Raw genomic sequence first — 243793 nt, 5'->3', positions numbered from 1 at the left:
TGTCTGTCAAATGTGCATAGCAGCAGACCAAAATAGAAACTAGAGGGAAAAGATCTGACAATGAACAGAATACTGATTACAACGAAGAAGATAGCAGAATTTAAATGATACACTCTACAGAGTAGGAAAAAAGTATACAAGACAGTATTCTTCATTGGAATCAGGATTTCTTTATCAGGATTTCTTTATGAGGCTGTATGATATACATTGTTGGAAATTAAAATTCAAAACTGTAGCATCTGTGGGTGTGTACTGAGTGACTGCAGAAAATGTGAGTCAGTGGCACTTGTGACTAACTGATTCGCTTTGAATGTATTTGATTTGATTTATTATTATCAAATGTGCACAAGCATAGTGAAAAGTTTTGTTTTGCGTTCAGCACAGGCCGATCATAACATACAAAGATCATAGGGTGATTGAACACCACAGGGAATACAAAGGTATGGCTGCAAAAAGCAAGATCAACATTCGATTTGAAATTAGAGAGGTCCATTCAGCAGTCTATTAACAGCGGTGAAGAAGCTGTTCTTGAACCTGTTGGAACATGTGTTAAGCTTTTGTATCTTCTGCCCAATAGAAAAGGTTGGAATAGATTATAAAAGTGGCGGGAAGAATCTCTGATGATGTTGACTGCCTTTCCCAGGCATTGAGAAGTGTAGTCAATGGATGGAAGGTTGGCTTGCGTGATGGTCTGTGCAGTATTCATAACCTTCTGTAGCTTCTTATCATGCTGGCCAGAGCAGTCGCTGTAGGAAAAGACCAGAGTACAGATGATTGTAAGGATTTGTGTTCAGTAGTGACATTTTTAGCTAATAAAGCAGGCAAACAAATTAATATTCTTAGTGAGATAACAAAATGTAGAGCTGGATGAACACAGAAGGCCAAGCAGCATCAGAGGAGCAGCAAGGCTGACATTTCGGGCCTAGACCCTTCTTCGGCATTTCAAAAATATATGCCCAAAATCAGAAGTTCAGACAATTAATGTTAAAAGAATAGTAGAACAGCTTATGTCTTCTAATCAACCTGTTCAGAGATGCTATTACTCACCTTTGGAACAGGCAGGACTGTTCTTCACAGAAGTTGCCCGACCTGCTGAACTTTTCCAGAACTTCTGTTTTTGTTCATATCCTGTAGACATCACCTCTGTTTCACTCAGCCTAATACCCGTGCATCAGGAACAGCAGTAGGGAGATTGTAGGAATGGGTTACCAGCTGGTGAGGGAAAATGCAGCTCTGAGTGACAACGACCTTCAATGATCAGGGCAATGTGTGTTCAGGTACACAGCCACCTTTTAAAGTATTAGGGATTCTGGTGTTTAGGCAAATATCCAGTGAATGGCTAGTTTTTCCAGGAATGGAGGTTGGGAGAGTGAAGTTGGAATCAGGTGAGGGGGCACTAGGTTGTAATAAATAGTTATTGAGGTAAGTTTGATAAGGTACAGTGAGGTAAAAACTGAAAGAACTGCAGATGCTGTTAATCAGGAAGAAAACAGAAGTAGCTGGAAAAACTCAGCAGGTCTGACAGCATCTGCGAAGAAAAAAAATCAGAGTTAATATTTCGGCTCTGGTGACCCTTTCTCAGAACTGATGGTAGCTGGGAAAATGTCAGTTTACATGCAGATGTTAGGGCGGGGAGAGGGTAAGAAGTAAAGAATAGGTGGGGATAGAACCCAAAGAAAGAGAAGAATAGTTGAATAGACAAAAGAGCTGGTAACGACCTGGCTAGGAAAGCGAATAGCTGCTATTAGAGGCAGTAGGAACTGCAGATGCTGGAGAATCTGAGATAACAAGGTGTAGGGCTGGATGAACACAGCAGGCCAAGCAGCACCAGAGGAGCAGGAAAGCTGATGTTTCGGGCCTAGACCCTTCTTCAGAAAATGGGGAGAGGAAGGGGGTTCTGAAATAAATGGGGAGGGGGGGAGGCAGATAGAAGATGGATAGAGGAGAAGATAGGTGGAAAGGCGGCAGACAGGTCTAAGAAGTGGGGTTCTGCTCCATTGTCGACACGGCCCTGAACCAAATCCGACCCATCTCCTGCACTTCTGCCCTCACTCCTTCTCTTCCCTCCTGAGGCAGTGATAAAGTTCCCCTTGTCCTTACCCACCATCCCTCCTGCATCCACATCCAGATGATCATCAGAAGCCACTTCCGCCACCTTCAGCGAGTTGCCACCACTGGACACATATGCCCCTCCCCTGCTTTATCTGCCTCCAGCAGGGACCGTTCCTTCTGGGACACCCTGGTCCATTCTTCCTTCACTTCCAACATCCCCCCACAGCTCCATGGTACCTTCCCTTGAAACCGATGAAGGTACAACACCTGCCCATTCACCTTCCCCGCCACCACCGCCCCCCCCAGGTATCCAAGGGCCCAAACTACTTTCCAAGTGAGTAGTGCTTCAGCTGCCCTTGCCAGAATTTAGTCTACTGCATTCACTGCTCACAACTGGGGAAGCGAAAAGTAGACTGGGTGACTGCTTAACTTCTGCTTGCAGAAAAGACCCTGAATCACCTGTTGCCTTCTACTTTAACAAACCAATTTCCTCCCTTTCCCAAGCGAAATATGAGGTGCTGTTCCTGCAACACTTGGGTGGCATCATTGTGGCACTGCAGGAGACCCAGGATGGACATGTTGTCAGAGGAATGGGAGGGGGAGTTGAAATGGTCCGCAACTGGGAGGTGCAATTCCGTAAAGCCGTCTCCAGCCTCCACTTGGTTTCCCCGATGTAGAGGAGGCCACAAAGGGAAGAGCAGATACAGTATACCACATTAGCAGGTGTGCAGGTGAACATCTGTTTGATATGGAAAGTCTTCTTGGGGCCTGGGATTTGGGTAAGGGGGGAGGTGTCGGGGCGGGTGTAGCACTTCCTACGGTTGCAAGGAAATGTGCCGGGTGTGGAGGGGCTGGAGAGGAGTGTGAAGCGGACAAGGGAGTCCCAGAAAGAGTGGTCCCTCTGGAAAACAGATGAGGGTGGGGTCAGATTGCAGATGGCAGAAGTGTCGCAGGATGATGCATTGGATTCGGAGGTTGGTGGGGTGGTACGTGAGGACAAGGTGGATTCTGTTTTGATTGATATTTTGGGGAGGGGGTGTGAGGGATGAGTTGTGGGAAAGGTGGGAGACACAGTCAAGGGTGTTCTTGACCACTGAGGCGGGGGAAGTTGCGGTCCTTGAGAAACAAGGACATCTGAGATGTTCAGGAGTGGAATACCTCATCCTGGGAGCAGATGCGGCAGAAGTGAAGGAATTGGGAATAGAGGATGGCAGTTTTGCAGGAAGGTTGGTGGGAAGAGGTGTATTCGAGGTAGCTGTGGTAGTTGGTGGGCTTGATACTGGTTTCCAGGTGGTTGCCAGAGATGGAAACAGAGAGGCCCAGGAAGGAGAGAGAGGTATCAGAGATGGCCCAGGTGAATTTAAGGTTGGGGTGGCAGGTGTTGGTGAAGTGGATGAACTGTTTGACCATCTCGTGGGAGCACGAGGCAGCGCCGATGCAGTCATCAATGTAACAGAGGAAAAGATGGGGTTTAGGGCCAGCTTTGAAGTCCACATTGATACCATTGGGCTGCAGGATTCCCAAGCGGAATATGAGGTGCTGTTCCTGCAATCTTCAGGTGGCATCATTGTGGCACTGCAGGAGGCCCAGATGGACATGTCGTCTGAGGAATGGGAGGGGGAGTTGAAATGGTTTGTGACTGGGAGGTGCAGTTATTCAGTGCAAACCGAATGTAGGGTTCCGCAAAGCGGTCCCCAAGCCTCCGCTTGGTTTCCCCGATGTAGAGGAAGCCACACTGGGTACAGTGGATACTCTATACCACATTAGCAGATGTGCAGGTGAACATCTGTTTGACGTGGAAAGTCGTCTTGCAGCCTGGGATGGGGGTGAGGGAGGTGGTGTGGGGTCAGGTGTAGCACTTCCTGTGGTTGCAGGGGAAAGTGCCGGGTGTGGTAGGCTGGAGGGGAGCGTGGAGCTGACAAGCGAGTCACGGAGAGAGTGGTCTCTCTGGAAGGCAGACACGGGTGTGGAGGGAAAAACGTCTTTGGTGGTGGGGTTGGATTGCAGATGGTGGAAGTGTTGGAGGATGATGCGTTGAATCCGGTGGTTGGTGGGGTGGTATGTGAGGATGAGGGGGATTCTGTTTTGGGCGGTTATTGTGGGGATGGGGTGTGAAGGATGAGTTGCGGGAAATGCGGGAGACAAGGTCAAAGGTGTTCTCGACCACTGTGGGGGAGACATTAAGGTCCTTTAAAAACGAGGACATCTGAGATGTGCGGGAGTGGAATGCCTCATCTGGGGAGCAGATGCGGCGGAGGCGAAGGAATTGGGAATAGTGGATGGCATTTTTGCAGGAAGGTGGGTGGGCATAGGTGGATTCTAGGTAGCTGTGGGAGCCGGTGGGCTTGAAATGGATATTGGTTTCTAGGTGGTTGCGCAAAATGAGACAGAGGGGTCCAGGAAGGTGAGTGAGATGTTAGAAATGGTCCAGGTGAACTTGAGCTTCAAAATCTCCCCTCCCCCCGCCACATCCCAAAATCAGCCCAGCTCGCCCCCGCCTCCCTAACCTATTCTTCCTTTCACCTATCCCCTCCTCCCACTTCAAGCCCTACCCCCATCTCCTACCGACTAGCCTCATCCCGCCTCCTTGACCTGTCCGTCCTCCCTGGACTGACCTATCCCCTTCCTAATTCCTCACCTACACTCACCTTTACTGGCTCTATCCTCACCTCTTTGCCCTGTCTGCCTCCTTTCCACCTATCTTCTCCTCTATCCATCTTCTACCTGCCTCCCCCCCTCCCCATTTATTTCAGAGCCTCCTTCCTCTCCCCATTTTCTGAAGAAGGGTCTAGGCCCGAAACATCAGCTTTTCTGCTCCTCTGATGCTGCTTGGCCTGCTGCGTTCAATCAGCTCTACACCTTGTTATCTCAGATTCTCCAGCACTTGCAGTTCCTACTATCTCTGAAACATTGGATCTCATGAAACTGTAAATTGCCATAATAGAATCGTAACCAATAATTGTTCAGAAAAACTGGGAGCACAGTATGGTCTGAACTTGTTGAAATTAGTTTTGAGTTCGGAAGGCTGTAAACTGCCAATTCACAACACAGTTCCTTAACCTTTGAGCTTCAATAGAACAGCGCAGGAGGCCAGGTACAGACAGGTCAGAATGAGAGTGATGTGGAAAATGTGAAGCAACTCAAAGTGCATGGTGATTTTGAGATGCATTGGAGTTGTTTTGTATTTGCTTTCCTTGATGCAAAGAAATCCACATTATGAATTGTAGATATGGTATAGGGATGAGAGACAGGAACAAGCAAATTGCTGTTTCACCTGGAGTGATGTTTATCGGCCCTGGATGGTGAGGAGATAGAAAGTAAAAGGTGGGAAAGGAAGGCATGCTGGATGAAAGAAAAGTGGAATGTGTATCATTCCTTTGAAATGTTAAATGAGAAGGGAACATGTTTGGGGAGGCATCACATTAAAGGTGATGAAAAATTTTTATAAAAATTGTTTATGAATTGTCAGTGTGATGTGTAAGACCAGCATTTATTGCTCATTCTTAATTGACAATGAGAGATTGACCATGAGCTGTTTTTGAACTGCTGCTATTTTAAGGAAATATCCATTGAATGTGGATGCAGGATAGCAGGTGTGGACAATTAGAATCATATTTCAGTTTGAGATTGAAACACAACTGTAAAAGATAAGGCAAGGCAAATGAAACAGACTTGTTCAGAGCCCTATCACAATGCAGGGGAATACTGTGTTGAGGTAAAAGGAACATACATTGGAATGAGAGGTAGCAAAACAAGTGCAACAAAGATGAAGAAACCAGAAGAATACAATAAAGTTCTTTCAAGTAGCAGGGCAAGAGGAAATGTGATCAAGATATCTGTAGAGATCAGCCAGGTTGTAGCAGTTATTGCTTGACTACCTATGCCTAGCGATTTAGTTAGAAACGTCAATGAAGGGAATGGAAGGCATTGGAGCTGGACCACAGGACAGCAAGAAAGAAGCAGAATTTGGAAGCAAAGTTCATAAAACCTTTTCGTTTGGGTCAAAAGCAGAAAACAGTAAGGATACAGTCATCAGTGCACAAGAAAGGGGTGAAACCTGACACGCACTGACACAAAAATATTTTCACATATCCCACAAAAACAAACAGCAATAGCAAATCCTGGAAGCTGGTAATTGGAATCCAGATAGAGTCAAACGTATGGGTTCCCATAGCAGCAGTTTTTATTTCAAAGGGCATGAGTGGAGTTAAAAGAAAAGTTATCCCATGGAAGAACAAACCAGATTGGCAGAGAAGGCCAGTGGTGAATTGGGATTTAGTCCTTAGTCCTACTAATGTTCAAGACAAGTCTTCATTAGAGCCACTGTACCAGATCCCTTGTGGTAACCTGCACCAAAAACTCATCAACTTAGCACTTCTCTCATAAACATTCTCACTCCTTTTTACTGGTTTTTCTTTCTCTGCCACATAACTATTGTTCCTTCTATTTCATTCTTTTTTTAATGTTTGTTGCTCCTTATTTTGATGTGAACTTTGTCTCCCCTCTCCATTGACGTGTCCTGGTGTTCTACCCTGTGTCAAATTAATTTGAATCCTCCCATATGTTTACCAGTTAACCTCTCCATGAGGATGGTGTTTGAAGTCAGTTTGTATTCAAAGCCCATTTAACATTGATAGGACTGGAATTCTTTTGAGGGCTGCTGCAGTCCTTTCAATAACTGCAGGAGATTGCCATTAATGGTAATCAAGTAATCAAACACCCACAAGCAGCCAACTTTTTTTATTCAGTTGTGAGTGTTGCTGACTGGGACACAATTTATTGCCTGCCCTTAGTTGCCCTCAAGTAAGTCAGGGTGAGCTGCTTTCTTGAACTACTACAGTATATGCGTTGTAGGCAGACCCAAATAGCCATGGGGAGAGAATTCCAGGATTTTGACCTGGCAACACTGAGAGAATGTTGATACATTTCCAGATCAGGAAAGTGAGTGACTTGGAGGGGAACTTGCAGGTGGTTGTGTTCCCATGAATCTGTAGCCCTTGTCCTTCTAAATGAAAGTTGTCACAGGTTTGGAAGGTGCTGTCAAAGGATCTTTAGTGAATTTCTGCAGTGCATCTTGCAGGTAATAGACACTGCTGTTACTGCGTTCCGGTAGTGGAATGATGGAATGTTTGTGGATGTGGTGCCAATCCAGATGACTGCTTTGTCATGAATGATGTCAAACTTTTTTAAGTGATTGGAGCTGTACCTATCCAGGCAAGTGGGGAGTATTCCATCACATTCCTGATTTGTGCCTTGTAGATGGTGGATCAGCTTTGGGGAGTTAATTGCTGCAGTCTTCCTAATCTCTGGCCTGTCCCTGTAGCCATTATATTTACATGGTGAGTACAGTTCAGTTTCTGATCAATGATAATTCCTCGGTTGTTGATTGTGGGGGCTTCAGTGATGGTGATACCATTGAATGTCGAGGTGATAGTTAGATTCTCTCTTTTGGAGATGGTTATAGCCTGACATTTGCATGGCATGAACATTACTTGTAATTTTTCGGCCCAAGCCTGGATACCGTCTGGGTCTTGTTGCTTTTTGAGGGGGCAGGAGTGGTAGGGAACATGGTGCCATCATCAACGAATATCCCCATTTCTGACCTTATGAGGGAGGGAAGGTCATTGATGAAGCAGCTGAAGATGTTTGGTCCTAAGACACTACCCTGAAGAACTCCAGCAGAGATGCCCTGGAGCTGAGATGACAGACGTCCAACAACCACAACAATTTTCCTATGTGCTCAGTATGACCCCAGCCATCGGAGAGTTTTCCTTGGGCTCCTTGATACCACACTTGGTCCAATGTGCCCTTGATATCAAGAGCTGTCACTCTCACCTCGCCACTGAGTACATGGATGAGAAGTTACTGTACCTACACAACTTATACTAAACCAATACACATTTGTGATTAAATGAAGTGCTTACAGTTTCAATCCTAATAGTATTTAGAATTTTACGGTAAATCTGAAATTAAACAATGACTGAACATATTTACATTTAACAAAAAAAGTTACTATATATGTGCTACATGAGGCTTATAAAATTATTTTTAAAGCTTAACCTCTGCCTGACTTTAAAAAAAACCTGTTTTGATGGACATCAACTGGCTTTCATGTCAAAACGAACATACATGTCCCTGTTTTATTAAACTCTAATTTAGTTAAAGATTAGCATCATATACATCAATCTTTATACATTTTGCTGTTGTTCCTCCGACTGCACATTATTTATTTTATTGTTAGTTTCTAGTCTTAGGATGGTACCATGCACCATCACTTGAATAAAAACTCTGAATACCAAGTCTCATATGAACACTAAACTATGTCTCACTGCCTTGGAAAGAAAATGATTGGCACAAACCTGTTTCAGACGACTCTGTGGCATGTTATGCACTGATTTATTCAGGATGTATGAAGGGAAAAGAAATATAAAATCAAACTTTTGGCATGGGATGGACTAAGGTAATAGAGTCTTGTGTGGAGCATAAAGCTGACACAAACCAATTGAGCCAAATGCTATGTGCTGTAAAATTCTATGAAATTCTACACTACTGAAGTGATACGGTAGATCAATAAACATGTGCTTTGGTATACAATTATGGTATGTTACACGACATAGTAGCAGTCAAAAGTTCTGCCCATTGCCTTTCACATCGTTGTAAGTCAAATTATACTTACACATTTCTGTTCCTAACCTATTTCACGTTTAAATTCATTTTGCATATTAAACATTATCCTATTAAAATGGTTGGGCTAGATTTTGCCCCAGCTTCAGAACTCTGATGTTAGGATCAAAGGAGGTTCAAAACCTGTGGTTACCAGCAGTGAGAATGGTTTAAAGTTTTGGCAAAGATCTGTAGCTCAGGGTGTGCGTGAGGTTGTTGACTTGTTCAGAACTGTCTTGTTCTTGTTCAGACTTAGCACGATGACAAAATGTCTGAACAAGAACAAGCCAGATTGGTGAGCAAGTCAACAACCTCAGTGAGAACAGTATTGTTATCTACCAACACACAACTCTGAATTAGCTGCTACCTATGTTCACTGTCTTATTGTGGATGGAGAACAGGCTTAATGTTGCAGGCCTAAACCAATAGCTAGCAGCTGTGGAAGCCCCACAGGAAGCAGTGGGCATTGCTGAGGAGTCAGATTCAGGAAGGCTGCTCAGCATGGAGACATCCTCAGTTAGTTGCACAATAAGGTAGAAATAAAGAAAAGAATAGTATGTTCATGTGAATGCAGGAGAAACTCCTCCATGCCACAATGGTAGCCTTTAATACACCTGCAGTGCCATCAGCGAGGCATGAAGTCTTCAGCTCGAATAACTATCAACCAGATTTGGAGGCCACGTCACTGAGACAGTGACCACTGCAATGCTTTGCAGCTTTGATGCCAGAAAAGTATTGGGGAGGCCACAAATAATGGGAACCTTAACAAGTGAGATCGGAAACTGATCTGATTTACAACCAGCCTCTGGGAAAGTTCTCAGGAAGTTAATGCACCTAGGATCCATTCCAATGCTGTTCCCCTATTTTTCTGGTTCATTCATCTCCATGTTGGTGATCAGAGGGTCAAAAAAATTCTAATCAAAACTTTAGATAAACTTCAAAACCTCTGATGTGCTGGCACATTAATCACACAATGGAGGACTGCTAATTTTGATTGTTTGGACTGAACTAAAAGCTTGTATAAAACTGGACAGACACAGTAACAAGAAAAGAACTGACACATCATTGATAGTCCAGCCAGCAAGAATTTTTCTCACAAGCAGGTTTCACTGCATATTGCTTAGATGCAACAGCACTCCAGAAGCGTCTGTTAGCGCAGAATATGTAGTGATATTTGTCAAACATTTCGTTTGGATAATCAAGCAATTCCCAGCACTTTTTTAAAAAAATGAGACTCTAGTGTATTTTCATTTTTTAGAAGTATCATTTCATGTATTTTAACAGTTTCAACTCTCATGTGGTGAAGTTAACAGCCTCTCATACAACTAGGCTTTATAATAGTATAAAAAGACAAGAAGCAGATGGCTCTTTAAAATCCTTCTAAGTTGACTTCATTTTATGGTCTTGCACCTCGTAAATGACTGAGCCCTTGAGCGGATACTTAATGATGATTTTTGAAGTATATTATATAGGTAGAATCATCATTCTGTATTCATCTATATTCATTCTATAAATAAGGAGGCATATATCATCATCTGAACATGTTAACTCTGGGATATCATTTTCCTACCTTTTTCAGTTTACATTTTCAACCTTCCCTGATATTACAATGCCTGTAATAGCATAGAGCATTTATGCTAATGATATGACACTGATTTTGTTACTTGAGACAACTAACATTGTTTTCTATGCAAAAAGTAAACTACATGCGCAATATTCCATATTCCAATATTGGGACATATAACTCTTTATCCCCCAGCTCTTATCCGAGAGAACATAGCTGCTAATGTTGGCAGGATAAGATTCTGACTGTGAAGTGGCGGTAGTTTGATTTTAACTGGTACATATCAATGCACATTTTTGTCAATGCATCCTGAAGCAATTAGTTGAATTACTGAACCACACTCAGATGGGGGAAGGGAGGTGATTTTGTCTGACCTTCAGCTAAGTAATACCAGGCACAGATCAATCAGTGCCCAGCATGAGTTCCAGATTATTTTTTAGGTGCTCGGAAACAGTTATCATTGACAATGAATTAAATCCCTTGAGCTCTGACAAACGAACTGCTGAAAGTGTAGCTCAAAATTTACTCTATGTAAGACACAGGATGAAAACTTCAGAAGCTTTTAATGTATTGCAGTGTACAGTTTCAAGAAAGAACTTCAAACTTCATTTATCTAAGTACCTGCAGTTTCAAATCTTCGGATAACATGGTCTACCAACACAGATTCAGATTACTTAATTCTCCATATTGCAGCAAGTCAGTTCCAGTAAAAAGTTACAAGCTACATGCAGTCATACTTGTTTCACAGTAAAATTTGCAAATACTGACCCACCTCCCTTTGAGGAAGGCCAAGAAGCTCTCCTGATATACTAGGCAATGTTTCTTCCTCATCCAACACAATCACAACAGAGCAATTGGTTATTTTTTTAACTGCTGTAGTCCAGATCATTGTCAGCACTTTTACAGAGCCATATGACAGCACAGGTCTCACCCTGAACATCCATAAGATGAAGGTCCTTCATCAACCAGGCCTGGCATTGTGGAGCAAACCCCTGATCATCAAGCTACACAGGGAGGCCTTAGAGAAAACTAACAATACCTCGCAAGTGTCCTGTTGGCCAAACCAGCTATTGATGAAGAGATCAAGCATCGCCTCCAAGTGTGTTAGTGCAGCCTTTAGCTGCCTGAGAAGAAGAGGCACGAGAGCAGTAGCACCAATGCTGCCCGTACAAGATCCTGTGAATCCGCTGGGAAGACGCACCAACACCAGAGTCCATGGCCTGGCCAACATCCTCAGCATTGAGGCACTGGCCACCCTTGATTGGCTACCACGGGCTGGGCATGTCGGCCACATGACTGGCACAAGGTTCCCCGAGCAGGTGCCCTACACCCAGCTTTGAAACGGCAGGCAAGTCCCAGGTGGACAGAGAAAGTGCTTCACCGATATCCTGAAGGTCTCACGAGGGCAGGTTGAGAGAGTTAGGGTGTTTCTCTTTAGAACAACGAAGGATGAGAGGTGACTTGATAGGGGTGTACAAAATGATCAGAGCCAGAGACTTTTTCCTAGAGTGGAGGTAGCTATTACAAGGGGGGCATAGTTTTACATGCCCACAGATACCTGGGAATCACTGGCCTAAGACTGTCCAAAGTGGAGGAGCATCCGGGAAGGCATCGAGCACCTCAAGACTTGCCAATGGAAAGTGTCTGGAAGCCAGGTGAAAGCAGCGAAAGGAGGCCACAACAATGTGCCAAGCACCACATGCTGTGACCACCACTTGTCTCAAGTGTAACAGAGCCTGTGATAGCCATATTGTCTGTACAGCCACCAATAAACTCACCCTCAGAGTGGAAGACAGTCATTCTCATCCGTGAGAGACTGCCACCAGCGTTAATGTGATATACCAGCAAGATGGCGGCAGAGTAAGACAGTCCTGCCAGAACTCTTCTGCTCCGCCTGCTCTTTTCCTTTCTTTTTCTTCCCGTTTTTTTTTCTTTTCTTTCCTCTCCTTCAGCCCTGGAGGTGAATCCTGGAGTAGAGGCAGGTGTGGACTGCAATCCCTAGAGCTGTGCAGGGACTGCGAGCCCTGGAGCAACACAGGCAGCATGTCCCAGAGCAGTGCACAGGCAGCAAGTCCCAGGCAGAGACTGGCACTGGGCAGGCAGTCCTGAAGGCTTGGACTGGAGCAGGGTGAGCTGTTGGACTGGGGTCTGGTGCAGGCAGTCAGAACATAGACCATAGAAGGATCTCAGAGTTCATGTCCACAGTTCCCTGAAAGCTGCCGCCCAGTTGGATAGAGTTGTTAAGAAGGCATATGGTGTGTTCGCTTTCATTAATAGAGGAATTGAGTTCAAGAGCCGTGAAGTTATGCTCCAGCTACACAAAACCCTGGTTTGGACACACCTGGAATATTGTGTCCAGTTCTAGTCGCCTCATTACAGGAAAGATGTGGAAGCATTGGAAAAGGCGCAGAAGGGGATTTACCAGGATGTTGCCTGGAATGGAGAGAAGGTCTTACGAGGGCAGGTTGAGAGAGTTAGGGTGTTTCTCTTTAGAACAACGAAGGATGAGAGGTGACTTGATAGGGGTGTACAAAATGATCAGAGCCAGAGACTTTTTCCTAGAGTGGAGGTAGCTATTACAAGGGGGGCATAGTTTTACAGTGAGTACAGGTAGATATAGGGGAGACATCAGACGTAGGTTCTTTTCTCAGAGAACGGTACGGGCATGGAATGCATTGCCTGAGAGGGTAGTAGAGTTGGCCTCATTAGGGGCATTTAAGTGGCTATTAGATAGGCACGTGGATGATAGTATAAGCGGTGGAGGTTAGATAGAACTGAGGTTTAGGGCAAAAGTTCGGCACAACATCATGGGCTGAAGGGCCTGTGCTGCGCTGTAGAGTTCTATGTTCTAACACAGTACAGGCCCTTCGGCCCACGATGTTGTGGTGACCTATTATCCTCGTAAGATCAATCTACCCTACATTTTACTATCCTCAATGTGCCTATCCAAGAGTCGTTTAAAAGTCTCTAAAGTAGCTGACTCCACTACCACTGCCAGCAGCGCACTCCACATGCTGAACACTCTCTGTGTGAAAAACCTACCTCTGACATCTCCCCTATACCTTCCAACAATCACCTTAAAATTATGACCTTCGTAATAGTCATTTCAGCCCTAGGAAAAAGTCTCTGACTAACTACTCTATCTATGCCTCATCATCTTGTAAACCTCTACCAAGGTACCTTTCATCCTTCTTCGCTCCAAAGAAAAAGAAACCTAGCTCCCTCAATCTTTTCTCACAAGGCCTGCCCTCCAGTCCATGCAGCATCCTGGTAAATCTCCTTTGCACCCTTTTGAAAGCTCCCATATCGATCCTGAAATGAGGTGACCAGAACTGAACCCAATATTCCAAGGTGGTATAACTGGAAATTTTTGGAGCTGCAGCATAACTTCATAGCTCTTAAACTCAATTCCCCTATAAATGAAGGCAAACACACCATATATCTTCTTTACAACCCTATCAACTTCAGTCACAACTTTGAGGGATCTATGGACGTGGCCCCAAAAATCCCTCTGTTCCTCCACAATGCTTAGGATCCTGCCATTAACCCTGTACTCTGCATTCAAATTCAACCTTCCAAAACGAACACTTTTCTGGGTTGAATTCGATCTGCCACTTCTTTGCCCAGCTCTGCATCCTGTCAATGTCTTGTTGCTACCTACAACAGCCCTCCACGCTGCCCACAACTCCACCAACCTTTGTGTCATTTGTCAGACCACATACAGAGGCCCTGCAATGTGCTGTTACAATGTAATATTTATTTGAAATTTTTTAACGTGACTGTAAGGTAAATCCTTTCAGGACGTCTTATTTCTAACTTATTTTTTAAAATCTGTAAAGTAATGCAACTACTTTTTATTACTCTTTTGTATCCAAGATTTGTACCTTGGTACCTGTACTTAAGATGGTGCCATAGAGGCAGATGTTGTAAAGCTTTTCACTGTATTTCTACAATGAAGTACATGTGACAATAAAGGATATTCTATTCTATTCTAACTTAGCTGTTGTGTATGCTACAAAATAACAGTGACAACACAGTTATGTGAATCGTTGTTGTGAAATGCATTATATGTCCTGAGGATGGGAATGGTGCAAGCTCTTTGTTTACATTTCCAACTTTACAGCAATATGTTGTTAAAAATCTGCATAATGGAATTGAAACTCAATGAAATAACTTAAACACCTAAACTTTTTTATGATAGCGATTTTGCTCATTATTTAAACACAGCCACCTCCTTTTCTATCAATTTTGGCCCATTCACAATTTCAACTTCTTCCTCTTCACTGATTTAATCAACATTTCCTTCTTTAGTAAAGATAGATACAAAGATCTAATTTGGCATGACCTTTGCCTCCATATATTAGACCCTAATAGCACCACCCTTCCTCATACTAACCTTTAATATTTAATTGCATAAAAAGGATATTTGAATTTTCTTTTGTATTATTTGTCAGTCTCTTTTACTCTTTCTTCACTTTAGTTTCCTTTCACTTCCACTCTGACCTTTCTATATTCAGCCAGGCTCTTACTTGTATTACCAACCTGAAATCTATCATATGCACCTCTTTATCTGCTTCACCTCACACTTGATATCTTTCATGTTCAAGAAGCTCTGGCTTTGATTGTTCTACCTTGTCGGAATGTATCTCAAACATACTGAGCTAGCTCTTCTTTCAAGGCATTTAAGTTTGTTTTGCTTCTCAACCTTTGATTGTGATTTACAAGACACAAGTTCATTCTCAACTCACCAAAATTGGCCCTCCTTCAAACAAATATTTTAATTTTAGATTATTATTTGCCTTTTCCATAGTCAACTTAAATCTTATAACACTATTTGCAATATATCCTAAAGGCTCCTCCCTGACACTTGCTTTTCTTCACACATCCTCATTCCCAAAAGCAGATCCAGAAATGCCTCCTTCCTCATTGTGCTGGAAACATGCTGATCAAGAAAATTGTCCTGAATACACTTTGTAAACTGCTATCTGTTGTGAAATTTACAACCATATATTACCTCAATGATACAAAAGTGTTGCTTACTCACGTAATCATAAAAAAAATCATTACATTTCTTTAGAGAATAATAATTTCTAGATTCAATAGACTGAGAGTCATTTTGGAGAAATAGATATCAGTGCTGAAGTGGGGTAAGACTGAATGCTGTATTGGTCAAATAGGAATTCAGAACAGTCAGCATCATAGAGAATCTCCACCATACCATTTCAAGTGCATTCAAATTATAGCTACATATAGCACTCAACTGTGATCTGACAAAGCTTTTAAAAAGGCTCGACATTACTGTTTTGCTTCTTTATTCATACCATTTATACAAACCTCGTACTGTGTTAGCCGTTTATGGTCTGATCCAGTTGAACTCTTCCTTAACCAAATGCCATTGTGAAGTGTTAGTTGTGCAAGTGCTGCTGGGAATTCAGGGAAAGGAAGACTATGCTGTCTTTCCTCCTGCAGAGATGGATGCTTCTTGCAGCACTGTTGTGGGGATGACGGGAGTTGGCCCTTTGTACTGGTGCCATTCCACCTCTGTAAATTGGTTTGTTCCTCACGTCTACAGTCTCCTTTTTTTTGGCTGAATGCAATGATTTGTTAACACAATTTTTAAATACTTTGATGAAAATATTGAAGACATGTCATGTTATATTGGAGTAAAGTGAATGAGGCATGGTTTTCCATTGCTTACCCATTCTGTCACTGTGTTTACACTGAACAGTGTTTTTAAAGGTTGAGTAGCAGCTTTTATGCTCTGTTTTAGATAGGATTGATGGAATGACTGTGCAAAATTGTTGATGAGGAACCTTTAGTATACCTCCCTCTAGAGGCTACCAATTGTAATTATGAAACTGTATTGTACAGATTTCAAACATACATTTCTTTAATTCTTACATTGCTTAATAAAGGATTTTAAAGTGGTGTTAGTTAAGTAGATTACCCTTGGACACCATTGTATATCATACAGCAAGCTGAGTGCTTAATTTTTCAGGATGTTACTTGAACTTCCCAATGAAACTTCTGTCACAGAACCAAAAGTCATCTGACTTATTCAACACATTTTCAATGTTGCAAGAAAACCACTTGCTCCAACTAAGTGATCGGTTGTCAAAATCAGTGGATATTCTTAATAAAACAATATTCGTGTTGGATATGCCATACAGCCTTTGCTGTTAGTCACATAAAAGAATAATTAGAGGGCCAGCAGTTCAACAGTGTCAGTAACATTACAGCTAGAAGAAACTGTTGTACAGCTGTTTAATACATTAAGGGTTATCTGAGGTAATTAAGTAAGCTCTGCCTGTTAGGATACAAAGGGCTGTTCCTGGGAGGAGCTAGAAGAATTTTGTAAGGAATCACAAAAGTGTGTACAAATGTTTAGTGTAGTTTGTAGATTACCAGAATCTTTCAGTAGCAATAATGTGAATCTACTGTGAATTTGAACTTGATGTCTCATAAGGGACCATTATGTATTTCGGATTTAATACAACAGACAATTAAGTAATATTTAAAACATATCTATTCTTAATCATCATTTGCCAAAGATATCATGTGAGCATCCTCTTCAAATGGGTATCAATAATGGAAGCAAATAATGGAAGCAAATAATCACAAGAAAGATTAGTGGCAACAAATCTATTCAATGTTCCATATGGTTTCAGAAGAATTCAATGTACACAAGATGGTGCCAGTGGAGGAGAATTAATTCAGCCGCATCATAAAAAAACTAGATACCACTTTCATATACAACAATGGCCAGAGCTGAAGTTGCAGCTTCAAGGAAGTGCCATCTTAAAGACAGGACAGACAGGTTGGGGAACTGCAGGGCTGGACAGGAAGACTTGAGCAATTGGGAAGAGGTGACGGATGTTGAGAACCAGCAGGCTTGTTGCAACAAGTGCTACCGCTGCTGGCAGCGTCCCATCTGTGGGCCATGGAATGGCACATTTCCTTTGCATTTATCATCTAAACTTTAAATGTGACCCCTTCACCATGTACAGTCAGCTAATTGGAACAACTTTTCCTTGTTTGTCTAAAGTAAACCTGTTATAATTGTGCACAGTTACATCAAACTCCATTTTTTTTTGCTAAAATGATAACAAACCCAGCTTCTCAAACATAAACCTATTATTAAAATTCTTAATTCCTATAACCATTCTCAAAAATTTCTTCTGTACCTTCTCATGATTCCTCACATCCTCCCTGAAGTGATCAGAACTGGATACCATACTCCTCCAGATGAACCCTAACCAGAGTTTTATAAATTGTCAGCATGACTTTCTTGCTTTTGTCCTCAGTGGACTGGATTTGTGTGTTGGACTCCTGACTACTGAAACCTAAGACTCAGTCTGCCCATACCAGCCATACTTCCATCTTTGAGAGATGTGGGTGGGAATCATTCAAGCTTTTTAAGTCATGAGGCAGCTTTGGAGGAATGTGGTTGTCAATGCAGGCTAGTTAGAAGATCTTTCCTTTGTTCACTGTGGCATTGGCCCATTTCGCCCCTTCTTCTTATGCTTTCTCACCCTCAAACGCATGCCACTTCACCATCCATAATCTCTTTATGTTTTTTTATAGTGTTATTTCCCCTCAATGCCACCTCATACTTCATGCCTCCTCATGCCACACTGTGCCCCATGTATCATCCATAGCCATTTACATGGAGTTTACAATATACATTCCTTGATACCTTTGTAATACCACTGGAAATCCTTTAAAAATGAGCATATAACACGAACAATCTAATAAGGTGTCACTGAAAAAAAGCATAACTATTAATGTTAAAAACAAGATCCAGACCTATTGAGAAAACATAAATCTTGCCCAGTGACCATTCAGGAAAAGAACAAAGAAACATATACTCAGAAGAACAAAGAACAAAGAAACTTACAACACAGGAACAGGCCCTTCGGCCCTCCAAGCCTGCACTAACATGCTGCCCATCACAACTAAAGCCCCCTACCCTTCCGAGGACCATATCCCTCTATTCCCATCCTTTTCATGCATTTGTCAGGACACCTTTCAAAAGTCACTAGTATATGCTTCTACTACCTTCCCTGGCAGCGAGTTCCAGTCACCCACCACCCTGTGTGTAAAAAAAACTTGCCTCGTACATCACCTTTAAACATGCCCCTCGCACCTTAAGCCTATGTCCTCTGCTATTTGACTCTTCCACCCTGGGAGAAAGCTTCTGACTGTCCACTCTGTTGTTGTCCTTCATAATCCTGCAGACCTTGAAGGGTCTAGGCCCGAAATGTCAGTTTTTGTGCTCCTAAGATGTTGCTTGGCCTGCTGTGTTCATCCAGCTCTACACTTTGTTATCTCGGATTCTCCAGCATCCGCAGTTCCCATTATCTCTGATGCCATACGCCTTGCTGACTACCTTCTCCACTTGCATCGCCATTTTCAGTGGCCTATGTACCTCGAGCCCTCTGCCTATCAGTGCTCATAAGGGTTCTGCCATTTACTGCAATATTTTCCATCGGGATTAGACTTTCTAAAATGCGTTACCTCAAATTTTTCTGGATTAAACACCATCTGCCATCTCACTGCCCAAGTCACCAACTGGTCTATATCCAGCTGTATCCTTTGCCGGTCCTCGTCGCTATCCACAATTCCACCAACCTTTGTGTCATCAGGCAACTTACTAATCAGACCAGTTACATTTTCTTCCAAATCATTTATATATATTACAAATAGCAAAGGCCCCAACACTGATCCCTGAGGAACACCGGTAGTCACAGCCCTCCATTCAGAAATGCACAGCTACCCTCTGTCTTCTATGACCGAACCAGTCTTTTATATATTTTGCAAGCTCGCCCCTGACCCCGTGCGACTTTACCTTCTGTATCAGTCGGCCATAAGGGACCTTGTCAAAGGCCTAACTGAAGTCCATGTGAACAAAATCCACTACCCTACCCTTATCGATCATCTTCATAACTTCCTCAAAAACTCAAAAAAGTTAGTGAGACACGACCTCCCCTTCACAATACCATGTTGTCTCACACTAACACACCCAATGATTTCCAAGTGGTAGTAAATCCTTTCTCGAAGAATCCTCTCCAATAATTTCGGTACCACTGATGTAAGGTTCACTGGCCTGTAATTAGCTGGATTATCCTTGCCACCTTTCTGAAACAAAGGAACAACATTGGCCATTCTCCAATCTTCTCCATCCTCTCCTGTAGCCAGTGAGGATACAAAAATTTCCCTTAAGGCTCTAGCAATTTCCTTCATTGCCTCTCTTAGTATTCTGGGGTATATCCCATCAGGTACTGGGGACTTGTCTACCTTAATGTTTTTCAAGACCCCCAATACCTCTTCCCTTTTGATCTCAACATGACTCAAACTATCTACACACCCTGATAATAAAATGTGAGGCTGGATGAACACAGCAGGCCAAGCAGCATCTCAGGAGCACAAAAGCTGACGTTTCGGGCCTAGACCCTTCATCAGAGAGGGGGATGGGGAGAGGGAACTGGAATAAATAGGGAGAGAGGGGGAGGCGGACCGAAGATGGAGAGTAAAGAAGACAGGTGGAGAGAGGATAGGTGGGGAGGTAGGGATGGGATAGGTCAGTCCAGGGAAGACGGATAGGTCAAGGAGGTGGGATGAGGTTAGGAGGTAGCTGGGGGTGCGGCTTGGTGTGGGAGGAAGGGATGGGTGAGAGGAAGAACTGGTTAGGGAGGCAGAGACAGGTTGGCCACAAATCTGGCTGCTGCTGCTGTTACTCCCGATAGTTGTCCCTCCAACAGTATCCAAAATGGTATACTTGTTAGAGAGGGAGATAACCACAGGGGATTCCTGCACCGGCTACCTGCCCCTTCGAGCAGTCACCCATCTATCTGCCTGCACCTTGGGTGTCGCCGCATCTCTAAAACTACTGTCTATGACGCATTCCGTCACCCTCATGCTCCTAAGTGCATCCAATTGCTGCTTCAACCTATCCATGTGGTCTGTGAGGAGCTGCAGTTGGGTGCATTTCCTGCAGATGTAGTCATCTGAGACAATGAAAGTGTTGCGGATCTCCCACATCTCACAAATACAGCACTTAATCCCTCTGATTGATGTTTCTATCCTCAATCAAGCTGTTTAAGAAAATTTATTAAGCACTTACCCTTACTTATTGCTGCAAATACCCTAGGTAGGTCTTCCCTCACTCACCTTCCCAGGATGCTCCCTGGATCTCTCCCCTTCCCTTTGCTCCTGGTCCTCACATGGAATGCGTGTATTTTTTATTTGTTTAGCAGAGGAGTTAGAGAGGGAAACACTGAGAAAGTGTTTGGGGTTGAGCTGTCACTTGACAACAGCCTCTCCGCAAGCCACTTTCTGGAAGCACTGACTGCACTGATACAGATCTTCCCCACATCAGCCAATTGGTGTCACCACTCTGCTGCCCTCTTCCGGGTCAACAGAAACTACTTTAAAGTTCAAATCTTTTAATACCCTCAAATTGTCAATTAACTATGAACATAGCCCCCTCCTCAAGTAAATAGTTCTGAAACTTATTCATCCATGCTATGTTAGGTTGTCAAGGAAAAGCATTAGAAATGCAACAAATGAAGCTATTTAAACTGCAAAAATAAACTGATTGCCACATTGTAACACAGCTGGTCAATGTTCAACTGATCAAAGTATTCTGGAAGCTGCCATGATGCCTTTGTTCTTGGTAGCTCTTAAGTTCCAGCCTCATGCAAAGGGTTGAATGCTGTACGTGGATGACTGCTGAGAAACAAGGGTTAACCTTTACAACCATGACTAACAGTTAATGGAATTTGCTGACTGAGACTGTGCACAGTTACAATGCAGCTTACTGTTCCACCAGGGCCATTGTAGTCCTGTCTCCTCAAGATAAGGTTCCAACACTTAGATCAATTTGGAGGGGGCCTTGTAATAAATTCCAGATAAAATGATAAAATATTTTGCATAACACTGCCTGAAGCAGGGATTATGAGACAGCAGTGCAACACATCCTAATGAAGCTTATTTGGTTGTCTCAATATGAGAGCTTGGCATCCTCAGATTACAGGCTTCAATCCTCTCCAATACATTCAAGGGTTTTCTCCCTCTAGGGGGCGAGAACAGGATTGTCTACCACCTTGTTACCTGTCCATACCTCCGATTCTATTATGTGAAATATTCTGTTGCAATGAGACATAAGGACGAATTGATGAGGATGAAAGTAGCTAAAAGAGCTGCTATTGGCGGTGCAAGAACATGAAAAGTGTTGAGGTGCACCAGTGAGTGAGTAGAAGTGCAGAGAAGAGGAAGCCTTAGTATTTTGGGAAGATGAGGTGAGTGTGAGCCATTGAAGGATGATCTGCATGCCATAGTGAGAGATGTAGATTATTAGCCTTGGTAGGAGATTGTGTCCAACGGCACAATCAGAGTGCATGAGAGGCAGCAGTGAGAAAATAGTGCTACCTAACCTTATAGATCTTTTAATGGCATTGCTGAGCACATCTTCTCACCATCAACACCGCATTGACACAGGTGGCTATCTCAGTCTATGCTGGCAGCATTTAGTGCTGTAGCCTTTTTAGCCACCTTGAAGAAAGAAGACAGCCACCCTCTCCAGCACCATACCCAACAACACCTCAACATCCCTGTCTGTGAACTGAGGTGCCAACTTCCCTTTCTTCGTTATCTCCTCTAGAAAAATGGTCAAGTACCAGACTCTGAATGGCAGTTTCTGGCTTGCAGTATTTGAATTGGTGTGCAACTGGACTTTAAAATGACACCCGAGATGTGAATGCAAGAAGGTTCTGGTAGCAGCAGTACCTCTACTACTGCAATCACATGATATAATGATAAGGGCACCGAGAGCCCAGATACATAATTCTGGGGTGAATTGTCGAAAATTGTGGCAGAAAAGTCACCATAGCCCATACAGGGAAACCCTCCAATAAACTCTCCAAAGTAACACTTGGATAAAAATGGAAGATTCAGCCCTTTATGTCTAAAAGTGGCACCACTTCAAATTTCGAGGAACTGCAAGACATCACATAGGTGCTAATAGTGATCCTTATTCCAAGAAAGAAAAATTGTAAACTAACTTCGAAAAATTATTTACATTTTTGCTCTGCATTTGCCAAACACGCTTATAGCGACAATTTGATATGAGATGCAGTACTAGTTCTGACAATAGCAACTATAATTCTATAACTCGAGACAATTGTATCAAGAGAATTTGCAACATGGGTGGAGGCCATTCAGTCATCGGTACCTGTTCCAGCACAGCCTGAATTGCACAGAGACTACATTAAAACCTGAATCATGAAAGACAACAAAAAGAACCTTATAAAAGTGACAATTTGAAGTCTGGTTATAATAATAAATACTTAGTTTTGTTTCTCTCTCCACATATATTGCTAGATCTACTCAGTGCTGTGTAATGTTTCACAATCAGTATGTAAGAATACCTTGAAAAGACTTGCTCATGATGGACAAGCGGTGGAACTGACATCACGTTTCTGGCCCAACATCATTAACGTCAAAAATAGTATGATGCAGAAGAGCATGTAAATACTAATTGTTACATACAAGCAATGTCTACACAGCTGAGCTACTCATTAACACAATCAAGCAGACTAGATAGGCAGCGTTCATTGAGAGATCTAGATGATGACTTGATTGCTGAACCATCTGCTACTTCTGCCCAGCAGAGTCCAAAATAACATATAGAGAACTTAAATTACCAATCCTCTCCAAAGTAGCTAACAGCAGGTTTGGATAGATTTGCGAAACTACCACAGTGATTACCCCTGTGAAAAGATATGGAAATCAGAGACTTTGGGTTAGATTATAGTGTGAGGAATCAAGTTAAGAGACTTGATGGATGTATCATTAGGAGTGGAATTGGACATGAGGGAGATGATTTCTAAAGGGTAGAACTAAAGACAATTGTGAGATGTGTTAAGAGGAGAAAAATTAGAGACTTGAGTGAGACGAATTATAAGGAGTAGCATTAAGAGACTAGTTGGGGGAGATTTTTATAAAGACGAGAATTAAAGAGTTGAAAAGATGTATTACAAGAGGTAGAATTTCAGACTTGGGAAGATGTATTGGAACGGATAGGCTTAGAAACTTGAAAAAGTGTATTATTAATTGTAGAATTGAGCATTTAGGGCAATGCATTATAATAAGAAGAATTAGAGAATGGGGGAAGAGGTATTATAAGGAGCAGAATTCACAACTTGAGGGGATTTACTGTACACTGTCAGAATTGGAGTCTTTGGGAGATAGATTCATAGAGTCGGATAGCATGGACCAACCTGTCAATGCTGACCAGATATCGTAAATTAATCTAGTCCCATTTGTCAGCATTTGGCCAAAATCCCTCTGAACCCTTCCTATTCAGGTACCCATCCAGATGCCTTTTAAATTTTGCAACTGTGTAAACCTCCACCACTTCTTCTGACAGCTGGTTCCATACATGCACCACCCTCTGCATGAAAAGGTTTCCCCTTAGGTTCCTTTTATATCTTTCCCCTCTCACCTTAAACCTATGGTCTCTAGTTTTGAATTTCCCTACCCTAGGAAAAAGACCTTGGTTATTCACCCTATACATGCCCCTCATGATTTTATACAATAAAAGTCAATAAGGTCTCTCCTCAACTTGAAGTTACCAGGGAAATGTGTTTGATTGTGTTATCGAGTGCCTCAGCAGTGTGGAAGTTGCTTTTATGTAACAATTAGCGGTCACATGCTCTTCTGCATCATACTATGTTTGACTTTAATTATGTTGGGTCATGAACATCATGTCTGTTCAGCCTGTCTCCTATGGCTCAAAGCTTCCAACTCTGGCAACATCCTTGTAAATCTTCTCTGCACTCTTTCAAGTTTCACAACATCTTTCATCTTGCAGCTAGACCAAAATTGAGCACAGTATTTCAAAAATGGCCTAACCAACGTCTCTTACAGTGGGAACATGATATTCTAACTCCTACACAAAATGGACAGGCCAATAAAGGCAAATGTGGTACAATTAGATATTTGGGGCAAAGTATGACAAAGAGTAGAACTTGAGACTTGAGACTGACAAATGCTAATACGACATCATGGAAAGATTCGATACAATTTTCACATTATTCTCCCTTGCAAACTGATGGAAAGATGTAGCCACTATATGATGTCTCTGGAATGAAATTAGTGTTTCCCGCATATTATAAACACTTTGCAAACATTCTTTAGCAGCACATAACCAAAATCCACACTGTCACATACTTGTGTTTTTTTTGTTCCTTTGCATCTTAACGTTTTCCCAGTGCCGCACAAAACGGTCAAACATGAACTCTATTTAACTCTTGTACAGGTGCCGCCAGACTTGCTGAGTGTTCCTGTAATTTTGTTTGTGTTTCATGTATTAACTCGGACTCCTAGTCCTTTGTGTTACATAACAACAGAGCGGATAAGTCAGGAAAAGGGACTCTGCCAGAGAATCTGGAGGTTTCTTCTTCTGCTTGAAGAGTGGGGATGTGTGCGGGCAATAAACCGTTATTCCGTTCAACAGCAGTGGAGCGACAGAGAGCAACAACCCAAACAAGCGAGCAGCCTCCATGCACCGAATTCCTGGCACCATGACGGCGGTGGGGGATGGGGCCATCGCCTGCAGCTCAACTTTCCGAAAAATGAAGTGTGTTTAAAGGGCCATGCCCTGATGTCGCGGCGAATTTTTGTTCCTTGTGGGTTTTTTTTTGGTAGAGGTGGTCTGAAAAACGGGGGAAGGTGAAAGTGACCGTTTTTTTTGAAAAAAAGGTGGTTGGTGCTTAAGGGTGTGACGTCAGGCGGCGGTTGGTGTGTCCATGTTGGATCCGGGAGCGGCCACGAGCCAGAGCCAAGAGCGATGAATGGCATCACCCGCGGCCGCTTTGAGGTGAGTACCCCCCCCCCCCCCCAACCTCCCTCCTCCCTCCTCCCTCCTCCCTCCTCCCTCCATCGGGTAGCCGCCTGTCGGATGGATGATGCCGTGGTTGGGGCCTGCGACCTCGGACTGCAGTGGCTGTCCGTTCGGGTGGTGCAGCAGCTCCGGGATGGGAGTGGGGTTAAGAAGGAAAGGGAGACTCCTTAGTCGCCAGGAGGTTTTATTTTAAGGCGAAAGGAGGAGTTGTTCGGTTTATTTTGTCGCGGGGGAGAAGCCCTCACGTTTCTTGCTTGGGGGTTGGCGAGGAACTGCAGAGCGGCGTTTTAAAAGGACGCCAGCTGATCGTCAGACAAGTGTTTGCTGCATTGTTGTTGTCCCAGGCGACTTACGTGTTTTAATCGAGTGAGCAGTCTGTTTGTGTAAATGCCAGCGATTCATTTGCACCAGAGGGTGATTGTCGTTTTGTGAAATCCTCGGCATTTAAAATCTAAGCCACACCTATACACACTTGAAACTGCTATGCGACATTAGCCTTGTTCTTTGTTATCTGAGTGGGCAGTCCAGACGTGTTTCCATAACATTGCTGAAAATACTACATTGCCGTACTCCTCTTTAGGTGGGATGGGGTAAGAGCTGTAGGGAAGGATGTGTTGTGAGTCGAGTTTAGAGCTAGGGTCTAGTACGAAGCAATATTTTAACTTGCATAGTAAAGATTTTGATCGCACTTTCTAGCCAAAATTGAAAGGGTATGTTGTCTGTGGCACAACTACTAATGTATTCTTGGCTTTTCATAGTTTTTATTTTGCTTGCTCCTCCAATTTGTAATCGCTCACTTTACCAGCTCTTTGTGTGAAGGAGTGTTGAGTTGTGCAGATGCTCTTTGAACCTTTTGAAAGGACTCTAGAACATTTTGTCAGTATTCATGAACACAAGTACCTAGAACATAGAATCTCGACAGTGTGGAGATAAGTCCACACCGACCCTTGAAAAGTCCCACCCAGACCCAACCCCCTATAACCCACCTAAACTACACATCCCTGAACACTCTGGGCAATTTAGCACAGCCAATCTGCCTAACCTGCACATTCTTGGACTGTGGGAGGAGAGCGGAGCATCTGGACGAAACCCATGCAGACACGGGGCGAATGTGCAAACTCCACGCAGACAGTTGCCCAAGATTGGAATTGAACCCGGATACCTGGCATTGTGAGGCAACGGTGCTAACCACTGTACCGGCCCATCTTCCCTCCTTTAGTGGACTTTGAATTCTCTTGTTTGCATTTGAAATTTGGAGGTGTTCGTGTTGGGAAACTGCATAACTACAACAGGACACTAGGGAGATATGTGACAACTAGTTAGCTAAGCTTATTTTTTCTAATCTACATAGGAATATGAGACAACATTTGGCTCTTCATTGCCATTCAATGAAATTATGGCTGATCTGGACCTGTTTGTGTGGACAACCACTTGACATCTGCTTAGGACTTTCTGCAGGAGCACAGTTGAGATTGCATACTCAATCTTGTGTACAACCACATTTCCATAAAAATGCAATCTATATGTTTAGCACCTTTTCATTTACTCATCTGCATCTGAAGATTCTACTAGTTTGGGAAAAGTGAATTAGCTTGTCGTGTTCTACATTGTCTAGTTCCATTCAAATACAAAAACAACTTCTGGGAACTAGAACTGTGCATAACAATCCACCCATATCAATTATGTATTTACTAGCAGAATGACCACACTATTTGAGCTTAATATTGACCTTTTCAAATATCCCAACATCTAACTTGCTTTACTCATTTGCTGTAGGCATTGTTATGATAGTTTCAGTATTATTGTCAATTAGGACCCCCAGAATTATTTAATTTTCTGTGCATGTGATTTTCTTTTCATCTAAATAGTCTGATTTTTTAAAAAAATCTCTTCATGTGATTACTTGTCTACGTTGAATTTATCTGCTACCTGTGTGTTCAAGTGCCACATATATTCAAAATGTTCTGTTTCTTATGCTGGTTGACTCTTCAGACGACCTTTGTTTATCAGATTTTTATCACTTATAACATTAGATATAGTGCTTGTGACACATAACTATGGATCATTAATACAAAGATATTAAACAAGAAATTCCATAATGTATCCCTGGAGTAACTGCAGTGGTAAACATCACCCTCTAGATTCTTTGCTTAATCATTATGGGCCACTTTAAGCTATCATTACTGATTCCTGCTAACGTTATTTTCTGTACAGTTTCTCTGGGAGAGCTAGTAACAGCAGCATTGCTGAAATCCAGGTAGACCACATATGTTGCTTCACCTCATCAACATCCTAAATGAAAATTGGTTCGATTGAAAGGCACCCCTTCATGAAACCATTTTGCATCTCATCATCAAACTATTTCATTGTGCTTCTATAACTTTATACACAGTCGACATCAGATCCTTGGATTCGATGATTTGAGTTGTTATTTTAAAAACATTTTTCAACTTTTAAAAATCATGTTTTTTCGAATCCCAAGCACCTCTTTGGTATTTTGGTAATTTCTGGAACAGTTATGCCCCCAAAAAACACATCTTATTCAGCCTTTTTACTTGTTGTGAAGTTTCACAGTAACGTAGCCACTTTTAACACGAGAGGGTTACGTCTTGCCTGTGCAACATCTATAGTTTACTTTCTGGCTCAAGTAAGCTACTGTCTCCTCTGGTTTAAAAACAAGACAAAATAATGTAATTCTGGTTTTGGTTCACAATACTGAATTTTTCTTTGCTCTGTATATAAGAACAGAAGAACTGGCAGCAGGAGTAGTGCATCTGGCCCCTTGAGCCTGCCTTGACAATTAGTAAGATCATGGCTGATCTTTGAGACTCAGCTCCACTACCAGCCCCCCCCCCCCCCCCCCCCCCCCCCCCCCCCCCCCGGCCAAGCTTACCATAACCCTTAATTCCTTTACTGTTCGAAAATTTATCTAGCCTTGCCTTAAAAACATTCAGCGAGGTAGCTTCAACTGCTTCACTGGGCAGGGAATTCCACAGATTCACAACCCTTTGGGTGAAGAAGTTCCTCCTGTCCTCAGTCCTATGTCTGCTTCCCTTTATTTTGAGGTGATGCCCTCTAGCCCTAGTTTCACCTGCTTGTGGAAACAACCTCCCTGCCTCCACCTTATCTATTTCCTTCATAATTTTTTATGTTTCTATAAGATCGCTCCACATTCTTTTGAATTCCAGTGAGTATAATCCTAGCCTACTGTCTCACCTCATAATCCAACCCTTTCAACTCTGGAATCAACCGAGTGAATCTCCTGTGCACCCCTGCCACTGCTAGTGTATCCCTTCTCAAGTAAGGAGACCAAAACTGCACACAGTACTCCAGGTGTGGCCTCACCAGGACCCTCTACAGCTGCAGCATAACCGCCCTGTTTCTAAACTCCATCCCTCAAGCAATGGCAGACAAAATTCCATTTGCCTTTTTAATTACCTGCTGCACCTGCAATCCTACTTTTAGCAATTCATGCACAAGGACACCCAAGTCCCTCTGCACAGCAGCGTGCTGCAATTTTTTTACCGTTTAAAACATAGTCCATTTTGCTGTTATTCCTACTAAAATGGATGACCTCACACTTATCAACATTGTATTCCATCTGCCAGACCTTTGCCCACTTACTTAGACTTTGTGTCTTTTGCACACTTTGCTCTACCACTCACCTTAGTGTCATCTGCAAATCTTGACACACCACACTTCGTTCCCAACTCCAAATCATCTATGTAAATTGTAAACCATTGTGGCCCCAACACTGATCCCTGAGGCACACCACTAGCCACTGAACTCCAACCAGAGAGACACCTATTTACCCCTACTGTTTGCTTTCTACTGGTCAACCAATCCTCTATCCATGCCAAGATATTACCTGTAATACCGTGTAACTTTATTTTATGTAGCATCCTTTGGTGTGGCACCTTGTCAAATGCCTTCTGGAAAGCCAGATACATCACGTCCACAGGTTTCCCATTGTCCACCATGCAAGTAATGTCCTCAAAGAATTCCACCAAATTAGTTAAACATGACCTACCCTTCATGAATCCTTGTTCCCCATGGGACAATTTATATCCAGATGTCTTTTTGTCTGAACAGTTCTGATTTTAGTTTTGATGAAATTCACTAATGATAATTGTGAAACCCTTTGTTATAAGCAACAAACTGTTAAAAAATGACTAATTAGTTTGGTAATGTTGGAATATTTTTACTGGGAAATACTCAGTATGCAGGGTATTTTGGAAATAAAACACTTTAAATAGAATGTGTTTTATGACCAAAATATGTGAATAGTTGTTGCACCAGGAAAAGTAATGTCCTTTTAAAAACTATTACTGGCTTTGGGTTTTGTTGATATTTTCTAATCAACCAGTGCAGAGATGTTATTACACATCAGGCATATGTCTTTTTTAGAGAGGATGATGTGGAATGAACTTCGTGAAGAAATGGTGGATATGGACACAGCTACAACATTGAAAAGAAACTTAAACAAGTGCATAAATAGCAAAGGTTTGGACTGCTATCGGCCAAGAGCTGGCAGGTGGAACTAGTTTAGTTTAGGATTATGTGTGGCATGGACTGGTTGGACCGGAGAGTCTCTTTTTGTGCAGTATGACTCTCTGATTATTGCCTCTGGAACAGGTGGGACTTGAACCCAGGCCTCCTTTCTCAAAGGTAGGAAAACTACCACTGCGCCACTACTTTGCATTTTGTTTGTAGATCTCTTGAGTCTCAGAGATAATGCTGGAGAATCTGAGATAACAAAGTGTGGAGCTGGGTGAACACAGCAGGCCAAGCAGCATTTTAGGGGCACAAAAGCTGACGTTTCAGGCATCAGAAGGTGTGATGAAGGGTCTAGGCCCGAAACGTCATCTCTTGATGAGTCTCATTCTGGTCAATTTCGTGGCATGTGCCTAAATTGAACATATTAAGACAATCCTGTCAATGGACTACACATCTCAGGATTCCTTCATAATCAAATGGAAGAATGTGATTTTGTTTAACGTATTGCCTGGTTGGCCTTACTATGAGTGAAACTCAATAGTTTGAGTTTAGTACGACTAAAGCATAAAATCTTTTTTTGGAATGGTTCATCGATAGCTTCAGTTTGTGCATAATTTGATGTTGAAGTTTTGCAGAGACTTGATTTTAAAAAAAGTGACAACCTTAGTGAGGGTGAACAAAGGTTTGGTGATATTAGACAGGTTTTTAAGAATTTATTGAAACTGAAAGAGGTGGCCGATTTAGAGAATTTCAAGGCATGAGCACTTGCAGGCTAAAAGCATGACTGCTTGTTGTGAAGCAAAGGAGGAGGATGACGCCTGAAAAGCCAGAGTTCAAAGAAGAATGGCTTGAGATCAGAAATTAGAAAAGGTGTGAAGTCATAGAGAGATTCATACTTTGAATTGAATTTGCTCAGCTGTTTCTACTTGTAGAGTAACAGAATATTTACACTATGGAAAGAGGCCATTTGTGCTGTCTGTCGAAATGCTCAATTTACCTAGTGCCATTCTATGGCTGTACCTATAATCTCGCACATTATTCTTTGGATCATAAAATCGACTTTTGATTGCTTTGAATCTGCCTTCCCAACGGTCTCGGACAGTGCTTGGCAGATTCTGACCATTTCTTGTATGGGAGGACAGAAATTCTTGTCTGTGATTTTCCTTTGCCAATTGCTAATTACCATCAACCTCCACTTGTTCTTGATCCTTCCATCAGTGGACATAGTTTTTTTTCCCCCATCTACTCAGTCCAGACCGTTCATGATTTATATCCTCTATCCTGTCAACTTTCTTTTCTTCAAAGAGAACAGGCTTGACCACTTCAAAGTATCTACATAATTGAGGTGCTTTATCCATGCAAGAATTTTTGTGACTGTTTACTCCACACTCTCATGTTTTTCCTGTCTTTCTTGTAGATATAACTCAATAAAATACATGCGTTGATGCTGAACCAATATTTAGTACAGGTTTGAAATAATCTCCTTTTTTGTTGTTTATGCCGTAACTTATAAAGCCTAGAATGCTGTATGCTTTATTAACCATGGTCCCAATCTACCCTGCCCTTTTAATGCACATGAACACCCAGGTCCCTTTACTCTTCTACTGTGATTTTTAGAACTATACCTTTCTTTATATTGTCTCTTTGTTTATATTCTTTGAAAATAATGCTCTTCACACTTTTCTACATTAAACTTAATCTGCTGCTTGCCTGCCATACAAATAACTTCCAAATAACCGCCAATGTTGAGGGAGGCTAGGAAGGAAATTGCAAAGGCTGTTGCAGAGATCTTGCTTCATCTTTAGCCACTGGTGAAGTTCCAGAAGACTGGAAGTGGGCTAATGTTTTTTCCATTGTTTAAGAATTGTAGCAAAGACAAGCCAGTGAGCCTTATATCAGTAGTAGGCATGTTATTGCAGAAGTTACTGAGGGACTGATTAGGAATCGCTAGCCTGGATTTGCACACAGGAAGTCATGTCTGACAAACATTTTCAAGCTCTTCAAAGAAGTAACCAAGAAGATAGGTGAGGGTAGGGCAGTTGTCTATATGGACTTTAGTAAGGCCTTTGACAATGTCCCGCACAGCAGACTAGGTGTGAAAGTTAGGTCACATGGGATCCAGGTTGGATGGTAGGAAGCAGAGGGTGATAGTTGAAGGTTGTTGCTCAGACTGGAGGCCTGTGACCAGTGGTGTGTTTCAGGGGTTGGTGTTGGGACCTTTATTTGTTATTTACATAGATGACCTGGATGCGAATGTACAAGGCATGATTAGTAAGTTTGCAGAAGATACATAACAGGTATCATTGACAGCGAAGAAGTTACCAGAAGTTACAGAGGGATCTTGATCAGAGCGGGAGGTGGGCTGAGGATTGACCAATGCAATTCAATACAGATAAGCGTGAGATGTTGCATTTCGGAAAGTCAAACCAAGGTAGGACTTATACAGTAAGTGGTAAGGTCCTGAGGAGTACAAAAGCTGACGTTTCAGGCCTAGACTCTTCATCAGAGAGGGGGATGGGGAGAGGCTTCTGAAATAAATAGGGAGAGAGGGGGAGGCGAACCGAAGATGGATAGAGGAGAAGATGGGTGGAGAGGAGAGTGTAGGTGGGGTGGTAGGGAGGAGATAGGTCAGTCCGGGGAAGACGGACAGGTCAAGGAGGCAGGATGAGGTTAGTAGGTGGGAAATGGAGGTGCAGCTTGAGGTGGGAGGAGGGGATAGGTGAGAGGAAGAACAAGTTAGGGAGGTGGGGACGTGCTCGGCTGGTTTTGGGATGCAGTGGAGGGAGGGGTCGAGCTGGGCTGGTTTTGGGATGCAACGGGGGAAGGGGAGATTTTGAAGCTTGTGAAGTCCACATTGATACCATTGGGCTGCAGGGTTCCCAAGCGGAATATGAGTTGCTGTTCCTGCAACCTTCGGGTGGCATCATTGTGGCACTGCAGGAGGCCCAGGATGGACATGTCGTCTAAGGAATGGGAGAGGGAGTTAAAATGGCTCGCGACTGGGAGGTGCAGTTGTTTATTGCGAACCGACCAGAGGTGTTCTGCAAAGCGGTCCCCAAGCCTCCGCTTGGTTTCTCCAATGTAGAGGAAGCCACAACGGGTACAGTGGATACAGTATACTACATTGGCAGATGTGCAGGTGAACATCTGCTTAATATGGAAAGTCATCTTGGGGCCTGGGATGGGGCTGAGGGAGGAGGTGTGGGGGCAAGTCTAGCACTTCCTGCTGTTGCAGGGGAAGGTGCCAGATGTGATGGGGTTGGAGGGGAGTGTGGAGCGGACAAGGGAGTCACGGAGAGAGTGGTCTCTCCGGAAGGCAGACAAGGGTGGGGATGGAAAAATGTCTTGGGTGGAGGGGTCGGATTGTAGATGGCGCAAGTGTCGGAGGCTGATGCGTTGTAACTGGAGGTTGATGGAGTGGTACGTGAGGACGCGGGGGATTCTCTTTGGGCGGTTATTGCGGGGGCGGGGTGTGAGAGATGTGTTGTGGGAAATGTGGGAGACACGGTCAAGGGCGTTCTCAACCACTGTTGCGGCGGGGGGAGTTGCAGTCCTTGAAGAATGTGGACGTCTGGGAAGTGCGGGAGTGGAATGCCTCAGCCTGGGAGCAGGTGTGATGGAGGCAAAGGAATTGGGAATAAGGGATGGAATTCTTGCAGGAGGGTGGTGGGAGGAGGTGTGTTCTAGGTAGCTGTGGGAGTTGGTGGGCTTGAAATGGACATCCGTTTCTAGCTGGTTGCCTGAGGTGGAGACGGAGAGGTCCAGGAAGGTGAGGGATGTGTTGGAGATGGCCCAGGTGAACTTGAGTTTGGGGTGGAAGGTGTTGTTGAAGTGGACGAACTGTTCGAGTTCCTCTTGGGAGCAAGAGGCGCCGCCGATACAGTCATCAATGTAACGGAGGAAGAGGTGGGGTTTGGGGCCGGTGTGGGTGCGGAAGAGGGACTGTTCCATGTAACCTACAAAGAGGCAGGTGTAGCTTGGACCCATGCGGGTACCCATGGCCATCCTCTTTGTCTGTAGGAAGTGGGAGGAATCAAAAGAGAAGTTGTTGAGGGTGAGGACGAGTTCGGCTAGGCGGATGAGGGTGTCGGTGGAGGGGGATTGGTCGGGCCTGTGGGACAGGAAGAAGTGGAGGGTCTTGAGACCATCTGCATGAGGAATGCCGGTGCACCTGAAGGGTCCAGGCCGGAAACGTCAGCTTTTGTGCTCCCAAGATGCAACTTGGCCTGCTGTGTTCATCCAGCTTCACACTTTGTTATCTTGGATTCTCCTGCATCTGCAGTTCCCATTATCTCTGGTCCTGAGGAGTGTTGTGGAACAAAGGGACCTCGGAGTACAGGTACATAGTTCATTGAAAGTGGCATCACAGGCAGGCAGGGTGGTGAAGAAGGCAAATAGCATGCTGGCCTTCATCATTTGAGGCATTGAATATAGGAGTTTGGACGTTATGTTACAGTTCTGTAAGTAGTTGATGAAGCTGCACTTGAGTGTTGTGAACAGTTTTGGTCACGTTGTTATAGAAAAGACATGGATAAACTAGAAAATGTGCAAAGAAGATTTCAGAGGATGTCACTCGGAATAATAGGCCTGAGTTATAGGGAGAGGTTGGCCAGGATGGGACTTATTCCTTGGAATGTAGGAGAATGAGGGGTGACCTTATTGAGGTGTATGAAATCATGAGGAGCATAGATAGGATGAATGCATATAGTCTTTTTCCAAGGGATGGAGATTTGAAAACTACAGGGCATCGGCTTAAGGTAAGATAGGATAGAGTAAAAAATGACCTGAGGGGTAACTTCTTCACACAAGGTGGTCTGTTTATGGGACGAGTTGCCAGAGGCAGGTACAACAGCACCACTTTAAAAAAAAACATTTGGATGGGTACAGGGATGGGAAGGGTTCAGAGGGAAATGGACAAAATGCAGTTAGAGTATCTGAGTGGGCATCATGATCAGCATGGACCAGTTTGGGATGAAGGGCTGTTTCCATGCTGTATTATTCTGTGACTGTATAACTTGTTTATGTCCTCCTGATGTTCTACATTCCTCACTGCTTGCAATTTTTCCAAGTTTTATACCATCTTTCGGTTTTGAAATGCACCCAAACATGAAGGCCTAAGTTATTTATATATTTGGAAGAGTAAGGTCATAACACGAGCCCCCTCAAGAACTCCACTTCTAACCATTTCTCCCCTATGAAAACCATCCATTAATCAGCATCATCTTTGTGTCACTTGCCCCAATTTCATATCCAAGTAATTTTTTTTTACTTCCACGAGTTATAATCTGGCTCAAGTCTGTGTTTAATGGCACAAAATCAAATGCCTTTTGGAAGACTATGAGCTCAACATCAATAAGATTATTCTGCTCAACCTTCTCTGTTAACTTTCTGGTACTTTTTGAAGACTCGATTAAACAGATTATCTAATGCCATCTCCTTCGCAATTTTAAACCTTTCAATTGTAAAAACTACCTACTTTTCCACCCAAAATCTGCACAGTATCAACTTCATTGGTAAGCATCAATGCAAAATGTCAACTTAATCCCTCAGCTATGTCTTCTGCCTCCAATTGTGCATCTCCTTTTAGCCCTTAATCCTCACCCTTTTGCTATCTTGTATGTCCATAGAAGGCTTTTGGCTTCCCTTTTATGTTAGCTACCAGTCTCTGTACTCTCCTTGTGCTTTTTTTAAATTCAATTTTCCATCTCCTGTCTGAGCCTTCAATATTCAGCCTTTTCAAGTAGCTCCTACAACTGAGAGCATATGTCATAAATACACTTTTTTTCTTAATCTCAACGTTTTTGATTGTCCAGAGAACACTAGATTTGCCTGACTGACCTTCACCTTTCTGTGTCTGAATGGCCACATTGTTGTGTTACTGTTTTATTTGTCAGCCTTTGAATTTGTTTAAGATAATCTCACCCTCCTGAAATTGATTTAGTGTTGTCATATGTAATGAGGTAAAGTGGAAAGTATTGTTAGTGCTGTCTAGGCAGATTATTCTGCACTCTGTACCATACAAAGTGCTTCAGAACAGCGTTTTTGCACCTTCTGTGCAGCAGTGAGAGGGAGAGAGAGATCAGAATTAACATAATTAGAGGTCTGTTGAAAAGTCTAATAACAGCGGTGAAGAAGCTGTTCTTGAGTTGATTTGTACGAAGTTGGCTTTCCCCTAGCTAATTACTCTTGCTTTGAATTTTCTGTTCAGTGTTCCGCAGGCAGTTTAAATTTTAAAGCGCTGATCAGTGTCCCCAAAATAGACTGAGGTGCAGGAGCAGAAGTAGGCTATTTTGCCCATCAAATCTGCTCTGCCATTCGGCGAGGTTGTGGCTGATCTGATGACCCTGAACTCCACTTTCCCACCTCATTCCCATAACCCTTGATCCCCTCACTAATTTTAACAACCTGTTGATCTCAGTCTTAAATCTTCTTAATGACCCAGCCTTGATAACCCTCTGCAGTAAAGAATTCCATAGTTTCAGTACCTCCAGAGGTAAAAAGAAGCTTCCTTATCTTTGTCCAAGGTGGTGACCTCTCACTCTGAGATTGTCAACTAATTCTAGATTCTTCCAAAAGAAGAAACTGCCTGTTCACGTCAATTCTGTCAAGCAGTCGAAGAATCTTGTATGCTTCAATGAGGCCTCCTGTCTCTCTTCTAAACTCCAATGAGTATATTCCAAATTTATCCATTATCTCATCAGAAAATTCCTCCATACCTGCATCTGCCGAGTGAAGTTTCTCTAGCTTGCCTCCAATTTCAGTATATCTTCCCTTAGATAAGGAGAGCAAAACTTCTTGCTGTATTCCAGCTGTTATGACTAGTGCCTTGTATGGTTTTAGCAAGACCTCCCTATTTTTATGTTCCATTCCCTTTGAAGTAAAGGCCAACCATCCATGTGATATCCCTATTACCTGCTGAGCTTATATACTTGATTCATTTAAGACCCCGATGTTCTGGAACCTTCTGCATTTTTCTTCATTTAAGTAATTATCCTCCTCCTGCCAAATTTCCTTTCATTTTTCAAACTATATTTCATTTGCCAGGGTTTTGGAGCCATCGGCAACTTGGCGATAGTATATTCATTTCCATTATCCAAGTAATTTGTATGTGATATAAATAATTGTGACTTCAGCAATGATCTCTGTGGTACTCCACTATATGTAGGTTGCTATCTTGAAAATATCCCTTATCCCAAGTCTAGCTATCTTCAGAGTACAGAATTCAGTCTTCTATCCGTGCTTGTATACTATCCCTGACACCTTGGGCTCTTAACTTATTGAGTAGCCTTATGTCTTAATGTTTGGTACCTTATCGAAAGCCTTTTGGAAGTCCAAGTTGGTCATATCTACTAATCTTCCCCTTATCTATCCTCTTGAAGACCTCTAGTAAATGCTCCCTTACTGACACTTGATCCATTTGCCTCATTTCATTTCTAAGATCCGAGTAGTGCAGTGCCTATATTCTCAAGGGATTGAAAACATAATATTTGTAGGACTGCTTCCTGTTCACACTCTAGGAAGTCTTGCCACTCTCTGTCCAGCATATTATTGTTGCATTTTATATTTGGACAAAAGAAAGTTCCCTGTTATAAATACTTTGATTCTTGCACCCTTCTGTAATGTTCTTACAAATTTGTTCTTCTGTATCTTTCCCACAAATTGGCCTGTAGATTGCACCAAGTAGTGTCATTGCACTTTTTTTGTTCCTTGGCTGTGGTCAAATAAATTTGTTCATGACTTCTCTGGAACATCCTTTCCTCCAATTCTTAATACTGCCATCCTTCCTCCATTACGTATAGAATTTACGAAAGATAGGAAAATGTATTTTGGAATATTTAATACCAACTCCTGTTCTTCTTTGAACCAGGTCTTTGAAGAGTCTGGCATCATATTTCCAAATGGAAGTCTGGATAATCAACTCACCATTCTTTCTTATCACAGTCTGCACATTTGGCTATATCTACATAATCTCTATTAGAGTGTGTTTATCATAGTTTTTGTTTAATTCATGTGAGGAATGTGGGCATTGCTAACTGCCCATTATTTATTGCCTGTCCCTAAATGCCTAATGAGAAGGTGGTGATGTGCTGCCTTTTTGAACTGCTGCATTGCACAGGCTGTAGTTTATTTCACAGTGCCTTGGGAGTGGAATTCCAGGATTTTGTCTCAGCGACAATGACGGAACAGCAATATATTTCCAAGTCGACATGTTGAGTGGCTTGGAGGGGAAGTTGCAGTTGGTGGTGTTCCCACATATCAGTAATCCTTGTCGTTCGAGATGGCAGTGACTGAGGGTTTAGCAGGTACTATCTAAAGGAGCCTTGTTGAATTTCTGCAGTGTATCTTGTAAATAGAACATACAGCTATTACTCAGTGCAAGCGGTGGAGAAAGTGGATGCTTGTGGATGTGGTACCAATCGAGCAGCTGCTTTGTACTGGATGGGGTGTTGAGCTTCTTGAGTGGTGTTGGGGCTGCAGTCATCCAGGCAAGTGGGGAGTCTTCCATCACACTCCTGACTTGTGCCTTGCAGATGGTGGGCAGACTTTGAGTTAGATGACTTACTTACTACAATATTACTCGCCTCTGACCTGCTCTTGTAGCTGCTGTTATGGTGAGTCCAGTTGAGTTTATGGTCGGTGGTGACCTTGGAATGTTGATAGTGGGGGATTCAGTGATGGTAACACCATTGAATGTCAAGGGACAGTGTTTAGATTGACCATCTCCAGAAAGAGACACTGTCTGGCATTTGTGTGGCACAAATGTTAGCTGGTGCTTTTCAGCCTAAGCCTTTGTCCAGGCCTTGTTGCTTTTGCACATCTGAGGAGTCAGGAGTGGGAATCATCTGGTAACGTCCCTGCTTTTGACCTTATGATTAGAGGGTCATTGAATCAGTTGAAGAGGGTTCTGTAGAGATGCCTTGGAGCTGTGATGACTGACCTTGAACAGCCACAAACCATCTTCCTATATGCCAGGTATGACTCCAGCTGGCAGACCGTTTGCATCCCCGATACCCAATGATTCCATTTTTGTAAGGGCATCATAGTTGCCTCACCTGTGGAATGCAGTACTTTTGTCCATGTTGGAACCAAGGCTTTTGAGGTCAGGAGCAAAGTGACTCTTATGGAACTCAAACTGGGTGTCTCTGAGCAGATTCTTGCTGTGCAGATACTGCTTGATATCACTGATGATTGAGAGTAGACTGATGGGACAGAGTTGGATGTATACTGCTTCTTGTGTACAGGACACCTGGATAATTTTCCACATTGTCAGGTAGATGCCAGTGTTGCAACGTAACTGGAACAGTTTGGCTAGGGAAGTGGCAGTTTCTGGAGCACAAGTCTTCAGTACTATTGCCAGAATGTTGTCAAGGCCCATAGCCTTTGCAGTATTTAGTGCCTCCAATCATTTCTTGATGTCACATGGAATGAATCTTAATGGCTGAAGACTGATATCTGTGATGCTGAAGACCACTGGAGGAGTGTGAAATGGATCACCCACTTGGTACTTCTGAAAATTGAGGGGAATGCGTCAGCCTTATCTTTTGCACTAAGGTGTTGGCCTCTTCTAACATTGGGAATATTTGTGGAAATTCCTCCTCCACTGAGTTATTTATTAGTCTACAACCATCCAAGACTGGATGTAGTGGGATTGCAGAGCTGAGATGTGATTTCTTGGTTATGGGATCACTTAACTCTTGCTGCCCATGCTGTTTGCAATGCACGAAGTTCTGTTTGGAAGGTTCACCAGGTGGTCACCTAATTTTTAAGCCTGCACGGTGCTGCTCCTGCCATGCCTTTCTCCACTCTGTTGAATCAGGGTTGATCCTGTGGCTTGATGGTAATGGTGGAGTGTCAGGCCCTGAGGTTGCAGTTTGTGCTGAAGTACAGTTCCATTGCTGTTAATGGCATGCAGCGCCTCGTGGATGTCCAGTAGTCTTGAGTTGTTAGATTTGTTCAAAGTCTGGCCCATTTAACACGGTGACAGCGCTGTACATCATTATGGAGAGTATTCTCGATGTGAAAGCAGACTTCTCCACAAGGTCTGTGTGGTGGTCATTTAGCAATGCTGTAATGGACAGAAGCATGACTGGTCAAATATGTTTTCCCTCACCATCTGTAAACGCAGTCTAGCAACTAACCAGCTCAATTAGTAGTGCCCCTGCTGAGCCACTTGATGGTGGAAATTGAAATTCCACCACTGAGAGCACATTTTGCGCCCTTGCCACTCAGTGCTTGCTCCAAATATTGTTCAATGTGGAGAAATACTGATTCATCATCTGAGGGAGGATGGTATATCGTAATCAGCGTGTGGTTCCCTTGCCCATGTTAACCCGAAACCACGAGACATCATGGAGTCCGGAATCAGCGTTGAGGACTCCTGAGGCCACTCCTTCCTGCCTGTATACCAGAGTGCTGCGGGTCTGTACTGCTAGCGGGGGACAGGGCGTATTCAGGGATGGAAATGGTGGTGTCTGGGACATTGTCTACCAGGCATGATTCTGTGAGTATGACTATTTCAGGTTATTCCTTGTCTAGTCTGTGAGACAGTTCTCTAAATTTTGGCACTAGCCCCCAGATATTAGTAAGAAAGACTTTGTAGGGTCAATAGGACTATTTCTGCCATTGTTGTTTCCTGTGCCTTGGTCAATGCTAGGTGGTCCATCTGATTTTACAACTTTGTTCAGACTTTGTAACAATTAATACAACAGAGTGGCTTGTTAGGCCATCTCAGTGAGCAGTTGAGAGTTGACCATATTACTGTGGTTCTGAAGTCACATGTAGACCAGACCAAGTGGGGATGTCAGATTTCCTTTACTGAAGGATGTTATTGAGCCAGATTGTTGAAAGAAAGAAACTGCTTGTGACTTTCAGTAGATTCTTAATTTCAGACTTTTGTTCTATTGAATTCAGATTCCACCATCTGCAGTAGCATGATTTGAACCCAGGTCCCCTGATGATGAGCTGAATCTTTAGATTAATAATTTAACGCGAATAACATGAGGCCCTGCCTCCTCATGAAATGTCACATGAAATGTACAACTGAGAAGCAATTTGAATACGGAAGATTCAGAGGGAAGGTGAAAAAACAGGTCAGAGAAGCCAAGAGATTGAAATTGATATGAAAGGAGATTGGCAGCTAACATAAAAGGGAATCCCAGAGTCTTTAATTTTTTTTATTTATATGCCTATAAAGGTGGAGTGGAAGTGGCTAGGGAACAAAAAGGCTTCTTTTTGTTGATTCAGAGGGCATACCTAAGGTATTGAATAAATACCTTTCATCTGACTTCAAAGAGGTAGATGTTAACCATGCTGTGGTTACAGGAGGCAGCCCTGTCACCGGAAAGGTTCAAAGTGGATAAGGAGGAAGTATTGGATAGACTGTTAGGAATTCGAGTTGACAAATAAATGGGACTGGATGAGATGCATTCAAGGATATTGAATAAAGTGAGACAGGAAATTGAAGGAACATTGGCGGTAACTTTTTAGTCTTCCCTAGACTCGGGAAAGATGCCAGGGGACTGGAAAATTGTGAACATCATGCCCTTATTCAATAAAGGTTGTTGAGAAATCATAGACCAGTCAGTTTAACCTCAGTGTGGGGAAGCTTCTAGAAGCAATTATTTGGGATAGAATCCTTTTTTAGATGCAAAAAGTGTGTTGCTGAGGAAATACCAGCGTGGACTTAAGGGGAAAACATATTTTCCCCACTTGCAGAAACTTTGTTTTGAAGAGTTATCAGAAAGGGCCAGTGATGGCAATGCTGCTCATGTAAAACATGTGGACTTAGTGTTTGATACAGTACCATATGACAGACTTGAAATTATAACTTGAATAAAAAGGGCAGTAACAACAATTGTACTAAATTGGCTGACTATTAAAATATCCACTACACACATTCAAGCATGAGGAAAGTCTCTGGTTCCCAAAGGTCAATGTCGGGATGGGTACTTTTCCCCCATATAAATGATCTTGATCTTGGGTATGCAGGAACAATTGCAATGTATGCAAATAAGACTAAACCTGTAAGTATTGTAAACTGTGAGGAGGACAATGCAGAACTTCAAAAAAACAGGCAAGTTGGTGGAATGTGCGAATAGGTGCTGGTTAAGTTCAATTCAGAGAATCGTGAGGTGTTACCATTTTGCTAAGAAGAACATGGACAGACAATGTAAAAGACATAATTCTAAAGGGGGTGCAAGAGCAGAGAGATCTGGATAGATCTGTGCACATATCGGTGAAGGTAGTAGGAGAGAACAGCCTTGGTGACTGCTTTGTAGAACATCTTTGCTCTGTCATAGGAATGATGTTGACATTCCAGTTGGTTGCCATTTTAATAAAACATCTTGCTCTCACGCTAACATTTCTGTACTGGGCCTGCTGCAATGTTCCTACAAAGCACAACAGAAACTTGAGGAACAATGCCACATTTTCAACTCGGATGTTTAAAACTCTTGGGCTCTCAATATTGAATTCAGCAACTTCAGAACCTGATAGCATTATGTCTGTAATCCATTTTTCTTTTGCTGCTCCCAGCCTTGTTTATTTCTTGTTTTACTTTGCTCTTAGAGGACCTATTCTGCCATTTCCCACCCTAATTTATATATATTTTTTTCTCTTTTTTCCACAAATAACAACATCTTTGTCTTTTGAACTGGGCCTCCGCCTTTGCCTAAAATATAAAAATGGACTGTCAACACATTTTCAGTTCTGATGAAGAGTCAGACTGGACTCAATGTTAATTCTCGCTCTCGCGCCCGCTCTTGCTGTGTCTCTCTTCCCTGCCACCCCCACTGCAGATGCTGCTACACCTTAATTTCTGCAGCAGTTCCTGTTCTTTTTTGTTTCAGATTTCATACATTTATAGTTCTTTGTTTTATTGTTATGTGAGTGAATTAAACACATCTTCCAGGTATGCTGCCTTAAGGAAATTCAGTTCCTGTCTTTGACAGGATTTTCGTTTTTAATTTTCATCTTGTTCTTTGTCATGACTTTTTGATTTTGTTCTTTGTATTTGATGAAGTATTTGCCAAAACTCATTCCACAGCCACATAATCATAAAGATATACAACATGGAAACAGACCCTTCGGTCCATGTCGACCAGATATCCTACATAAATCTAGATCCGTTTGCCAGCATGTGGCCCAAATCCATCTAAACCCCTCTTTACTCATATGGACATCCAGATGGGTTTTAGATGTTGTAATCATACCACCCTCCACCACATTCTCTGGCAGCTCATTCCATATAGACACCACGGTCTGTGTGAAAACATAGCCCTTCAGGTCTCTTTCCCGTCTCATCTTAAAGCTGTGCCCTCCAGTTGTGGATTCGCCCAGCCCAGGAAAAAGACCTTGCTTATTTACCCACCCATGCCCTTCATGATTTTATAAACGTCTAAAGATCACACCTCAGTCCCCAGTGCTCTAGGGGAACATAGCCCCAGCCTATCTGGCCTCTTCCTATAGCTCAAACCCTGCAATTCTGGCAACATGCCCAAATCTTTTCTGAGCTCTTCTAGTTTCACAACATCCTCCCTATAGGAGGGAGACCAGAATTGCATGCAGTATCCCAAAATGGTCAAACCAATGTCCTGTACAGCTGCAACATGACCTCCCAACTCCCATACTCAATGCACTGACCAATGAAGGTAAGCGTACCAAATGCCTTCACTATCCTACCCACCGACCCCCACAGCTACCTAGAATAGACTCCCTCCCATCCATCTTCCTGCAAAAATGCCATCCCCTATTTCCAATTCCTTCACCTCCACTGCATCGGCTCCCAGGATGAGGCATTCCGTTCCTGAACATCTCAGATATCCTCGTTTCTCAAGTACCGCAACCACACTGCGCCCCCACCCCAACCCGCAACCCTCAGTGGTCAAAAATGCCCTCGACTGTGTCTCCCGCAACGCATCCCTCATACTCCATCCCCACATTAACAGAATCCCCTTCGTCCTCTCATACCACCCCACCAAGCTCCTGATCCAACGCGTCATCCTCCAACACTTCCATCATCTGCAATCCAACCCCACCACCCAAGACATTTTTCCCTCCCCACCCTTACCTGCTGTCTGGAGGGACCACTCTCCGAGATTCCCTTGTCCGCTCCACACTCCCCTCCAGCCCCACCTTACCCGGCACTTTTTCCTGCAACCGGAGGAAGTGCTATGCCTCCCCCCCTCACCCCCATCCCAGGCCCCAAGAAGACTTTCCACATCAAGCAGATGTTCACCTGCACATCTGCTAATGTGGTATAATGCGTCCGCTGTTCCCGTTGTGGCCTCCTCCACGTCGGGGAAACCAAGCGGAGGCTTGGGGACCACTTTGCAGAACACCTACGCTCAGTTCGCACTAAATAACTGTACCTCCCAGTAGCGGACCATTTCAACTCTCCCTCCCATTCTGCAGATCACATGCCCATCCTGGGCCTCCTGCAGTGCCACAACAATGCTACCCGAAGGTTGCAGGAACAGCACCTCATATTTCGCTTTGATACCATTTGGGCTGCAGGGTTCCCATGTGGACTTTACAAGCTTCAAAATCTCTTCCCCCCCCCCCCCGCCCCCCACTGCATCCCAAAACCAGCCCAGCTTGTCCTCACCTCCCTAACTCTGTCCTTCCTCCCACCTCAAGCCCCAACCCCATCTCCTGTCTACTAGCCTCATCCTGCCCCCTTGACCTGTCCATCCTCCCTGGACTGACCTATCCCCTCCCTACCTCCCCACCTACGCTCACCTTCACTGGCTCCATCCTTCCCTCTTTGACCGGTCTGTCTCCTCTCCACTTATCTTCTCTATCCATCTTCCAACCGCCACCCCCTCTCTTCCTAATTATTTCAGATCCCCCTTCCCTTCCCCCATTTCTGAAGAAGGGTCTCGGCCTGAAATGTCAGCCTTCCTGCTCCTCTGCTGCTTGGCCTGCTTGTTATCTCAGATTCTCCAGCATCTGCAGTTCCTACTGTACCTGTGTATCTACATTTGCCTCTATCTCATTTCCTCGGGCACTGTCTGCAGCTCAGACTCGCCCCATGTGGTTTCCAACTGAAGTTTCATCTTTTGTATTTCAAATTCACTCAGGATTACAAGTATCTCCATGATGTACAACACTCCTCAAATAGCTGTTCTCACTGCATGCTGAGAACCCCCCACAGTGCCATGTGTTGCCATTTTGAACGTCTGACAATTCTTCAGCCACTTGTTCAATTGAACAATCCTCATTCTTATGATCACCAACATTTGGTACTGGGAGTCATCCTAATGTTGCTGCTCTTGAATTCCTTTTTAATTTCCTCCCTAACTCCCTCAAATCTGCTTTCCAGACCTCCTGTGTCTTTTTTTAAAAAAAAACCTTTAAAGCGTATTGATGATCTTCACTGGTTATATCAAAATAGATGGCAGTGAGGTGAAGAAAGCCTTTTCTATCAGGGAGAGGTTAGGGGAAAAAGCCCTGAGCCTGTGGGGATTGAAGACAGACAAGCCCCCAGGTAAGTTCGCAGGGGTTAGGGGTAACTTATTAGTTTGGATGGATGATTGGCTAATCAACAAAAAGAGTCAGGGTAAATGGGTCTTTTTCTGGTTGGCAGCATGTAACGAGTGGCATGCCACAGGATATGATGTTTGGGCCCCAACGATCTATAATCTGTATGAATGGCTTGGATGTAGAGAAAGAAAGTACTGTAGCTAACTTCTCAGGTGACACTGAAGGACGTGGGAAAGTAAGTTGCAATAAAAGGGCAGCACAGTTGCTCAGTGGTTAGCACTGCTGCCTCACAGCACCAGGACCCTTGGCTCGATTCCAGCCTCAGGTGACAGTCTGTGTGGAGTTTGCATATTCTCCCCGTGTCTGCGTGGGTTTCCTCCAGGTGCTCTGGTTTCCTCCCACAGCCCAACGATGGGCAGGTTAGGTGGATTGGCCATGCTAAAATGCTCGTAGTGTTCAGGGACGTGTAGATTAAGCGGGTGAGAGGGAAATGGGTCTGGGTGGGATGCTCCGAGTGCCGGTGTCGACTTGTTGGGCCAAAGGTCCTGTTTCCACCCTGTCAGGATTCTATCATTCCATAAGAAATTTACAAGTGGATATGGATAAGTCAGGTGAATAGGTCAAAATTTGGCAGATGAATTTTAACATAGATAAGCGTGAGGTTATCTGTTTTGGTTAGAGGAATGAAAGGCAACTTATTATCTCCATGGAGAGAACCTTAAGAGTGCTTCATAGCAGAGAGATCTGGACATTCTCAGGTGTGAATTGTCAAAAACTGGTATGCAGGTACAACCGGTAATGAGGAAGGTAAATAGAATTTTGACATTTATTGTTAAAGAAATAGAGTATAAAAGTTGGGAAGTGTTGCTATAATTGTCCCAGGCATTAGTGAGATCCCATCTTGAGTACTGCAAATAGTTTTGATTCCCTTACTTGAGGAGGGATGTAGTTGTAGTGGGGGCAGGTATCAGGAGGTACGGTAGATTGATTCCAGACATGAGGGTATGTGTTGTGAAGAACAATTGAACAGTTTAGGTCTACTGTATGGAGTTTAGAAGAATGAGAGGCGATCTAATTGAGGTATATAAAATGCTAAAGGGGATTGACTAAGTCGGTATAGAGACCTTGATTTCTTGAGGGGCAAGCTAGAACAAGAGTTCATAGTTTTAGGATGAGGCTTAGCAGATTTAAAACAAATGAGAAGTTGCTTCTTTCAAAAGGTTGTGAAATTGTGGAATTCACTGCCCCAGAGTGCAGTGGATGCTGGGGCATTAAGTAAATTTAAGGAGGCATTAGACAAATTTTTCATTAGTAATGGGTTGGAAGAATATGGAGCGCCGAAAGGAAAGTGGATCTGAGGCCAAGATTAGCCATTGTATCAAATGGCAGTGCAGGCTTGGAGCTGAATTGCCTGTTGCTCCTCATTCTTACGTTCTTGTGTAACATTCAATTTCAGGGTGATAAACTTAGGATTGACTCTTTTTATATATAAGGGCTGTCTTATGAGGAAAGATTGATCAATTTGAGCATATGCTTACTGGAGTTTAGACAAGAGGCGATCCCTTCGAAACATCGATTTGATAAGGGGGCCTGACATGGTGGATGCTGTAAGAATGTTTACTGTGGAATCTAGAACTAGCGTGTTTCAAAATATGCAGTCGCCTGTTTTCGATGGAGATGATGAGAAGTTTTGCCTCTTAGAAGATCATGCAAATTGTCTGTCCCGGCGAACAATAGAGGCTGGTTCATTCGTGATAGTTAAGGCAGTGTAGAATTCCTGATCTGCATGAGAGTTGATGGTTATGTGGCTACAATTATCAGCTCTGATCTTAGTGTGTGACCTATGATTTCCAGTAGATATCAGACTTCTTTTCAATTCATATAACCGGTGCAGCCCAAAATAAGTAGTGACTGCCGCTGTATTCCATTGATCCATATCCTTTCATTGTCCAGAGGACATCATTTGCAATTAAGTAATCTTAGACTTTTGGGGATTTAAACAATAGGTCATCTTTATTCTTTTAAAAAGAAGTTCTGGAAGCCCCCAATGATTGATATGACGTTAATAGAATTTACTGGAGCACTTCCCCCTTTCCAGAGACACTCTGATCTGCTGAGTGATTCCAGCAATTTCGAACTTTTATTTTAGGTTTCCAGCATCTGCGCTATGTGCGTTTTTCTTTCAGACAAAGTCACCTTTATGCAAATAGTTGTACAGGTCTGAATAACTGAAAAGGTTCTTTGAATATTTTTGAAAGCTCTATTCTCTTCCAAGTTTATCAGCACATAGAACGAATGATCAGTGCAATCGTGTTTTGCTATATGACATGTCATATTCTAAGCATACAAATTTCAAATAAACCAAAGCCAATGTTTCACTATTGAAGTGATGGGTGAAGGGCATAGGTAGTCATGGTGTGATGCATTGTGAGGGGTGGGGGGGGGAGGTGTGGATGATGGTGGTGGTAGTGAGATTTTAGGCAGACTCATTATCTGAAATATCCAAGCCATTGAAGTTTCATTGCAGTAGTCTGTGTTATAAAGTATTAATAATACAATAGTTAAGCAAATACTTAATGCTTTGGGATACAATATGAGCATCCTCCAGCTTTGTCTAATCTGAACTGAATAATATCCTTTGGGGAGGCCTACTGGTGACTTTTATAATGCAAGCTGTTTCCAGTATTTTAAATTTTGGTTCTTTTTCATGTATAAAGGCAATTTCAGAGCTTTTTGCATGAAGTGGGAATATAGGAATGTTTTTAGGAACAATATGAAGGCTTTGGAGAGGGGACTGTTTACCTAAAATGGTATCTGAAATGAGGCATTACAGTTGTGTGGATAAAAGACTGGACAAGCTAGAAGCAGAGAAGATTGAGGATATTTCACAGAAATATTTTAAATTATCAAAGGTTTAAGTGGAATATGTAAAGATTAGCTTTATAATGAGTAAAAGATTGATAACGAGAGGACACAGATTTGTGATAAAAGAATCAAAAGTGGTATTATGAGAAACTTCTGTGTGCAGCTAATCATAGAGATCTATAACACAGTAAAAGGGCCTTCAGTCCATCTTGTCTGTGCCACTGAAAAAATGAAAAATTCTAAACCCATTTTCCAGCACTTGGCCCTTGGCCTTTTGTGTGCCTAGGCATCACAAGTGCGCAACAAAATACTACTAAAATTTTGAAGATTTCTGTCTCTACCATTGTTCACAGGCAATGAGTTCCAGATTCCCACTACTTGGTGAAAATATTTTTTCTTGCGTCTCTATAAACCTTCTGCCCCTTAGTTTAATTCTACGTCTACATTTGTTTAGGATTTGAATGCACTGACTGGCAGGGTGCTGGTATAGATTCACTGGGAACCTTGAAAAGGAATTTGGTAAATATTTGAAAGAGAAGTGGCAGGGGAGTCTTACAAACTGATTACTCTTTGAAAGAACTGATACAGACTCTAAGCCAAGCGGTCCCCTTCTGTGTTCTTCCATTCTGATCCATCTGAGAAAACCTCAACAAGAATTCTTACCAATTATTGGATTGTTTAAGAATTGGGATCTGAATATGTTATGAATCCTTGAGAACTGCTTAAGCTTTATATTTGACATCGTATATCTTGCAAAGTATGTTTTGGATTTGTGTAAACCTATTGCTTGATCATTTTAGTTGCAGTTTTGGCCTAAATGATAGTCTAATGGTGTGATGTTTTTCCACCTAAAGAAAAAGTTAATTATTCATATTTTTGTGACCAGTGTAAGATTTGGTACTGTGTAAAATTGATATTCCCACACCCCCCACACAGGGCTGTTCTCCCCCTAAAGTACAGATACAGTAGAAATGTTAAATAGTTTTATCATAAACTCTTAAGTATGAAAATGGTTTATAAACAGATTAAGGTTTCAGGTTTAAGATTTTGTGGATAATTTGGATATTGTAATATTAAATGTTCGTTTTCTTAACATTGTATTTTGGTTTAGGTTTTCTCAAGCAATGATGAATCGCTAATAAATAAAAAGTTACCCAAAGAACTTCTGTTAAGGTATGATTGTGCTTTCATCTTAGTCATTTATTTTCTATTTATTACATTGTCAGGTGCCTAAATAACAATACAATTATGCCTCATTCTGTTGCCATTATTAATATCAACCTGTATGAGCAATGTGAAATTTTAAATAGAAGTTGTAGCATTTTGCTGTTTAAGTTTTTTGAAAATTTTTTTTATCTGAAATGTAATTTGGGATTTATCTCCTCAATCAGGTTATATGAAACTTCAAAAAGCGGTATTAAATTGTGCCATTTTTGAAGTTATATGCTGAGCTCTGTCTAACATGTGACGGACAAAAGTGAGATGCTGATTATTTTAAATTTACTTGATGTTCTCCAGTCTTTATTCCCCCTAAATACAGTAACAACTGCCTCTGCTATATATATAAGGCAGTAGTAGTCGAAACATACAGGATTCTTAAGGGGCTTGACAGGGTAAATGCTAAGGTGTTTTCCCTTATGGGAGAATCTAGGATCAGAGAGCATAGTCTGAGAATAAAGAAACACCAATTTAAGACTGATCTGAGGAGGAATTTCCTCTCTTTTGAGAGTTGTGTGTCTTTTGGAACTCCTTGCCACAGAGCACACAGTTAATACTTAGAGCTGAGACTGATTTTTGATCAGGTACGGTTATCGAGAGTTGCAGGAAATGGATGCAAGAAGTTGGATCGGTCCTGAAGCTATTGAATTGCGGAGCAGTTTCGAAGGGCCCAATGGCCTACTGCTATTCCTATACCTTTATCGTCTTTCCTAAGTAACTAGATCAAGATTTCATGTTTAAAACAGAACAATTATCTAATTGCATCATTGAAGCTTGACAGGTAAGGGTCTAGGCCTGCCCGAAACGTCAGCTTTTGTGTTCCTGAGATGCTGCTTGGCCTGCTGTGTTCATCCAGCTTCACACTTTGTCATCTTGGATTCTCCAGCATCTGCAGTTCCCATTATCTCTGATACAAGGTTAAAAAAGTTTTGTAACTAGTGCAACAACTGGTGCTAAGTCAGTTCTGTAAAACTGATACTCCCATTCATTACACAAAGGGTTGCCTCCCCTGAAGCACAGATAAAGCAGAAGTGTTAAATACACATATCATAACTTTTTTAACAATAAAAAGTGCTTTAACTAATCAGATTAATTTTTCAGATTAGGAATTTCAAATGTGCTGAACCAAAAAAACAACATTTTCTAGGAATCTTGAAAGCAGTATAATTACCAACCTTCACGGTAGTACCTGATGCCTGAAAACTTATCTGTTGGCAATATACCTTCTTGGAATCAATTTATATTGGGTCTCTGCATGTTTTAAAGGAGGGCTGGATGTCCTGATGAGAGTTTATGGAGTGTGGATATCACTGACAGGTTTATTGCCTTATCATCAACTTCTTCCAGATTTGGATATATTGAAATTAGAAGGCATAGTGAAATATTTCCAGGCTAGGGTGGTGTTATAATCCCAAATGATGTTACTAGACCAGTCAGATCCCAGACTGAAATATAGCTGAATAGATCATATATTACGTTTTGTTTTGGTTTTAATTGGACAGTGTTACAAACTTATTGCGCAAAATAAATCAAATAAACCCCACTATTCATGCATAACAGAAGTGTACAGCTTTTGAAATAGATGGTTAAATACAATTCCATTAATCACTAATCCAAAATAAAATGAGGAAGGAGAAATTGGATTACATGGAGTTTGGGAGAGGCCTGTCCACATGTTTGAGATGTTGGTTGGTCTAGAAGAGTTTTTTTTGTGTGTGTGTGCACAGAACTTGGAAGATTGGCCTTTTTTATCATGTTTCTCGAGGGCTGGTTGATAGCAGTTGAAACAACAGTGGGGAACAGGTTCCGAAATCCTTTACTTCCATAAGGCTGAATCTAAGAATCAGAGGGATCAGAATATCTTTACTTGGAGCCTGAGAGCTAAGAGAGAGAATCTGAGGAGGAGGCTAGTTTTGGTTGCTGAATTTTAAGAATTTAAATATTAGTTGCTTTTTTTTTCTTTTGCATGTCTAAAATTTAAATCTGTCGGTCAGGCATGGTAGCCTTTTTAAAAAAAGGTATTTGCAGCTGCTGTTTTTAGGCTGAATATAGGCTTTATTATCCCAGCATAGCATATCAGCAGCAATCTGTCTGTAAACACTGAATTTGAGGGAAGTGTTGATCTTTTTAGGCAAGTCTGTCAGCAAATTTAAGGGCAATTCAGTGGAGTGACATGCTCCTCCTGTTGGCTGTAGGAATTTAGGGAACAGTTGACTGTCCCTGGAGACTATGCAGGAAATGTGTTTGGATTTCTTTCATATAAGACGGTTTGGATTGGCTGGAGAGACAGTTGGAGTCGCTGAACATATGCAAGACTTGGAGAATGACAGTTAGTAGATTGAGAGGTGATGGCAACACGTGTTCAGTCAGACAGATGGGTGACTGTTGGGAGAGGTGGGAAGGTAGTGCAAGATTTGCCTGTGGCTATTTTTCTCAAATAGCTATACTGTTTTGGGTACTGTTGGAAGAGGATAGTCTTTAGTGGAAAGTAGAAGTGGCAGCCAGATCTCGTGCACCAAAAATGAACTCGGTTCAGCAGAGTTTGTCAAGTTTCAAAAGAATAGTTGTAACAGGGGACTGACTTGTCAGGGACACAAAGGAGAATCCACAGTCATTAATGAGAATTCAGGATGGTATGTTGCGTGCTGGTGTCAGGGTCAAGGATGTCTCAAAGTGGTTGTAGCATATTGTCAAAGGCAAGAGTGAGAAGATGGAAGCGCTACACTTCAGTAGGGTTGACATAGTCAGGGAAAGGGTTGAGGCTTTGCAGAGTGAATGTAGGAAGTCAGGAGGTTGAAAAGAACCTCCAAAGGTTGTAATTTCTGGATTAGTCCTGGTGCTACATGCTAGTGAAAACAGGAATATGAAGATAGGGCAGATAAATCGATGGCCGGAGAGATAGTTCCAAAGGCAAATATTCAGATTTTTGGATCATTTGGAGCTTTTCTACAATAGAAAAGACCTGTTCAAAAGGGACAGGTTTTACCTGAGCTGGAGGAAGATGAATACACTGACCAGGGAAATTTGCTAGTTCTGTTTGGGAGCCTTTTAAACTAATGGTGGGGGTCTGGATCTTAACTAGTTGAGAATAGAAAGACAGATGAGATGGGTTCTGAAGTTAAACAGCAAGTTAATTAGAAATGGCAGACAAGAGCAAGTGAGAACAAGATTATTCTGAAGAATTAAACTGCATTTATTTCAGTGCAAGGGATCTTACAGGTAAGGCAAATGAACTTGGCGTGTATGGGAACACAGGACTGGGACATCATAGCTATTACAAAACTATGACTGAGGCAGGGACAGGATTGGCAGCTCAATGTTCCAGGGTACAGATGCTCTCAGAAGGAGAGGAGGGGAGTGGTGTTTTCAATTAGGGAAAGCAGTACTACTGTGCTTGGAGAAGCTGTTTCTGAGGGACCATCCAATGAAACTATATGGGTGGAACTCAGAAATTAGAAGGGGACGATCACCTTGATGGGCCTAAACCATAGGCCCTCCAGTAGTCAAGAGGAAATTGAGGCACAAAATGTCGAGATTTGGGATATATCTAAGAATAATTGGGCTGCAATAGTAGGGGATTAGCGAGTTTTGAGAAGATTTATAGCTCAGGTTGAGGTTCTGGATGTGAGTTTGCTCGCTGAGCTGGAAGGTTAGTTTTCAGATGTTTCATCACCATTCTAGGTAACAACATCATTGAGCCTCTGACAAAGCGCTGGTGTTATGTCCCGCTTTCTATTTATCTGTTTGTTTCCTTGGGTTGGTGATGTCATTTCCTGTGTTGGTGATGCCATTTCCTGTTCTTCTTCTCAGAGGAGGGGAGATAGGCTCCAAATCTATGGGTTTGTTGATGGAGTTCCGGTTGGAATGCCATGCTTCTAGGAATTCTCGTGCGTGTCTCTGTTTGGTTTGTCCTAGGATGGATGTGTGGTCCCAATCAAAGTGGTGTCCTTCCTCATATGTATGTAAGGATACTAGTGATAATGGGTCATGTCGTTTTGTGGCTAGTTGATGTTCATGTATCCATTGGACAAATAGGCAGAAAGCTAGCCACCAGGATACATGAACATCAACTAGCCACAAAACGACATGACCCACTATCACTAGTATCCTTACATACAGATGAGGAAGGACACCACTTTGATTGGGACAACACATCCATCCTAGGACAAGCCAAACAGAGACACGCACGAGAATTCCTAGAAGCATGGCATTCCAACCGGAATGCCATCAACAAACGCAAAGATTTGGAGCCAATCTACCCTCCTCTGAGAAAAAGAACAGGAAATGACATCACCAACGCAGGAAATGACATCACCAACCCAAGGAAACATAAACAGATAAATAGAAAGCGGGACATAACACCAGCGCTTTGTTGGAGGCTCACTGTTACCTAGAATGGTGATGAAACATCTGGGAACAAACCTTCAAGCTTAGTGAACCAGCTTACATCCGGAACAAAATAAAGACCCACTCTCTTGTAGACTGAGAGGAGGAGAGTGCTGTCTTGGAGGTGGAAGGAGGACGTCGGGTTGGCTGTGCACCCTTGCGACCAGTGGATCTTAATGCTGGCTTCGGCCTAACGCTGGTTCAGGGGAGCAGCCAACCTGCAACAATGGCTGCGGCAAGTGCTCGTGCCCCAGGTCAGGGGGTCCGGAACACCATCCGTGTTTCCGTGAAGAAGGTGGATGAAGGTGCACCTGTGGACCGCACCTTCTTCGTGAAGAGGGTCCTGTTAGACTGTTGTGGATTCGCTGCTGCGGACGTTTACTGCCTGCAGGATTTCCCCGGAGGAGGTTTTTACGACGTGACCTTCAGGAGTGCCAAGCTTTTTGAGCGCTTCCAGGAGGTTTTCAAGGAGAAAGGAGGTGAGGGCCCCTTCTCTGTATTGACCGCTGTCCCGCTGTCCCGCTGTTTGTGATGCCAGCGCAGAGGAGCCGTATGGTGACTGTACACATGTACAACCGCATGTGCCAGCAGTTGATGTCCTGACCTTCCTTGGAAGGTACGTGAAGGTGGAAGGGGACCTAACTGACATCATGGACCCCTTTGGCATCTGGACCAGTAAGAGGCAGGTCAACGTGACGCTGAGGATGGGCATGGACGGGAATGTCGTACACCCACCGTCCAGCTTTGCGATCGGCGGGAGCAGGGGCTACCTGACCTATGCAGGGCAACCTAAAGTCTGCCATGCCTGTGGTAGGTCAGGTCACGTGGCAGCCGACTGCAAAGCCACCATCTGCAGGGAGGAGGGACACCTTGCAAAGGATTGCCCACAAGAGAAAAGCTGCAACCTTTGCGGGGAAGCGGGCCACCTCTATAGGGCATGCCCGCAGCGGGGGACCACCTATGCCCAGGTCGCCGGCAGGGGCAATGCGGGGCTAGCCCCCCCGGAGGAGAGGAAGGCACCAGGGCCCAGCAAGGACCCCACTGATGTGCAGGAGGGCCAGGTCGTGCAGGAGGGCCCAGCCCCGCAGGATGGGCCTGAGGCCAGCAAAGCGCCCCTGCAGGCTCCGCTTACGCCCCCCCCCCCCCCGACAACCTGGAGGCGGCGACAGGCGACCCAGGGGAGTGGACGACGGTCCGGAAAGCGAGGAGGAAGGTGTGTCGACAGACCCAGGAACTGCAACCATCAGGCGGGAAGAGGCAGCTACAGGGGGGCTATAAGAGCTCCTCTGACGAGGGGGATTCGGAGAGGGCCCGCCCGAAGCAGAAGTTAAAGATCTCGAGGGAGAAGGAAAGCAGCACCCCGCTTCCAGGTGACGGGAGGCGTCCTGATGCTCCCTCCGACACCCAGTCAAGTGCCGCTGGGGCACTGGAGGGCCCCCCGGAACTTGCAGGTGGGAAGGAGGAAACAGCGCGTCCCCAGCCTGACCCAGAGCCGGACCCTCCTGTCTCCACACCCCTGACGGGGGGGTGCCACCCGGAAGGCAGCACGGACGGTTTCCTGAGCCCGGAGAGCGTCCAGCAGCTAGCCTGGGCAATGGGCATGAAGGGACAGATGGAGGGGCTGGACCTTGGACTTGGGGAGGGTACTGCGGTCACTGCCCACAATGGGGGTATGAGTTGCGCAGTGTCAAGTCCACCGCAAGATGTGTATCCACGTTGGCCTACCTGACCACCATCAAGGCGGACCTCCTGTTTCCGCAGGAGTGCGGGATACCGCACCTCGGCAGGTACGGGAAATGGTCCGGCGCCTGGACCTGTGGGCCTTCGATCTGGTCGGGGCGTAACGACTGTCGCACCTGGGGCCTGGCTATTCTGCGGGGGCGCGACTTCACCATCTCTCAAGTTCAGGAGGTGGTGGGGGGGCGCCTCCTAGTGGCTGACGTCACCTACAAGAACGCTCCCCTGAGGCTGATCAACATGTACGCCCCAGCAGTAAGGAATGAGCGTTTGGCCATCCTGCAGCGGCTTCCACTCCTGCTGGCTACGTCCAAGCCGGTCATCCTAGGCGGAGACTTCAACTGCATCATCGATGCAGATGGAAGATCCGGCGTGGGTACAGCGGGTGGGGGGAGTCAACTGGACGTCACGTCCAGATTCCTGATGGGCACGGTGAAGGATGACAAGCTGCTCGACGTCTTCAGCACCCCTGCAGACGCAGCGCAGCGGAGGTACACCTGGTCGCGGCCAGACGCGTCTATTCGCTCAAGGATAGACTTCCTGTTTGTGTCACGGGCGCTCTCGGTCAGGTCACCGGCGTCGAGCCGGTGTTCTTCTCTGACCGTTGCCTCCTGCTAGCCGACTGTCACTTACAGGACGACCAGCTGGCCGGCAAGGGGACGTGGAAGCTCAACATGACTCTGTTGACCCCAGAGAACATCGAGGAGCTTAAGAGGGAGTACGCCGGTTGGAGAACTGTGAAACCCCTCTGAGTCTCCAGGCGACTGGTGGGAGACGGTGAAGGAGAACATCAAGAGGTTCTTTGCCCTCAAGGGTGTTCGGAAGGCGAGAGAGAGGCAGGGAAAGCTGTCGCGACTCCAGAAAAGGGTGCAGAACCTGCTCCTTCTGCAGTTGATGGGGGTCGATGTCACGGAGGACCTGCGCGAGGTGAAGGGCCAGCGAGCCTCGCTCTTCGCCACGGAGGCCTCCAGGATAATCTTCCGGTCCAGGGTCTGCTCCGTGGAGCAGGACGAGACGTGCTCGCGTTTCTTCTTTCAGAAGGTGCACAAAGAGCTCTGTGCTTAGCCGGCTGAAGGAGGACAACGGCTCGGTGATGTCGTCTCGGCCCAACATTTTGAGGATCAGCAGATCCTTCTATGCCGGACTGTATGACACGAAGCCCACGGACAGCACGGCCTACGAGTCGTTCCTGTCGTCTATCACGGAGGTCTTAGACGACGGCACGAGGGAGTGGCTGGACCAGCCGATATCCCTGGACGAGCTGACCAGAGCCCTCAAGTCCTTGGAGAGGAATAGGACTCCCGGAAGCGACGGCTTACCGGTCGAGCTGTATTTCGCTCTGTGGGACCTGGTCGGCCAGGACCTGCCAGAGGTGTACGATAGTGCGCTTTGGGCAGGGGAAATGTGCAAGTCTATGAGGAAGGGCATCATCACCCTCATTTACAAGAGGAAGCGGGAGAGGGAAGAAATTAAGAATTGGCGTCCCATTTCACTATTGAACGTGGACTACAAAATCCTGGCCAAGGTCATAGCCAACCGGGTCAGGTCTGTCCTGGAGTCGATGATTCACCCTGACGAAACCTGTACTTTGCCGGGCAGGAAGATTGCTGAGAGCCTCACGCTCATCAGGGAGACAATCGCCTACGTACAAGACAGGAGGGTGGACACCTGCCTCGTCAGTCTGGACCAGGAGAAGGCCTTCGACAGGGTCTCTCATGCTTCCATGAGGAACGTCCTCTCCAAATTGGGGTTCGGGGAGGGCATCTGCAATTGGATCCGACTGCTCTACGCCAACATCGTTAGTGCAGTCTCGATCAACGGGTGGGAATCAGACAGTTTTCCTGTTAGATCTGGAGTCAGGCAGGGCTGCCCGCTCTCTCCCGCCTTGTTCGTGTGCTGTGTGGAGCCCTTCGCCGCATCCATCAGGAAGGACGTGAGCCTGAAGGGCGTGACTATCCCAGGCAGCAGAGGCCTTCAGGTCAAGACCTCCCTGTACATGGACGATGTCGCCATCTTCTGCACTGATCGTCGGTCGGTGAGTCGACTCTTGGACATCTGCGGCCAGTTTGATCTGGCCTCGGGTGCCAAAGTCAATAGGGGTAAGAGTGAGGTCATGTTCTTCGGGAACTGGGACGACCGCTCCTTCATCCCCTTCACCGTCAGGACAGACTACCTGAAGGTGCTGGGTGTTTGGTTTGGTGGAGCTGGGGCATGCACTAAGACTTGGGAGGAGCGTATCACCAAATTGAAGCAGAAGCTGGGCAGGTGGACGCTCCGGTCCCCCTCCATCGCGGGTAAGAACCTGGTTGTCAGGTGCGAGGGGCTTTCGGTACTGTTGTATGTGGCGCAGGCCTGGCCTATTCCCTGGGCCTGCGCCGCTGCAGTCACCCGGGCCATCTTCCACTTCATTTGGGGGTCAAGGATGGACTCGGTCCGCAGGGAAACCATGTACAAAGACCTAGAAAATGGGGGAAAAGGCATACTGAACACCACCCTCGCCCTGACGGCTACCTTTGTGTGCGGCTGCATCAAGCTGTGCGTAGATCCTCAGTACGCAAACACCAAGTGTCACTACTTACTGAGGTTCTACCTGTCCCCGGTGTTGCGAAGGATGGGCCTGGCCTCGTTACCGCGGAACGCTCCGAGTAGTTGGACCGTTCCGTCCCACCTGTCCTTCGTGGAGAAATTTTTGTAAGGAAACACCTTTGACCACAAGGCCGTCAGGCAGTGGTCAGCACGTAGTATCCTCGGGACCCTTCGGGAAAAGGAGAGGGTGGATCCCGTCGTGTGGTTCGCCACGCAGACTGCCAAAGTCGTTTGGCAGAATGCCTCATCGCCAGAACTTTCAAACAAGCACAAGGATATTGCTTGGCTGGTGGTGAGAGGGGCTCTGCCAGTGAGATCCTTTATGCATGCCCGGAATCTCTGCACCACCGCACGCTGCCCTCAAGGTGTCTGCGGGGGGGGAAGAGACTGTCGATCACCTCCTTCTGGAGTGTGCCTATGCGCAGGAGGTCTGGAGGGAGATGCAGTGGTATTTGTCGATGTTCGTCCCGAGCAGCTCCGTGACATGGGACTCCGTGCTCTATGGGCTGTTTCCGGGGACGCACACCGAGACCAACATCAACTGTGCCTGGAGGACCATCAATGCGGTGAAAGATGCTTTTTGGTCTGCCCGCAACTTGCTGGTCTGCCAGCTGAAAGAACTGATCCCGACCGAGTGTTGCAGACTGGCGCACTCCAAGGTCCAGGACTACGTGCTGAGGGACGCACTAAAGCTTGGGGCAGCCCCCGCCAAGGCGCGGTGGGGAAAGACCACCGTATGAAACCCCTCGTCCAGAATAAAAAAAAGAACCCTGCTGGTAACTGGGCCCAGCTGGCGCCTTCCCCAACTGGTCAGCGGGCCAACTGGAACTGTGTGGGGTGACGACTGCCGGGGTGTTTTCTTTGCTTTGTTTTTTTTTCCTTCTTTGTTTTTTTCCTTTAGTTGGTGTATGTACCCCCTGGGTAACCCGGAGCGGCTTGCATGACTGGGTAGGTGTGTAAATATGTTTTATTTTTTGTACATCTTATGAATAAAGTATATTTTTTCAAATAAAAAAAAAAGTGACCTTCCAGCTCAGCGAGCAAACTCACATCCAGTAGGGGATTTTAGTGTTAAGGGCTTGAATGTTGAAGAATTTGTTAAATGCGTTCAAGAAAATTTTCTTATAACAATATAAAAAATGGCTGTTAGGAAAAGCCTTGGACAGTATGGACTAGTAAGTCTGACACCAGTTGCAGGTACGTTATTGGAGGGGATTCTGAGAGAGCATTTTACATGAATTTGAAGAGGCAAGGACTGATTAAGGATACTTCACATGGCTTTGTGCATGGAAAATCATATATCTCAAACTCAATTGAATATTTTGAGGATGGAACTGAAATTGGAGGCCAGAGTGGCAGGCATTGTCCACATGGGTTTTACTAAAGTCATTGTCAAAGTTCTGCATGGTAGACTGATTCATAAAGTTGGATCACAAGGGATTCAGGAAGAACTTGTCAGTTGGTTACAAAATTGGCTTGAAGTAAAGAGAGAGGGTGGTGTTGAAGCGTTGTTTCTTGGACTGGAGGCCCATGACCAGCAGTGTTCCACAGCGATCTGTGCTGGGTCCACTGTTGTTTGTCATTTTTGTAAATGACTTGGATGAGAATTTCGGAGGCCTGGTTAGTAAATTTGCAGATGACCCCAAAATTGGTGTATAGTCGACAGTGAAACAGGTTATCTCGGAGTACAGCGATCTTGATCAATTAGGCCAGTGGACTGAGGAGTGGTAGATGGAGTTTAACTTGGATAAATGTAAGGTATTGCACTTTGGTAAAACTAACAAGGGCAAGACTTTTACATTTAATGGTAGGGCCCTGAGAAATGTTGTTAAACAGAGACCCAGGGGTTCAGGTACTTATTTTCTTAAAAATTACATCCCAGGTAGCCAAGGTGGTTAAAAAGGCGTTTAGAGCAGTCACCTTCAGTTACCAGACCATTGCGTGTGGGAGTTGGAACCTCTTGTTGAGGTTGAACAGAATATTGATGAGGCCACTTTTGGAGCACTGTGTACATGTACCCTTGCCACAGAATAGATGTTATTAAATTGGATAGAGTTCAGAAAAGATTTAACAAGATGTAGCCTGGACTGGATGGTGGAGTTATAAGTAGGGGCTGGATAGGCTGGGGGTTTTGCTCACTCAGGCATAGGAGGTTAAAGGGTGACCTTGTAGAGGTTTATAAAATCATGAGGGGCGTAGATAAGGTGAATAGCAAAGGTCTTCTGCTTAGGGTAGGGGTGTTCAAAACTAGGGGACATATTTTTAAAGTGAGAATAGAAAGATTTGAGAGACCTGAGGGGGACTCTTTTCAGGCTGGTTCGTTTGTGAAATGAAGTGCCAGAGGAAGTGTTAGATGCTGGTACAGTTATAATATTTAAAAGACATTTGGACAGGCACATGAACAGGAGAGGCTGAGGGGGATATGGGCCAAATGCAGGAAAGTGAGACAAGTCACGTTGCATAAAACAGATTGAGGGGTACATTGAAGGTAGCAAATTAAGTAAAGGAATTTTTCTAAACTTGAAACTGATAGATTTTGGGAGGTGATTATGAAATACTGACTGGTGAAGTAGGACTATTGCATGCCTCACAAAATCTGTTCTTGATTTTAATTTTGTCTTCTTACAATATTTATAATCTTTGTGTACTTTCTTGTTAACTTATAGATAATGTCCCAAATTACTGCTGCTTGTTTGTTGCAACAGGGTGTAATGTTCTTCAGTATTGTGGTAACGTTGGATAATGCATTTAACTTCCTTCCGATGCTTTGGACCTAGTGATTCCCATGTTTAATAACAAAGGAAGAAAGAGTTGCATTACTGTTACCTTGATAGTTGGAAACTGCAGTCTTAGGGAAGCTTGACAGTGTTGGAATGTCATAAGACCATAAGAGAGCATTTGGCCCATCAGGCCTGCCCCACAGTTCGATTATGGACGATATGTTTCTCAATCCCATTCTCTTGTCTTTTTACCCCATGCTTTTTGATCCCCTTACTGATCAAGAAGCTATCTCCATCTCTCGTCTTAAATTCGCTTAGCTGCCACAGAAAGCGGTAGAGGCCATGAGTTCCACAGATTCACTGCAGCCTGCTCTCAGTTCCAAAGGGTTGCCCCTTCACTCTGAATCTGTGAACTCAGGTTCTAGTCTCTTGTACGAGTGGAAGCACCTCCATGTCCGGTCTATCCAGGCCTCTCAGTATCTGTAAGTTCCAATAAGATCCACTCCATCCCTAAACTCCAGATCCAGAGTCCTCAACCGCTCCTCATATGACAAGCCCTTCATCTCCAAGATCATTCTTATAAACATCCTCTGGACCCCTCCAATGCTAGCATATCCTTACATTCTTGACCCAAAACTTCTTTCAGTAGGACTTTTATCTCAGGACTGTTATTCAATCCTTTGGTTAGCATGCAGAGTACTTTATTTTCAGATAGCATTAGCACATTCGAATATAGGGGCAGAAGTAGGTTATTTGGGCATTTCAACCTATCCGTTATTCATTACAAGAGTGACTGATCTGATTGAGTTCTTAGAACATGGAACAGTACAGTATAGGCCCTTCAGCCCATGATGTGCTGACCTATTATCATACTTTAAGATCAAACTAACCTGCATACCCTTCATTTTACTATCATCCATGTGCTTATCCAAGAGTCACTTGAATGCACCTAATGTATCCGACTCTACAACCACTGCTGGCAGTGCGTTCCACTTACCCACCGCTCTGTGCTTTTTTTTAAAAAAAAAACAACCTACCTCTGACATCTCCCCTATACCTTCCTCCAATCACCTTAAAATTATGTCTCCTTGTGATAGCCATTTCCACCCTGGGATAAAGTCTCTGCCTACCACTCTATTTATGCCTCTCATCATCTTGTACACCTCTTTTAAATCTCCTCTCATCCTCTTTCACTCCAATGAGAAAAGCCCTAGCTCCCTCAACCTTTCCTCATAAGACCTGCCCTCCAGGCCAGGCAGCATCCTGGTAAATCTCCTCTGCACCCTCTTTAAAGCTTCCACGTCCTTCCAACAATGAGGCGACCAGAACTGAACACCGTATTCCAAGTGTAGTCTAACCAGGGTTTTATAGAGCTGTAGCATAACCTCGCGGCTCTTAAACTCAATCCCCCTGCCAATGAAAGCCAACACACCACACGCCGCCTTAACAACCCTACCAACTTGGGTGGCAACTTTGAGGGATCTATGGGCATGGAGCTTAAGATCCCTCTGTTCCTCCACACTGTCAAGAATCCTGCCATTAACCCTGTATTCTGCATTCAAATTCAATCTTCCAAAATGAATCACTTCATACTTTTCTGGTTGAATTCCATCTGCCACTTCTTTGTCCAGCTCTGCATCCTGTCAATGTCCCGTTGCAACCTACAACAGCGCTTCATGTTGTCCACAACTCTTCCAACCTTCATGTCATCAGCAGGCTTACTAACCCACCCTTCTACTTCCACTTCCTCATCCAGCCATTTGTAAACATTACAAAGAGGAGAGGTCCCAGAACAGATCCTTGTGGAACTGGTTACTGAGCTCCAGGCTGAATACTTTCTGTCTACTGCCACCCTCTGTCTTCTGTTGGACAGCCAATTCTGTATCCAGACAGCCAAATTTCCCTGCATCCCATGCCTCCTTACTTTCTGAATGAGTCTACCTTGTGGAACATTATCAAATGCCTTGCTAAAATCCATATACACCATATCTGCTGTTCTGCCTTCAACGTGTTTTGCTGTCACCTCAAAAAATTCATAAGGCTTGAGGCTTGACCTGCCTCTTTCCCCCCACAAGCCCCATGTTGACTATCTTCTAATCAAGCTATGTATTCCAAATAATCCTAAATACTGTCTCTCCGAATCCTCTCCAACAATTTGCCCACAACAGAAGAAAGAATGACTGGTCTGTAATTCACGGGGTTATCCCTATTCTCTTTCTTGAACAAGGGAATAACATTTGCCACCCTTCAATTATGTGGTACTACTCCAGTGGACAGTGAGTACGCAAAGATCTGTTCTACTTTTGTGGAGTAAGAGTGGAACTATTGGCTGCAGAGTACCCTACCTCTGACCTGCTAGTGTAGCCATGTTGTTCATGTAGTTGGTCCATTTGAGTTTCTCATCACTGGTGACCACAGAATGATGATGATGATCCAGGGTTTATTGATGGTAATGCTGTTGAATTTCAAAGGAAAACTGTTAGATTCTCTTGTTGGAGATTGTAAGTGCCAGACACTTGTGTGGCACAAATTGTATTTGGCAGTTATCAAATGAAGCCTGAATTTGTTGGGGTCTTATTATGCTTGGGTATGCTTCAGCATTTGAGGACTGAGCACTGCAATTATTCATGAATGTCCCCATGTATGATAGAGGGAAGATCATTGATTAAAACAGGTGAAATTAGTTGGACATTGGAATTACCCTGAGAAACGTGTGCAGAAATTTATATGATTGACATCTGACAATCACAACCATTTTGCTTTATGCTAGGTATGACTCCAACTATTGGATGGTTTCCCCAGTTTCTCATTGATATGAATTTTTTTAAGGTTTCTAATGGTACATGCTGTTAAGTACTGCCTTGGTATGTTTGTTTTCATCCCTCAGAACCTACCTCCCTCTGTCTTAAAAATATATGTAAAGATTTTGAGGAAGGGAATTCCAAAGACTTCCAATCCTGAGATTTTGTTTTCTATTCCTCATCTGTGTCTTAAATGGATGACCCTCATTTTTAAACTAATACCTCACGTTCCAGATTTTTCTACGGGAGGAAATGGCCTTTCCAAGTTCACCCAGTAATGTCCCCTCAGGGTCTTATGTTTTCCAATTAAGTCACCTCAGACTGTTCTGAACTACGTAGAACACAGGCCTAGCCTTTCCTTATAAGACATCACCTCATTCCAGTATTGTTCTAGAAATCTTTCCCTGAACTGTTTCCATCACATTTAAATCCTTCCATAAGTACTGTAACCAGTACTCTATGCAGTTCTTCAAATGCCGTCTCAGCAACGCCCTGCAAAACTGAAGTAAATGAACACTTTACATCTGTATTCACTGAGAAATGGGACTTATGAGAAGTGATTGGGGAGGGGAACAGTAATTTGCTTGACTAAATTAGCATTAAAAAACAGGAGATATGAGGTTTCAGAGGCTTGGTAGTAGATAATTCCCCAGATCCAGATGAGATGGTTATGTAAAGAGTACATAATATTATATGCATAACTATACCTCTACTAATAGTTCGCAGTTGCTATCAGCCCTTGGAACCTGCACTACAATTTCAATATTATAAGGGCTGATCCTCCATCTCAGTGCTACATTCTTGTTTTCTCCCAATACCTTTTAACATCTAAAAATTTATTTACCTCTTTTGTGAATATATTCAGTGACTTCACCTCCACAGCCTTAAGTGGGAGAGAAATTCACATGGCCACCATTCCTTGAGTGGTGAAATATTTCTTCATCTCAGTCCTAAATGGCCTTTTCTGTATCCTGAGACTATGATCCCTATTTTCGACAAACAGGAAAGACATCATCCCTTTTGCATCTAGTTTGTCTAGCTCTGTTGGCATTTTACACTTTTCAAACAGATCTCCTCTTGTTATTCTAAACTCCAGTGAATCATAGGCCCAGTTGAAGCAATCTCTCCTCGGATGACAATCTTACCACTTCCAGAGTCAGTTTAGTGAATTCCCACTGCATTCCCTCGGGGGCAAGCGTATTCTCCCTTGGGTAGGCAGCCCAAAACTTCATAAAATATTCCAAGTATGGCCTCTCCAAGGCTCTGTATAACTGCTGTAAGATACCAGTACTTCTGACCTCGCATTCTTGAACAATGAAATTTGCAAATGACATGAAAACTGGTGTCGTGAATAATGAGGAGGAACGCCTTACATGACAGCATGATATATAAGGGCTGGTCAGATGGATTGAACAGTGGCAAATAGAGTTTAAGCTAAGAAAAATGTGATTGCTGTAGAGAGGGTGCAGAATAGAGTCACCAGGATGTTGTCTGCCTCAAAATTCAATGACATAGAAGGATAAGACAGGCTGGGGTTATTTTACTTCCAGCAGAGAAGGCTGAGGGGGATTTGATTGATTGTGCAAAGTTCTGGGGCTCATAGACAAGGTAGATGGGGTGGAACTTACCCATTCACAGAGGGGTCAAGAACCAAGGGCACAGTTTTAAGTTGACGAGGGTGGCATTCAGAAAAGATTTGAGGTGTTAGTTTTCTCCAGGAACGTTTTAAGTATCAAGAGCTCAATGCTGATAAAGGGTAGAAGCAATGGAAACCCTCAGGATATTTTAAGAACTATTTGGATGAACACATGAAGCCTCGTATGCTACGGCATAAGTGCTAAGTGCCAAGTGCTTTCAAATGGGATTTGAATAGTTGGATCCTAGCTGGTCAGTGTGAATGTTAAGGGCTGAAGGATCTCTTCCCATGATGTAAAACCTCCTGACTTCATGACTCTGTTACTGTTGATGGCTCATTGTGGTTCATTGCCTGATTCGAAGCTGCTGGGTCTGATCTAAATCTACTTCATTTAGTGTCACAATAGAGGGTGTTCTCAATATGAAACTGATGTCTTGTTTCTACCGAGATGACAAAGCATCCTCTCCTGCTACAGATAAGGTGCTGAGACGAGGCCAGTTGGGAATTTTCTTTTGTGTTGGTTTTCCCACCACTTGCTGCAGACCCAGTTGGGTCGATATGGTTCTTAGGGTTTGGTTAGTACTGGACAACTCTTAGCGATGGACATAGTAGTACTCTGGTGGAGAGACTTCAGTCTACGGGGAGGTAATGGCCTCAGTGTTATTGCTGAACTGTTAATCCATAGAGTCATAGAAAAGCTCAGCAGGTCTGGCAGTATCTGTGCAGAGAAATCAGAGTCTACTTTTCAGGTCAAGTGACCCTTCCTCAGAACTTAACTTCCTCAGTTCTGAGGAAGGCTCACTCGACCCAAAACGTTAACTCTGATTTCTCTCCATAGATGCTGTCCGACCTTCTGAGCTTTTACTGCAATTTCAGTTTTTGTTTCTGATTTACAACATCCGGAGTTCTCTTGGTTTCTGTGCTGTTTACAAATCCCTGTCATTTTCCTCTTCGCACCCCCACCCCCCACCCCCCCACCCCCCCCCCCCCCCCCCCCCAAGGTTTTATTTGGCTCAGTTAGCTTTCTCCTCAGCTTCTTCCTCCATTCCAAATAAAAACTCTAGCCAATCCAATCTTATAATTGAAAATGCTCTAGTCCATCCTATAATATCTTTTAATTTACAGTAAAATTTGTATTTTCTGGCACTGTGCCAACTGGATCTCTTTAGTGACTGGAATTTCCAAACTCCGACTCCTGTGTCTTGTCTTTTTAACACAAGGGCACTGCTCCCTGGCTTTTAAAATAGAGCATATATTAGTTATGCAGAACTGTTCGGATTCCCCTGAGGACGGCTCTAATTTAACTCTGTTACAAGATTTAAATTATATTGTAGTTCAAGGTTTTGCTCCTGTGCTCCAAGCAAGGGCTTGCCCAGTTTTGTCTCTTCTGACACAGCTCATCTCCTGAGGATGTTAGTTCCTTCCCAAGCATATAAGAAGTTGGTTGAGAGGTAGAAGTCCTGTCTGTCGTGAGCTTGCTGAGTTTCAATGACTGCTTTAGTCTCTAAATTATAGACTTCTTAGAATCAGAGGATGGTGAATATCTAACAAATCAGTTTAAAACAATGAAAGATGGAAAAGTGGATTTGTAACAACAGATTTATAATACATCTTGAGACCTCTGGGGACTTCAGATAGCTTCCAATTTCAATGGGCTCATCCATGTCCATTAATGGAAGGGAATTTAAAGAGCTTTATCCTTCATGGTTAGGATTCATCTGGCCTTGTCTAACCTCTCAAAAGTGCTATCGTTGTGAATCAAGTAGTCAGTAAGAAATCTGATAGCATTTTAGATTAGCTAGCATGACCTATTCTTGGTGCTGGCCGGAATTGCTATTCATTGGGTAACCTGCTGGAAATTAAACTCTGCTTAATTCTCTGTAGAGTCATCACAAAAGTTTAAAAAATTCAATCAAAGCCCCCAATTTACCTGCCTGATAGAAATCATAGTCTAGGATTCTGTACTTAACTGTTACTACTTGGATTCCGACCACAAGTAAATTGCTATGAACTGTCACAGTATAACTTGTTATGGAACAGACTAAACCCCTCAAAATACATCAAGAAGTTAATCTGAATCCGAGCTTTTTCTTACTTTAAAGGTAAGTAAATTATGTTCAGGATACATTTTGATTGGTGAAATTACCAGGCTATAAACAAAATAGACTTTATTCATACACTATAATTGAAATACAGAACATGTAAAAAAAAATTGGCTTAAACTATACTATCAAAATGCTTAACAAAACAATATATAAAATACTACTAATTAACTGTTCGAAGTAGTGACATTCTATAAACACACCTTTCGCAAAGGCAAATTCAGTAAGTTAGATTTTGTCTCTTAAGCAATTCTGGCAGAAGGTAGAGCACCCCAGCTTTTAGCTGTAACAGAGACAGGAATAAGAACTTCCACATGAACACCCCAGCAATTGCTAATGAAGGCTAAAACTAAAATAAACCTAATCAACAGATTCAGGTTCTATTGGACCTTGACCCCATCCATTCAGGCTGCTCCTAGTGTTCCAACTTTTTAGAAGAAAAAGCCAAAGGCGCCTCAGTTGTTTACTTATTGGTTTTGGACCTGACTGCTTGTCACTCTTGACTCAACCTTTCATTTAAAAAAAACAGAACAAAATACACCTCTCACAGTCATGGTTCAAACTCCAAAACCCCCTTCTAAAGCCACACACACACTTTCCCTTCCTATAAGTCTGACGACTTTTTGCTGTATTGTTCACAACCACAAGTTCAGCTACCTAAGAACCCATCGAAGCCGTCATCGAGCTGATGGCCTTTGTCATCCCCACTGTTCATAATTCCAGGAACCATTCAGCTAGTTGTTGCCAGTTGAATTTCACTTCCTGCATTTCCCAGTGTGTATTTCCATCTTCCCTATGGCTAACAAAGTGACAATATAACAGACTTGCATGAATTTCAACAACTTGCTTTGTAAAAGTACAGGAATTCCTTCCTTGATCCTTGATTGTAAAACAATCAATTTTTCCTAATTCAGTCTATAATCAAAAACAAAATAAAATGGTATGGTCTTAGAGCAGATAGATATTCTACAGCACAAGCTGGAGATAGTAAAAGTATGCATCGCTTGTTTCTCTCCTCATCACAACCCTACCCTTGGGCCTTTTACGTTTCAGATACCTGAGCAGTGCAGTCTGGCCAGGCAAGCAGAAGGATACCAACAACAGAATAATGAAGAAACAGCACAATCACTTTATTTTAATTAAAGTCTTCACCTCAGGTACTGACGTGCATATCTTGGAGGATAGAATAAAGACATGAACTACATATGATGACACTCTGAGAATCAGTGCACTTGCCAACTGGCTGGAAAATGAGGTGGTCATTGGGTCCTGCTGTAGAGGATTTGGAAGAGTGCTTTGAGTGGTGACTTACTGAATTGTTCTGAATGGTGTACACAGTGAAATGTTTGGTGCAGTTCGGAATCCAGCCAGAAAGCCTGTGCTTGACATCAGAACGTGAGGCAGTTTAGCTGTACCTTGGCACAGGGCATTACATAGAGTCAATATTTATTTGTGAACAATTTACAGTTCTTGGAGTATGACCTGGCATTTCTTCCCTTGGGACTGTGTGCTGATATTGGGTTTATTCAGATGACTTGGTAAAGAAAGAACAAATAAAAGTTGGAAACTGTCAGTGTTATTGGAGGAAGCACTCACTGTCTAAATTGTGAATTCCTCAATGTTGGTTCAAGTTTAGACTGACTATTGAAGTCTTTAGGTAGTGGGGATAAAAGTCCAAAACTAGAGGACATGGGTTTCATGTGAGAGGGGCAACCTCTTCCTGCAGAGTGTGGTGCATGTATGGAATGAGCTGCCAGAAGAAGTGGTGGATACCGGGACAATTACAGCATTTAAAAGGCATCTGGATGAGTAAATGAATAGGAAGGGTTTAAAGGGATATGGGCCAAATGCTGGAAAACCGGATACATTTATTTAGGATATCTTGCATGGATGAGTTGGACAGAAGGGTCTGTTTCTGTGCTGTATATCTCTTGACTCCAAAGTACTTGAAAGAGATGACAAACATTTGGGATCATGGCTGGGTGGTAAATAGTTAAATGTAAGGGGTATTAGTATGTGCATTATTCCCTTGAAAATTGGAGCAAAACTGACTTGCATGTAACCTCACCATTGGATGACTTGAAAGATGTAATGCTTGATCGGGTTATAGCCAAATTATGTTAGCCTGCACTGTTCACCTGACTGATTTATTGAAAATATTTGAGTGCTGTGAATAATTCATAGAATATTCTACCAAAATTATTCTACTGTCGAGACTCAGCTAAGTGAAATTAACAAGGTTTGAGCTCATGTTATTGGTTGTGGAATCTTGCTTGCGAGGGTCAAAGTTGTAAGGTGATGAGCCATTCTTGATGTGACATAGAACGTTCCCTCAGAAGAATCATCAAGCCAAAACATCAACGTTTTTGGATGAAATATGTTTGCATTTTGGGTGAAGCAGGCCAGGCAAGTGCAACAGTAAAAATAAAAGAATCCTCCTGACCCTTCCACTCACATCAAGTCAGCAATAAAAGCATATGCTTTAAAAACTGCTGTTGTCTGTGGCAAGAGTAAAGGACCACAATTTTTCCTTTTCGGACTGGAAGATGGAACTTGGACGCAGCTATATGGCTGTAAGTGCAAGGAAAGTTTCTCATGCAATGCAAAGATCAAGTGGAATAGTGACACTTAGACAAAGAGGCATCAGGTGTCTGAGTTAAGGCAAAACTACCTAACAACAGCCACTGGATTGGTCCAGCTACAGTTTGCTATAGATCTGAGTCAATGTATCCAGAAACTTGTGAACAGGAAACATGTCTCTCTCCCTTCTGACAGTGAATGAAAAGGCAAGAAAAAAAACTGGACATGCTCAAGAGCATTCCAGTCATCCCAGTCAGGAATTGAATCAAAGGTTCCTGAGGACAGCATTGCCAAAACTTGCAATAGGTTTGCAAATTAATTCATATTCTCACCCTAGTGGACTGGACTTTGACCCATGGAATTTGTTTTGCTCATCATTATTTTGTCACCCACAATATTTGAGCAAATTAGTTAATTTCCAGTCAGTGATGAACCCTGGTGCTTTTCTTTTGTCCTGAGTTGCACCCTGTCAGGCAAATTGATCATGTTAGGGTTTAATTGTGTAGTTACACATTTCTGACTGAATTTAGAACATTGTGACAAGATTATAGGCACACTCTTTCCACTTGAGTTGTGACATGAAAAATTGATCCACTTTGAAACGTGCTGCAAGTTAAGGAAAGGAAATCACAATCTGTGAAAAGATTTCAAAAGAGCAGTGTTTGGCATCCTTTTGTGCAATTTGTAATTTTGTTTCATTTGGGAAGATTAGGCTGGATTTAAATGTGGAGAATTGGCCTTCAATGAGTAATCCAATATTACTTGTGTAATTATACGCAATGGTGTAATGAGAGGTGATTTGTGCTTCCTGACAGCATTTTGGGCAACTAAATTACAGCAAATTGTGCTCAGTTTATGATTTATAAATCACACTGACCTCCATTCTTGTTCCCCTAATTGTGTGAAGGTTGAGATTATATTGCTGGTGTTCAACCAGGGCAATAACTACAAACTCGAGTGCTGCTGTTGTCACAAATTTTGCTCTTGTCACCTAAGCAACTTCCTTGAAAAGACATGAAAGGGAAGCAGGGAGAAGACATCATGCAGTCAGATGCAAATATACTTTTACTTACATCAGCGGCATTCCCAACAACTGTGTATCCATTCTATGTTAACTGCAGTACTTAAGTTGGCTAATCACTCTGTCTTGAAGATTCTCAGCAATGAGCAATAAATGATTACCTTGGCAGTGGGTCTTGCACTCTTTTATGTCTGAATGAATAAATCTAACCATAACATGCTGGATATTTTATTTGAGCTTTGTGCATCTAATTAGCAGTTTTGTTCATCCCATGGTGATGGGCTATCTTCTGATTTCCTGCCATAATTACTTAAATCTAAGAAGCATTTTTGTTCTCCTCTTCAGTGCACACAGCTGTTGAGTTTTGGTCATCTCCTATACCAGAGAAGGTTTGACATCATTAGGTTCATGCCTGTCATTCAATTACTTCAGTCCCCTGAAATATTTAGGAATGGAATGTTGCTTTTGTTTTCACTCAAGACAATGTTTGTGAAAGCCAATTCAAAACCTGAGGAATGAAATTCAGTATTACTTTAGAATTTTACCACAAAACAGACATTTTATAAGGATTTGCTGGAACTTAATGGAAACTTGTATATTGGAAACTTCATGGTTTTAATGCAACAGTCTGTTTTAAGAAGCTCTCTACAGACTCTGCAGTAACATAATTGTGGCAGTCCTATTTTTTTCTTTGATAAATGTTTCTCTTCCAGGTCTGACTGTAAGTTGCAATTTTTATAATGTATTGTTTTCATTGTTTTTATAGAATATTTTCCTTCTTGGATGTTGTCACTTTGTGTCGGTGTGCTCAGGTTTCCAAGGTACGGTATTGTACTTTTAGTTGTCTTTTAAAATACGTGTAAAATCAGGTGAGCAAGGATATGTTAGCTGAATGATTTTGCTATTTCAATATCATGCACTAAATATTTATGGTTAGTAATAGCTTAACAGTCAAAGTAACTTGATTCATGAAGGCAGTAATTGTTGACTAATTCAGTTATTAAGCGTATTTTTTAACATTACAGAAGTGGAAGGGGAAGAACACACTAGCAGTTTGTATAGCAGCTCAGTTGCTTGAAGAGAAGCGAAGAACAAACTATGTATTTAGTTCTTTTGAATAGAATCAAAATTTCTTGTCACGTATACTTGTACATGAAAAATAGGGAAAAAAAATTATAAATTGTCCCAACATGTGCCTGTATCAACGACAAGAAGTCATTCCTCAATTTTTAAAAAAAAAGTTAAATTAAGGCACAGTTCAGTTAATGGCTCCTGGGCTCGATGAAAACCAATTTAAGGAACAATGGAATGCCCTGAGAAGGCAGCAGGGACGAGGTCGTTGGAATACTCGGCTGGAACCTTTTGCTGAAGAAGATTGCTGATCCTGAATGACCCCACCTGATGGGCCGCTGGAATAGCTGGAAACCGAAGACTAAGAATACCACCGCACGGGTACACGACCCCAATGCCAGGACAAAACCAAAACATCGGAACAAGATAGCCACCCCAAAAGGCCCCCATGCTGGGCTGAGGCTGCTACTTGTCCTCCTTCAAGCACTTGGGCCTAGCTGCAGACCTGAAGCTTTGGCTTAGAAGTGTTTATTTGTTTTAATAATGCTTTTGGGTAGAAAAAAGTCTTGGAAATAGACAAAGGTCTGTTACTCTCGACTAGGAGAAAAGAAAAGCGAATTAGTGTGGATACTAGAAATCTGAAATAAAAGCAATGCTGGGGAAATTCAGCTGATGTGGCATCATCTGAAAGAGAGGGAAATAATAATGTTTGGCTTTTAATCTGGCAAAGAATAAAATGGATCTAAAGTGGCAACTGTTTCCCCCTTGACAAATGCTGCCAAACCTGCAGAGCTTTTCTAGCATTTTCTCCCTTTTTATTACACAAGGAGAAAAGTTAGATTAATACTTGGAGTGTAATCTTTTGCCCTGAAGTCTTTTGGTATGTTTGTAGTTGAACTTAATGGAGATCAATTTCTTGTTTATCTTCAAGGCACCATCAGCCTTGTACATTTTCCGTGGGCAATTCTTGGTTATTTTTTATTTGTATTTTGTGTATGAATTTCAAACTGAATTTGAAATTTATCAGTTAAAATAATTTTGTTTCAGGCGGAATTGCTTTTCTTTTATAATCCACTGCTGCTTACCAGCATCAAATAACTTGTTCCCTGGTGAGAAGTTACCTAACACTTAGAGATATGATTTTAAAAAAATTATAAAGGGAAACATAAATGCAATGGATTACTTGACATATTGCTAAGATAAAATGCTGAAATGTTGTCATATGTTCTTGAAGTTGTAGGTCTGTTTGATTATTTTCTGACTAGTCACAGGATTTACAAAGTTGTTTTTCGGTGTGAATCTTGTAATTCAACTCAGGGCTGTGACCGAACAATTTCTGCCTTAATGTCTTCATTACAGGCAATTGCCAGTTTTATTCAATGGCATACATTACTTTGGTTTTGTGTATTACTAGATTATTGACATGCTTTTAAGGTAACTTTAAATTGCCTTTTATAGCATTCAGATACCACTAAAAACTCAGTTTAACAATGAGGTGCAATGACGCTTCTGGCTTGTGATGTTAAGGAAAATGTGCAGTAACCCAATTTGCCTACCTCTGGTCTATCCTTGATAAGGAGCATAGAGTTTTCCCTGCAACATGAATAAGCGAGAGACTCCAAATGTAAACTTATTTTGGCAAAATAAATGTTTGGTGTAAGGTATTTAATTTTATGTAGGAAATTCAGCTTGGGAGCAGGCCATTTGATCCATAAGCCCAGGCTGTTTTTTTTGCTCTACTTGAACATCCTTCCATTCTTCCTCCTCTGGCTAAAATGGCACAACCCTTTTATTGTCCCTCAGTCACATATGTAGCCTTCCCTAAAAGCTATGTGGTTGGGAGTTCTGCAATTATTTGGTTGTATGTGATTGCATTTTTGAGGAAGTAATGCACGGTCAATGAAGATAAGACAAGGCTCTTGATTTAACCTCACATGTAGACTTGTCATGAAAATAAAAGCTCCTAGGATCTGAAAGCAAATGGCAAGTTGGATCTAAAATTGGCTCAGAAGAAGGAAGCAAAGGATCTGGGTTATTTTGTGCTTGGAAAGCTGTTTTAGCAAGGTGGTGGAAGGCTCAGTACTAGGTTCCTTGCTTTTTGGAGTATATACTAATAATTCTGGGGTTGTGCATAAGCGATGATTGATTAAGAATTTTTTGGATTATGCAGTTGCAGGCAGTCAGCATGGTGAAGAAGGCATTTGGCGTGCTTGCTTTTATTGGTCAGTGCATTGAGTGTAGGAATTGGGATGTTGTTTTGTGGCTGAAGAGGGCATCGGTGAGTCCACTTCTTTAGAATACTACATTCAGTTTTAGTCTCCCTGCTATAGGAAAGAGTTCAGAAAAGATTTCCAAGGACTTTGCTGGGATTGGAGGGATTGAGCTATAAGGAGAGGTTGAATAAGCTCAAGTTTTCTTCCCTGGTGTATTGGAGGTTGAAAAAAAAAATGATGAGAGGCATGGATGGTGTGTATAGTCAGGTCTTTCTCCCAGGGCAATAGAATCCAAAACTAGAGGGCATGGGTTTTAGGTGAGGGGGGGAAAGATTTAAAAGGGATCTAAGGCGAAACGTTTTCATACAGAAGGTCTTGAGTATGTGGAACAAGCTGCCAGAGGTGGTGCTGGAGGTGGGTACAGTTAAAACATTAAAAAGGCATCTGGATGGGTACATGAATAGGATGGGTTTAGAGGGATATGGGCCAAATGCTGGCACATGGGCCTGGATCAGCTTAGGCTATCTGGTCAGCATGGAGGAGTTGCACTGAAGGGTCTCTTTCCAGGCTGTGTCATTCTATGGTTTAATCATGCTTCAGAAACTGTAGAATGTAGGAAGATATCAAGGGGCTAGTCAGTTGGGCAGAGCAGTGAAAAATGAAGGAAAACGGAAGGGTAACACATTTCTGGAAGGCAACAAGGCAAGCAAAAATACGATAAATGTTAGGAAACAGTAGAGAAACAGAGGGACTTGGCAGTACATGTCTACTTGCCCAGCAACCTTCATGGACGAGGTGTTGAAGAAGATATATAGGTTACTTTTCCTTAATTAGCCAAGGTATAAAACGGGGAGGTTGTGCTGGAACTGTATAAAATACTTTGGCCCAGAGCTGATGAACTCTGCAGTTTTGATCACTGCATTTTGCTGTAGGAAAGATGTTATTTCCCTAGAGACAGTACAGAGGAGATTTTGAGGATGTTGCCTGGGCTGGGAAAAATATCAGCTGTGAAGGAAGTTTGGTTAGAAAGATTGCAAAAACCAGGTTTTGTGTTTTGATAATGAAGCAGCTGAAGGGAAATCTGTAATCTAATATTGAAGGGTCTGAAAATAAAAGTTGTATTTGCCTTGGTTGAGGGGATGTCAGTACAGATTTAGGGTTGAAGGTTTAGAGGTGACGTGAATGGGAATCTATAAGTAACTGAGGTGGAAACCGCCAACATTCCAAAATGTATTTGGATATGCATATCCATAAACTGCGAGGCTACTGACCAACATCTGCAATTTGGGATTAATTTATGTTTGCTTGTTGACAGCATGAAGACAATGACCTCCATTCTGTGCTGTAAATGTCAGTAACATAGTGAAACTTCTTATTGTCCTTATCCCTTCAGAATTCTTCTGAATTCCCTATTTAATGAATTTTTAATAACTGTCTTATATTAATGACCTGGCATTTTTGCTTGTCTCCACAATGAAAACATTCACTGTTTCAATCTAGGCAAGTATAATTGAGATGTTCATAAGAGAATTAGATGTGCAACTCATGAAGAGAAACAGGAGTATAGCACTCGAGGAGATGCTCATTTAGAGAGCTGATATAGACATGACGGACTGAATTGCTTCTTTCTATATTTCAACAATTCTATAATACTGAGATCTACTTTAGCAAAACCTTTTCATATTAAAGATCTTGATCAGGGTTGAGCCGCCTTTTGCAATTAATAAGAAACTCATTCTTTCCTGATAGTGTAACCTCTTATTTTGCCCTCTTACCCAGTGCCTCTACGACAGTTATGTAATGTCATCAAATGTGATCAATGGCAAACATTTATGATCTGGATTTTCTTAGTACTGGTCTGTATAATGTTATCCAATGGACTTCATGGAAAAAAAAGTCAACACATTTACAGCAGACAGTAGTGTGATGAGGGTAATATGGCATCAGGGACATGTGAACAGCAGGGTCATGATGCATCTCCCTTAATCAGTTAGATTTAACTTTTGAGAAAGCAACAATGGACAAAATTGTATGTTAAAAGAACATGAGGGAAATACAGAACTTTGTGTATTTTAAGTTCAAGCATTTACTACATTTTGGATTGGGATTCAACATTTTAATTTCCATTTCTGGAGGTTAACTTGCTTGAACATTTTAGTTACTTGTTCCAAGTGTTATCTTTCTGCAACATGATTAACAGATTTTTTGAGTAATGGAGGTTGAGGCGAAGAGTGAGTCGGCTGTTGAAGCAAAGGGTTGAATTTGAGCATAGTTTTTGGAAGTGTGTTAACCTGCAGCATTTGACTTATCACTCATGTTTTCTGGTCAGTTTACGCACTTAACTTTTTGGCACTATTCAACAAACCTAAATTAATGTTTTAATTTGTATTTGATATCAAATCTGCATACTTCAAGAATTGTGAATTCCCTTTAGTTACATTTAAGTTGCTTACGCCATGCTGCTTGGTAGGAAAGAACTGAAAGGAACAACAGATTGCAAATTAGGGTTCCAAATAGAGGTCTCTTTAGTTACACCTGTATAGGGGTGGATGATGAAGAAGAGTTCTTTTATTGTGTTATTCACATGTAAGACATTTAGGAAAAAGCTAGATCCTGATACTTTGACATAAGAATCTATATGATGTATCATGATTTATGCAGGGATGAAGAACTTGCTAATTTTTATGACATGCCTAACTATTCTCAGTTTTGATGGCAAGTTACAGGCCTGAAATTCTAACTTGGTTTCTCTTCCATGCGACTCTACCAGACTTGCTGAATACTTCCAGAATTTTATATTATTTGCTCACATACGAATTTTAAAACTACGTAACACTTGCTTGTTCTGTGACTGTTTTAGATTTTAATGAACCAGATATTTTAACTGTCATACTTACCAGTAAGGGGTAACCATTGGCAGAAAACATGCAGTCAGCGTTTTATTTCAAGGCAATTACCATGAAACAGCTACTTCAAAGTGAACCAAATACCCAATTTCTTATGATAATAAAGTGTGAAGCTGGATGAACACAGCAGGCCAAGCAGCATCTCAGGAGCACAAAAGCTGACGTTTCGGGCCTAGACCCTTCATCAGAGAGGGGGATGGGGTGAGTCGGCTGTTGAAGCAAAGGGTTGAATTTGAGCATAGTTTTTGGAAGTATGTTAACCTGCAGCATTTGACTTATCACTCATGTTTTCTGGACAGTTTACGCTCTTAACTTTTTGGCACTATTCAACAAACCTAAATTAATGTTTTAATTTGTATTTGATATCCAATCTGCATACTTCAAGAATTGTGAATTCCCTTTAGTTACATTTAAGTTGCTTACGCCATGCTGCTTGGTAGGAAAGAACCTCACCCCATCCCCCTCTCTGATGAAGGGTCCAGGCCCGAAATGTCAGCTCTTGTGCTCCTGAGATGCTGCTTGGTCTGCTGTGTTCATCCAGCTCCACACTTTATTATCTTGGATTCTCCAGCATCAGCAATTCCCATTATCACTCACCCAATTTCTTAACATTTCGTTTAGAAATAACTGGAGATAAAGATGCAGGGAAAGGTCAGAATGTAAGAATTCATTTCTAAATGAATTATAGAATTTAAATGACACCAAACAGCTGCTAATATTTAAGGTTTTTCTCATCTCGCTAAGAAAATATTTCAGATGCCTTGATTCTGTCCTGAATCATAACCTATGACAATGAGGCTGTTGCCTACCTGGACACTCGGTGGTAATTGGATACTTAACCATAAGGAAAATCCTCTTTAAGCAGTGCTTGCTCATAATTGTTTCAAGAACATTGCTTTCTTCAGTTAGTAAATATATTCTGCTATTATTATAGTCTCTTTGGCTGTGCCTTTCCAAATGACACATGGACTGATACAAGTCTTTTATAGTTTATTAAAGCGAATGAATGATGTAAACACCTACAATGTGAACAAAATTGTTGTTAAGCGATCAGGTGTTTAGTCTCAGCTTTGGGGCTCCTGTTCTGTTACTGGATCCCTGACTCAGGGTTCCTTCTATGATTGAAAGTCTTGAGTACCGATGAACATTTTGGCTGTGGTTAAATAATATTTACAAGATACAATCTTGATCATCTTCAGCTGGTACATTCCCACAGGCTTCTGTTGCCATTGCCTGCAGATGTTTCCAAGACCAGTCCCTGCTTCTATCATTCTGCAGTTCCCTCATGGTAGATCATTCATTCATTCCATTTGTAGAACTCAGTTCTTACTTCCTGCAGGCTGAACACAATTCGCACAAGTTGATCAGTTTTACCCATGTTTCTTTTAATTGGTCAAGCTATTCAAGTCCACAGGTCCACATTTTAAAATGGTAACAGTGAAATTTTGCAGCAGGAGGAACCAAGAATCAAAGTACTTGCATTTTAGGGAAATACTTTAATGTACTGTGAGAATACATGAAAATGAAATAATTGAGCTACGGAGAATAGTTATTTGCATTTTAAGCATATTTTGTATTGTGCTGGACCATCAAAACCCAGAAGCTGGATTGCCCATGAGATCTATTTATTTTGATGTTGATGTGACACTGACAAATATGCTATAATTGCTGAACTATTTTACAGGCATGGAATATCCTAGCATTGGATGGCAGCAACTGGCAGAGGATTGACTTGTTTAATTTTCAGACAGATATAGAGGTAAATTGCAAAACGTTTCATTGTGTTATTTATACTACAGTATTGTTCAGAATTATTTGAATTGGTAATTCAAATGGCCAAAAGTACACCTTGATGCTTATGTCAAATAAATTTTAGTGAACTTATTGGAGCAACTTGGCTTAATTTTTTTTAAGGCTCATCTGACCTAAATTTGTATCTTAATCTAGGTAATATGACCTTCTATTATTCTAGTGATTATACATTAATTCAGAACAGACTGCCGATTCTGAGTATATAGTCTCATTTTCAATTAAATTTTGCGTTTGAGTAAATTTTCTGTATGTCAATTAAATGATATCAGAGATGGAGAAATACACTCATGGCACTGTGATTGCAGGAGCCAAATTGTTTACAGTTGACCCATTTAAATTGCTAACAAGAGCTTTGTGACTCAAAACAACGTTTACTTTTTGTTTACACAGCTAGCCAAACATGAAATATTGTTGTGGTTTATCTGATGAATTTACAGTTTGCATCTTTACACATTTAGAATGTCTTTATAGAATTTGTAGCTCTCATCAAGTATTCTTTGGTTAAGGATCCATTCTGTTCTCTGGTTGACAACAGCAACGTAAAAAAGTCACTTCCTTTGGGTTTTTATTTCAAACTTGTATCTGCTTACTGCCTTGCTTGGATGTCTTTTGTTTAAAATATTTTATATTCATATTGACATTGAATTTTAAAACCTTCAGCATTTATCAGTGATCAACATTCTCGCTTTTGGTGTCCAATAGTGCTACATAGCACATGGACATGTAAAGTCTACTTCTAACTCCTCGGGCCTTTTGTGACCATGTAGTTTGTTTCATTTTTCAGGTCAGTGTCCCTCGCTTAACAATCTACATTCCAAATTTTCAGAGAAGGAAAATTGCTGATCCAGGTTAGAAAAATAATCTGCAGCTGAAATAATACCAGGCAACCATGCAGTATGTTAGTTTGCACATCTGTAGAAAACATCATGCTATTTTCAGTGCCAAGTTCAAATTTAGTCAGCACCCACACAGCTTTGGCACTACAGTTGTACAGTGACTTAATTAAATTGGTATAGTTGTACTATTTGTGAAGCATATATTTTACTGAAACTATCAACTTAAAATGATGCAACAATCAATAAATTGTACACTAATAGTACAGGTAATTCTTTTATCTTGAAGTGAAATTTGTAGGAGATACCTAGGAACAAATTAAGCAATTGTGAAGTAAAACACTTAAGTGCTTGCTTTTGTCAGTAAGCACCATGTTTTGTAATCAGCAAGGACAGAGTTGCGGAACAGTGGAATACCTGCCAGAAATTTAACTTTGAGTAGCAATGCGTGATTCACAGTTTTCTTTATAAATTCCAGTAATAAAGAATTTGTTGCAGCATGATTGCCAGACAGGATGTTGTAATTAATGGCAGCTATTTTGATGATAAAGGTCAATTTGTGTACCCAAGGGTCAGGCCTAATTGAGAAGCCAGTACCAGTTGAGAAGCAATGGTAGCCTTGTAAGGAGGCATTTATAGCTCTAACAAAAATTGTCCATAAAGAAAGACTGGCACTACCTGAAGGATGTGTTATCTACGGAAAGTTAAAGTTACAGATTTGTATCAAATTGAAACAAAAATTATGCAATACTGCAAAGATTAGCAGCAGTGCTAAAGATTTTGAAAAGATTGGAAACCAGTGAGAAATCATCAAAACAATAGGAGAGAAAGTGAAATTGGAGTATGAGAGCAAGCAATATGTAAACAGTTAAAGCTTCTATAAAAAGGAAATGTAAAAGGACAGGGTAGCTTGGAAGCAGTGGTCCCTTTAGAGGATGAGACTGGTCAATTATAAAGTGTCTTATGTCTTATCTGTCTTATGTGTGTGTTTGTGGCTGTCACTGGCTGGATAGCATTCGTTACCCATCCTGAGTTTCACTTGAACTGACTGGCTCTGTAGGCCATTTCAGAAAGCAGTTTAAAAAGTCTGAAATCACATGTAGGCATTCCCTAAAGGCCATTAGCAAATCAAATCGGAATCAATGACAATCAACAATTATTGGTATTAAATTATCCTTTAATTCTAGATTTTACTGAGTTTAAATTTCACCACCTCCATACTGGAATTCAAACCAATGTTTGTACAGCATTAATAATACTGTGGAGCTGGAGGAACACAGCAGGCCAGGCGGCATCAGAGAAACAGGAAAGTTGACACTTCAGTTTGGGACCCTTCTTCAGAAATGGCTCTCTGACTCCAGGATTGGCAGGTCTTACTATCTCTTTGTGCAACATTGGGCTGGATATTGGATTACGAACTCAGTGACACTCCCATTGTGTCACCACTTCCCCTAAAATGCAGAGGTAACAGAGGCATTGAATAAATATTTTTTGAATTTATCTTCACAGTTGAGCACACAGACAGCATACCAAGAATAATTGAAATACATGTAGAAAATCAAAAGACAAAAGGAAGGCAGGAACTTAATGAACATGGTCACTTGAGGAAAATAAACCAGAAAAACTAGTGGTAGTAAAGGCTGGCAAGTTCTTTGGACTTAATGGCCTGCAATCTAAGTCCTTAAAGGAAGTTGTGGTTACGGTAGGCTCTGGTTAGAGATAGTGAATGCATTGATGTAGATATTTTCAATTAGCCTGTTCAGACATGTTTGGACTCACCCTTTAAGGCAAGACTTGAACCTGGGCCTACTGGATCTACACTTTCACTGTACCACAAAGGCTCTTGATTCATTGGTTGTAAGCCTCCAAAGTTAGAGGTTCTGGAAAAGTTCGAGTGAATTGGAAACAGTCTGTGTCACTTCTATTCAAGAAAGCGGAATGGCACAAAACACATGATAACAAAGTGTGAACCTAGATGAACACAGCAAGCCAAGCAGCATCTCAGGAGCACAAAAGCTGACGTTTCGGGCCTAGACCCTTCATCAGAGAGTCTCCCTGACGAAGGGTCTAGGCCCGAAACGTCAGCTTTTGCGCTCCTGAGATGCTGCTTGGCCTGCTGTGTTCATCCAGCTTCACACTTTGTTGTCTTGGATTCTCCAGCATCTGCAGTTCCCATTATCTCTGATCACATTCTCTCAGCATCTACTCTGTCAAGCCTCCTCTGAAACTTGTATGTTTCAACAATGTCATTGCTCACTCTTCTCAACCTCAATGAATATGGGCCCAAGTTTTCCTGAGGAGCTAATGCATACGTTCCAGGATACAGCTTGGTGAACCTTTTGCACTGTTTCCAATGCAATATATGCATTAAGAAAAAAAAATGTACCATCGTACTGCAGTTGTCACCTCACCATGTTGTTTATTGTCAATAGTAAGGCTCTGATTTATATACTCTACCTCCCTTGGAATAAAGGCTAACGTACAAATTGCCTTAAATTATTTGCTTTGTGTGCATGCCAACTTTTACAAGGCCAAGTCCACCTTGATCCCTCAATATGGCAGCGTTCTGCAGTCTCTCTCAAATTTTAATAAATATTCTACTTTTCTACCCTTCCTGCCAAATATTTTCCCACATTATACTTCATCTGGCAACTTTTTCCCCTGCATTTCAGTCACTTAACCATCTCTGTCCCTTTATAAATTTTGTTTCCTCCTCATAACTTGCTTTCCTATTATTCTTTGCATTGTTAGCATATTTGGGTACATTGCAACCTGTCACTCCATGCAAGCCTTAAATATAACTTGTAAATAGATGTAGATGTAGCAGCAATCCCCAAGACATTCCACCAATTATACTTGTCAACCAGAACACGATCCATTAATCATGGCTGGCTAATGAAAAAGAAACAAATCTTCTATCCATTCTAATATACTTCTCTCAAGACCATGGCTCTATTTAGTGCAGTAATCTTTTATATGGCACCTTATCAAATGCCTTTTGTATATCTAAACATCTCTGACCTCTGCTCATTCCCTTTTATCGACCTTGTTTGTTATATTCTCAAAAGGAACACTTAATAAATTTGTCAAACATTATTTTCTTCTCAAAGACAGTGAAGTGCAACCTGAATGGTCATTTTTAAAATATTCTGTTACCATGTCCTTAACAGTGCATTCTAGCGGACTCAGAATATATTGGGTTACAGTACTTGACAAACATGCCTACAGGTTTGTGTTTTGTGCCAGAGATAATGGGAACTGCAGATGCTGGAGAATCCAAGACAACAAAGTGTGAAGCTGGATGAACACAGCAGGCCAAGCAGCATCTCAGGGGCGCAAAAGCAGACGTTTTGGGCCTAGACCCTCCTTCAGAGAGGGTGGTGGGGAGAGGATTCTGAAATTAATAGGGAGAGAGGGGGAGGTGGACCAAAGATGGATAGAGGAGAAGGTAGGTAGGGAGGGGACAGGTCAGTCCAGGGAGGACGGATAGGTCAAGGGGGCAGGATGAGGTTAGTAGGTAGGAAATGGAGGTGCGGCTCGAGGTGGGTGGGGGGGGATGGGTGAGAAGAAGAACAGGTTAGGGAGGCAGGGACAAGCTGGGCTGGTTTTGGGATACAGTGGGGGTAGGGGAGATTTTGAAGCTGGTGAAATCCACATTGATACCATTGGGCTGCAGGGTTCCCAAGCGGAATATGAGTTGCTGTTCCTGCAACCTTCGGGTGGCATCATTGTGGCACTGCAGGAGGCCCAGGATGGGCATGTCGTCCAAGGAATGGGAGGGGGGAGTTAAAATGGTTCACGACTGGGACGTGCAGTTGTTTATTGCGAATCTAGTGTCAGTGTTCTGCAAAGCGGTCCCCAGGCCTCCGCTTGGTTTCCCCAATGTCGAGGAAGCCACACTGGGTACAGTGGATGCAGTATACCACATTGGCGGATGTGCAGGTGAGCATCTGCTTGATGTGGAAAGTCATCTTGTGGCCTGGGATGGGGGTGAGGGAGGAGGTGTGAGGGCAAGTGTAGCACTTCCTGCTGTTGCAGGGGAAAGTGCCGGGCGTGGTGGGGTTGGAGGGGAGTGTGGAGTGGACAAGGGAGTCGTGGAGAGAGTGGTCTCCCCGGAAGGCAGACAAGGGTGGGGATGGAAAATTGGCTTTGGTGGTGGGGTTGGATTGTATATGGCGGAAGTGTTGGAGGATGATGCGTTGTATTCGGAGGTTGGTGGGGTGGTATGTGAGGACGAGGGTGGTTCTCTTTTGGCGGTGATTGCGAGGGGGCGGTGTGAGGGATGAGTCGCGGGAAATGCGGAAGACACGGTCGAGGGCGTTCTCGACCACTGCAGGGGGATAATGTTGCGGTACTTGAAGAACGAGGACATCTGGGATGTGCAGGAGTGGAATGCCTCATCCTGGGAGCAGATGTGGCCGATGTGAAGGAATTCTGAATAGGGGATGGAATTTTTGCAGGAAGGTGGGTGAGGCAAGGTGTATTCTAGGTAGCTGTGGGAGTCAGTGGGCCTGAAATGGACATCGGTTTGTAGGTGGTTGCCTGAGATTGAGACAGAGGTCCAGGAAGGGTGAGGGAGGTGTTGGAGATGGTCCCACTGAACTTAAGGCTCGGGGGGATGTTGTTGGAGAAGTGGATGAACTGTTCGCGCTCCTCTTGGAAGCACAAGGTGGCACCGATACAGTCATCGATACTCCCTGGACTGACCTATCCCCTTCCTCCCTCCCCATCTGTACTGTCCTGTCCACCTATCTTCTCTATCCATCTTCAGTCTGCCTTCCCCTCTCTCCCTATTCATTTCAGAATCCTCTGCCCATCCCCCTTTTCCGATGAAGGGTCTAGGCCCTAAACGTCAGCTTTTGTGCTCCTAAGATGCTGCTTGGCCTACTGTGTTCATCCAGCTCCACACTTTGTTATGCTGAGAGATTGTTTTTGCTTGTGATGAGGTCTAAAAGTAGGTGATGTAATTTAATAATGAAGGGACTTTGAATTAAGACAGTGAGGAAGAGGAGTAACTTCTGACTTGAGAAGACTGAAATGTATATTGAGCATATTCAAATCTCCAGCTCAGATTTGATCGACAAGTGAGAAAAATATTACAGAAGACAGGCAAGAAAGTGGAATTAAGCCCAAAGGGAGATCAGCCATGAAATTCATTGAATGGTGAACAGACCAGATTGGCCACTTCTGCTCTATAAGTGATCTCTTTCCATTAATTTTTTTTTTTATTTTTTGAAACTGTGTATTTCTGTCATGCTTGGATTCAATGATGCAGTACCCAGAAGACCTAAAGATTCGCAACCTTATAAGTGAAGGAAGTTTTCCTTTGTGAAATCCCAAATGATTGATCCTTTATTGTTGAGATTGTGGCCCTGTTCTCTAGATTCACGTCAGATCTACAGCACAGAAAAATGCCCATAGAGTCTGTGCCAATCAAAAACAACCACCTAAGTATTCCAATCCCATTTTCCAGCGCTTGGCCGATAGCCTTGTATGCTTTGGCATTGCAAGTGCACATGCTTATTTCTTCAACGTTTCGGAATTTCAGCTCCTGCCACCATTACAGTCAGAGTTGCAGATTCCCACCACCTCAGATGAAAAAAAAGGTTTTCCTTGCATTTCTTCTCAACCTCCTGCTCCTTATCTTAAATCTATGCCCCCTGGTCTTTGATCCCTCCATCATGGGGAAAAGGTTCTTCCTGTTTTCCCTATCTGTGCCCCTCATAAACTTATACATCTCAATTGTGTCCCTTCTCTTTTCCTCTGCTCTAAGAAAAACAATCCCAGTCTATTCAATCTTCGTAACTAAAAGTCTCCAGTCCAAGCTGTAACTCTCCAGTCCAAAGTAAATGTCCTCCACATCCTGTCCAGTGCTATCACATCCTCCCCTAAAATATGGATTTCAGAACTGCACACAGTATTCAAGCTGAGGCCTAATTAACAACAACTGACTTTTTAAACTCCATTCCTTAATATATAAAGACAAGCTATGTTATGCTTCCTTAACTGCTTTATCCAACTACCCTGGTACCTTAAGGGACCAGTATCTAAGCACAACGGGGTCCGTCTGTTTCCTAGTGCTTCCCAGGGTCCTACTGTTCATCATGTAGGCTCATGCCTATTTTGTCCTGCCCAGGTCACCTCACTTTTTTTGTCCTTTTTGCATACTTATCCAGACTGAATTCAACCTACCACTGATCAGCCTGTCTATATCTTCCTGTAATCTGTCCTCCTTAATATTGACCCTCCACCACCACCAATTTTTGTATCATCTGCAAATTTACTGATCAACCCTGCTACATTCAAGTGTGAATCATTTACATAAATTGCAAACAAAAGAATCTCCAACACTACAATAATAAAATGTGAGGCTGGATGAGCACAGCAGGCCCAGCAGCATCTCAGGAGCACGAAAGCTGACGTTTCGGGCCTAGATCCTACTTCAGAGAGGGGGATGGGGTGAGGGTTCTGGAATAAATAGGGAGAGAGATGTGGAGGTGGACCGAAGGTGGAGAGGAGAGTATAGGTAGGGAGGGAATAGGTCAGTCCAGGGAAAACGGACAGGTCAAGGAGGTGGGATGAAGTTAGTAGGTAGGAGATGGAGGTGCGGCTTGGGGTGGGAGGAAGGGATGGGTGAGAGGAAGAAGAGGTTAGGGAGGCAGAGACAGGTTGGACTGGTTTTGGGATGCAGTGGGTGGAGAGGAAGAGCTGGGCTGGTTGTGTGGTGCAGTGGGGGGAGGGGACGAACTGGGCTGGTTTTGGGATGCAGTGGGGGAAGGGGAGATTTTGAAGCTGGTGATGTCCACATTGATACCATTGGGCTGCAGGGTTCCCAGGCGGAATATGAGTTGCTGTTCCTGCAACCTTCGGGTGGCATCATTGTGGCACTGTAGTAGGCCCATGATGGACATGTCATCTAAAGAATGGGAGGGGGAGTGGAAATGGTTCGTGACTGCTGCTGGGCCTGCTGTGTTCATCCAGCCTCACATTTTATTATCTTGGGTTCTCCAGCATCTGCAGTTCCCATTATCCCAAATCTCCAACACTGCCTGTTGGATCCCAGTGGATGCGGACTTCAAGTTGGAAAAATACCTATTAACCATCGCCCTGTGTTCTCTGCCACTCAGCCAATTGTGGATCCAGTTTGCCAAATTTTTTTGGATCCCATGGGCTTTTCTAAGAGTCTCCCTTGTGGGACTTTATGGGAAAAATCCCACAGCCAACAATGTCTGTGTGGAGTCAAACTTCTTCAGAATTTTGTGCGTTTCAGTGAGATTGCCACTCATGCTTCAGAGTGTGCAGGCATAATTTTAATCGTACTGTCATAGCAGTGCAGCACAACATCATCCTCCTCTTCTCTACATCTCTTTCTCTCCTCCCCGCCCCCCAAGTACCTGGGACCAATCTAGTGAATGTTGGATGTGCCACCCTAAAGGGCTCTCATCCCCCTGAAACAAGGACCAATGTGGTGTTTGCCATCCTAATTACCTTCTGTGCTCTACATGCTAATTTTACGTTCCTTTGTACGAGTGCACCCAAGATCCTTTGAGCATCAACATCTTAGTTTTCAACTTTTGGAATCGGAAAATAACATTCTACCTTTTTGTTAACTCTTAGTACCAAAGTGAATAATCTCATGTTTCCCCACGTTGTACTCCACCTTGTTATCTACTCAGTTAACCTTTCTGTACATCTTTGCAGTTATATAGTGCTCTTCACAGCCTACATCCCCACCCAGCTTTGTGCCATCAACAAGCCTAGATGTGTTACTCTCTGTCTCTTCGGCACTCTATTAGTTGCCACCTGCCAAAGTGAAAATGCCCTGTTTGTCCCAACTTGTTGCTTCCTGCCTGTAAACCGGTCCTCTATCCATGCTAATATATTACCCCCTCCACCCCCCATTCCACTAGTGCCACTGTACTAATTACATCCTCAAAAATATCTAACTAATTCATTGCACGCAATATTTTATAATGAGTGAAATATTCTTTTGATCTGATCATACTGACTTTTTTAATGCATTAAGACTTTGTTGCCGATAGATTCCAGCTTTTGCCTGATAACTGATGTTCCCGTTTTTCTCCCTTTCTCCTTTTCTTGAAGTTAGTTTCCTAATTTCCAGTTCACTTGGGCTGTTCTTGAGCCTATTAAATTTTGGTGAACCATATCCAGTGCATCCACTATTTTTACAGCAGTTGCTTTCAGGGCCTTGGGACATCTGTAGGCCATCTGGTTGTGCAGATTTGTCAGATTTTGAGGTAATTAATACCTGCAGAGAAAAAGCATTGGAGAAACTTAATAATCGTGTGAACTCATAACTTATTCTATTTGTGATTTCTGTCCACAACCTCAAAGACAAATATTTGTTCAACGAGTCTACTATTTCATCGTTGCCCATGCTCATTTCTGTTGTCTGTATGCCTAAGGAGTTTTTACTTTTAAGTAGTTCCCTCTTTTAAATACTTAGTTTAAAACCTTGTGCAGACTTTTTAATTTCTAGTTAGTTTGTGGTGTTTACATTTTTTCCAGTTTTATCAATGATTGGTCATTTGCTAATTTCAGAAACATTTCCACTTTTAACGCTAACTGTTCTTCTTTTTAATATCGTTTGTCCTTAAACCTAGTATTGTATTTGACTTTCCTAGTGATCCAGGGATAGATCATACTTGCTAAGTTTTTATTTTTCAATGAAGTGTGTCTTTGTTGAACATAGTGTTGTTTCTTTAAATGTTTCTCACTGCTTATTTGCTGTCAAAACTTGTAACATCAGTAAACATGGCAACCCAATTTATGTACAGCAGATTTCCACAACAACACTGTTAAAGAATGGGGAGTGAAACAGCCTGAAATTGGAGAAGTAGTTCCTTACCATTTGCCATCCATTCTCTTTCCAAGTTTGACTTTTCCCTGATTAGTCGCTCCAGTGTGCATTTTCAAGGTTGACTTGGAAATTTCACAGATGAGTTTACTTCTGCCCTTTTTTATACGTTGAGCATTGATTCACAGCAAAATCCTTTCATTTGGAGATGTTTCCTCCATGCATTGAAAGCCCTGACAGTTGTGGCCTTAAGATTTTGCAATTCCATTTGTTGTCTCCCTTATGGCACCCTCTTGCCATCTGTTTGCTTCAGCAGTGCTCAGCTCTCTTGATAAGACTGGACTTTGGCTCTCTCTTCAGAGTTTTTAGTTGGGGCTCCTATGTCTGTGCTTCACTTTCTACCTGTAATCGGACAGCAAACTCAGCAATGGCCTAATATTGGCCGTCTCCTCTAAAAGCCAGCTCTGGTGGGCAACTGTTGAGCATTGGCTCAAGGACAGGAAATTATTCTGACTTAAATTCCAAACACTCCAGGGAAAAATTCAACTCATTTTCTCTCCTCATTCTTGCAATCAAATGTATTGCTTCACACTTTTGTGTTGAATTTGATCTGCCATGTCCCTGGCTACTCCATCACCCCATCTATGCCCACTTGGACTCTTTCACTATCTTCCTCGCTGTTCAGTACATTTAAAGTTGTCTGGCAGTTTCACCTTGCATGCTCAAGTCCAAGTTTGGTTCTGAGCGTTGAAAGCCTCTTCCTTTCCCTGTGTTCGTATTTCCAAGTAAAAGCTATTACCTACTATTGTTCTCTATGCCTTAGCCACTTTGTCTTCATGAGGTGTTGTTCCCATTTTTCCCATGTTTACTAAAAAATTTAAGATCTGATACTTTATAACGTACCTTTTTGGCAAACAATATTCGCAACGTCAGAAGGGTAACTTTTCCCTGATTGGTTACTAAACTGAGAATTTTCTTGCTGACTTGGAGATTTTGGAGTGAGTTTAATTCTGTAACAGTTAACTGCGCTATATTGCCTCATTTTAAAAACTCAAACAGTTTAATCAGATGTGACTTTCCCTTAGATTTGTGCGGCTTCTACTTTATTAGCTCATACATGTCCATGTTTCTGTTGATTTTCTTGTTTTTCTAAATTATAATTTCAAGTGACTTCCCCCACCACCATTATTAAACTGACTCTCCCATTGTTAACAGGTTTATATTTATCCACTTTTTGAGCAAGGATGGAAGATTTTCAATCTGCCATTCTATTGATACCATCCCTGAACCCAGAGAGGATTTGGAGATTGTACCAACACCTTTGTATTTTCCACCTCCTTTAAATTTTATCAGTCAGATGAGATGCATCCTAACTGGCTGTGGTGGCTTACCAGCCTTTAAATGCTTTCAGGGTCAGTAGTACTTCCCAATTATCTATTGTTCTTGGCAGGAACTGGACAACCTCCTTGTTTACCATATCTTTGGCAAAGTTTTCTTAGTAAACACTGCTGCGAAGTCTGTAAAATGATGAAGGGGCTTGGGAAGACAGATTTAGAATTGATCTTCTGCTTATGGGGGCAAGTCCAAAGCTACGAGTTGTAAATATAATGTTTACTAGTAAATGGAATAAGAAGTTCAAGAGTAAATGGATAGGATATGGAGCTTCAGTATTTGGAATACTCTCATACCTGACAACCAGTGTAGGTACTTTTGGTTGGTATTATAGTAGGAAGCACAGCAGCCAATGTGCATGTAGCAATGTTCAACATCCTGCAGTGCTCTGTGACTTTGTACAGGGTGGAAGAGCACATTGAACCATTTCTTGGAAACTAGATAAGTACATGAAGGCAAAAGGCATAGAAGGATTTGCTGACCAGGCTAGATGAACTAAGGTGCCAGGAGGCTCATACAGAGCCAGAAATACAGCATACATCAGTTAGACTAAATGGCATGCTACTGTTCGAGATTAGTGACTGCATTTGTTCAAATTTTGATGATCTTAGCATGAGCAAAGATTCCATTTTAGACTTGGCACAGTTCACTTGTCTACAAGCTCTATAAACGGCAGTTTTAATGAGGAACTCTTTAAGAGTAGTTTGAGATAATTTGGATTTGTTTGAATGCTCTAGAGAGTCTCTCTCAAAAGTGTGCAGAATCCCTTTTATTTTGTAAGAATCTCTCTTCACATTATACTGTAGATTTTCCTCCTTGGATTTTCTAAAATTTGTTGAAATAAGGCAAAGCCTAGATCTTCAGCAGAATGAGAGTTTAATTAATTGGGTTGTGCATCATCCATTTTGCACATATGTAGTTGTTATTATTAGCTCATTAGATCCAGGCATATACCGCATCAAACCTCAAACTTTTTACTGTGGATTTTTGGAAGTCAGAAATAAAACACAGTGCAGAAATACTGAACAGACCTGAAAAGGATCATGGACCTGCATTGTTAAATGCGGGACCAAGTAGTTCCAACAAGTTCTGTTTTACTTTATTTCCTCGTCCTTGAATTACCGCTTACTGAAATACCAGTTCACATTTTTGGGGGAAAGCAAAGTTTATTATGTTTGATATCCGTATTACTCACCTCTCTACCTCTGAACATAGGGTCGTGTAGTGGAAAACATTTCGAAACGATGTGGAGGATTCCTACGTCAACTTAGCCTACGGGGGTGTCTTAGCATTGGTGATGCTTCTCTCAAGTAAGTTTTTTTTAAAAGAAATGTTTTGGAAATTGGTATAAAGCGCTAGAAGTTTTTCAATAAGAATGAACTGCATGTAAAACAAACGTTCCATTATAATCATTATTTTAGATGTATTATGTAATGTTGTTTGATTTCAATGATTGCTCCTCTGAGTGCTTCTTTCCTGACTCTGATTTAAGGGATTGGAATAAGAAGAGTAAAATTTCCAGCATGAATGTACACTGAAAAGCTGTGGCGCTTTTTATTTTCTGAAATCTGATTTTGTCTTCCTTTTGTCTACATTTTTCCAAATTCAATAGTGGTATCTGATTTTGTGTTGTAGAACAGATTATTAATTATACAGTTATCAATTCCTGATAAGTTGCTGATTTGCAACGCTTTTACTAAACACTTTGTTTAGTGTTGCTGTATTCCTGAATTAAGTTGACATATGTTTTGGACTCTAAATCATTCACTTCTTTTTGATGTGCACACTAAACGATGTGCACACTAAACTATGTGCATAAATTCATTAAATTTGGAAGAATTGTATGCATTTCTTTGTGGAGTCAAATGTGTTTGCTTTTCCTCCAGGCCATTTCTGACTGCACCAGTCACAATACAATTTCATTCTCCCTGGTTGTGATATTGGGTTGCTAAAAATATATTCTCGGTCTGAAACAAGTTAGATCTATGCATCATGTTTTGAACATAAGAATATCAGATGAGAAATTTGAGTTGTATTCGTAACGGACCAGAGGCTGGTCCACTTTATATACTGTAAATTTATTGGTACCTTTTATTTTCTTAGCCAGCTCACAAGAATTTCTCTTTTAGGGATGTGTGTTCTCTGTCCTGAGGTCCTGAGCAATCTGATTTGTCAATCACCGAACTTTGCTGTTCTTTGATTCTTCGATATATTTTTATTTCCCATTAAACAATTGAGAAACGTATCGGCCATGATTGAATGGCAAAGAAAACTTGACAGGCTGCATGCCCTAATTCTTCTCCTCATATCTTATTGTCAGTTTACCTTTTTTTCGTAACTTATTTTTATAACTGCATTTATCTTCCTTATTGCATTTAATAAAACAAATATGTGGCAGTAGTTGGGTTTTGGTTCTCATGTATCACCTCATCAACCTCTGGATTCAACCCATCATTATCTGCCACTTCCACCACCTGCAATCTGACCCCATGACCAAGAATCTAGTTCCCTCCCCATCTTTCCCTGCCTTCCGGAGGGACCGCTCTCTCTACGACTCCCTTGCCTGCTGCACACTCCCCACAAGCCCCACCATCCCTGGCACTTTTCCCTGCAACCGCAGGAGGTGCTACACCTGCACCTACCCTGATCTCCATCCCAGGCCCCAAGGAAACCTTTCACATTAGTGGATGTGCAGGTGAACATCTGTTTAATGTGGTATATTGTATCCACTGTTGCTGATGTGGCCTCCTGTACATCTGGGAAACTAAGCAGAGGTTTGGGGACTGCTTCATGGAGCACTGACGCTTGGTTCATGACAAACAATAACATCTCCCAGCCGCACACCACGTCAGTTCCCCCTCCCAGTCCTTGGATGACATGTCCATCCTGGGCCGCCTCTAGTACCGCAACGATGCTCTGGTGCGGCCGCGTTTGGAGTATTGTGTACAGTTCTGGTCACCGCATTATAAGAAGGATGTGGAAGCTTTGGAAAGGGTGCAGAGGAGATTTACTAGGATGTTGCCTGGTATGGAGGGAAGGTCTTACGATGAAAGGCTGAGGGACTTGAGGCTGTTTTCATTAGAGAAGAAGGTTGAGAGGTGACTTAATTGAAACATATAAAATAATCAGAGGGTTAGATAGGGTGGAAAGGGAGAGCCTTTTTCCTAGGATGGTGACGGCGAGCATGAGGGGGCAGGGCTTTAAATTGAGGGGTGAAAGATGTAGGACAGATGTCAGAGGTAGTTTATTTACTCAGAGTAGTAAGGGAACGGAACGCTTTGCCTGCAATGGTGGTAGATTCGCCAACTTTAGGTACATTTAAGTCGTCGTTGGATAAGCTAATGGACATACGTGGAATAGTGTAGGTTAGACGGACCTCAGATCGGTATGACAGGTCGGCACAACATCGAGGGCTGAAGGGCCTGTACTGTGCTGTAATGTTCTATGTTCTATGTTCTATGATGCCACCCGAAGGCTGGAGCACGTCATATTCTGCCTGGGAACCCTGCAGCCCAATGGTCTCAATGTGGACTTTACAATCTTCAAAATCTCCCCACCCCTGACCTCATCCTAAGATCAGCCCATCTTGTCCCTGTCTCCTGAACTGTCTGTCTTTTCTGCCACCTGTCCACCCCTCCCTCCTCACTGACCAACCCCCACCCCAACTCCTACCTGCACTCATCTGTACTGGCAACATCCTCATTGCCTTGACCTGTCTCTCTTCTATCCACCTATCTGCTCTTCTATCCAACTTTTATCATTGTCTCCCCCTCCCTATTTATTTCGGAGCCCGCTTCCCCTCCTCCATTTCTGAAGAAGGGTCCTGACCCGAAACGTCAGCTTTACTGCTCCTCTGCTGCCTGGCTTGCTGTGTTCATCCAGCTCACCTTGTCATCTCGGACTCCAGCATCAGCAGTTCCGACTACCTCTGAGGTTTTGGTTGTTCTGTGCTTTCTCCCTGTCTTTGGCTTACACTAGATATTCTGCATTCTGTTAATCAAAACTGTTTTTTGGCAACCCCCACCTTCAATAAAGAAGAAAAGTACTACCAGTAAGGAGAGTTATACTGTGTTTTTGAGACACATTGATCTGAGCAGCAGTTAATCCTTCAGTGTGTACTAAACTATTTGTAGATTCACTTTTCTATTTATTTGCTCGCTTTCGATTTGGAGGGTTGTTCCTGTTGATTACTTTGCTGCTTTTGTAATATCAACTGGATCCCATGCATTTATGCTTGGAATAATTTAATAGTCATTCTCCAAGCACATTTTTTCCCTTTATAAGTGGCTCAACTTTATCCTCAGTGATGGATTTGTACGTGAGATGATCTTTTAATGATTACATTATCCATTGCCATCCTTTGGGAGGCTTAAAGGTAGGTTATTTGAGCCAACTTTCAACCCTGGAGCTCTGTACAGATGACAGATTTACCAGTTGGTTGGAGATTATTCAGTCTCTTCATTCTTGTTTCGTTAATTGATAATTGTCAATAATTCCTGTATGAAAGCAATCTGAATTCTTAGTTGGTTGGAACCAAGCACAATTTTTGTGTACGATGAACAGATCCTTAATATAAACTGTAAGTTACATAGTGTTTTGGAAAAGGAGTAGGCCGTTTGAGCCTGCTTTAACATTCTATAAGATTATGGGTGATCTCTGAATATTGATCTGAAGGTGCAAATACTGAAGAGTGCATTGAGCATCATCAACTGTGAAGGTATGCAGACTCGTAGGCAAAACAGTTTACAATCTCTGGAGAAACTTCTAACTTTCAGGTCCTCCTCATAATCCCAATAACAAGCTGTATCATGTCAGTGTAATCTGTAACATATTGCTAACAAACTATGAACTGTTTCTTGTTCCATTCAAGAGTTTCTTCCAGCTAAACCAGCAAGTTGTTTCCCTCTACTTTGCTGGATCAAGCTGTTGATGTCGAGTGTTAGAAACTGGTGGCAGCCAACTCACTACAGTGAGGTACAGGCCTGTTTGACTGTCCAGATAGCAGTCTCAAATCCAGTTTCCAGTTTGTCCTCATTACATTTGGCTCCCTTGTCAGTCGATCTGATTCAGTTTTGAATAACTTCAGTAAACCAGCCTCCACTGTGTCTTGGGGTGGGGGAAAAAACATTCTGCAGACTATTGACGCTTTTTGAGAGAGAATTCCACTTCCTCCTCCACCTCAAAAGTGAGGCTTTATTCTTTCTTTGTCCTTTCTCTATACGGACAAACCTCTCAGAATCCATCCTGTTAGTTCCCTTTTTTAAAAAAATATCATATAAACCAGTGCTTAAGGGCCTAATGTGTTCAGACTTTACTCATAAGATAAGGCCTTCATCTTAGTCATCAGTACTAACTAATTAGAATAATTTTGCTTGACCTGAGATGACTATGGGCTTTGGCACGTTTTAAATTCAAGCGATAGCCTTCATTTCCACCTTCAAGATGTTTGCCTATCTCTTGAGAATTTGATCCTATTTTTAGGAATATTTCTGAAGGACAATGATCTATTTGCTTCAGGGGATGTGGGAGGTGCAGGCTGGATTGCGGTACCTGGAGATGCCGGCGCATGGCTGCCCCTGGTAATCTGACTCTTTACATATCTCAGGGATGGGACCATTGATTTATTTTGAGAGGAAGGTTAGTTGCCCATCCAAAATGCTGCCTGTTTCTGAGCACTTACAGGCCACTGACAAATCTGTTGGCAGAAAATATCACTTTTTTCCTTATTCTGCTTGTTTGTCAGCATTACAGCGGCCAGAGAACCAGATTTCAAGTATCAAAAATTATCCTCCTTATCTAACGTCATGTCTAATTCGGAGAAAACTCTTAATGAGACCCAGATAAGACAGTTTGTTTTTGATTATTTTGAAGAGAACACCGACAACCACCTCAAGCAGTCTTGATCTTTCACTTAGCTCAGTGCAAAGATCTCAAAACTGTTTAAGAAGCAAGACCCTTAAATTCCTGTGAAGATAAATGAACTGAAAGCACACAGTACCACCATATCTTTAAGGCTTCCTTTGAATATATTAAAAAAGTTTTATACTACAAGATTTATATGAAGTGGGAGACATTCTTCAACATCCAAATTGGACTACATTTACCAAAGGATAGCTTTAAGAACCATGGCCCACTTGGCACAGCGTATCTTTGTGAAAGGTTTTAATCAGTCAAAAACGTCCAGTTTAGTTCCAATTAAAACAACCGGGGCGCACTTTATAAGGAAGAAAGTTTTAAGCACATGACCTGTAGCAAGATTTAGTGAACAATTTTTTTGCTGTGCAAGTAACCTCGGTACAGCATCTTGTTAAAAGGATGGACATTTCTAGAAGATGTGGCCCTGTGGGGAACTGAGAAATCTTAGTATTTTGTGTCACAGCTACTCTTTCTAAATTTCGGATCCCCTGCTTATAACGTCTCTTCCCTTGTCTAAACTGAAGAATGAGACTTTTTGAGATGCCTCTCGTGTTGCTTGGTTCACAGCCTGAGATGGGACTGTGGCCACCTGTTAATATTTCTATGGCAATATTCAAGACAGCAGTAGTTTATGATCCTGGAATTGACATCAACTTTCTTTTCAATTGTGTTAATGTGATACCGTATAAACTAAAATTGTTTTTCTTCGTGTGGATCACTGGAAGATTGGATAAGGATAATCTTGGATGAGGAACATGTAAATCGGGATCATTAAAATTTCATTTACCAAGTCACAAGGCCTTTGTTTGGGGCTGGTCTGTTGTTGGAAGCCACCACTCTAAGCCAACTTTGTGGTCGTAAAGCTAAAACTGAAAGCAGACTAAGCTCACTTTGAATAGTGCTTTAAAACATCCCAAGGAAGTTCATGGTTGAATAGATAAATGAAGTCATCAAATTTAAAAAATTAAAATGTAAAATCTCAGGCATGATGACAAAGTAACCAGTTAATCCTTTGGTGCTGCTGGCCAGAGTGCCAAGAGAAAAGTTCTTTGGACAGTAACAGTTATTTTATGCCCACTTGAACAGGCTGTTAGTTTAAGGGTGTTGAGATTTTTTTTCCTGTTCTGCACTAAAGTACCACCCTGCGTAGAGAGGGCAGATGCTCTACAGATGGTTTCCAAGTCTACGCTTGGGGAGACCAAGTGTAGACACTCTGTGTGACAAATAATAACACCTTCTGGTCGCCAACCATTTTAACTTCTGCTCCCCCCACCAGCCACCCAACACCACCACCACCTTGGCAACATGTCCATCCTCGGCCTCCTCCAATGTCACAATGACACCATCCACAAACTGGAGGAGTGTCATCCTCCTATTCCGCCTCAGGATTCTACAGCCCGATGGCCTGAATGTGGAATTCACCAGCCTTAAAATTTCCCCACCCCTAGCCTCATCCCATATCCAAACCTCCTCCTCATCCCCACCTCCTTGACCTGACACAACCTGTCCAACTTCTCTCCCACCTATCCACTCCTCCCACTTCACTGACCAATCTCCACCAAGCCACCTACCTTCCCCTGCCCCACCCCTCTTCTCTATTTATTTCAGAGCTCCCTTCCCCCTCCCCCATTTCTGAAGAAGGGTTCTGACCCGAAACGTCAGCTCATCTATTCCCCTGATGCTGCCTGGTTTGCTGTGCTCCTCCATCTCCATACTGTGTTGTATTTGCAACACTTTATACATTTAACCATGCTAACCCCAGTCTTTGCACATGAAGACTCAGTTAAGCTTTTGGAGATGGTGTGAATGTCATTGAAATTAAAAACCTGGTTGCAAATATGAGCCCATTTGGCTTTCAAGGAAGGAGATGTTGGTATTTCATGTTCCATTGTAAGACGTGTAAAGACCCTGCTGATGTTGAAGACTGCACGACATGTTTTGTGCTTATTCTGGGTAATAGTATTTAACAATTTGACCTCTGTTACAATGTATACTAACAATAGTCGCATGGGTTTACCGTGGATTATAAATTCAAGACTGGGTATTGATGTGATAGCTGCAGATTCCATCCACATCTCAAAATTGTATGTGACTCTTACTTTTGGCGATTGTTCTCTGTCTGGCTCTTGTGCATCGCTTGACTTGTTTGTGCTCTCACGCTGTCTTGCAGTCCCTATCTTCTAAGATTCATTCATCCTGTGCACTGGGCATAAGGACCATGCTGCATCATTATCTTGAGAAAATGTTCTGCCTGGGTTATGATTTGAACCAGTCCAACCTAGCCCCACTGAAATAACATTTTCCTTCTCTTGGATGTTCTGCCAGCTCTTGTGCATTATTCCTTGTGTACTAATCAACTAAAGTAAATAGATACGTTGCACATCAATTCTCCCTTTATCACTGCCTTTTCCATCTCAAAGAAAAGAAACATGTGCCGTTTAAAGTCCTCAATGCTGTCGATTGATTTCACTCCACTTGCTACATTTGTCACCTGGTATATTTTGATACAGTTATTGGGAATAATGCTGGTGTACACTGATACTGAAGTTTGGGCATTACCATTGACCATGTTTCCTTGGTTCTTGACTTGTTCTTCGTGGTGACGTGTTGCAATTTTCTTGCTGCCAGTTAGCCACATCTGTTTGTGTCAGTAATAATAGAGTAGTCTATGTAATTTAGCTTTGTCTGGTAAACATATACATTGAAAACATTTTATCTTTCGTGCTGATTCTGTTTTGTACTTAAATTCATAATTTAAAACAAAGCTGTGGGGATATTTCTTCACTAAAACCATTGTGTATCTTTGGTATTCCCTCCCATAGAGGGTTATAGATGTGCCATCACTGGACATATTTAATACTGAAATAGATCTTTTGGTCTCTCGGGTGATAAGGGGAGTACTGAGAAAGTGGTGCTGAAGCCCAAAGCAACCATAATCATACTGAATGGCAGAGCAAGCACAACAGTCCATACAGCCTCCTGATCCTATTTCTTAAGTTAAGATTCTAAGCTTTCAAAATCATATACCTATACACTGAGAATAATGAATGCTTATCATTCATCTGAAATGAATAATTTGTGCTGTTTAAAAGAATTGTAGAACAGCCCATCAAATTCGATTTCTGATCTTCAGAATACTTTGTTGTTAAATATCTTTGTTTTGCAACTTGTTTTTCTCTTTAGGACCTTTGCACAGAACTGTAAGAATATTGAAGATTTAAATCTCAATGGTTGTACAAAAATTAATGACAGGTGAGTGAAATGTATTTAAATTGAGCTGATGTGTTGTATTTGCACGTTAATAACAACAGTTTCTGTTTACTTTTCTTTTGGCAGCACCTGCATCAGCCTTAGTAAATTCTGCACTAAACTGAAAAACTTGGATCTCACATCTTGTGTATCGATTACGAACAATTCTTTGAAAGCTTTGAGGTAATTATGTTTGCCTTCTTCCTTTAATTATTCTAGTCGTTTTTTTAAAATCACAACTACATTTTGTTCCAACAATTTTATTTACCTTTTTCTTGCAAACAAGCCTAGGATAATAATTGTCTTCCAGGGATGGCTGAAATTTTAAGCTTCAAGTTCTTGCCATCACAGTAATATGGGTATCCAAATATCAGAAACAGCTATATTTATGCAAAGTCTACTGTGATTCTGTTCCTTTTGCACTGTCCTTTGTTTCATTCTACCTTTTTCCTTTTATTTGCTTCTCACACTCACTGACTCTCAAGACTTTGAAGTGTTTTAGTTTGTTTTTAAAACAAGACTTCTAAATTTCATTTCTAATTGGCACTTACCATCCATCTTAAAGATAGAGACTGTTTCCTTTCTGAAAGGACAGAGCTTTACTGGTTGAAGATTGGATTTCATTGTTTAGTAATTATAATGTTTGAAGGCAAAGCAGCTTAGTTAATAGGCACCCTATCTGCCACTGTTAATATTCATTCCCTCCTCTTCTGACGCAAAGTGGTAATGGTGTGTATCTTATTGGTGTGTTACATCGACTCCCCTTCAACAGCATATTCCAAGCCTGCCGCCTCAACCATCCAGAAGGACAAGGCAGGATATGGACGGGGTCGTAGTCATTTTGAAAGTTCTCCTCCAAACACGCACCATTCTGATGTGGGGCTGTACTGTCATTGCTGCACTACTGTTGTATCAAACTCCCAAAGCTCCTTTCCTATTAGTACTGTGGATGTAACTACACCACGTGCATTGAATCAGTTCAAGATGGCGTCACTACAACTTCCTCGAGCATAGTTAGGGATAGGTAACAAATGCAGGCCTTGCCTTCAATGTCCACATCTTCTGAAAGATACACGTGTGTTTGCATTGTGCAGAACTGCAAGGAATGAGACAAGTATTTGCTGTGATTAGAACTGTTTTAAGATAGAACTGTTCTTCCAGCTTGGATTCAAAATAATTGGATGTACAGTATGACTTCTTGCCACAGTGGGACTTGAGGAATTATCGATCTGGCATTTCAAAACTGGTGGAGGAGATCAACAGTGTTATAACTAAGAACTGCACGGTGGTCCACTGCTCTAGTTAAGAGAGCATCACTGTTGGCAGGTTGTACTTCAGTCAGGAGATGCAGGACAGGCCTTTGAAAGTATAAAATAGGCCAGACTTGCTTCTTGGCCCTGGAATTTGAACACTCTGCTGCAGTGTGTCTTTCATGTGGATAAGTTAAAAGTAGACAGCAAGCAGTGAGCAATTTCTGCATCACTAAAAAAATGTGTTTTTGTATTTATGCACAAATCAATGCGTGATCTTTAACAGTAAGCAGTGCTAACTTGTTTTGGTTAAGGAATGTGGAAATGCCAATAATTTGTATTTGAGACCAAGCAGAAGGAGCTTGTTTGTTTTTTTTAAAAAAGTCCTGGAACAATAAATTACTTGCATCCTTTTATGATTTCCGTTGACAGGTTTGAACATTTTATTTAATACTAATGAAGCTGATAAATGATGGCAGTATAGTTTATTTTAATGTTTTTCCGTATCTGCATAATTTTAAAACCGTAATGAGCATATCTTTTACATAATTAAATGCTGGCATTTAAAGTGCCCATTAATCATCATTGTCCACAAGCTCCTCTTTCAGTGTTCAATAGTTGGCCTTTGATTTTGATGTGGTAAACAATTGTCTGCAGACTCATCAATTTTATATTCTATCTAAATTAATGGAAAACTTTGACATCAACTATTAAATTTTAGACTTTTTTAAACACGTGGTTAACAATCTCTTGGAAAAAAGACTGATTATAACGCTTAGCTGATAAAGGTCCACTTCATCCTTTTGTTTTTGTATGCTATGCTAAAACATAAATGAGTATTAAAATTTAGATTCTTAATTCAGGAATGGCTTGATACCCAGTATACATTCTGTACTGCAAACCTATATTAATATTAGCTGGGATAACAAGGTGTAGAGGTGGATGAACACAGCAGGCCAAGCAGCATCAGAGGAGCAGGAAGGCTCTCTCCCTATTTATTTCAGAACCCCCTTCCCCACCACCATTTCTGAAGAGGGGTCTAGGCCCGAAACGTCAGCCTTTCTGCTTCTCTGCTGCTTGATCTGCTGTGTTCATCCAGCTCTACATCTTTTTTTTATCTCAGATTCTCCAGCATCTGCAGTTCCTGCTATCAGTTAATACTAGCTGGACTTGATTATGGTTTAATAAATTGCTAGCAGTTAGCTAAGTTTTTATGGTATATTGTGAACTTCTTGACTTCCATAACACAGCTGCAGTTCTTATTTTGTGAAGACAAATGCTATCTCCCAATAGAACTTTTCATTGTCATCTTAAAGTTGTCTATCTTGAAGCTTGATCTAAGGCTATGGGTTAGTGTTTGTAGCTGTTGAGACCAGTGCTGACTTTCAAGCAATGTTCAAAATGTCATTCAAACATTGTTATTTGGAAGGGAATGATTGTTAGTGCCCTCCATTTTGACATCAAAGCAGACAACACGACAATTTGTCTACCTTTTATAACTCTGCGACTCGGGCCGGGCTACTGACGCATGTCCATAATGCTACTCTTGTACGTGGATCTACGGATGAGATGCTTCAAGGAATGTCCAATAGTAATAATAAAAGAAGCCAAGAAGGAAAGTACTGTGAATGTTGGGAAAGTGTCAGCAGGTCAATTCCGATTGGTGTCTTCCTCAGCACTGGTTAAGAGAGAAAGCAATAAATGTCCTAGGGAAAGTTAATGGTTTTCCCCACACCATATGTAGAGAAACAATTTTATTTACTTAAGTGAACAGTTTAAAGAGCTGTCTACCCCATAAATACCTTTATATAATGTGTAATACGTATGCATTCATCATTTGACAGCATAACACACAAAAATTAGAATGGAAAATGATAGATGCAGTCAATTTGAAGTCCACAAAGCCCTCAGGAATTGGCAGCGCCTTAAATAACACGAGGTAAAATGCTCCAAGTTTTGTGATAACTGGCAAAGGAGTACGTCTGCCTGTATTGATAGCTGCAGATTTTTCAGCAAAGAATTGCTATCATTAGGCATCTGATCCAACTCAGTACCCTCTAAGAGATCTATGGAATCTGTAAGCAGAGCAAATATTAGCAAGGTTCTTCATCTATTCAAGTTGAAGAATGATCACTAAGACACAGGACTGAATTTTGTTGCTCACTTGGAGGATGAACCACTAGGACTAAAGGGAGTGGTGGCCTCATTTAGTGAAACTAGAGACAACATGGTGACACCTACTAGCCAGTGAAGAGTTTTGGAAAACCGTGGTCTGGAGCAGGGTAATTTTGCTGCCTAAAGTCGTAATTGCAGATGGGAAGCATTTGTAGGCTTTGGAGTGCCAATAGCAAAGGCCTACCTTTTGGAATCCTTTGAGGGGCTATTTTGATGAACAAAATGTTCATGTAAGTGGGAAGTAGCACGTAATTGGCTGCTCCAAGACACACTTGACTGTCCACTGGGTGGCTATGCCATCAATTACCCTGCCATATTGCATCATGGTAGATGATGAGCTCCTCTCCAATGCATTAACCCTGCCATATTGACTTCCAACTTGTTGCCAATGGCCTTGAAAATTTTGGGCTCTTATGTCAAAGTGAAGAAACATTAGATTTAAATCTTTTACAGAAAGTGAATAAAGACTGGAAAAGAAAATTAGCTCAAAATAGACAAATGGGTGCTAGAATTGAAGAATTAATGATTTTCCAATCTCCAGTCCTAATTACGTTTTGAAGGAATGAGACTCTACGCTTTGAAAAATATGTTTTCATATTCAGAGTAGTTGTTAAGGGTAACTAACGTTTAAAAAATAAACTCCCTTGTTCCTGCGTGTACAGTCCTATTCTTTTTCTGGGAGTGTATTGCTCTGATCCCTATATGGGACCGTAAACCAAAATAAGCAAATTTGCCAGCCCCACCCAAAATGAAGAAATTCCCAACAAAATTTCACTTTTGAAACTTAAACATAATTCATAATCAATGTGAATTAATAATGAAATAACAGGCCAGTTTTGGTTGTTGTGAGCTATCAATTACACAATCTTTTATATCTTCAATCCTACTTCATGAGTTTACAAGCATTTGCTTCGTTGCCTGCACAAGTGCAACACAATGTGGGCGCTCGGTCTTTCTAACTCTGTCTCCAGTCCGTTTAATCTCTGTTCTCTTTTTCCATGGTTTTTGAGTCTTCAAGTCACCTGCAACAGTAACTCTGCTGTTCCTTGGTTCCCCAGAGATAGTCATCGCCCAATGGTATGCCTCTACCGCACCTCAATGACTCAGTTCATAACAGTCTTCATGGTCCATGTATCCCAGCCAATCCTTTTCCTGACTCCTTTAATAAACCCTCTTAAACTGTCTGGCCAAATTAAAACATAATGAAATTGTACAAGTTGCTGCAAACCTGCTTTAAGCTTTCTTTTCCTTTACAGCCAATTCCGAGTAAATGTTCCTCTTCTATTCCTTCCCCTGCTGCAGCATCTTTGTTTTGGTCAAATGGTGTGCATGTTTAACTTCCTTTTGGTCGTGCAATCTTGAAAGTATTATTGAACATTTTGGAAAATGCCTCATTAAGATATTTCTGTAAGTGATGTAAACTTTCAATTTGTTAATTGCTTTGTCTTTTTGCCATTTGTTGTGCTCCTACCTTATTTAAAGTTGAAATGATGTATTGCAGTCTTCTGCTTTCCTTTAGGACTTGAGAATTCGAATTGAAACTCTGGTAGGACCATTACTAATTATGAGATACCTAAAATAAAGAAGGTTGTATTTGAGGGATAGACCCCAAGTCAAACAGGAATACTTCGTGTATTCAGCCAGGGAGAAAATCCAACAATAAAAGTGCCTCAGATTATCAGCTTCATGTGGCATAATTTAAAAGCATTTAAAATGAAAAGAAGCTGAAGTGAGGCTGAATGAAACTACTGTAATGCTGTCATCTAGTGTTCAGTTTTGGAATTAAAAAAAAGGATCAAGCCAAATGTTTTTAACTTAAATTTCTTTTGAATATTCTAATGCAGCAATGTCTCAAAAGATATTGGTTAGAATTGGAAGAGAAGACCAAGGGTATGGTCAAAGATTAGCTTCTGAGAATCATATAATGGTAAAGAAAGTGGTTCCAATACAGAAAAGTGGGAGTGATCTCAGATCATAAAATATAGATCACTAAAAGCTTTGTAATACGTAGCAAGTTGGGTTGGGATGGTGGTGAAGAAGTTGAGAAAACACAGCAGGGTTTGAATGAAGTCTTTAAAGCTTTGTAAGAGGACAAGGATTTTGAATCCAATGTATTGAAAATTGGGTCAGTAAACTTAATCAGACCAAGATTGGTGTAGACAAATCTAGTGACCTAAGTTTGCCTGTATTGCAGGCAGGAACTTAACAAAGTCAACAAGGATTGAAGAGGTAGATCTGAAAATCAAGCAGACAAGAATTACTGTTGAGGTGGTAGGGGTGGAGCAGGGAGGCGGTGGGTGGGGAGGTAATGTCGGACTGAAAATCCGGTTGATCAGGATGTTGAGTCTGCACGTTGTTGGATTCGGGCCCAGGGGATTAAACAAATTTGCTGCCCATGATGCAGTCTCCTTTATATTGGTGAGACTAAATGTGGACTGGGTGACTGCTTTGCACTCTGCATTCTGTTTTATAGGAGTGACTGATTTTTCATGAAACTCCTTGCTCCCATGCTAACATTTCTGTCCATCGCCCTGCTACAGTTTTCCAATGATGGCTGATGCAAGCTGAAGAAACAAGATCTTATTTCTGCTTGGGCACTTTGCAACCTGTAGGATTCACTGTTGAATTCCACAACTTGAGTATGCCTTCTGTACTCTATTTACATTAAATACGTGTTTAGTAGGCAAATGCTAAGATTGAACACATGCATAGTAAATTGATGTAGTAAATTGCTGTCAAAGGGAATTTCGATGGATGCTACAAGAAAAGCTGTATTGGCCGTAAATTAATTAGTACTTGAGGCATATAGGCACAGGTTCCTGAATTTAAGGAAACAACCTGGCCATACCCGCAACTTCAAATTTGAAGAGTTATACAAAATCTTGACAAGTGGCTGTAAGTGGTAGCAGCTGCAACCATGTAGAAATCTCTTGAAGGAATTTAAAAAGTTGCTATCTTCCATAACAATGATCAGTGTTGAGGACCAAAGGATTGCATACAGCAGTAATGAACTGATTCATAAAACTAAACCTTTTTACCATCACCCTCCTGAATTCAAAAGGGATGGAAAGTGGAAGAATAAAAGCAAGGTGAGTTGCTGACCTGAGGTCACTGGACTCAAAAATGTTGACAAAAACAAAAGTTGCTGGAAAAACTCAGGCCTGGCAGCATCTGGAGGAAAAAAATCAGTTAACGTTTTGGGTCCGGTGACCCTTCTTCAAAACTTATGGTAGCTGGGAAAGCTTAAGCTTAAATGCAGTAAATAGGGAGGGGGATGGGGTAAGGAGCAAATGATAGGATAGAGGCCCATGAGAGATAACAGCAGTTGGAGAGACAAAGGAGTTGATGACGATCTGGCTGGGAAGGTGAATAGTTCTTCCTGGGAATTGTTGAACTTCTCAAAAAAAAGACCATGAGCTACCTGTTGCCTGCCACTTCAACACACCACCCTCTGCCCGGCCAACATCTCCGTCTCTGGCTGGCTGCCTGACGTGTTACAACAAAGCTCAACACAAGCTGGAAGAACAGCACCTCATTTTCCATTTGGGGACCCTGCAGCCCTCTGGACTCAAACTCGAGTTCAATAATTTTAGTGCGTAAACTCTCCCAAATCAGAGCCTCCTACCCAACACACCAGGCCTTGTATTCATAGCCTGCCATTACGCACTACCAGTTGTTAGTCACTAACAGTCCCCATAACAGCTATTCACCCTTCCAGCCAGATCATTATCAACTTCCTTATCTATCCAACTGCTCTCTCTCTGTTTGGGCTCTATCCTATTGGTTACTCCCTACCCTGCCCCCTCCTTATTTTCTGTATATAAGCCAACGGCTTCCCAGCTATCATCACTTCAGAGGAAGCGTCACCGGCCTTAAACGTTAGCTCTGATTTTATTTTTTCTTCTTCACAGTTGCTGCCAGGCCTGCTGAGCTTTTTCAGCAAATTCTGTTTTTGTTTCTGATTTATAGCATCCACAGTCCTTTTGGTTTTCAAAACGTTAACTCTGCTTTCTCTCAACAGATGCTGCCAGACCTCCTCAGTTTATCCAGCAGTTTCTCTGCTTTTGTAAGAGATTCAGGGGGCAGTTAAATTCTTACAGGGAAATGCTGCGACTGTACAAAGCGCTAGTGCGGCCTTATTTGGAATATTGCATGCCGTTCTGGTCGCCTCATTACAGGAAGGATGTGGAAGCATTGGAAAAGGTGCAGAGGAGATTTTACCAGGATGTTGCCTGGTCTGGAGCGCAGGCCTTATGAAGAAAGGCTGAGGGGCTTGGGTCTGTTCTCATTGGAGAGAAGGAGGCTAAGAGGGGATTTAATAGAGACATACAAGATGATCAGAGGAATAGATAGGGTGGACAGGAGAGTCTTTTCCCGAGGATGATGATTTCAGCTTGTACAAGGGGGCATAGCTACAAATTGAGGGGTGATAGATTTAAGACAGATGTCAGAGGCAGGTTCTTTACTCAGAGTGGTGAGGGCATGGAACGCCCTGCCTGCCAATGTAGTTAACTCAGCTGCATTAGGGGCATTTAAGCAGTCCTTGGATAAGCATATGGATACTGATGGGATAGTGTAGGGGGAGGGGCTTGGATTAGTTCGCAGGTTGGCGCAACATCGAGGGCCGAAGGGCCTGTTCCGTGCTGTATTGTTCTATGTTCTATAAATGATTTAGCTTTCTCTCCAAAGAGTTCAATGCAAACCGTAAGGTAGATGAACAAAATTAAGCCGTTTGATCATGGCTGATGTATTTCTCAATCCATTTTCCTGCCCTCTGTAACTGTTGAACCTGTTACTAATTAAGAACCTACCCTATTTTTGTCTTAAATACATTCAATGACTTGGCCTCCATAACCTTCAGCAACAATGAGTCCCAAAGATTAAGCACCTTCTGGGGCTGAAAAAATTCTTCATCTCTGATCTAAAAGGTCGTGCTTTCATTCTGAGGCTGTGCCATTGGGTCTCAGTCTCTCCTATGAATGAAAACATCATTCCCAGGTCCACTGTTTCCAGGCCTCCTTGTATTCTGTAAGTTTCATTGAGATCTCCCCATCATCCTTCTAAACTCCATCAATTTCAGACCTGAAGGCCTTTACCACTCTTCATATGACAAACGCTTATCCCTGGAATCATTTTTGTAAACCTCTTCTGGACCCCCCTCTAAAGCCAGCACATCCTTTCTTAGATATGGTACCAAAAACTGTTCACAACGTTCCAAATACAGGCTGACCACAGCATTATGCAGTCGCGGCAGTACATTTCTGTTCTTGAATTTTATACTTCTGAAAATGAATGCTAACATTACATTTGCCAACCTGATTGCCTTCTGAATCTGCATGTTAACCTGAAGACTGTAATGAACTAGGACTCCCGAGTCCCTTTGTTTCATATTTCTGAAACCTTTCCCTGTTTAGAAATAGTCTGTGCCTCTGTTCTTCCTACCAAAGTGCATAACCTCACATTTTATCACACTGTATTCCACCTGCCACTTTGCCCACTGACTTTAGCATGCCCGAGTCCTTCTGCAGCCTCTCCCCTCCTCAGTCCTACTTGTCCCTCTACCTATTCCTAATCTGCAAATTTAGCAACAATACTGAGTTCCTTCATCCAGATCATTAATGTTGAATGAGAATAGGAGAGGTCCCAGTCCTGACCTCTGCAAAATTCCAATAGTCACAGGTTGCCATCCTGAACAAGACTCCTTTATTCCTACTCTGCCAGTCAACCAATCCACTATCCGTACCAGTACCATGCCCCTAACGCAATGGGCTCTTATTTCATTTTGCAGCCTCCTGAGGCTGCTTGTCAGAGTCCTTACGGAGGTTCATATAGATACGTCCACTGGCTCTCCTTTGTCTAACTTGCTTGTTACCTCCTCAAGGAATTCTAACACCTTTGTCAGACATGACCGACTGTTGATAAAGCCTTGCTGACTCAGCTCTGTTTTACCAAGCTAAACTGTTGTAAATGGCATCGGCCTTCTGTTGTACAAAGACCAAATGGAATATGACTTTCTATATGGACTAATGGTAGTCAGGTAGGTAAGAAATTACCTGTGGACAGAATGGATTTACTCTTGGGGAATGATTTGGCTGGAATGAAAGTTTATAGCTTTGCCTATGAGTGTGGAAAATCCAGTTGAGGCTAAAGAGATGGAATGTTTGCAAGAACAGGTTCTAGGTATGTTTTCATTGTGTGTAATGATCAAAGCAGTGGTTTACAGATATTAGAGGTCAAATTAATACCACTAGCTGATGTTAGGGTGAACTAGGATAACTCAAAATAAGAACACCTCCGCTCAGTTCGCAACAAACAACTGCACCTCCCAGTCGCAAACCATTTCCACTCCCCCTCCCATTCTCTTGATGACATGTCCATCATGGGCCTCCTGCACTGCCACAATGATGCCACCCGAAGGTTGCAGGAACAGCAACTCATATTCCGCCTGGGAACCCTGCAGCCATATGGTATCCATGTGGACTTCACCAGTTTCAAAATCTCCCCTTCCCCTACTGCATCCCTAAACCAGCCCAGTTCATCCCCTCCCCCCACTGCACCACACAACCAGCCCAGCTCTTCCCCCCCACCCACTGCATCCCAAAACCAGTCCAACCTGTCTCTGCCTCCCTAACCGGTTCTTCCTCTCACCCATCCCTTCCTCCCACCCCAAGCCGCACCCCCAGCTACCTACTAACCTCATCCCACCTCCTTGACCTGTCCGTCTTCCCTGGACTGACCTATCCCCTCCCTACCTCCCCACCTACACTCTCTCCACCTATCTTCTTTACTCTCCATCTTTGGTCCGCCTCCCCCTCTCTCCCTATTTATTCCAGTTCCCTCCCCCCATCCCCCTCTCTGATGAAGGGTCTAGGCCCGAAACGTCAGCTTTTGTGCTCCTGGGATGCTGCTTGGCCTGCTGTGTTCATCCAGCCTCACATTTTATTATCTTGGAATCTCCAGCATCTGCAGTTCCCATTATCTCTAACTCAAAATAAGTGTCTGGCATGTCTTAATTATATGATCTATGGAACACGTCAGAGTTAACTAAGGTAGCACAGACTTGGGCTCACACTGAAGGGAAGGCTGAAGGAGTTCCAGGGTGTTATATTAAAAATAGAGCAAAACGCAGTGGTGTGAGGAAGTGAAGACGACATCCTACAATTGTGGGAAATAATGGACAATTATTTACCAAATAATGGTAATGCCCAGATGCCATAAGATTTGGGAGTAGCTAATGAAATTGCCATGGCAGGATATGAACAGCAATTATACGTAGCCAAAACTTCTTAAAGACTTAATTCTGCCAAATGTTTCCCACAGGTTAGGTAGGAGGAAGATTTCAACATGTAATTAAACCAGCACCTTTGATATCCATACCAGTTTTCAATGAAGCATTTAGTTGAGCGTTAGCAAATTGTGTGGGGCCTTTACCAAAAACAAAAGCAAGACATCAGTATACCCTTACAACTGATGGTACGACGAACCAATTCCCGGAAGCATTTCCAGAAAAACACCAGAAATTTGAGTGTAAAACAATTGAAGTCAACTGTGTCTTTTGCAAATATAGGAATCTTTGAAAGAAACCACCTGCACACTCAAAATCATAATTATGGCACACTGTCATGAATGCCTTCGAGATTGGGACAAGGACTTTGATTTCTTACTGTTGGCCACTAGGGATTCCCCAAATGAATTTGAGTTGAGTTGTGATCATGAGATTAAATGTCCATTAAAATTGATATTAAGGAGAAGTTCTTCAACCCAAAATACAAATATTTAAGTATATGGAATGTGCCCATCTTTCTTGAAGGATTCTCAATGGCATGTAGGGTATCATAAGCTTTTGAAGGTTTTCAACAAAACTGAACAATGAGCAGATAAACATTCCACAACTGAAATGTTTCAAGTTGGAGATGAGCTAATGGTATTGTTACCTTTGCGAAATGAACCTTAGCAAGCTAATTTCAATGTTCCACACCAAGTAGGGCCAGGAGTGTTAATAAAGTGATTTCAACGCTGTGCCCTCATAATTTAGAGAGAGGACAACAGGAGGCTCTTGTAAGACTAAAGGAGTGGAAAGTAATCTGCAGAGATACACCTTGTTGTTACTATGTTAGCTAGGCATGATCAGAACGTAGGAGTGTCAGTTTAGAGAGAACAGCACCATTGGCCAAGCCCAGGAAAACAAACTCTGGTAGAAACACCGATTCATTACGTTGCTGGAAAACCACTTGAATCCAGTCAGCAGCTGGTGTCACTTAATGTTAGCTCCTAAACCTGATGGATCAACGAGATTCTGTATAGAGTACTGAAAGATAAATTACTGAAATAGAGTTATGCCCCAATCCGTGTATTGATAGGACAGGCGGTGCTTCATTTCTTTTCAGCAAGAAGCTGCTTTTCCCCCATTTTAAGGGCTCTGTTTTAATGAAGTGGAGCGAAAGAAGAGAAAGCAAGAATTTATAGCACCCTATAGAATAACTATAGTAGTTAACAAAGAACGGTTTTGTGAATTAACTGAAGATTGAGACATGCATTTGTTTTTTTTAAATCAGGGTATGAAATATATTCTAATTATGATTGGTTTATTCCACATGCTTGGTTTACAGAAGTAATGTCTTACTGCATATACTGTGCTATGTATGAACTACGCGCTATAAAGTCTCTCACCAGTCCGGTGGAAACTAAGTTCTTTTCAGTAAGACAGTGGCACGGATGTATCTAGTAGAAGAAGTGGTGAGCACTGCCAAGGAGCCAGTGGAAAATTTCTCAGAGGGAGGAAGGTAACTTAAGGGGGTTATTTGAGGATGTGACGAAAGCAGTGAGAAACTGTACGAGTATGTTGAAGTTGAATTGGGGCTGGGAGGGAGTCAGTTGTCATCACTTCTTATAAAAAGTAAAACTTTGAGTCTATTTCTCTTCCCTTCCCAGTGGCATTGGCCTGGAATCCTGTGAATAAAATGCACCAATCAATGATCGTGTGACTAGTGTTGGCTGATGAGATACATGTGTTAATTGCTACGTAATTTCCAGAAGTGAATAGACTGATTAATTTTTATACATTGGGAATGTCTTAAAATTGGTCTTGTTCTATTGTGCTCTGGGGCTTTTGTGAAGTGCAGTTATTTCATTCATCACGTAGGAGCAGGAACAGACTATTTAAATCGTTGTGCTTGAGCCCTCCATTTAAATAGGTCTTGACAGTTCTGTGACATAATTCTATGTACCCATCTTTGCCTCCATTTCGCTTAATTACCTCAGAACATGGAATAGTACAGCACAGGAAGAGGCCCCTCAACCCATGATGTCTGTTTGCTGAATAAAAATATCTTCAGTAGTGTCCTCTTCCTTTGCTGGTCTGGACCCCGCCGCCGCCACCACCCCCACCCAACTTCTTCCCTCTTGCACGTAATGTTGATATGATGCACTTCTGTTTTTAATGGCTCTCACAAATAGTCTGTGATGACATGGCCATCGTTAAACAATGGGGTCAGCTTTCACAATCACTGTGACAGATACAGTTCTGTTACACTGCGGTCTGCAGTGAAGCTGACAAGTCTATAAGCAAAACTACAAACTGGATTAATTATTTGGATAAGGGCAGCCATAAACCACGAGATTTATTGCATTTTAATGTCTTGGTGAAATATCTCAAAGTTTGTTCGCGTTCCTGTGTCTTGTCAGATAGGAAGGCCAATTCCATGTGTATTGACAGGAAGGAAAAGGTCCCCTGCTGTCAGAATTCCACTTTGTGTTAATACAGTGTTCATTTTGAATTTATTCTGCAAAAATTCATGAATCTATATTGCCTGAATGTGACCTGATTGCTGTTAACAGGGATTGGTTCAGTACTTAAGTCATGTATGTGAAATTGCTTCTAACATGTCTTCAGACTTGGTCTGTTTTGAAAATCTGGGCGAGGGAGGATTGCTCCACTCCCCTTTGTTTCCTGACCATATAAATATATTTGACATGCTTTGTCTTTTTTTAACAACAATAATGCAGCCTTTTTTGTGAGTTAGTACTTGTGTTTAAACTTCCCCTCTTTTACATTGTTCAAGAGATAAAAACCCTTGCAAAGTGTCCTAGTACCTCAACCTTGCCAAATTCTGCTGTTGCCTTCCTCCATGAAAACTGACTTTATGATTCTTCCTTTCAAATCCTTCCCTGTCTGTACTCTCATTCTTATCTCCTATGCATATCCTCAAGACTTGGCCCCTTGGCTTCCTCCTTGTCCTACAATGCACTTTTGGCACTAGCTTCTGCAGCTACTGTGATCCTAATCTGTGGAAGCCTTTTCTTGTACACTTGTTCTATAAGCTATATAAATACTGTGGCTACAGGAACAGGTCAGAGGCTTGGAATCTGGCAGCACGTAATTCACCACCTAACTTCACAAACCCTGTCCACAATCTACAAAAGTATAAATCCGGAATTAGATGGTATACACTGCACAAGCCTGATGACTGCAGCTCCAATAATACTTGAGCTTGACACCATCTAGGACAAAGCAGCCCAATTGACTAGCACAACATCCGTAGGCATTCACTCCCTTGAACACAAAGTCTCAATAGCTTCACTGTATACCAGTTTTAAGATCTATTACAGAGATTCACCAAGGCTCCTTAGATGGTGCCTTCCAAACCCATGACAGTTACTATTTAGAAGGACAAGAGCAGTAGATACAAGGAGCACCACTTAAAATTTCCACTTGAAGCCACTTACTATCCTGAATTAGAAAGAGAACATCATTCCTTCAATATCTCTGGCCCAAAATCCTGGAACTGTCCCTAGTGTCATTGTGGGTCTACCTACAGCAAAAGAGCAGCAGCTGTTAAAGAAGGCAGCCTACCACAATCTTTTCAAAGGCAACTAGGATTGGCAATAACTATTGGCGCAACTATTGATGCCTGAATCCTGTGCATGAATAAAAACAAAGAATTTTAAAGATTTCAGAATCATCTTGGACAATTTGTTCTGTTAAACATTTTATTCAAATTCTCTTTGCCTATTTTTCTTTGCTCGCTGTCCTGTAGTAGTCCTTGTCTGTGCTGGCACACGATTTCTGCTATAAAATTGCTTGTTATGTTGAGAAGAACATGTGCAAAATAGCTTGGCACAAAGCTTATTTTAAGTTTTTTGTTTTCTTGTCGCACTAAGTCTCTTAACCACTTATCAACTATGTTTAGAATAGTTTTCCCCATTATATCTCCAATTCAAAGCTGGAAAGATAATTAAAGTGAAATCTGAGATTCTGACTATGAAAATGTATTATTTCCTTTCGTAATGTCAGTTCATTTTGGGGAAGTGAGTGGTATGGGAAATTTTGTCCGTTAGCATATTGACTATAGTAATTATTCAGAATTTGTACTGTCTTCTGCAGTTTGAACCTTTTCCACCTTAGATTTCTATTCACAAATCTGTTTTTTTAAATTCTCTGGAACAACTAAGTTAGTATAATTCCAGTCTATCAAGTAACTTAGATCATCATGAATGGGTTTCCCCTAAAATATGTAGGGAGACCTGTAGCTCATTCAGTTTTCAAAAACAAAATGACAATGCTGGAAATACTGATCAGTCAGGCATCATTTATCGAAATGAATTGCCATTTCAGGTTGATGATTTTGTATCAAAACTTATTCAAAACTATTTAGCTGAAAATACAAATGCATGCAAGAAATTCAATAAGTGGGGTGTTATCTTAAGAGATAATGGGAACTGCAGATGCTGAAGAATCTGAGATAACATAGTGTGGAGCTGGATGAACACAGCAGGCCAAGCAGCATCTTGCTTCTAAGATGCTGCTTGGCCTGCTGTGTCCATCCAGCTCTACACTTTCTTCTCTTAATAAGATGTTAGACTGCTTAAATTCTGCTCATTCAAATAGGTTATTTTCCTAATTTGGTGAAGTTGGGCATTTCTATTGAATTTCAAATTTATGAATTAAATTATACCTTTACTGAATTGCGTTTTCCTTTGCCTTTCAGTGAGGGTAATCGAAACCTTGAACATTTAAACATTTCCTGGTGTGACCAGGTGACGAAGGATGGTATAGAGGCTCTAGTGGGAGGATGTAGTGGTCTGAAGGCCATGTTTTTGAGAGGGTGCACACAGGTTGGTAATTTTTATTCATCAATTTTTAATGTAAATCACATTCTTACTCATTCAACTTGCAAGTAAAAGTGAATATACTGCCATTGAGTGAGAAGACATGACTAAGAACTTGTTAGTTTTAAGAATCTGGGCTAGAAAGGGTCCGGAGTAGTCACATTCTACTTCCATTCTTGTTCCAGGCCTGGTATCATTTTCATTGTTTGCATCTATGCCTTTTCTTTTGGAAGTTTGTCACTTGAATTTGTGTTAATTCATATTTCCAGATTGTGTTTCTGTTCATGAAGTTTGTTTGCAAGTCTGTGTATGATTGACTGGGCATTTTTTTTTAACGTGTAAGCTTCTGGTTTGTGTTTTGATATTTTCATCTTCTTTATTGATCGAGTGAATTCAATGTCCACTCTGGCTAGTACACTCATATGGTTTTCACTTTGTGAAAATACTTGGAGAAATACTATTTCCAGGTTTGAATCTGACCTTCCAGGAAAATTAATCATGCAAGAACAAAATTATTCAAAACTGTTGGACTTTCCCCAGGGAGGAGGAATCATGTAAGCATCTGAACTTGATTCCATATAGTTCTACACAAATTCAGTGATCAAGGTAGTTCAGATATCATGGATGATGCACTTTTTCATGGATTGCCCATTAAAGTACTCTGTAAAAATTGATAACATTACTGAAATCAGAACATTGAAAATTGTATTTATGCCAATTAACTTAAAATTATGCATGAGTTGTCACTGGAAATTGTTCTTCTTGCCTGGCAATGACAGCAGTTTCCAATTTGTTTCATTTGTAGGAAGATCTTTATACTGTCTTAGACCACAGTATTCAGCTTCTCATTACCAGCCACCCACCATCTTAAGATATGGCAGCCTCATGTAGATATGTAAGCCTACTGTTGGTACAGGTCACGGTTGAAAAAAATCACATTTAACCCCTAGTTGTTCCTAGGGAGTTGGGATTATTGCCTAATGTTATTGGAATCCGTTAATTAAAGTGAACCTTTTTGAGGTTAAACTATGGAGAAAAGCTATTTTTCTGATAGCTGTGCAACATATCAATTAGGGCTACTAAATTCAAATGAATCATTCTCTTAGGTGGGAATTCTTGGAATGTTATTTCTCCTAGGTTTCTTCTGGCATAAGTGTTGATAGTCATTCAGAATGTATAGAAAAATTAGTCAATTTATTTCTGTTCACCACTGCCTATACATTGCATAAAATGAATTTGGACACCATTTGCATCCCAAATGAATAATTCTTGTATGAATTAAATTTGCTAAGGGTGTAGGGAAATTGTCACCTGTTGAGATTAGAGCACCAATAATCATAGATGGATAAATCACAAAAAACAGAGGTAATTTAAAAAAAACTTGTTCATATGCTGAGCTGTTAGGCTATAAAAGTTCTTGTGTAGTTTACCTAATGAGTTTTTAGCAACGACTTGCATAGCTCCCCTGATGCTATTAAGGCGCTTCACAGGAGCATCTCAAAATACAGATCATGGATGGAGATTTTAGGTCTCATTGAACAAAAACTTGGTCAAAAAGGTAAGTTTAAAAAGTGCCTTAAAGGAGGAAAGTGATTTAATGACAAAGGTTTAAGAGGGATTCCAGAGCTTGAGGTTTAGACAGAAAAGACAGCCAACAATAGTGGTGCAGTTATAATGGGAAATCAATAACTGCACTTCTCTTATTTTTGGCCTGTTATCTCCAAAGAGGTTATAAAGATCATAACCTTTTCTGCAACACTTTTTTTTTCTGATCTGGACAAGAGGCGGCTAAGAGTCACATCTGTACATTAATTCCAAGGATTTTTGCTTGGTATAAATAGTATTTGCTATAAATGGCTAAGGATTTGCCTATTTCTGTGTGTCTGCTGGTCATGTTACGAAGTATATTCTAATGTCACATGTTATGAAAATTATGCAGCTCAGCATCTGCCTACAGAGAAATAAAACTTGAGCATTGCAAGCACGAGTATGCCATCCCATTTCTGATTTCAACAGAGAGCAGGTTATTGTTGAAACAATTACTGTGTCCAAGACATTGTCCTGAGAACCTATTGCTGAAATGATGTCCCTCCAGCAACTACAGCTACCTTCTTTTGTGTCAGTTATGACTCCCAACTGCTTAAGAGTTCTCCTAATCCCATTTATTCCCATATTATTCCAGATCAGACCTAATGGAATGACGGAACAAGTGATAGACGTGTTAAATTAAGGGTTGGTTGTATAAAAATGTGGAGCTAGTAATTTGTGTGTATTTTATGGAGAGTGGTTACCTGAAGTAAAACTCAATAGACGTGTGGGTTTGGACTGTGGTTTCTTTTTTAAAAAAAAAACAAGTTATCTTCTAGTGTATACAAATTATCAATTTAAAAATATTGGGTACATCACTAACTGAAAAATTGTAATTTGAATCGACTGTTATTCAACCAATGGCAAGTTTTCCTACTTATTATCTTTGTATTACTTCTTATTTTTAATTGGCCTGGATTCCCTGTTACTATGTCCTCACTAGGCCTAAAGTTTATTTTCAAAATCAGATCCACGTATCGTAAAAATTAAGTATTGAAGTGACTAAATGGACCACCTAACTGTCATGCCCTTGCATGCCGCAAAGCCGATGGCTATGTTTTGATGACCCTTTGCAATGTTTGGATTATGGTATTGACTTAAGGATGGTGTTGAGGGTGGACATTGCTCCTTTCAAAAAAAACAGGAAACATTATCATAGCTATATTACATATTTATTTCATTTACTGATGCTATGATTATAGTTTGTGTATCATGTTCCTAGTTGTGGGAATGATGGGATTAAATGATGTTAGTGTTACAAATGCTGACAAAGTAATTGGTAGGAATTCTCCAATTAAGATTCCAAATCTAAGAAATTAAATGAAATACATATGGCAAGTAGTTTCTGCTGTGACTTTTTTTCATCATTCCGGAACCTTTTGTAGAGACCGTGCCATTTTGAATACCAAAATGTACCAGATAGATGCAGCATACCCTGTCCGTGTTAAGAAAAGATTTATTTTATTCTCTGTTAAATAGACTTCTGACTTTGTATGGATTGTCTATAACAAATTTTATTTGAAAGTACAAACTCTTGAAATTCCAAATTTAATTGATTTTTATATGTAAACAGGTTTAAATTGGGTGTCCTTTTGTAAATCTTGACTGCTTATAGCTTCTGAGCCTCAATGGTTAGCCAGAAACAATACAGATATGCACTGTCAAATCCAGCAGCCCCAGGACCAAAGCCACGCTGTGTTTTGGAGCTAACTGGTTTTCAAAAATAAAACTGGACACTTAACTCTAGCGAAATAAGGAATGCAGGAAAACCGATGATGATATGATTCCATATGGTTCCAAAACACTTCAGGTTAATGGACGTGTAACTGTTCATGCGTCCCCTACCTCTTTACATCAATATAACCTGCCTAAAATGAGAAACGATTCATCGCAAAGTGTGGCGTTTTTGGGTAGCTGGATTTGAGAGTGAATCTGTAAATGCCTATATTGATCATTTATTACTAAACTGCCACATAATTTCTTAACAGTTGAAGGGATTTTTCACACATCTATGTGTTTTAAAATGGCATCCTTTCTTAATTTTATGAAATAGAATATTACACACAATATTTTAACCATTGAGGACCTCTGCTTGAGAAATGTAATGTAGCTAAAGACTATAACAACACGTAATGGTGTCTTGGTGTCTTATTTGGCATTTATGTATGTTCTGATTGCCATTGTGGTCTGATTTCTTATCTCAAATAGAGCAAATATGGTGTTTTTCTTTCTCCAACAGCTGGATGATGACTCATTGAAACACATACAGGTTCACTGTCCAGAACTAGTAACACTTAATTTGCAGGCATGTTCAGTAAGTATTTATTGCTTTACTTTATAGTTGAATTGGATATTACAAGATGAGACAACCATCAATGTTTATGACTTTTATTACATTTTGATTAAAAATCCATGGATCTCTGTTTCTGTCCATAATTACCATTATTTAGTGTCAAATTTATGCAGCCTTAGCTTTGTGAGGTGTGGGAGAAAGGGAGAGTAAGTGGTAGAGTTCACTTGCATTCAGAATTGAGCATGCATAAATTATATGAAAATGCAAGAAAATTAAATGTATTTTTTGCCTTCCTCCTTTTTGGTTGCAGCTACATTACTCCCAGCTTCTTGGCTTATAGTGAGGTAGCTAGTTTGCATGTTTAGGCTAGAATTGTTTCGCAATCAGCCAGTGGAATGTGCAGAAGATTGGTTGGGATGAAATACCTAAACTTTTCCCCTCTTTTATAATGCAGTACATAATTTCAACTGTCTTTTCTCACATAACAAACTAATATTATGACATAATTGTTTCTTTGTATTGTTCTTGATGATTAAATTCAACTTGAGTTTAATTGCAATTTGGTTCTATTTATAGTTCTGTTGGTAATAGATGAAGAACAAAAATGTTTTTACGTTATTTGACATCTCCAACTTCCTAGTGTTTTTGGGTAGATCCACAACAATATAAGCCATAAAACACATCTTCCCCATGTTTCCTTACCACTTTTTAACCACTTGAATATTTGACCTTGTCTCTGATTAGGATAGCTACTTTTCTTGGCTGCATGTCTAATTAATTTTGGTATTTTTCATAAGTGTTTCAAAATTATTTATTGGAACACTGCCTACAGTGAATAATAATGACTTTGCTTCAACTTTCTAAAAATAATGTTATCACTAATACTATGTTCTTGAATTATGGGACCATCACTGTGGAGTTCTGTTGGGGTCAAGTGCTAGGACCACAACTATTATGCATTAACAATCTGGGTGAAAGAACTAAGGGCATTGTTGCTGAGTTTGCAGATAACAAAGATAAATGGAATGACAGATGGCGTTGAGGTGGCAAGGAGGGTGCAGAAGTACTTGGGCAGGCCAGGAGAGTGGGTACAGAAGTAGCAGATGGAATACAATGTGAGAAAGTGTGAGGTTGTGCACTTTGGTAGGAAGAATGAAGGTGTCGACTATTTTCTAAATGGGGAAAGGCTTCGGAAATCTGAAACACAAATGGACTTGGGAATCCTTGTTCAGCATTCTCTTAAGGTTAACGTGCCGGCTCGTTTGGTAGTTTGCATTTGACTTCCTGTGTTAACGTTCATTTTAAAAGGGCTAGAATACAAGGGCGGGGATGTACTGCTGAGGCTGAATAAGGTTCTGGTTAGACCGCATTTGGAATATTGTGAGCAGTTTTGACTCCATTCTTAATGAAAGATATGTTGATGTTGGAAAGAATCAGAGGAGGTTTAGAAGAATGATCCTGGGGATAAAGGGCTTGTCATATGAGGAGCAGTTGAGGACTCTGAATTTGTACACGATGGACTTTAGAAGGATGATGGGTATCTTGTTGAGCCTTGTAGAAGACTGAGAAACCTGGATGGAGTGGAAGTGGAGAAGATGTCACCATTAGTAGGAGAGACTAGCACCCATGGATACAACCTCAGTGAAGACATGATCCTTTAGAACTGAAATGGGGAGGAATTTCTTCAGCTGGAGGGTGGTCAATCCCTAGAACACACTGCCACAATGAAGGCTGTGGATGCCAAGTCATTGATTAGTCAGGGGATCAAAGGTTACAGACAAGGTAAGAGAATGGCACTGAAATACATCACCCATGAACAAATGGTAGACTTGACCTGATGGGCCAAATGGCTTCATTCTGGTCTTGTCTTACGTTTTTATGGTCTTGTGTTTAAAACATTGCAATACATTTCCCTGGCTGTGATGCCATTGGTCACGAATATTAAACCTAGTCAAATTTACCTGTGTCATTACATGCTATCTTGCAAGCATGAGCTCCTCAGGATTGACTACTGCCGTAGAATCCTACATAAAACCACCCTCGACTTCTGTATCACCACAAATAATTTCTACAGATTCTTCACTTCATGTGCTGTCATGAGTTATTGCAGCCTGTGGGATAACTTATCTACTTCTGTAATTGTTGAATTCCACTGATCAAGAAAATTGCCACTGCTCTACCTCCTAGCTCCAGATTTGGAGTAGAAATCAACGAAAACAAGAATGATTCCCATTCTTCTTTGCAACTCCTTAGCATGAAGCAAGAATGCCCATAACCCAAATGTGGTCATTGATTAATGGCCTTGCAGTTATCACTGTTAACTTTTGCTTCCTTTCTCTGGATCACAGCCAAAGAAGGATGGCCAAATAAGCAGTAATAACTTCCAAGACAGATCAATTTGTAGCGCACATTGAACAAGTTAAGTATGATTATTCATCTTCCACCTCTTCTTATTTAGCAGTAAGTTGTCAGGTGCTATGCTGAGACTACAGTGAGGATGATCCATCCCAGTCAAGTATCAGCTCAAATCTTCAACCTGGAACTGGCCAGTTTTTGATAGCCTGGCTTTCAAGAGGCATTCCATCTGTAAGGCACATCTTTCAGTACTGAATGATGATTCTTTAAGGTTAACCACAAATTATTCTTGATTCTGTTGAATTTCTCTGGACAAAACTGATTTTTTTTGTTTTTTAAATTCAATTTGTAGGTAATCTGACATTCCAAATCAGTTAATGATCCATAATTTTGTTTGCCTCCAAAGCAAATCACAGATGAAGGATTAGTAAGCGTTTGCAGAGGCTGCCATAAACTCCAGTTCCTGTGTGTGTCTGGATGTGGAAACATTACAGATGCTTCTATAACAGCATTGGGATTGAATTGTCCTAGACTAAAGTGAGTAAAGCAGATCTGAAGTTCAACTTTATTGAAACTCCCTGGTATTGAACATGTCATAACTATCAAATAGTTGCAATAACTGCTTATGTTTGCAAGCTACCTTAAGGTAACAGAACATCTCAAGCACTTCACATTTAGATGTCTGATCCCATGTCCAAGGGTGGAAAAATTCAGGTTCTGTCCATTTTGATACAACTTCTTTGGAAAAACGTAGGATTTAATTGAGTTATAACTCATGGAATAAAAGTGACAATAAATAACAACAGGGTTATTAATTTGGCTGTGTGATAGGAAACGGTAATGGCCAATGGATTTTTGTTTTAGGCTGGAGGAAGGATTTTGTGTGGTTTCCAGGTGATCAGTTTTGGAATCCTTGCTTTTCTTGATTTATGCTAATAATCTCAGGATGATACAAAACATTGTAAATTGAGAGAAAGATAGTGTATAATTTCAGAAGGATTTTGGAAAGTTGGTCAAATGGACTGATGGATGGCAGAAGTTCACTGTGATAGTGTAGGGTGATATACTTTGGTAGGAAGAACAAGAAGCGACAGTATAACTATTATTCTCATGGGTGTACAAGAGAAGAGAGACCTGGATGAATGTGTGCATAGGTCATTAAATGTGGTAGTTAAGGTGGAGAGTGTGATTAGTAAAGAAAGCAGTATGCCTTGATTGAGCAAGGAAGTTGTACTGAACTGTTGAAAACACTCCATTGGATTTTTGTGGATAGTACTGGGTTTTACACTGGGTAAGTTGAGTGCAGTGGAGATATAGTGCAGAAGAGATTCACAAAAATGGTGTCAGAGATGAGAAACTTCAGTTATGAGGATAGATTGGAGAGTCGGAACTGCATTCCTTGGAGAGGGGGTGGTTAAAAGATTTGTTTTTTTTTAATATTGAGAGATCTGGACAGAACCATAGAATCTCTGCAGTGTGCAAGCAGGCCATTCATGCCATTGAGCCTATCCCAACCCTTTGAAAAGCATACTTGCCAGACTCCCCAAACCCTATCCCCATAACTCTCTCTACTTAATACTGCTCATTTGGCTGTTCTTCTTTTGGCTGTGATTTAAAGAAAGGAGACAGAATTCAAGTGATTATTGCACATCTAATCATAGAATCATCATAGAATCCCTACAATGTGGAAACAGACTCTTCGGCCCAACAAGTCCATACCAGCTCTCAGAACCATCCCCCTATAACTCACCTAATATACACATCCCCGAACACTGGGCAATTTAGCAAGGCCAATCTACCTAGCCCGTACATCTTTGGACTGTGGGAGGAAACTGGAACACCTATAGAAAACCCACGCAAACACAGGGAGAATGCGCAAACTCCACATGGACAGTTGCCAGAGGGTGGATTAGACCATGAGTCGCTGGTGTTATGAGGCAGCTGTACTAACCACTGAGCCACTATACCGCCCCAGTCTAATCTATCTAGCCTGCACATCCCTGGACACTAGGGGCAATTTAGCATGGCCCAACCATCAAATCTGTACATCTTTAGACTAGGCAACCAAATAGCCCATCTAGAATAGATGGAGAGAAAGTGCTTCTCATGAAAAGATCACAAGCAAGAAGGTATAAGTTTAAAGTGATTTGAAAAAGAAATAATGTATTACGAAAATAAATACTTTTTCTCAAAGGGTCTAGAACTCACTGCTGGAAGTGTGATAGAGACAGACTTAGTCAATGTACAAGAGGACATTAAGTGATTATTTGAACAGAAGTGATATATAAAGAGTTATGGGGAAAAGAACGGGTAAGTGACAGTAAGGAATGGTGCTCATTTGTAGAGCCAGTGCAGATGTAGTAGACCAAATGGCTACCTTGTGCACCGTAACTTTGCTATGTTCAGTATGCATTTAGTATGTACTGTCCAGTTGATCACATAATTGGGATGATTGTACCTCAATATGCAGAAATGAGATATGATTTTGTTTATTTAGCATTAGCGTTGGAAAATATGTTTGAAGTGACCTAATTGAAGTTCTCAGAATCATAAAAAGAATCAGCAAGGTTATATCTAGCAAGTTAATGGAAGGAGGATAAGTTTTAAAAAGAAAGCCAGAATAAGGAGCAAATTGTGGAATCTTCTCCAAAAGGTGCCATATATGCACTAATGTGGTCAATTGTAGATGTAGAGTAGTAACTGTATTTACCTGTGCCCCTGTGAATCCCTGCTGACTTAAACTGTGGTTGTTGAAGTTAGGAGGTACTGTCTTACAATTTATGATTTTGGAAATGAATGTTAGTAAGTGAGTAAAGATTGTTTCAGTGATTTCTTCATCTGGCTTTCTGAAATGTTGCAAAGTGCAAAATGAACCAAAGACTTGAGAGATCACTGGAATGTACTGCAAATGGGAGCGAGAAGAACTATTATCATGTAGAGAGGAATGACAAGTGGACAGGATTTAAATTAAAGACAATAAAATGTGAGGCTGGATGAACACAGCAGGCCCAGCAGCATCTCAGGAGCCCTTAACCAAAATATGCGAGCTTATTGGTTAAACCAAAAGGATTTTCATGTTGCTGAATAAAATTGTATGCATGTTTAAATTTAGCCACTTTTAAAAATGGTAAAAGCTATTTTAACAAAGGAAGACTTGTGTAGATTTGGTAACATTAGCATTTAGAATAAATTGTTGATGTTTGCCTCAGGCATATAACTACAGAAGTGTATCAAAATCCTGGGAATGGGAGAGTGGGATGTTGAGCATGTCATTCAAGATTGGGTTATTGTATAGTTATTAGATGCCATTGGTTATTTTTCAGTTTTCCATCTTTTAGTGCCCTTTTCCTATGACTGACTTAAAGTTTAGTTTCACAGATGCCTGCAACATGCTAATTTCCTTCGGTATATTGTCTTGACAAGAGGCTTTACGTTATAGGGAGAGGCTGAATAGGCTGGCACTTCTTTGCCTGGAGCAGAGGATGCAGAGTGGTAACTCTACAGAGGCTCTTAAAATCATGACGGGCATAGATAAAGTGAATAGCCAACGTCTTTTCCCCCATGTTCGGAGTGTCCAAAACTAAAGGCATTGGCTTTAATGTGAGAGGGGAAAGATTTTAAAGGAACTTGAGGGGCAACTTTTTCCGCAGAGGGTGGTGCACGTATGGAATGAACAGTAAGAGGAAGTGGTAAAGATGAGTACAATTACAACATTCAAAAGACATTTGGACAGGTACACAAATAGGAAAAGTTTAGAGGGATAGGAGCCAAATGTAGGTAAATGGAACTAATTCAGTTTAGGAAACATGATGAGTCGGATCAACAGGTCTGCTTCCATGCTTTTCAACAATGGATTATTTCTAACCTGTCTCTATTGGTATTCATCCACATCGCACTGTTCAACACACCATTCGTTCATTATCATGATTTGGGAGGATTAAGGTTAGGAAAGATTTGGTAATAAATGCAGTCGTTAGTTACCATCAGTTGATTATGGTTTCCATCTGAATCAGTGTGATCTTTGGACTGGGAAGTGTTGTTAAGTAAGCTTGATGCGTTGTTGCAGGGGGACTGATTAAGATGTCAATTTTGTTTTTAAATGTTGCTGGTGCTGCCTTGAAGTGTTCGGTGAGTATTTCAGCACACTTGAACTGCGTAGAAGACAGCGAGGTGGAGGTGTTAAGTGTTGAACCATTCGTTGCAGAACAATTATCCTTTGCCTTTTTCCTGTTGATATGGTTTGTCTGATTAAACTTCTGGTCTGTGACTGTGCCTCCGATGTTTTTTTGTGGGATCCTGGTACTGTTAACATCTGGGTTTGGCAATTAGCCTTTTTCTCATTTGAATTCTAACCACCATGGAAGTGTTTTTTTAAAAATTACTTCCCTTCATCCCTAGGTTTTAGATTGACTGACTGGTTATCCTGCCACAATGCTTCAACTGAAATTCATCAGCTTAGCATCTAGGCTCACCATTACCTCTTGTGTCTTAGGAGAACTGGAAGTGTATTGAATCACCAACACCTCTCTCCGCCCCCCGCCCCCCCCCACCCTAACACCCCAACAAGTACACACACTAGATAATTTTCAACCTATTTTGCACACTCTTTTCTTTTACTTTCTACTTATTGTTGATTATTTAGTATCTTAATTTTTACATCCAAAAATTTCCTAAATGTTAAAATTGCATCCCTTTTTAATGTTGTTCCCCATTGAAAATGTGCATAAGACTTATTGGGAACTCTGCAGCCTTCTGAACTCAATATCAAGTTGAACAATTTCAGGGCTTGAGCACCTTCTCCCATGTCCTTACCCTAGTTCCCACAGACCAGTCCTTGTCATCACGTGATAATAAAATGTGAGGTTGGATGAACACAGCAGGCCCAGCAGCATCTCAGTAGCACAAAAGCTGACGTTTCGGGCCTCTCTGATGAAGGGTCTAGACCCGAAACGTCAGCTTTTGTGCTCCTGAGATGCTGCTGGGCCTGCTGTGTTCATCCAGCCTCACATTTTATTATCTTGGATTCTCCAGCATCTGCACTTCCCATTATCACTCGTCCTTGTCATCACGTGGGCTGCTACCAAACACAACCCATTGTCAGCCAATAATAGTCCCCATTCACAGCTATTCGTTCTCCCAGGCTGACCTTTTATGCACTCCTTTGCAAGTCCAACTATTTTTCCGACTTTGTTCTCTATCTCCACCTTCTGTTTACTCCTCCCCAACCTCCCCATCTGCGTTTATACCAACAGTTATTTTTTGGCTATCATCAGTTCTGAAGAAGGGCCACTGGAATTGAAACATTAACTCTGATTTCTTTGTACAGATGCTGCCAGACCCACTGAGTCTTTCCAGCAATTTTGGTTTTTGTTTCTAATTTCACCAGACACAGTACTTTCAGTTTTTTTTTTAATAGACTTATTGTTGAGCTTCCTAACTTTTTTGGGTTTAAATTTCCCTGGAAGTTATGTTGAAAAAAAATGACCAGTATTTTCTTGAGTCAAAAATAGAACTGTTTGGAATGAGAAAGTGCTGTTCCTGCTTCCAAGCACTGAATGTCTCCATTCAAAGAACTGCAGTAAGTCAGTATAGTTGCACCTTAGAATGTGCAAAAGATGAACAATATTGAGAAAAATATTCTGCAATACTTTTTGGAATTACAATAGATATTGAAATTACTTTATAATCAGAAAAGTGTATGTTCCACACACTCCTTAATTACTGCAGGTCTGAACTGCATTGACAAAGCATGTGTAGTTGATATGGATAAAGAGAGGTCTGTTTTTCACCATAATGATCAGCCAACAAAGTTGTCTCCTTGATATCCCATTGTTTCACTTTATACTTTGTTCTAATTTTGATAATACATCATTAATAGAAAGATGATGTAAATTAGAAACATTCACTCCTATAGTATGTTGAGGACTAAGTCTAGAAATAATTTGAATGTCGTAATTTTTTCAGGATTTTGGAAGTAGCACGATGTTCGCATCTGACGGATGCTGGCTTTACAGTTTTAGCAAGGGTAAGTTTTATTGGGATACATTCTTTTGGCATCTTGTTATTTTTAGGTGAACGTTGTTGTCTTTGTTTGAGAGATGTATCATTGCCAAAAAAGGAGGCATTGAATTTTTCCCTAGAATTGACAGCTTCCATATCTCAAGTAGAATAGAAGTATATCTATGTCATTTTTGCCAGGAATAAATCATAAGGCTAACTTTGAGTTTTTAACTTCAGCATGCTGTTGGAAGCATTGCATATGTTCACAAACCAAACCTGAGATCCTGGTTTATTGTTTCCTGTAGCAGTATTACATGGATGATTCATTCCTGCATTAATGAGTAGTTGATAAAGAGAATCACAGAGTTGTTGTAGTACAGAAGGAGGCGGTGTGGCCCATGTCTTCACTGGCATGCTGAGCATTTTGACTTGATTCCATTCTCTTGCCTTTTTCCCCCCCATACCCTTGTGTGTTATTTCTATGTAAATAATTATCTAATAGTCTTTGAAAGTCTCCGTTTAATGTGCTGATATCACACTTCTAAGCATCCACACTTGCAGAACCATTAGCTGTGTGAAAAATTTTTAATTACCTCACATTTGTTCATTTACAAATCATTTTAAATCTTATCATCTTGCTTTTGATCATTGTATGAGCTGGAGCAGTTTCTCTTCATTCATTCTATCCAGAGCACCTGTGATTTTTGAATTCTTCTGTCAAATCTGCTCTTGACCTTCTCAACAAGGAAATGGTCCCACCTTCTCCAATCTGTATTTATAACTGAAGTTTCTCATTCCTGGATCTGTTCACATAAACCTGTACTGCACAGTCTCCAATGCATTTAAGGTCTTTCTAAGGTGAAGCCCAAAAAATGTGCAATACTCCAACTGTGATCTAACTTAGTATGTTGAACAGTTTCAGTGGAACCACTTTGCTCTTGCAGTATATATCCTATTAATGAAGCCTGGAATGCTGTATGCTTTATTTGCAACCCTTTCTACTTGTCCTGCCACCTTTTTAAGGTCTTTGGCATAAATACATGTATATCTCTCTGCTCCTGTGTAACTCTCAGTGCAGAGGGGTGTAAGGTGATACATATTGGAGCATGGAGAGACAGTATATCATCATGGGTAGCGTCCAAGTTGTATTATATGGAATCAGTCCTTTTGGTTCAACTTGTCCCTTCTGACACCAGACATCTTAAATTAATCTAGAGCCATTTGCCAGCATTTGGCCCGCATCCTTTTAAATCCTTCCTATTCTTCAAGCTGGATTGAAGGATTTGTACTGCATGACAAAGGCTTAGAACAAATGATCTCAAGGTGAAAGCAGAATATATTGCAGTGGAATTAGGCAGTCTTCATGAGAGAGAATATGTGGGTTTGCAAATTCCACACTGGATTGAATATGCTGCTGAAGTTATTAACGGCTTGGGTTATGCCTGAGCCTAATGGCCAGGGAGAGCTGGAATTAATGTTAAGGATATAGATAATTGAAAGATGTTTAATGTCATTAAATCCAATTATGGTTTGTTAAATTAAGAATTATTGCTTACAGATGCCCTGTTCAGAAAGTCCCGGACAAAGCGGCCTCAACCCGAAAGTATATTTTAATGAACAGTGCTTTGCTTTGTGGTTGCAATTGGAAAACAGTAGTTCAAAGTCAATTACATTATACCAGCAAAGGCTACTTATGTCCTGTTTGTGTGCACATTCAAAATTATGACGGAGTAAAGAGGTTTCTCCTAAATCCTTATTGATTTATTAGTGACAGCGTTTATGTTTGTGACCTGGAAATATGGACTTTGTCAAGTGTGGAAATAATTCTCTGCATTCCCTATCTTAACCTTTTAGTAACTTCTAAAGACCTCTGTTAGAGTGTTCAGACTGTTTTCTTTTCTCCTGGCTGAGAGAGCTCTGATCTATTTAGCTTCTTCTGATAAATTTATCCTGTTAGTTCTGCCGTTGTCCTTGTTTGGTTTGATTTGATTTGATTTACAATTGTCAAATGTGCTGAGATAAAGTGAAAAATATTGTTTCGCTTGCTAATCAGACAAATCTTGCTTTTCATACTACATCAGGGTAGTAGAACAGAATGCAGATTATAGTGTCACAGCTACAGAGATGGTGCAGAGAAAGGCCAACTCTAATGTGTGAGACGTCCGTTCATAAGTCTGATCATGGACAAAGCTGTTCTTGAATCTGTTGGTACTTTTCTTCAAATGTTTCAATCTTCTACCCAATGGAAGAGAGTATAAATGGGGTAGGAGGGGTCTTGGATTATGGATGTGAGTTTGCTCGCTGAGCTGGAAGGTTAGTTTTCAGACATTTCATCACCATTCTAGGTAACATCATCAGTGAGCCTCCGACGAAGCGCTGGTGTTATGTCCCGCTTTCTATTTATCTGGTTAGGCTTCCTTGGGTTGGTGATGTCACTTCCTGTGTTGGTGATGTCATTTCTTGTTCTTTTTCTCAGAGGATGGTAGATTGGCTCCAAATCTATATGTTTGTTGATGGAGTTCCGGTTGGAATGCCATGCTTCTAAGAATTCTCGTGCGTGTCTCTGTTTGGCGTGTCCTAGGATGGATGTGTTGTCCCAATCAAAGTGGTGTCCTTCCTCATCTGTATGTAAGGATACGAGTGATAGTGGGTCATGTCGTTTTGTGGCTAGTTGATGTTCATGTATTCTGGTGGCTAGCTTTCTGCCTGTTTGTCCAATGTAGCGTTTGTCACAGTTCTTGCAAGGTATTTTGTAGATGACGTTCATTTTGCTTGTTGTCTGTATAGGGTCTTTTAAGTTCATTAGCTGCTGTTTTAGTGTGTTGGTGGGTTTGTGGGCTACCCTGATGCCAAGAGGTCCGAGTAGTTTGGCAATCATTTTGGAAATGTCTTTGATGTAGGGGAGAGTGGTTCTGGTTTCTGGGCCAGTTTTGTCTGTTTGTTTGGGTTTGTTGCTGAGTAATCGGTGGGCTGTGTTCATTGACTACCCATTCTTTTTGAATACGCTGTATAGGTGATTTTTCTCTGCTCTGCGTAATTCCTCTGTGCTGCAGTGTGTGGTGGCTCGTTGGAATAATGTTCTCATGTAGCTTCGCTTGTGGGTGTTGGGATGGTTGCTCCTGTAGTTCAGTATTTGGTCCGTCTGTGTTGTTTTCCTGTAGACGCTGGTGTGAAGTTCCCCATTGACTGTTCGCTCCACTGTGACATCTAGGAATGGCATTTTGTTGTTGTTTTCCTCCTCTTTTGTGAATGTTATGCCAGTTATGGGTATTATTGATGGTCTTGAAGGTTTCCTCTAATTTGTTTTGTTTCATGATGACAAAGGTGTCATCCACGTAGCGGACCCAAAGTTTGGGTTGGATGATTGGCAGAGCTGTTTGTTCGAGTCTCTGCATTACTGCCTCTGCTAAGAACCCTGATATCGGAGATCCCATGGGTGTACCGTTGGTTTGTCTGTAGGTTTTGTTATTGAAAGTGAAGTGGGTGGTGAGGCATAGGTCCACTAGCTTGATGATGTCCTTGCTGATGAGTTTGGTGGTGTCTGGTGTATGTGTCTTCGGTTCTTCTAATAGTGTAGTCAGTGTTTCTTTGGCCAGGTTGATTTTGATGGATGTGAACAGGGCTGTTATATCAAAGGCGACCATTATTTCATCCTCTTCTATCTTGGTGTTCAGGAATTCTTGGGTGGAGTGAATGGAGTGGCGGGAGTCTTCTACTGTGTGTTTTTGTCTTTGGTGTAGTTCCTTGGCTAATCTGTAGGTTGGTGTTCCAGGTAGCGACACTATGGGTCTGAGGGCGGCTCCTAGTTTGTGAATTTTTGGTAGTCCGTAGAAGCGTGGTGTGTTGGATCCATCTGGTTTCATTTTTTGGAAGTCTGTCTTGTTTAATTCTCCAGATTTTTGAAGTTTTTTGAGTAAGCCACCCACTTCACTTTCAATAACAAAACCCACAGACAAACCAACGGTACACCCATGGGATCTCCGATATCAGGGTTCTTAGCAGAGACATTAATGCAGAGACTCAAACAAACAGCTCTGCCAATCATCCAACCCAAACTTTGGGTCCGCTACGTGGATGACACCTTTGTCATCACGAAACAAAACAAATTAGAGGAAACTTTCAAGACCATCAATAATACCTTTACTGGCATAACATTCACAAAAGAGGAGGAAAACAACAACAAACTGCCATTCCTAGATGTCACAGTAGAGCGAACAGCCAGTGGGGAACTTCAAACCAGCGTCTACAGGAAAACAACACATACGGACCAAATACTGAACTACAGGAGCAACCATCCCAACACCCACAAACGAAGCTACATGAGAACATTATTCCAACGAGCCACCACACACTGCAGCACAAAGGAACTACGCAGAGCAGAAGAAAATCACCTATACAGCGTATTCAAAAAGAATGGGTACCCTATGAACACAGTTCACCGATTTCTCAGCAACAAACCCAAACAAACAGACAAAACGGGCCCAGAAACCAGAACCACTCTCCCCTACATCAAAGACATTTCCGAAATGACTGCCAGACTACTCGGACCTCTTGGCATCAGGGTAGCCCACAAACCCACCAACACACTAAAACAGCAGCTAATGAACTTAAAAGACCCTATACAGACAACAAACAAATCAAACGTCATCTACAAAATACCTTGCAAGAACTGTGACAAACACTACATTGGACAAACAGGCAGAAAGCTAGCCACCAGGATACATGAACATCAACTAGCCACAAAACGACATGACCCACTATCACTCGTATCCTTACATCCAGATGAGGAAGGACACCACTTTGATTTGGGACAACACATCCGTCCTAGGCCACGCCAAACAGAGACACGCACGAGAATTCCTAGAAGCATGGCATTCCAACCGGAACTCCATCAACAAACATATAGATTTGGAGCCAATCTACCCTCCTCTGAGAAAAAGAACAGGAAATGACATCACCAACCCAAGGAAACATAAACAGATAAATAGAAAGCGGGACATAACACCAGCGCTTCGTCGGAGGCTCATTGATGTTACCTAGAATGGTGACGAAACGTCTGAAAACTAACCTTCCAGCTCAGCGAGCAAACTCACATCCAGAACCTCAACCTGAGCTACAAATCTTCTCAAAACCCGCTAGTCTTGGATTATGTTGACTGCTTTGCCAATGCAGCAGAATATGTAGACTGTCTGTGGAAGGATGCTTTATTTATCATGGATTGGGCTGTGTTCACAGCTCTCTAATTTCTCGTGGTTCTGGGCAGACCATTTGCCATACCAAGCTGTGATGGAATCCGATAGGATGAGACCGCAAATGGAGTATTGTGTGCAGTTTTGGTCTCCAAATTTGAGGAAGGATATTAAGGGAGTGCAGCATAGGTTCACAAGGTAAATTCCCGGAATGGCGGGACTATCATATGTTGAAAGTTTGGAGTGACTGGGCTTGTATACACTTGCGTTTAGAAGGATGAGAGGGGATCTGATTGAGACGTGTAAGATTATTAAGGGATTGAACACTCTGGAGGCAGGAAGCATGTTTCTGCTGATGGGTGAGTCCAGAACCAGAGGACACAGTTTAAAAATAAAGGGTAGGCCATTTAGAACAGAGTTGAGGAAAAACTTCACCCAGAGAGTGGTGGATATATGGAATGCTCTGCCCCAGAAAGCCGTGGAGGCCAAGTCTCTGGATACTTTGAAGAAAGAGATGGATAGACCTCTTAAAGATAGTGGAATCAAGGCTTATGGGGATAAGGCAGGATCAGGATACTGATTATGGATGATCAGCTGTGATCATAATGAGTTGTGGTGCTGGCTCGAAGGGCCGAATGGCCTACTCCTGCACCTATTGTCTAATGTCTATTGTCTAGTGATGCTTACTATGGTGCATCTATAATCATTGCTAGGAATCATTAGGGACACGCCAGATTTCCTCAGTCTTCTGAGAAAGTAGAGGATTTGGTGTGCTTTCTTGACTGTAGAATCTTAAAGCCACAGTGAACCTTGCCAATGCTTCTAACCTCTTTATATTGTATGAAGAATGTTGCACCTCACCACTTTATCAAGGGTAACGAGGGGTAGCAGTAAATACTGGCTCAGTCCCTTCCTTTTGCAGAATAAAATAAAAGGACAAGGACAAGGACAAGGACCAGAACCATTCAAAGAGCTCAAAAGTGTGAACAATAGGCTATGTTTGATGTAACTTCTCCTTTGCAGCTCAATCACATAACAAATGTATCCTTTGGTCTTGATCTTGGCTCTGTTTTTCTGGTGTTACTACCAATATATGTTGCAATATGGTTTAGTTGAACAATATTAGTGAACATACTACACTTTTTTTTACATACATTAAGATCTGTATAGTTTAGGCAAATGCATCATTTGCATTGGATGTAGTATTAAAATTATATTTTTCAATTTTGATTTAGAATTGTCATGAACTTGAAAAGATGGATCTGGAAGAGTGTATTCTGGTAAGAATTTCTTTTCTGTTTGATGTTTCATGTGTATCTGGTTGCATTTGAGCTATCATTTACAGGAAATATCCTATGCAGCTGCACAAAACTAATCAGCAAATTTTGTTTTTGTTTGTGCAAGATGGTACTGAATGGCAGTAAGGATCACATTTTGTGCTTAAACATGTGCAACATGATTTTCTGAGATAACAAAGTGTGGAACTGGATGAACACAGCAGACCAAGCAGCATCTTAGGAGCACAAATGCTGACCTTTTGGGCCTAGACCCTGCCATGATTTTCTACTGCTTTAACCCAATTCCTCTACATATTGTCCATGTATATAGTGTTTTCACAATTTCCCACCAAGAGTCCATCCCGATTAGGGATTTTTGGAAGACGATGAGAGACCCTACGATTGTCCCTCACTGTTTCTCCTTGAAAGCTGTTTATACTGTGGGTGAGTAGCTTTATTTCTTTCCATAACATTGCTGTCCCGAGATAATTGTACTCTTTGCCAAAAACGTCGCTTTTGGAAATTCTTCGAAAGAAAGTTGGAAGGATGATGGAAGAGATAGAAGGAAAATAAAGTGTGGTTGTGACAGGTGTCGGTGATGCAGGCACCTAGAACCAAGCTGAATACAGAAGGTTTCGAAGGGAGGTGGAAAACAAATGAGAGAAGCAAAGATGGATTATGGAAGAAAAAACTGGCAGCTACCATGCAATGAATCTCAAAATCTTCTATAAGCACAACAATTGTAAAAAGATGACGGAAAAGCTAGTGAAGTGGGTGAATAAATGGAATTTCATTGTAGAGAACTACAGGGTATGATACATTTTGGTACAAAGAACATGGAGAGTTGGCCTGAAATAGAAGGTACTGTTATAGTGTGCAGGGACAGAGACTTAGGAGTGTGTGCGCGTACATTATGAAAAATGAGTTGTCCAGCTTGTCAATGTCTTTTGGAAATCTTGCACTGTCCTCAGTGCAGCTCTCCAAGTTTTGTATCGTTTATGCAAACTTCAAAATTGTCCCAGCATACCAGCATCTAAACCATTTTCGTTTGGATAAAGAAAGGGTTCCGATATCAAGGCAAGTGGAAAGAGCTATCTTAAAACGATATACACTATTCTAGCTGTCATCAGTAGGGGCAGCAAGTACAAGAGTTGGCACTTTATTCTGAACTTGCGTTGGACACTGGTTAGATGTAATTGGAATGTTGTGTACTGTTTTGGCCGTCATACTTTAGGAAGGGTGTGAATATATTAAAGCGGCTGCAGAAGGGGATGATGAAAGTTGATCCAGAGAAACTTCGTAATGAGGAGTGTTTGGAGATGTTAGTGTAGTTTTTCTCAGAGGAGAAGGCTGAGGACAGACTTCATGGAAGTTTTCAAAATCATAGGGTATTTTGCCACGGTAGGGAGGGAGAAACTATTTTCCCATCTCCTCCCAGTGAAATGACCCACTTCCAGAGGGCACAGATTTAAAGTGGTTCGGCAGTGGGGAATAAAGGGAAACATGAGGCGAGAGTGAACCTTTTTTTTAAACACATTGAGTGCTTCTGGTTTGGAATGCACTGTCTATGAAGCATGGTGAAAACTAGTTCACTTAAGGCATTGAGAGGGCTCTGTCTCTGTTTAAATATTATCCAATATGACGAGAAATTGAGAAAAGACTTGGTGCCTAGTATTTGTCAAAATACTTAGCCTGTATTTTTTCCTCATTCATAATAGCACAGCAGAGCTATGTCATCTTTGTGTGTATATGTTGAGGATAAAGGATGATGCACTTTAATCCTGCATAGTAACTTAGTTGATACGTGGTTTTCCTACCTATTATGAAGATACATTTTTGCAGTGGACGTGTACATTGGAAGACATGTACACGTTTGGTATGACTCGTGCACAGGGGCTTGATTTTCCAGCGCACTTGTCAAATCATAACAGAATTTCCAGAAAGCATTTAAAAGAATTTGTATGAGAAACAATAGCTAACAATGTGAATTGACAGCCCAATTTTAAAAACGTGTTTGGTAAGTAGGTGATGGAGAGGAGGCATAAATGGTACTTTGGTGGGAAATAGCAACTGAATTCTCAAAGTGTGTGTACTAGGTTATTGGCTTTTTTTAAGTTAATAGATGATAAGCTGGGAAGCACAATGAGTAGTGCATATTGGAAAAGGAAGTTACAAAAAGATATGAACAGAGAGTGGGCAAAAGTATGATCAATGGAAGCCAACCTAGAGTAATAAGAAGTCATCCACTTTTTAGATTGAAGACAAATCATGTTGTTCCAAATAGTTGGAAAGGAAGGGCAAGGGGATTCTGATGCCCGCGTCCACAAATCAGAAAGCCAACTATAGGAAGCAATCAAAAAGACTAATAATGTTGAGCTTCATCTTGAATGACCTGAAATACAAAGAGGAGAAAGTTATGCTTGAGTTGTCCAGGAATTTTGAAAAAATCTACCTGTAGAATCGCACATGGTTCTATACGGTAAAATATGCCTGAGCTATTACATATTGAGGCCGACTGTGCATTTTGTTCAAATTCATCAAAATGATACATGACTTGGTGTTAAATTGTGAGGATGTGTTTTGTATAAACATGAACTTCTATTCTCTTGAGTATACAAGAGGTGTGACCTAATTGCCTGGATGGGTGCAGTTCCAACAATACTTAAGGATGAAACCATCCAGGAAAAATCTCACTATTTGATTGGCACCACATCTGCAAACATCCACTCTCTACAACACTGATGTTCAGTAGCAGAGGTTTGTACCATCTTAAGATAGAAAGTAGAACATTACAGCACAGTACAGGCCCTTCGGCCCTCAATGTTGTGCCGACCTGTCATACCGATCTCAAGCCCACCTAACCTACACTATTCCATGTATGTCCATGTGCTTATCCAATGACGACTTAAATGTACCTAAAGTTGGTGGATCTACTACCGTTGCTGGCAAAGCGTTCCATACCCTTACTACTATCTGAGTAAATAAACCACCTCTGACATCTGCCCTGTATCTTTCACCCCTCAATTTAAAGCTATGCCCCCTCGTGCTCACTGTCACTATCCTAGGAAAAAGGCTCTCCCTATCCACCCTATCTAACCCTCTGATTATTTTATATGTTTCAATTAAGTCACCTCTCAACCTTCTTCTCTCTAATGAAAACAGCTTCGAGTCCCTCAGCTTTTCCTCGTAAGACCTTCCCTCCATACCAGGCAACATCCTAGTAAATCTCCTCTGCACCCTTTTGCAAAGCTTCCACATCCTTCTTATAATGCGGTGACCAGAACTGTACGCAATACTCCAAGTGCGGCCGCACCAGAGTTTTGTACAGCTGCAGCATAACCTCTTGGTTCCGGAACTCGATCCCTCTATTGATAAAAGCTAAAACACTGTATGCCTTCTTAACAGCCCTGTCAACCTGGGTGGCGACTTTCAAAGATCTGTGTACATGGACACCGAGATCTCTCTGCTCATCTACACGACCAAGAATCTTATCATTAGCCCTGTACTTTGCCTTCCGGTTACTCCTACCAATGTGCATCACCTCACACTTGTCTGCATTAAACTCTATTTGCCACCTCTCAGCCCAGTTCTGCAGCTTCTCTATGTCTCTCTGCAACCTACAGCATCCTTCGTCACTATCCACAACTCCATCGACCTTAGTGTCGTCTGCAAATTTACTAACCCATCCTTCTACGCCCTCATCCAGGTCATTTATAAAAATGACAAACAGCAGTGGACCCAACACTGACCCTTGCGGTACACCACTAGTAACTGGTCTCCAGGATGAACATTTCCCATCAACTACCACCCTCTGTCTTCTTTCAGCAAGCCAATTTCTGATCCAAACTGCTATATCTCCCACAATCCCATTCCTCCGCATTTTGTACAATAGCCTACTGTGGGGAACCTTATCGAACGCCTTGCTGAAATCCATATACACCACATCAACCGGTTTACTCTCATCTACCTGTTTGGTCACCTTCTCAAAAAACTAGATACACTTCAGAAATTCACCAAGACTCCTTAGACAACACCTTTCAAATGAGGACCACTGCCATCTAGAAGGATAAAGACAGTAGATAGTTGGAAACACCACCACCTGCAAGTTCCCCTTCAAGCCCACTCACCATCCTGACTTGAAATATATCACTGTTCCTTGTGTATTGCTGGATGAAAATCTTCATTGCATTGTGGATCTACCTGCAGCACATCGACTGTAGCAGTTCAAGAAGGCAGCTCACCATCATCTTTTAAAGGACAACTAGGGACAAAGTCAGCAATGCCAACATTCCACGAGTGAATTAAAAATAACTGGTGTTTTACAGGATGAAAGGGAGATGCAGAGAAACTCTATCTATCGAGGATCCCAAGGAGATGTGACCTTGATATTAGAGGCAGGCAGTTTGAAATCAGAAAACAGTAGAAATCAAGAATTATCCATGAAAAGGTTACACGCTAAGCCAATTTGAAGTGTTAAAAAACTGCGTTTTCAAGGTCATCACATGATTTGGAATTGGAGTACTGGTGATTCATGAATTAATGAACCGTGAGCAAGCCTTGAGGGCTGAATGACCGACTCCCATGTTCCAGAAACAGTTGAACTTTTCAGAACTCATCCGTACAATGCAAGAGTTCTTTCCCGAACACAATTCTGTGTATTTTTATAGCTCAAAGTAGTTTCTTGTTTGCACTTTTTAAAAAATAATTTTCGTAGGTGATCATACTTATTTCTTCAATTCATGAGTTGGATATTTTCAAACTGTATTAAAGAAAATTCTTCAAGTTAGACTGAAATCTCCTTTCTAAAATGTTTTGAGATTGTAGCCTGCCAGAAGATGCATCTTCCTAATTTTCATTCAACCCAGTTCTAGTGCCTCTAAATTTATAGAGGGTGGATCATATATAGAATGAGCTGCGAGAGGAAGTAGTAGATTCCGGAACGGTTACAATATCCAAAAGATACTTGGACAGGTATATGAATATGAAAGGTTTAGAGGGATATGGGCCAAATGCAGACAAATGGGACTAGTTTAGTTTGGTCAGCGTAAAGGAGTCAGACTGAAGGGTCCGTTTCCATCCTGCATGATTCTATAAATTTTCCAGTTGTATTAATAAAAAGAGAAATTGATGCTATTGATGAACCCCTCTGCTGAAAAATGAATATTCTATTGTTCCAATATGTTGTTGCATGGAGGAGCAATTAATACATGTAAATGGGTTGCCAGAAGACTGTTCTCTATTTTATTCTCATTTTGGTAGGTTTAATAACTATTCTCCTCTCTCTTCCAACAGATAACAGACAACACGTTGATTCAGTTGTCCATTCATTGTCCTAGGTTAGAAGCACTGGTGAGTGGTTAACTATTGCAATTGAATCATTTGTCTTCTGTGGTCTAGAAGGAATAAAATTTGTTATTATCTATTCAATTGTAATTTTTATTTTTCGGCCACCACCACTTAACATAAATTTATCCAGTCTTGAATTGGGTCTGGAATTGTTTTGTCTCGCACTTGGCTTTTAAAATAGACAAGCTGGAAATTGGCCTTTTTATTTCTGTTCAAGCATTATAAATATTTATGTGCAGCCCAAATATATAAACAATTTGTATGAATTGGTACTCATAAGACTAAATGTATTAAAATAGTTGACTAAGCTGTTGATTCCGTGCTAACAGAATTTGTTTTTGTGAGCACTTTACTGATTTCGAGAAATCATCTAATCAGATTAACTAGACCAGCTCTGGACTTGCAATTAAGATTAACTATAGAAAAATGTAAGATTCATACTTTATATGGAAAACACAGATGTACAATGGATTGTTACTGACTGTAACAGAAAAACAAAAGCTTTTGATGTAATGGGTAATTCGTTTGTGAAAATACTAACTTTCAATTAGTATTCAGTTACTGGAGTTCCTGATGAAGCCTCATGGTATTTGGCTGCTGACAAACCTTTTTCTTGAGAGAAAATTTATAAAAATGCTGAGCAAAAGAAAACCTAAATTAATTCTTCAGTTTATTAATCTTCCATCTGTTGAAGTGCAACAGTCAAGTTTCCATATGCAGGGCTGTAAGGGTAAGACAGGGGAGTAAGATGAGGTGAGTTGCTTTTGCAGAGAGCTGCTGCTGTGCAGTAATCATTCTCTGATTCAATACGTGTGCTTTATACAAATAAATTGAAAATAAAAAGAAAATTGGTTTCTAATTCAATTTTAGCTTTGAAGGTAAGACATATTAGTCACTCCTGATACTTGGCTAGAATACAGGCAATGCTGGGAACTAAATATATACCATAATATAAATTGTACCAGGGAAGGGGTAGAGGTGACAGAGTAGCCTTAATAATTTTATCCTCAATTACTTTAACGATAAAAGAGGATCTAACAAGCACAAGCAGTGGATGGCTGGGTAGAATTAGTAAAGGATTTAAGACTGTAGTGGGAGTCAGTACAATGTTAGATTGTGGAAATTAGAGTGTAGACAACCATTAGCAAAGATAGAATCCCTGATTAAAACTAACATTCATGTAAATTGAGATAAGTCGGTCAGCACATTTGAAAATAGTGAATTTGTGTTTGGGATAATTTTCTAAAACAAATATCGTAAAACCAAAAAGGGAGACAATCACGTTGAAATTTTTCAGCAATTCACTATATTTTGTTATCAACTGAAGTCTGATCCTTTATCTAATAATGATTAAAAATATGATTAATTTCAACCTAGTATTTGGATATGACTGTGAAGATTCGCAGTTTTGGTAAGGCTGACTTCAGTATGTTGAAACAGAAACTGTTCACAATGAAGTGAGCAAGTCAGTTTAATGGCTAATTCAACAAGAGGATCAATGGGAAGTGCTCCAACTTAATATGCAGAATTAGTCTAGAACCCTTAAGGATGAGAATTCTACTTGGATGACTGAATTGGTGTAAAGGTAATGGCATGTACTTGTGCCCTAGTCAGTTGTATTGTTCTGCATGGATCTTTGTTGAGGTCTCATTTATTCATAAAATTTATTATCACTTTGGATGAAGAGATAGAAAGCCATGTATCTGGATTTGCACATGATGCAAATATGATGATACAGAAGTAAGTATATATTACAAAAAGAAAAATTAATTTAACAGGAAAGACTATGGCAAATGGATTTCGAGTGGGCAAATGTGTAGTCATCTACTTAAGACCTAAAGATGACTGAAATAGAGGGTCCAGATGAAATGAAGGTTAGAGCATCCAGATTCATGGATTATTAAGATGTCATGACTTGGTACAGAAAATAATCAAATGCATCAAAATGCTGGTCTTTGTATCTAATGGAGAGAATGTGAGTGTTAAGACACACTTCAATTATACACAACTCCTATGAGACCATGTCTGGAATACTGTGAATAGCAGTCACCACTTGCTGGAGGATATATTGTCTTGGTTGATAGCTGGAGTTCGAGGGTTTAGCTACGTGGAGAAATTACATGTTAGGATCATTCCCTACATGTAGAAGTTTTAAGGGGTGTTTTCATCAAGATATTGAGTGTAATTGCATTATTTCTGGTTGGGAGTCTAAAATAGAGGTGCAATCTAAAAAGACAATTAGTGCCAGATTTTTCAGGAGTGAAATAGGGAGCATTTCTTACACAAAGGTAAAAGGGTGAAATGGTAGAAGTTTGAAATTCTTTATTTTCCACCAACAGCTGCCAGGCTTAGTTGGGAGTGCAGTCTCCTCTTCCGTCAGAAAGTTCTAGGTTCAAGCCCTACTTAGGGGTTTGAACACAAAAATCAAGACTTTATTGAGGGAATGCGGCACTGTTGGAGGTGCTGTCTTTTGTATGAAACACTAAACTAAGGCCCTAACTGCTCTGAGATTGAAATAAAATATCTAAGATATCCATTGCATCATTTTTTAACAGAATCTGGGGTGTTGTCCCCGTTGCCCTGATCAACATTACAAAAAGAAACAGATTTGGTGTTTGTAGGAGCTTACTATATACAAAATGCCTACATTCTTAAAAACTTCATAGGCTGTGAAATGCTTGAGATGTCCAGTGGTGAAGTTTTTCATATGAAGATGAGTTTTTGTCACTTTGCTTTCAGTTGATGGTAGATCAGTTGTTAAATTTTAAACATTAATTTTTGCCTGAAGTTATTAAGGAAAATGTGAAAGATGGTCATGTTATATTGGGTCATAGATGTCCTTGAATGTTGGAATAGACATTAAGGGCCTGATAGCAAAACACTCTTAACGACAACATATCTGGTGCAGGACAGAATAGAGAGGTAGTTTGCATTAGATATTCAGTAGTTTCACTTTTGAATTTGAAGATGGATAGATTTGTGGCAGATGGCCACAGGAGGAATGAGGACCTATTCAACTACAATACCAAGCCCTTGGTCACCCTACTTAGTATACTACTCTAAATCTAAAATTACCTCCTACCTGGTCCCTTTAACAATTACTAATCTACAGCCACAATTCATTTCGGACAAATGTTGACTTCAACCGGTAAATCAGTGTTTTGTGCAGTACTTCATCTGAGGAATTTCAGAAGTCTTGGTGTCACACTGTTTCCTTTGTCAAATTGGCCATCACCGTACCCGTTCTGAAGTCAGTTGCTGAGTTTAATTGAAACAACTTTATTTTTTCTGTGGCTAAGTGTTTCAACAAATTAAACTATTAAGTTCTAGTTCAAGTAATACCTAGCTTCCCTTTGGTAAGATTTCCATAGAAAGTAACTCGGATTGCTAAAAACCTGGAAGTGTTTTCAGGCAACATATACTTCATACATTAATTGCTTTCGGGTACACTGTAAATAGTTACATAGTAGAAATTAAAGGGGCAAATTTAAATAAAGTGGAGCCTATTGTGTAGCCCTTAAGTTATCAATTGTGATTAAACTCTGTAAAATAAAGCAAAAAAAAAGCAGGAAGAGCTTAATTTTGCTTTGTGTTTTCAGACCAAATTCCAAAATGTCTGAATGTTGAGACTCAATTTAATTATAGCTAATTGAAGTGTTTGGTTGAAGTGTTCACAATATAAAATTTGTCAGAAGCAATGTGATCAAGACATTTTTTTCAGTTTGTTCTACTTCAAAAATGTGATCAGAGAATGTTCTTCATTGAAGAAAATCATAATTTTAGGCTTTTGTTGTGACTTCAACCCCTCATTCTCTCAATTTATGTAGTTTATACAAAAAATGACATACTTTGTCAAAGTTTTTTGTCATGCATCTCAGGACAATTCACCAGATAAAACAACATTTTTATATTGTATGAGAAGTGATTCTTGATTGATTGATTGATTGGTAATTGGACTATAGTAGAGGCATTTTCATTGAAAATGCACCAGCTAGATGATGACTGGCTTTCAAACTTTATATAAATTTTAAACCAAGCAGGTTGACTCTTGTCGAGCCGTTGTCCTACAAAATGAACCACAGAACAGCTGTCAGCTGTTGTATTGTTGAGTTTCTGACTGCAAAGAACAGGTCACTGTGGATTAATACATGTATCATCCAGTATATGTGAATATAAATGTTGAGATTCTTGCACTTCCACATGCTGTAAGATTGGTCTAATTGGCAACCTTGTAAGTGGGCCCAACTCATTTGTTTACAATGCAAGCTAGATTTTTGAAGTAGGATGCATTGAACCCATTCTCTGGAATAGTAGCAAACTGGATCAGATCATTGCTCATAGTGTATAAGCAACTCATGAATAGGCCATGATTTTGAGGTAATATGGTATTTAAACTGTCAGTTGTTCCATTCTGCTGTCTCCATGTGCAGTTAAACACTGAAGTTCTAAAGTTTCTGTCATCAATTTCAGGCAAACATTGGACCTTTGTTACCTGAAGTGTAACTGTTTCTAACTTTATAATTAGCATTGCAGTCTTTGACAATGTTTGTTATTTATTGATTTTCAATTTTTCCATTATAATGACAAATCCATGCTTTAAAATATTTTTAAAACATGTATTTTTCAAGGAAAAAAATCAACAGATGCTACCATATTTTAGTTTCTAAATAATTTCCATGTGTATTTTAGGTCAGGTAGATTGGCTGGGCTAAATTGCCAGTTGTGTCCGGGAATATGCTGGCTAGGTGAGTTAGTCGTGAGAAATGTAGAGTTACAGACATAGGGTAGGGTAGAGTGCTGGGTCTGGGTGCATACTGCTTAGTGTGGACTTGATAAACCGAATGGCCTGCTTCCACATTGTAGGGATTCTGTGATTCTCTGTCTCTGCTATATTATTTCACTATGTCTTAAGCTTTAAATGCAAAGGGGGTTTGACTTCTTGGTTTGCCACAGGTGAGAATACATCAGTGTGATTGGCAATGATATCAATTGTATTGAACTGTATATTAATTGTGCATTCACCTTGAGTCCTGTATAAATGGACACCGGGCTAAGACTGTTTTCTTGTTAGGTGAGGAAGTGTGCATTTATGCACGCTCACCGATTATAATAGCTGACAGCTGTTCTGTGGTTCATTTTGTAGGGCAATGGCTTGAGAAGAGTCAACCTGCTTGGTTTAAAATTTATATAAAGTTTGAAAGCTATCAGTCATCATCTAGCTGGTGCATTTTCAATGAAAATGCCTCTACTATAGTCCAATTACCAATCAATCAGGAATCACTTCTCATTCAATATAAATGTTTTATCTTTGGGTGAGGAACTGTTCACCTCTAAATGAAATAAGTGAAAGATTATCTCTAATTCTATCCTTCAGCAATTTGCTTTCTGAAGTAGAACATTGTAACTGAAGGTGGTTGCCTGAGGTTAAAGTTCGAAGCTGAAAAAAAATCCGAAAACTACAATCCAGAAGCCATTGTGAAAAATAGCAGAAAGTGAGTTTAAATGTCAGGGTAGAGTTTATCTTCAATATTCAGAGCCTGAACTGAAAGATGAATGAGAATAATGAACTGAATATGTGGACAAAAATTTTCTCTGTTCTAAAGATGAAACAAGGTGCAAATACCTATGAATCATGGCAAGTCTTTAATTGATTTTGAAAAACAGATCGTTTTTCCGTGGTTAACAAATTATGTGAAAGTGGCATATCAAGTTGAAGTTGGTGATCACTGTACAAACAATAACTGTATTTATATTACTGGATTGTGTTATGAATTACATGGATAAAGGGACCAAAAGTAGGGTAACTAAATTTGCTGTAGCAATTCAAGAAGGCAGCTCATCAACAATTTCTCAAGGGCAGCTAGGGTTGGATAATAAATGCTGGCCCAGCCAGCCAAACCTAAATGAAGGATTTAATTAAAAGAAAATAGAAAAGTTAGTTATGAAGAGGTCATAAGGCAGCTTTAAAAAGACATGGGTTAAGTGAGTACCCAAAGGTCAAATTACAAATTAAGTATATTGTAGGAAATCTTTCATTTTGGCAAGAAGAATAAAGAGGCCGGTTATCTAAATGGTGAGAGATTGCAGATCCCCTGAGATAGAAGGACTGAGGTTTCCTTGTGCACAAAACACAAGATTAGTTTGCAGGTAGGGCAAGTAATTTTGAAAACTCATAGAATGTTATTGTTTATTGTGAGGGGAATTGAATGCAAACACTGGAGATGGTTATGCTTCAACTACAAAGAACACTGAGACCACTCACAGTGTTGGTACAGTATTGGTCACCTTATTTAAGGAAGGATGTTAGTGCATTGGAAGCAGTTCAGAGAAAATATACTAAACTAATACCTGGAATAGGTGAGAAAAAGTTGGACCAGCCAGCCTTGTATCCACTGGAGTATGTAAGAATATGGTGTGGTTTGAGAAACCCTGAGGAGTCTTGATAGGTTGGTTATGGAAAGGAGGTTTCCTTTTGAGGAAGAATCTGGACCTAGGAGGTGGTGTTCACAGTTTAAAAAGAAGGGATTGCCCATTTAAAACAGATGAGGAGAACGTTTTTTCAGACAGACATTAGCATTTAGAACTCTCTCCCTGAAATGGCAGTGGAAGCAGAGTCTTGGAATATTTTTCAGGCAGAGGGAGATTATTGGAAGGCAAGGGTACAAACAGTTATTGAGAGATGGGCTGTGATATTATATCATCAGATGAGCCACTGTCTTATTGCATAGGCTTGATGGGCTCCTCTGACTACTACTACACCGCCTCCTCCTATATTGATAAGTGCTAAGGACGAGCTGCGAGCTTTAACCGATGTTCACATCTTAAGAGTCAGATTCTGTTGGATCAGACTGAGATCTTGAAATATTTTTTGGGAAGCAATTTCTTGAGTCGTCTTGGAACAAATGAGATTCTGTGGTGATGCAAAGAATAACTAATTGATTTATTATTGTCATGAACTGAGGTACAGTGAATAGTATTTTCCATGCAATTTGTGCAGATTGTACCAGCAGTGTAGCAGAACAGAGTGCAGAATAGTGTTATAGCCAGAGAGAGAGAGATCAGAATGAACGTTTGAGGTCCTTTCAAAAGTCTGATAACAGAAGAAGCTGTTCTTGGATCTATTCATAAGCGTATACAAACTTTTATATCTTCGGGCCCGACAGAATAGGTTGGGAAAGGATATAACCGAGGTGGGAGAGGGGTCTTTGATTTATGTTGGTTGTTTTACCTGAGGCAGTCGGAAGTATAGATGGAGTCAATGGATGGAAGGCTGGTTTGCATGATGGGCTGGGCTTTTTTTAGGACTCTCTGTAGTTTCTTGCGGTCTTGAGAAGAGCAGCTGCTAAACCATGCCACAATGCATTCGGATAGAAGGCTATGATTTCAAAATGGTCGATGTATGACAAGCTTTTGTCAATATGATGTGAACAATAAAGATCGACAAAATAATGTAAAAACACCTTCAGCAAATCAGACTATTATAACAGAATTTGAACAGAATTCCGAGTAAATTCCAGAATACCCAAGGAACACTTGATGGGTACTTTCAGCTCTGATTTGTAAGTATCATTTTGATGGACTACGTAAGCAGAGAGGCAGCGATGAAAACAAGTACTGTAACTATTGAATTTGTTTTTGAGTGCTAGAGAAACTCATCAGGTCTGGCAGCATCTCTGGAGAGAAGAGTTAATGTTTTGGTCAGTTAAGACTCTATGGAACTCTGAGTTGAAAGCTCCAGTTGCGTAGAGAAGCAGAGGCTGACTCTTGATGCATTTTGAGGAATGGTTTGAAAACAATGAATCATCCAGAAAAATTATATTGGCATTTGTTTTCAGTTTTTGCATTTCAAAAGCATGAGGAATAGATTGGTTTAAATGTTCTCTCAATTTAAGTAATGAAGATTGATCCAAGCTTAAGGAATGTAAAAATGCTGCCTCCTTTACGTTTGACAATGCATTCAGATTGCTGAAAAGATTTGCCATTCCCTGTAAAATAACTGCAGTAAGCATATTTTAAGTGATCTGGTTTCCGGTGAGATACCTAGCTTGTTCAGTAAATCTATGAAAAAGGCACAAATGAAAGTTGACATGGAGCACGTTGAGACTAATTTTTAGGAAGTCAGTGGATTTGTCAACACATTATTGAATTCCATTCATAAAGCCTGATTTTTTTAAATCAGCACAAGACAAATATTAATGTCATCAGGTGGTGAAAATCAGAAGAAAGTAAGTTTTCTTGAGGTTACATAAATAGTTTGATCACTCTACTTAAACCTATTAAAAGAACACTGAAAGGGACCGTGTAATGATCAGTTTAAAATTTTATCCAGAATTATATTGAAGTAGACTGCATGTTCACAGTCACCCCAGGTATGGGTAATTTGTGCAGGACAATTCATCGCAGGTGACTGGAGGGTGCAGCTGCTATCAGTTAAATCTGCCTTCTGTTTTGTAACAGACCTTATGCTTTACAAGGTACTACGGTTAATTCAGTTTATTTTTATTGACAGCTTTACACAGGCAGGTTTTCATTAAGCTGAGGTCTTGCAGCAACATTACAAGATTGATGCATGCTAATAAATGTCGAGGTTTTAATTTCAAAGATTTTGGTATCCTTTATAAGAAATCAAAGGAATGGATATCTAAATAGTATTAATATTTTGAGAGTTTTTGCTTCAGCTACCCTCTTCAGGCAGTGAATTCCACTTTCTGGGCAAAATGAATTTCCTTTCAGCCCATCTAGATCTTCTGCCCCTTACTTTAAATCTATCATTCTTTCCTCTACCAAGGAAAGAAAGTTCCATGCTGTCTATGCCCTCACAATTCTGCACATCTTAGTTATGTCCCTGCATAGTCTCCTCTGCTCCAAGGAAAACCAAGTCTATCCAGTCTCTCTTAATGACTACAACTGTCCAACCTAGGCAATATTCTTCTAAAGCTCCAGTGCAATCATATCCCTCCTAAAACGTGGATTCAAGAATTGCACACAGTACTCTAGGTGTGAGCTAGTCATCTTTTTATACAGTTCCAGCATGACTACCCTGCTTTTAAACACAGTCTCAGCCAATAAGAAAAGTATCCCATATGTCATCTCAACCACTTTCCCTGTCCTGCTACTGGAATAGACGGACTTGCACTGTAAGGTCTTTTTGACCCTCTGTGATCCCCAGGGTCCTACCATTTGTTCTGTATTGCATTACCTTGTTTAACCTGCCGACATTTATCTTGGTTGAATTCAATTTGCCATAGATTATCTGACCAGTTTATCTATATTCTCTTGTAATTTAAGGCTTTCTTCCTCACTGTTTACCATTCCAACTGTTTGCGTATCATTCGCAAAGCTATTGATCAACTTCCCACATTCGAGACTAAATCTTCAATATAAACTACAACAGCAAGGTCCCTGTGAAGTGACTTCAAACATTTCACTATTGAGTTTTGAGAAGATTTGTAGCTCAGGTTGAGTTTCTGGATGTGAGTTTGCTCGCTGAACTGAAAGGTTAGTTTCCAGATGTTTCATCACCATTCTAGGTAACATCATCAGTGAGCCTCCGGTGAAGCGCTGGTGTTATGTCCTGCTTTCTATTTATCTGTTTAGGTTTCCTTGGATTGGTGATGTCATTTCTTCCACCAATGCAGGAAATGACATCACCAACCCAAGGAAACCTAACCAGATAAATAGAAAGCAGGACATAACACCAGCGCTTCACCGGAGGCTCACTGATGATGTTACCTAGAATGGTGATGAAACATCTGAAAACTAACCTTCCAGCTCAGCGAGCAAACTCACATCCACATTGCACTATGTTCAAAGTGCTATATTTATATATGTTTTATACATTCCTGAAGTGTTGAATCTTTTTTAAATTTATTGGATAAGGGTGTCACAGACCAGGCCAGGATTTGTTGCGCAAGCCTAATTGCCCAGAGAACAGTTAGGGGGCAACCACATTGCTGTGGAACTAAGGCCAGACCAGTTGAGGACAGCAACTTCCCTAAAAGATATAGTGAACCAGATAGGTTTTTTTTCCTAACTATCGACAATGGATTCAAGGTAGTCATCAGATACAATTCCAAATCGTTAGTGAATTCAAATTTCACCACCTGCCATGGCAGGATTCGAATTTCGGTCCAGAACATGACTTGAGTCTGAGTTAACGGTCCAGTGATGATACCAATAGGCAGTTGTTTGCATGTAAGTCTGGTCTTGCAATGTTGGAATATTTGAGAGTAAGATTCATTTGTTTGTTTGAAATATATTTGTTGCTTCTCAAACTAACTGAACCATGATCCTTTGGAAATAAAAACAAACTGCTGGAAATAACCAGATCTCGCTGCATCTATCTAGAGATGAATGCTGAGTAAACATTTCACATTTGTAACCTTTTATACATAAATAGGGCAAGCTAGAAAGGGACAAAGGGCAAAAGGCAAGTTATGTGATAAGGTAGGGCGGGCGAAATATTGATTGAAAGAAATCTGTAGCAGGATTTCTATTTGCTTTGTTTATGTACCCTTTTTCTGCCTTTGTTTTCTGTTTCTGTCGAATTTGATCATATACTTTCATACCTCTCTCCTCACTGAAGGCCCAAACACACCTTCCAGATGAAGCAATGATCCACCTGTTGTAATTTCAGTCTACTGTATTGCCATTCACAAGGTCTCCCAACATTGAAGAGAGCTAATGCAGGTTGGGTGACCACCTTGTGGAACATATCCATTTTGTCTGCAAGCATGATCCTGAAAGTCTGGTGACCTGTTATTTTACCTCTACATCTTGCTGTCAGGCATTCTCTTCTGTGATTGTACTGGTCCACTGAGGCTGAAATAAGCTCTGATGTGGGTTAGCACCTCCTCTTTCAACTAGGCATTTAACATCTTCCTAGACTCAACATTGATTTCAGTAATTTCAGACTCTAAACTTCTGTCACCTTTTTGTTTTGTTTTTTTTTCTCCTCCTTGTTTTGATTATTTTTCATTCCATTCCAGCTCTAGCGCAACTTTTTGTTTCATTTCCTTTGGCCCTGAAAGACACATGTTATGGTCTTCCACCCTGTTAGGGAGCTATTTTTTTGCCTTGTCCCATGCACCCTTTTGTCAAAACACATTTAAGCTGTAATTTTTCCTAGTTTTGATGCATGGTTACCCAGACCTGAAATGTTAACTGTTCCCTCTTGGGCAGATGCTGCCTAACTTTCCAGCATTTTTCTGGTTTTGATTTGGTTTTTGATTTCTCTACAAAAACAATGCAATACTTTTCATGGTTAAAAATGCTATATAATACAAATCATTGTTATGGACGACAGGCTTTGCAAACATGCTAACAATGCTTGAAATACTAATTCTTCCTAAATAAAAACTGAAAGAAATGTGGATGCTGTAAATCAGGAACAAAAACAGAAGTTGCTGGAAAAGCTCAGGAGGTCTGGCAGCATCTGTGTAGAGAAGATCAGAGTTAATGTTTTGGGTCTGGTGACCCTTGCTCACTAATTTTTCCTAGTTTGGCCTCATTAAGCTTTTGGAAGGTGAGGTTTTTAAATTACCAGTTGAAGACAAATGTAGGATGAACAAATCTAAGATCCTTTGATAATGGAACATAAATAAAGTGTGTATCCTGTCAGGTGGATGTTGCAAGAAAGCAAGCTGTGTGAAAGATTAGTAGGGGAAGTGAAAAATGAGCAAAAGAGAGATTGAGAAGTGATGATAGCCAACACAAGAAACCTGAAAGTGTTGTACAGACCTATAACTAGTAAAATAGTGAGAAAATCAGTCGAGTCTGAGTTGTAAAAGGATTTATATGTGGAAGCAGAGGACATGGTGAGGTAGAGTGGTTTGCATCTATTTTCAAAAAGGATGAAGATGCCAAATTCTTAGTAAATACAAGGATGAACTGAAGTTTGATAGAGGTTTCAGATAGGTTGACTGCACTTAATGTTGTTAAGTCACCAGGACCTGGTGTGATACATCAAAGGGTACTGTGGGAAGTAATTAAGAAAAATTGAAGAGGTGCTGGCCACAACTTTCCCGTCTTCCTTCGACACTAGGATTGAAACAGAGGATTGAAGAATTGCAGAAGTAAATGCACACTTTATTAATCAAGAGTATAATGACAAATCATTCCACTACAGAGTAGCCAGGAAGAGTTAAAGCTCTTAAAAACGATAATCATGGAAAATTTAAGTCAATTAGACAATATGGATTAATGAAGGAAAGCCAGTATGTACCTATTAAATGCAAAGCAGGTACAGTTGCATTTAAAACACTAGGCCAGGTACATGAGTTGGAAAGGTTTACAGGGATATGGGCCAAATGCAGGAAATTAAGTCCAGTTTAGTTTGGGGAAACTCCTTTGGAATGGGTGAGTTGGATCAAAGGTCTGTTTTTGTACTATACGAGTATGTTTAACTCACTTGATCTGAAGTAAGATAGAGCCAATACGGGTAAGACAGTGTATATGGACATCAAAAAAAGTTGAAATAGTATTATATAATAGAATAAAGTGTCAGTCAAGTTGAAGATATTGCAAAAGGTGTTGGCTGAGTGACAAGGAACAGATGGCGGTGGTGAATGGTCGTTCTAAGGAACGGGAGGGTGCAGTAAACATTCTATGATTCTTAAAGACATATATTTGTGAACACAGAACATAGAACATTACAGCACAGTACAGGCCCTTCGGCCCTTGATGTTGTGCCGACCTGTCATACCAATCTGAAGCCCATCTAACTTACACTATTCCATGTACATCCATATGTTTATCCAATGACGACTTAAATGTACCTAAAGTTGGCGAATCTACTACCGTTGCAGGCAAAGCGTTCCATTCCCTTACTACTCTCTGTGAAGTAACACCTTTAGCAATTATTCTTTTGCAATCCAAGAAAATAAAGGTTGTTGATATTTCATCAATTCTGTTTGTAACATGAATCACATTTTTAGTTATTTTTGTCTTGCAGAGTTTATCTCACTGTGAACTGATTACAGATGATGGTATCCGTCATTTAAGCAACAGTCCCTGTGGCCATGAAAGACTTCAGGTTGTAGAATTGGACAATTGTCCCCTCATCACTGATGTGACACTTGAACATTTGAAGAACTGTCACAACCTGGAGAGAATAGAATTGTATGACTGTCAGCAAGTCACTCGTGCAGGAATCAAAAGAATAAGGGTAAAGAACAACTTTGGCTGAACTTCATTTTCACTAACCATGTGTACCAGATTGAACCTTAGTGCTCGGGATGAGTGGTAAATTGAAAGCCTACTAATGTACTGACCACATTGACCAGGCAAGTTTGATTTGATTGTCCATCTGTTCTAAGTAGGCCAATGAGAAGTTTATTTTGGCACTAATTGAATCTGAAGTGACAAATGAGTTTCTTACCATCCAATCACCCTTGTTAGTAGTACACTTATGTAGACAGCAGGTCAGAGGAGATTATATTGAACAGTTATATGGAATAATAGATTTTCTGAAGTCACCATGAGAGAGACATTGGAAGGTCATTAGCAAATTCGCTGATGATACAAAGCTGGGTGGCAGGGTGAAATGTGAGGAGGATGTTATGAGAATACAGGGTGACTTGGACAGGCTAGGTGAGTGGCAAGAACAGGAAGGCAGATTACTGTCTAAATGGAGTCAAGTTAGGTAAAGGGGAAGTATGAGATCTGGGTGTTATTGTACATCAGTCAATGAAAGCAAGCATGCAGGTACAGCAGGCAGTGAAGAAAGCTAATGGCATGCTGACCTTCATAATAAGAGGAATTGAGTATAGGAGCAAAGAGGTCCTTCTGCAGCTGTACAGAGCCCTGGTGAGACCGCACCTGGAGCATTGTGTGCAGTTTTGGTCTCCAAATCTGAGGAAGGACATTCTGGCAATTGAGAGTGCACAGCGTAGGTTCACAAGGTCAATTTCTGGAATGGCGGGACTATCATATGTCGAAAGGTTGGAGCGACTGGGCTTGTATACACTTGAGTTTAGAAGGATGAGAGGGGATCTAATTGAGATGTGTAAGATTATTAAGGGATTGGACACTCTGGAGGCCGGAAGCATGTTTCTGCTGATGGGCGAGTCCAGAACCAGAGGACACAGTTTAAAAATAAGAGGTAGGCTATTTAGAACAGAGTTGAGGATAATATGGAATGCTCTGCCCCAGAAGGCAGTGGAGGCCAAGTCTCTGGATACTTTCAAGAAAGAGATAGATAGACCTCTTAAAGATAGTGGAATCAAGGGTTATGAGGATAAGGCAGGAACAGGATACTGATTGTGGATGATCAGCCATGATCATAATGAATGGTGGTGCTGGCTCAAAGGGCTGAATGGCCTACTCCTGCACCTATTGTCTATAAAACAGGGAGAAATTGGAAAGGAATTCTAATTAGAAGTGACAGCAAATGAGGAAAAGGAAAGTCACATTTATGTCAATATTGAATATGTGGACTAGAAATTAGAGTTAGAGATATGCAAAATGGACAGGATTAGAATAGGCAACATTTCCATTCAATGAACTTTGAAATCGATTGGTTCTTCTAAAATTTATTTGGATAATCAAATCTGCTATGATCTAGTGTAGTTGGGCAGTATAATAAGTTCTCTTCTTCAAAATGAATTTCTTGATATTTTTAAAAGTTAACTCTACTTACTTCCTATCGATGCTGCCAGACTTTCTATATTTCGCTAGCAATTTGTTTTCGTTTAGATCTCCAGCATCTGTAGTTCTTTGATATACAAGTTAGAAATATTCCCTGATAATGGTGATCTGTTGTGATCATTGCTAAGAATAAGCATTTAATAATGGTGTTCCATCATCCACCATATCTAACTGCAGTTTCATTAGTGTACAGGAGTCAGTTCCTGATTTGAGTAGATTGAACTAACATCAAAGATAGTAGATAACACAAATATGATGTTTGGCACTAGATTTGTTGATTCAACCCTGATTTTGATGCCTGAACTGGCAATCCCGTCTTTGTTTTCCTTTATTGATTGAATCAATGTTATAGTCAAGCTGTTTAGAATAAGAGACCGGTTCTTGACACAGCTTCGTAATCCTAACTGCATTAATAATTGAAGAAGTGGCTATGTCAACACTGGAATTAAGTCCATGCCAACCATAACCCCAAACTAAACTAGTCCCCGTACCCCTCCAAACATTTCTTATTCATGTAAATGTCTTTTAAAACATTAACTGTACTCTCATGATATGCTTTAAAGAGCTGTGCCAAATAAATTATTAGAAGAATATGTAATGTTGAGCATTCCAGTTCTAAATTATTCAAAAATTTGGCTAATGTGCCTAAAAAAATCTAAAACAGAGTTCCTAATTCAAGTTTCTTTTTACTGGATGATTATTTTTCATCCAAATAACTTAGTCAAGGGAGTATGTACCTTTAAAAATCTGTTTATGATCCAGTGACCCAATTTCATTCAGTTTTTTGATAGTTCTATGTTCTGTCATTCTGCGATAAGGTTAATATTGTAATTACTAGTCAGTACCAAATAAAGGTTTTTTTAAAATTGAAGACATTTCTGGGGAAAGAACATTCTTTCTCTCTCCCCCCCCCCCCCCCGCAATAACGAGTGACAGTTATCATCTTGACTGTGAAATAAGAGCTGTTCCGAATGATCGCTTTGCTACCAAAGGACCATTACTGAGAAGAACATGCGACTGAACATGGATCATTCTTCTAAGTTTGTGCCACAGAGACAGTATCCTTATTTAAATCACGAAGTCCAGGTCCAAGTCCCACCTGCTCCAGGGGTAATGATGTCTCTGAAAATGTTGACTCAAAATATCCACTAAAACAGTTCCCCAAGCTATTTTTCCAAGGGACCACTGGTTCTTTCAATGCAATGGTTAGGCTGACCCATTCCTGGCATAAGTGGAAAATCTTGCAGAATGAACATTCTTTCTTTTATTCTTGAAAATTGCAAGAGGCAGGCTCTGAACATCAGAGCACTGCTTTACATTTTTAGGTATGAAAGTCACCGGCCAGTATAAAAAGTCTTTGCTTTGAGTGGAATGGATTGCCTGCAGTCAAAAATCCAGAAGTCGAATTGTTGTGGTCCAAGTCAGAAGCAAAGATAAAACTGAATCTGAGGCAACAAGAGGAAATTGAGGAACAAGAGTATGAAATTAAAATTAATGATCCTGGATTACCACCTGAATTAAGCAGACTAGCCAAGTCAGACTGGAAGGGGAACTGACCTAAACTGAATGCCTAATGCACAACCGTTTACTTGCTTCACTTACAAAAACTGTCCCAGTGTAAAACAAAACTCCATTATACACCAGGAACACAGCTTTTTAAAAAGCAACTGCCTCCAAGTTGATTGTTAAATCCACTCAAAAGACACACACTGAAACCCTGACACACTAACACATTGATAGAAAAATGAAGATGAACCTCACACTTTATATGGGTGTAAAAAGATGACAGCTGGAGAGTAATATAGATGAATGTGAAACTATCCACTTTGGTTTAAAGAATGGAAACACAGGATTTTTTTTAAGTTAAAGTAAATGTTTGCATTAAAGTTTGAAGTCATTGCTAAAAGTCCTTTCAAATCATAGCTAGTTGCACCAGCATGTTAATTCTATGAAAAGGATCAATGGTATGCTCGTCTGTAATGTAAAGATATGGGATTATTGAGTTTTGGTGAGAATACACCCTGCAGTATGGAGCACAGGTAAGTTTCAGATGAAAGATCTCAAACCTTAAAGTAATTTCTCTCCACAGAGGCAATCAGACTGGCTCAGCATTTAATTTTACATTGCTTCCTTAATACACGTATAAAATGCTTTGTGCTTTCTTCACTGTTTCTAGGCCCATCTACCAGATATCAAGGTTCACGCTTACTTCGCCCCAGTTACTCCTCCACCTTCAGTGGGAGGCAGTGGACAACGGCTTTGCAGATGCTGCATTATCCTTTGACATGAGATTTTGCATTTAAGAAATACTGTGAAAGTGACTTGTTCTTGCACTTGTGATCTTGCATCTCCAAATAGGGGGAAAGCTCGAGGAAGAAATCACTACACAACCTGATTTACCTAACTTTGCTATTTTCAGTAAAATTGACAAGCTAATGGAGTTAGGTTAGAGAAAGGTCTAAACTTGGACCAAGTGTTAAAGGGAAGGTTGGAGGTTTGGTTGGGGGTGGGGGGCGGGGTGGTGTGTGGAATGATGTACTATAAGATCCCATGCATAACTGAATGCTTTCTCGTAAAGTCCAATGCAAATACTATGACCTCACTGCCATCCCCCACTATTAATGTTGAAACGATGAACATACCTAAAATCAGCATTCAATGGTACAGACTGCTTCACTAACCAATTGCATTGTGATGTGTCAGGCATGTAGCTGATGAAGCCACATGGGTTAATGGGCCCTAGGCTTCAATATTGTAGTTTTTGGGATAATTTTATTTCTATACGTGTAGCTATGGAAAGATCTCTGTTTGGTAACAGTTAGGTTCACAATTGTGAAACGGCATTTCTTCCATTAGGACCGACATTCTCGGTACACATTAGCTAATTTGGGAAATAAATGTTGAAATTTTGTTTCAGCGGGATACAAATCAGTGATATGTTTTCACAAAGTAATTGGTTTCATCTTAAGTGACTTGTGATTTGATTTGATCTGAATAAGGCATGATTGTTTCTAGGATTAAAGCCAATTTTAAAACTATTTGCATATCACAGTAAAAATGTAATTTTGGAATTCTGAAAAGACATGCACACGCTTTGTTCACTTTTGCATATCGCCACTTGTCTTTCTGCAGCAGGATTGGTAAGGATTCAAAATGTATTTAATCTAAACTGACTTAAAAGACTTTGTCCTAAATCTGGGGGTGAAAAGTTTGTCAAGTATAAAATGTATAAAATTCAAAATTGACAAGCTGGATTCTTAGCAAATGTTTATAGCTTTACTGTAAATCTTGCAATCTTACCATTAAAATGGAATAAAGTAATAATTCCAATTGTCGGAATTCAAATTTAACTTTATATTTAAGGGAAGTATGCAGTTAAATTCATTTTCTACAGTGAGTTATGGGTGATTACAACCACAGACTTTAGTGATAAAAGGATAAAAAGAATAGGCTTGATATCAAATTAAAATCAGTATACTTAATGAGATAGTCCAGTTGTAATGCAAAATAACCATACGCTTAACAGTATCATGCATTTGTAGAAAAATTGTTCAAACAACAATCTAAGTTTAGAAGTTTATCACACACAGTACTTACAGTAAAAAGTTTAAGTTGTGTTTAACAATTAGCCAACTATTTACATGATAATCCCAGTTTAGAGAATTTTGTTTAAAAATTAGCTACTATGTGATGTGGGTTTGTTGGCAACATAGTGAGATAAAATGTTCTGATTGAGTACCTCCTTTATTACCATGGAAGTGAGTGCTCAATTAAAATTCTCAAATCTAGACCTTAGCTGACAGCTGTCAATTTCATTCAGTCTGTAAATTGATGCAGTTCATGTTTGATTTGAAAAATACTTGTTTTTGCACCATTAAATGTAACAATCATCATGTTTTAAATGCTTCAAATATTGAAACAGAACAAAAACTGTCAGAGAAACTCTGTATCTGTAGAGAGATTGAGTCAGCATTTTGAGTCCGGTAACCCTTTATCCAAACGTGATTCTCTATTCAAGGAAGAAAGGAGACAAAGCAAGAAATTAGCTAGTTAGTCCAATATCTGCTATGGAGAAAATGCTAGAATCTATATAGATGCTACTGGAACAATTCTTCCATGTGGAGTCCTCATGGTTTTGTGAATTCATGTTTGCTTTGCTGTTCTTTCAGAAAATCACAAGCACGTTTGAGGGTAACTGGTAGGCATTCAATACTTAATTTCCTGAAGACATTTGACATGGTGCTGCAAAGGTTACCACACCAAATCAGAGCATTAACATAGGGGGTACCATTAGCATGGATAGAGGATTTGTTGACTAATCGTCAGGCTCGGTGTAAATAGGTTTTCACACTGGCAGGATACACCGGTGTTGGTGCTCAATTCATATAATCAAGGGCTGAGTTATCCATTTGAAGTTAACATTTTCAGAGCAATCTCATGCAACTTAACAGATCACTAAACCCTAATGTGCATTTTGCAGTCTCTGATCTAGAGACCAGAATATTGGCTAAAATGTAAAAAAGTGATAAGAATCCCCGAATGTTACCAAATGGAAAAACATCCAAAGGAAAGTGGTCTTTACTGTGTTAATTGTATGGGTCTGTCTTCAGAAAAGTGTGCTTTTGGCATTAACTGATTCAGAAATACAAGCATTGAAGACTGAAATTCCTGGAAACTTTAAAACAGTGTGACGCACTGCACATCAGCAAGCATCTAGAAACAAAGGTGCTTCATTGTAGGATTGTACTTTGCTATTTAATATAGATGGCAGAAACCTAAATTTGGAATATTTCATACTAAATTACTTAAATTGAAATTCTAACGTATAGACAACGTGTGTTCCTGCTGGCTATAGTAAAATGGACTAAGATTAAGATGGTGGAGGCTTTTCATTTTTAAAAAAAATCTAAGGTCAATGGATACTTGTGCCATAAATTCTTTCTACTTTTATCCTCCATATAGTCCAAAGCTACAGCTATTCATCACTTTGTAAATTAAATGAATTGTCAAATAAATGCCAACATTCCATTGTAGTATAAAATTGATAGCAAATACCCATATAATTTAATTGTCATTGTACAGGATTTGAGATACTTGCAAAATGATTTTAAAGAACTTTATTACACAGGCAGTATGAATTTATCCCATAATTAAAAGTCAAAACTGAGTTGCTGATGCTTGTGTTTCACGAGCTAATTGTAACTGAACCATAAATGATGTCCTAAAATCCTAATCTGGAAATGAATCTTAATCTTTTATTGTTGATGGTATGTTTTAACACAACTTTGACAACTCAGAAGTTAAAGTGAACAGCTAAATTAACATTTTGAGAGAGTTTGGAAATCTTGTGACAGCATCATGGCAGGTAGGACTTTAATCCTGACCTTTGTGGTCCAGAGGTAGGAATGTAACCACTATGCCACAATAGACCCTTCCTTGACTTGCATACATGGTATTGAGTTTAAATTTCTCATTTGCCAACTCATTAATTATAATCCCATAAAAACCATCTTAAAAAGTAAGCAAACTTGATTTTATTAACTTTTCAGTGCAGTGAGATTTGGTCACATAGGCACAATTATGACCTGGAGAATTATTGGACACAACTTTTTTTTTTAAATACAGCTTTCAAAAGCATAAGATTTGATTAATGGAATTTACAAATTTATTTTTAAATGCAGAACATACCTTTCCTCTGATCTAACAGCAGTTATGATTTACAAACAAAACTGAGAAACTCCTTGCTTTATCCACAACTGCTGAATATCTACAGGTAAAAAGGTTTGACACTGAACTCAAACAATAAAAAGCACTAAGTGTTTCAAACAAATAAGATCAGCTTTTTTATATATAAAAAGCCCTATGACCTTGAAGCAGAAAAAAAATACTAAATGTGCAAGCTGCAACTTTAAATTAAACGAATGTCCTGATTTGAGACAGGAGTTGAAATCACAACATTTTTATATAGTTTTTCTCTTTAGAATGCAAATTAGCAACTGCACTATACGATCTTGTAGATACAGTTCTATAGAATGAAACTAGTATCTTGTGAAGGCAGTAAATGCATTACAGCACAAAGTAAAAGGCAAACATTTAAAAAAATAACTTGGCATACCTCAACAATTTCAACCAATAATCAAGAAACTAGACAGATAAGGAAGCAGAACTGCTTCAAAATGAGACTATTATTGTGCAAATCTGGATCTACTGGCCATTTTCCTCCTCTTGTCATATTTATGAAGACCACTTTGAACCATAATTTCTGGACTTTCAGGTCTACCCTCGAGCTTGCTGCATCCTACACATGCAAGGAGGGTGCAGATTGGTGGCAGTGATATTTCCAGAAATTTCAAACTCACAGTAAAGTCACTGAACAGTCAAGCTGTGTTTTCAATATGAAACATTTTGTACAGTGAAGTCAGATTCTAACATTTACATGAATTTGCTCAATGTCCTTTGTCATAATAAAGATATCTTCTATATGCAAAAATGTAGTCCAGCTTAACTGCTAAATGGGACAGGTTACTTCAAAATTACGTGGTAGCCTTCGCTATTTTCAGCTGTAAAATAGAAAAAAAAAGTATGATAAATCTGCTTAATGTTTGTTTGGCTTGTACAAGCTTTGAAGAAAAATACAAACCTTTTATCGTACTGATTACAAAACAACTTTCATCTTGGAGGTTATGAACCATCTGTAAAATATTTGAAGAACACAGCAGTTTTAGGAATAAAGAATACCAAAAATAAATCTTGTATTCAAACTAGAACGTCCCCCTGCTAATCCAAGAACACTTGAAAGACCTAGTATGACATTTATTATACATGTCACCCAACCTCAGGTTTTAGTTTGAAATATTAGAAGTGACTAAATTATCACCAAAAAATGATTACCCTGAAACCAGTGGGAAAAGGAGATCTTTATACCAAGAGACTCCAAATAAATTCTGTTCCCGAGAATCACTAGAAGCAGCCTCTTTCAAATTCAATACATCTCAAGTTAGAGATTTTGTTTTTTTAGCATGTGATTTTTTTTTTCTAGAATGCTATTGGCTATTTTTGGTAGAACTCACCTCAGTTCTTGGTCCACAATCCACTCCCAACAGTTGTGAAGTAGGAAGATGGTACCATGGATGATATTAGTACTTGCTCTGCCTATTCAGGTCAATAGTGAAGAACATTGGCATTATGTGAAGAGGGACAAAGATGAAGAAAGCTGGGTGAAAGTGGCTGCAGAGGCTCAGATGCATTTATTCATGTGGAGGGTAAATATCAACACAGGCTGCTAGGACCAAATAGCTTGCTTTTGTGGTGTGACCTCTGTTTACCCTTAATGTGCTAGTGAACAAATCAGCCCCACACAACAAAGGACTACCCATTTCATTCTTTTGGCATTACTGGGTGTACAGAACTGCTAGAACAAGCTCTTAAATCTCAATTATAACAGGACAGATCTTAAGTTTAACTCATCTTCACAACACAGCCCATATCACTTGCTTTACTCCTTGCACCCAGTTAGGTGCAAGTAAAATAGTCATTTGGGGAGTGAAAATTTGAGTATGACTACAGATGGCAGTATTGCATGCATGTCATGGCCAGAAGGTGTCCGGTGGACAAATACCAAGTGCATGTAAAACAATTCTAGAAGGCATCTTGTATGCACTTAGTAATATTAATATCCACAGCATTAATGTCTGAACATGATTTATTTCCATCAGTCCATCGCGTGCACAAGTGACAGTTAAAGTAATTAAAACTCATCTATTTTAAGTTCCATTGCAGTCCAAAAGCTTGTTAAATGCCTTTAGCAACACAAGTATCAACAACAAGATTTTTTTTGGACTGAAACATCCCACCTGTTTCATACAGCAAACACCAAGTCATGCATCAAATCTGATTTACTTTACTGCCCAAGATAAACACGTGAACATAACTCCAGTCCCAAAGGCAGTGATATGACAAGTTGTAATCAATTTCAGCTTTGCTTTACTCCTCCAGTCTCAACCTCTCCATTGTCTAAACTCAGATTGCTTTTTTACCACCCAGTTAGCGAATGGGCAGAAGTTTCATCCAGTGCTAGAGAGACTGAAGCCCGCGTCTTTGGTCGCCTTGATAAGCATCCCCAACTACCACTTTCATCCCTTTGTGGCTAAACCAGAGTGTTTATGATACTGAAATGACTTTCCAAACATAGGTGCACCATCACTAAGATCGCTTATTTCCGGCTTTAAAAGTATCACCAGTCTCCAGCTCTGATTTAGTTCACCTGCTTCTAAAGCCCTTGTCCACATTTTTTGGTTGTTATCTCTAAATTTCAATATTCTAATACACTGACTGTCCTCCCACGTTCTATCCTGTCAACTTGAGGTCATCCAAAACTCTACTACCCATATCCATAATCGCAGTAAGTCATGTTCCATCACCTAGGTTTGTTAAGCTACACTAGCTTCTGATAAGCATGGTTCTTTTTAAAATTTTCATCTCTTCCCACATCTGAAATTCTTGATTCATGATTTTAACTGCCCCAACTTTAATAGCTATGCCTTCAGCTGTCAAGACCCTATGCTCTGGAATTCCTTCCATAAACCTCTCCATCTTGCTTGTCTCGTTTAAGACACCTTAAAAACCTACCTCTTTGACCAAGCTTTTGGCTATCTGGCCAAATACCTCCTTCCATGATATGGTGCCATATGTATGTTCTATGATGGTCTGTCAGACACCTTGGGATGTTTTATTAAAGAATCAAATACAAATTGCTGTTCTGTGTACAGCAGATTTGAATCATTACAGGTCACTTCTCCAAACAAATGGTGACAACCACAATTGCCAAACTCAATTTGAACTGTTTCTAAAGTTTATGTTTTTACTTCTGTTCACTCATTACAAACTGAAAACTCGTGTCAATACAATTGTTCATGCTAATTTTCAATTATGTAGTCATGTTCAACTTCACTTGCTAATCAATGAAGCGAAGCAATTCTAGATATTAGAAAGATTAAGACACATGTAGAGGAAAGGCCTACTGCCACTGTTTTACAACTAAGAAAATGAGTTTGGAACCCAAAACTGACCCCATTCCTAAGCTCTTGCTCGCCAGTCAGGAAGACGGGCCTTCACGCTAAGGGTGCACAACAGTCTGAAAGGTAGTTCTTGCCAGTCATTGTTTACACGGAGTCTGGTGTTATTCAGGCCTTTTATCTCAGTGTGTTGCCAAGGAGACAATGCTGACATCTACATTCTTATGTGGGTAAAGAAATGTAATTAATACAGACAGTCGTAGCCAAGAAGGTAGTTGCTGAGCTCAGCGCAGATGGTTCTCTGACTTATCACGCAACAAAATATCCACTCACCTGATCACTGACGAGAACATGAATACCTGTAGGACCCTGTCTGTACACCTGGTTTATCTGATTTTGGGATATACTAAAGATAGCAGCAATCTTTTTAGCAAGTTCTGCTGTTGTCAGTTCTTCCAGGTAGATTGCATGGTATACTAAAATGTAAACAAACAGAAAAATGATTAAAAAGTCCCAACTACAGCTTGCAGTTTATTAATTTTGAAATACTAAATATGTACATAAATGCTAAGTGGGTAACGACAAGCTTGAGGAATACAGGTCAGGCAACAGAGGAGTAGGAAAGTCGACATTTTGGGTCTAGACCCTTCATCAGGACTTCTACATGAATTCTAATATTTAACTGGATAGAATAATGGTTGCATACTGCATTAGTAATTTAGGAGGTTTGGACTAAATCAAGAGATGTATTCAAATCCTGCTGTGGCAATTTGTAGTCATACTGAACATAAACAGATCTGTTGGTCCAACTTGGCCATACCAAACAAGTTTCCCAAACTAAACTAGTCCCATTTGGCCCATAACCTCTCCTATTCATGTACCTATACAAATGTTTCTGAATTGTTGTAACTGCACCTGCATCCACTTCCTTTGACAGTTCATTCCACACATGAACCGTCTGAAAATTTTGCTCCTCAGGTCCTTGTTAAATCTTTCTCCTCTCACCTTAAAAATATGACAGATAGCAGGAACTGCAGATGCTGGAGAATCTAAGATAACAAGGTGTAAAGCTGGATGAACATAGCAGGCCAAGCAGCATCAGAGGAGCAAGAATGCTGATGTTTCAGGCCTCGACCCTTCTTCAGAAAAATGATTTTTCTGAAGAAGGGTCGAGGCCTGCAACGTCTGCTTTCTTGCTCCTCTGATGCTGCTTGGCCTGCTGTGTTCATCCAGCTCTACACCTTGTTATCTTAAAAAATATGACACTCAGATTTAAACTCACCCATCCTAAGAAAAATACTTCTGCTCTTCACCTTCCCTACACCCCTCATGATTTTATAAGCCTGCAGTGAAGCAAGTCCCAGTCTATCCTTGTAACTCAAACACTCCAGTCCCAGCAATATCCAGTTAATCTTTTGTGCATCCTCTCCAATTTAATAACATCCTGTCTATAGCAGGGTGACCAGAACCATGCACAGTATTCTAAAAGTGGCCTTTGTCAGTGCGGCTTGTACAGTTAACTGTCACTGAGAAATTCCTGCAGTTTCCATTATGATGCCTCTAATCAGCATCCACTTATCAGCCAATATGCACTCTCCTGTCAAATTGCTATTCTTACAAATTGTCCTGACACAAGCAAGACAAAAAGCTTTGATAAAAATGTGTCAGTTTCAATGGTATCAAGTTCAGTACAATCAAAATGACTGGTTGAATATTTCTGTAGATCAATATTTTTATATTTTTTCAGGACATTTAGCATCAGAATCAACTTGGTGGACAGGAGTACAGCAAGACAGACAAGGAAGCAATGGTCAATCATAACTAATCCAATCTCAGATTTAAAGAGATGTATTCCATACTGAATAGTTTAATGTCTCAAAATAGACTTTTTTGTAGTAACCACAATCAGAAATTAACAGTATTTTTTTGATAAAGGTAAACTGTGCATTGCCCACTAAATGTAATCCTTAAGCTTTACTGCTATAGGAGAAACACACCTCCACCACATACGGTAGCGTCCCTTCTCCTTGGTGATTTGGTGACAAGGAGTTACTTGTAATTTTCAAATAAAATCGGTAATAAAAAGCTGGCATTAACAAAGCTATTCCTCTAAATACTCAAACTGATTCAATAATGTTCATCAGTTAGGTCAGGATATTTCCTTCTCCAGTGTGAGATTAACCTATTTGTGACCCCCAAACCCAAAGCAATGACTGTTCTCAGCCCTCTAAAATGACCTTGCAAGACACTTTAGTTGCATCAAAATGTACAAACAGAATGAAAGCCAGATAACTCAGTCAGTCAGTTATTTCTGCAATTTTATAATAACATTTTTGCAAATATTTATGCACCCATGCAAGTTTCAAATAAATTCTCTATATTTAATGGAGACGATTCAAATGAGGTTTGTCTTCCCTCATCCAAACATTGCAATCAGCTCTGCTTTTGTCCCCCCACCTCTCTCATACAGACTCACTTCTTTCCAACGCACCTCCCCACGCACACACACCTTCCTTCCCCATTACTCAATTCTTCCTCCCCACCTGGAATTCTCCATCTTGCCCTAATATTGAGGAAGGGAGCAGAGAAATGATAATGATGGCAGAGTGAGGGAATTATTCTACTTCTTAGTTTGTTCAAGCTGAGTCTCTCCATCAGTAATGGGGGCTGTCCATGTCAACAGCAGCAAGGAGATAGCATAGTGCAGTAAGGCACGCTGCAGATTGCACATGGAAACAGCAGAGTGGGGTGTGGCCTCCACACCTCCCAAACACAGACTAGTGACAGTTTTTAAAAGAAATAAGGGTGTGGGGCTGAATACCACAATCTAACCATCTTCCCTTGACAATCACTGGCATTTATCATTGGTGAATCTTCCACCACCAACTTTGTTTTTTGGGGTGGTGCGGGTTATTTCACCATTGACCTGGACCAGCAAATGGACATCTCTTGTCTCCTTAAAATCCATCGACCATCTTCAAAAGACAAATCATGGTATGAAGGCTGCACTTAGTTTCTCCAACGTCGAGGAGCCACACTGGATGCGGCGAATGCAACAGATAAGATTGAGGAGGTACAAGTGAAATGCTGGGTGTTGCACCTTCTGTGGTTACATGGGAGGGTGCCATAGGAAGTTGGGATGACGTTGGTGATCACGGAATGGACTAGGGACAGTTCCCTCTGGGATACTCTGAAATGCAGACATGGAGAATGAGGGAAAAATGATGTGTTTGGTGATGACATTCTGCTGGAGTTGTCTGAAATGGTGGAGGGTGATCCTTTGAATTCAGAAGCTGGTGGGATGAAAAGTGAGGACAAGGGGGCCCGATCATGCTGTTGAGACTGATGGGAAAGGGGCAAGGACAGAAGCATGGGTGATAGGTCAGATGCAATTGAGGGCTCGGGCAGGAAAACTTGGTTAATGAAAGACAGAACCCATGTCAACAGCACTGTTTTGAAAGGTGTCATCATCTGAACAGATATAATACAAGTGATAGAACTGGGAGAATGGCATGGAATCCTTATAGGATGTGAGGCATGCAGAACTGTGGTGAAGTTAGCCCGCTATTATAGCTTGTAATTGGCTACAAACAAATACTACATCGGAACTTAGCAATAGGTAACCAGGCCTGCACCATTCATTCAATAAATCATAAGTTGATCAGGTTCCTCTTTCCACTGTGTGCATTTCGTAACCCTCAACTTGCTTGCTCATCAAAATATGTTAATTCAGCCCTGAACAGATCGAAAAGATCTAGCCTGCACTACATTCTGTGGAAGAGAATTACAAATTCCAACACAGGGGGAGGGAAAAAAAATCTCATCTGATTCAACAAGGAAACATCTTATTTGTCAACTATGGCCCCTTGGTTTTAGTTTTCCCTACAAAGAGGAAACATCCTCCTGGTGTCTATCCCAACTCATCCCCTTAAGTTTTATGCACTTTAAGGTCACCTCCCAAAGTCTTTTAAATTCAAATGGATGTAGTTGGACAGGTTAGGACTTTGTTCACCTGATAAGCCTCTACAACGAGTCAAGTGAACCTTTTCTGAACTTCTTCTAAAGTAATTTTCTCTCCAAGGAAACCAGATCTATACACAGTATTCCATATATGGTCTCAACAAACACTCGGTACAGCTGCCGTCAAGCTTCCTAACTTTTCTACTCCATTTCCCTTTGCAATAAAAAAAAGTGCCATTTGCATCCCTAATTGTTGTATACTAACAAGTTCATTTACATAGACACTTCACTCTATATCACTGAGTTCTGAAATAGCTCTTCATTCAAAAAGTACACAGCCTCTCCTCTTCCTGCCAACATTGTCAATTCACATTTACCCACTTGTTAACACCACCTGCCAAATTTTTGCCTGCTCACGTAACCTGTCAATTTAACTTAGAGACAATCTATGTCCTGTTGACAATTTCTTAAAGCTTGGCATTATTAGCAAACTGAGCAAATATACATTTCGTCCTGTCATTCAAATCACTGATTAGAGAGGGTAAATAGTTGAAGACTCAACACTAATCCCTGTGGTACTCTTAGTTACAGCTTGCCAATCAGAAAAATGACCATTTCTACCTGCTGCTGTTAACTCATCAAATCTACATACAGTAAACAATATTCCTTAGTCTTATCAACAGTTTTATAATATAAAACAAAAAAGGACGTCAATCATCGTACACTTCAGGTTTTGATTTGAATCAAATCATAGTAGTTTAGGAGTAGTTGTTGAGGGTAGGATGCAAACTCTTAATTGCAACTCGGTTGGGGGGGGGGGGTGGGGAATAACAAGGACCAATTACAGTATTCAAAAATGGAATGGAAACATTCCTACCAGCAAAGAATTCATGATCTTTATATTTCTAATAAAAATAGTCAGAGAAATTGAAAGAGTACATTTGCTTACCATATATTGCACGACTGTCTCCCTCTCCATTTTCATTCTCTTGTGAGCTAGTCAGCTGTGAAATACTTCTTCCATGCTGTGATTCTTGGCAAACATAGATGGTTAACCTTGGTCTAACAGACCTGCATAAGGTAATGATAATTAGATAATATTAGCAAGAGTCACCAGGGAGCTTATTGTGTGTAAACCTGGTGAATCACTCTCAAAAATAAAAAAGGTTGATGGATGCACGATTACTGATACGACTGCAGCTTTGCATCATCTTTTTTTGCTGGCCTTAGGCACGCACATATAAAAAAAAAGATGCAACAAGCTAATTACCCTTTCGTTTTTCTTCATGCATACATGAAAAGGCCATACAACTTCTATAGCTAACACCTTTGTTAAATGTTCAATACCCAGGAAGATGGCCTCAAACGTGATCTTGGAGTCATGTCACACGACATGCAACTCCATCACACCATTCTGTACCTGTAAAATCTTACTTACTATCCTGTTTTAACACCATCACCTTGATAATTTATGATCTTTCTACCTTGTTTGTACAGTTTTAGATTATTTGTTACATTGGTTAGGCCCTTAGCATGTTATTCCAACCATTTGCTTTGTCTCCAGGACCACTTTATCATATAGTCTTTTATAATTATCTCTCTGCCTCAATTAATTGGATGATAGATCATCCCCTTCACCCACTATTTAGCTGTTGCTACTTTACTCTCACTTTGACACTTTTGATCATTTGCAGAGACTGGTTTGACACTCTACTCACACCATTTTTATGATCTATTGATCTCTCTGCCCTTGGCTGCTCTGCCTATAAATTCTGTCTGTGTGCTTCCCTTTCACTTCACCTGATGATGGTGCTATGCTCCGAAAGCTTGTGATTTCAAATAAACCTGGTGGATTACAACTGGTGTCATCTGAGTTCTGATCTTTTGTACCCCAGTCCACCACTGGTACCTCCACACCACGGCTACCATCGACACCATAAACTGCTGGCTCAAAGTCGATAGGACCTCCAAGTAGATCACACATATTGACAGACATCAAGTTTCTGCAGAGATGCAAGGCAGAGAAAATCCCAAAACAACTACAGTTCACAAACCCACTCAAATTGGCCTACAATGCAGACTATGCTCAGAGATTCTGCTGACACACCTCTTGCACACCAACTCTGCAACAAATGCTGCAACCTTGAAATTAAGACAGAATCCATATTCTCAGCTTATGTTTAGGATACAGCAGACCAGCTACGAGCACAGTCATGCAGACGAGGCAATGGAAATACACCACCTACATGCACAGCAAGAAACTGGATAAACGTGGCATCACCACCAGCAGTAACTAAGCCTCCCCGGTACTACAGTTGAAACCGGTATCACCACCTGGAAATCCAACCGAAATTCTCAGCCGAGGGCTCAATTTCTGCTCCACTACCAAAACGGACCCCAGTGGCCTCACAGCAGACAAAGGGTAATTCACGAAGTGAATGAGTCTCTAGAAATCCTTCCAGAATCCTTAAGTTGTCAGCAGCAAGCCCAATGAGATCACCAACAAACTAGAACAGTCAGAGTGATCCGTGGTGCAGCAACCAAAGGAGAAAAAAGAAGAGTCAAATTGGGCCCCTCCCAAAGGCCACTGTCCTAGGCTCGACCTGTATGATTAAGCCATCAGGAGATGCTTGAATGCCAGATTCATCAGCCCTGCTCACAAGATAATGCAGAACGTCACCCAAGCACAACACAAAACTATCCATGCTCCCAAGGCTAACCGCAACATTGTCATCAAATCAGCAAAAGAACAACCATCATATAGATTAGAACACACTACTGCAAAGAAGCATACTGACAACTGAACAGCCAGGAACATTACAGACAACGACCTACTGATCCAACCAAAGAACACATCCGTCAACTGAACAGATTGATCGAGTCATTTGATCCAGACCTCCAGAGTATCCTATGCCCTCTCATCCAGCGTATGTCTCGCACAGAAGGATTTTACTGCCTTCCAAAGATACACAAACCTAACACATCTGGACATCCCATTGTATCAGGCAATGGCACCCTGTGAGAGAACCTCTTTGGCTATGTTGACAGCATCTTGAAACCCACTGTACAAGTAACCTCCAACTTCTGTGATGACACTACAGATTTGTTACAGAAATTCAGCACCCATTCAGTACCAATACGGCCAATTTCTAGATGCCATCCTATAATGCTTCATCCTCAACGACAACGTCTTCACGTTTGACAACCAGTTCTTTATTCAGACAACCCCAAAATGCCAACATTAGCACACACAAGCAAGACCTCCAACCAACTCTGTAGAGTGGATACATCAAATACATTTTCTTCCTTTGCACTCATGGCAAGGAATCACTGAAACGTCTACATCGCGACATCAATAAGTTTCATCCCACCATTAGACCTACCATGAACTACACTTCAGAATCAGTCTCATTAGTGGACACACGCATCTCCATCAAGGACGCACACTTCAGTACATCAATCTACCGCAAGTCCCTGGAAAACCTCATGATGTTGCACTTCTCTAGCTGCTACCCTAAACATTTTAAAGAAGCCATTCCCTACGGAGGAGATCTGTCCGTAGAAAGGATTTACTTAGATGAGGAGAAGTGTGACGGACACCTAAAGATTTTGAATGATATGCTCATAAGAATGGGATATGATGTCCAACTCATCGATCATCAGTTCTGACATGCCACAAGAAACCACAACAACTTCCTCAGACAACAGACACGATACAAATCAATAAATTATGTTTTGTAATCCAGTACTTCCCTTGGCCAGAGAGATGCCTTGTTCTTCAAGATGTCATCAATGATGACAAGTATCTTGCCAAGATCATTCCTACATCCCCAATTCCTGCAATGAAACAACTGCCAAACCTTAAACAGACCATTGTTCACAGCAGACTAACCAGCCTTAAGGACAACTTTGAACACAACGCTACACAACTCTGCTATGACAACCTCTGCAAGACATGTCAGATCATCAACATGGATACTATCATCACATATGGGAACACCACTCACCACATACACACCAGATACTTGTGACTCGTCTGATGTGGTGTCTCTCATTCAGTACAGGCAAGGACACCCTGAGGCATGGTATATTAGTAAGGCCATGCAGATGCTATGACAATGGATGAATGGACACTGTGCAACGTATGCTAGACAGGAAGGTTCCCTCCTAGTCAGGGAGAACTACAACAGTCAAGGTCATTCAGCCTCCGATCTTCTGCTAAGGTCACTTTGGAGGATGCTTCGAGATTTACAATATAGCAGAATCGCCGAGTGGAAACTGATAGCGAAGTCCCATACCCATGAAGACAGTGTCAACCATGACCATGGGTTCATGTCGTGCTACATGTGATCCCACCACACACTATTCTGTATCTGTTAAATCTTCCTTACTGTTTTGACACCATCACCTTGATAAATTGTTATGATCTCTCGACCCTAATTAGTTTGTACAGTTTCAGATTACTTGTTACTTTGGTTAGATCCTCAGCATGTGACTCTTATATCTATCATGTTATTCCAGTCTTTTGGTTTGTCACCAGCACCATCTCACTTTTAATATTTTGTAAAATCTCTGCCTCATTTGATCGCATTACAGGTTATCCCTTTGCTTGTTACTCAGCTGTTGCCACTTTACTCACACTGTCTGACACTTGATCACTTTGCAGAGACTTATTATTTGACACTCCACTCTCACCATTCGTATGGCCCTTTTATCTCTCTGCCGACAAATTCTGTGTCTGTGTGCTGCTCTCTCACTTGACCTGATAGAAGGGGCCACACTCTGAAAGCATATAATTGCAAATGAATATGTTGACCTTGTGAACCCAGTTCAAAACTGGCACCTCCACATTATAAATTCTGTGTCGGTATACTTCACTTCATTTGACGAAGGGGCAATGCTGTGAAAGCTTGAGATTTCAAATAAAGTTGTTGGACTATGGCCTGGCATCATGTGACTCTTGACTTTGATAATTTTACATCCTTCAGAACTGTTGAAATAGCAAACTATGCAATGATGTTTGTGTAAAAGTTTAGAAGAGCACTGATATTGTGGTAGTTATAGAGCAATAAAGGAAGCAAGCAGTGGATCCTGATTCAACAATTACCCTCCAACCTACCAATGAGCTTATCTTTGTATCCTGCTCGCAGTACAAAGAGGCATTTTACAATCTCCAAACAGTGGAAATGGTTTATCTACTGTCTTTTACCCATAATAACTTGGAGACTAAGATAAGATTGCCTTAACCTTCTAAATTCTGGACAAAAGCAGCTTAATACCGAGGCCAACATCTTCTCCCTAAGAGGGAGTTATCAGATCTGCTCCCAGTATTCTTAAATGGGATCCAACCAGATTTTTGTACAGCTGTAGCGCAACTTCTACATCCACGTACTTAGTATATAAATCCAACATTTTATTAGCTTGTTGTCTTCACGATATTTTAAAGATCTATGTAACTGGCCCACAGTCTAACTTCCATATCATCTAGAAAGTGCCTTAATCTATCCTTATGGTTCAAAACAGTTAACCTCACACTTGATCACACTGAAATCCACCTGCCTCAGTTTTACCCATTCTATACCCTGCACAAGTCATATCCTGCCAATCTGACAACCTACTCATTACCATCTCTACTTTGTCACCTGCCACTCAATTTTCCAACCACATCAGCTATTTACCCTCAATTCCATGGGCTTCTACCTTAATTAACATTCTCTTATGGGGAACATTTGAAATTGTTTTCTGGAAATCCATACAAGTAATATTGAGACATTCCCCTGTTCTCTACGGTCATCACATGTTCAAAACAAAACTTAATGAGGTATTTCAGGCATGACTGGTCATGAATCCTTTCTGGTTCTCCTTATCCTGGTTGGCCTGTCCTTGGTTAGGACTCCAACAATTTTCCCCAGCAGAGATTTAGGCTAACTGATATGTAATTCCCTGGTTTTCCCTATTTTACCCTTTTTAAAGTCTAGAGATATGCGCAGTTTTCCAATCCAGAAAGATGATTCTTGAAACAAGGGAACTCTAAGATTATAGTTAGGGTATCTACTTTTTAACACCCTAAGAAAGAAATCATCAGGTCCTGGGGATTTGTCACTAAATATGGAAGACAGTTAAGACGTATTCATTGTGCATGAGAAAAATGCAAGAAGCCATAGAGGAGATAAGTCTAAAGGCATTGTACATACAACAGACCGACATCAGAATTAAGAGTTGGTGGGGACTAAATTGTTAGTTAATAGTAGGGGGTAGATCAAATATCCAATTCAAAGTGAAAAGGAAAAGTGGAAGTGAAAAGACAAAAAAAAACTTCAGTTTATCCACTGCCATTGATAACCACCAAATGTCACAAAATACAGCCAACAAAGCAGTTTTGGACATGTAGTCACAGTAGACTGAAACAGCAATATGATAATGATTAGACAGTTAATTTGTCTATAAAAACAGAAACTGCTGGATCTATTCAGCAGACCGAGCACCACTTTGCTTAGAGAGAAGAGTTACTTTTGAGGAAAAGACTGAAGACTGGGGCTGCAGGGATTGTGTAGGAATTGGGAAATTGGAATTCAGACAGAGAATGACATGGGCCAAAAAGTTAAGCGACTAGAACTCTGGACGGGGAAGTGTAGAATTGGAAATTCCCTGAACATGAGGTATCACATTTCCTGCAGAAGAGAGCGAGCAGCATGCAGCATTTTGAGTGGGAGAGAAGCCAAGAGGGGACATGATAAAGAAATGTGAAATGAACTGCCAGGTTGAAAAGGAAAAGCAAAAACTAACATGACCCTGGCCACATCACATATATATATATCAGGTACAGGATAACAGAGATAGAGGATATAAAATACACACGTTTTGTGCCAGGTATATCCAAATAATTCATTGAAAATAGCCCTCTCCAAGGACCATGTTCAGATCAGGTCTACTATATAATGTGTGTTTGACATCTGTGATGTAATCAAATGTGAGCAATTTTAAATTTGACTTCTGAAACATTACCTTGCTTTGAGTGCATTGAACAATCTAATCCCATCAGCTGAGCCACAGATCTGGACAAGATCATCTCGTGTCAACTTCAGTAAATCAGAACCTGAGAAAGCATCACATAATGAGACTTCACCGGAACCAAATGGATTATTCTTAACTGACAGAAGAACATGTTTTTAAAAAAACCCAGAGCTAGCACAAGGTAATCACAACATTTTAATGATTTGACTAAAACATTAATAATATCCAGGAATCTCTGATTAAATTATATTTAGTAGTGATAACAGAATTGACACTCGACATTTCTCAGAATGCCCTCCCACCCTATCAAAACTTTTCTCCCATCCCTTAATACTACAATGACAATAGGTGAACTGTTCCTGATGACAGCCAAATTGCAGAGCTCAGTCAGGTTACTTACATTCAAAATAGTCCTCCTGAAAAGAAATCTATTTAGCATTTTCAAAGCACCATCATTGAGAATGAGAAATCAACACTGCATCCTTATCTTGTTAAAATGGTTATAAAATCCTATTTAATAGACTAGCTCCACCACGTGGTATCATTCTTATTGGCAAACTATATTTAGTAAACTAGAAAGAGGAACAATCTATACCTGAGAAATTTGAGAATAATCTCGCATATGTCGAGAATCTATTCTTGTGCAACCACTGCTGGGCCTCCTGTATTGTAGCTGCTGGACACAGTTGCTGAAGGAGGGGAAAAATATAATATGTATAAAAGGCAGAGATTTCATTAAACTTCAGTCAAGGCTCCATGAATTCTGGAGCAAAAGGCCATTTTTGTGACAAATTCCTCCTGCGTTGGAAAACATTTTAATTCTACAAAAATATTCCCTTCAAACTAATACCTTATGCACACAGCTAATTATTTATACCCTTGATATTAAATGTGGAGAAAACATATGCAACCTTAAAAGGTTACTGCATCTATTGCAATCTCAGCTCACTTTTTGTGCAGAAGGGGAAAACAGCAAAGTGTTAAGATGCAGCAAAATGGACTGGCAGCTATTTTTATTCAAAGTGCCTGCACTTACACTGTCTCCTAGAGATAATTTGATAAGTATTCAGCTAATTATCCCTAAAATCAGATATTAACATTACATCACTATATCACCTCATCTGTTCCTAGAACCATGAGTACGGTGTAAACGATTGGTGGCTGACAGATTCAAAATTTCTTTTGGCACAGGCAAACAAATGAAGAGATTTACAACATTTGGTCAACATGACAGAGTGGACTGTGAACCCATTATCTTTGGGGGTGGGGGGGGGGGGGGTGCGGGGGGGCGGGGAGAGAAGAGTGTGTAGCAACAGGAAACATTTAGTAATGGGCATGAACAGTTTCAATTCAATAGAGACAGGTTGGAGAGCCAGAATATCTGGGATGACTATCTGCGGGTTGCAAAAACAGGCTCTAGTATTTCAAATGACCTGAAGCTTGCAAAGTGTTCATGTTGAAATCCAGCTCAATGAGCACTGGATAATGTTCAAGATGAAGAAGGTATAAAACAGGCTATTAGAGGTGCAGTAGGGATTACCTGATCCTGATCCAGATTAAAATCTATCTTCCATTCCTTAGAACATCCAGTTAAATGGATCCAGATTTCTCTGGAGCTTACTACCTGGAATCATCTTAGCAAAGGTGATGAACTTAATTGAAAATATATTGCAAATAGCACTTACTTTCAAGGCAATAAAATGGGCAGAAGCTTAAAAAAAGCTCCTTCTCATAATCCACTAATTTACTTCCCCAATGCGTACTTCACTTTCTGCTTTCTCATCCCTAGATAATTTCCAACGTAGACAGTCGCAACTGGCAATTCTGAATCTTGGCCCCTTTTAAAGATCTCAGTTAATGTTTTGCTAAACAGTTTCCAAAAATCCATTCCTGTTCTTGCCAACTGCATGAACTTTATTTATAAATGAAATATTTGAGAATTTCTATAGAAATAGATAGTATTTCGTTAAATTTACTTCAAAATTTCAAGTCAGGAGGACAAGCTAGAAGCACAAATAAAACCTGGAATTCAAAAGCAAGGGAGACAGATGTTGTACATAAGCAGGTGCAGTTGTGCAACTGCAATCATGCATAATGCCAGGGATTACAGTAGAGGGACTTGGTTGAATCTGAACCCAATCATGGCTTTTCCTTATTTGGAGCTCATCAAATTCCACCTATTGTGAAAAGCAAAGGGCTTTGCACTTAAAGAGGAATGAATTCCCCCTTGAAGCGTATTCTCTATAACAGCAAAATGTTTACGCTCACAAAATAAACAAGGAAAGCAGAAAGCATATCCATCAAGAAGATAAAATTTTAATTTGGTATTACTTTCTTTTATGTAATATTGTTCAAATAATGCCATTTAAATTAGCCCTAAAATAGGATCTCACACTATAATGGTTCTCATGGAATGCAGTTTTGATTTGGCAGGCCTTTTCCAAACCCTTCAAATATTGTGAATTACTGTCGAAGAAGAAATGGATACTTGAAAATGCAAAGAAATAGATTTCGATGTTTTTAAAGCAGTTCACCTAACATAAAAAGAGGAAGTTCAGGTGGTCTTACAGAATATAAAAGGTGGATAAAATTTCTGAGACTTGATTTAATGTATCCCCGCTAGCTGTAGGAAGTAAGGGAAGAAATTGCAAGACCCCTCACAGAAATATTGGCATCATCTTTAACTCTGGGTAAAGTGCCTGACAACTGGAGGGTGGCCAATGTTGTAACTTTGTTTGAGAAATGCTGCAAGGAGAAACCAGGGAACCATAGACCTGCGGGTTTGACTTTGGTTGACGGTAAATTGTTGGGGGTTATTATAAAAAGGTAGGATTTATGGAGATTTAGAAAGGTTAAAAACTGATTATTGATAGACAGCATGATTTTATGTGAGAAAAATCGTGCGTCACGAACTTGATTGGGTTTTTTGAAGAAATTACCAAAAAGATTAACGTGGGCAGAACAGTAGATATATTGTTACTTGGGGCTTTGGTAAAGTCTTCAACAAAGTTCTGCATGGTAGGCTAACTGGTAAATTAGGTCACATGGGATTTAGGGTGAGCTTACATAATTGTCTTAACAGCAGATAATGGAATGGTGGTGGAGGATTGCTTTTCAGATTCGAGGCATGTCACTAGTCATGTTCCACAGGGATTGGCTTTTGTGGACGACACGAAAATTGTTAGCACAGTCGACTGCAGAACATTTTCTAAGATTAGAGGGATCTTGATCAAATGTGTCAATGGGCTGAAAAACATGGCAGATGGAGTTCAATCTGGATAAACACATGGTATTGCAGTTTAGCGCAACAAACAAGGGTAGGGTTTATACAGTTAATGATAGGGCCTTGTGCGGTGTTGTAGAACAGAAGGACCTAGGAGCTCAGGTACAAAGTTCTTTGAAGTTTGCGCCACATATTGACAGCGTGGTCGAAAAGCTGTCTGGCACATTTGCCTTCATTGTTCAGCCCTTTGAGTATAGGAGTTGGGACGTTATGTTGAGATTGTACAGTATACCGGTGAGGCGTCTTATGGAATGCTGTGTACAGTTCTGGTCACCCAGTTATAAGAAGGATGTTATCAAGCTCTTTAGGGTTCAAGAGAAATTTACCAGGATATTGACAGGCATAGAAGATTTGAGTTATAATGAAGGGCTAGGCAGGATGGACCTTTTTCAGTGGAGCATAGGAGGTTGAGAGGCAACCTTCTAGAAGTTTAGATTAGATTCCCTACAGTGTGGAAACAGGCCCTTCGGCTCAACTAGTCCACACCGCCCCTTGAAGCATTCCACCCAGACCCATCCCCCTATAACCCACACACCCCTGAACACTACAGGCAATTTAGCATGGCCAATCCACCTCACCTGCACATCTTTGGACTGTGGAGGAAACCGGAGCACCCGGAAGAAACCCATGCAGACACGGGGAGAACGTGCAAACTCCACTGAGACAGACAGACGCCTGAGGCGGGAATTGAACCCGGGTCCCTGGCACTGTGAGGCTGCAGTGCTAACCACTGAGCCACCGTGCTGCCCCATTAGATAATAATGAGGGGCATTGATAGAGTTAATGGTAGTTGTCTTTCCCTCAGGTGGGGGACTTCAAGACTAGGGAGAATATTTTTTTAAGAAGTGAGCTGAGAGACATTGAAAAAAAAAGACATGGGGAAAGTTTTATTTTTCTTTAATAACAGTGTGGTTTGCATGTGGAATGAGCTTCCTGAGGAAGTGGTGAATGTGGGTACATTTACAACATTTAAAAAATATTTGCAAAAGTACATGAATAGGGGAGGTTTGGAGGGATATGGGCCAGGAGCAGGCAGGTGGGACTAGTTTAGTTTAGGATTATGTTCATACATACTGGTTGGACCTAAAGGTCTGATTCCATGCTTTATGACTCTATATAGTGTTGTTGTCTCCATTACTCCAAAGTTGCCTTTCAAGATCTAATTTAATTTTAATTTTGGATCTGTACATACAATCCGGAAATTTAGGCTTATATGGTCAATACTTCTGGGAATCACTATTCTAAATCAACACTTAGGCACTACTTTTTCTGTTTTATCATTGAGACTTCTGCAGATGAGACAGCCATAATGTTATGTTTTACAGTTCTTGCAACTACAACACTGCTAAAATATACGCCACTCTCTTGCACCCAATATTTAAAAACAAAAAAGGACTAAAAAAAAAGGCCTGGGATTTATTAAACAAACATTTTTAATGTTACCAGTTTAATTTATTTGGTCTCAAATCAGACATATTTCATGACTAACTGGGGAATAAGAATTTATTTAGAATGCCTGTAAAAACATAAAAGGTTGAAATTCTTATATACAGCAATTTGAAATTTCACAATTGCTATAATCACACTTAAGAAAATTAGCACTGTTAGACCGGTAGAGGAGAAATACTGCCAATGATTGAATATTTATACATGGCTGAAAAAAAAGACAATTAGTCGAAGCTTGTCATATCAAGAACATTCACAAGAATAAGGGTTTAAGGGGAAAACCAACTAAATGAAAGGAGGCCACTAACAGGTTTCCAAATTGATTCTGTTTCATTAAATACGTTGCTATGATAAATGCATCAGCTATTGATGATTGATAGTTAACTGCCAAGCTTGTTTACATTTTCAGTCAGGTTGACTCCAAATCGTCAAAGCATCCCCCTAAAACAAAAACTACCTAGTGGACTTCTGTCACCTATTTTGTTGAGCCAAAACAGGCACACATGTACTTGTGCTATTTCTTTCTGCAAAGGACAGGGCCCAGTCTGGTCATAGAGTCACACAGCACAGAACAGACCCTTCGGTCCAACCAGTCCATTCTGAACATAGGACTAGTTTAGTTTGGGACTACCTGCCTATTCCTGGCCTGTATCCCTCCAAACCTTTCATGTACTTATCCAAATGTCTTTTGGACATTGTAATTGTACCCATTCCCACCACATCCTCAGGAAATTCATTCAATACAGAAACCACCCTCTAAAAAAATTTTCCCCTCATGTCTTTTTCAAGTCTCTCGCGTCTCACCTCAAAAATGTGCCACTCAGTCTTGAAATATCCCATCCCAGGGAAAAGACAACTACCATTAACTCCACCTATATCCTTCATTATTTTGTAAACTTCTAGAAGGTCATCTCTCAACCTCTTACTCTCCAGTGAAAAAAGTCCCAGCCTATCCAGCTTTTCCTCATAAGTCAAACCCTTCACTCCCAGCAACATCCTGGTAAATCTCTTCTGAACCCTCTCCAGCTTGGTAATATCCTTCTTTTACCAGGGTGACCAGAACTGGATATATGTATTTCAGATGGGGCCTAAGGTAATATGTAGTTTCTAGTATATGCAAGTGCACCACACTGAGTCCCATAGAAAACATTAAAAATCAGTGCAATTCTGCATACTCAGGATTATCCAACTAATGTTGTCCACTCACAGAATTATATTCAATGTTGAACACAAGAATTTTGCAGCCTGATTGGGTACGGTCAGTACCTTGCTCATTGTCAGGGCAATGATTAAACTAATCAGTCATGGAGTCATACAGCATGGACACAGACCCTTCGGTCCTACCATGCCAATTAAGTTTCCCAAACTAAACTACTCCCACTTGTCTGCATTTAGCCCATATTTCTCTAAATCTTTTCAATTCACATGCCTATCCAAAAGTCTTGAAATGTTGTAACTGTGCCGACATCTACCGCTTTGTCTGGCAGTTCATTCTACACATGAACGACCCTCTGTATGAAAAGGTTCCTCCTCATGTCCCTCAAATCTTTCTCCCTTCACCTTAAAAATATGCCCCCTAGTTTTGTACTCACCCATCCTAGGGAAAACATCTTTGCTATTCACTTTATCTATGCCCCTCATGATTTATGGCTATCCGCTAACCTCCTAAGCTACAATGAAAAACATCCCAGCCCATCCTTATAACTCAAACCCTCCAGTCCCTGCAACAGCTTGGTAAATCTTTCTTGACCCCTCTCCAATTTAATAATATCCTGCCTTTTGCAGGGTGACCAGAACTGTACACAAGGTCTGGGCCCGAAACGTCAGCTCTTGTGCTCCTAAGATGCTGCTCGGCCTGCTGTGTTCGTCCAGCTCCACACTTTGTTATCTCAGTCAATATTGCTGGTTTAAAGCATCAACAAAGCCTGACAGTTAACTGTCAATCGCTGTTAACTTCTGTAGTTTCCATCATGATGCCTCTACTAATCAGTATCCACTTATCAACCAATGTCAGTTTGCCCTTCAAACTGCTATTCTGGCAAACTGTCCTGACGCGAGTAGGAAAAAATGCCTTGACAAAAAATGTGTCTGTTTCAATGGTAGCAAGTTCTGAATGATCAAAATGACTAGTTGAATATTTCTAAAGATTAACATTTTTATATTTCTGCAAGACACTGAGCATTAGAATCAACTTGGTGGACAGGAGTATGGCAAGACAGACAAGAAAGCAGTGGCCAATTATAACTAATCCAGTTTATCTAAACAATCCCAGATTTAAATAGCAAATATATTCCATACTGAATAGTTTAACGTTTCAAAATAGACTTGGATGTAATACCCACAACCAAAAATTAATAGTATTACTTTCTGATAAAGGCAAACTGTGCATTGCCCACTAAAAGTAATCCTCAAGCTTTACTGCTGTGGGAGACACATACCTCCACTACATACTGTGGTGTCCCTTCTCCTTGATGATTTGGTGAAGAAGAGTTACTGCAAAACAATAGCATTTATGAGTTGCAGTTTCAACTTCACTTATTTTAATTAAAGGAAAAATATTTTACTACTGTAAATCTGTATTGCCCAAGTCCTGAATATAAATTGACTTGTGTTAAACTATCAGGACAGATGCTTAATTTTACTAAGTTTTAATGCAAATACTTTAAACTGAAATCAATATCACGTTACCTGTCAGGAACACTGTAAGTAGTGACTTGTCCAGAAGTAAATGCTGGAGTGGTAGAAGGGCTGTTGTTTACATAGGCATTATCCGGCCAAGGAGAGCACTGCAGTAAATTAAAAGAGACAAAGGATTAGGCTTCAAATTTAAAATCAAAACATGTAGAAAAAGAATTCCCTTTTAGGTACAAATGAAATGTGCAATTACGCATGAGCAGGGGGTGGAAAGCAGAACTAAGAACTGAAGATATTTCAACATGCAAATGACAAATCACTAACAATAGCCAAGTGAATGAAGCAAATGGTCTGTTTTTGGAGGCACCACGAAAAATTGCGTGTATAATTAAGAAAAGAATTATATAAGCAAAAAGGGGAAAAATTTCAAATTAAGGTGTTAACAAAAGAAAAAAAAATGCTGTGAAGTAGAATACATGTAATAACATGCCCCATAAACAGTTGTGCTGCATTATCTTAATTTCAATACAGGTCTTGGTTCAAATATGTAAACAAGCTTCAAAACGTAATAAAAACGCGATTGATAGTTAAGTTTCTGGGTCATACAACTGGGTGACATTCTTTAACACAGAATGATTACTTTAAATTCTTCTCTACGCCACTGTATTGTAAACTATAAACAAAAGTTTACTGAGGATGTTAAATTCGCTGTTTTGCATTATACTTAATTTCTTTAGATAGTTGAACCGATTATAAACCATACTAAATGGATCTACAAAAAAAAAGCTAAAAACTTCAATAGAAATATTAACTTTGCTTGCAAAAGAAAAAATTTCCACTGTGGAACAGCAGTAAAATGATATGGATCCATTGGCAATGTTATAGATTTAGTTAATCTAGTGACTAACATGAAACTAGGCAACATAAATCATTCAAATTGAAAAGTTAGTCAAGATCAAATTCCCAACGTACATTGGGCTCAAAAATGGTAAGAGTGAAGCTAACTTTCTATTGGTGAGAATTCAGCAGTTTCCATCAGCATAGTTCCACAACTTAGAACCAGATGTCATTTTCCACAAAGTTGCCACACTGCTCAGAAACAATGAGGATAACTGTTCTAACATTGGGATCAGAAGAAATTATAACAAAGAATATGCCATACTCTTTGGATATTACCTAGAGTCAAGCAAAAAAAAACTAATCAGCTTTGCAGCACCTCAACCTCTCGATGTGAGTATACAAAAAAAGTATCAACGAGTTGAATTGCATTGAAAGCTACATGTATGTTCGCTTTCAGATACTGAAAATGTATCCACATTAATACCTGCTCACATGCAAAATCAAAAACATTTCAGAGTCAGAGAATTACTTTCCAATTCCTCACTGTCATGTAAGCAAATATGGCAGCCCATTAGGCGCACATCAGATTTGCAGATAGCCAAAATCAATCAACTGTTTTTATTTTTAGTGTTGAAGGAAAAACATTAGCCAGGCTAAGAGAACTCCTGACTCTTTATAAAGTTTAATATTCCCCTAAATAGTGTATTAGAAAACGTCAAACCATGGTAACGAGCACTTTAAGCGAGTGTGGAGCTCTCAACATCTGGCAGAAAAAAGAACAGCCAACTCAGATCACGAATAACAGGCAGAAAAACTCCAATTTTTTGTTAAAAATGAATATAAAAAGACTTGATACTCCACAAAGCATTTCGGTCAGGCTAATCAGTGCTCTGCACCAGCAGATTTTCAAGAAAAGAAAACCCGTTAACAGGCTCGACTTGAATTTGTTTTCACAAGTTCCAAGTTACACAGGTATGGGGATGAAAGTAACTATGTTTCTCTTTTCCACACTGCCAACTTGATCTGATACTTTGTTGTTTTATTTAAACCCCTCTCATTTTACTGTCAGCTCCATGAGTAACAAAGATGATCCATAAACTGTCAACGAGAGAAACTTGTGCAGGGCAAAATAATCTTACCAAAACTTTCCTTCCAGCTTTAAAGATCAACCAAAAGATACAACAAAATAGACTGAAAAACCCTGGATGAAAGATATTTCAGTTGGCTTTACGTTTTCCTTATTTTCATCTCCAACAATAATTATTGGAATTGTATTTTCTAGACACAAAATTATAAAAAACGCTTGGGAAAATATTTAATTGTGCGAACAGTTTTATGCAGATTTCCATTGGTATTAGTTGCATTTTCATTTGATCAAAAATTGAAAGGTAAGATAATGCAGCTTGAAATGGAAGGCTATGTAAAATACTTTAACTGAGAAAATTTAAAAGAAAAATGATTAAACCCATCCTGTATAGGAAATGCTCATCTCTCTCTCTCTGTCACCTGCTATATTAACCATGCCAAAGGATATCCATTTCAAAAGCCACTTAAAGCCAGCCTGGATAATGGCCAAAATTTGATGCGTCTGATACAGGTTGGCCCAAATCTTGCTTTAAAATAATGTTGCGCTTACAAGGTACGTTATTATTAAGCACAAGTCTGACAGCAACTGTGCATGGGCAAATCAATACAAATGCTTAATTTGCTTTGCCTTCCCCATCATGACCTTGCTATTTTTCAATAAGAAATATTTATTTAACAATAACATTACTGCCCATACTTTACTGTGCAAGTTAACAAAGTGTGGAGCTGGATGAACACAGCAGGCCAAGCAGCATCTCAGGAGCGCAAAAGCTGATGTTTCAGGCCTAGACCCTTCATCAGAGAGGGGGATGGGGTGAGGGTTCTGGAATAAATAGGGAGAGAGGGGGAGGTGGACCGAAGATGGAGAGAAAAGAAGATAGGTGGAGAGGAGAGTATAGGTGGGGAGGTAGGGAGGGGATAGGTCAGTCCAGGGAAGATGGACAGGTCAAGGAAGTGGCATGAGGTTAGTAGGTAGGAAAGGGAGGTGCGGCTTGAGATGGGAGGAAGGGATGGGTGAGGGGAAGAACAGGTTAGGGAGGCAGAGACAGGCTGGGCTGGTTTTGAGATGCAGTGGGGGGGAGGGGACAAACCGGGCTGGTTGTGGGATGCGGTGGGAGGGGAAGGGGAGGTTTTGAAGCTGGTGAAGTCCACATTGATACCATGGGGCTGCAGGGTTCCCAAGCGGAATATGAGTTGCTGTTCCTGCAACCTTCGGGTGGCATCCTTGTGGCACTGCAGGAGGCCCATGATGGACATGTCATGTGAAGAATAGGAGGGGGAGTTAAAATGGTTAGCGACTGGGAGGTGCAGTTGTTTATTGCGAACCGAGCGGAGGTGTTCTGCAAAGCGGTCCCCAAGCCTCCTCTTGGTTTCCCCAATGTAGAGGTAGCCACACCAGGATCCTTTCAAAGATGTGGCAAGAGTGAGCAATTGCTAATGAACCAAACATTAAGCATCAAGTGCGGAATTTCATTTTTTCTATCTTTCAGAGAGACTTTAGAAGTTTATTTTTCTATGTTTCCTTCATCTCTTTGCCCCTTCAACAAGTTTAAATCCAAGCCCTCCATCCTTCACTATTTTCCTCACCGCATCCCACAACCAGCCCAGTTCGTCCCCTCCCCCCACTGCATCACACAAGCAGCCCAGCTCTTCCCCTCCCCCCAGTGCATCCCAAAACCAGCCCAGCCTGCCTCTGCCTCCCTAACCTGTTCTTCCTCTCACCCATCCCTTCCTCCAATCTCAAGCCACACCTCCATTTCCTACCAACCTCATCCCACATCCTTGACCTGTCCGTCTTCCCTGAACTGACCTATCTCCTTCCTTCCTCCCCACCTATCTTCTTTTCTCTCCATCTTCGGTCCGCCTCCCCCTCTCTCCCTATTTATTCCAGTTCCCTCTCTGAAGAAGGGTCTAGGCCCGAAACGTCAGCTTTTGTGCTCCTGAGATGCTGCTTGGCCTGCTGTGTTCATCCAGCTCCACACTTCGTTATCTTGGATTCTCCAGCATCTGCAGTTCCCATTATCTCTTTACTGTGCTAGTACCCTTTTAACATAATACATGTTAATGCAATACCACAACACGTTACTGGGCCTAAAATGGAGCAAAATGCTCCGTTTCAGCAAGATACAGACCAGTGAGGCAAAACTTGCTGTCAGAGAAACAGAAATGCTCATGGCACTTGGAATCTATCTGCAAGTGGCACAGCTACTTCAGACAAGTAACAGTCATAAAAAGTTGCCGTGCAACTGGCACAACTCTGCCATTGGCTTTATTGAAAGAAAAGCCTTTATTTTCCCATCAAACTTACCACAGAATTTGTACTTTGCCTTTATGAATAATATCCTTTCAAAAGATGTGGCAAGAGTGAGCGATTGCTAATGAACCAAACATCAAGCATCAAGTGCGGAATTTCATTTTTTCTATCTTTCAGAGAGACTTTAGAAGTTTATTTTTCTATGTTTCCTTCATCTCTTTGCCCCTTCAACAAATTTAAATCCAAGCCCTTCATCCTTCACTTTATTTTCCTACTGTATCTGACTTGGCTTTGAATTTGTCCCTTTAAATGCCTATTTCCTGTCAGTCCTTTCAAAATGATCAAATCTCACTCATTAAGGAGATACCTGTCATATGTCCTTTTCGCATATCTCATTCTCCTTTCCCTCACTGTACCGTTGCCACATGCATTTTCAGCAATGTTCTTGGCAAAAAAAAATGAAGACTGCCAAATGAAATCTAACTAACAGCAAACATAATTAGATATCATGCAGCAAATTCTTATCTAGCATTTCCTAGACTTCATGAGCTCAAACAATTAGTTTCAAGAAGCAGTTTGCAGGGTCAGAGGCATTTCAAGATTCTGCAAGCTGTAAGAAAAACTGAATTTCATAGAATCCCTACAGAACAGATTATTGATGGGCTGAATGGCCTCTATTTCTCACCAACACTCTGAAGAACATCCCATCCACTACCACCACCCCTTCCCAATTTTTTCCTTGTAATTCTGTATTTATCGCGGCTAATCCACCTAGCCTGCACATGCCTGGACGCAATGGGGCAATCTACCATGGCCACTGTACATCTTTGGATTGTCAGAGAAAACTGGCACACCCGGCAGAAACCCAAAATGGCAAACGCATTTAGCAATATTTTTTTTTTGGTAGTTTTTGTGGAAGAAAATAAGACACTTTTCCCTTTAAGTAACTGTCTTGTCCTCAATTTTGAAAAACTCATTTAATTGTGATATCATCTTCTCATGCTAATAAAATGTCAATTTGAACAGTTTTAAATTAACATTGCTAGGTTTCCCATGAATTTTAGCCAGGACAAGCAAGCACCAAGTTCCTAGATTTTTAAAAAAAACCCTCTCTTCCAAATCAGCAATGATTGGGAGGTCAAGTAAAAACATTAAAGGCAAATTTTAGACAAGGGGCAGTATTTCTCACTCCAAGTTAGCTGGAGAAGATTCAGCCTGTGTTGTTCAAGACTAAAGTCATTTCCAGTAAAAGGTTCCCTGAAGGACTTCAGTGCATCAGCTAGGTTAACCAGCAGCTTTCACGGGTGTTTTTGGTGATACCTTTGATGAATTCAGTTTCAAAATTTGCTACTTTGGAATTTGAATTCATGACTTCTGGGTGCAAGACTAGCACCATAATCCACCCTGACCCCTCAGACCCTTTCTGTTTAAAATGATGCAACTGCTACAAAAGGTGGCTGCTGTTTAAGACTAAATATTAGAGAAACGCCTTGTGTGTTAAAGAAAGCAATTTGAAACCTGGAGTTTGCATTCCAGTAAGATCTAAATTCTCTGTGAAAAGACAGCAATGAGCTGTACATACAATAAATTAAAGTGCACCCTTCCAAAAAAATGCATATACAAATGCTACACAGCTCTGCTCAAGGGATACTTGAGCTAGCCTGGGGAAGAACAGATTATAGCTTTTGAAAGGCAGGAAACGGGAAGAACGACAGTTGACAAAAGACAAAACAAAAAAAAACAACAAACACAGACCAAGTAGAACACATTATGAACAATGAAATAAGTTTCAATTACTCTACTATCCACTTGTTATATTATGCAAAATGTCTCACTGCTTTAGGCCACAAAAACCAATATGCAAAATATATGAATCTCAGCTAATGGGAGTTTTTTTCCAGCAAAATATTTGTACAATATTGAACAATTCATAATAACTTTCAGCTAAGACCTCACATCAGCACTTTCCCACGAGCATTCCATTGCAAACTGCTTTTGAGCACGTAAAATATTAAATGACTAAAATTCAAAAGCAATATGCTAGATAAATATATTTTTGTGGCCTTTGAGGAATTTAGAGCTTCTGTATCAAGTGTTAGATTTAGGAGGGTGGGGCCTGAAAGGGGAGTTGAAAGTTTTGCAGAAAAGTCCAAACTAAGTGCTTTCACAGGTATGTGTTACATGTCGATAAAAGCTAATCCTATATCTAACACTTTGATTGTATTCTTGCACAAGCGGTCTTGTACAACGAAAAGGTAAGCAGAAGTCCTTACACTGCCTCGCTTTGCCAGAGAATCACCGCAGTCTGCTGGCAAAGTCCGCTTGGTGGACTTTTTCTGCTCATGTTCAAGTGCATCTTCAATAATAGGCTCAAGTCTCATCTGGACAGACACCAAAGACTAGGATCAATTTATACAGTAGATCATGAAATCATGAGCACAACACCTAGCAGTGTAAGCATTTCTTTAACATTAACCAATTTTTTTTTCAGAAATTCAACTACAAAAATGTGTAAAACGGAATCCATCAAGACCTTCAATTTACTTTTCAGATGCCATTATCCAAATAAATATTTGCGGTTCTCCAATAACTTAGAAATATGACTGACTCAGAATGCTAGCATGTGCATTATTTTGCATCCGAGTTGTTTTTGACATAGTTCAATGAAGGTAGTTGAAAACAAAACATCCCAAGCATTCACTTCAGGCATACGTATTTGACTTCATTATTTTAGTTAGGCTTTAATAAAAATTGACATTTGGGCTTTAAAAGCATTAGAAAAGCTTTAAGAATGGATGATTTAACTTTGATAGCAATGCTTATTTGTTCCAGTACAGCTCAAAATCTTTTTCGCCAGCATTAACAAGCGAGACTTTACAATAAGTGGACTAGCTTCACAAATCAGAGATGAAAAGCATATTTACTTCTATTTTCAATTAACACTAAGTTCAGTACATCTTTGCTGACTTGCAGAAAACACCTATCCTATAATATTGTAAAGAAACAGCAACATTATTAAATCTTTCATTGGTCCAAGTTTGCCTCAGAATTGCCTCCACTTTTGCCTTTAAAATTGGTTGTAAATTCTGCAAAAGATTCTCTCACCTTCCAGATCATTCTCCACTAAAAATAAAAGCATTTGGCCTGGGAGAGAGGAGACCAAGTCTTGAAAGTTTTAAGTGGCAATTGAAGCCGGATATCCAGCCGAATAAGCAGGCACAGTTGAACTAGAATGTGTGAAGTGTCAGTTTTTCTTTCCTTAAAGCCCTTCTCTTGGATCCAGTCCATCCATAAGCCTAATTAACTAACATACTTCAATGTACTGGTTAAGGTCAGAGGTCTCTGCTTGAGCCCAATCTAGTTTGGACACCAAGCATGATTGGTATCTTGAACTACTCAGACTCAAGTTGGGCATTTCCACTGCTTTTAGACTTTACACTTTCTACAGAGGCACTTTTTGCCACTTGACCAGAAAAATATACAGTGGAACAGTGCAAAAGAAAAGGGATATTTAACATGGCTGCAAGTTGGCATCCCAAATATAGAGAGGAAGTAGGGAAGCATGTACTACCAAAATCTTAAAAAGGCCAATAAAAATGGCACAGGACATAAAATGAACAAATCCAACTCTATAATTAAACATTTCAAAAACCTTGTGGCACATGCTTTATCCAGCCCAATGTGGTGCTCATTAGTTGATTCTTCAAAGTAACAATGATTTCAAATGAGCTATACACAGTCAAAGTTACCAGCATATACTTTTTCAAAGCAGATTATATCATTAGTGGAAATACAACATTAGCAATGCTGTGGAATTCCTTGAGATTAAGTGTTCTCCTGTCAATTAGATTCAAATCTCTTAGTTTTAAAAAAACACACTTATAAGGCCCTGCAGCTTAAATTAACCTTGAATCAATTATGTGCTATGATATTTAGATTTTTCTTAACAACATAAGATGATCCAATACTATCAAAAGCAAAACAACAATCAAGTAATCAAAGGACAAAACAAGAAAGTATCTCATACATTACACTGCACTGAACCACTATGCACCTGCTTGCACATACTGGAATATTAACTATCATCTTAACCCACTTGATCAAATTCTTGAGCAGGAAGTTACGCCACTCTTGGAAAAAGTACACCATCTTACATTGAGTGACCTCACTGTGCGAGCAAAGATCCGATTATGCGAAAGCATCTTTGTACAAACTTAACTGGTTCTCCCTCTCCAAAAGCTTTGATTTAAATTAAATCCCTCTAATTTCAAAGCCAATTACTTGTACGGTGAAAAAGTAAACTTCAGGACCCTCCAGGAACTACTTTACAACAAACCAAAACTGATCCAAACTTAGTTCGATTCTGGGGTGACTTATAGCATCTACTTGTACAGCACTTTCCGTACTATAATACTTCTGCAACACTGTAATGTTATCTTAAAACTAATCAATTTTATAGATAACCACAGGAGGCAGCAATACATATTTTTAGCAATGCAGGTCACATGTATTTTTGTACCAAGAACTTTCAATTGTAACAAGGCTGACTTTTCTACACTGAAACACAGAGCCAGCTTATTATTGCATGGCATTTTTAAGGTTCTTTGCATGCATATTGTAATAGATTTCAAGAAAGTAAAGAAAGATAAACTATGGCATTATTAGCAAGCATGACAAAGACAGGACATGCAAGAATAATTTAAATTGAACGGTCAAATTAAAGTAAGAATGTGATGAATACAAATGAAAGGGAAATCAACTGATTAAATTTGTTACAAATATTTACTGATGATCTAAAATACACTGCATTGAGTTTTGAGTATGCTTTTCAAAAACAGGTTCGACAATAATGTACCAGCACACTATAATTGAGTATAATTACAAAATGCAGTGATGACTTAAGTTATTGATCAGATGATTAACAGAATGGTGATGAACAGCAGGGGTAAAGCTATAATTATGATTATTAATGTTCATATAAATTTAGGGTAATTGTTGTTGGACCAGGAATTAAAAGTACAAAATTAATGAAGATCCATACAGCAATGTATGAAAGTACAGGGACTGAAGTACTATTATTGACAGTTCATTCAAATACCCTGTCAACGCAAAGTTGTTATCATAGTTAATTAGACAGCAGACTACAACTCAGGACATTTTCCCCTGAGACGAAGTAAAATTATTTTAAACCTATACATCTCAACAATAACATTGTGCAAGACAAGATCCCAGAAATGGTCACCTCACCTTGTAAAATAAATCATCAACAAACTGAAAACAAGTTCAGAAAAGAAGGGCAACTGCTTGATTGGATGCTCAAAACTGTGAGCAGACTTACACCCAAACAATACTATATAAAATGCAAAGTTAAATACAACGCTTTGCATTATGCCTGAGCCAGTATTGCAATTTAGATTTTAAAGAATGTGCAAATTCATGAATGAAGCACTTCCTTGTCTAAAAATATGCCCACCTTGTCTGGAAAGGATTAAAAATGTCAACCTTGGGCGAACAAAAGGAACAACTATGGTTGTAAGCTGGTGGGAAGGGAGAATATCCGCTAAACAACACATGTATAAGAGCAGACTCAGCAGCAAAGCCCTCTAGGATAGAATGATCTAAATAAGAGGCATTGTTCAAGTGTCTGTTCTTCAGGCAAAGTATAGAGACGGCCTGTGATCCAAGATTTGTATTGATTTCCACCTGCAGAAAAAAGGTGGAAATTGACAAAAACGACTCTCAGAAAATAACTTATTTTTCCAAGGGACAAAACAGTTAGATATTTAAAGTACCAAGAAATAAAAGGCACAGAAAGAGCACTTAAACAGAATATGCACAGTCTACAAGATGGAAAATAATAGGTCTAAAGGCTTCAAAAAGGGATTAAACCTAAAATATTGCCACAATAGTGAATGCAGGACAGGAGTGCCGAAAAAAAGCATAGCTCAAGTGTTGTTACAAAATGATCCTAGTAAATGTTTAGTCAGAACTTGGACAGAAAACCCTCTGGGTACACAGAAAAAGTCAACTACTTCCATGTAGCAATTGTTTACGTAGAAGCAATTGTGCAATTCTAAACCACATTATTGGACATAAAAGGGAATACATTGTAAAGGAAGTAGTAAAGCTGAAAGATGCTGCAATCTTGCACATATTTTTAAATATCCTGGAGAACTTTTACCGCAATACAGGACTTCACTAATGGGTGAATTGCATATGTCCTTGGAAAAATGCAAGTCTGAATGACTCAATGGCTTTCATTGTCTCCCTACTTTAATCAGTTATTTCCCATCCCAGATTAGGATATGTTGCACTGAGTGGAGCAAGAGAATAGAGAGAGAGAAAAAAAAATTTACAGAACAGGAAAAAATGAAAACAGAAAACGTTGAAAACGTTTGACGTAAAGCAAAAAGCAACAAGAAAATTGCACTGGTTTTGTAAACCTGTTAACTTGCATGCAAAACAGTAATCATGGGCTGCCATAAATCAGTGTGTCAGTGTGATTTAGACACCTATTTCGGGTGCATTTAAGAAAAACTACAGCTGAGTGCATTCTTACTTCTTTTTCCTTAACCTTTACTTTCCTGTATTTTACCTCAGTTAAGATTGTTGTTTCATATGAAGGTTGATATTTTTCTTTCTCTTGAGCCGTTCGCTTCTCCATTTTTTCTCTATCAGTTTTTTGTTTTCTGTCTGCACCTTTGGGCTAGAAAAACAGCAAAACTGAAATTCTGCAACCCAGAACTTTCCAGTAAAAAAACTATTGCATTTATGATGCTTAAAAGAAATTCAAAATTGCACAAATATGCCAGTTATGTATGGTATATACAAGGTTTGTGCCAAATTTAAACACTATTATGGTACATGAACCAAACACAGCAGATTCTAGTGAAGACACAGTAACTGGCCTTTGCTGTAGGAAGGAAATAAAGTAGCCAGGATTTACCTTATGACTTTCTTCCCGATCAAAGCAAGCCTCTCATAAAAGAACAGTGATTTTTCTTAGCCAATATATACTCTTCTCCATTGCCAAACATACTAACAGAATTAATTCTAGACTTATTCATCAAAACTGGTATTACAGAGGGGTGTCAATGCTAATTAAGTCAATATACACTCGGTGTAGACAGAATCAAGTGGAAGAAAATGTGAAGTTATTTTAAAATTTCACACTGTAGGAACAACAAAATGACATGCCTACATGCAAGTTTCAACGACAATATAAAAAGGTTCAAATTAACACAGAACTGAAGGAGTCCCATCTTTGATGATGACCACCTGTGCAAGTTTTAGCATTATACAGATGAAAAGTAAAAACAAAGCTTTGACACTGGTTTAGAACGTCATTGAGCTTCCATTTCTTAAGATACAAATACGACCATCAAATTGTGACTCAAGCAACATGAAAAAAATGCACTGTTATCAGTTGTAACTTGGAAGAAAAAGTTTGGTTTCATAGCAGATGTGCTGAAGTACACTGTTCAGGAAAATTGAATTAAAATGAAAAATATAAACCATTTTTGTGTTATGTAGTTTCAAGTACTGGTACGAAAGCTTTCCAATGGCTCAGTGTTTCAAGCTGGCAAGCATTTATTTTTACAACGACCACCATTTGACAAGTATACTCACTACCCAGAGGGAGTTGCCAGAATATCAAATCACCAGCAGCATTATCATCTTCAAACTGCAGCATGGAAGGACTACTTTGAACAAAACAAAATGCATCATACAGTACCTTGAAAACTTTAATTTGGCAGCTGGCTGAATGAAGGTGATCTGTATATTCTCCTGTTTCATTTTGCTTGAATGTGTCTATTTGAATCCTGAACGGAACCCCCTTCTCACCCCCATGCTTTCTGGGAGTAAATTCTGTGCTAATACAATGTACCTGCAAGAAAAATAAATAGCATTTCTGGGACCAAAGGTGAATGTGTTAACATTAAGTTGCAACAAACTGCACAAAATATTTTATGAATTTTTATTTTAAGAGAATACATACAATAAAATGACCAAAGTAAAACTACTGCACAGCTTTGTTTCAAGACCAACGATTCTATATACTTTCAAAGCCAGACAGATAATTATTTGGTTCACTGTAAAAGTACACTCAGAAGTGCACTTCAATGTTTTGATAAGTTTAGATCGCCATTTCCAATTCTGTCCAGTTATACCCAATTCACACAAGTAACAACTCTATCTGCTAAAGAGAGCAAGCATCTCTACCAACCTGAATAAAAGCAGAGGTGCGTTTTGCTGGGTCCCACAGAAATTCAATTGTATTCAGTTGTGCTGGATTAGTCCTAGGGTCAATGATTCCAACAGACATTGGAACATCTGCACGTTTTAAAAGAAATATATTGACCAGTCACACCTCTAGGACAGACAATCGTTAAAAGCAAAACCAAAGTAACTGATGGTGGTGTTTAGCCATACATTGCACAATACACAAGTGCGCCATCTAGCTCTCCAAATGATCAGGGCCAACATGCAAGAAGTAGATTTTGAAGTATAAATGTAACCTTCCCAAACTATATTGATGAATGGTATTTTTTTAAATGATCAAACCATTCAGTCTTTTGGTAACTACCATCTCTTCACCTTGCACTTAAAATAAATTTTACAAGAAAATGTTGCGCCTTCCCAAATTGTTGAACAGTTCTCTGGGTTAAAACTACTTTATTCCCCCTTCTCAGCCTGTCACAGTTACCAAAAAGAAAATTCCAACCACTGAGCACAAGGTGACTTATTTGGATGAGTCTTGTATCTCCCAAGCTCTTCAAAAATTAATCACTGTCAAGTAGCACATTTTGGCTCTGTTCTAAGTTCACGTTTTCTTACTCTCAGTGCTTCTGTGTAATTTGAGTGACTGCTAAAGGCCCACTGTACAACTATGCCTTCCAAACCCACCACCAGTACTACAGATAGCCTTTCCTTCACTGTTGCAGGTCAAAATCTTGAAATTCCCTCCCTGACTGCACGGTGGGTGTAACTATACCAAATGGGCTGCATTTTGTTCAAGGCAATAGCTTGCCACTGTTTTCTCAAGGGCAACTAGGGATAGGCAATAAATGCTGGCTCAGACAGTGCATGCTACATCCCCTGAATTTAACAGAAAGGCCAGACAATGCGATGAAGGTGAGCTGGGATTTGACAAAGGCACAAGGCGCAGCATTATGTCATCCGCATTATTGCGGCTGTTATGGTACGATCCAAGGAGATGCAGACATTTTTATCCCCTGCTAGTTATACTCTTCTACTGTGTAATATTCTGCCCTCTTGCAGGCCAGTGTGTCAAATTGTGCTGCACAGTGAACAATGAGAATCCCATGATTGAAAAGCTAGAGGAATGGAAGCAGCATCAATAGGCAAGTAAGGACGTCCTCAAGTATCTAGATGTTAGAAACCAGTCCTGAATGACAGGGAGAGCTGCTAGATGCACTGGAAGCATCTGAGGTTAATTTAGGGATTAATACATAATGTGAAATTCTTGGCACTGTGTCTCAGTGAGGATTCTTCAATCTGCAAGATGGAGCAGATATTCAGTTATTTGCTCTTCAACATAGGAAAGTATAATACTAAGGATTATAAATGCAAATGAAAATGTTGGTTTGAAGTAAGTGGCCAACTGCAAGGTTAATTAACATTTCATGCCACTTATTCACTGATCAAAATCCAGGCAAATATTTCACTCGAGTGATTCTGATGACGGATAGTTCCAGAATAGGGTCCTTTTCTGCTGTGCTGGAAGGCTTGTAATTATGGTAACTAACTTTTCTCTTCAATGGGTGACTTGAAATTTTGCTTTAGTTTCACTTAATTTTTTTTAAAAAGCAAAGCAAAATACTGCTTTCGGTATAGATATTTTGAGAAGACATTAGGAGGACAGGTTTAGAAAATAATACTGATATGACAGTTAGTCTGCTCATTTGAGGTACACACTTCATTGTCACAGGAATGTAGATTGATCACAAGATTAACTGTAATCATAGAAAAATGCTTCCAATTTCAAAATTAAAAGATCCATAGAATGATCCAAAACAGAAGATGGCCACGTGAATTACTGCGCCTGTGCTTACCGTTTATTAGTCGACAAATAATACCACTCATGTTTTTTAACCTATAAGCCTGCAATTGTTTTCCTTGCAACTATTTGTCATCTTAGAAAGTGCAGCCAGATCAAAATACCTTACTGTGCATAAAAAGTCACCATGGGATGCTTTGGCCAATCGTCTTAAATGAGAGCTCTGGTTAATAATCAGAGCCATTAGAACTGATTGCATGTATTTATTCTAAAAAAATAAGTCACAATTTGAACAAATTTTTACAAATTTACAAAGCTCTTTGCACCCTACTGTGTTTTAAAGGGAAACAAGCTCTTAACCGAAGTCCTAATTTCTGGCACTACTTTTGTAAACCACTTCTAGTACGCTCACCAAGATCTTGATTAACTTCTTGAAATATGGCACTCAGAAAAGAACATAATATTCCAGATGAGACTTAACAAAATTGTTTTATTAACTATTAGTCTAATTTTAATGCTTCTGTGCTTATTCCGCTATCAAAGCCAAGGATCCCTCAAGTTTACCTCATAGGTTTTTCAAACAGTCCTGCCAACTTCGAAGATTTCTGTACATAGACCAGTGTTCCTAAGCCACCTGCATTCCTTTAAAAATCATGTAGTTCATTTTCCAAATTTTCACTCTTACCAAAACCTATCAACTGGCCATTCTTTCCTCTTCATTTACTGCATGTCAACCCAATTTGCTGAAGTGTCCTACAATTTTACTATAGTTTCACCATTTACCATATCTCCAATTTCCAAAAAAATGTAGATGTGAGGTCAGTTAACAGTATGTAATACAGCAAGTACCCCTAACATAAACTCAGCTGTTTCATTTAACAAGACAGAAGCTAGGAGTAGACAATTCTGCCCATGAAGCCTGCTCCATCATTCAAAATTATCACAGCTGATCCTCTATCTCAACGCCATAATTCTCAAAACCTACAAATCATTTTCTTAAATGCATTAAGTCATCTGTGACCACCACAGCCTTTCATGGAGGAAACTTCCACAGGTTCCACATGCTCTAACTGAAGAAATTTGTCTTCATCCCAGTCCAAGATGGCTGAGCCAATATCCCAATAGCACATTGGTCCAGTACAAGACAACACCCGGCCAGGAGAAACAGTATCTCTGCCTCATAACCTAACTGTGAAGAAACCATAGATAATCAATCATTCTCCACCGTTAAGCATCACAAACTGCACAAAATTCCTTATTAGACTAAATTGCCCGATTTGCCTCACTGACTGCTATTCAGGTCAAAACTAATTCGCACCAGTTCACATCATTAACAGGAAATAACTATTTAGTGTAACACACAACATAAAGAACAGCACAGCTGAGAAAGGACTCCTGGTCCACACCCAAGCACCTTCAACTGTACCTCTTAAAAGAAAACACAAACCTTAGCTAAACTTAAAGCCACAACGGACAAAGATTAATCAGCTATATATCACATTATTTAAATTAAAACCTGACAACAGGAATCGTCTAGCAAACTTTTTTCCAAACCCCTTTAAAAACGCAAATACATACACTCAAAACAATTAAGACATATTAAAGACAACATGGTCTGACACACATTATGGGTGGAAAAAAGTATAGACGCGGAACAAAATTTTAAAATACTGAAGTTCAGATCACAAGGTTGGGCTAAATTGTCTCTCAGTTCCTTTTAATTTTTAGCACTGGTTACATGCTTTTGGACATAAAGGAATGGTTGGACTTCACTCTGATAAGTGAATCTAGGTCTTTTCTCATCAGAATTTTTAAGCTTTGAAAAGATTTCCCTTGCCCCTGTGGTCACTCAATATTTTCATGGGCCGATTCAAATGAGTCTCATTGCAACTGACAGAATGCAGAGGGAGCTGGATAGAATGGATATGGAGATGATGTATTCACCAGTAGGAGACGAGGATGCAAGGGCACAGCCTCAGAGTGAAGGGACAACTCTTTAGAACTGAGGTGAGGAACTTCTTCAGCCAGCAGGTGGTTAATCTGAGGAACCCCATGCCACAGGACAGAGTGGAGGCCAAGTCATTGAACGTAGTTAAGACTAAGTAAAGGGATCAAGGGCTTCAGGGGGAAGGCAGGACAATGGAGTTGAGAAACACACCAGCTATGATCAAATGGGGAAAAACAGACTCAGGTGGGCTGAATGGCTTAATTCTGCCCCTAAATCTTATGGTCTAAGACTGCTGCAGCTGCTACAGAACTACACATACACTTTTTTGCCACTAGGTAGAGCCAAACTGAATATAATTCTTTCATTTGTATTTAATATGCTGTAGTTAATAATTTACTTTATTATTTTGCCTATGAATGAAGAGTACTGCACACTGTACAGTACAACTCTTACATTGATTTTTTGAGGTAAGAAATTTTGAAGGAACCAATACTGCAAATTTAGAAAATATTCCCTACATACCAATTCCATGTCATGAATATTTCAAAAAGATCAGTGGCCCCAATATCAACTCCTAAGGAACACCATTGTACACTTCAAACCCATCTGAAAAACAACCAAGCACTATTCACTGTTTTTTGACTCATTAACTTAAGTCATTTAGTCTGCTGTCCTTATCCCTTTAATCACAAGACTGTCACATTGTACCTTGCCAAAGCCTTTTAACAATCCAATATTTAGAACATCAATTGCACTAGGCTAATTGATTCTCCCCACTATTTTGGAGGACTCAAGTTAGTCAAATTGTGTCTTTAACAAATTTGTACTGACTTTTATTAGCTCATATTTGACCAAATTTCTTCTAACAATTGTCATAAAATGTTTCCACAGCTCTGACTTTGTATTAACTAGCCACAATTACTGAATTTATACCTGACATTTATATCAAAGGAGGATTAAATGATTAAAGCTTCCACTATTTCCACCCTTATTTATGATTGAGGATGCCACCAATTAAGTACACACTTTTTAAATCCTATCTACTATAATTGCTTTCTCCTTTACTGTTACACTGGTGGCAACATCTTATTACAAATGAAAAAATGCTTATTTAGTACCATCTGTTGTACCTTCCATTTTGACAACATGAACTTTACAGTCTCTAATCAGCTTTATCCTTTCTACATTTTGACTATTTGCATGATTACTGAAGATTCTTGGGATCCATATTACTTTGAGTGTAGATCAAATCCTCAATCTTTGTAGTATCCACATTCAACTTCTTTCTCTACTCTATAAATAGAATCTTATGTTTATCATGGGTCCCTTTATCACTTTTACATTTAGGCCTTTATTCAACCAGGATAGCACATCCTTTGAGTCACAGGACTGTGTCTGCTCCACAGCCAATTAAACAATCCAAGCCAAAACCCTTTTGAACTAACTGATGCTAGTCCTCCTCTAAGTAGCTCTTAGTATACCTCATCTATTTTCATTAAAAAAAAGGACCAGTAAATTTAAGGTGGCTTGTTTCTCAAGTTACTGTCACACCAAGTGATGCTCAACATGCCTTACTTCATTTCCCAGAATTAGATCCAGATTTGTTTATTTTCTTCTAGGTTTGAAAAAAATCATGCCAGTTCTCTTGTATACAATTTATGAATCCTTCATCCCTGTCATTTACATTGTTACTAATCCCTAGTCTATGATTACAGAAATCCCGAAGTAACAACACTGCAATGGTAACATCTTTCCAGTGTGCTAATTTGTTCTCCCCATGCTCTGTCTTCCACTATTTGGAGGTGCATAACGTACGCACAGTAGAACAGTCCCTCTGGTATTCCTGAACTCTAGCCAAATAAACCCAAAAGGCAGAGATTGCAAGCACATTCCTTTCCAGTTTTGCAACTTTCTTTGAACAATGCAGCCAAAAAACCTTAATTTCTTTCTTCCTTATGTTTCCTGACCAACTTTTACCTCAATATGTTGACTTCCCAATTCTCTCCTTTCAAGCAGGTAGGTCTGCATTGCTGCCACTATAGCACGTCAATTTAGGCCTGAAACTAAGTTTTATTCTGCTCTGCTCATGCTGTAACATGTACATATATAATGTATAACGTTCTATAACTTTGAGAAGGAAAGGGAAAAAAAGCAATAAAAGCAAGGCAGTCTATTGCAGAAAACCTACCTAAATCAAGGAGTCTATCTCCTGGCCGGTTCCATTTCCAACCTTCCAGTTGCTGATGCTCAGTGTATTGTAGTCTACGATCATGGAATACAACTCGCACTATACTCTAGTATTGAAAAGGTAGAGGTCACAATTATCTTCTCTGTAAAGAGGCAGTGAATCATGGAACTTCTGCCAAACTTGACTGTACTGAAACAAATATATTATGGTGATGCTAATTGTACTTTCTTCATCCACTGCTTAATTTGTCCCAAATTCAACCTTTATTCTTGACCATGTTAACTTGTTGTATTAAAGATTCCAATGGGAATAATACCATAGGGGGGACGTGGGGCAAGCAGTTAGGGTTCCTATGCCAAATTATCTAGCAATATTTGCTAACAATGCTTCCATGGGGACATACAGCTTGTTACATAAACTAATCTTGATATACATAAAAATGCACCATACACAGCTCTAACATTTCCAAATGTATTTACCTAGCTCCTTTTAGCACACTTAAATTCTTGATCTTTATGATTCTACATAAATTTTCCCTTTAGAGAATTTTAATCCACTAAACCTGAAAGTTATGAAATACACCAACTGCAGCAAACAGAACAGTTCACAGAATATCAATGTTTTTAGAATTTAAAAGCTAGCAATTTTCTTGTTTTAGTGGAGACAACCGCTCAGCAAAAACCTCTCATATTGGTTAGATTTACACTATACAAGGAAAAAACAAACATTCAGACTATTACAATTTAGTACACATCAACGTTTTAGTGTTTTATTTGTGCTAAAACTTGAAATTTAATGAAAAACCCACCTTAACCATTTTTCCGCTTATTTCTGGTAAATCTCCTAATTTTCGGTTATCTAGCATTCGGACTTCATAAGATTGACCTGTTGAAATTCAGAAGTTACTTTTAGACTTTAAAAGTTTCAGTTCAAACAAGCTATCAAATGATTTTAGTCTAATAAACTAGTTCGGGGATCAAGTGCAAAACAATGGCCACTGAAACTTTTTAAAATTTGGATCCATTTATTAGTTGGAAATAATTCCACAGCGTAAGTTAAAACATTAATTGAATAGTAAAGTAGAACCTACTGGAGCACTAAAATGGCACAAAATCAAAACTGCTTTGAAATATGCACTTAAAAGGAAACTTATGTATGGTGAAGGTTCAACAAACACGTAACTCCAAACACTTAATGTGTACTTTCTACCAGAACATATCCCTTAAAATTAAGCAAAGTTTTACCAAAACACCTGACATAATGTGTCAAGAATCACACGGATTTGTGTAATTCCATCAATTCTCTACATTCTCGACCCTGAACACCCTCGTTAATTTGTTGTTTCATTGGCAACAATATTATCTCACAACAATATGACTCAAAATTTAAGTCAATGAGCAACCTGAATATTATAACATCCTTAAATGGTCCTCTTGTGGTGCTGTGGCAGTGCGTCTTTGGCCCTGGACCAGAGAGCTGGGTTCAAGTCCCACCTACTCTAGTGAATTGTAATAATCTCTAAAGGTAAAGTAGGTTTAAAAAAAAAGATTTAGCACCCTTATTGCCAATAATGGATTCAGACCTCATTTGGACAAGGTCTAAGAGAATAGTTTATTGGTGATGGTGGCGCTGATCAGGGTACGGGGGTTGAAATTGAATTAAACAGTGGATTTCACAGGTCACAGCCATTTAGAACTTTCTAAGTTTGCATTTTCTGAATAAAGGAACACTTAATTAAAAGGTAGGATATAATTAAAAGTGGCTTAAACTATAAAGCAATGCCCATTACTAAGAATAGAAAACCAAAATTGCAAATCAATAAAATCTGCTTTGAGAAGAATTTATTTTACATATTAACACATCTGGAATGCACAGCCCTGAAAGTGGGGTCCAGCAGATTAATGACAACAATGGAATAACAGTAGAACAGGGCCAGATAAGCACCATGGGCCAAGTGCCCTCATTCTGCACTATGATTTTATGAAATCTGAAAAAAAAATGCTGAAATATTCTGCTTTAAAGAGAGTTCATTAACCTTAAAATTTCTCTCTCCACAGATGATACATGCCCCTTTACCTAAAATGTAGCTGAAATTAAATCTAAAACCTTATGTTAGGTTACCTCTTATAATCTAATCCATTTTCTTAAATTCTCAAAAGCATGTCATAATCTAGAAAGCTTGAAGGAGTACAACTGAATCTTACTCTGCCAGTCAGTTAAAACATGGTTGAGCACAACATAATTTATCATTCAAAGTCCTGCACCGCTTATTATCCCGACTGAGTAAGGAGACAAACCCATTCACAAATAAGCCATTGCAGAAAACAGGTAAGTTAGGTATTCAAAGTTTTAGTAATAATGGAGTCAGGGAGGAATAGTGCCTCAGGTGGCAAGATAAGTTCATTGGAGGCACAGCCGAACAATAGAAAGAAGGATGCATGTGGTCTGCGTTATAATAAGTTTAATGTTAAAAAAGAGGCATTTATTAATTAAAGAAGGTACAATAAGAATGTTACCAAGCACTGAGTGAGCTAGGAAGCACATAGGCAAACACCTTGAAGCATACCTTGGTTCAAGTAGGTGAGAGTTTCATCATGTAGTTTAACAGCAGGAGAGGTGGCTGCATACAGCACATACTGGAATGGTGGATGCTTTGTTTCATTCTCTGGAGGGAGGTTTGAATCTTCTTGCTTGAAGATGGGTAGTGCCAAGACATCACTGCAAAATAAAGTCAGTAACATTTTTCTTCTGCAAAGTATTAAACAAATTTTCTACTCAGCAGAATTAATAGTGTAATTTCTAACTGCACTTTAGTTTTTGTCTCAAAAACATTAGAAAATACAACTTAAACCTCGTGGACAACAAAGTTCACAACAGTTTTTAAACACAGTACATTAATGTTTTACATTCTCTCTAAAACTTCGAATCATGAAGCACATTCAAGAATGGAATCTTTTTCATTGTTTAACAAATAAGACTTTGTAGATCTAAAGCAGCATTGTAACTTATGAATTCGATATTTATTTTACCCTGATGCGAATAAGGTCACTTGTTCCTCATTTAATTTCAGCAGGATGTAATGGTTAGTGCACAGACAAACTTTCTGCATCACTATCATTAATACCAAGAGTTAGACCAAATGGTCTCAGTGTTCGTCAAACTAAACATATATTAGGCCTGACTTAGGTTGCTTTGTAAACAACTTGTAAAAGCAACATCTTACAAAAGGAGGTAGAGGTAAACTTGGTTAATTGACCCTCACAATTTGGATACACTGCTCCTGGGTAGATGCAGCTTGACCAGAAAGAGGAGCAATCATAGCTTCTCTTTTGACGAGCACATTCAACAGGAAAAAAAAGGGGAAATAATAAGGCCATGAAAAAAGAAACAAATACAATCTCAGGCTGGACACTTTGTGACAATATTGTTAAGTGTTGAAGAGCCTGTTTATAAAATATTGATGGGATGCAACAACTAATGTGAGGAATCATTAGCAAGCATCTTTCAGTGCAAGCTGAACAAATTTCCCAAAGTAAACTAGCCCCACCAGCCTGCTCCTGGCCAATAACCCTCCAAAACCTTTCCTATGCAATTATAGATTATATATAAAGAAACCAACATTTGGTAAACCAACTTCATGTAGATCCAGGAACATCCTCTTGGATTATGCTTCTGATTTCAGTAAATGCAGGAAATTAGACCCCACTGTTTACAATTAGCAATAATCAACACCAATAAAGTCCCAAAGGAAAATGCAAATGGAAAGTAAAATGCTGGAAATCTGAACTCAGAACAAAATGACCACCAGGTTTGGTAGTATCTGTAGAAAGAAAACAGGTAAAAAAAGTACACTGCAGGTCAATAAACTATCATAACTCATTGTTCTGATGAAAGGTCTTCATTCTGACCCATAACACCTCTTTCCTCTGTTGGCAGATCTACTAAGTGTTTATATTATCAACCATAGAAACTTGCGGCATCCCCCCTCTGCATTCAGATACAGTGAATGATAGTAATCTTAACAGTTATGAAAAATTGTCATTAACTCAAAACGTTAACCCAGTTTGTTTTGCCACAAATGCTACCAGACTGTCGTTTTCTCCCCAACATTGGTTGTTCCAGATTTCCAGCATCTGCAGATTTGTTCTCAGCAATCTTTCCCCGAAACCGTACAACGTGCCCAAAGCTGAACCAGAATATAATTGAAACTGAAGAGCTTAAAGTTACAAAGAAGAAGTTATAGAAACTGTTTTATGTTTTTTTTTAAGTTTATTTTTCCACCATCCTGCACCCCAGCTGACAATATCTAAAGGAGACAGCAGCTGATTAAGAACACGACAATGTGCTGTGAAAAATGGTATAAAATGGTATGGTTTACTTGAATTCTATTTAATTTTTCCAGTTAAAGTTTTGAATTGAAATCTCAAAACGCACAGATCCAATATCCTCTATGGAAGAGGGTGCAAAAAAAACCCCTATCAAATACAAAAATGCTGGGGTAGCCAGAAGAAATTAAAAAAAACACGTCACATACGTTAGGAGATCCAGTACGTAATTTTGTGTATTTGATAGCCAACCACAGTTATAGAAACAGCTGATCAATTATAATTGGGTAATATGCACAAGGAGTCAAGGCAAAAAAGTGAAAGCTCCAGCTCTGTGCATGCACACTTCCAACTTCAGAAAACAAATGTACTTGTATAGAAATGGGCTCACTGTATTCCACATTGATCATTGCCTATCTCAATTGCAGGCTACGTGTGCTTGTGAAGTCAAAGCTTGCTCCAAATAAAGTTAGGTGGGAAACTGGATCATGCAAAAAAAAACTTCAATATTTAAATTTCAGATTCAGGTTTACAATCAATGTTAGCATTTAAATATACGAAGTATTATGACTCCATGTCAAGAAACAATATGCTCAGAAACAAGGCATTTGAAACACAGGTTATGATATTTCAGGCACATAACTGGGAAAAAAAGAGATACAACAGCAAAAACTGAAACTGGTTGACAGATAACAAGCAAAGATTTGGAATAATGGCTGTTGCTTGAGCTCAAAAGAATTGCAGCATACCCAGTGCATGTTACTGGTTAAGGCTTGCTTTACCTTCAGGATGCAAAATAAGATTGGATCTTGACACAAGGAAACACAGCCTCAAAATGTGCATACATAACAAGGGTTTTAGGTTTGGAAAATAGATGAGTGGAAGGGCAAGTAGAAACCTATGAAATTTAACCTAGATATGAATATGAAGTAAACATCTGACAAAGACATACAAGGAATGGGAGTATGCACTAAAAGAATAGATGCTGACAGGTGCAACTGAAACTAATTCAAGTTCCAAAAATATCATTCCCTGTCATTCCCAGTAAAAACATCATGGTTCTAAAGTTCAAGACAGTCTCTATCCAATATGGACACTTTAAAATTAGACAATGTGAAAAGCTCAGGTGAATTTAGTGATTCTGAAAGACGAAGAATTAACTCCAGTCTTAGCATACATTTTAAGAACTTTCCTCAATGAGCAATTTCACCTTTAACTCTTCTCACTTTCTTCACAAAGGTGTGGTTATGGGTGTAACTGGGGAGGAGAAGCACACAGTCTGGCTGGCTGCTTAGCAGAACACCTACATTCGGTCTGCACAAGTGACCCTGAACTTCTGATCGCCTGTGACCTCACCATCCCACCATGGTTGTTCCATATCATTTTTGTCTCAGACCAGTTGCAGGCTCCAGCCTTCACAACACCATACTGAGTTCAGTAAATTTTAGGGCGTGAAAAGCTTCTTCCATATCCTTTCCCCACCCCATACCCTGGCCCTCTCATCACATTGGCGGGTGAAAATAGTAGCCTATGGTCCAAATCATGGGCTTTCCCTGATAAGGATACCAGATACACAGGAACACCACCACGTTTACATGACCCTCCAAGCCACTTACCAATCTGGCTTGGAAATAGATCATCATTTCCTCCCTGTTGTTGGATCAAAATCCTGGAAGTCCCTCCCTAAGGGCATTGTCAAACTACAGTATGTAGGTTGTAGTTCAAGAAGGAAGCTCACCAACACTTTCTCAAGAGCAACTAACCAGCAATGTCCACATTCCACAAGTGAAACTCCAAAGACAAAAGGAGTAAGATAAGCCATCACTACTATCCATCCTTTTGTCTGCCTAACTGCTGTTCTCTCCCTCTCCCTCCCTCCCCCCATCTCGACCTACTGCATATCCTCCTCTCTCTCTGAAGAGGGTCACTGAATCCAAAACTAACTGCCTTCTCTCCACAGATGCTACCAGACCTGCCAAGTTTCTCCACCAATCCCTGTTTCTGTTTCTGACAGTGGGTGGAATCCCCTTCTTTGAATAGGCATTCACAAATGTAAAACAAAAATTGCAAGGTTACTTCTTTTTTAAAAAAGCAGTCTGGGTATTTATTGAAATACAAAAATCAAAAGCATCTCCTACCCAACACCCAAATCCTGCTCTCCTCTGCAGAGAAATCAATTTACCAAAAACAGGCGTTAACATCTATTCATTTTCCATTCCACTATAATGGCTTCTAACTTTAGAGAATTTGTGAATTATAGGAGCGTTGATCTGATTACTTCAGATCACTCAACCGGCCAAAAAAGGTGATTGGAAACAATGAAGGCTAACGGGACCATTCCTCGAACCAGGAGGCAGAACAGAAGAACAAACAACACAGCAACCTGTTCTGAGTTGCGGAAATTCACATACATTGAAGAGTTGTCATAGCCTCGTTTGAAACGCAAAAACTTTGAAAATTTTCAGCAAGATTCAATTCAAACATGGAACGTGTGCATCTTAAAAAGGACAACTTTATTCTTTGATTTCCTTCTAGGCAGTTGTGTTAATAATCTAGTTACATGTTTTGTTCTCTAGAGTCCTGTGGTTGGCACACGTACATGTATGTCTCAGACTGTGTAAAAGGAGTAATTTTTTTTGTCATGATCATACTTCAGAGTGTTGTATGCATGCAACTTTCCTTCCAATTTAACAGATCTGGCAGCTGACTCAAGTCCATTATTAAAAGGTGAAATACTCAAAACAGGAGCTAAAACAGAAAGTTTGGTGTAGACAACCAAGAGGAGAGAAGGAAAAGGGGAATGTTACCTCAACATTTTCCTTCTGTCTGTAATATTTGAAGTACAAAATTTGAAACCTCCAAAAAGCTTAAGCTAAATTCGGTTTTAAACAAAATGTATATTGAACACAAGACCAAAATGAATAGAGTCCACATGTGAAAGATGGTTAGAAGTACTGTGTGCAGTTTTGCATGCCCTCGTAATGAGGACTCTAAACGCCGTAAAGAACATTAAAGGTTGCTTCACCAACATAATGCTAGGTACATTGAAATATAATCAAGGGGTTAATTGAAGTGCATTCAAGAATCATTTTCACTAGAGAGTAAATATCTAGTGGAGATGTCATTCTGGTTTCGAAAGTAGAATGGGTTTTGACAGTAAGTCAATGTAGTCTATCATGACAAGGAACCTTCCAATAAGAAGAGGATATGAGAAATATATTTAGAGAGAAATGTTCAGACATGGGCTGCTTTGCCACAGTGAGTGGAGGAGGGTAAAATATTCTGAAACTCAAGGAAATAAGGCTACATAAGTGTGAACTCAGCTAACGTGCAGTACCCACCTCAATAAACTTTAATAGTTCTCCAAACAAAGCCAAAATTTAGCATTTACAATTTCAGCATTCACATGCTGGATGTTCTTCTTTAAAATGTACTACATTGATTCCAACTTCAAAGCAATAAAAGGGGATCCTACTTGGTGTTTTGTCCTCTAATTCAAAACTAAAAAACTTGGCTCTAAATTTTATTTAACTTAATTTTCACAAGTACATGTCAGATAAATCCAAATCAGATTAGTCACACATGTACAGCATGGAAACAGACCCTTTGGTCTAACTCATCCATGCCAACCAGATATCCTAAATTAATCCAGCCCCTTCTGCCAGCATTTGGCCCAAATCCCTCGAAACCCTTCCTATTCATATGCCCGTCCAGGTGCCTTTTAAATGTTGTAAATTGTACCAGCCTCCACCACCTACCCTGGCAGCTCAGTTCATACACGCACTACCCATACAAAATTTTCCCCTTAATTCTTTCCCATCTCACCTCTAGTTTTGGACTCTCCTACCCCAGAGAAAAGACCTTGGCTATTCACCCCATCCACGCCACTCAATTTTATAAACTTTGGTAAGGTCACTCCTCAGCCTCCGATACTCCAGGGAAAACAGCCTCTGCCTACTCAGCCTCCCGGTATAGCGCAAACCCTCCAACCCTGGCAATATCCTTGAAAAATCTCTCCTGCACCCTTTCAAGTTTCACAACATCTTTCCGACAGCAGGGAGACCAGAAGTGAATGCAGTTTTCCAAACGTGGCCTAACCAAAGCTCTGTACAGCCACATGTTATCCCAACCCCTGTACTCAATGCACTGACCAATAAAGGCAAGCACACCAAAGACATTCTTCACTACTCTGGTTTACCTGCAACTCCCCTTTCCAGGAACTATGAGCCAGCATTTAAGGTGTCTTTGTTTGGCAACACTCCCCAGGACCTGACCATTAAGTGTACAAGCCCTGTCCTGGTTTGCCTACCAAAATGCAGCACCTCATATCAAGCTAGATTAAATTCCATCTGCCTCCTCTTGGTCCACGTCGTCATTTGATCAAGGTCCTGCTGTACTCTGGAATAACCTACTTCACTGTCTATTACACTACCTATTCTGGTGTCACCTACAAGTTTATTAACCATATCTACTTTATTCACATTACGTTTTGTCATTTATATAAATGATTTTAATGGAGCCGTCACTAATCCTTGTGGCATACTACTGTTCACAGGCCTCCAGTCCAAAATGCAACCCTCCATCTCCACCACCACAACCCTCTGTCTGCTGTCTTCAAACCAATTTTGTATCTAAATGGTTAGCTCTCTCTGTATTCCACATGATTCAACCTTGATAATCAGTCTATCCTGCAGAATTTTGTCAAACACCCTAAAAAGTTTGTATAGACCAGAAACGTCAGATGTGCAGGTGAACATCTGCTTGATGTGGAAGATCATCTTGGGGCCTGGGATGGGGGCGAGTGAATAGGGGTTGGAATTTTTGCTGGCGGAGGAATTGGGAATAGATTCCCAATTCCTCCACCTCATCTGCTCCCAGGATGAGGCATTCCACTCCCGCACATCCCAGATGTCCACATTCTCCAAGGACCGCAACTTTCCCCCCGCAGCGGTCGAGAACGCCCTTGACCGCGTCTCCCGCATTTCCCGCAACACACCCCTCACACCCTGCCCCCGCCACAACCGCCCCCACAGGATCCCCCTCGTTCTCACATACCACCACACCAACCTCCGGATACAACGTATCATCCTCCGACACTTCAGCTATCTACAATCCGACCCCACCACCCAAGACATTCTTCCATCCCCACCCTTGTCTGCCTTCCGGAGCGACCACACTCTCTGTGACTCCCTTGTCCGCTCCACACTCCCCTCCAACCCCACCACACCCAGCACCTTCCCCTGCAACGGCAGGAAGTGCTACACTTGCCCCCATCCCAGGCCCCAAGATGACCTTCCACATCAGGCAGATGTTCACCTGCACATCTGCCAATGTGGTATACTGTATCCACTGCACACGGTGTGGCTTCCTCTACATTGGGGAAACCAAGCGGAGGCTTGGGGACCGCTTTGCAGAACACCTCCGCTCGGTTCGCAACAAACAACTGCACCTCCCAGTCGTGAGCCATTTCAACTCCCCTTCCCATTCCTCAGACGACATGTTCATCATGGGCCTCCTGCAGTGCCACAACGATGCCACCCGAAGGTTGCAGGAACAGCAACTCATATTCCGCTTGGGAACCCTGCAGCCCAACGGCATCAATGTGGACTTCACAAGCTTCAAAATCTCCCCTCCCCCCACCCACTGCATCCCAAAACCAGCCCAGCTCGTCCCCTCCCCCCACCCACTGCATCCCAAAACCAGCCCAGCCCGTCCCCTCCCCCCACCCACTGCATCCCAAAACCAGCCCAGCCCGTCCCCTTCCCCCACCCACTGCATCCCAAAACCAGCCCAGCCCGTCCCCTCCCCCCACCCACTGCATCCCAAAACCAGCCCAGCCTGTCTCTGCTTCCCTAACCTGTTCTTCCTCTCACCCATCCCTTCCTCCTACCTCAAGCCGCACCTCCATTTCCTACCGACCCCCTCATCCCGCCTCCTTGACCTATTCATCTTCCCTGGACTGACCTATCCCCTCCCTACCTATCTTGTTTTCTTCCCATCTTCGGTCTGCCTCCCCCTCTCTCCCTATTTATTCCAGTTCCCTCTCCCCATCCCCCTCTCTGATGAAGGGTCTAGGCCCGAAACGTCAGCTTTTGTGCTCCTGAGATGCTGCTTGGTCTGCTGTGTTCATCCAGCTCCACACTTTGTTATCTTGGATTCTCCAGCATCTGCAGTTCCCATTATCACTGATGCAAAACATCTGTTTAATATCACATCCATCTCCAGAGGTTCTGCAAATAAGCAGCCTTGCTGATCTTTAAGGGGTCCTATTCTCTCCCTAGTTACTTTCTTGTCCTTAATGTATTTGTAGAATCCCTTTGGGTTCTCCTTAAATCTGTCTGCCAAAGCTATCTCTGTCTCCTTTTTGTCCTCCTGATTTCCCTCGAGTGTAGTCCTACTGCTCTTACACTCTTCTAGGGATTCACTTGATTCCTGCTGTCTGTACCTGACATAAGCTTCCCTTTTTTTTAAAAACACCCTCAATTTCTCTATTCATCCAGCAATCCCACACCTAACTGCCATGTGCTTAAGCCTAACAGGTGCATACTGTCTAGGGACTATTTTTACCTCATCCTTGAAGGCTTCCCTCTTCCCAGCCAGCCACAGCTTCACCTACGAATATCTGCCCCAAATCAACTTTTCAAAAGTTCTTGCCTAATACTGTCAAAATTGGCCATCCTACAATTTAGAACTCTAGCTTTTAGATCTGATCTATCTTTTCAATAACAGAAATAAGGTCTTCACAATCTAAGATTATGTCAAACCCAATTTTTTTTTTCCTCTGGCAAAAGCAAAATTCTGCAATATTTGACAAATTTGGCTCTTCACAGCTCTGATACAAAGCTATGGCAAAAGCAAAATGCTCGATCTAAGAGCTGGTGACACAAAATGGACCAAATGGCCTCCACTGCTGCAATAACTAATTATGAGATACATGGAAGGACTTAGAAGGGTTAGGGTCTGAGCAGCTGAAGAGCCAATGGTGAAATTATTCAAGAATGAATGATCAAAAAGAATCAAAAGATCCTGGAAAGTTGAAGAGTAGGAGTGGAGTATTATTTCAAATGAATAAAGACAGTAGAAACTTACAGCACATAGGGATTTGCTCACTTCTATGCATTAAACTCAAAGCTAGCATAAAAGTTCAGCAGGTGGTAGGGACAGCAAATGGAATGTTAACCTTTACTTCAAAGGGGTATAAAAATAAGGAGGTCTTGCTCAAACTATACAACACACAGTACAGCTAAATACTGAACAGTTTTGATCCCTACGCCCCCTCAAAAAAGGAAATTGTATATTGGTATTGGACAGAGTCCTTAGAGTGTTCACTATGAAGGGACTGTATTGAGAGGGGAGGTCAAGTAGGATGGGACTGTATTACTGGAATTTAAATGAGCAGAAACATGACCTTACCGAAATATACAAGTTTCATAGGGGATTCGACAGATGAGATGAAGAAAGATGATTTCCCTTTTGTGGGAGAATCCAGTACCAGATGTCTTAATCTCAGAAAAAAAGGTCACCCTTCTGAGTCAGAGCTGAGGTATTTCTTCTCTCTCGGGATACTGAACCTAAGGGATTCTTTATCATAGAGGGCTGTCGAGGCTGGGTCATTAAATATAAATCAAGGGACTCAATGGTTGAATGGCCTGCTTCTGATTTGTCTTATAGTCTGAAGGGGGCTGGTGATATGAAGGAACAAGACGGGTAGCAACATGAAAACAAAATTGAACAATTTGCAAATTGAGGTTTTATTCAATCAGAATTTGACATAGATTAGAGAACACAGGGGAGGTCCAAACAATCTTGGACAGACTTAGGATATGAGCAGAATGCATGAAGCTAAGGCCAACTGGGGACACACTTGAATAATCAAGACTAAAAACAGGACTGACATCAAGAAGATTAGGAGACCATCTCAGGCAAGTTTAATGTCATGCTAAGTAGGGAGAGGCAAACTTCGTGACGGTGCAGATGTGTGGTTGAAACTCCCTTTTTAAATTAAATAAGACAGAGGTTAAAAACAGGCAGGTTTAGCCTGAGTTGACGGAAAAAGGAACACGGTCAGTGGCAAGGACCAAAAACACTAATATGTCCCCCAATATTTTAGTAGGAATCATTTAACAACCCAGATAATTTCACAAACAACCCTTCAAAACATTTATTTCATAGAAATAAAGCTTCATAAAATTGCTACATCACTATAGCCAAATCAGAAGCTCCATTTCAGTGCTAAACTCCTAAAAATCCTAATCTGAAACTCACTGTTGCAAAACATACCATTTTGGCCACTATCTATCCACAGAATAAAGGGCTCTGACATTACATGAACTCAGTAAATGGAACATCAACAGCCACTATCCCTCTTAATTTGCACCCTTTCTTATAATGAGAAGAGACAACTTCATAAAATGTCAGTAAATGATCTTTCAACCATTTTCTCAACCTTGGCCTTTACATGCTCCAAAAAATTGAATTCTTTAAAAATTCCTAGACACCACTACTCAGAAAACATACATACTGCTACTGTGAAGACCCTGAAACCTGTGTTGCCATCACATTTAAATACTGGCTCCAACTCACTGTGCTCAAAGCAATTACGCAACATTGTGGCAGCACCCTTCTTGAGCCTCTGAAATGCTTTGGGATTATTCTACATAAAAACATAACAGAATGGGAAGTTATTTTGTTGGTGGAATGTCCTTAAGTCCATGTGCAAATCATTTCTACTGCTATCATCCACAACATCTTTTACTTTGTTTATGCAGCTCAAAACGCTCTCAGAGGTAGAGAACAGCAAAATCCATAAACTGCAGTAGAATAATTAGACATTAAAATTTCACATACAGTACACTTGGCTGAAATCCTTGGGGCAATACCACACAACGACTGGATTTAGAGCTTTGCCTTGTTAAGATGAAGGATTAAGGGCACCTCAGAAACTGACAGACAAACTAGAAAAGCTGGAAATGTTAAAATCAATTTCAATCCTTTACAATGATAACGCTTTTTGGTCAAGTAGTTACTGATAGAGGTTGAGCTGTTGATTTCTTGTAGATTTTTTTTAAAAAATCACTTTTTTCCAGGAAGGACAATGATGGCAATTTGAATCTTTAAAACACTAGGATATGAGTCTAATGTCCAACCTTTCAGTCCGTTTAAAACATTACAGTCCACCTTTCAACTTAATTCAACCAGTCAATATACTACTCAATGTGCAAACATAGATGAAACCTGACTTCCGGGAAAGTACCAGCATGAAAACAATGAAAAAGGCCCATGAAATAACCAGCAATCCCAGGAAAGCAACATATCATGAACATCCAAACACATGCGCATCGTTTTCGTTTCTAAACAGTGGAGCACAGCCTGTGGCAAAGGCGACTTGAAAGCGACCGATGTCACCCATACATCTTACTACTGCTGAGAAACAAAAGGCATCGAGGACTAGGATAAATATCCAGTCTGCACGCAACCCGACCCCCGTGCCGTCCCAATTCTTTGGACCCTTTGCCTCTTACCTCATGCTATAAGCACCAGATCCGAGCTCCTGGCCGATCCCAGATAAACTGGAATCGAAATCGTGCACGAGCCCGGACTCAATGGCTTCATCCATCTTCAGTACCCAGGCCATGGTCAATGAAGGTGGCAAAGGCCGGACTGGCCCAGGCGTTTACGCTCGGGGAGGGGGGGGGAGGGGGGTAAGGGGAGTGAGTGAGCGCTTGCAGACGGCGACGGCGCGCACGCTCTCCCCTCCCCCCACCTCGTACTCCCGGTTGCTAGGAGGCGGCCTGTCCTCGTTCTCGTGCTCTCCCAGAACAGGGCCCTGCTCACACGACCATGACAACGCTTCAGATCCAGATACAGTTGCCGTCTCTTGCTGCTCTTCGTCAGAAGGTAACGCCGGCAGACGCTGGGAGCAGCACGCTTTCACTCCGCCAGAAACCCACGCACAAGCCGGCTAAGCACTAATCCTGAGGCTACCTCCTCCGCTTCGTTCTCTCACCAATTCCGGCACAAACATGGCCCCTCACCTCCAACGAACCAACCGAGTCAACGCGCGCAGAACGTCACAAGCCCTCTATCCAACGGCGCGCGCACGGCATTGACGGGGCATGGCGGTGAGAGCGGCGCGCGGACTTGTCTGATTGACAGCTCCAATCGATGAATCAGAGCAAGGATATCCGCCCACACCTCCGGCAGCTGTCCAATAGCGCCCGCAGGATTCGGCAACGGTTGTTCCGTTCATTGACGCGCAGTGCGGAGAGGAGAGTCGCCAGTCCGTTGAAAATAGTGCTGCGGGGAAGAGGCGGAGCGTGATCGGGATTCGGTTGGGCTAATTTTTTCAGGTGTGAATAAACAAACGATTAAAAGCACCCTCTCCAGTGATGGCGTTAGCTCACAACAGAAATAAAGCCGAAAATGTGGTCGGTCAGTCATCATCTAAACGAAAAAGGTGAAAAGCTCCTGCTGGACTCTGTTCCCCCGCTTCCCCGCAGGTGTTGCATGACCAATTGGGTATTGCTGGCAATCAGTATTTTAATGACAGATTTCCAACATTCGCACATCACAGTTGCGAAGGTTGATGTTTGAGGTTTGATTCCAGCAGAAACGCGCTGATCCACCTATTGTGGATTTTCGAGTCACTGAGCTGTCAAAGCGCAGAAGGAAGCCCATTTGGTCCCTCACCTCTGCAGGCAATTCACCTGGTGTCAATCTCCCACCTTTTCTCAGTAACCCTGCATGTACTTCCTTTTCACTTTTATATGCCTCGGTTGGATCTGCTTCTACCACGTATTGAGCTTTACATTTCAAGTCTTACCCATTCACTAGGTGAAAATGCTTTCTTCCCATGTCCTTTTTTTTACTTTTCTCAGTTATCTTCAATCTGTGGTTCTCATTTTGGATCCTTCACTCAATCTACATCTCCAAAGAAAATAGACCCAACTTCTCCAGTCAATTTACCTAACTGAAATATTGATACGGCCATGGGCTTTTACAATCAATTTCTGGGAATATAGGGTATATTTTCTTGCCTGCGATACTAATTCAAAAGCTGGCAGTTACAAAAATTCCTGCTTAATAAAAGAAGAAATGTCAGTCATGCCAATCCCATTCCATGGGTCATAACACAACTCTTAAAAGTCACGAGTTACCATCTTTTCAAACATAAATCAATGTTGATTTACAGCTGATGTCTAAACCTCCTTGGTAGCTCACGCAATCTCAACAGATCAGTGTTATTTACTAGAAACGTAGAAACCTGAAATACTTTATAAAGATTTTTTAAAAAACATCCGTTTGAGCAAGGTTCCTCCCCCACCACAATCAGATCAGGTTTGAAAATAAAAAATCATTAAAATAAAAGTAGTTTAGGGAGCATTTAGGAAAAAAAGGTAGTGGAGAGAACTGACCAGAGACCAGGACTATATTGGCTAAATGCGAGTATGGGACGTCAACAGTGAAAAAGTTTTAAAAGCGCAGTGTTTGAATGTTGGAGAGGTTAAAATTACCTACGCTCGGTTCGCACTAAAACAATTGCACCACCCAGTGAAAAAGTTTTAAAAGCGCAGTGTTTGAATGTTGGAGAGGTTAAAATTACCTACGCTCGGTTCGCACTAAAACAATTGCACCACCCAGTGAAAAAGTTTTAAAAGCGCAGTGTTTGAATGTTGGCGAGGTTAAAATTAACTACGCTCGGTTCGCACTAAACAATTGCACCTCCCAGTCCGCAGATGACATGTCCATCCTGGGCCTCCTGCTGTGCCACACGATGCTACCCGTAGGTTGCAGGAACAGCAACCCATATTTCGTTTGGGAACCCTGCAGCCCAATGGTGTCAATGTGGACTTCACAAGCTTCAAAATCTCCCCTCCCCCCACCGCATCCCAAAACCAGACCAGCTCGTCCCCGCCTCCCTAACCTGTCCTTCCTCCCACCTCAAGCTCCACACCCATCTCCTACCTCCTAACCTCATCCCGCCCCCTTGACCTGTCCGTCCTCCCTGGACTGACCCTTCCTCTCCCTACCTCCCCACCTACACTCACCTTCCCTGGCTCCATCCCCGACTCTTTGACCGGCCTGTCTCCTCTCCACCTATCTTCTCCTCTATCCATCTTCTATCCGCCTCCTCCTCTCTCCCCATTTATGTCAGATTCCCCCTCCCCATTTCTGAAGAAGGGTCTAGTCCCGAAACGTCAGCCTTCCTGCTCCTCTGATGCTGCTTGGCCTGCTGTGTTCATCCAGCTCCACACTTTATCTCGGATTCTCCACCATCTGCAGTTCCTATTATTTCATTTAAAATCATCTAGCTAGGATTTCTGCTATCTCCGGGCCCAGGGCGGAGAGAAGTGCGACGATAGCACTCTGATCCCTCAAGCTCACAGTTTCACTTTTATCCCTGAGGATTAGAGATGATGGGAACTGCAGATGCTGGAGAATCCAAGATAACAAAGTGTGAAGCTGCATGAACACAGCAGGCCAAACAGCACCCTAAGCACAAAAGCTGACGTTTCGGGCCTAGACCCTTCATCAGAGAAAAAATGTGGAGCTGGATGAACACAGCAGACCAAGCAGCATCAGAGGAGCAGGAAGGCTGACGTTTCGGGCCGAGACCCTTCTTCTTGGCCTGTTGTGTTCATCCAGCTTCACACTTTGTTGTCCCTGAGGTTAGTGTTTTTCGAAAAACGAACTGATCGGCAGATGAGGGGTCCTCGTCTGGATCCCCAGCTAAATGTCCGTAGACAAATCGCGAAATTTCACACCTCTTTCATAAGAATGAGTGAGACTGGAGTTGTCTGAAAATTCCTCTTTTCAGTCTCAATTATGTAAATAGCCGATGACCAGACAGATCATAAATACAATAAATTCTAATGACATGTTGCAGGCCTCTCTCAATACATGAAAATCCAGAAGTCTCGCTCAAAAAAAGTTGGCCTTGCTCCACTGGAAATGTCAAAAAATTTTTTTATAAGTAACATGTTAAGCCCTACAAAAGATAAGCCGTAACCTATTTGAATGGCGAACAGGCTCAAGGGATTGAATGACATATTTTTGTTTTATATTTTGTTTTATATTCCTGCGTACACTTCCATATGTTTAAATGGGTGTGCGGACTGGCAAAGCAGACCAGCTGGATTTTTCTCTCTGACGTAAATCGGTGTGCAGTTTACTATTAGATTGTTCACAATTTATACAAGGCGAGCAAATGTCATACTAAAAATAGATACTTTTTAGATCTGATAGAAATTGAAATATATTCGGGATACTTTGGTTCCGGGATTACCACGAGCATAGAAACCGGAAGTTTGGTTCGAATTTATTTCAGTGCAACACTATATAATTATCTACCCATCTATCTATATGTGTATATATATACATATTTGGCTATATGAAACCATTGTTTGGGAGATTGTATTAAATATAAAACGCCCAAAATTCTGATCTGGCTGTAATTCGAGCGAGATGTTTAATTGCTATAAAACTGTTAACCTAGTAATGAGAAAAGTCAGTGATTTTGGGAACTCCAGATGCTGGAGAATCCAAGATAACAAACTGTGAAGCTGGATGAACACAGCAAGCCAAGCAGCATCTCAGGAGCACAAAAGAAGTCAGTACACTTACTAAAGCAATTATACGAATAGGTATAAGAACAGCGTTTTTTAACAGTACGTAACGATGTGAAGTAGCAATAGGTTTTCAAAATCCATTTAAAGTAACCTAGCTGTTCAAAATTGCGACTGCGATTGTGAAAATTTAAAGACACTTTAAAAGTTTGCAAGATAATAAAATGTGAGGCTGGATGAACACAGCAGACCCAGCAGCATCTCAGGAGCACAAAAGCTGACGTTTTGGGCCGAGACCCTTCATCAGGCATCTCTGATGAAGGGTCTCAGCCCGAAACGTCAGCTTTTGTGCTCCTGAGATGCTGCTGGGCCTGCTGTGTTCATCCAGCGCCACATTTTATTATCCTGGATTCTCCAGCATCTGCAGGTCCCATTATCACTTAAAAGTTTGCAGATAGCTTTCAGATGTGGAAAGGTTTCAGTTTTGAACTTTTAAGTGATTTGTATGCCCCGCAGTAAATCCGTCTCAGAAGTGTCGTGAGCTGTAAAGAGATGCAATAATCACTGAAAAGCACTTGTCGCGATTACTAAACGTTGCGATGAAGTGGAGTGTGTTCAATTCTATGTTAACCGTTGATTTATCATTTTATTTAATCCCTCTCAACATTTGACTTGAGAGTGATATGTATTGTCTGTACCCATCGCATTTTTGTTCCAGACAAGATTCCTTTATCAGATCCGTTATGACAGGTCTGGTCTGTCCACAGGAGCTGCTCTGCGTTTGCAACATTCTCTAGCAATTTATTTTCGTTCCTAGCATCTCCAAGTTTTTGTTAGAACCATTTTAGAGACCAAAAAAAACTGCAGATGCTGGAATCCAAGGTAGACAGACAGGAGGCTGGAAGAACACAGCTGCCCAGGCAGCATCTGGAGGAAAGGAGCCATCCTGTGGAAGGGAAGGGTCTAGGACCGAAACGTCAGCTTTTGTGCTCTTAAGATGCTGTTTGGCCTGCTGTGTTCATCCAGCTCCACACTTTATTATCTCTAATACCCGAAATGTTGACTACTCCTTTCCTCCAGATGCTGCCTGTCCTGCTGTGTTCTTCTAGTCTCCTGTTTGTCTACCTTTGTTAGAACCATAATGTGAAACCATGCAAGTTAATATAAATGTTTCAAAGCTAGTTTGGTCTTGTCTTAGAGGAATGAAAAGTGAGTGTGAAAAATTAAGATAACATGCTAATAAATATGTAATTTCCGGAGAAAAAGGCTGAACCGACAGTCTGCTTTGGTTAAGTTAATCAGCGCTTAAAATAAAGCTTTGTTAGCCCGCTAAAATAAAACGGAACTGCAGATGCTGGAAGTCTGAAACAAAGAAAAACAGAAATTGTCAGAGGATATCCAGCAAGTCCAGCAGCGTCTTTGGAGAGATAACAAAGAAGTGTCACTGGATCCGAAACATTAACTGTTTTCTTTCCATAGATAATGATAAACCTGCTGAGTTCCTCCAGCAATTTCTGTTTTTGTTAGTTAGCTCGTGTTCTTCTGGTGATTGGATTGTTCGGTTCAGGGTGAAATACTTAGTTCCAGTATCTCTGTCGAACAAGGCGGGTAATGCAAATATTAAGGAGGACATTCTTACCGGAGGTAGCTGTTGCTACTAGGGTACTGATGATATTGTTCGGGTTGGGAATGCCAGAAGAGCATCTTGTGATGTGATCCAGGGTGTTCAGTTGAGTGGTCACTATAATGAGAGATAAGAAAGCTCTTTTAGATTCCCGGATGAGGCAACACCTGAACCTAGCACTTACACTTTTACCTGACATGAGTCACATTGTAGATATCTTCAATAGGACTGGGGATGAAACATTGCTCAATCACAAAACCAAAGACGAATCGTTGTTGAGGGGTGTGCTTCAAAGACATGGACTCAAATGCCTACATACAGCTATGAACATAAGTCTAAAATCATGTACACAAGACTGTCTAATGTATAACTTTTGAAGTGATACTGCAGGGACACATTAATGGACCATACAATTTCGTGAATGCAAGTGCTTAGTATTCGCTTTTCCATTGGAAATCATTTAATAATGAACTATGGGATTCCTTGCTTCAGTATTCAAAGCAGAGCACAAAACAAGTATATTTACGGGAGGTGATAGCCTAGTGGTATTACCGCTAGACTGTTAAACCAGAGGCCCAGGTAATACTCAGGGGATTTAGGTTTGAATCTTGCCACAGGTGTTGGAATTTGAATTTGTTAAAAATCTGGAATTGAGCATCGAATGATGACCATGAATCCAATGTCAATGTCTAGGCCTGAAACAGCAGCCATCGTGATCCACTGATGCTGATTGGCCTGCTGTGTTCATCCAGCTCTACACCTTGTTATCTCAGATTCTCCAGCATCAGCAGTTCCTACGATCTCTGAAACTGTCATCTTTACCTGGTCTGGCCTATATGTGATTCCAGACCCACAGGAACATGGTTGGCTGTTAAGTGTCCTTAATTATGGGTGGGCAATAAATGCTGGCCTAATCAGCAATGCCATCATTCCATGTGTGGTGTCAGTGAATAAAAAATTTCTGAGTACCTCACTTTAGGAAGGATGTCAAAGCGCTAGACAGGTTTTGAAGCAATTTACTAGAATAATAGCAGATGAGGGTCTTTATTACTTGGAGAAGCTGAAGTAGTTCTTAGAAGATTAAAAAAACGTTTACAAAATCAAGACTGATTTTAATAGCTTAAATAAGAAAAGCTATGCTGGGGCAGATAACGGTCAGATAACAGAGGTCTAAGATGATTAAAAAAACAAACCAGAGGAATCACAAGGAAACACTTTTTTAATACAATGCATTGTGGTCTGGAAACTACTTCATAATAGGGCGATGGGAGTAGATTCAATAGTAATGCTAGAAAGAAAATTACATGTGTGTCGAAGGGGAATATTTTATAGGGCAACGGGCAAAGAGCATGAAATGAGATGAATTACTGAACTCTGCCAACTGGCAAGATTGGCCAAATGGACACTGTCTGCACTGTATCATTGTAAAGTATGATCCATAGAGAAACAAATACGTATCTCAAATAGAAGGCCGTTTGGAATAGCCAAATACAAGCAAAATATGGCATCTGCTAGAGATCTGAAAGAAAAACAGAAAATGCTGGAGAAACTCAGAAGATCTGGCAGCATCTGTAGAGAGATACAAGGAGTTAATATTTCAAGTCTGATGTGACTTTTCAGAACTGACAGAGGTTGGAAAATTGTGGTTTTTACACTTTTGACAACGTGCAGGAAGAGCAAGGGAAACAAATAATGTGGAGATTTAGTGCAAAAGACAAAGGGTTGCTAATTGGGATGGAAATAGAAATGTAAAATGCGTGTAAATTAAGAGGTGAAAATCGATCCTGTCAGTTTAGAGCAAAGTAAACAAGACACAAACAAGACAATGATGAAGAGTCTAGGCCCGAAACGTCAGCTTTCCTGCTCCTGCTGCTCGGCCTGCTGTGTAGATCCAGCTCTACACCTTGTTATCACAAACAAGACAAGCCTGGATGGATGGGGTGAGGAGGAAGAGGAGAGAAAAATGTAAAAAAAAAGAGGATAACCATCATGAGGTCAGACTTTGATGCTGTGAAATTCAATAGTGAGTCCTCTAGGCTGTAGAGAGCCTAAGCAGAAAAATTAGGTAACAAAGTGTGAAGCTGGATGAACACAGCAGGCCAAGCAGCATCTCAGGAGCACAAAAGCTGACGTTTCGGGCCTAGACCCTTCATCAGAGAGGGGGATGGGGAGAGGGTTCTGGAATAAATAGGGAGAGAGGGGGAGGTGGACCGAAGATGGACACAAGAGAGTTGCTGTGGGAGAGAGATTCCCTGAGGTTGGCCCGGAGGGAGGAGGGTAACTTCTTCAGGCTATTGCAGAACCCTCTCCCCATCCCCCTCTCTGATGAAGGGTCTAGGCCCGAAACGTCAGCTTTTGTGCTCCTGAGATGCTGCTTGGCCTGCTGTGTTCATCCAGCTTCACACTTTGTTGTCTTGGATTCTCCAGCATCTGCAGTTCCCATTATCTCAGAAAAATTAGGTGTTGTTTCTTGAGCTTGCAATGTGTTTTGGTGGAACATTGCAGGAGGCCCAGGACTGGAGAAGGAGAAACCCTGTCCGAAAAAATCTGTACTTAGCTCAAATAAAGTTAATTACAAAGGAGTGAAATCAGAGCTGGCTGGAGTTGACCGGGGAAGGAGTTTATCAGAAAAGATATTTGGGGAACAATGGCAGATTTTTAAGAAAATTGTTCATGGGTCATAGTAAAGACATATTCCAGTGAGGAAGAAGGATTCTGGGAAGGGGATAAGCCAGCCATGGTTATTCAGAGAAGTTGAGGATAGCTTCAGATTAAAAGGAAAAATAAATAAATAAAAGGAATAAATAAATAAATGTGGCAAACGTAAGTGGTTAGCCAGCAGATTGGAAAAATGTTAATAACCAACAAAACACAAAGGAAGTGAGAAAATAAACTTTGATGGTAAGCTTGCAATTAATGTAAAGACAGACAGAAAGGGAGAAGCAAAATGAACATACACCACTTAGAGAATGAAGATAAGGAAATAATAATGCAGAACCAAGAAATGGCAGAGAAGTTGAAGAAATACTTTGCATTGACCTTTATAGTGGAAGACACAAATATCATTCCAAAATTACTAAATATTCAAGAGACAATAGGAGGAGAGGAAATAAATATAATAACTATCACCAGAGAAAAAGTGCCTGGGAAATTAATGAGGTTAAAGTCTTATCCTGAATCTGATGGGATTTCATCCTTGATATCAGAGCAAGTAGCTACAGAGGTAGTGGATGCATTGGTAGTAATCTTCCAGAAATCCTTAGATTCTGGAAAACTGTTAGAGGCGTGGAAGACTGCCAATAGAACACTTTTACTAAAAAAGAAAAGAGACAAAATGTGAGGTAACTATAGGCCAGTTAACCTAACCTCTCATTGAGAAAATATTAGAGTACATTATAACAGATATATCAGCAGAGCATTTAGAAATGCATAATATGATCAAGCAGAGTCAGCATGCCCTCATGAAGGGAAATCATACCTGACACATTTACTAGAATCCTTTGAGTAGGTAACAAGCAGCATAGCTCAATGGGAATGTAAGTGGGTAAAGTGAATGTAATATGTTTGAATTTTCAGAAGGTTTTCGGCAAGGTGCTGCACATTAGGTTTCATAGTGTGTTGGAGGTAGTTGTTGGTGGGGAGACAATGGCCGAGTGGTATTATTGCTGAAGTGTTAATTCAGATAACATTCTGGGGACCTAGGCTCAATAGTGTCATGGCAGATGGTGGAATTTGAGTTCAATAAAAAATATTTTGAATTAAGAATCCATTGCTGAATCTGTTGTCAATTGTCAGAAAAACCCATCTGGTTCACTAATGTCCTTTAGGGGAGGAAACGACCATCCTACATGTGACTCCAGACTCTCAGCAATGTGGTTGACTCTGAACTGCCTTCTAGGCAATCAGGATAGGCAATGAATGCTGCCTAACCAGCAATGCCTTCATCCTGTTAATTTGTAAAGAAAAGAAAGTATATTAGCATGAGTAGAGGGTTATAAGACAGAGATAAAGGGGCATTTAGAAAATGGCAACCTCTAACTAGAACTCCCCTAAAGGACATTAGTGAACCAGATGGGTTTTTCTGACAATTGACAACAGATTCACGGTCAGCAATGGATTCTTAATTCAAAATATTTTTTATTGAACTCAAATTCCACCATCTACCATGACACTATTGAACCTAGGTCCCCAGAATGTTATCTGGGTCTCTGAATTAACACTCCAGCAATAATACCACTCGGCCATTGTCTCCCCACCAACAACTACCTCCAACACACTATGAAACCCAATGTGCAGCACCTTACCGAAAACCTTCTAAAAATTCAAACATATTACATTCACTTTATCCACTTACATTCCCATTGAGCTAGAACTAGAGCTGGGACCAGAATTATTTATGATATATATGAATAACTTCAGGGGCAGCATGGTGGCACAGCGGTTAGCACTGCTGCTTTACAGTAGCAGGACCCGGGTTCAATTCTGGCCATGGGTGACTGTCTGTGCGGAGTTTGCATGTTCTCTCCGTGTCTGTATGGGTTTCCACTGGGTTCTGTGGTTTACTTGCACAGTCCAAAGATGTGCAGGTTAGGTGGATTTAACTTTAAATAAGATGCAACTGACATTTAACAGAAATCGCAAGTTTATAAAAATAATTTAAACATATATAACAAAGTTTGCTTTCAGTTGCATGGGTTATTTGTATTTTTCTTGGTGCAGGGCTGAAGTGTTGTGTGGAGGGGTCTTTCTTACTGTGTCACTCCCTGTCATGTTCTTCTTCTGTTTCTGGGGCGAATAGGCTGGGTGAATTAGCCATGGAATATGTGGGGTTCCAGGGATGGGGTAGGCCTTGGTGGGATGCTGTTAGGAAGGTTGGTGAAGACTTTATGGGCTAAACGGCTTCTTAGTTGCACAGCAGGGATTCTGTTGATCAGATAAGAAAAATTAATAGACTGTAGCCAAGTTTATGAATGATACAAAAAATGGTGGGAAGGCAAGTAGTCAGGATGACACAAAGAGTCTGCAGAGGAATATAGAGATAATGGGAACTGCAGATGCTGGAGAATCCAAGATAACAAAGTGTGAAGCTGGATGAACACAGCAGGCCAAGCAGCATCTCAGGAGCACAAAAGCTGATGTTTCAGGCCTGATGAAGGGATGCTGCTTGGCCTGCTGTGTTCATCCAGCTTCACACTTTGTTATCTGGCAGAGGAATATAGACAGGTTAACTGAGTTGGCAAAAACTTGGCAGACGAATATAACATGGGAAAATGTGAAGTTATGCGCTTTGGCAGGAAGAGTAGAAGAATTGAATATTATTTAAATGGCAAAACCCTGCTGAAGTCTACACAACTGAGGGATTTGAGATCCTTATCCATCAATTGCAAACCACTAGGATCCAAATTCAACAGTTAATAGGAAAGGCAAATGGAATGTTAGCCTTTATTTGAAAGGGAATGGAGTATAAAAGTAGGTTTTGCTAAAACGCTACAAAGCACTATTCAAACCACAGCTGGAATACTATGAACAATTTTAGGACCCTTTTTTAACAAAAAATATACTGGCATTGGAAACAGTTTGGATAAGTTACACAAGGCTGATACAAGGTACAGTGAGACTGTTATAAGAGGAGAAATTGAGTAGATTGATACTCATTGGAATTCAGAAGAATGATTGGTAATCTTATCTAAACATTCAGGATTTGTAGAGGACTTGATACGGTAGGTGAAGAAAGGTTGTTTCCACTTGTAGGAGAATCTAGGACCAAAAAGCACTATCTCAGAATATAGGGTCACACATTTAAGATTGAGATGAGGAGAAATTTCAACTCTCAGACCACTGTATGTCTGTCAAATTCTTTACCACAGAGTGCCATTGAAGCTGGGATGTTGAGTATATTCAAGGCTGAGATAGATGTTAATCAATAAATGAATTAAGAGTTATGGGGAAAAGGCAGGAAAGTGTAGTTAAAGATAGTCCGATCAGCCATGATCTCAATGAATGGCAGAGCCGCATCTTTGGACTGAATGGCCTTCTTTTGCTCCTTTGTATTACGGTCTTATCAACAGAAGTACTAGCATAATGCCAACTTGATTTATTGAAATGGCAAGCAACTGGAAGGTCACAGTCATTTGTATGTTCAGAGTGAAATTGTAGCCTTGAAATGGCAAGTGGCTGGAAGGTTGCAGTAATTAAAAAGACAAGTGACTGGAATGTCAGGGTCACACAAACACACACACACACACACACACACACACACACACACACACACACACACACACACACAGTCTTGTTTACTTTGCCCTCAGCTGGGGGACCTACTTTTACCCTTCCATACATTAATTTATACACATTTTAGACCTCTATGTCTTTCTCATCAGTTCGCAACCCCTTTGGCTTTTGCATGGGGTCTCCATACAATCCTCTTGCTCATCCCCTATTTCTGTCAAAAGTTAAAAAAAACTTCTTTCTAACCCCCTTCACTTTGAAGAGTCATATCGACCCCAAAACATTAACCCTGTTTCTGTCTTCATAGATGCTGCCTGACTTACTTGGAGTTGCTTTGAATCACAGCTGCTGTAGTAAATGGAAAATACAATGTACTATCTGATGAAAGCTGGCGAATCTAAGAGTCATAAACTTTGCAATAGTTTAAGTGAAAATAAGTTCAGACTTTTAAAACTAAAATGAAATTCTGCTACTAAAAATTTTACACTTACTAAATGATTGAACATATTGTTGCTTCTGATTCATTTGATAATCGCTTTAAACCTCTGATCCCTGACTCCTTTCTGACCATCAAAATAGTGTCTCCTTATTTAAATTTCATTCATGATTTTATAATCATCTATAAACCTCCTCTTAATTTTTTCTCTAAAGAGAACTACTTTAACGTTTTCGCACAACTGGACCTTATCATCCCTGGAACAGTTCTAACATACCTCTTCAAATCCTGTCCAGAACTTTGACATCTTTCCTGAATTGTGGTGACCAGAGTCAATACTGCATCCAAGACTTAAACCAGTATTGTATAAAGGTTTAGCAAAATTTCCTTGCTCTTGTGCTTTACACCTTTATTACTGCAGTAAAGGATCCCATATACTTCTTTAACAATAATTATATTATGTGTACTTCAGCCAAAATTTTTGCTTGTCCTTACACATTCATCAATTCAGGGGAGGCAATGGCCTCATGGTCTTGTTGTTAGACAGTAAATCTAGAAACTTAGCTAGTGTTCTGGGGACACTGTGTTCAAATCCCACTATGGCAGGTGTGAAAAACTCTGTTAACCCCACAAAGTCCTCCCTATTAACAGAGTCACAGAAATTACAGCATGGAAACAGACCCTTCAATCCAACTCATCCATGCTGACCAGATATCCTAAACTGATCGAGTCCTATTTGCCAGCATTTGGTCCATATCCTGCTAAACACTTCCTATTCATACACCCGTCCAGATGCCTTTTTAATGTTGAAACTGTACCAGCCTCCACCACCGTCTCTGGCAGCACCTTCCATATGTGCACTACCTTGTGCATGAAAACATTGCCCCTTAGGTCCCTTTTAAATCTTTCCCCTCTCACTTTAAACCTATGCCCTCGAGTTTTGGACTCCCCTTGCTTGGGGAAAAGACCTTGGCTATTCACCCTATCCATGACCCTCATAATTTTATACACTTCTATAAGGTCACCCCTCAGCCTCCGATGCTCCAGGGAAAATAGTGCCAAGCTATTCGGCCTCTCTCTGTAGCTCAAACCCTTGAACCCTGACAACGTCCTTGTAAATCTTTCCTGAACACTTTGAAGTTTCACAATGCTTTTCCTACAACAGGAAGACCAGCATTGAATGGAGGACTCCACAAGTGGCCTTACCAATGTCCTGCGCAGCCTGATCTCCCAATTCTTATACTCATTCTACTAACCAATAAAGACAAGTGTACCAAACTCCTTCCTCATCACCCTGTCTACTTGTGACTACACTTTCATGGAACAATGAACCTGCACCCCATTGGTTTCTCTGCATTGGCAACACTCCCCAGGACATTACTAATTTGCTGTATCAAAATGCAGCAGCTCTCATTTATCTAAATTAAACTCCATCTGCCACTCCCCAGCCCATTTGCCCATCTGATAAAGGTTCCATTGTACTTCTTCACGTCCACTACACCACCAATTTTGATGTTGTCAGCAAACTTACTAACTGTACCTCCTATATTCACATCCAAATCAATTACATAAAATAACAAAAAGCAGTGGACCCAGCACCAATCCTCACAGGCCCCCAGTCTGAAAACAACACCCCATCACCTCCTGTTTCCTATCTTTGAGCCAATTTTGTCTTCAAATAGCTGGCCCTTCTTATATTCCATGTGGGCTAACCTTGCTAACCAGTCTACCATGCAGAATCTTTGCAAACATCTTACTGAAGTCCATATAGACGTCCATTATTCTGCCTTCATCAAGCTTTTTTGTCACTTCTTCAAAAAACTCAATCAAGTTATTGAGACATGATTTTCCAAACACAAAACTATGTTGACTGTCCTTAATCCCATGGTCCTCAGCATCACAAGTGCTAACCTTCAGTCAATTTGATTCACTGCACATGATATCAATAAATGATTGGGGGCACTGGATAGTGCAAAGGCTATGGGCCCTGGCTACATTCAGGCAATAGTACTGAAGACTTAGGCACCAGAGCCTGCTGCTCACCTAACCAAGCACTTCCAGTGCAGTTACAACACTGGCATGACCTGACAATATGGAAATTTGCCAAGGTATATGTCCTGTAAACACAAAGCAGGACAACTCCAGTCTGGCCAATTACTGTTCCATTAGTCTGCTCTTGATCGTCAGTAAAGTGACGGAAGTTGTAATCAACAGTGCTATCAGGCAACACCTGCTTAGCACTAACCTGCTCACTGATGCCCAGTTTGGATTCCACAGGGCCGTTCAGCTCCTGACCTTATTGTAGCCTTGGTTCAAACATGGACAAAAGAACTGAATTTCACAGATGAGTGGGAATGACAGACATCAAGGCCTCATATACCCGCATGTGACATCAAGCAGCCCTAGCAAAACCGGAATTTGTGGGAATCATGGGGCAAACGTTTCGTTGGTTGGAGTTATATCTGGCACACAGGAAGATGGTTGTGGTTGTGGGAGGTCAGCCATCTCAACTCCAAGATATCTCTGCAGGAGTTCCTCAGGGTAGTGTACTAAGACAAACCATCTTTGGCTGCTTTATCAATGCATTTTCTTCTATCAATAAGTCAGAAATGGGAATCAGAGATAATGGGAACTGCAGATGCTGGAGATTCCAAGATAATAAAATGTGAGGCTGGATGAACACAGCAGGCCAAGCAGCATCTCAGGAGCACAAAAGCTGACGTTTCGGGCCTAGACCCTTCATCAGAGAGGGGGATGGGGAGAGGGTTCTGGAATAAATAGGGAGAGAGGGGGAGGTGGACCGAAGATGGACACAAGAGAGTTGCTGTGGGAGAGAGATTCCCTGAGGTTGGCCCGGAGGGAGGAGGGTAACTTCTTCAGGCTATTGCAGAACCCTCTCCCCATCCCCCTCTCTGATGAAGGGTCTAGGCCCGAAACGTCAGCTTTTGTGCTCCTGAGATGCTGCTTGGCCTGCTGTGTTCATCCAGCCTCACATTTTATTATCTCAGAAATGGGAATGTTTGCTGATGATTGCACAATGTTCAGCACCATTCATAACTCTTCAGAGACCGAAGCAGGCCATTTCAAAAGCAACAAGATCTGAACAATATCCACGCTTGTGCTGACAAGTGGCAAGTAACATTCACAACATTCAAATTTAAGATTTTGGCAAAGATTTGTAGCTTGAATTTTAGGTGAGCTTGTTGACTTGCTCGTTGAGCTGGCTTGTTTTCGTTTAGACATCTCATCACCATGTTAGGTAACATCGTCAGTGAGACCTCTGATGAAGCGATGTTGTTCTACTCCGCTTATAATTTATACTGTCTGGTCCATTATGGTGAGAAGTGCCACTTCAGTTTTATTCTGTCTGTTTTTGAATATGGGGTCCAATTCTGTATGTTTGTTGATTGCATTGTGGGTTGAGAACCGTGCCTTTAGGAATTCCTGTGCTTGTCTATGTTTGGCTTGGGCTTGGGCTAGAATGGCTATCTCATCTCTGTAGAACTAATGGCCTTCATTGTCTGAGTGTACTGATATTAAGGCAAATTTGTCGAGTCATTTTGCTGCTTGCTGATATTCATGTATTCGGATAGCTCTGATGTAATGCTTGTGGTAGTTGTTGCATGGTATTTTGTAAACTACATTGGCATGTTGTGGGAATGGGGCCTTTAATCCACATGGATGACACATTTGTCACTATTAAGCGCAACAAACTAGAAGAGACCCACCACCTCAGCAACAATGTATTCGCCGGGATTAAATTCATGAGAGAAGAAGAAATTAGCTTCCATTTCTGAACAGCAGAGTTGAATGTATGACCAACAGGGAGGTCCAAACTTTACTGTATAGGAAAGCAACTCACACTGACCAAATCTTCAACTTCCACAGCAAACCACCCCAACGTCCACAAACAAAGTTGTATTATGACACTATTTAAACAGGCCACCACTCACTGCAACACTCCAGAACTATGCTGGAAAGAGGAAGAGCACCTACATAAAACCTTTGATTTGAACGGATATCCCTGCAACTTCATCCACAGGTGTCTACTAAATAGACAACAACAAGAGGACAGAGTATGCCCTAAAACACTGGCCACGCTGCCCTACATCAAGAACACATCAGAACTGACAATGAGACCCCTACGACCACTAGGAATCATGGTAACACGCAAGTCCAAAGCCACTCTACAAGAAACACTCACAAGGATTAAAGACCCCACTCCCACAACATGCAGAACCAACATAGTTTACAAAATACCACGCAATGACTCCCGCAAGCATTACATCGGACAGACAGGACAAAAGCTAACCATCACAATACACAAACATAAGCTAGCAGCAAAATGACATGACGAACCTTCCTAAATATCAGTGCACTTGGACAGTGAAGGCCAAGTGTTTAACTGGGACAACGTAACCATAGTAGCCCAAGCCAAACATAGACACGCACAGGAATTCCTAGAGGCATGGTTCTCAACCCATAATGCAATCAACAAACATGTAGAATTGGACCCAATATACAAACTCATACAGAGCAAAACCAGAAATGACACTACTCACCATAACAGACTGGTCAATATAAATTCCAAGTGGAGGAGAACAACATCACTTCATCAGAGGCCTCACTGATGATGTTACCTAACATGTTGATGAAATATCTGAATGAAAACAAGCCAGTTCAGCAAGCAAGTCAACAACCTCACATCATACAATGCCAGGCATTTGTATGACCATATGAGACAATCTAACCATCACCCCTCCCTTGAACACTGAATCAATTCAACACTGAATCCTCCACTATCAACATCCTGGGGGTTACCATTGATCATAAAATCAACTGGACTCTCCATATAAATAGTGACTGCAAGAGCAGTCCAGAGGCTAGAAATAACACAGCAAGGAACTCATCTCCTGTCTCCCCACAGCCTGCCCACCATCTACAAGGCACAAGTCAGGAGTGTGACAGAATACTCCCCACTTGCCTGGATGGATGGAGCTCCAACAATACTCAAGAAGCTTGATACCATCCAGGATAAAGCAGCCCGCCTGATTTCACCACATTCGCAAGCACCCATTCTCTCCATCACCGAGACTCAATAGCAGCAATATGTACTATCTACAAGATGGACTGCAGAAATTCGCCAAAGATCCTTAGGCACACCTCTCAAAACCGTGCCCACATCCATTTAGAGGGACAGGGCAGCAGGTACATGAAAATACCGACACCTGTAAATTCCCCTCAGTCATGCATCATCTTGACTTGGAAATATGTTGCCATTCCTTCACTGTCATTATGTCACAATTCTAGAATTCTTTCCCTCAGGGAACTGAGGTCTACTTACAGCACACGAACTGCAGAGCTTCAATTTGTTTTCTCTATCTCCTTCTTGCTATTTACTAGCAAATAATATGCATTCAGTAATATGATTGCTTCTCAATTGCCCTTTAATTCTGATCAAATGAAGTCTGCCTTAGGCTCCCCAACTATATCGTTCCTTGTCTGATATTATATAATGAGTCATTTGTGGCTCTGTGGTCAACCTCTTGCCTCTGAATCAGGAATATTTTGGGATCATAAATCAGCCTTCAGCATAAAAATTGAGGCTGACACTCTAGTACAGTACTGAGGGTGGACACGCTCTTGGAGAGGTTAAACAAAGCCCCTGTCTGTTATCACTGGTGAATATAAAATATCCTACAGTATTTTGAAGAACAGCAGGGGAATTTCCACCTACTCAAGGGCCACTAGGGACAGGCAATAAATGCTGGACGGGTAGTGATGCTCATGCCCTGTAGGTGGATAATAAAACAAAAAAAAATGTTATCAGATCAAAGAATTTAAGCTAGTTCAGCACAATATGCTTTTAACATTCATGTTGATTTTCATTTATTATCTACTTATCCAACTGGTAATTTGTCTTGTTGTGAATCATTACCTCTAGAGGTCCTGTACCAATGACATAAAGCAGACTGACTGTTGCTTACTGGATTTATCCCTCCCACCTTTCTTTAACAGGTGTGGAAGATTTGCATTCATTCAAGTTAGGGTCTATGTGGTGCAGTGATAGTGTCCCTCCTTTGGAGCTAGGCCACCTGGGTTCAGGCTCCCAGCTGCTCCATCACGGTGTAACGCTAGTATCTCCAAGGCATCCATACACAAAGGGAACCACTTTTACCAGCAAAACATTGAGGTAAACAAATAAGCTGTGGTTCATGGTACCCCAGCAGGAATTCCAGTTCTTTTCATATTCCTAACTGATGTAAATCTATGGTTTAATCTGTCATCCAAATGAAACAGAAGTACTGTCTACATCAACTTACAAATACACCAGGAAAGAGTGAATTATACCTAATATTTATACCTTAATGGTTATGATCACATTGATGTTTGAGGGAACCTACTGTGCGCAAATTGGCTGCTGAGTTTCCTCCATTTCAATAATGACAAAGGTAAATTGATTGATTGAGTGATTTATTATTGTCACATGTACTGAGATACAGTGAAAAATGTTACTTTATTTGATGTACAGGCAGATCATACCATACAAGGCACATCAGGGTGGCAGAACCTCCGTTCTGTGCAGAAAACAGTGTTACAGCTACAGACAAGATGCAGAGAGAGAGATTAGAATTAACGTTCGAGAAGTCCATTCAAAAGTCTGATAACAGCAGGGAAAAAGCAGACCTTACATCTATTTGACCATGTATTCAAGCTTTTATATCTTCTGCTTGACAGAACAGGATAGAAGAGAGTATAACCGACATGGGAGGGGTCTTTGATTATGTTGGTTACGTTTCCAAGGCAGTGGGAGGTGTAGTTGGAGTTGATGGATGGAAGACTGGCTTGTGTGATGGACTGAGCTGTGTACGCGACTCTCTGTAGTTTCTTGTAGTTTTGGGAGAGCAGTTGCCATATCACACTGTGATGCCTCCAGATGGGATGCTTTCTACAGTGCATCTGTAAAAAATGGTAAGTGTCCTTGTGGACATTCCACATATCCTTAGCCTCCTGCGGAAGTAGAGACACTGTTGTACTTTCTTGGCCATCACGTTGATGTAATGGATGAGGACAAATTGTTGGTGATCATCACTTCCAGGATCTTGAAGCTCTCGAACATTTCCACCTTAGTGCCTTTGATGCATGCAGGGCGTGCCTTCCACTTGGCCTCCTGAACTCAATGACCAGCTCCTGTGTTTCGCTGATGTTGATGGAGAGATTGTTGTCTTTACACCATGCCGCTAAGCACTCAGTCTCCTTCCTGTACTCTGTTTCGTCATTGTTTAATATCTAACCTACAATGATGGTGTCATCAGCAAACATATAAATGGAGTTGGGGTGCAAATTGCCCACACAGTCATGAGTGTATAAGGAGCATAGTAGGGGGCTGAGTAAACAGCCTCGTGGGCACCAGAGGGTTATGGTGGTTGTCTCCTATTCTTATTGGTTGCGGTCCATGGGTCAAGAAGTTGAGGTACCAGCTACAGAAGGGGAAGCTGAGACCTAGGTCTTGTAGTTTAGAAATAAGCTTGTTTGGAATATGGTGTTGAAAGCAGAACTGGAGTCACTGAGTAGAAGCCTGGCATAAGTGTCCTTGTTATTCAGATATTCCAGGCGTGAATGTAGGGCTGGGGAGCTGGCGTCTGCCGTGAACATATTTTGCCAATAGGTGAATTGCAAAGGATCAAGGCAGTTTGGTAGATGGAGTTGACATGAATCCATGACTAACCTCTCAAAGCACTTCATAATTATGGAGGTCAGAACTACCAAGTGGTAGCCATTGAGACACGGTGTGTGATATTTCTTTAGCAAGTTCACCGTAGTCCTGCCAGACTGTAGAGCTGCTCTGTCATTAGAAAGAGATAACTGATAGTGTTTTAACCTGACGGTTACACACCTCAGGCAAAGGGAGGTGCTCAGAAGGAGAAGCATTACTCTGCATCACAATCCAGGCTGTCCAGCCAATTGAGCTAACTGACCCTAACTATTACACTGACTGTAAGACACTTGGGAGGTCCACTGGAGTGAAAAGCAATGCAAATGCAGTTTCTTTTCAATACTCAGTATACATCCTTCCTCCCCACCCCTAACCTCAAAGCCTCCAAATCATTCCTGAATATCTTAGAGTCAGAAATATTAAGTTCTCAAATCCACCTCTTCTTTCACTCGAATATCAGTTAGCCTTCTAGTTTAATCCTGTGTTATTTGGAATCTTACTGGGATAGTTTTGCAATCTTCCTATTGAATGGACAGTAGGGGGCACTGCATGCGCTAACAGAAAGGCACACGTCAGGATACTGAGCATAAGTCATCCACATAGTGCTGCGCTGCCGCCAACTGATCAATTTTAGCAGTGCTTCCGGTTGGGATTATTCGCTTGCACTAAATTGCAAGGAACATGAATTGTTGTAGTGGCCCTTTATTAAAGAATATTCAAAGAACAATGACTTGGATTTTCTGATGGGTCGATAGTTGGTATTCTGGAGTAGATGGGAGAGATGGGCACCTTGAGGAATCCCCATCATGACAAACTGAAGGAATAGCCCAGGAGATTGAAGATTATGCTGGCAATTCCTCTGCTTCATGAATGTCTCAAAAGTCTCTATTCGGAGTGAGAATTCAGAAGGTTCTGGCAAGATTAAGCAAATAGTTACCCAGGATGCCAACAAGATGGTGCTAGAGTAGGGCTCGTAAATCTGGAGTTTATGTGCTCCGAATGCTTTTCTACTTTTTTACTTATCTCTTGCCCTGAGCTTGGACGACATTGGGGTCAGCGAGGAAGCTAAGAGCGGACTTGAGTGAGCCCCCTTACTTACTTTTCTGGGACCTGGCATCAAAATCGGCAGCTGCTACATTGACGGAGGCGAGATGGGCCCAGCAAGCGAAAGATGGTGCCTGAGGATGAGCAACTTCATCGTTGGTTGGGTCCGGCTCTGACGGCAGCAAAGCAGTGACAGAAGGGCATCACAGTGACATTGGTGAGGTGGGCCCATTGGCGGGAGATATGACTCTGACATTGGTTGGTCTGGCTCAGGTGGCAGTAAGGCATTGGCAGAGGAGAATTGGCCCACCAGCAAAACATGGGGCCTGAATAGAGGCACCTTCAACATTGGCTGGGTCGGGTGTCGATGGCAGACAGGCAGTGGAGGAGGGATGGTTGCACAGGCATCGTTGTTGATGAGCTGGCTTAGCCTTGATAGACTCTTTTGAAGCTATATCTTTTTTTTCTTATTCTTAACACTACTCAAACTGGCACCGGAACATGGTGACAGTGAAAAAGCTTTTTCTCACTGTAAAATACGTGACAATAAAAGCATTCATTCAGAAAATGTTAGATAAATAAATACATTGTCTAATTCCTGAATAACTTTGCAACTAGCCGCTTACCTCACACACCAACTACACCTCAACCAGACCATGAACCCCAACCCTGAATCCAGAACCCGGGACACAAATTCCCTTCCTTTGTTCTGCACCTGATCCTTCTTCACTGCAACACCACCCCTGCACCCCCTCCATTATCCCACTGCAGACCCAATGTCTCCTTTACCCTACACCATTCCTGATCCCTCTTCCCCTGCTCTGCACCCAACAACCTCACCTTCACCCCTGGGGTCCAACCTTCACTGCCCCTGTCAGACCCATACCACCTTCCCCACTCTGCACCTGACTCTCCCTTACCCCACCCACTGCCAGCCCTGACCCCTCCTTCCCCCACTTTCCCAGCTGTGCACCTTACCCTCTTTTCCATGCCACAGGACACGCTTATCCCAAACCAGAACCAAAACTCCTTCCCCTGTTGCTAGCCTTGACAAGCACCACTCTCCTGTCTCTCTGGAGCCATTTCCCATCCTCCATACTCTCAGTGACAGGATTTACAAGCGTTTGGAAAAACAAGGATTTTTTTTAGGGATAGTCAGCATAGCATTGGGGAATTATGTCTCACAAACTTGATTGAGTTTTTTGAAGAGGTGACCAAGAAGATAGATAAAGTTGTCTAAAGACTTTAGCAAGGTCTTTGATAAGGTTCTGAAGGTGAACTGGTTAGTAAGTCTAAATCACATGGGATTCAGGGAGACCTGGCCAATTGGATATGAAATAGGCTTGACAGTAGGAGACAGTAGGTGGTGATAGAGGGTTATTGTTTGGACTGGAGATCAGTGACCAGTGGTGTGCCCCATGGATCAGTGCTGGGTCTACCGTTGTTTGTCATTTATATAAATGATTTGGATGAGAATATAGGAGGCATGATTAGTAAGTTTGCAGATGAAATAAAATTAGTGGTATTGTGGACAGTGAAGAATGTTCTAAGAGTACCATGAGACCTTAATCAGCTGGGTCAATGAGCTGAAGAGTGATAGATGGAGTTTAATTTAGATAAATGCAAGGTGTTGCATTTTTATAAAACAACCCACTTATTGGTAGAGCCCTGGGGAGCGTTTTGGAAAAAAAAAACCTGGGATACAGGTATATAGTATCTTGCAAATGGCATCACAGGTAGACAGGATGGTGAAGAAGGTGTTTGGCATGCGAGCCTTCATTGGTCAGAACATTGAATATAGGAGTTGGGACATCATATCCCAGCTGTACAAGACTTTGGTGAGGCCACTTTTGGAGCGCTGCATACAATTCTGGTCCACTGCTGTAGGAAGGATGTTATTAAACTAGAAAGCGTGCTGAAAAGATGTACAAGGGTGTTACTGAGACTGGAGGGTTAGGGTTATTAGGAAAGGCTGTGAACTCCCCAATGAATTTCACTGCTTCTGTCCTTGGGCCTCTCTGGGTTGTTAAAGCTCAACCTAGTAATCACTTCAGCAATTATCTCATCAGATAGCTTATCTTGTCATTTTGCTTAAGTCACATATATTCTTGGAAATGCTGCACTGACACTGAAATAAATGAATTTCTAACGCTTAAAAAACTGTAATGTTTCAAGAAAGCTGTTAATCACCAACCTTCTCAAGGGCAATTGTATGGACAATGAATGCTGACCTGGCCCAAGTGGTAGGCAACATGTCCAATGGTAAGAGGAAGTTACTGGCAAGGATAGAAGATTGACCAATTAGCAGAAGACAGAGAGTAGGGATGAAGGGGTCATTTTCAGGATGGCAGCCGGCAACCACTAGAGTTCTGGAGGGATCAGTGTTGGGTCCACAGCTATTCATGTTCTGCATTAATGATCTGGGTGTAGCAACTCAGGGCATTGTTTCAAAGTTTGTAGATGACACAAAGATATGTCGAAGGACAGATGGTATTGAGGAGGCAGGAAGGCTGCAGAAGGACTTGAACAGGCTGGAGAATGGACAAAAAAGTGGCAAATGGAATACAATATAGGAAACAAAGAGGTTATGCATTCTCGTACAAAGAATGGAGGTGTAAACGGGGAAAGGTTTCATAAATCTAAAGCACAAAGAGACTCGAGAGTCCTAGTTCAGGATTTTCTAGGGTTAGCAGGCTGGTTCAGCTGGCAGTTAGGAATGCAAATGCAACTCTAGCATTCATTTCAAGAAGGCGAGAATAAAAGATCAGGGATGTCCTGCTGATGTACTTCCAGTTCACAGTATACCCCCTCTGTTCTAGATATCCTACATTCTAACACAATGGGCTCTAACTTAGGAGCCTTTTTTGGGTCGTCTTGTTCAAGGCTTTCTGGAAATCCAAACAAGTCATGTTCATTGGCTCTTCTTTGTTTAATTTGCCTTTAACCTCCTCAAAGAATTCTAACAGATTTGTCAGGCATGACCTACTCTTGACAAAGCTGTGCTGACTATTTACCATGCAATTCAAAGTGTTGAATAATCTCATCCTTAACAATGGACTCAAAAATAACTTAGCTCGGGCTAACCAGACTGTCATTTGCAGCCCTCGGCCGCCTCCCTTCTTACACAGGGATATTACATTGGACATTTTCCAGTCTTCTAGCACCGGCCCTGACTCCAATAATTTCCATAAAGATCACAACCAACTCCTCCATAATCTCCTCAACTATCTCCTTCAGAACCCTGGGATATAGTCCATCAGTCCAGGTGATTTATCCACCTTGAGACCTTTCAGCTTTTCCAACATCTTCTCCTTAGCGATAGCCATTATACTCTCCTCTGGCCCCCGACTCTTCCGAAGTTCTGGTATGCTACTGATTTCTGCTATCATGAAGACTAATGCAACGTACCCGTTCTGTTCCTGTGCCATTTCTTTGTTCCCCATTAGCACTTCTCTAGCCTCATTTTCCAGTGGTCTAATCTCCTCTCTTGCCTCTCTCTGACCTTTCATATATCTAAAGATGACTTTTGCAATCTTCTTTTGTATTACTAGCTAGTTTGCTGTCATATTTCATCTTCTGCCTCCCCGCCCCACACCCCTCCACCCACCCAATCATTGTTCCTCTAGTTGTCCTCTGCTGATGTTTAAAAGTTTCCCAAACTTTGGCTTCTCACTGATCTTCATCACTTTGTATGTCCCTGACTTCCCCTGTCAGCCATGTCTCATCCTTCTATAGTATGTTTCTTCTTCATTGGGATGAATTTCTGCTGTGTCTCCCAGATTATGTCCAGAAACTCCTGCCATTGCTGCTCTGTCATCTTCCATGCTGGGCTCCCTTCCAATCAACTCTGGCCAGTTTGTTCTTCATGTCTTTGTAGTTACCTTGCCTCCATTGTAACCTTGTTACATGTGATTCCAGTTCCTCTCTCTTCAACTACAGGGCAAATGCTGTCATCTTATGGTCACTGCACCCCGAAGGGTTCCTACATTTAAGCTCCCTAGTCAAATCTGTCTCTCTAGTGGGCTTTATCACACGCTGCTCCAAAAACTCATCTTGCAGACTCTCCATAAATTCTTCTTCTTGGGATCCACTACCAACCTGATTTTTCCAATCCACCTGCATATTAGTGTCTTTCTTACATACATTTTTGTTTTTCCGGATTTATTTTCTGTCACACATCCTGACTACTGCTAAGAGTTCTGTAAATAACTCGCATCAGGGTCTTTGTTCCTTTGCAGTTCCTCAACTCCACCCATGCATATTCTATGCCTTAAAACCCTAAATCACTTCGGGCTATTGATTTCATTTCATTTGTTACTAACAAGGCAACACACTCTGTTTATCCATCTGCCTGTCCTTTTGACAGGATATGTTTCCTTGGAAAATCATACACCTTGCCCACTATTTAGTTTAAAGCCCTATTCACATGCCTACTTATGTGATTCACCAAGACTCTGGTCCCCACGTGATTCAGGTAGAGACCATCCTGTCAGAACAGCTCCCTTGGTCCCCAGTATTGAAGATGATATTCCATGAATTCAAACCCATGTCTCCCACACCAATCTTTGAACCACGTCTTTTTACCTGTTTAATCTTGTTGACCCTGTGCTAACTAGCTTGTGGGTCAGGTAGTAATCTGGAGATAAGGTGAGCCAATCTGTCAACAGTATCCCAGCTAGACTCTGACAAGGGCCTTGTATTGTTTTAAGAAAACCTCCCTACTCTCAGACTCCATTCCCTTTGAGATGCAGGCCGACATTGCATTTACCTTCCCTATTACCCAATGAACTTAGCTATTAGCTTGTTGTGCATAAAGACTCTTAAATCACTCTGCTATAGCTTTTTACAGCTCTATTTAAATACAATTCAGTTCCTCTGTTCTCCCTGCTAATAGTCCTAACCTTGTATCTTCTCCTTGTGTCTGAGGGGTTGTTAGTCTTGGGATGAGGTCGGGAGTGGGGCTATTTTGAAGTTAAAGAAGGCCACAATGAGACCATTGGATTGCAGGCTTCCAAGGCAGACTATGAGGTGCTGTTCCTTCCGTTTCTGGGTGGCATCGTTGTGACACTGGAAGAGGCCCAGGATGGACATGTTTTTCAGGGAGTAGAAGGGGGAGCTGAAGTGGTTTGCGACGGGGAGATGTTGTCATTTGTCGCAAACTGAGCATAGATGCTCTACAAAGTGGTCTCTGAGCCTCCGCTTGGCCTCAACGATGTAGAGGTGGCCACGTCGGGAACAGCATATACAATAGATCGCATTAGTGGATGTGCAGATGAACATCTGTCTGATGTGGTGTTTATGGGGCCTGGGAAGGAGGTGAAGGGGGAGGTTAGAAGCAGGTGTAGCACCTTCTGCAGTTGCAGGGAAAGGTGCCGGTGGTTGGAGGGCTAGAGGCAAGTGTGGATGAGGGAGTCGCAGAAAGAGTGGTCCCGCCGGAAGGCAGATAAGGGTGGGGAGGGAAATATATCCTTCGTAGTGGGGTCAGATTGCAGGTGGCAGAAGTGGCAGAGAATGAGGACTTATCATATATCACCCCATTAACCTCTGGATTCAATGCATCATTCTCTGCCACTTCTGCCACCTGCAATCTGACCCCACGACCAAGGATATATTCATAATATATATATATAGTATGTTTTATGTATGTGTGTGTGTGTGTGTGTGTGTGTGTGTGTGTGTATTTGTACTAGCTTCAAAATCTCTGTACTCCTGATCTCGTCCCAAGACCAGTACCCCCCTCATCCCTGCCCCACTAACCTGTCCGTCTTCTCTCCAATCTATCCGCTCCTCCCACCTCACTGACCAATCCCCACCACACCTAGCCTACGCTCACCTTTATTAGCTTCATCCCTTCCTCCTTGACCTGTCTATCTTCTCTTTCACCTAGCCCCTCTACTATCTACCTGCTATCACTGCCCCCACCTCTCTGTTTATTTCAGAGTCCCCTTCCCCTCCCCCATTTCTGAAGAAGGGTCCCGATCTGAAACTTTAGCTTCCCTGCTCCTCTGATGCTGCCTGGCCTGCTGTGTTCCTCTGGCTCCGCACTGTGTTAACCCTAACTCTAACTTGATTCTATAGGTTTGGCTTGAAACAAGTGTTATGCTGGTTGGAGTGAAGTGACCAACTTTTGCTTAGTGTAGATCTTGCCTTGTGGCTCTTTGTCTTTTTTGAAGATAACTTCAGGGCATGTGTTTCTCAAATGTTGGTCTCAAAGACTCACTCCTGCAAAATCCTTTGTTGTGCTAATTTTATCCCAAAATGTGCTCACCTTTCCAGAAACATTTCTAGCACTCAGCCAATGAATTGACCAAACCAAATCACAACATTTGATCCCAACCAATGGAGTTTACTGGTAAGCAATTCCCAAATTTTCACACCAAGTTGTAAACAGTCACATTCCATGCTCTATCGTGCCAGTATGTCTAGCTGACAACCATATAACCGGCCTTATTTGGTCAGTACAGGAAACTGCAGGCCACAGATTCCAGGACAACTCACAACATGGCCTGGCTGCAGTTTTAACAGAGCTCAGAGTTTAAACTAGCTTGACCAAAATTACCAACATGCTTTATTGTAACTCTTAACGAGTCTCATAGCCATTTTGGCTACTGAGGCAAGGATGCTACCAGTGCACCACAGGAGCTCCCTCATCTGGATGTTACTGAATTCGCAATTGTGGGATTTGAACCCACATCCCCAGAACATTAGCCTAGTGTTGTGGTTTGTAGCCCATTGATGTTACCACTGTGCCACTGCTCAAGTATGATATGTACTATAAAAAGTTACTAACCAAACTTTCCCTACTTAAATCTTTTGCTCTCCTTTTGCCCTATCTACTTTGAAAATGGAAATTCCCTCATGTCTTTAAGACAACACATAAATGGACATGCATTGATGTAGTTGTTGTTTAAGTTAATCATGGCTCACTTCCCTGTTGCCCTATTTTAATTTCTGACCAACTCATCTGGCTACTAATTGGATGGTAGATCTATCTCTAGGCTATTTAAGACAATGGTTGGCACAACATCGAGGGCCGAAGGGACTGTTCTGCGCTGTATTGTTCTATGTTCTATGTCTTAATGAAAATTGTACCTTCCAACAAAATGGAGACAGATGGATTCATGGCCTAGAATTAAACCCATCTCCTGATTCCAATGTAGCTATACTCAAAAGTGCCCATTTGGATAGGACGACATTTTGTAACTTCCAGCTTTCTTTATCTAGAGATTTGCAAATAGTATCCATGTGGTCATGCTTCATTTTCAGTGTCCAGGTAAAGTTGAAAATAGTTCAGGTGTCTGCAGTGACAGGAGCAAGGTTGGAGCAGACCTGCTCAGACAACAATGCTTTTTCACACAGTGGTGTGCGTATGGAATGAGCTGCCAAAGGAAGTGGTAGAGATAGGCACAATTCCAACATTTAAAAGACATTCAGACAGGTAAATGAGTAGGAAATGTTTAGAGGGGTATGAGCCAAGTATGAGCAAATGGGATTAATTGAGTTTAAGAGGAGAGCTGATAGCCTAGTGGTATAATCACTAGACTGTCAATCCAGAGACCTACATAATGTTCTGGGAATCCAGGTTTGAATCTCACCACAGCAGATGGTGGAATTTGAATCTAATAATATGTCTGGAATTAAGAATCGAATGATGACTATGTGTCGATTGCCGATTGTCAGGAAAACCCATCTGGTTCACTAATTTTCTTTAGAGGAGAAAATAGTGGAAAATCATCCTTACTCAGTCTTGCCTACATGTGACTCTGGACACACAGCAATGAACTGCCATCTGGGTATTTAGGGATGGGCTATAAATGCTGCCTAGCCAGTGATGCCCTCTACCCATTAAAGCATTTTTAAAAAATTCCTGGATGACTTGGACTGAAAGATCTGTTTCTGTCTTATGACTCTATGCATCTTGTGTCAAGCTCCTACCCCTCTGGGGAGCATGTGTGTTTCCTCACATCCAGTTTCTTTGACATTTATTATACTTTCCTCCCAGGTTGGAGGAGCTGGAGTCTGCACCATGAGCTATCTTCTCAGCGCCTTCAGGTAGTCTAATTTTGACAATAAAGAGGACAAAGGATCAGTTAGCCTGACTTCCACAGAATATAGCCATGTTGTGTTGAATTACTTCATTACATTGATCTAATTTCTGACTTTATTAAAACCAAAGCACTTGCACTAAATGCGTTTTTAAAATTGTGCAATTTAAAATAATTTACAATTCTTGAATGGCTTATTTTTGTTTTGCTTTTTAAAGTTCATATATGTTTGGTATACTGAGTCATAAAATTAAGGTTTGCTGTTTTCAAAACATCAGGGATATAAATAACACCAGCTGTACATTACGGTTTTGGTTACTTTCAGGAAGGGGTGCTCCATATCCCATTCAAGGTTTACATTTAAACAACAAATGTGCTTAGATTGTTGCATTTTAGACCCTTGCTACATTAGAAAAAGTTAGTCTGATTCAACAATAAACAATTATCTAAATAAAAACCAAAAAAACTGCAGATGCTGTAAATCAGGAACAAAAACAAGCAACAGATTGAATGAATGAGTGACGTCCAGGTGCATAAAATAGTGGAAACTCAGTGGAGTGCAGTACCAACCATAGGATGCCTCCAATTGGCAAGGGTGGCCACAGGAGTCAACATATTGGTCTCAAGAAGCCCAGTGCCACAAGAGTAAGCAACTGAGTTACATTGTCTGAAATTGCTAAGTATGACTCAAGCAAAAGAATGAGTGTTTTAAAGGACAGTTCAGAGGATCAGGCATTCGGAGAGCCAAGGAGTAGATTGGGAGTCAGCTGGGTCTGTGGGAGAAGCAGAAGGCCCAGACATTTGGTTAAACATCCTTGAGGTTCAAGGTGGAATGGTCATTTTTTGGATTCTTGCCAAATTTAAAGGGTAAGATAGTAAGGATGGAAGTGGATACAGGTGCAGCAGTATCTGATTCTGGAAGCAACATATAGAGAAAAGTCAGAGACAATCCAAAATTACACTACACACATACATAGGGCAAGTAGTGGTAGTGAAGAGGTAAGTACTGGAAAAAGTACAGTTAAAAGCCCAACGTGCCAAACTGTCCAAGTACATAGTGAAAGGTGACTACCCTGCATTGTTTGGACCTCCTGTTTACAGAAATTTAAATTAAATTTGGACTGTGCCTTAACAAGCTGGACTAACAAGTTTGCATGAAATTTTGGATAGGTATAAGGATGTCTTCAAAGGAACCCTGGAAGAAATGAAAGGAGTAGAAATTAAAATTTTAAGCAGAAAGCTTTTCTATGGAAGCTGAAGGCATGCCCAGTACCATACACCATCCAACCTAACGTGGGGGCAGAACGAGTGGCTGGTGAACCTGGGAGCTTTGGAACTAGTAACAACGGGTGAATGGGCCATTCCAATCGTCCAGTCTCTTTCTTAAAAAATATGCGGTGAGGATTTGTGGTAACTTTAAGGATGCAATCAACCCAGCCCTGTGTGGATCAATACCTGCTTCCACACATTGACCTGTTCAATGGATTGGCTGGGGAAAAGAAACTCTCTCTCAATGGATCTATCACCTTCTTGCAGATGGTAGTCATGAAGGAATCTCAGCCACTGCTTCTGATCTGCTACAAGGTCTGTCTTTTGGAATCATGTCAGCGCTGGCACTCCTTCTTTCTTTTCCCCTCTCAGATGATCAGTGTTATCCAAGCAATATTTTGATTATTGGATCGCTCAAAGAGGAACATTTGAAAAACTGAGAAGAAACCCTTAAAATCTTGCAGTAACTTGGCCTGCAAGTAAAAAAAACGAGAGAAATGCAAGTTTTTAAAAATGACTCCTTGGATTATTTGGGCCACGTAGTCAATGGTGAGGGACTTCACAAGGCTATCACGAAGGCTCCTAGACTAGCGAATGATC

At 40.9% G+C, this 243793-nt stretch overlaps 2 protein-coding genes and 1 long non-coding RNA gene across 9 annotated transcripts; 1 reads left to right on the top strand and 2 right to left on the bottom strand.

Moving 5' to 3' along the window:
* Nucleotides 1-311: 311 nt before the first annotated feature.
* Nucleotides 312-25133, bottom strand: LOC132209577 (uncharacterized). The gene is made up of 2 exons (XR_009445724.1): nt 24512-25133; nt 312-746 (listed from the first exon to the last, which is right to left on the bottom strand). It is a non-coding gene; the product is annotated as an uncharacterized LOC132209577 (long non-coding RNA).
* fbxl2 (F-box and leucine-rich repeat protein 2) lies at nt 24615-155773 on the top strand. The gene is made up of 15 exons (XM_059645817.1): nt 24615-25160; nt 49141-49202; nt 71583-71637; nt 78691-78765; nt 91077-91171; nt 98961-99029; nt 99114-99209; nt 114439-114565; nt 118386-118460; nt 121201-121331; nt 126759-126819; nt 133219-133263; nt 138553-138609; nt 151559-151771; nt 155429-155773. The coding sequence occupies exons 1-15, from the start codon at nt 25131-25133 to the stop codon at nt 155534-155536; spliced, it is 1299 nt and encodes a 432-aa protein (XP_059501800.1). The 5' UTR covers nt 24615-25130; the 3' UTR covers nt 155537-155773.
* An 868-nt stretch (nt 155774-156641) lies between these two features.
* Nucleotides 156642-213373, bottom strand: LOC125451943 (upstream-binding protein 1-like). 7 transcript variants are annotated; one of them, XR_007247420.2, is made up of 18 exons: nt 212787-213372; nt 201507-201658; nt 199749-199825; nt 198941-199046; nt 193011-193117; nt 192519-192671; nt 191379-191489; nt 187057-187164; nt 180658-180755; nt 180408-180462; nt 173836-173929; nt 173232-173322; nt 167176-167297; nt 162600-162742; nt 162321-162487; nt 160323-160404; nt 159893-159944; nt 159762-159812 (listed from the first exon to the last, which is right to left on the bottom strand). XR_007247420.2 is itself a non-coding variant. In XM_048529713.2 (16 exons), the coding sequence occupies exons 1-16, from the start codon at nt 212897-212899 to the stop codon at nt 157143-157145; spliced, it is 1701 nt and encodes a 566-aa protein (XP_048385670.1). In that variant the 5' UTR covers nt 212900-213373; the 3' UTR covers nt 156642-157142. The 7 variants fall into 7 exon arrangements, 4 of the variants coding, with proteins under 4 accessions (XP_048385670.1, XP_048385673.1, XP_048385671.1 ...); XR_007247419.2 differs by having other exon boundaries at nt 158764-159812; nt 159893-160404; XR_007247421.2 differs by lacking the exon at nt 160323-160404 and having other exon boundaries at nt 158764-159812.
* Between the last annotated feature and the right edge of the window lie 30420 nt (nt 213374-243793).

The sequence above is a fragment of the Stegostoma tigrinum genome, chromosome 5 (genome assembly GCF_030684315.1).
Source record: "Stegostoma tigrinum isolate sSteTig4 chromosome 5, sSteTig4.hap1, whole genome shotgun sequence".
NCBI lineage: Eukaryota > Metazoa > Chordata > Chondrichthyes > Orectolobiformes > Stegostomatidae > Stegostoma > Stegostoma tigrinum.
This window is presented reverse-complemented; position numbering and strand designations above follow the sequence as displayed.

Coding starts and splice junctions, on each gene's coding strand:
- fbxl2 (XM_059645817.1), top strand. CDS start 25,131: ATGAATGGCATCACCCGCGGCCGCTTTGAG. Junction 49,203..71,582: donor CCCAAAGAACTTCTGTTAAG/GTATGATTGTGC, acceptor TTGTTTTTATAG/AATATTTTCCTTCTTGGATG. Junction 99,210..114,438: donor AATTCTTTGAAAGCTTTGAG/GTAATTATGTTT, acceptor TTTGCCTTTCAG/TGAGGGTAATCGAAACCTTG.
- LOC125451943 (XM_048529713.2), bottom strand. CDS start 212,899: ATGGCCTGGGTACTGAAGATGGATGAAGCCATTGAGTCCGGGCTCGTG. Junction 187,165..191,378: donor AAACAACAATCTTAACTGAG/GTAAAATACAGG, acceptor GTGTCTGTCCAG/ATGAGACTTGAGCCTATTAT. Junction 167,298..173,231: donor TTCAATGCACTCAAAGCAAG/GTAATGTTTCAG, acceptor TACCTTATGCAG/GTCTGTTAGACCAAGGTTAA.